This window comes from Triturus cristatus, chromosome 6, assembly GCF_964204655.1.
Source record: "Triturus cristatus chromosome 6, aTriCri1.1, whole genome shotgun sequence".
Taxonomy (NCBI): Eukaryota; Metazoa; Chordata; class Amphibia; order Caudata; family Salamandridae; genus Triturus; species Triturus cristatus.
In genome coordinates, this window is record NC_140589.1 from 1,182,558,185 (window position 1) to 1,182,846,542 (window position 288,358).

The window sequence follows — 288,358 nt, forward strand, 5'->3', positions numbered from 1 at the left end:
GTGAGCTATTAACTTTCATCCTAGAACTGCATGCACACTGCAAAGTATACATTATTAGAACATTGATTAATGTTGCAAAAAGGGTTAATTTGGCTAGAAATCGATTCTTATTATTAAAGAAAACTCCCAACTATGCGGTTTCTTTTTCGACTCTGAGTTTGTGCTTCACACCACACCAAGCACTCTTAAAATATACTGCCTACCAGTATGGATGACATGTGACTCCTACACTTTTAGTCCTTTGGCTTATGTAACATTTCCTATACACTGATTTACACACGTATGATTGATTGTCTCTGTGTAATGTGTGTGATGCAAAGTGCTCGAACAATCTACACTGGTATGAGTGGCGCTATAACTAATTCAATGCATCTGAGAGAGTGTGGTTATGGAGACTTGGTCATTGTTAAAGGGTGCTAGTGAGAGAATCTGTGGTGGATGTGGTCATTGGGAGGCACCAACAAACTTTGTCGCACAGGGCGCCACCAGCGCAAAAGCCGGCCCTTACTCTATGGGAACAGCATCCAGGATCCATCCCATTTGCGCTTCAGCAGCAACTCCTGCAGCAAACTGGACACATCTCCGCCACCAATTACATAATGCCACAGATGAACAACAGTGAAAGAGCAGCACTCATTGACCATTACCTGTGATTTGCCTTCAACACTGTCTTGCACTGCACACTATGCACAAGCATACATGACAACGAGATCCGAGACAAGGCTCGTGACTGGACAAACTCCTTCCTCTACGGCAAAACCCAGTCCGCCCTCCTCCACCCTTTCTGCTCAGAGTCCACAGTAATCTTCTGCGGATTACCCCAGGGCTCATCCCTCACACAACATTGTTCTACATGTACATGTCACCACTCGCACACGTTACCCAACTGCACAACCTCAACATCATCTCCTAGGAGAACGACAGCCAGCTGATCTTCTCCCTCACCATGGCCACCCTCACTTACACAACCATACACCATGTAGGATTGTAAGATGTTGCTGAGTGGACGAAGAACTGCCAACATGAGATGAACATCAGACAAGACAGAAATGCTCATCCTCGAATCCACCCCCTACGCATGAGACACCTCCTGGTGTGCGGCTGCCCTGGGAACAGATCCAGCACCAACCAACCACGCATGCAACATGGGGTTCAACATCAACATCACATGTACATTGATTAAATTAGCCTTGCTGGACCTTCTTGTGAATTCACAGCCCCTTACTTATTGCCCAAGTTAAATACTTGATTGTTCATGGAAACACGCACCTGTGTGATTTAAGTGAATTTATTTACAAAAAACAGGTTGTGCATTGACCAGAACTGGACCATAGGACATGGGATTGGCAGGATGCCTGTTGGAGTAGCAGTCCATTGTGAGCGACAGAGCCAGGGGAGGAGGCGGATTTAGCAGTGCCATTGTCAAAAAACAAGAGGAGATTTGCTGTGGGTCAATGTGTGGGTCCACGCTGGGTGTTGATGGACATCGGCAGACAGTGGGAGAGGAAGGGCAGTGAAATGATGTTATGTACAAACCGACAGTCCTTTGTACATCACTGCTAGCTGAACTTGCGCATCACCATGGTGGCAGTTTCATCCTCAGGTTCGTTCGATGATGTGTCGTGTGTCTCACATGTGGGTGGTGGTATGGTGGGAGCAGCACTGTGAGGCACAGACACATCAGGGTGCAGAGCTGAGGATGTGGATGCACAAGCGGCAGATGTCGCAAGACCGTGGGGAGGTAAAGATGTCATGTGGAGAAGCATGGCCTGCCATGTCTGTTCCAGATTACACTGGTGTTGAGCCGTGGCAGCCAGCTGTTGGAGCTCCCTCCACTCCCTGGACTCCATTACCCCTGCCAGTCGGGACAATGCAGCAAAGACACTGCTGGAGCTATACTGCCGGGACAGTGTGTCCGTTCTCCGGATCAGGACCCCAGCAATGTCATCCAGGGAGTGTTGGATGTTATTGAGAGATGTGTGGATGTCTGTCATCCTCGCTATGTTGTTATCGAGGCAATTCAGATGCCCACTGAGCTCCTCAAACTTGGCTGCCAGGCTCTCCAAGCCCACCCGCACAAAGCCCCGTGTCTCCCGTTGGACCTCCAGCACCATGGTGTGAAAGGCCGCATATGTGTTGGCTGGGTCCTGGGAGGCAGCTGTGGTGGGAGGTGCTTGCTGCTGGGTGGTTTGTGCAGGGGGTGGGCTGGGTACAATGCTGGTGGGTAGCCCTGCTACTGGAGTTGGTTTGTTGAAGGAATCGAGAAGACACTGAAACTCGTCCACATTGATGGTTGGTGTTTGGGACGAGTCATCGTGGTGGAGTGGGTCGTCCAGCTGTCCAGGAGGTGTTGTCGCTCCCTCTGAAATGTTCATGGGAGATACAGTTTAACAGTGGTATCCATGTATGGGCATGCATTATTTGACTTAACAATCAGACTGAGGGAGACTGTACATTATAGATATTTTGTACAATATGCATGCTAGTTTCTGGATGGTGATTATTTCAGACATCACGGATGTGTGGGTGTACTTGCACGTTGTAATATCACAAGTTGCCAAGTTGCCTAGGTGAGAAATGTGTCTTGACAGTGTCTACACACAAATGCTACCTGTTGTGTCCTGGTTTGTGTTATGTGACTGATGCAGTCCGCAACACCTATTAGGCAATGTTCATGTACTCCGATTAGAATGTGTGTGCACTGCATTGTGTGATGGCAGCACCTGCTGCCTTTTTTTTAGATGCCCCTTGTCCCTTTCATGAAATGGGCCTTTGACTTCTGTGTATGGACAATGCAGACATGTGGAAATCTGTGTGGATTGTGTATCCTTGTCAGAGTTGTGACACTTGTGCATAGTAGATCATCAAGTGTCTTGTTCACATCAGGGGTTGTGTGTACATAAGTTTGTGCCAGTGTGTGACATGCTCCCTTGAGGATGAGTTCCACACTCCGCAACATCAGTGAGGTGTCCTGCACCATGTGAATCTCTTTGTGCTGCAGGCATGCTATCCATCATGCCCTATCACATGCATTATCAGTGTGGCTCAAGCAGTTGCAGCTTTGCAGGGGCTTGCACATGTGCATGTGTTTAGTGTGCTATTAGTGATGTGTGATGAGTGCCCACTTTTGGCACATTGGCAATGGGAGCCTACTTGGGGGCATGTTATAATGGACGTCCATGGTGTTATCGGCGCTTTAGCAGCAGGAGACTTCCGCTACAAGCGGCAAAGATGTTCTTGGAAATATGCCACCTAGAATTCCAGGAGAAGCACATGTTCTGGCGTGAACATGAGCTTTTATTTGAATTCTCTGCTGCATGTTATCAGGCACATTATCACCACTTTGGTGGCAGTTTCATGCCGCTGAAGTGGCGATAATTTTAAGAACGTCCTTGATTATATACGCCGTTTTTTTTCTACAAAGCTGCACTGTGTAGGACACATGTGCCTCTAAGTCGCTTTGGCTCCTTGCGATTTGTGTTGTGTGCATTGCGTCTGTCATGTTTAATCTTGCTTCCTGCACTTCTTTTGGATTACCCTTTCAGAGTATGGTGCAGCATGTATGGCAAATGTTGTTGCTGTCTGAGCAGACAGTGTCCACACCCATTACCCACAGATTTGGTCCCACATGTGTAGTGTGTGTGGCAGTGGTGGGACGTTTTGTGTATCATACCAAGCGCTAACCTTCTAGACTCTGCATGAGCGGTTGGATTTTAGAAGGGGGGACAACATACTCCATGCAGCGATCACAGTGGATATTCGTGCGCATTGTAAAGGGGACCAAGCAGGACCTGAGCTTTCTTTAGGGTGCCAATACATATTGACAGCAGCTGTAAAGTTTAAGGAAGTCACATACCTGTACATGCGCATGGGTCTCATGGAGCTGCTCCCTTTGGACATACTTAATTGAAATGGGAGGTAGATGTAGGGAGAGAGATACCGGAAAGGGCTTGTGCTGAGATTGTAGAGTAAGCATGGAGGTGCCGCAGGCACACCCACTTCCAAAGGCTTATTTTTAATGTTTTACATCACCTTACCTCACACCGGCAAAAAGTCAATGCATGTTTCTACACTGACTCATAGGCATGCACAAGGGTTCAGGGAGAGGGGGCAAACTTCCCTCACATGATTTGGGGGAGACCACTTTAGGCTACTTATTGGACCGCAGTGATAACACTATTGAAGGTGTTGACAGACAGGGAGGTAGATCTGTCATAGGGGGCTTGTATCCTACATTGCTTCCCACACACGGCTCAAAGTGGGCTTGCCGCAAGTTTATGGATAGGGGATTATTAGTGGCCATGAGGGGATATTACGATGCACTGGAAGGCAAGTGGCGACACGAGTTTAGATCAATGGGAGTGCGAGTTCACCAAATGGGCAGAGTGTGATGGGATAGTTAGGCTACTACTGGTCAAGGGTACAGTGAGCAAGGGATCACTTGAGGCGGCTAGGGCATAGGACCATTTCTTTGGACCATTGGTGGACGAAGACAGCGAGAGTGATGTCAACACTGAGCCAGGTGAGCTGGTACCAGTTTGGGCCTTTATAGCCCGTAGATGTAACCATTCGACAGCATTGTAGACATGCATGATGGGTGAATCTAAAGCGGCAGTCTGTATATTGTGTTTTTAGTGTTTACCTTCTGGATACCACAAATTACTCACTGCTAAGGCTATCAAGGAGTACAGAGCAACATGGGTAGTAACATGCCTTGAGGGATTGTGAAATAGACTTTCGCATGGATTTGTGCTGGTGATGTTTGTTTATATGGCCTGTGTTGTAAATTGGTTGTTAAACCCCTTTTTACATGGTTCTTAATATTAAAGGTAGTAGAGGAGACATGTCATAGTAACAAGCCAAGGATACTATGCTCAGAAAATTGAACTCCATAGTGAGGGGAGAGGGACTAGGGGCCATATTATCAGGGTCTGCGTTAAAATGATCGCAGCTTTAGCGTCAGGAAACTGCCACTAAAGCATCGGTGTTGGGCTTGATGATATGCCCTTGTGAATTCCCATAGAAGTCCATGTTCTGGTGTGAACATGGGCTTCTATGGGAATTCACAGGGGCATATTATCAAACCCATTGCCGCCACTTTAGTGGCAGTTTCCTGCCGCTAAGGCAGCGATAATTTCAACACTGATCTTGGTAATAAGTCCCTAGGTTTGCGCAATTGTTAGATTTGAAGATCTAGCTTTCGCAGACATGAAGAGTTTTTAAGTTTGCAAGTGAAAATAGTACATGCCATGCGTTGACGTGGGGCGGGAGAGGGTGGTGGGTATTATGGACAGGGATATGTGTGAATGCAGGTAAGTTGCCTTAGGATGACTGAATGGATTTCATGGTGCGCCCTGCATCGCATTTTGCAATGGAGGGCACACGACTAAGTGGCAAATTATCAGGGATGGCATTACAAATTTTGGGCACTTGAGCGGCATAGAACTGCCGCTTAAGTGGCGATAATGGGCTTGATAATATGCCCTGGGGATTTCCAATAGAAGTCCATGTTCTGGTGTGACCATGGACTTCTATTGAATTCTCCAGGGCATATTTTCAGGGCCATTATAGCCGCTTTAGTGGCAGTTTTCTGCCGCTCAAGCAGCTATTATTTTAACGCCGTCCTTGGTAATATGCCCCATAATCCGTATTTATGGTGTGACATTGCATGTGTTGTCGGTATGCAGAGTCACTCATTACTTTCTCATCATGCTGTACACAGTGCTGCATAACATGTACAGGCAAGGGGGCATTTTTGTAGTACAGGCATGAGGTTGTCACAATGTCCCCCTTGCCTCATCACCACACTTATCCAAATCTTCTTCAGAAGTCCGCAACTCCCATGTGCCAAAATAAGTATGCAGTGTGAATGTGACTGGTCACGTGCACGAGTAAGCATGCCAGCGACAGGCTCAGCACACCTGCAAAATTGCACATGTGTCTGACTTGTGTGCAAGGTTGTGTGTGCCCTCCAAGTCACACTTGTTGGCCACGTACATCCTTGCACACAAGTCAGCCACATGTGCTATGTTGCAGGTGTGCTGGTCTTGCTGTTGGCATGCTTACACGTGAACGTGATCAGTCACATTCACACTGCATACTCATTTTGGCACATGTGAGTTGCGCCCTTGTGGAGATGATTTGGATATGGGTTGTAATGGTGCAAGTGGTGCATTTTGGCAGCATGCTGCTTCTCTATGTGATGTGGCATTTTGGTATGTGATGTGGCACTTATTTTGTGGTCTGATGATGTAGCTAGACTGTGTTTTTCTGACGTTTCAGTGCACATTTCAATGTCAGTGTGTCCGTCAAAGTGTGCCTAGCAATGTTTATGTTGGATCAGTTGATGTGTGTCCATGCCACCATGCACAGGGCTATCGGGGACCTGAACCACAGTAATTGTGGGTATGCAATGCTATTTATTGTACATGTGTGCCATTGTGGCCATCCACCCCCGTCCACCCACGCCATAGTTTGTACTCACCCTGTGGTTGTGTCTGTTCACCTGCAGCGGTGTCCCGACCCGGCACTCCAACCACGGTCTCCTCAGTGATGACTTGCAACACCATTTCCTCCTTCTCATCCAGCTCCAGCTGCGGCACAGGGCTACCACCTCCAGTGGCCATGGCTGCCCTCCGGTTGGCGGCCATCTTCTCCTTGGTGTTCTTCTTGCTGTCGTTCCAGCGCTTGTTTACCTCCTCCACGGTCCTCCTCTTCCTCTCTCCCACAGCATTGACCTTAGCTGTGATCTCCTCCCAGATGTGTTTCTTTCGGGACAATGGCACTGTCCTCCGTATAAACAGCTCCTGCTGGTGTTCAGCCACCAGGCTATACAGGACCTGATTCTCTTGGTGGTTGAACCTGGGGTTCCTCCTCCTCTTTTCCTTCCCCTGGCTCTCTGCCTGCTCCTCCTGGCTGACTGTGGGGTTCGCTGTGGTCTCCATGCTTGGCCCTGCTTCCTCCATGTCTCTGGTCTGGTCTCTGGTCTGGTCTCTGGAATCCATTATTTTTTTTTTTTGCCTGCTTGGGGGCCTTTTATAGTGCATTTTCCCGCTTGCTGCTTGCAAAATGCAGGCTTGTTGTCAATTGTTAGGCTGATTTTGGAGATAATTTGCTTAGCTCTACTTTTTGCTGTTCAGCGTGCATTTTTTTATCGCCGGCGCTAAGATTTTATTGCCATCCATTGGCGCCGGAACTGATTGTTATCGCTGGCTAGCGGCGCCTTGTTAATACGTCGCTACTGCGGCGACAAAAAAAGGACTTCGCCGGCGATAACATTTTTAGCACTAACAGCGCTTAGCGATAATTATAGATATTTGTTGTTGTTGATATGCCCCATAGGGCCATATGTATCAAACTCTGATTTTGCGATTCTCAAATTGAGATATTTTGCGAATCGCTATTTGAGAATCTCAAAACGCTATGTATGTAGGATTTGCAAATCATTTTGCGAATCCTACAGATTCCTTAATTGCAAATTGCAAATTGTGATTCGCAATTAAGGAATACCTCACCATTCATTCCTATGGACCTAGAGGCCCATAGGAATGAATGGGAAGTCATTTTCAATTTGCGATTCTCAATTAGAGAATCGCAAATTGAGAATGCAATTTCAAGGGTGCCAGGGTGTCAAAAGGACACCCTGTTGCACCCCTGAAATGTGCATGTGTGCACATGTGGCACACATACATACCCTAAGGGCATGTATGTGCGCCACATGGCACTTTGAAAAATGCCAAAAAGTGTATTTTTCAGAGATCGCAAATTACCACCAACTTGAAGTTGGTGGTAATTTGCGATTCCTTACGGCCAAATTGCACTTTTTCTGTGCTTCTTACATTGTATTTAAGGAATAGCAATTTGTGATTCCTTAAATGCAATTGCAAAATAGGGAATCACAAATTTTGAGATTCCTTATTTTACGAGGCAGTTTTTCTTTCATACATACCACTGAGCCGAATTGCGATCACAAACGCCGAAATTCTGTGAATTTCAGCATTTACAATCGCAATTGGGAATGATACATATGGCCCATAGTTTGTGAATCGCAATGCTCCTCCTACTCTTTTGCGGGAGGAAGTTTGCATTAGCAGGCCCCTCATCAAACTCCTCCTTACCCTGCCCTACACCTCTCCTTATCCCACACTTTACCCTTCCCATGTAGTAGTCTCCGTTTTCCCACCACTCTCCTAATCCCTCTCATTTTTACTACAGAGTAATGAACTTACATGTGCTGAAATCTCCCCACAGAAAAGAAAGAAGCGGCGGTAGGGATTTCCACCCATAGGTTTGTGAATGGCATTTTGTAGTAAGTAAGTAGTACTAATGTACATAGTACAAATGCAGTTTGTGAATCGGACCCACAGTTTCTTTAAAAGAAAAAGACGTAGCATGCCTCTTTTGTACTTTTATTTATTCCCTTCACTTTTTGCCTGTTTTCTGTTCAGACGCTTTTTTACTTATGGTGGTAAATCTGAGAACCAAGCAATGACAACGAGAGCCAGAGGATCACATCTGTGATAATTAAGCTCTGATCTCAAAGTATGACGTAAACTTCCACAGGTCCACGCCATTAAGGCTGATTGTAATGTAAATGTAATTTATAAAGCGCGACTTATGCCCAGAGGCGTCTTGGGCGCTGTGGTATTCTGATCAAAGGACAGCGGAGCTGAAACATTATGGTAGATGGGAACGAGAAAACATTAACTGTCTTGTGTAAAAAGCCACGTTTTTAGCGACTTCCTGAATCCGAAGAGGGAAGTAGTTGTTTTTTTGAGAAAGTGGCAAATCATTTCAAAGCATTACTGTTGTCCTATAAATACTTTTCCACCCCCATGTGCTCTTTTTAAATAGGGGGACCACCATGTTCCTGGCTGAGCATGGAAGCAGTGTTCTAGCCGGAGTATACCATTTAAATCTTTTCATAAGCTGGTCTGGCCCTAGTCCGTGTAAAGACTTAAAAGCCAAACAGAGGGCTTCAAACGTACACCGTTGTCTGACTGGAAACCAGTGTAGTCTTCTGATGGCTTTCTTTGCTGATTCATATTTAGGTATTTTAAAAATGAAGCGAGCTACTGCATTCTGCAGAATCTAGAGTCTGTTCAGAAGGCCTGATGTCAAAGTGAGGTAGAAACTATTACAACAGTCTATCTGTGTAAGGAACAACGCCATGGTCAATGTTTTTAAAAGATCAGGGGGTAGACACTTTTTGATTTTTTTAACATCCTAATGTAACAGAAAGAAACAGATCTTATTTTGTTAACTTGCTCTTTAAATTTTAACTCGCTGTCCAGCACAACTCCATGGTACATTACCTTGGTGGAGGGTATGGGCAGTGTGTCTAGCTCGAGCGGCCACCAATCTGGTGTCCAGAGAGAGGGTTTGTTGCTGGAGATTATCACCTCGGTTTTTGAGTCATTCAGCTTCAGGCAATTATAATCCATCCAATTGCTCACCTTCTTCATGCATGAGCTGAAATATAGAACATTGCATCAAATGTCATCCCAACATGTATTTCCCCAACTTCATGTTGGGATGACATTCGATGCAATGTAATATATATCATCATGGACTTAGACCATTACATATGCCAAGGTATAGTCATGTCGAAATTGTATCAACAGAGGGCCACAACCACCCGCATGCAGGCAAATGTTCACAAAACTCTGGACCATTTGTGGGTTTAGCTGGTAGAGAAAGACTATGTACACCATTATATTTATAGAATGGAGATAGGCAGGACTATACTCACTAGACCATTCCACATGTCAAATTGTATTAATTGAAGGTCACAGCCACCCGCATACAGGCATGTGCGTATATACATCTGGACCATTTGTGATTATATTTGTTGGTGGCAGACTATTTACATCATTGTATTTACAGAATGTGAATAGGCAGGAGTATCATGAACTCGACACTCTATCTGAACGTGTCCGTTCCATTCCAAAATTATCTTTCATTACCACTGGGTTATTAACACACTTATTTTTAAAGCCATGATGTTCCTCTTATCTTTACTGCATGAATAATAAAATTGGCTTGGACGGACTAGAGCAGCTATTCCGCTATGCAGATGCCACGGAAATTGATAATATTCAAAAGGATCAGACACCACAGATTTAATCTGTATACCAAGATAATTACTATCCAATCCTCTGTCCCTCTGTTAGCGAAGGGATCCTTCTCCTTACCATGCCCTTTTTAACATGTACTCCTGAGAGATTTTAATCAGTTCTTTGAAGTAGTCCTTCCACTACACAACTGCCGCGATGACTTGTCAAAACTTGACAGCATTGAGTGGCTGCGTTGACGCGATGAGCGTGTGCACGGTATAACGAGCCCTCTTTAAAAACTTCAGGCTGGTAAGTGCTCCGTTTCCTTCAGCAGAGACGGACGCACTTCGGAGGCGATAAGGTCATTTTCTGTGGAGACTTTCTCCCGGTCGGTTTTCCAGACTTTTACATGTACATGTAATGAATCTTTTCCCATACCAGTCACGTTTCTTGATCATGCTAGCCTTAGTTAAAAGCAATTACTTTTTCACCTTTTAAGGTCTCGCCTTGGCAGCACATGCGCTGTCTCAGCGAGATTTAAAGTAATCTCTATATGTTGGCAAGCGGACGGTAGTTTCTCCTGCCGCTTGCCATTTGCTGAATATTTGTATTAGCTTTTGTTAGCTTGGTTTTGACTGGCTGTTGATGGCAAACTGACTTCCGTGTAGTCCGGAAGCAGCTGCCACCAACTACAGTTTTCGTCCGCACTGTTCTCACTTTTTTTGTGTGTCGTGCATCTCTGTCTGATGTAAACATGGCAGCGGTGCATGCGCGTTCTACACCATATTAAGTGCTGTACTAAGCGGCCCTGCGACGATGTATGTTTTAACCTGGGCCCAGCTGGTGTCTGTCACGGAGGCTGCTTTGCCTGCACCTAATTGACCCTACGGATCACCTATACGGCTCGGTGCGTTTGTCGGCGCACAGCTGTTGTCTGCCGATCACCGCTCTGGCCTGCGTTCCAGGAGGAGGACCGTGTCACTGAAGAAGCAGCGCCGTTGCTGGGTAACCAAGGACGACTCAGCGAGGAAGCGCCATCAGCTTTGCACCCCACCCAGCAGGACGTCAACAACCGGAAGAGGAGCTGCGCTCAAAGTTGGGAAGGCTGCCCGACCCCTCCGTGAGGCATCTTCGAGGGGGGAGAAGTCCCGTCTGCCCATCGCCCCGGCAGGGGCCGCAGTACCAGAATAGCTCCCCAGGTAAAAATCTTCTACCCGCATTGCTGCTTCATATTTCCATAGCGGGTTGGAAGTTAACGGGTCTGCTGAGGGTGGCTTATTGTGGATATTTTTTTTTTTTGCTCATGTTACTGGCCTAATACGTCTGGAACAGTGTTTCATTGTGCGTGGATGCTGGTTTGGAAGTGGTACAGATGTGCTTAAGTGTCAGAGTGAACGTGTTGCGGTACGCATGTGTACGTCTGTTAATACGTGTGAGCGTGTCTGTGTCCGTATACAGATGTGTTTGTGTGCGTGTGTCTGTTTACTGATGTGTTTGCGTGAGCCTGTCTGTGTCCGTGTCCAGAAGTGTTTGTGTGCATGTTTCAGTATGTAGATGTGTTTGTTAGTGTGCGTGTGTCTGTATACAGATGTTTGTGGAGAACAAGTGATCCATACACTCCAATGCGCTTTCCTCGTTGCGCCGGATCCCCAGTAGCTGCAATGTAGAGTGTAGGCAGCAGTCATAGTCCGTGTTGATGCTACAGCCGCACCGTGAGCCATTTCACGCCCCGGAGTGTATTTTCTGTGCTTAACGTGTTCTACAGTATGCTGAATTACTCTTACACACAAAGATGGCCAGGCCTGGCAGTGTCATAGTGATCATACAAGGCAACTCGCACCTCTCTGAGATTTGGGGTCAGCAGTTGCGGGGAGCCCCTGCAGCACTGGCCAGGGTAGCGCCACAACTGCTGGTGCCCCACTGTCCCTGCCAGCACAGGACACAGGCCCGACATCACTCAGGCCAGCGCTGTTCCGCCCTTAGAGAGGGCCCAGACTGCACCCATAGGTGTCCTTTCTCTGGGGCCTCGCGGCATTCCTTTTCGCAGCTCTGCCACTCTCGAGGCCCCCGACATCTTTAAGGGGCCATCAATGCCAGTCCCTCTATCATCGTCCAGTGAGGTGGCAGGATGGGCATGGATAGAGGAAGATTACTCCATCGTCTTTCATACGTGTGGCAAGGACCCACCTTTTTCCTGCACTGCACATTTAGTGACCACAGAAATAACATTGCTATCCTAATTGCCAAATGGCTGTTTTGTTTACAGAGAAGATCCGTCGGCAGTGTGGTCCTCTAATTCAAGAGAGCCCAGGCAGGGGCCACACTTCATTTGGACCCCTCCTTTATGAGCTCACCGGGCCCACCTCCCACCCTTCACCCATACATAAGTGTCTCGGTTTTTAGGCCTTCTAGGTGACAGGTCCCCCGATCAGCGGTGCTACTTAAAGCTCGTGACAGCAGAGTTAGCCCTCATGTTATCCAGATCTTAGAGCTCCCAGTAAGGTCACCTCAGCATCTAGTTCTTGCTAGATAACATAAGTCATTGTAACAAGTTATGAACGTCTCTATGCAATAGGTCAGTGACCTTGCATTGCAGCACATCAAGGGACAAGGAGATGGCCACCAGGCAATAGGTCTCGCATTTGCGCAAGTTTGAGCTATTGGCATTGTAAATGACACTGACTTTTAGTTATGTTTTGGTTTTTAATACATAAATAAAAGAAATTGTCATTTACAATACCAATAGCTTAAACCCACGTAAATACGAGACCTATTGCATTGCAAATGCTTATTTAGATTACAAGCACCCGTGGGGCTTTACAAAGGTCGTGACTTGGGTCCTCCTCTCAAGGTAAATACAGCAAATTTTGGGACAATACAGCACATTAAAGTCAGCTTTAAGAGCGAGTGGTGTTTTGACCTTTGGTCTCCTTTTTCTCATTTCTTCGATTGATTTAGAGTAATTTTGGAACCTAGGAATTTGTCTGGGCCCAAGCTAATTAGGTATCTAACTTCCTGATTTAAGAGGTGACATCTAGAAAGAAAGAACCCGCATCAATTCATTTAAAGTAAGTGAGATGGACTGCGTTTTCAACACAGCTTTGTCAATATTTGTCTACTGTTTTTGATATTTTTCTGATAGCGGATACCCTGTCTTCCAGGTGCCATCGACCCGTTCTCTGTGTTTGGAGCCTAGGGGCCCACATACTACATTTCCACCATCCAGCTCAGGGTGGTTTTTGGTAATTTAGTTATTTTTTTCCTTTTACTCAATCAATTTCTTCATATAAAGTATACTAGACACTAAGAATTTCCTTTGTTAAATTCTTAGGTGCCTTACACTCAGTCCTGAGGATGACCCTGTGGTCGAAGTGGGCAGGATCGGCAGGGCACGGCGTGCCCCTACTTCTTTAATTCTAAAGATTCCGTTCCCCTACTTTTTTTATTTTGAAAATGCGTCCCAGGATGCAAGAAATTTGTATCGCCTATAGATAAAGCTCGGCGTTCCTGGCGTTCGTGACGGGCAGGGCGGCAGATATGTAACAGGACTCTGTCTTTTCCTTCTTGCCCAGAGAAGACAAGGACAGTGTCCACTTCTTCTCTGCTGCTTCAGCTGCCTCCCACTTTTTCCTTCTCTTACTGAAAAGCGTCACTTCAAGACGGGGTTCTCACTCTCTTTCCTCTCCTTTCTTTTATTTGCTCCCCTGTGAAATGGATCCCAAAAACACTTTTGCTGGAAATGTCGTATTTTTCTGACATTTTAATTCCAAAGTGCAGCATTGGGAATAAAAGGTTAAAAATATGAAAAATAAATAAATAACTAAATAAAGTAAGAAAGAGTGGTAGCAAACTGTCCAGATTGATTTTATTCACACCCAAACACATTAGCGCCACTTTTACAGAGTTTGCCAGTGAAGTTCTATTTTTGTTTTCCTGTCTTTGTTTTCCCTGGAACTGGAACTAGTGCATCAATCCTGGAGGTACTGCAATGTGTGGATTGGAAAACAAAATGTGTACTGCGGCTCTGCGTCCAGGGATGTGGTATTTTACCATACTACTTACGTTTTGTAAGGATATAGGCAATGGACATTAAAATGGGTCCATTCAGGGCCCTGTAGTCATGTCCTTAACTTTTCAGGCAAAAGCACTCACTGATTTCTGAATAGTGAGTGTAAAAGCGTTAAAGTAACCATGTTGTTCCTGCTTACATTTCACATGGTTTGCTAAATTTTGCATTCCCTATGAGTGTTTGCTTTTTCCAGGATTTTGTTACTTTTTTTTGTAGGCCGCATATTGCTCTTGTCTAGTGCGCGGTCCGGCAATAATTGGGTTGTAGTTGAAGGCAGTGTGAGTTTTTCTCAGTGGGGCAGTATGGTGTTCAGTGGGGGAGATGATGTGGCACTATGGTCAGAGCTGTTAAATTTGGAACTGGGTATCCAGGCTCAGCTTTAATAACCAGTCCACCAGACCACTCTCCTGAGAGAGCACAATCCCATGCTAGACCCTAAAAGGCTTCGCAAGACCTTAGAAGCCCTGGTGTCGCAGCACCAGCGGGTGGACCCTAGCATGACAAGTGTAGGTTAACCTTCAAGGCTTGTCCACCACTATCCATACAGATTTCACCTCCAGTCTTGCGGGCATGCCTATGAAACAGCACACCCTAGAACAACAGTGACCCTGTCACTGAGGTCACAGGACCCTTGAGAAGGGCCAGCTCTTGGGTGGTGCAACCGGTGTGACCGCACCGGGTGCCGACTTTAGGTGGAGGCATCATGTTTGCAAGTATATTATGGTTTTGAAAGTGCTTGCTGCCTTCTTCCTGGCCTACAGCAATTTTCAGCAACAATAAAAATGTCATGATGACTCTGGTGATTAATGTTCTTCCTAGAGGGAGTTCGGACTTTTGTCTAGTGGAAGTTTTGACTCATGGAAAGGAAGCTCAGAGGGTTAATGTACCTGCTGCAAAGAACATTTACCATGCAGATCACAAAGTGCACATAAAGTAAATAGGTCAGTGGGCTACTGCTTTTGTCAGAGAGATCCTTTTGTTACTTGCAGTTTATAAGTTAAAATCCTAACAAAGAACAGTGAGCTATTAGCTGTCATCTAAGAGCTGCATACAAACTGCAAGGTATAAATTAGAGCGTTTTTTTTCCCCCAGTCTTTGATAATCCTAATGTTGCAAAAAGTGTTCTTTTGAACAGAAATCAATTCTGATTATTAAAGAGAACCCCCAACCATGGTATTACATTTTAAAATCTGAGTTTGTGTTTCTCCACACCAATCACTATTAAACTATACGGCAACTAGTATGGTTGTCATGTGACTCCTACACCTTGATGTCCTTAGTCATATGTTACATTTTCTATACAGTGATTTACACACATATTGATTGACTATGTAGAATGTGTGTGATGTAAAGTGCTCTGACACCCTACAATGGTATGAGGGAAGCTATAAATCAAATTAAATGCATCTGAGAAAGAGTGTGGTTATGGAGACTTGAGGGGCCCTGTTAAAGGGTGGTAGTGAGGGAATCCGTGGCAGAGGTGGTCATTGGGGGGTACCAAAAAAGATGAATGCACAGGGCACCTCCAGTGCTAAGCCCGTCCCCACCCTTGATACCAGCCTGCCTCACTTATAGGTACCTCTATTGGCCTTGTTTCGGCAGTAGTAGCAGCAACTCACCAGGGATTGGCAATGCAGGATTTGCACGCACACCAAACTAAGTTCGCAAACTTCACAGTCTGCTTCATTCACAAGCACTTTTAACATGTGTTTTTTGCTGTGGGGCCACTGGAATTAATTATGCGGCAAAGGAGGATAAAATTATGCTGCAGTGTTGACTAAATTATGCATTAAAAAAAAGGCTGCAGCGTAATGCAGTATATTTTCTGATATTTTATTATTTTAATATGTGTACACTCTAACCGTCTCTGGAAAGATATTGCCTTATAAGTACTAGTGTAATATACAAATGCAGCAGTGAGAAAGGTGATCAGTCAACCTTTGCAATAGGCCATCCACTCTGCAGCAACACAAGTCACATTTTGTATTAACTTTTGATGCATTTGAGCTACAAACTATTTACTGGTTTAAATGGTCAGATCATGCAGCAGATCTTGCATTATGAGGCAAATATGGCAGAGCCATAATTATATACAAAACATTTGCAAACCAGGATATTTTGCCATTCATGTTTGAACTGCTGTTGTGGAAAAAGGAAGAAGTGCTGATGACAGAAGCTCCATGGCTTGGAGACAAATGGCTCGTGCTTCCACATTTTATCGTATTTGGGACATTCTGTGATTAGAAGCATATCCCACTTTGTGAGTATATTTTAATGTCAATAACTCATTATAACCTTTAATAATCATGTGTATCCATTGGTTGATTAAACTGGGCAGTGAAATGTCAAACAAATAAAAATTGGGATGTTTGCGCATTCTGGCCACACTTCTGGCTCTGCCCACTGATCCAATCCTTGGGTTATTCCCACCCTCTGATTCTCCGCCCACAGTTCCCCTACTTTTTTCCCCCCACTTCGGCCACTGGGAAGACCCCGTTGTAAGGACTTAAGCAGCCTACTTTTGTTTTGGGGTCGAAACGTCGACTTTGTCATCGTTTTGTGCCAGTTTTGCCAACAGTGATTTTTCATTGTGACAGTGTGTTAAAAACAATGGCTATGTATTTTGTTAATATTTAATTGCAAGGCTGAGTAAAGCTGGTTCTTTATTGTAAATAATAATGTGATGAATATATTGTCACTACCTTTCCTTTCACTTACTCAACTTTCACTAAGTGCACTCAACCTTCTCCCCTTCTCCCCCTCTAAGTAGGGCACTTTTGTAGTACTTGTTTCCAGATTCATTGCTGGGTTGTAACATCTCATGATGTTCGATAAAATTAAATAATATTGAACAAAGATTTACTGAGTATAAGTGTATCAATGCCAGACAGCATTTAACTTTGTATGTTCTTTAAAATTATTCTACTGGGACCGACCTCTTTGCTGTACTGTTCTTCACCCAGGTCCCAGAGGCCTTTCTTGTGTTTACCCTTGTTTATAACTGCTTTTGTTACTGGGGGCTGATAATGCAGAATCACTGCAAAACCGGCCCCCCTGTAACAAAACTGGCCCCCACCCTTCCAGCCTCCTGAGCAAACACTTGATGCCCGGTACGGCCAGTTCGGCCCTGGGCATGGCTTCATAGTCAATTGTTTATGGCTGTGGAGAGGTGCCATTCTTTGAGTGTAATATTGGAATGCTTGTTAGTTTCTGATGTACCCTTGAAGGTAATTTGGCTGAATTATTGGCTACACACATGAAGGTCTCAAACAGACCTTTTGTTGATGCAGTATCTGTTTGTATCACTAACATTAACATTTCAGGAAATTGAGTTAATCAGAGAAACATTTTAGAAAAATTGTTTTGTGATTTGTAATAGAATTTTATCTACGGTACCACTCATTCAATGTTTTTTTTTTGTGGTTTTTTTTTAGTCCTCATACGCCATTATATGTGTTCAGAATCAGCTTTTCTTCTTTCTGCGGCCTCCCTTTCGTTATATTAGCACCAGCAGTTTACAAATACTGATCTGGTCTGAATGGAAGCACTTTGCACAGGGCCTCTCCTGATTAGTCAGTTTTTCTAGCTGGATGACCCTTAAAACTGATCCGAGAGGGTGATGCATCTGTGCAAAGGCAAAATCATTGGACAAATGGATCTCTATAATCACAGCTTATCAAGCCAGCCCATACATGGCAACCAGAAATCTTTCTTCCTTTTCCAGATGGCTCTATCTAGTTTTATTGTACATTTGATTGCATTTACCCAATCTAAAAAGGTCGGGGAAATATTCTTGAGCCAGCATTTGCAGATTTCTCTGCGAGCCAGCAGAACCAGATAAATAGACAATTTGCTTACATCCCAAGGTAGCGACTCATAATTCGAAAAGATACCAAAAAATACCAAAGTTATGCTCACCTGGATGTCACAACTGAACATAGCTTTCATACCTTCCATGACCGCTCCCCAGAATTTATGTAGCATTGGGCACCTCAAGAACATATGGATATCGTCTGCTTTTTCCTGCTGAAACTTCGGGCAGCAGGGAATGGGTCCCCTTGAAAATTTAGACAACCTAAGAGGGGACCAATAAACTCTGTGAAGAGAAAAAAGATGGTTCCTCTTTAAATTGGCAGCTAACACAGTAGAGTGTAGTAAATCATAGGATACTTGCCAAATATCTTGTGGGCTGTGGTCCGACAAGTAGTCTCCCCAGAGCTGGAATGGTAAGGTGAAATCTCTATCCGCCATATCGATCAATAACCAGTAAAGATGTGCTATTTCTTTATTGTTCCGAGTTTTCATGAGTAGTGCTTTCTCCAAATCGTTAGAGATGCCTGCCGTTGTGCCGATTGCCTGGCTCCAACTCCTTATTTGTAAGTACTTACATTTTGATACTTCGCAGTCCGACATATTGTTCAGCTCATCCCAAGATATTACGGAACCCTCTGGCATTAGTTTCGCCCATCGATCCAGCCCTGCCTCTTTCAAAGGAGTTGCCAATGCGTCTTTAGTCCACTCCAGTGATCCTGGAGATTCCCATATAGGGGCCAAGGCACTGTAGTAGCTGATTTTCGAAATCTTTCTGACCTTGTACCAAATAGTCGTCATATCTCTTAGAGTCTTTAGGCGGACCTTCTTGAAGAAGCATGGGTCTCCAAACTTATACAGGAAAGCTTGGTCAGCTCCTTTAATCTCCCATAGCATTACTTTAAACATTTTGCCTACGTCTGAATCATCTGGCTGGCTCAAGAGCATTTTCCCTGCCCTTGTTAAGAAAACCCATGCATAAAGAATTAAGTCTGGTGCACATAATCCTTCTTTATTTTTCTTCCTTCGTAGTTTTTTCCACTAAATTCTTTTACCCTTACAGGCCCAAATAAAAGAATTCATTTTGGCTTGTGTTTTCCTTAAAGCCTCCTCCTTAAATGCTAATGGGATATTCTGGAATAAGAATGTGAGTTTAGGTAACCGCATCATTTTCACTAGGTTGACTCTGCCTATTAATGTCAAAGGGAGAAACGCCCAGTTTTTTAAAGAGTCTGCAATTTCTTTATCTACTCTACGTAGATTTGTTTCAGGGATATAGTCGATGTTTTGCGTGATTCTGATGCCCAGATACCTTATCTCATTTTTCGAAATAGGGAGATGAACATTCATGTTCCATACCATGCACTCCGTCTTTGACTGGTTAATCTCATATCCTGAAATATGTCCAAAATGTGAGGCTATATTGAATATTATAGGGATAGCTGCTGTGGCATCTCACGTGTATATCATCATATCGTCAGCATAGAGGGATACTTTCTTTTCCCAATTTCTAAACTTGAAAGGAATTATACTGGTTTGCTTTCTAATCCTTTTAGCTAATGGCTCTATGTAAAGATTAAAAAGCAGCGTTGACAAAGGACACCCCTGCCTTGTCCCTCTTTTGATAGTTACAGCCGCCGACAAATTACCATTTACCAGAATTCCGGCTATGGGCTTTCGGTAAATTGACAAGATTGTTGTACAAATTTTTTACCCAGATTGCATCTATCTAAGACCAGGGCTAAGTACAACCAATTCACATGATCAAATGCCTTTGTGGCATCTAGAGTGACAATAGCCAGAGGCAATTTATGCAGTGTCGCTATATATTTGACCCCCACCAGATTGTAAATCAAGTCCTGAATACTCCTGCCTTTATCAAAACCTTTTTGGTCACTATGTAGTACATCTCCTATGACCCCATTTAATCTATCTGCTAAAATCTTGGCAAAAATCTTATAGTCAAGATTAAGCAGAGAGATAGGCCTATATGAGTCGCATTGATTTGATGGCTTAGATGGTTTTAAAATCAGGACCACCGTTGCTTCATTCCATGACGGGGGCACCTTTCCTCCATTCTCAGAAATGTAAAGACATAATCTATGCATCACAGGGACAAGGGCTCCCGCTAGAGCTCTATACAGCTCAGCTGGCAGCCCGTCTGGTCCTGGTGCCTTCGCCTTTTTTCCTGACTCAATTGCTTTGATTATCGCGGTGGAACTGATCGTTTTATTGAGATTGGTGGACTTGCCCGTTTCAATTTTATTTAAAGGCCAATGTTCAAGCCAAGAGTAAATCAAGTTCTCTTGTGGAATTAGATCTTCCCTGTAGACCTGTTCAAAATGCTTTAAAAAGGCTACTTCGATGTCATTGGGATTATCCAATAACTTGCCGGAAGACTCGCATAATACTTCCTTTATACTGTTTTTACTCAGGTCCTGTTTAGTTTTCCAGGCCAGGAGCTTACCGCTGGATTCCCCATATTCAAAGTGGGCCATTTTACTGGCCTCCCACCTTTTCCTCAACCTGGAGTCTAACAACCCTGTCAACTCTAGTTTACATGCTGCTAGAGTCCCAGCAATATCCCCTTGGACTGAATCCCTCTGGGCAGTGAGAACTTGCTCTATATTACGGATTTCTGCCTCTATTTCTTCTATCTCAGCCTTGTATTTCCTTTGCCTGGCAATTTGTATAGATCTGATCTGACCTATCCGAAAGGCTTTATACGCATCCCACACTATTTCTATTGAAGCGGTCTCTAAGTTAATCAAAAAGAAGTTCTCTGTTTCAGCTACCAATTTTTGCACCACTTCTTCCTCTAATAGGATAGTTCTGCCCAGGGTCCATCTTTTAGTGGCCTGCTTTATAGAGAGTTTCAAAGCTAGCGATACTGCCGAATGGTCAGATAGATGACTTCCTATGTGTCTTGAATCTATCCTCCAGCTTTGCAACTCCGCACTTATCAAGAAAAAATCTAATCTGGACTTATGCCCATATTTTTTATTATGGAAGGTGTATCCCCTTTTACTCCCCATTCTACTCCTCCATCTGTCTATCCATCCCATTTGCATCATTGCACTTATCAAGGAAGATCTCATTTTACAGTTTTGTACTGATCTACTCTTATAAGTTCTATCCATCAAGGGGTCTAACACCAAGTTAAAATCCCCGGCCAGAATTAATGGATCCTTAAAAATTAGTAACTCAGCCAACAGCTCCCTCAGCGGAGCTGGGTCATCCAAATTGGGTCCATAGTAGCCCGCCACTGTAAATTTGTACGTATGAAACTGTATCTTGGCTATGGCCCATCTGCCCATCTTATCAACTTTAGACCCTTCCACCGCTAAGGCTGAATTGTTTTTAATGAGAATGGCCACTCCCTTCGCAGTCAATTGTTGTGTAGTACAAATTACTTCCTGGATCCATTTTTTTGGTCTTACATAAATCCCTCATCTCCTTTTCTATAAGGTGTGTTTCCTGTAGGATGAGAATTTGTTTGGATGCATCTTTCAAATACTGTAAAATTCTCTCCATTCTATAATTTACCCTTAATCCGTTAAGGTTCCAAGACAACACCTTTAGGTGTAAGACCTGATCAGTCATATCTTGTGCCATTTCTCAAGGTATGAGTAGAATGTTGTTTGAGTGACATATATTGGTGCTTTGGACTTATATTTTTGTTTTTTTTCCCTATGCTCCCCACCCCGTGACCGCCCACCTCCCCTCCACTTTCCCACCCAAGTGCTCCCCTGGAGAACCCCCAATCTTCCTCTTGAGGCCCTACTCTGGCCTTGAGGCATCCCTCCCAGGTTCATGGGACGGTAGTTAGATTTGTAACTGTTGTTTTAGCTAATAAAAGTGAAAAAAGAAAAGGTTTAAGACTCATAATATGAGAAGAAAGAAGAAAAGAAAAATGAAGAAGATATTCAGGGGGGCCTACAATGCTACCGGACAGCTGGTTCGCCATCCGCCTCTGATAATGATTTTAAAAAGGACTCACCTCAGGCAGACTATGCCATAGCTACAGCCCTCAATATAGTGAAATACTGTTATGTAGATCACAGATATTAGAAGATGGACCAGTTACCCATATTTTTGTGATGGCGAGGGAGTCAGGATTACTGTTACAATTACTTACCAGTAATTTCATTACTCTGAGTCTTTCTTCCTCACTCCAGTCATTCTTCAATGAGGAGAGCCCAACTCCTTAAACAGACAAAATTCTGTCCCATTTCCACTTCTTATTTTCCTAAAAATAAAAACATACCTTGTATAAAGGACACCTCTCCATTCCAGAAATCCTGCTGTATCAAAGCTGAAGATTGCTACCTGAAATGCTTCATCCAGGGAGGGGTGTGGTTCTTAATGACTGGAGCAAGTAAGAGGATTCAGAGTAATGAAATTACCGGTCAGTAATCGTAACATTACCTCCTCGTCCACTTTCTCACTTCAGACATTACTTTATGAGATATAACAAAACTTCGTCCATTTCGGATGTGCTACTTAGTCAACCACAAATTGCAACAGTTAAGCCTTCACTGCTGCTGAGAATGGTTTTGTTCCAAATTCTCGGGAAATATTGTTTTCACTGTGGATTCTATAACACTGGACAAAAGTGAAAAATTCAAGAGTGATGGATGGACTACTCAAATCAATCTCAACCACTTGCAACCGCTTAGGGATGCATCCCAGTCCAAAGTGAAAAGGCGTCTCCTAACTAGCTGCCCTACAAATCACAAGATTGAGACTCCTTAAACTTCTTCCCAAGAGGTCAACACATTTCTCAATGAACGCCCTTGAACTTCTCACCGGACAATCCAAAACCTCCCCAGTCTAAGCACATCCAATTAGTGACTATCACATCTATTCAAGGAAGAGAAAGGCAGATTCGTCCTTTCCTAGTGAAACCAAAACTAGCCATCAAACAGCCACTGTCTTAATAAAAGACATTTCTTCTAAAAAATAAAACTCAGAACAACTTGCAGCCATCGCAAGTGTGACTTCTCTCTTAGAAGTAGAATTTGTCAAACATTCTGGAAAAATTACTAACAATTAGGGTAAGTTCACTATTCTCCAATCCTAAATCCTAAACCTACAACCCATGCTCAGGACCTTTAGACGGACCTTTTTAAAAAAATTGGGATGCCCATATTACCCCACTACAGCCAGCTGGCCCCACTTTGGTAATCATCTGTGACTTCTTTGTGCTTACAAGACTCATTGTCTATACAACTCATGGAAGCCGCAATTGAGAAATGGGGCCAACTAACGGATGAGCAGAACAAAATCGCCTGGGACTCTTTATCAAAGGAAACCAACAATCAACTGTCCAGATTTAAATACCTGCAATTAATAAATTGGGCTAAACGCCAAGTACATGTAGGAGCCTCGAACAAGAAAAAAGAGACTGCTAAATGGTAATGGATGTTGGTCCAGGAGGAAGATTTTCATAACACTCCACTGGAGGAAAAGTGGAAAGATGTCTTACATGACACCGACCTAACAACTCTTTGGCAAGTATCTATGAATGCATTCTGTTCATTTGTCAAATATGCTAAATTAAGGAAGAATCATTTATTCACTTTACATAGGGTATATTGGTCTCCCAAGAAACTATCCAGAATAGGAGGAGAAATCAGGTGCAGCCCGAAATGTGGGTTGGCAAAAGCAGATGATGTACACATGTTCTGGCAATGCTCTGGAGTACATGTTTATAGGCTAGATGTGGGTAAGGTATTAACGGCCATCCTGAAAAGGAAAATAGAGGTAAGCTTATCTCTGATTATTTTTAGGGATTTTTTTTATTTCATTTATTAGAACAGGAAAATAAACAAGCGAGAGCAAACAGACAAACTGTAGGATTATTTTTAGGGATCTTGGATAATGTTGGTTTCATTGGGAAGAACAGGAAATCATTAGAGCATCTGTTGTTAATTTTGTTTATCATTGCTCATAGGGAAATATACATCAATTAGACTACTAGCAGTTCGCCCTCTTGCGTAGCTTGGTTAAAGGCGGCTAGGCGATTTGGTAAGTTAGACTGCATAAATGGTTCGGAGAAGAGAATTAGTACCTGGGAACCCCTTGTACTTCACAACTCAAACCCAACTAGGTAACAGACGATGGTGGCCCAAGGATTAAGACACTCTAATTCAAGGGGAGGTAAGTGGCGGCAACCTCACTGCCTCGAAATAAAGGTTGAGCATAGGTGTAGCAGGTGCAGGAAGCATCCAGCAGGATGTGGGCGCATGCTTCATTTCCAGATCCTAAACACACCATAACAAACACCTTTTCATTGGATTGTCGCATATGAGGTGCTTTAAAATAGAAAAAAAAAATTACTACCAATTGCCAAAAGAACTGTCTTGATTCTAGGAACAGAAAATGTTCCTAGGAGAAGGATAAAGCTCCACTAGCTCAAATGGAAGTTTCTTTAACATTTCAAAACTCCTAAGAGATTCCAGTAAGGAACTACGGGGAAATTTGCTAAGATTTTGCTCTGTGTTTGCGTCACAAAAGTGAAACAAAGTGGCGCAAAATCTTTTTTTCCCAATTTACTTACCAGCGATAAATGTGTTTAGCGCTGGAAATAAAGGAAAAGTAATGCGAAACACTACATAACGCTGCTTTGCATTACTTTGCGCAATGGAGGCATTTCAAGGGTGGTGCATGGGCATTTCCATGCAACTACCCAAAGTTTCTCACGCTAAACCCGATTTACTAAATAAAGTAGATTGGGTTTAGCGTGAGAAAATTGCTTTAATTTCTCCTTCCTTTTCTGACTTTGCATGTGTACTACACTTTACAGCACAAATACAAAGTAGGAAAATTGTTAAAGTGAGTCTGTGCATAGTATTTTGTAATGGAAGGGTTTATTCCAGTACAAAACCTATGCTAGAGTCACAGAGACACCCTTGCACCATGGTGCAAAGGTGTCTCTGTGGCGCTCGGCAGCTGATTTCCGTGCCAGTGCTAGTGAGAGGGGAGGAGAGTGCTTATTTTAGTAGATAGGGTGCTCTCCTCCTCTCTCCTTTTCCCGTAGCGCAGTGCAGCATTTGCATCTGCTGCAGTGAGCTACGTGAAAAAATAGCAAATCTGCAGCTACATTCTTCAGCATTGATATAGCGACTAAGAACCATCTCAGCATTCAGAAAAATAGGTTTCCAAACAATCTAAACTATTCTAGGGTCACAATCATTTCTGCAAACCAAAGGTGACCAACGATGGGCATGAGGTTTGAGAGTTGATAGACTTTTAGATGCTCAGACCGCCACTGCTTAAACCTTTACTCTTAAGACCTAACCTCTCATTTTCCATGTCATGATTCGAATATGAGATAGAATTTTCTGGCCCATAAGTGGGGACAGAAAAGAAGCACCCATCTCATCTGATGTATAACAGGAAACCAAGATGGGCGAAGCCAGAAAAATCATCAAAGTTGCCTTCTACTTCATTATCCACATGAGACCTTTTAGAAATAGGAGAAAACAAGAAGCAACACGTTTTCTGGAACACTCACATGTCAAGAGACCTATTGCCATGCATTTTGAAATTAAAACTGAAACATAGCGTTTTCTAATCTGTGGCTGACAAATTCAATCTTCAAACCTATTTTCAGGCAAGATGTCATGAAACTAGTGGACTCAAAAATGTCTTGAGATGATGGAAAAAACGGTTAAAACTGTTTGTCAACACATTGTCTATTCACCCGTATTGCTTTTCTGACAAGCAATATGGTTCTTGTTCTGTTGAATGGAATATCATCACTGATGTGCTGCCAGGGAATGAGACCAGAACTCCCTTTCTGTAAAAGTAGCATTGGGTTGTCAGATTGTCCATTCTTACTACAACTGATGACCTTTGGATTTTCAAAGAGATGAGTAGTTGAGAATCTTTCTGCTTTCAGCTACTTCATGCTTTATGGAAGGAACTTGCTGTAGTTAGAGAACTGCAACCCAACCAAGCATGACAGAATCTGATTAGAATAGTCCCGCTGCAGACTGAAGAAGGGCTATTCTTGCCCCAGAAGGCCCTGATATAGCCACCATCTTAACTTCATCTTGTCCCTTGGCTTGAGCAAAAAGATGTTAGTTACCATCACCTCAAAGAAGGTTCACTCGAATTCCCAGGTGTGACTTCGCTGAAGAACAAATCATATCTGCTGCTGTCCTACTCACTTTGATTGTAGCCAGACTTACAGCCTTGGAGTACTTGCAACATTCTGATTGAATGATTTATTGCATTTGTACTAAGCGCAAACAGAAAAGGCTTCTTAAGAAACAAAGTGTCCTGTTGATAGTTGGAAAACAAAAGAGCAGACAGACAGGCCAGAAATGGGATCACACAAGGGCTGTCAAATCCTGTTTCTGGTAAACTTATTAATATTATACTATTGTCTGCCTGGACCATTGCTCTAATAATTGGGAGATTTTGAACAGGAGAAGAAAGGGCTTTCCCCAACATATCAGAACACTATTTTTAGAAATAAAGTTATCCCCTGAACCAGAACAGGAGGATCTTTAGATGAGAATCAAAAGTGAATTACCAGGAATAGACCAGGCATGTAAAAAAAGGAAATAATTTTGTAGTAAGAAAGCATGGACAGTGGGCTCACCTGCATGACCACCCTCGGAGCGGATTACTCTGAAACGAAATGACACTGAACTAGAAAGTTAATTTCACACCCCAATCTAGGCCACTTATGGGGAACTATACAGCTTGTAACATGCACGTAAGCATTTTAAAAAAAGTTTTATATAGCCCAAACTTGACCCAAAATCAGGTGTCAGAGCGCTTTACATGAGAACACATTCATTTTTGTTAGGTACGGGGAGATTAAGTGATTTGCCCAGAATCACAGGATGTTGAGTGTGGTTGCTGAAACTCGAGCCCGGTTCCCCAGATCTGAATATAACTGCCCTAACCATTAGGATACATCCTCTCCCCCATTCCTGGTGATGCTTCATGGAATTGTGAGTCATCCTTGTATGGGAGGCATGATACTCTTCTACCCAGAGGCCCAGCGAACCGCAAATGTCTCTGGTTAACAAAGAGAATATTTCTGGCGGACCAGTCACTAAATATATCAGTGACTTTTTCTTTTTAGGTATTGAACTGAACGATATGCATCTGAGACCATTTCAATTCCTTTCTCCTAAGGACTTGATGATACTAGTTCTTTCCGCAGTAATTTTGTTATGCCCTGCTGCGGAGCTTTGGGTTTCCACTGTTCTTTGGTAATGGAGAAGAGGAGCACTCTGGATTTGGAGATTTGGATGCAAACTTGCCAAACAATGTCCAACAGATGGGAGACATCTTTCACCTGGATTTTAGTCAAGTTTATGATATGTCCCCTTAGATGGTCTTCCACTTAATTTTCAGTCAAATAGTCAGAATCAGGAATACATTTGACCTATTGACTGCTGGATTGAAGACGATTTATTGGAAGAACAGCAAGGCCAATAGAGTTTTCACCTCTTTGACTATTACAGGTATCCTGTGGAGAAAAAAGAATATACCCCTCTCTTGAAATTATTTTGTTTTACTGTCTAATCGAATTGGTCTCCCAACATCTTTGTTTCCGCAACTAATACTCTTAAACTATTGAATGTATATTGGAAAACTGTCTTGTTTGCAGCAGATTAACATTTTGACTAATGGTGGGTCCATGTCAGTCAATATATATATCAATCAATCAATTGATCAATCAGGGGTTTGTAAAGCGCTATTTACTCACCTGGTACTGAGGGAGGGGGTAGGGAGTCTGCAGATCCTGGAGGTTCACTGAGTTCCATCAAAGAGCCAGGTCTTGTGGTCCTTTAGGAACTTGGAGAGCAAAGCCGTTTGTCAGAGTTGAATAGGGAGGGAGTTCCAAGCCTTGTCTGCGAGGAGGGAGAAGGAGCGCCCTCCTGTTTTGCTGTTCTTGATCCAAGGTACTGCTGCGAGAGAGAGATGAGCCGAGCGGAGAGAGCGCTGGGGAGCGTGTAACACGGGGCGGTGGTTCAGGTTAGCAGGTCCGGTATTGTGGGGGGCCTTGTGTGTGTGGGTTGAGAAGCATGAAGGTGATTCTCTTTTAACAGGAAGCCAGTGTAGGGTCCGTAGATGCTGGCTGTTGTGGCAGTGGCGTGGTAGGCTAAGGACTAGTCTGATGGCGGTGTTCTGGAGTTTGCAGGTGAGGTTCTTGCTGATCCCGGTGTAGTGTGCATTGCCGTATTCAAGTCTGCTACTGTTGAGGGCGTGTGTGACAGTTTTCCTGTATTCTGGGGATCCACTTGAAGGTCTTGCCGAGGAGGCGTAGGGTGCGGTAGCAGGGGGAGGTGATGGGGTTGACCTGATGGTCTATTTTGAGTTCGGAGTCCAGAATGATTCTGAGGTTGTGTGCATGGTCCTGGGGGGGTGGGGGGCCACCAGGTGTAATTCCAGGCATCGGAGTGAGAGCCCATGATGAGTATCTCAGTTTTGTCCATGTTGAGTTGGAGGCAGCTGCTGTTGGCGCAGTCGGTGATCCAGTTGTGTAGAGTGTGGGCGACGGTAGTGGGGTCATCATTTGTGGTGGTGGGGGCGGATCTGCAGAGGGTGGCGGTGAGCTGGTCGTAAGAGATTTTGTACCAATTTCTGTGTTGGAGCTGATGTGGGAACCTGCGGGGGATGTTGGATTTGAAGGTGAAGTGGACACAGCGGTGGTCCATCCATGGGAGGTCCGAGGTGTGGCCGTAGGTTATAGAGTTTTCTGCTGTGAAAACAGGATCGAGGATGTGCCTGGCTGAATGCGTAGGTTTGGGTACAATCTGCTTGAGTGCAATGGTGCAGAGGTTGTCCAGGAGGGAGGCGGAGTTGTGGTCCCGGTGGTTGTCGAGGAGGATATTGAGGTCTCCTAGCAGTGTGAAGTCTGTGGAGGTAATGGCATGTGACGTGATGATGTTGGTGATAGAATCGTTGAAGGGATCGCGGGGTCGGGGGTTCTGTAGATGAGGGTGCCTCAGATGGGTGGGGGATGGGTTGCTCTGGATCTTGAAATGGAGGTGTTCCATCAGGTCTGTGGGTCTGTTGGAGTAGTCGCTCAGCCGGAGATTGGTCTTGTGGGCGATGGCGATGGATATTCCGGGGCGGTTGGGGCAATCTTTCTGGGTGAATATGTATCCTTCTGGGATGGCGGTTGCAATGTCTGGGCTGGAGACAGCATTCATCGAGGTTTCGGTGAGGAAAGCGATGTCCGGGGAGGTGCTGTCAAGGGGTTCCCAAACGTCCATGGCATGTCTGTGGAGGGAGCAGACGTTGAGGAGGATGCATCTCTGGGTTTGGGGTGCAATGGAGTTATTGCTCGAGTGCAGAGAAGGGTCCTGTGTCTCGGCGATGGTGGAGTGGTGGCAGTGACAGCAGGTGAAGGGCCCGTGGGTGTCGAGAGGTGAGGAGAGCTTTTAGTTGAGCTCCTTGCCAGCATTGAGCTTGTGGAGAGCAGAGGAGCCATATCGCAGGTGGGCCGGAGGACCAGGGGTCCTGGCGCTGGATGCGGTCGGGTCACGGACAGGCACTGACAGGCTTGACTTTGGTGCACCACTGGTGCACCAGGGGAATGCGCGCTGCACGCAGCCACACAGCCACACAGCAACCGCCATTAAATAGGGGAGGAGGGAGGGAGTTGCAGCTGGGAGGCAGATGCGGGGACTGGCAGGGGGAGGGGCTGCACAGGCAGCAGCAGCAGGGAAACGAGTGGGAAAAAGAGATGGGCAGGAAGGCAAGGAGGCAATTACAATACAGATGAATACAAATGGATTACACGATACAAATGAATACCAAGAAAAACTAGAGGCAAAGAGGGAAACAAAAAAGAGATGAATGCCAAGAAAAACTGAATACCAGTGGAATACCAGGAGGAAAGCAGAAGCAGGCGGGTGCTGGCCTCTAACTGGGGTCGGCGCGAAACGGGGAACAGAGGCGCTCATGTGGAGCTGCACGCCTGGGAGAGCAGTATTCTGGATGAGGTCAGGGGAATTGCTCCTCAATTGATAGAATACAATTATTACTATATTACCTACTGGCGGTCGCCAGTAGGTAGTTATAGTTAGGACCCCTTTTCCATAGGAAAACCTCAACATTCTATTTTGAATAACTTTGGCGCCGGTCGACGAATCCTCGCGAATTTCTCAAAATAGGTGGGGCGCTACGCTCCGCTCCTACCCTGAAAGTCTCGGGGGGATTTGTCAAGCGGGGGCTGAGATAAAGGGGGGGTCCCAAAACGCGTTTTTCCCATGCATTTTTCCATAGGACCTTTAGAACGAGCTACAGCCCGAACGGCTGAACAGAATTACTAGAAATTTGGCAGAGAGGTAGTCCCTAGGTCAAGGAAGTGCCTTTTGTAGGTTTGGTGTAAATCTGTTCAGTAGATTCTGAGAAAATAGCCTTTAAATCAATATATATATCTGAGCCCGCTTACGGTACGCTTACCGTACGCTTACCGTACGCTTACCGTAAGCGTACGGTGGCGTGCGTGAGCGCGATTCTGATTGGCTCTTAGATCTTAGTAAACATTCGAATCGGCCCAAACCAGGAAGCGGCGTCCGCCATTTTGTCTCTCGCACTGAGTGTTGTTTATCAAACATGATGGCCAAAAACATGTTACGGGGCTGTCTTGACAACTCCCTCCCACATAGTCATGTTGAGGGAGTCCCCAAACATCCCCCAAGAGCAAAAACGGTTTTATTTTTTTTTCGGCAATTTCGCGGGGTACGCTTACCGTACGCTTACCGTACGCTTACCGTACGCTTACCGTACGCTTACCGTACGCTTACGGTAAAAAAATAAAAATAAAAAAAACACTATCCACACTTACCCCACCCCCTGTGCTTTTGGTGGCCGCAGGCCACCAAATGTGCAGGGCTTATTAATAGAGAAAAAAAACGTAATTTTGGCAACATGAAATTATAAAATCGAAATAAAAAAAACACTATCCACATTGACCTCACCCCCTGTGCTTTTGATGGCCGAAGGCCACCAAATGTACAGGGCTTATTAAAGTTGATAAAAACCGTGCACGGAACGAACTGCGTTAAGTGGGCGCGCACGCCACAAATGGCGTAAAGTAACTTAGCATTTAAAAAACCGTACAAATTCACTGAAAAAACCATAGGTTTCACACACGTTATAGTTAGGAAATAGCATTTAAAAAACCTTGCTAATTCACTGAAAAAACCATAGGTTTCACACATGTTATAGTTAGCTGGACATTTTACTGATAAAAAACCAATGAAATTCCCCCGTTATAGTTACTGTAGGCAACTATAACTCACGCGACCGTAATCCTCTGCTGATGACATATGTGTCTTTATGAAAAAAAAATATTTGTAATATATGTATAGCTAAAATTTAATGGAAGAAGATATGGGCAAATAAGTGTCTAAATACAGTATTAGCATCAGCAGAGGATTGCGGTCGCGTGAGTTATAGTTGCCTACAGTAACTATAACGGGGGAATTTCATTGGTTTTTTATCAGTAAAATGTCCAGCTAACTATAACATGTGTGAAACCTATGGTTTTTTCAGTGAATTAGCAAGGTTTTTTAAATGCTATTTCCTAACTATAACGTGTGTGAAACCTATGGTTTTTTCAGTGAATATGTATATATATAACTATATATATTGCACACAAGGATGCTCCTGCTAGGATCCGTGCCCCGAGGCAAGTGGCTCGGGATGGCGGGAGAGCAAGCCGTCAGTCAATCGCACATACAGGAAAGAATTTCTGCACTCTCAGGTTGTGCCGCAGTGGGGTTTAATTACATATGGGAATGCGTTTTGACAGCCGAAGCTGTCTTGATCACACAGTTTGCGTACAGGGAATGCATCATTAGATAGACTGTAGTTTGTTATGAAAATGGAAAAAGGACCATACAAAGCAGTTTGTTGCACGTAAACTAATACATAGTGAAAATGCGGCGGCCATCTTATAATATGGAAAAACTAATGTTGGCAATTATACAGTAAGTACTAAATAGATTGAAACAAGAGTAAACCCACAAGGTTACCATTCAATTCTTGGTAAGCCGGTTGCTAAACATACATACACCGATTGATGAAAGTTAAGCATTAAATATAAAAAACATTATAATTCTAGTTACATCATCGATGTGTGGAGATCTATATCTTACTCTTGCCTCGCCAAGAAATGAGAGACAGCTGAGCAGCAATATGAATAAGAGACTATGTACGGTCCATTATCTTTTAACACACAAAATAAGGCGAGTATGTACATGAGGGAAGTAGTAATAGAAAAGAGGATGTGTCCCTAATTACTATAGCCATGATGGACATGATTGACCAAACTGAAAGGCATAATTCCAGAATAGAGGCTAGTGTTATGTAAGATAGATAGATGAGCTAAAAGGCATAGGGTCTGGGGACTGTGTACATGACATTGTCAATGTTGATCTACATGTGGGAAGACAAATTGTGGAGTATACCTATCACAAGCCAAAGTGGCCAATAGTGTACAGGAGATAGTAGGTGTTTGCCATGGTGGCTGGGACAGGTTACTGAGCAATGTCATGAAATATATTAAGCTGACTGTACCCTATTGAAACACAATGTCCTGAACAAAATTTATGACAAGTACATATGGCTGATTACCATGGTACAGAAACACATTCTAATCATATGTAATACCAGCAAGCCTTAAGAACATCAAATTAAGACACAATCCTGTACAGCAAAGGAGAAGCAAGAGAAAAAAAGAGAACCAATGAACAGAAGTGAGAAAAATTGTGAATAAAAGAAATCTTATCTGGATACTTGATGCCCCTAATGGGAAAGAAAAGGGTAGGGAAACCATGTATGTAAGTGTCCGTCACATGGCGGTGGGTCCCTTCCTTTCCTCCTGTGAAAATATAAAAACAGAAGTGCAGAATTAAAATATTTAAAAAATGTAGCTAGTACTCTACACATTATATACATTATAATACATGTATGCTCAAAATTGACATTATAGGGAAAAATTCTAATACATTATGATCAGCGCTGAGAGAACTGAAGAGACTACAGACAAGCAGTTCAGTCTACATGTAAATGTATACTAAATTCCTCATCTAAATTGTGGCCCCCTGGCTGTTTGGTCTCGAGTTCCAGGATCCATTTGTACTCCTGTTTGCGTCACAGATGCACTCTATTGCCCCCTCGGGTGCCTGTGTGTACCTGTTCATTTATGAAATAACTCAATAGAGCACTGTTGGACAGATGTTGTGTTTGAAAATGGCGTGCAACCTGGTAGTGTGAATCTCTGTTATTTATGGCATGCAAATGTTCCAGGACTCTTTTTTTGCCCATAAGAGTGGTGCTACCGATGGAACGGAGTCCACAAGAGCAATCCAATGCATACACAACAAATGTAGTGCTACAGGTTAGGAACTGGATGATCTGTTTTTTGTTGGCTCTCCCTGGTATATTATATTCTTTAACCAAGTGGCTGTTCCGGCAGGCCTTACAGTGACTGCAAGGGAAGAAACCTTACAGGTTATAGTCTCTTTGTTGTTTTTTTTGTGTAATGTTGTTGCGGACTAAGATGTCCCTGAGGCTGCGACCTTTCCTATAGGGGATTCTAGGATGTGTGTGAATGAATTTGCCAATAACCGAGTCACCTGTAAGTATGGGACAATGTTTGGCAAAAATCTTGTAGGCCTGCTGGGAATTACGACTATGTGTGGCAATTAATCTGGTCTCTAGTGATTCTACCTGGCTTTCCCTGTCAGTTTTGTGCTCACTCAGGGTATCAGCTCTACTGATTTTGTTGACTTTTTCTATGGCACGGTTGAGTACCCATGTCGGGTACCCTCTGTTAGAGAATCTAACAATCATGTTGTCCTTCTCGATGTTAAATGTTTCTTCAGTACTGCAGTTTCTCCTCGCCCTCAGTAGTTCTCCAAAGGGGATACTCCATTTAAGAGTTTCAGGATGGCTACTAAGGGCATGTAGAATGGTGTTACCTGCAGTTGTTTTCCTGAACAGACTGGTCTTCAAAGTGTTATGTTTAACCAAAACTAATACGTCCAAAAACTCCATCTGTTGTTGGTTTATATTGGATGAGAGTTTGATGTTATATCTATTGGAGTTCAGCTTGTCGATAAACTTGGTGACCTCGTCATATGTGCCTTGCCAGATAAGGAAAAGGTCGTCGATGTATCACAACCATAAACATACTTTGGAGAATTCAAATACGAGGGTAGCTACTTTTCTGATTTCCTCTTCCCAGAGCCCTAGGAACAGGTTGGCAAAGCTAGGGGCATAACATGTGCCCATAGCAGTGCCAAGGATCTGTTTTTACACCACCCCGTCAAACATGAAGATGTTGTTTTTTAAACATTGGTTCATCATTTCGATTAACATGTTAGTATGGTCCAAAAATCCAATGGGTCTGTTCCTGAGATAATGGTAGCATGCCTTTACACCCTGGGTATGCCCTATTATAGTGTAAAGTGAATTTACATCTAGTGCTACTATCGGGAAATCCTCTTCCCAGTTGATACCTTCTATTTTGGTCAAGAAATCTTTGGTATCTCGCACATGTGAGGGCAAAGCTATTACATAATCACTTAAAAAGTGATCCACATATATGGACACATTTTCTAATGCCCTGCCAATAGATGAGACTATAGGTCTCCCTGGCAGTCTAGTAGGATCCTTGTGTACTTTTGGTAACAGGTACAAAAGCGGGAGTTTAGGGAAGTCCCTTTTTAAGAAGCAGTATTCATCCCAAGTGATGATACCACTGTGTTGCCATTCCTTAAATTTATTCCAGATTTCCAATATATTGTCATTGTAAACAGCACTGTTGATTTTCAAATAGAGTCTGAAATCTTCTAGTTGTCGTTGGGCCTCACTGATGTACATGTCGTGGCTTAAAAAGACAATGTTGCCCCCTTTGTCCGCAGGGCGAATCACAATACTGGTGTCCTCTGCTAGGGATTTGATAATAGCCTTTTCTTTGGAGGTCAGGTTATTGTTGGAGGATACCTTTCTCCGACTTTGGTGTTTAAGTCTGAGTAAATCTTGGACAATCATATCGATAAATGTATTGATGTTATCATGGGGTAACAGCGGGTAAAAGATGGAACGGGGTTTATATTTGGACAAGGCAACTAGGTCAGCATATATATATAAATATATATATATATATATATATATATATATATATATATTCACTGAAAAAAACATAGGTTTCAGGGGTGTTATAGTTAGCTGGACATTTCCCTCGTACAAAACCCTAGAAATTCCCCCGTTATAGTTAGTTCAGCTAACTATAACTCACGCCCCCGCAATGCACTGCTGATGACGTCACATATTACATCACTCATGACATGGTCAGTGACATCACTGATGACATCACTGATGACATCTCAAATGACATCACTGATGACGTCATCCAGTGAGTCTGTGTTTCTGTTAAGTTTTAATATGTTTAATATATATAGGGAAAGGCCTGTTGAAGAATGAGTGGGTGTACAAGTGTGTGAATGGATAATTTTCTAGGTGCGTAACTGACTCTATAAGTGAGTCATTAAATGTATCTTATTGCAGACTAGTGACTAAACTGTGTGAATGTCTGTATGTGTCTGTGTGTTGGTGTATAAGTGGCTGCATGGTTTTGTGAATAGCTATATGAGTGTCTATATGGGTTATTGATTGGTTGTCTGAGTATCTGTATGGGTGCCTGAGTGTTTGTGTGGGTAGGGTGTGTGTGACTCTGTGCATAGATGTGTGAGTGGGTGTTTCCATGGGCGCATGGTTTTAAGAGTGCAACTGTGTTGGACTGTATGGTTGGGTGAGTGTATGTATGGGTGTGTAAGTGATTGAATGTATATCTCAGTTGTACATGTGTCAGTAACTACATATGTGAAACACAGTGTATATGTGTGTAAGAGTATATAACTATCTATATGTGAGAGTGTGTGATTGCGGGAGTGGCTGTATGGATGAGTGTGTGCTTGTATCAGTAATTGTATAAGAGAATCAGAATTTGTTAGTATTTTTATGAGTAAGTGAACTTGAGTGTGTTTAACTGTATAGGTGAGTAAATTGGACTGTGATTAATTATTTGCAAGAGTGACTAGGTGTGTCAGTACCTCAATGGATGATTGGCGGTGTGTGAGTGTCTATATAGGTGTATAAATGCATATGATAGTCCTGTACGGAGTGACTGTATGTATAAGTGACTGTACAGGTGAGTGAGTGGAGATGTATGTAGACCTAAGAGTCAATGAGTGGGTATGTAGTTATTGGTATTGGAGTATCTATGGTTTTCAAAATGGCCGTCTGAAATTTTGAGTCGGTGTATCAAAGGTTATATTAGGGTGTGAGAAGATGCAGTAATTTATCACATGGATGACGTCATCAGTGATGTCATCAGTGATGTCATTTGAGATGTCATCAGTGATGTCATCAGTGATGTCACTGACCATGTCATGAGTGATGTAATATGTGACGTCATCAGCAGTGCATTGCGGGGGCGCGAGTTATAGTTAGCTGAACTAACTATAACGGGGGAATTTCTAGGGTTTTGTACGAGGGAAATGTCCAGCTAACTATAACACCCCTGAAACCTATGGTTTTTTCAGTGAATTTCTAAGGTTTTTTTAAATGGCAATTCCTAACTATAACGCCCCTGAAACCTTTGGTTTTTTCAGTGAATTTCAAAGGTTTTTTAAATGCCAATTCCTAACTATAACGTGCATGAAACCTATGGTTTTTTCAGGGAATTTCAAAGGTTTTTTAAATGCTAATTCCTATCTATAACTTATCTCTGAAGATATCATGTTTAATGATTTTGATTAGATTTGTATATTTTTCAAATTCAGTGTGTCAATTTTATTAATTACATTTTTTTTTAAATACTTTTTTATCACCATTTTTTGAACTTATTTTTTCAATTAATTCTTTTAAAAATTAAAAAATATTTTTTTAACTTAATGGGTTTTTCAAACATATTTTTTTATATTTTTCAAAATATTTTTTTAACTATATGTGCAAAACTTTATTTTATATATTTTTTTCAATGTTTTTGGATCCGCGCACCCTAAGCGCACCGTTCCCGATCCCCACGCGATAGAATCCGCGCATGGGATGCGTCGGGTACGTGTTTAGTGCGCGATCGCAATGCGACCGGTGCGCGACTCCCAGCCTATACGCGACACGTTCGATGTACGTAACGCAACGTTTACGTGCTTCCGCGATGCGTCATCTGCGTCTATGACACGGTAGGTGCGCGGATACCGCAAAGTATTTAACATTTAAAAAAACATATGTATGTATTTCATGTGACTATTAATTGAAGACAAACTCTAAACTAGTCTTAAAACTAATATATTTATACATCTAATCATATAATTTTTTTTTATTCAATTTCGCGGATGCGCGCTTGGTGCGTGCTGCGTAAGCGCAGGGTGCGCGGATACCATGTGACCTGAAAAAAAAGAGATTTGATTGGTTCATTACACTTCCTCTTCTAACTATTGAAAGACCCCACCCATTTCAATCATTCTTCTTTGACCTTCTTTAGAGCACCATCTCTTTGGAGAGAAGAAGATTTTTTAGACTAAGTTTACACTTAGCTCTAACTTTTTTCAACCAAAAATGGCTTCAGGGCAGCAGGCATCACCTGCATCACCTCATACTTCTGAGGATGAATTTTTGGCGGAGGCACCATCCAAAAAACGTTTTTCTTCCGTGGTGTGGAAATTTTTTACTTTTCCCGAGTGGCAGAATAAGACCAATGCCACCTTGGTCACGTGCAAGATTTGCAAAAGAGTCCTGTCGTGAGGGGATCCTAACAAGAAATACTCTTGCGGCACGGCAAGTATGATGAAGCACATGAGGACCCTTCATCCAAACAATCTTGCACGAGAAGAGTGCCAACGGATGAGAAACACTCCTGCTCCTGCGCCATCCACCTCATCGCAGCCGAGCACATCAAGAGTGCACCCATCAGCCCAAACCTTGGACATCCGTCCTCAATTTCAATTTTTAAAAGTGCTCTGCACTAAGTGCAATGCGACTTTGTTCTATGGTGAGCAGCGATCGATCTGATCTGCCGCTGCCAAGAAAGTCACATTTGCTATTTTTTTTATTGTTCCCTTTAGTTCATTGTTTGGTTTCTCCTGTTTTTTTTATTTTATTTTTTTTGCAGAAAAACCAAAAAAATGTAAAAGCTGTTCAGAAAACCCCCCAAAAATTATAAAAGATAAAAGAAGAAAAAAAAAAGTTCTTATAAGAACTAACTTTCCTGGTTTAAAAAAAGAGCTCCATTTCTGTGTTAGTGTTAGTTTAGATGAATGTATGTGCAGTACGTAATTGACTGAATGAATGCATTAGTAGCGTATGGTGAATGTTTAAGTGCAGAAGTATGAGGAAGTACTGCAGCATCACACAGTAACCTCTTTAACTGCAGTGTGCTGTAGTACTTCCGAAGCACAGGGATGCAACATATGTACATAAATATGTTGCAAATCTATGCTTCTGTCTGCACGGCTGCTTAAACTGCAGCCATGTGGTGACACAGGCACCCTTACACCATAGTGCAAGGATATCTGTGTCATGTGCTGTTTGTTTTTCTGCAGGAAGACACACCTTCCTGCTCAAAACAATGAGAAAATGCATTTTTCTCCTTCAATGTATGCTGAACATTTCAGCATGCATTGAAGATATAAAAATGTGGAGAAATTAAAACAATTATCCTTGTTGTGCTTCCCTACACCAATTTTAGAATGGTGCACCATTCACACACATATCGAGATTTATGATTTCTGATAAATCTAGACATGTGTCTTGTTCTATGAATATTCAGTGCAATCATGCACAACAACACTTATAGAACACCCTTTCAACGCAAAGTGTTGTGCATAATGAAGTTGTATTTACATGGAGTATAAAAAATGCACAGAGTGCCTTTTCCTCTCTTTGTAAATATGAAAGAGTGTCTTACAAAATAACTATGTTACAAAAAGTGACATATTTCCGTTTTTAAAATTCCTTGCGAATGATAAAAGGTAAGCACAGAGTTTTGTCTGCAAAGATGTTCAAAGAAGAATGATTGAAATAATTGCGGTCCTTCAATAGCTAAAATAGGAAATATTATGAACCCCTCAAATCTCTTTTTTTTGCAGGTCACATGATATCTGATTATGGTCAGATTTCAAAACTACACAGGTATAAACAGAGTGTTTTTAGAAACATGTTTCCACTTTGTAGCTTCTTGCAGACCTCCTCATTCTGCATATTGAGACTTAGTTAAACTTACCTTCACAGTAATAGGAATAAAAAATGGTACACATTTTTTTCACATTTTCATTCCAATCTAAGCTCTTAAAAATTGCTTATTTTAAAATTTGGATCTGTGAAAGAAAAGGAAAAACAAATTATAACATGTAATAATAAATTTTTTACAAAACAGCATAATTTCCACAAAGTAATTTTTTTGCCTTTTTTGCTGTTCTCAGAACATAATATATTTCACTAAAAATAGTGTTTTCAATCGTACTCATCACTTAACCTCTTCGATGCCGATGACGGAACGGTTCCGTCATGCACGCCGGTTGGGCTGTGCTTATGACGGAACCGTTCCGTCATGGCCCCGCCCGCGCTCAAATCTTTCAGCACTGCGCGGGAATCCGCGCAGCGCTGAAGAGGTTAACAGCGGGCAAAAAAAAACAATCACAAAGATTGTTAGAAAAAAAAACAACATGCTATTCTCAACAAAATACCACAAGATACAAGTCACAGATATATAAAATGCTTACAGCTAACAAAATTGTATAAGTTTAACTTACAAAAACTGTAAATGTTGTCGCTTTAAAATATTCACTGAATCTAAGGATTAATTTTTGGAGGACGCACCACGCCCACAACATTTTCCTTCAGTGATGTGGAAATTTTCTACTTTTCTCGGCAAACAAAGACCCATGCCACCTTTGTCACGCGCAAGATTTTCAAAAGAGTTATGTTACGAGGGGATCCTAACAAAAAAGACTCGAGCGGCACAGCAAGTATGATGAAACACCGAAGGACCCTTCATCCAAACAATCTTGCACGAAAAGAGTGCAAACAGATGAGCAACACTCCTGTTCTGTACCTGTAAAAAAGAATCACAAATAAATGTATATTAATAACTTTCAAATTTATACTATTCCATTACTGTACAAACACATTTTATATAAATACTGACTAAGAAACTATAGCCCTGAACCACAAGTGTGACGATGGTTAAAACACTACATGCATAGTGCATACTACTTTGAAGCAGTTCATGCCCTAAAGCCTGCCTCACTAAAAGACTACATGCTAACTGACTAAATGATTACAGTACAGTAAGGAGACACACTGGGTGAGTGACAGGGTGTTTGCTAGAAGTGAATGAATACTAACTAGGGAATTGAAGGTGTGAAACACAACAGTGTAGGTGATTAGATGCCTGCATGCATAGTAAATAGGCATTTAAAGCAGTCCATGTGGTAAGGCCTGGCTCACTGCATGACTACTTGGGTACTGACTGAATGATTAGAGTACAGCAAGGAGAGTGCCTAGGTGAATTTATAAGTGGTAGGCTTTTCGCACAGGGAACGGATTAGTACTTGGTACTGAATGGGTCACTAGAGGAGTGCAAAGGGAGTTACAGGGTGTTTCCTGGAAGTGTATGGATACTGACTAGCGAATTGAAAATGTGAAAGACAGGTGTATAGTATGTTAGAAGACTGCATGCATACTGCATAGACATTTGAAACAATCTATGTGATAATGTATGGTTCACAACATGAGGACTTGGAAACTGACTAAATCATCAGACTACTACTAGATTAGTGCCTGGGTAAAACTTTTAAATCTTCAGTTCTGGCACAGTGAATAGAATAGTATATGGTACTGCACTTTAGTGTCAAACCCTGACTCATTTTATCAATGCAAAAGCAAAGAATAGCTTCTAAAGCTACTAAAACTTGACAACATGACCGATTTAAAAACAGTTATCTGTCATCAAATACACTATGTTACCAAATGCTTCTCTCACAATCCTTACCCAAATGTACACAGACTCACAGTCCCTAGGAGTTTACCAAAACTCATTCACTACAGTGCAAGTGGTAAGGGAACTGCACACAATCTACATATTTCAGGACTGCACTTTTCTGTCAAAGCCTGACTCATTTAATCAAAGCATAAGCCATAACTGTCTTCTAATGCTACTAAAACTTAACAACATGACAGGTTAAAACAGTTATCTGTCAGCAAATACACGATGTTACCAAATGCTTCTCTCACAGTGGTTCCCAAATGCACACAGACTCACGGTGGGATTCTAGACAACAACCACTATCCCTAGGAGTTTACCATAACTCATTCACTACAGTGCAAGTGGTAAGGGAACTGCACACAATCTACATATTTCAGTACTGCACTTTAGTGTCAAAGCAAGAATCATTTTATCAATGCATAACCAAAGATTGGCTTCTAATGCTACTCAAACTTGACAACATGACAGGTTTTAAAAGAGTTATCTGCTAAAAAATACACAATCTTACCAAATGCTTCTCTCACAGTGGTTCCCAAATGCACACAGACTCATAGTGTGATTCTAGACAACAACCACTATACCTAGGACTTTACCAAAAATCATTCACTACTGTGGAACTGATAAGGGAACTGCACACAATCTACATATTTTAGGACTGCACTTTTCTGTCAAAGCCTGACTCATTTAATAAAAGCATAAGCAAAAACTGGCTTCTAATTCTACTAAAACTTGACAACATGATAGGTTTTAAAACCGTTATCTGTCAGCAAATACATGATGTTACCAAATGCTTCTCTCACAGTGATCCCAAATACACACTAACTCACAGTGTGATTTTAGACAAGCACTACTATCCCTAGCAGTTTACCAAAACTCATTCACTACAGTGCAAGTGGTAAGGGAACTGCACACAATCTACATATTTCAGGACTGCACTTTTCTGTCAAAGCCTGACTCATTTAATCAAAGCATAAGCCATAACTATCTTCTAATGCTACTAAAACTTCACAACATGACAGGTTAAAACAGTTATCTGTCAGCAAATACATAATGTTACCAAATGCTTCTCTCACAGTGGTTCCCAAATGCACACAGACTCACGGTGTGATTCTAGACAACAACCACTATCCCTAGGAGTTTACTAAAACGTATTCACTACTATGGAAGTGGTAAGGGAACTGCACACAATCTACATATTTCAGGACTGCACTTTTCTGTCAAAGCCTGACTCATTTAATCAAAGCATAAGCCATAACTGTCTTCTAATGCTACTAAAACTTCACAACATGACAGGTTAAAACAGTTATCTGTCAGCAAATACACAATGTTACCAAATGCTTCTCTCACAGTGGTTCCCAAATACACACAGACTCACAGTGTGATTCTAGACATGCACCACTATCCCTAGGAGTTTACCTAAACTCATTCACTACAGTGCAAGTGGTAAGGGAACTGCACACAATCTACATATTTCAGTACTGCACTTTAGTGTCAAAGTAAGAATCATTTTATCAATGCATAACCAAAGATTGGCTTCTAATGCTACTAAAACTTGACAACATGACAGGTTTTAAAAAAGTTATCTGCTAAAAAATACACAATATTACCAAATGCTTCTCTCACAGTGGTTCCCAAATGCACACAGACTCACAGTGTGATTCTAGACAACAAACACTATACCTAGAACTTTACCAAAAATCATTCACTACTGTGGAACTGATAAGGGAACTGCACACAATCTACACATTTCAGGACTGCACTTTTCTGTCAAAGCCTGACTCATTTAATAAAAGCATAAGCAAAAACTGGCTTCTAATTCTACTAAAACTTGACAACATGACAGGTTTTTAAAAAGTTATCTGTCAGAAAATACACGATGTTACCAAATGCTTCTCTCACAGTGATCCCAAATACACACTAACTCACAGTGTGATTCTAGACAAGCACCACTATCCTTAGGAGTTTACCAAAACTCATTCACTACAGTGCAAGTGGTAAGGGAACTGCACACAATCTACATATTTCAGGACTGCACTTTTGTGTCAAAGCCTGACTCATTTAATCAAAGCATAAGCAAAAACTGCCTTCTAATGCTACTAAAACTTGACAACAAGACAGATTTTAAAACATTTATCTGTAAGCAAATACAAAATGTTACCAAATGCTTCTCTCACAGTGGTTCCCAAATGCACACATACTCACTGTGTGATTCTAGACAAACAACACTATCCCTTGCACTATACCAAAACACATTTCTTCATCTAGAAGAAGTACTACATTTTAGAATAGAAACATAACATAACTCATTTCACAAATTCAGAAACAATGACTGGTTTCTAATTCTACCAAAATATAAAAACTGCACAGTTATCTGTCTGCAAACACATGAAAAACACAAATGCTTATCACAGAATGGTTTCTACATGCACACACACTGTCAATAAGATTGTAGAGAAAAAAAAGTACTCCCTACACTTTAGCAAGAGAAAAACATTAGTCTGGTTAAAATCAAAATAGTCTACATACATCCCCTCACAATTAAATAACTCATCTTTCAAGTTGTTTTGTAGATTAAGAAGTATATCAGTCACTCACCATATTTTCTTTTACAGAATCTCTGCACTGTGCACCTCTCAGCAAAAACAAAGAATGGAAAAGTTTCCCTTTCATTTTCCACATATATACATGTAAACATCAAATCACAATCCTTCACACATAAACTCAAAAGCAAACACACATTTCTATTGGTTAAACATTTCAACCCTTTCCAACTGAAATACATTTCAACCCTTTCCCCAATCTGCCTTCTGCCTGTTACCATAGAAACAGGTCATGGAACACTGCACTGAGCACACAGGTCAGAAGTTCAGCACACAATGTTGCTAAACAAGAGAGGACGTGTGCTTCACTTTTCAACATATCAGCTTATCATAGATAATGTTCCTTACATTATATATGTCATACAACCAATGATTTCTTGTCTTTTTTAAAAAAAAAATTCTGTGGATCCGCGCACCCAGCGCGGTAGGATGCGTGCACCGTGCGCGTATTTTGCCGTTTTTTTTTATTTTTTAAAAGGGGGCCCCAGGGGGTCCTTCTGGGACCCCCTAAGCACCTCTAGAGGGTCAGAGTATTTCTACTCTGCCCCCTTTATATGTTTTACACACTTTTTCCCCTTGCTTCTTCAGCCTCGCTTCTACCGAGGCAGAAAATGGCTGCCAACAGTTCCTGGTTTTGAATGTAGACAGACACTCGACAGCCAATTAGCATTCAGCGTGCGATCGGGAGGGTGCGCGCTCGGTTCGGGGAGGGTGCGCTTACGGTGCAGGTAGGGTTCGCGGATCCTCCCTGGCCATAGATATTTATGTACTTTTAACTCTAATTTTCTCAGGAACTACTGAACGGGTTCACACCATTTATGCAAACGGCACGAGTCTGAACTGAGGACTACCTCTTTGCCAAATTTGGTGTCATTCCGTTCAGCGGTTCGGGCTGTAGCTGCGACAACAGATCCTATGGGAAATTGCATGGGGAAAATGTGTTTTGGGACCCTCCTTTTTTCTCGGCCCCCGCTTGATGAATCACCACAAAACTTTCAGGGTAGGAGCGGAGCAGAGCTGGCCAAACGTTTGGAAAATTTCGCGAGGATTCGTCAACCGGCACCAGACTTATTGGGAATAGAATGTTGCGGATTTCCTATGGATAATAGGTCCTAACTATAACTATCTACTGGCGGCCGCTGCACCTGGGTCATGTAGTCCACCGCATTACTCTTTACCCTCCAGTGGGTTAGGACTTTGACACATGTTTAAAGACCAATTAGCCCTCCATTGGGCTCCCGGATGGGGCTCTGTACGCTTGAATTAATTTACCTGTTGCGCCTATTTACAAGTGATAATTCACTGTTACGGACCCTTGGCTGGTGTGTGAGCGGTGCGTCGCCTGGAGCCGCCGCGATTGTATTCCTACTAACTTTTCCCAGAGATGAAGCCGCACTCCACATCAGGTAAGTGACACACTTATTTATTGAAAGCATACAGCTTCTCATCCCGTTTTCCGTCTCTGGCCCTACGCGTTTCAATGCCTCTTCGCGTCTTCATCAGGGGCCGTGTCAAAAGTCCATTTTCATTGCCGCTGCATCTTCCCACATGTGCCTTTCAAAATGCGATGGACTACATGTCCCAATGTGCAGTGGTACATGGAGACTTTCTCAATGTGGCGCACCGGAAGCCATAGATTTTGAAAGTCACATGTGGGAAGATGCAACAGCAATGAAAATGGACTTTTGACACGGCCCCTGATGAAGATGCGAAGAGGCATTAAAATGGGATGAGAAGCTGTATGCTTTCCATAAATAAGTGTGTCACTTACCTGATGTGGAGTGCGGCTTCATCTCTGGGCAAAAATGGTAGGAATACAATCGCGGCGGCTCCAGGCTGCGGAAGCGACGCACCGCCCACACACCAGCCAAGGGTCCGTAAGAGTGAATTATCACTTGCATATAGGCGAGACAGGTAAATTAATTCAAGCGTACAGAGCCCCATCCGGGAGCCCAATGGAGGGCTAATTGGTCTTTAAACATGTGTCAAAGTCCTAACCCACTGGAGGGTAAAGAGTAATGCGATGGACTACATGTCCCAATGTGCAGTGGTAAATTGAGACTTTCTCAATGTGGCGCACCGGAAGCCATAGATTTTGAAAGGCACATGTGGGATGATGCAGCGGCAATGAAAATGGACTTTTGACACAGCCCCTGATGAAGATGCGAAGAGGCATTGAAACGCATAGGGCCAGAGACGGAAAACGGGATGAGAAGCTGTATGCTTTCAATAAATAAGTGTGTCACTTACCTGATGCGGAGTGTGGCTTCATCTCTGGGCAAAGTTGGTAGGAATACAATCGCGGTGGTGCCAGGCCGCGGAAGCGACGCACCGCCCACACACCAGCCAAGGGTTCGTAAGAGTGAATTATCACTTGTATATAGGCGCAACAGGTAAATTAATTCAAGAGCACAGAGCCCCATCCGGGAGCCCAATGGAGGGCTAATTGGTCTTTAAACATGTGTCAGAGTCCTAACCTACTGGAGGGTAAAGAGTAATGCGATGGACTACATGTCCCAATGTGCAGTGGTAAATGGAGACTTTCTCAATGTGGCGCACCGGAAGCCATAGATTTTGAAAGGCACATGTGGGAAGATGCAGCTGCAATGAAAATGGACTTTTGACATGGCCCCTGATGAAGATGCGAAGAGGCATTGAAATGCGTAGGGCCAGAGACGGAAAACGGGATGAGAAGCTGTATGCTTTCAATAAATAAGTGTGTCACTTACCTGATGCGGAGTGCGGCTTCATCTCTGGGCAAAGTTGGTAGGAATATATATATATTCGGAGTCGCGCACTCAAAGCGTACACATCACGGTGGGTGCGCGGATTCTAGCTGCCATTTTAGAAAAGTCATGAAGGATCCGCGTGCGGTGTGCGACGGCTGAGTGTTTTTCAGTTACATCATAAACATTTAATATTACATGATGTGCGTGATTGATATGCGACCAGTCCATGACTCCTGCTCCCGCGCATTCGCGACACATGCGAATTACGGTACGAGATGCTTGCCCGGTGACAGGTCCCGTGTGATGTCATATACGTGATGGGGCGAGCTGGGTGCGCGACTCCTGCAAAAAAAATGTATGTTAAAAAATGATATGTTTGCATCTTTAATATACCAATTAGGGCAAGAGATTATCGAAGATATTCATAAAAATAATATATTTGTACTTATAATAAACTTATATTATTTTTAAATATATTTTCGCGAAGTCGGGTGCATGCATCGTGAGTGCAGACAACCAGGTCAGCAGAGCTGCTGTAGAGCCAGAGAAACCAGGTCAGCAGAGCCGTTGTAGAGCCAGAGAACCAGGTCAGCAGAGCTGCTCTAGAGCCTAAGAAGCAGGTCAGCAGAGCTGCTCTAGAACCAGAGACCCAGATCAGCAGAGCTGCTCTACAGGCCAAGAACCAGGTCAGCTGACCTGCTCTACTGGCCGAGAAACAGGTCAGCAGAGCTGCTGTAGAGCCAGAGAACCCAGGTCAGCAGAGCTGCTTTAGAGGGAGAGAACCAGGTCAGCAGAACTGCTTTAGAGCCAGAGAACCAGGTCAGCAGCGCTGCTCTAGAGCCAGAGAACCAGGTCAGCAGAGCTGCTTTAGAGCCATAGAACCAGGTCAGTAGAGCTGCTCTAGAGGCAGAGAACCAGGTCAGCATAACTGCTTTAGAGCCAGAGAACCAGGTCAGCAGAGCTCTTTAGAGGGAGATAACCAGGACAGCAGAGCTGCTTTAGAGCCAGAGAACCAGGTCAGCAGAGCTGCTCTAGAGCCAGAGAACCAGGTCATCAGAGCTGCTTTAGAGACATAGAACCAGGTCAGCAGAGCTGCTTTGGAGCCAGAGAACCAGGTCAGCAAAGCTGCTCTAGAGGCAGAGAACCAAGTCAGCAGAGCTGTGTTAGAGCCATAGAACCAGGTCAGCAGAGCTGCTTTAGACCCAGAGAACCAGGTCAGCAGAGCTGCTCTAGAGCCTAAGAACTAGGTCAGCAGAGCTGCTCTAGAGCCAGAAAACCAGGTCAGCAGAGCTGCTGTAGAGCCAGAGAAACCAGGTCAGCAGAGCTGATTTCGAGGGAGAGAACCCGGTCAGCAGCGCTGCTTTAGAGCCAGAGAACCAGGTCAGAAGAGCTGCTCTAGAGCTAGAGAACCAGGTTAGCAGAGCTGCTTTAGAGCCATAGAACTAGGTCAGCAGAGCTGCTGTAGAGCCAGAGAAACCAGGTCAATAGAGCTGCTTTAGAGCGAGAGAACCAGGTCAGCAGAGCTGCTTTAGAGGGAGAGAACCAGGTCAGCAAAGCTGCTTTAGAGCCAAGGGACCAGGTCAGCAGAGCTGCTCTAGAGCCAGAGAACCAGGTCAGCAGAGCTGCTTTAGAGCCAGAGAACCAGGTCAGCAGAGCTGTTGTAGAGCCAGAGAAACCAGGTCAATAGAGCTGCTTTAGAGCGAGAGAACCAGGTCAGCAGAGCTGCTTTAGAGGAAGAGAACCAGGTCAGCAAAGCTGCTTTAGAGCCAAGGGACCAGGTCAGCAGAGTTGCTCTAGAGCCAGAGAACCAGGTCAGCAGAGCTGCTTTAGAGCCAGAGAACCAGGTCAACCGAGCTGCTCTACGGCCTAAGAACTCTATCAGCAGAGCTTCTCTAGATCCACAGAACGAGGGCAGCAGAGCTGCTGTAGAGCTAGAGAAACAAGGTCAGCAGAGCTGCTTTAGAGGGAGAGAACCAGGTCAGCAGAGCTCCTTAGAGCCATAGAACCAGGCCAGCAAAGCTGCTTTAGAGCCCGAGAACCAGGTCAGCAGAGCTGCTCTAGAGCCAGAGAACGAAGTCAGCAGAGTTGATTTAGAGCCATAGAACCAGGTCAGCAGAGCTGCTTTAGAGCCAGTGAACCAGGTCAGCAGAGCTGCTCTAGAGCCTAAGAACCAGGTCAGCAGAGCTGCTCTAGAGCCAGAGAACCAGGTCAGTAGAGCTGCTGTAGAGCCAGAGAAACCAGGTCAGTAGAGCTGCTTTAGAGGGAGAGAACCAGGTCAGCAGAGCTGCTCTAGAGGGAGAGAACGAAGGTCAGCAGAGCTGCTCTAGAGCCAGAGAACCATGTCAGCAGAACTGCTTTAGAACCATAGAACCGGGTCAGCAGAGCTGCTTTAGAGCCAGAGAACCAGGTCAGCAGAGCTGTTGTAGAGACAGAGAACCAGATCAGCAGAGCTGCTCTGTAGCCTAAGAACTAGGTCAGCAGAGCTGCTCTAGAGCCAGAAAACCAGGTCAACAGACCTGCTGTACAACCAGAGAAATCAGGTCAGCAAAGCTGTTTTAGAGGGAGAGATCCAGGTCAGCAGAGCTGCTTTAGAGTCAAGTCAGAGAACCAGGTCAGCAGAGCTGCTGTAGCTGACACTGACTGACTGACACTGACTGACTGACACTGACTGATTGACACAGACTGACACTGATTGACTGACACTGACTGACACTGACTGACACTGATTGACACTGATTGACTGACACTGACTGACAATGACTGACACTGATTGACTGACACTGACTGACTGATACTGACTGAAACTAATTGACTGACACTGACTGACACTGATTGACTGACACTGACTGACTGACACTGACACTGACTGACTGACACTGACTGATTGACACTGACTGACACTGACTGACTAATCTCTACTACTCTACTCCTCACTCTCTACTACTCTCTACTACTCACTGTCTACTACTCACTGTCTACTACTCACTCTCTACTACTCTCTACTACTCACTCTCTACTTCTCTACTACTCTCTACTACTCACTCTCTACTACTCACTCTCTTCTACTCTCTACTACTCACTCTCTACTACTCACTCTCTACTACTATCTACTAAAAATTCTCTACTACTCACTCTCTACTACTCTCTACTACTTTCTCTCTACTACTCACTCTCTACTACTCACTCTCTACTACTCTATACTACTCACTCTGCTACTCTCTACTACTCTCTACCACTCACTATCTACTACTCTCTCTACCACTCACTCTCTACTACTCACTCTACTACTCTCTACTACTCACTCTCTAGTACGCTCTCTCTACTACTCTCTACTACTCACTCTACCACTCACTCTCTACTACTCCCTCTACTACTACACTCTCTACTACTCACTCTCTACTACTCTTTACTACTCACTCTACTACTCTCTACTACTCTCTACCAATCACTCTCTACTACTCACTCTCTACTACTCTCTACTACTCACTCTCTACTACTGTCTACTACTCACTCTCTACTTCTCTACTACTCTCTACTACTCACTCTCAACTACTCACTCTCTATTACTCTCTACTACTCGTTCTCTACTACTATCTACAACTAACTCTCTACTACTCACTCGCTACTACTCTCTACTACTTGCTCTCTAGTACGCTCTCTCTGCTACTCTACTACTCTCTACTACTCTCTCTACCACTCACTCTCTACTACTCCCGCTCTACTACTCATTCTCTACTACTCTCTACTACTCACTCTACTACTCTCTGCTACTCTCTACCACTCACTCTCTACTACTCACTCTGTACTACACTCTCTCTCTACTACTCACTCTCTACTACTCTCTACTACTCACTCTACTACTCTCTACTACTCACTCTCTACTGCTCACACTCTACTACTCACTCGCTACTACTCTCTACTACTCACTCTCTACTTCTCACTCTCTACTACTCTCTACTCTCTACTTCTCTCTACTGCTACTCTCTACTACTCACTCTCTACTACTCACTCTACTACTCTCTACTACTCACTCTCTAGTACGCTCTCTCTACTACTCTACTACTCTCTACTACTCTCTCTACCACTCACTCTCTACTACTCCCTCTCAACTACTCACTTTCTACTACTCTACTACACTCTACTACTCTCTCTACTACTCACTCTCTACTACTCTCTACTACTCACTATACTACTCTCTACTACTCTCTACCACTCACTCTCTACTATTCACTCTCTACTAGTCTCTCTCTACTACTCACTCTCTACTACTCTCTAATACTCACTCTCTACTACTCTCTACTTCTCACTCTCTACTGCTCACTCTCTACTACTCACTATCTACTACTCGCTCTCTACTACTTTCTACTGCTGACACTCCACTACTTACTCATTCTACTACTCACTCTACTTCTCACTCTCTACTACTCTCTACTACTCTCTCTACTTCCCACTCTCTACTACTCTCTCTACTACTCACTCTCTACTACTCTCTACTAATCACTCTCTAGTTCACACTCTCTACTACATGCTCTCTACTACTCGCTCTCTATTACTCTCTACTACTCACTCTACTACTCACTCTCTACTACTCACTCTACTACTCACGCTCTACTACTCTCTACTACTCTCTAATACTCACTCTCTACTACTCTCTACTTCTCACTCTCTACTGCTCACTCTCTACTACTCACTCTCTACTACTCGCTCTCTACTACTTTCTACTGCTGACACTCCACTACTTACTCTCTACTACTTGCTTCCTACTACTCTCTACTATTCACTCTACTACTCACTCTACCTCTCACTCTCTACTACTCTCTACTACGCTCTCTACTTCTCACTCTCTACTAATCTCTCTACTACTCACTCTGTACTACTCTCTACTATTCACTCTCTAGTTCACACTCTCTACTACTTGCTCTCTACTACTGGCTCTCTATTACTCTCTACTACTTACTCTGCTACTCACTCTCTACTACTTTCTCTTCTACTCACGCTCTACTACTCTCTACTACTCACTACTACTCACTCTACTACTCACTCTCTACTACTCTATTACTCTCTCTCTACTATTCACTCTCTACTACTCTCTACTACTCACTCTCTACTACTCACTCTCTGTTACGCTCTCTCTATTACTCTCTACTACTGAAACTGATTGATTGACACTGACGGACACTGATTGACTGACTCTGACTGACTGACTGACACTGACTGACTGACACTGACACTGACTGACTGACACTGACTGACAGACACTGACTGACACTGACTGACTACTCTCTACTACTCTACTCCTCACTCTCTACTACTCTATACTACTCACTGTCTACTACCCACTGTCTACTACTCACTCTCTACTACTCTCTACTTCTCACTCTCTACTTCTCTACTACTCTCTACTACTCACTCTCTACTAATCACTCTGTACTACTCTCTACTACTCACTCTCTACTACTCTACTACTAACTCTACTACTCACTCTCTACTACTCTCTACTACTATCTACTACTAACTCTCTACTACTCACTCGCTACTACTCTCTACTACTCACTCTCTACTTCTCACTCTCTACTACTTTTTACTTCTCTCTACTGCTACTCTCTTCTACTCACTCTCTACTACTCATGCTCTACTACTCTCTACTACTCACTCTCTAGTACGCTCTCTGTACTACTCTACTACTCTCTACTACTCTCTCTACCACTCACTCTCTACTACTCCCTCTCTACTACTCACTCTCTACTACTCACTCTCTACTACTCTACAACTCTCTACTACTCTACAACTCTCTACTACTCTCTCTACTACTCACTCTCTACTACTCTCTACTACTCACTGTACTACTCTCTACTACTCTCTACCACTCACTCTCTACTACTCACTCTCTACTACTCTCTCTCTACTACTCAATCTCTACTACTCTCTACTACTCACTCTCCACTACTCTCTCTCTACTACTCACTCTACTACTCTCCACTACTCACTCTCTAGTACGCTCTCTGTACTACTCTACTACTCTCTACTACTCTCTCTACCACTCACGCTCTACTACTCCCTCTCTACTACTCACTCTCTACTACTCACTCTCTACTACTCTCTACTACTCTCTCTACTACTCACTCTCTACTACTCTCTACTACTCACTCTACTACTCTCTACCACTCACTCTCTACTACTCACTCTCTACTACTCTCTCTCTACCACTCAATCTCTACTACTCTCTACTACTCACTCTCTACTATTCTCTACTACTCACTCTCTACTGCTCACTCTCTAGTACTCACTCGCTACTACTCTCTACTACTCACTCTCTACTTCTCACTCTCTACTACTCTCTACTTCTCTCTACTGCTACTCTCTACTACTCACTCTCTACTACTCACGCTCTACTACTCTCTACTACTCTCTACTACTACCCTCTACTGCTCACTCTCTACTACTCTCTACCACACACTATCTACTACTCTCTCTCTACTACTCACTCTCTACTACTCACTCTACTACTCTCTACTACTCACTCTCTAGTACGCTCTCTCTACTACTCTACTACTCTCTAGTATTCTTTCTACCACTCACTCTCTACTACTCCCTCTCTACTACTCACTCTCTACTGCTCTACTACTCTCTACTACTCTCTACTACTCACTCTCTACTACTCACTCTCTACTACTCTCTCTCTACTACTCACTCTCTGCTACTCTCTACTACTTAGTCTCTACTGCTCACTCTCTACTACTCACTCTCTACTACTCACGCTCTACTAATTTCTACTGCTCACGCTCCACTACTTGCTCTCTACTACTTGCTCTCTACTACTCTCTACTACTCACTCTACTACTCACTCTACTTCTAACTCTCTACTACCCTTTACTACTTTCTCTACTTCTCACTCCCTACTACTCTCTCTACTACTCACTCTCTACTACTCTCTACTATTCACTCTCTAGTACACACTCTCTACTACTTGCTCTCTACTACTCGCTCTCTATTACTCTCTACTACTCACTCTACTACTCACTCTACTACTCACTCTCTACTACTCTCAACTACTCACAACTACTCACTCTCTACTACTCTATTACTCTCTCTCTACTACTCACTGTCTACTACTCACTCTCTACTACTCTCTCTTCTACTTACTCTCTACTACTCACTCTCTACTACTCTCTCTCTATTACTCTCTACTACTCACTCTCTACTACTCACTCTACTACTCACTCTACTACTCACTCTCTACTACTCACTCTCTACTACTCACTCTTTACTACTCTCTACTACTCACTCTACTTCTCACTCTCAACTACTCTCTACTACTCTCTACTACTCACTCTCCACTACTCTCTACTACTCACTCTCTACTACTCTCTACTTCTCACTCTCTACTGCTCACTCTCTACTACTCACTTTCTACTACTCACTCTCTACTACTCTCTACTACTCACTCTCTACTTCTCTACTACTCTCTACTACTCAGTCTCTACTACTCACTCTCTACTACTCTCTACTACTCGCTCTCTACTACTCACTCTCTACTACTATCTACTACTAACTCTCTACTACTCACTCGCTACTACTCTCTACTACTCACTCTCTACTTCTCACTCTCTACTACTCTCTACTTCTCTCTACTGCTACTCTCTACTACTCATGCTCTACTGCTCTCTACTATTCTCTACTACTACCCACTACTACTCACTCTCTACTACTCTCTACCACTCACTATCTACTACTCTCTCTCTACTACTCACTCTCTACTACTCACTCTACTACTCTTTACTACTTACTCTCTAGTACGCTCTCTCTACTACTCTACTACTCTCTACTACTCTCTCTACCACTCACTCTCTACTACTCACTCTCTACTACTCTACTACTCTCTACTACTCTCTCTACTACTCACTCTCTAATACTCTCTACTACTCACTCTACTACTCTCTACTACTCTCTACCACTCACTCTCTACTACTCACTCTCTACATCTCTCTCTACTACTCACTCTCTACTACTCTCTACTGCTCACTCTCTACTACTCTCTACTACTCACTCTCTACTGCTCACTCTACTACTCACTCTCTACTACTCGCTCTCTACTACTCTCCACTACTCACTCTACTACTCACTCTACTTCTCACTCTCTACTACTCTCTCTACTTATCACTCTCTACTACTCTCTCTACTACTCACTCTCTACTACTCTCTACTATTCACTATATAGTTCACACTCTCTACTACTTGCTCTCTACTACTCGCTCTCTATTACTCTCTACTACTCACTCTACTACTCACTCTCTACTACTCACTCACTACTACTCTCTACTACTCACTACTACTCACTCTACTACTCACTCTCTACTACTCTATTACTCTCTCTCTACTACTCACTCTCTAATACTCACTCTCTTCTACTCTCTACTACTCACTCTCTACTATTCTCTCTACTACTCACTCTCTACTACTCACTCTCTACTACTCTCTACTACTCACTCCCTATTACTATCTACTACTGAAACTGATTGACTGACACTGACTCACACTGATTGACTGACACTGACTGATTGACTGACTGACACTGACTGACTGACACTGACACTGACACTGACTGACTGACTGACACTGACTGACTGACACTGACTGACACTGACTGACTACTCTCTACTACTCTACTCCTCACTCTCTACTACTCTCTACTACTCACTCTCTACTACTCACTCTCTACTTCTCTACTACTCTCTACTACTCACTCTCCACTACTCTCTCTCTACTACTCACTCGCTACTACTCTCTACTGCTCACTCTCTACTACTCACACTCTACTACTCTCTACTTCTCTCTACTTCTACTCTCTACTGCTCACTCTCTACTACTCTCTACTACTACCCTCTACTACTCACTCTCTACTACTCTATACTACTCACTCTACTACCCACTCTGCTACTCTCTACTACTCTCTACCACTCACTATCTACTACTCCCTTTACTACTCACTCTCTACTACTCACTCTACTACTCTCTACTACTCACTCTCTAGTACGCTCTCTCAACTACCCAACTACTCTCTACTACTCTCTCTACCACTCACTCTCTACTACTCCCTCCACTACTACACTCTCTACTGCTCCCTATCTACTACTCTCTACTACTCACTCTACTACTCTCTACTACTCTCTACCAATCACTCTCTACTACTCACTCTCTACTACTCTCCACTACTCACTCTCTTCTGCTCACTCTCTACTACTCCTCACTCTCTACTACTCTCTACTACTCACTCTTTACTGCTCTACTACTCTCTACTACTCATTCTCTACTACTCACTCTCTACTACTCTCTACTACTCGCTCTCTACTACTCACTCTCTACTACTCTCTACTACTCGCTCTCTACTACTCATTCTCTACTACTCACTCGCTACTACTCTCTACTACTCACTCTCTTCTTCTCACTCTCTACTACTCTCTACTACTCTCTACTTCTCTCTACTGCTACTCTCTACTACTCACTCTCTACTACTCACGCTCTGCTACTCTCTACTACTCTCTACTACTACTCTCTATTACTCACTCACTACTACACTCTACCACTCACTATCTACTACTCTCTCTCTACGACTCACTCTCTACTACTCACTCTACTACTCTCTACTACTCACTCTCTAGTACGCTCTCTCTACTACTCTACTACTCTCTACTACTCTCTCTACCACTCACTCTCTAATACTCCCTCTCTACTACTCACTCTCTACTACTCTAATACTCTCTACTACTCTCTCTACTACTCACTCTCTACTTCTCATTACTACTCACTCTACTACTCTCTACTACTCTCTACCACTCACTCTCTACTACTCACTCTCTACTACTCTCTCTCTACTACTCACTCTCTACTACTCTCTACTACTCACTCTCTACTACTCTCTACTACTCACTCTCTACTGCTCACTCTCTACTACTCACTTTCTACTACTCGCTCTCTACTACTCTCTACTACTCACTCTACTACTCACTCTACTTCTCACTCTCTACTACTCTCTACTACTCTCTCTACTTCTCACTCTCTACTACTCTCTCTACTACTCATTCTCTACTACTCTCTACTATTCACTCTCTAGTTTACACTCTCTACTACTTTCTCTCTACTATTCGCTCTCTATTACCCCCTACTACTCACTCTACTACTCACTCTCTACTACTCACTCTACTACTCACTCTCTTCTACTCTCTACTACTCACTACTACTCACTCTACTACTCACTGTCTACTACTTTATTACTCTCTCTCTACTACTCACTCTCTACTACTCTCTCTACTACTCACTCTCTACTCTCTATTACTCACTCTCTACTCTCTACCTCTCTACCGCCCTCTACCTCTCTCTCTACTACTCTCTACCTCTCTACACCTCTACCTCTACACCTCTACCTATATACCTCTCTCTACCTCTCTCTACACGCACACATATGCACATATATATGCATATATATGCATATGCATTTATGTATATATGTATGTGTATATATATATGTATATATTTCCTACTGGCAGTCGCCAGTAGGTAGTTATAGTTAGGACCTATTTTCCATAGGAAATCCACAACATTCTATTTGAAATAACGTTGGCGTCGATTGATGAATCTTCGCGAAATTTTCCAAACTTTTGGCCAGCTCCGGTCCGCTCCTATCCTGAAAATTTCACGGTGATTCGTTATGCGGGGGCCGAGAAAAAAGGGGGTCCCAAAACACATTTTCCCCATGCATTTTCCCTTAGGACCTGTTTACGCAGCTACAGCCCGAAGTGCTGAACGGAATTACACCAAATTTGGCAAAGAGGTACTCCTCAGTTCAGACTCGTGCCTTTTGCTTAAATGGTGTAAATCCGTTCAGTAGTTCCTGAGAAAGTCAAAAGTAAAATCTCATATATATCTGGGCGGAGCTTAACCACACATCTCATCGTGAGATCTGATTGGCTGTCAGCACTTCATCCAAGAAGTGTTGGCAGCCATCTTGGGACCAATATACATGATAACACCTCATTAAAAAGCATTGCAGTTAATAGAAGGTTTTAAGACTTTAGTTACATTATAAATTATTTGTTGATGGTACCACACTCATTTTAGGAATTGTGGTGTGTTCTAAGGTGATTTTACTATGTGAAAAAGCCTTCTGCTGTGATATCATGAATCATGTTTGAGAGAAAACTATTTTCTCATGCTTTTCCCACAGAGGTTTGGAAGGTGATCTATAAGCTAAACTGAGAGCATATTTTCTGTAAATTCACATTATCTTTCTCAGTCATGTGAGAATGAAGTCTGACATTCTCAGTAAAACATGTACATCCAACAAGGGCAGAGACTGTCAGTTGATTCCTTTGTGTTCTACTGCAGCTTCCCAGAGTGTTCTAAAGAACAACTAGAGCGCTAACAGTCCTACTTATGACAAACGTATGGCACACCTGAAGCCATCTTGGTTGGAATAAAGTGGTAACTCTTAAAACATTTAATTTAAAAAGGAATAAAATGAGGGGGTTAATTTTGCCATAGAAAGTATGATTAGTGCTGCAGAAACAAAAATTAGGGCACATTTTGAGTGATTCTCAAATCCTCTTCTATTTCATAAAATAATTCTGACATGCAGACTGAAACATGCACTTTCAATAACAGCAGCAGACTTCCCTGGTGAGCAGTAGCTTTAGTACAGTGATCTAATAAGCAACTAGAGTGCTAACATTCTGAATTAATGGCAAATGTGTGACACATCTAAATGCCTTCTTGATGGAATCAAAGTAAAAAACTGAAAGTATTTCCTACTGAGGAGACTGTAGTAAATGAGGAAATTAGGAAACATCATACCAAATAAGCCTCCCAAAATGGCCACCAGAGACAAAAGAGCCCAAATGTAGCCCAAATATCACCCAGATGTAGCCCAAGTATAGCCCAATGACAGAATGTCCCAGAGTGTTCTTAAGAACAACTAGAGCGCTTACTGTCTTACTTATGACAAAAGTATGGCACACTTGAAGCCTTCTTGATTGGAATAAAGTGGTAACACTTAAAACATTTAATTTACAAAGGAACAAAATGAGGAGGTTTATTTTGCCATAGAAATTATGATTAGTGCTGCAGAAACAAAAACTAGGGCACATTTTGACTTCTCAAATCCTCTTCTATTTCATAAAAAGCTTCTGACATGCAGACTGAAACATGCACTTTGAATACCAGCCGCAGACTTCCCAGGTGAGCAGTAGCTTTACTACAGTGATCTAATGAGCAACTAGAGTGCTAACATTCAGAATTTATGGCAAATGTGTGACACATCTGAATGCCTTCTTGATGGAACCAAAGTAAAAAACTGAAAGTATTCCCACTGAGGAGACTGCAGTAAATGAGGAAATTAGGACACTTCTTAACAAATAAATCTCCCAAGATGGCCACCAGAGACAAAAGAGCCCAAATGTAGCCCAAATATCACCTAGATGTAGCTCAAGTATAGCCCAATGACAGAATGTCCCAGAGTGTTCTTAAGAACAACTAGAGCGCTTACTGTCTTACTTATGACAAAAGTATGGCACACTTGAAGCCATCTTGATTGGAATAAACTGGTAACACTTAAAACATTTAATTTAAAAAGGAACACAATGAGGGGGTTCATTTAGCCATAGAAATTATGATTAGTGCTTAAGAAAGAAAAATTAGGGCACCTTTTGAGTGACTTTTCAAATCCTCTTCTATTTCATTAAAAAATTCTGATATGCAGACTGAAACATGCACTTTTAATACCAGCAGCAGACTTCCGTGGTGAGCAGTAGCTTTACTACAGTGATCTAATGAGCAACTAGATTGCTAACATTCAGAATTAATGGCAAATGTGTGACACATCTAAATGCCTTCTTGATGGAATCAAAGTAAAAAACTGAAAGTATTTCCTACTGAGGAGACTGTAGTAAATGAGGAAATTAGGAAACATCATACCAAATAAGCCTCCCAAAATGGCCACCAGAGACAAAAGAGCCCAAATGTAGCCCAAATATCACCCAGATGTAGCCCAAGTATAGCCCAATGACAGAATGTCCCAGAGTGTTCTTAAGAACAACTAGAGCGCTTACTGTCTTACTTATGACAAAAGTATGGCACACTTGAAGCCTTCTTGATTGGAATAAAGTGGTAACACTTAAAACATTTAATTTACAAAGGAACAAAATGAGGAGGTTTATTTTGCCATAGAAATTATGATTAGTGCTGCAGAAACAAAAACTAGGGCACATTTTGACTTCTCAAATCCTCTTCTATTTCATAAAAAGCTTCTGACATGCAGACTGAAACATGCACTTTGAATACCAGCCGCAGACTTCCCAGGTGAGCAGTAGCTTTATTACAGTGATCTAATGAGCAACTAGAGTGCTAACATTCAGAATTTATGGCAAATGTGTGACACATCCGAATGCCTTCTTGATGGAACCAAAGTAAAAAACTGAAAGTATTCCCACTGAGGAGACTGCAGTAAATGAGGAAATTAGGACACTTCTTAACAAATAAATCTCCCAAGATGGCCACCAGAGACAAAAGAGCCCAAATGTAGCCCAAATATCACCTAGATGTAGCTCAAGTATAGCCCAATGACAGAATGTCCCAGAGTGTTCTTAAGAACAACTAGAGCGCTTACTGTCTTACTTATGACAAAAGTATGGCACACTTGAAGCCATCTTGATTGGAATAAACTGGTAACACTTAAAACATTTAATTTAAAAAGGAACACAATGAGGGGGTTCATTTAGCCATAGAAATTATGATTAGTGCTTAAGAAAGAAAAATTAGGGCACCTTTTGAGTGACTTTTCAAATCCTCTTCTATTTCATTAAAAAATTCTGATATGCAGACTGAAACATGCACTTTTAATACCAGCAGCAGACTTCCGTGGTGAGCAGTAGCTTTACTACAGTGATCTAATGAGCAACTAGAGTGCTAACATTCAGAATTTATGGCAAATGTGTGACACATCTGAATACCTTCTTGATGGAATCAAAGTAAAAACTGAAAGCATTTCCTACTTAGGAGACTGCAGTAAATGAGGAAATTAGGAAACTTCATAACAAATAAGTCTCCCAAGATGGCCACAAGAGACAAAAGAGCCCAAATGTAGCACAAATATCACCCAGCTGTAGTCCAAGTATAGCCCAATGGCAGAATGTCCTAGAGTGTTGTAAAGAACAACTAGAGCGCTAACAGTCTTACTTATGACAAAAGTATGACACACCCGAAGCCATCTTGATTGGAATAAAGTGGTAACACTTAAAACATTTAATTTGCAAAGGAACAAAATGAGAGGGTTCATTTTGCCATAAAAATTATGATTAGTGCCGCAGAAAGAAAAAATAGGGTACATTTTGACTTTTCAAATCCTCTTCTATTTCATTAAAAGATTCTGACATGCAGACTGAAACATGCACTTTGAATACCAGCAGCAGACTTCCCTGGTGAGCAGTAATTTTACTACAGTGATCTAATGAGCAACTAGAGTGCTACCATTCAGAATTTATGGCAAATGTGTGACACATCTGAATGCCTTCTTGATGGAACCAAAGTAAACAAAGTAAAGCTATTCTGTTTGTTATTAGGTGGCTTTTTAGCTTTGCTTGTATTAGTGTTTTTTAAACTTTCATGTACATAACATGCATATGTATCCATATGCATATATGTATATGTATGCATGCATTTATATTTGTATTTCTATAAATATGCAGATTATATATATGTTTATATATGTGTGTGTATATATATACATATACATATATACACATACATATATATAAATGCATATGCATATATATGCATATATATATGTGCATATGTGTGCATGTAGCGAGAGGTAGAGAGAGGTGTGGAGGTAGGGGTGTAGAGGTAGAGGTGTAGAGAGGTAGAGAGTAGTAGAGAGAGAGGTAGAGAGGTAGAGGGTAGAGAATGAGTAATAGAGAGTAGAGAGTGAGTAGTAGAGAGTAATAGAGAGAGTAGCAGAGAGTGAGTAGTAGAGAGTAGTAGAGTGAGTAGTAGAGAGTGAGAAGTAGAGAGCAGTAGAGAGTGAGTAGTAGAGAGTGAGTAGTAGAGACTAGTAGAGTGCAGTTGAGAGTGAGTAGTAGAGTGAGTAGTAGAGTGAGTAGTAGAGAGTAGTAGAGTGAGTAGTAGAGAGTGAGTAGTAGAGTAGTAGAGAGTAGTAGAGAGTGAGTAGTAGTAGAGAATAGTAGAGTGAGTAGCAGAGAGTGAGTAGTAGAGAGAGAGTAGTAGAGAGTGAGTAGTAGAATATTAGAGAGTGAGTGGTAGAGAGTAGTAGAGATTAGTAGAGTGAGTAGTAGAGAGTAGTAGAGAGTGAGTAGTAGTAGAGAGTAGTAGAGTATTAGATCGTGAGTAGTAGAGAGTGAGTAGTAGAGTAGTAGAGAGAGAGTAGTAGACAGTAAGTGGTAGAGAGTAGTAGAGAGCTAGTAATAGAGAGTGAGTAGTGGAGAGTGAGTAGTAGAGAGCAGTAGATAGCGAGTAGTAGAGTGCGAGTAGTAGAGAGTGAGTAGTAGGGAGTGAATAGTAGAGAGTGAACAGTGGAGAGTGAGAAGTAGAGAGAGAGTAGTACAGAGTGAGTAGTAGAGATTAGTAGAGTGAGTAGTAGAGAGGGAGTAGCAGAGAGAGAGTAGTAAAGAGTGGTAGAGAGTGAGTAGTAGAGTAGTAGAGAGTGAGTGGTAGAGAGTAGTAGAGTGAGTAGTAGGGAGTAGTAGAGAGGGAGTAGTAGAGCGTGAGTAGTAAAGTAGTAGTAGAGAGTAGTAGAGAGTGAGTAGTAGTGAGTGAGTAGTAGAGAGTAGTGGAATAGTAGAGTGAGCAGTAGAGAGTAGTAGAGAGTGGGTAGTAGAGAGAGAGTAGTAGCGAGTGACTAGTAGAGACTAGTAGAGTGAGTATTAGAGAGTAGTAGAGAGTGAGTAGTAGTAGAAAGTAGTAGAGATTGAGAAGTAGAGAGTTTATAGTAGAGAGAGTAGTAGAGTAGTAGAGAGTGAGTAGTAGAGAGTGAGTAGTAGAGATTAGTAGTGAGCGAGTAGTAGACAGTGAGTAGTAGAGAGTGAATAGTGGAGAGTGAATAGTAGAGAGTTAGTAGTGGAGAGTGAGTAGTAGAGAGAGAGTAGTGGAGAGTGAGTAGTAGAGAGTAGTAGAGTAAGTAGTAGAGAGGGAGTAGTAGAGAGAGAGAGTAGTAGAGAGTGAGTAGTAGAGTAGTAGAGAGTGAGTGGTAGAGAGTAGTAGAGAGTAGTAGAGTAGTAGCGAGTGAGTAGTAGAGAGTGAGTAGCTTAAATTAAAAGGAACACAATGAGGGGGTTTATTTTGTCATAGATTGTTATGGTTATTGCTGAAAAAAGAAAAATTAGGGCACATTTTGAGTGACTTCTCAAATCCTCTTCTATTTCAATAAAACATTCTGACATGCAGACTGAAACATGCACTTTCAATACCAGCAGCAGACTTCCCTGGTGAGCAGTAGCTTTACTACAGTGATCTAATAAGCAACTAGAGTGCTAACATTCCGAATTTATGGCAGATGTGTGACACATCTGAATGCCTTCTTGACGGAATCAAAGTAAAAAAAGAAAGTGTTTCCTACTGAGGAGACTGTAGTAAATGAGGAAATTAGGAAACTTCATAACAAATAAGTCTCCCAAGATGGCCACCAGAGACAAAAGAGCCCAAATGTAGCACAAATATCACTCAGCTGTAGTCCAAGTATAGCCCAACGACAGAATGTCCCAGAGTGTTCTAAAGAACAACTAGAGCGCTAACAGTCTTACTTTTGACAAAAGTATGACACACCTGAAGCCATCTTGATTGGAATAAAGTGGTAACACTTAAAACATTTAATTTGCAAAGGAACAAAATGAGGGGGTTCATTTTGCCATAGAAATTATGATTAGTGCCGCAGAAAGAAAAATTAGGGCACATTTTGACTTCTCAAATCCTCTTCTATTTCATTAAAAAATTCTGACATGCAGACTGAAACATGCACTTTGAATACAAGCAGCAGACTTCCCTGGTGAGCAGTAGCTTTACTACAGTGATCTAATGAGCAACTAGAGTGCTACCATTCAGAATTTATGGCAAATGTATGACACATCTGAATGCCTTCTTGATGGAACCAAAGTAAACAAGCATTGAAAATGCAATAGGTCTCACCCTCGCTTAAGTTAAACCAATTGTGTTTGTTATTAGGTGGCTGTTTAGCTCTGATTGTATTAGTGTTTTTTAAACTTTCATGTACATATCATGCATATGTATCCATATGCATATATGTATATGTATGCATGTATTTGTATTTGTATTTCTATAGATATGCAGATTATATATATGTTTATATATGTGTGTACATATTATCTACTGGCGGTCGCCAGTAGATAATTATAGTTAGAACCGAGTTTCCATAGGAAATCTGAAAATTCTATTTTGAATAACCTTGGCGCCGGTTGACGAATCCTCGCGAAATTTTCAAAACTAATGGGGCGCTCCGCTCAGCTCCTACACTGAAAGTCTCGGGGTGATTCGTCAAGCGGGGGCTGAGAAAAAAGGGGGGTCCCAAAACACATTTTCCCCATAGGACATTTAGTCGAAGGTACAGCCCGAACGGCTGAACAGAATTACTTGAAATTTGGCAAAGAGGTAGTCCTCAGGTCAGGGATGTGCCTTTTCCATATATGGAGTCAATCTGTTCAGTAGTTTCTGAGAAAATTGCAGTTAAAAGTACATAAATATCTATAGGCACGCACCGTGCGCGCACCGTGCGCGCACCTTAATGTGCGCGAGCGTAATTCTGATTGGTGGTTACATGTCAGTCAACGTTCGAATCGGTCGAAATCAGGAAGTGTCGGTCTCCATTTTGTGTGTGACAGTGAAAAAGGAAGGTGGAGAACGTGAAAAGGTGGCAGGGTAGAGAGTTCCTGACCCCCTAGTCTTTGTCAGGGGGTCCCAGAAGGACCCCGAAGGATGAAAAAAACAATTTTTTTTTTTTTTTTAAATCGCTGGGTGCGCGCATGGTGCACGCACGGTGCGCGCACGGTGAAAAACCTTAAAAAAACCCAAAATATATAAAAAATATAATAAAACATACATAACTTAGCATTTAAAAAACCTTACAAATTCACTTAAAAAACCATAGGTTTCACACACGTTATAGTTAGGAATTAGCATTTAAAAAACCTTGCAAATTCACTTAAAAAACCATAGGTTTCACACGTGTTATAGTTAGCTGGACATTTCACTCGTAAAAAACCATTGAAATTCCCCCGTTATAGTTAGTTCAGATAACTATAACTCGCGCGCCCGCCACTCTATCACAAGGATGATGTCATCAGTGATGTCATAAGTGATGCCACTGACCATGTCATGAGTGATGTAATATGTGACGTCATGAGCAGTGGATTGCGGGCGCGCGAGTTATAGTTATCTGCCGTTCGTGCTTCTGGCACTCTGTCAGTCAACTCTGTGTTTGCCCTGGGTGTGAGGGACTGCGAGGCTCTGCAGCGGTGAAACCAGCTACAGCTGCGGCCTCTTCCCGGACACTCCCCTTTGCCTGCCTTCAAAAGACGACTCACGGCCCCCGCTTCGCGGGAGCCGTCGTGCTTCTGGAACTCTGTCAGTCAACTCTGTGTTTGCCCTGGGTGTGAGGGACTGCGAGGCTCTGCAGCGGTGAAACCAGCTACAGCTGCGGCCTCTTCCCGGACACTCCCCTTTGCCTGCCTTCAAAAGACGACTCATGGCCCCCGCTTCGCGGGAGCCGTTCGTGCTTCTGGAACTCTGTCAGTCAACTCTGTGTTTGCCCTGGGTGTGAGGGACTGTGAGGCTCTGCAGCGGTGAAACCAGCTACAGCTGCGGCCTCTTCCCGGACACTCCCCTTTTTGTTTCTTGCTACCTATAAACACTGAGTCCAGTGACGCGGCGCGGGACGCACGTGGGTCGCGCGCCGGGCGAAGCCCGGGCCAAGGGCGGGCCCGTTCTAGCCCGTTACAGACCGAGCAAGACCGGACCGGGCCCCCCCTCTAACGTCCTCTATTGTTAGGTGGTGCATACTATACGTTGCCGCTGTCTAGTACTATTTGGTTGTTTAATTATTTGTTATTAACAATGGCGACTACACGAGGGAGTAGGAGCAAGGCGACCATGGATGCTACCAGTATTACTGGCCCACTAGATAATTTCATTGTAAGAGCCAATTCAGTTATTGATCAAGGGATTGCTCTCATGGAACGAAGAGTGTCACAAGACTTATTATTAGCAAAGCGTTCCTCTATGGGCCATTTTGCAACAGCTAAAACTCCTGACCAACAAAGCAATAAAGTAGTCCCGATTTTAGCACATGCGGACTTACATAGTATCCCAAATGTAGTAGACTTGTCACTGTCAATGACGGAATGCATATCCTTCTCGCAATTAGAGAGGTCCCCGGTTCTTGTTTCAGAACCTTTGGTTCCAGAACCATTGCCACAAGACCCAATTAATAGTCAGATGAGGGGAGTGAATGAGGGTGCCATTCCAAAAACATCTAAAAACCCTAAGAAAAATAAAAACTAAAATAAAGTAAAAAAGACTAGGAACTTACAAAAAATTACTGCACCTGTGGATAAAGGGCTAGGTGAACTTCCTCTTAGGATTGTAGAGCGAACTGAACGGCAGTCAAAGGATGGTATTATCCATAATTGCCCAAGTGTGAATAGTGTGATATTGGATTTGCCTAGTGTTGTGGTCTCTCCTGCTACTTCCATAACTCCCAAGACTTTTGAGTCTGATTACAAGCTTTTTGAGCACATAAGGGAGCTTTTTAAAACATATCTCTCCCCCTTAGAAATTAGATTGAAGAAGATTGAGCCGCAGCTAACAGACTTGGCTGCTTTCTCTAAGACCTCGATTAACACCGAGGCATCAAAGGCTGTGATTGGGATGCCAAAATGTACAAAAAATGCAATAGTGGGTTCTTCGATAGCTAAATCGCCAGCCCCTGTTATAAAGGTAAATAGATATCCGCCAGGACAGAGAAACATCCATTAGAAAAAATTAATAATCCATCCGTTAATAGTGTACAGGAGCCAAATACACTCAAAGATCGTAACTGGGGACCTAAACCGGGGATTTCAGCTATTAGTTTGCCTCCGGAAGTATCTCCTTTCTTGGTGATTTTGACGGGGGTCCCCAAATTGAAGGAGGATAAAGAAGAACCTATTAGATCATTAAAAAATAAGGTCCAACACTGGCTTAATATAAATCGACCACTCCCTCCTAATAGGATGAGTAAGATTCTAATGGTCCGTAGGGTTTCCTGGGTGGGGCCAGAAAGAAAATCAATACCAGGTGATTGCGTTTTGGTCAATTTTGAGGACCCGGTTATGGTCGATTATATTTGTTCCTGGGAGACGCAATGTAATAATGAGAGTATTGAAACCAAACGACTATCCTTCTTCTACCCTCACAGATCTTACTCTTATCCACTTTATGATTGTAACTGGGTTACTCTGGGCACTCAAGATAGAAGAGCGGTTACAAGGGAATGGGGAAGGCAACCCACCAGGGATCTAACATACAGGGACACCTGGAGAGGAATACCAACTTCCAACCGATATAGCAGCCTGGAGATGGTGGATTGACTCCATTGGACCGGTCAAGGTTCACTTGATCATTGCTCTAGCCTTAATAAACTGCATAAAAGTTCTAAATACCTGGTAAATGGCCCCCTAACGGACGTCGATGAGGGTAGGGTCAAAAAGTCATTAGCTACCCCAATAGTTTCCCAATTATTTTTTGAGGAACCAGTTAAACATGAGTATGAAATGTCTATACATTCTGTTCTTGATTCAAAACGTGCTTTAGCCTCAAAAGAACTCCAATCTATCGCGGAGTTAGATATTGAAAGTAACTCTCCTCTGATAGAAACAAATCTTTGTGCTGATTGTTCCTCTGTCTTGGAGCGTCACGGAGATGTTGTAAGAGGGGAGTTGGCTCTTCTATCCTGGAATATAGCAGACTTATCAAATAAGGTAAATGATCCCATCTTCTGCGATTTAATCGAGAAAAATGATGTTATTTGCCTGCAGGAGTGCTGGGAACAGGTCGAGATCCATCTTGCAGGGTACCGTACATACTTCTCCCCTGCAATCCAGTTAAGGAGATGCAGTAGCTCTGGTGGGCTTTGTACTTATATCTTTAATATGGTCAATTTGGCTATAAAGCAGCAGACTATAGGGGGGCATAATTGTTACCAGGTCTTTTGTCTAACTGCAGGAGGAAACCGACTCATTATTCTAGTTAATTTATATAATAACATCCCGAAGGAAGATCAGAACAAAGTTTTCGAAGATTTAAATAACTCACTATGTTGTGCTATTGGCTCGACACAAAATGATATTTGTATAATTTTGACGGGTGATTTTAATTGCCATTTGTGCCCTCATAGTAACTCGGGTATATGCGGAATGGTTAACCTAATTGGTGACCCATGCACACACTTCGAGCATACCTCGCTGGGAAACTTGTTTAATAGTTTAATTTTTGACTGGAATCTGGGTTTTGTAAATGAACTATGTACCCCCCAGGTTCAATTCCAATCCACTTTTAATGGGCGTGGTCTACAGTCTGTTATAGACTACACTCTGATTACTACTACTCACCATCGTAATGTCCTGTTGTTTAAAACATTGGACATTGTGATGAGTGACCACTTCCCGATTACCTCAACTTTTGATATCGAGACGCGTTCTTGACCTGCCCCTAATATAGATGAAAATTTATATGGCCATGCTATTTCATTGGCAAGACAAAATGGATATGCCATAAAATGGAATAAGGTTGACCCTACAAACTTTCTCCAGAATCTAATAGTGGATCAATACAATAATTTCAAGATTTTCCTAGAGCACTATCCTGATCCTGGTGTGATTACTTGTGCCTTTGATCAGATTACATTATATATTGGTAAAAAGCTAACAGGAACATCACGAGAGGGGGCGAGACAAAAAACAGAGGGATGGTTCAACTTGGATTGCACTAAAGCACATTCCAATTTAAAGCAGATCCTAAAGAAAACACCTAAAGATATGCTAGAAGTTAGAGCCGCTAGGGCAGCTTACAAAACTTCGTTAAATAAACGGAAAATGGAGCTCAAGGAGAATGCGTGGAATTCATTAGTAAAGGCTAGCTCCCTGAGAGATAACACTGCCTTCTGGAGAGCAGTTAATGCTCCCTTCTTCGTAGAAAGGAAATCTGACAAGATAGATCTCGCCATTGAAGAATCAGCCTGGGTGGATCATTTCACCGAGCTTTATAAAAAAGATGTTTTGTTTAGTATAAACTCTAATCTTCAAAATCAGCAGGCTGTTACCGAGCCTATTCCTTCTGTTCTATTTCCTCTGAGGATTTTATTCTCTGCCTCCGAAGTGGAACTAGCTTTACTTGAAAGTGCAAGAAATAAAGCCCCCGGGCCCGATGGGGTCCCTATAGACATGTATAAAGATACTATTTCGTTATGGACTCCATTGTTGACCAATGTGTTAAATAGTTTTAACATTAGGGGATTTCCGCCGACTTGGCAGGAAGCCATAGTGGTGCCTATTTTTAAAAAGGGAGATCGAAATGATCCCAAATGTTATAGGCCTATCTCGCTACTTGATTCTCTGATGAAAGTGGCAGGTAGAATTATTTTAAATAGATTGCACACGTGGGCTGAGGAAAATGATGTTCTCTCTAAGTTTCAGTATGGCTTTAAGGCAGGTTTAGGTACCATTGAACAAGGACTCAACTTAGCCTTAATAACTGGCAAATACATGGTGGCAAAAAAAGGCAACCTTTTTATGATCTTTGTTGACCTTAGTTCAGCTTTTGATTGTTTGAACCATGAGGTCTTATGGGATACTCTAATAGGGTTGGGTATAGATTTAAATATTCTTAATTTCATCAAAGAATTATATAGAGGGGCAGGGGAAAAGGTACGTTTTGGTAAAAAAGGAGAGTGTACCAACAAGTTCCCAATAATGAAAGGCGTTCGACAGGGCTGTATTCTGGCACCTTTCCTTTTTAATTTGTATATAAACGAAGTGGCAGAATTTTTAATTAAACAAGAACTAGACTATCCTCAAATTGATGGCACGGCGGTTCCTATTTTACTATATGCGGATGACGCGGTCATCATGGCTAGAACCCAAATGGGCCTCCAAAAGGCATTAACTAGTTTCTCTTTTTTTATGAGTTCTAGGGGCCTAAAAATAAACATAGGGAAAACTTTCTCCATGTGCTGCTCATCAAAGAAAAAACTTTCTTGTAATATTTTTATTGAAAAGTCTAAGATAGGACTTACAAGTACCTTCTCATACTTGGGGATTGTTTTTAACCAAAAATGCACTTGGAAAGCAGCGATTAGGGATAGGAATCTTGCATTTGCCCGTGCCCTAGGTGCAGTAAAACAGTTTGCTAATAAACTGGGGGGCAGGCCCGTCCGTATTTTAATGGATATCTATAAGTCCAAATGTGGGTCAACTGCTTTATACGGATCTGGTATATGGGGTATCGCTGATTGTCAGGAAATGCAAGTAAAAGAAAATCTTTTCCTGCGCTATCTGTTAGCGGTTCCCAAATCGACCTCCACATATATTTGCCATAAGGAATTGGATTTGGTTTATATTTCTGATCTTATTAAAATCAACCCATTACTGCTATGGCATAAGATATGGACCTCAGAGGCAACTGCTTTTAATAGAATTATCTTGATTGATTGCCTTAAATTAGAGAGATGGAAAGACATCCAGTGGATCTCTTATGTAAAGGAGTTTATGACCAATATGGGGTATTCAACCTTCTTTGATAATCCCTGCTCGCTATCCGCGATCTCCAGAAAGGCTTTTAAAAAAAGTTGCCTTGCCTTCCTGGAGAGCAAACGATGGCTTGAGGAGAGAAGTAAGATATCTGTAATTCAACACAACTTACTTGTGCAGGGCCCTGGTTTGCAGCCTTATCTGTCTCCTGATCATCCTAGTTATGACAGAATGTTGCTAGCCCGATTGAGAACTGGCACCTATTATAGGCTGATAACATTCCCAGATAGTAATGATTGGTTCTCAAATTTAATCAAATGTCATTGTGATGATCTTGCAATGCAATCGTCAATACATTGTGTTCTATTTTGTAAATTTTACATTTGGGGAAGAAAGAAATATTTGATTCCCCTCCTTAAGACCTGGGGCTTAAGGCAGTGTAGACCTGCGTATTGAAAGTTGCTTCTACTAGAAGATGAAATAACTATTAACGCCGTATCTAAGTTTTTAAAATTTGTAATTCGGTGTAGATCTTCTATGGACTAATTTTTAGAGACTGTTTTTATGCTGGACACCCCGATTATGATGTACTTAAGTTGTATGTACTTCGATTTCTACTTTTGTATTTTAAATTGTATCTGTTTTTATTGTGCTTTTATGATTTTAACTTTGAAATCGAATAAAGCTATCTTTGACACTCTTTGATATATATACATATACATATATACACATACATATATATAAATGCATATGCATATATATGCATATATATATGTGCATATGGGTGCATGTAGCGAGAGGTAGAGGGAGGTGTAGAGGGAGGGGTGTAGAGGTAGAGGCGCAGAGAGGTAGAGAGTAGTAGAGAGAGAGGTAGAGAGAGGTAGAGAGGTAGAGAGTAGAGAGTGTGTAATAGAGAGTAGAGAGTGAGTAGTAGAGAGTAATAGAGAGAGTAGCAGAGAGTGAGTAGTAGAGTGAGTAGTAGAGAGTAGTAGAGAGTGAGTAGTAGAGTGTGAGTAGTAGAGAGTGAGTAGTAGAGACTAGTAGAGAGTAGTTGAGAGTGAGTAGTAGAGTGAGTAGTAGACTGAGTAGTAGAGAGTAGTAGAGAGTGAGTAGTAGAGAGTGAGTAGTAGAGTAGTAGAGAGTGAGTGGTAGAGAGCAGTAGAGAGAAGTAGAGTGAGTAGTAGAGAGTAGTAGAGAGTGAGTAGTAGAGAGTGAGTAGTAGAGAGAGAGTAGTAGAGAGTGAGTAGTAGAATAGGAGAGAGTGAGTGGTAGAGAGTAGTAGAGAGTAGTAGAGTGAGTAGTAGAGAGTAGTAGAGAGTGAGTAGTAGTAGAGAGTAGTAGAGTATTAGATAGTGAGTAATAGAGAGTGAGTAGTAGAGTAGTAGAGTTGTAGAGAGTGAGTAGTAGAGAGTGAGTAGTCGAGAGTAGTAGAGAGCTAGTAATAGACAGTGAGCAGTAGAGAGTGAGTAGTAGAGAGAGAGTAGTACAGAGTGAGTAGTAGAATGTAGTAGAGTGAGTAGTAGAGAGGGAGTAGCAGAGAAAGAGTAGTAGAGAGTAGTAGAGAGTGAGTAGTAGAGTAGTAGAGAGTGAGTGTTAGAGAGTGGTAGAGTGAGTAGTAGAGAGTAGTAGTAGAGAGTAGTGGAGAGTGAGTAGTAGAGAGTGAGTAGTAGAGAGTAGTGGAATAGTAGAGAGTGAGTAGTAGAGAGTAGTAGAGAGTGAGTAGTAGGGAGTAGTAGAGAGGGAGTGGTAGAGTGAGTAGCAGAGAGTAGTAGAGAGCGAGTAGTAGATAGCAAGTAGTAGATAGTGTGTAGGAGAGAGTGAGGAGTAGAGAGTAGTAGAGAGTGAGTAGTAGAGAGAGAAGTAGAGAGTAGTAGAGTAGTAGAGAGTGAGTAGTAGAGAGTAGTAGAAAGCAAGTAGTAGAGAGTGAGTAGTAGAGTGAGTAGTAGAGAGTGAGTAGTAGAGTGAGTAGTAGAGAGTGAGTAGTAGAGTAGTAGAGAGTGCGTGGTAAAGAGTAGTAGAGAGTAGTAGAGTGCGCAGTAGAGAGTAGTAGAGAGTGAGTAGTAGCAGAGAGTACTTGAGTGAGTAGTAGAGAGTGAGTAGTAGAGAGAGAGAGTAGTAGAGAATAGTAGAGAGTGAGTAGTAGAATAGTAGAGAGTGAGTGGTAGAGAGTAGTAGAGAGTTAGTAGTAGAGAGCAGTAGAGAGCGAGTAATAGAGAGTGCGTAGTGGAGAGTGAGTAGTAGAGAGTGGTAGAGAGCGAGTAGTAGAGAGCGAGTAGTAGAGAGTGAATAGTGGAGAGTGAATAGTAGAGAGTGAGTAGTGGAGAGTGAGTAGTAGAGAGAGAGTACTAGAGAGTAGTGGAATAGTAGAGAGTGAGTAGTAGAGAGTAGTAGAGAGTGAGTAGTAGGGAGTAGTAGAGAGGGAGTAGTAGAGTGAGTAGCAGAGAGTAGTAGAGAGCGAGTAGTAGATAGCAAGTAGTAGAGAGTGTGTAGTAGAGAGTGAGGAGTAGAGAGTAGTAGAGAGTGAGTAGTAGAGTGAGTAGTAGAGAGTAGTAGAGAGCAAGTAGTAGTAAGTGAGTAGTGGAGAGTGAGTAGTAGAGAGTAGTAGAGAGTGAGTAGTAGAGAGAGAGTAATAGAGTAGTAGAGAGTGAGTAGTAGAGTGAGTAGTAGTGAGTAGTAGAGAGTAGTAGAGAGTGAGTAGTAGAGAGTAGTAGAGTGAGTAGTAGAGAGTGAATAGTAGAGTAGTAGAGAGTGAGTGCTAGAGAGTAGTAGAAAGTAGTAGAGTGAGCAGTAGAGAGTAGTAGAGAGTGAGTAGTAGTAGAGAGTAGTACAGTTAGTAGTAGAGAGTGAGTAGTAGAGAGAGAGTAGTAGAGAGTGAGTAGTAGAATAGTAGAGAGTGAGTGGTAGAGAGTAGTAGAGAGTAGTAGAGTGAGTAGTAGAGAATTTTAGAGAGTAAGTAGTAGTAGAGAGTAGTAGAGTAGTAGAGAGTGAGTAGTAGAGAGTGAGTAGCAGAGAGAGTAGTAGAGAGTTAGTAGTAGAGAGTGAGTAGAAGAGAGTAGTAGAGAGCGAGTAATAGAGAGTGCGTAGTGGAGAGTGAGTAGTAGAGAGCGAGTAGTAGAGAGCGAGTAGTAGAGAGTGAATAGTAGAGAGTGAGTAGTGGAGAGTGAGTAGTAGACAGAGAGTAGTAGGGAGTGAGTAGTAGAGAGTAGTAGAGAGGGAGTAGCAGAGAAAGAGTAGTAGAGAGTAGTAGAGAGTGAGTAGTAGAGTAGTAGAGAGTGAGTGTTAGAGAGTGGTAGAGTGAGTAGTAGAGAGTATTAGTAGAGAGTAGTAGAGAGTGAGTAGTAGCAGAGAGTAGTTGAGTGAGTAGTAGAGAGTGAGTAGTAGAGATAGAGTAGTAGAGAATAGTAGAGAGTGAGTAGTAGAATGGTAGAGAGTGAGTGGTAGAGACTAGTAGAGAGTAGTAGAGTGAGTAGTAGAGAATAGTAGAGAGTAAGTAGTAGTAGAGAGTGAGTAGCAGAGAGAGTAGTAGAGAGTTAGTAGTAGAGAGCAGTAGAGAGCGAGTAATAGAGAGTGCGTAGTGGAGAGTGAGTAGTAGAGAGTGGTAGAGAGCGAGTAGTAGAGAGCGAGTAGTAGAGAGTGAATAGTAGAGAGTGAATAGTAGAGAGTGAGTAGTGGAGAGTGAGTAGTAGAGAGAGAGTACTAGAGAGTAGTGGAATAGAGTGAGTAGTAGGGAGTAGTAGAGAGGGAGTAGTAGAGTGAGTAGCAGAGAGTAGTAGAGAGCGAGAAGTAGATAGCAAGTAGTAGAGAGTGTGTAGTAGAGAGTGAGGAGTAGAGAGTAGTAGAGAGTGAGTAGTAATCAATTCAATTCAATTCAAATAGACTTTATTCGGATTTCAAAAACCATCCATAAAAGCACAAAGTAAATTTTAAAAATACACATATAATACTGCAATTTTGGGCCACAACTTATCATTTACAAATATAATTTATAAAAACAGCAATGAAAACTCAAATGGCCCTTATACTGTACAATGCATAAAACCACCTTAGATACAATATATAGCAGTGTATAGCAAAGGATAAACATAGGTATTATGAAAACAAGACAAATGCGTTATAACACATTAGGTTAGTGCAGATCATGTTTTAAAGTGCAAAGTGCATATCTTGGTATAAAATTAATCAATTCTCAAGGACCTGCGTGAGCATACAATAGCATTAAGAAAATTGCTAACTCTAAAAATTAATTCATCAGATCCCAACATTAAAAAATGTCTATAAGCATGATTGAGGTCGGTCAAATCATGTTTTCTACAATAGGGGATTAAATAGTGCCTTGTAAACTTCATATAAAAACCACAGCCAAAGATAAAGTGTAACATACTCTGGGTTCCACCATGGTCACATGGGCAATTTAATTTTTCCAGATTTTTAATTTAACCCAATGGAAAACAGATAAGATTAATAATACTCCGGTCCCTGAATCGGAAGAGTAAAGTCCTCTTCCATCTGCCCAATTTTTTACGTAAATAGGGCTGAGGTAACTTCGAGAATTCAAGAGATGATTCCTGGATTTGTAAATAATTGATAGTAGATGGTTTCACAAAATCTACTCTTTCCCTCTCTTTGTGGTAATGCTGATAGAGTGCCCTTCTCACTAAATTTTTGTGGGAGCCATCAATCTGGTCGGGGTATGTAAAAAGATGACCATAATTAACACTCATGAGGCTCTTTTCTACCGCATTAATCCAGGGAATTAAGTCGACATTCTCGCAATTCAGACAGTCCAAAATAATCTCGCGGGACAGGGAAGCTGCCGGGTTTTTCCAGACCCTTAACCAGAACAGTACGGGTCTTGCTCTTATAAAATCCTCAACATAATGTAGTTTTAATTCATTATGGCATACAGTAGTTGGTGCACTAATGACTCCCCCCAAGATTTTCCGGCAAAATCTGTTCTCTTCTCTCTGTAGTTCGGAACAGTTCGAAAACCCCCAAACTTCAGCCCCGTATGTGCCAGTTGGGAGACATTGGCTCCGATAAATTTGTAATAAGCTGGAAACCACGTCCGCCTGGCGCGGTTGACGGAGAGAGATAACAGAGTTAATCGATTTTGAGAGTTTATTTCTCCCCATTGCAACGTGGGGTTGCCACGAACCGCTATTAGAAAATAGCAGGCCCAAATATGGGAAAGTGCAAGTGCTTTTTAGGGAGTTTTGGCCTATCACAATCTTTGGGATTTTATAGTTTTTAGGACCACAGGTCATTATAAAAGATTTACTGTAATTAGTGCACAAACCTAAGTCAGACATGTAGTCAACGAATCCCGAAATTAAAATACGTAGGGCGTTCGGGGTGCGGCCTATAAGTACCGCATCATCCGCGTAAAGTAACGCCGGGATTGGTTTCTTGTTAATCATAGGGACGTCTTTTGTCAGGTTACATAAAGAGTGGGTTAATTCATTGATGTATAATATAAAAAGCAAGGGGGCCAGAACGCAGCCCTGTCTGACCCCCTTGCCTATTAAAATTTCATTTGAGACCTCGCCTTCATTATTTATTCGGACGCGGGCCTTCAGGTTGCAATGGAGGTTGGCCAAAAAGTGGACTAATGGTTCATCTAAGCCGTAATTTAAAAGAATGGACCATAAGCGGGAACGATTTACAAAATCAAATGCCGAGCTTAGGTCCATGAACCCAAAATACAGAGGGGATTGTTTAGCTCTTGTGTATTTAGCCATTATAAGGTTGAGGTTCAGACATTGTTCCACCGTGCCAAGTTTGCTCCTAAAGCCTAACTGGCAGCGGTGGATGATAGAGTTGTCATCTGCCCATGTGCTAATTCTATCAAATAAGACCCTGCCAAGGACCTTCAGGGTATTATCGATCAATGATATTGGTCGATAACACCCCGGGTCCAACCTATTTCCCTTTTTGAAAATAGGTACAATAGTACTACTGGACCAAGTCGAGGGGATAGATTTCTTACTCAAGTTGTTAAAAAGATTACAGAGTAAGGGGGCCCAGAAGCTTATGTTGGATTTAATCTGGTCGATAGACAGGCCATCCGGGCCTGGTGCCTTGTTACCGGCACTATTTCCAATAGCTTCCTCTACCTCCTCTAGTGTTATAACTATGGTGCTATCTGGGAAACTATCCTCGGTATGGTCTCCAACTTCCGCATATAATTTCGAAAAGTGGGTGACCCATGAGTCTCCTGTGATATTGCAGTTAATCGGGGTGATGTTACTTCCCAGGGCTCTCAAGTTCTTTACGTTTCTCCAAAACCCAGTTGAATCTTTTAGGGCAGCAGATTTAGTTAGATTATCCCAGTGGCTTATTAAAAGCTCCTCAGTTCTAACTTTTAGTGCGTGTTTATATTTAAAGCGTAGTGAACTGACAAGGGACACATCTCGAGGTTTGACTGCCAAGGCCTTTCTGAGTTCTCTATTGGCCCTCGAGCAATTAGTATCAAACCATCTTTGATCGGTTACATTGTGTTCTTTTGACGGTCTGGATATTGCCCTTTTTATAACTGTGCATAAATCACAAAAAGACTTAATTATGTCGGGGCCACCGAATGCTAAACATTTGGAGATCAACAGAGGATTATTCCTGATCACAGTAGATAGGATCTCTTGGTTGTCGATCCCTCTCCAGACAATCCTGAGCCCATCTGTGGAAACAGTAATATTTTGGGCTCCTGTCTCATAGGGGCCTATAGGTTTATTAATAGATTTAAGTTGGATTACTATGGGCAGATGATCGCTATATGGGCTACTAACAACCTCAGAACTAAATAACACTTCACTAAGGAGGGAAGAGGTAAACATATAGTCAATCGTAGTTGAACTACCACGGCCAATGTAAGTAGGGGCCGGCTCAATTCCCTCAGGGGATCCACATAGGCTCATTACATCATCTAGATCCCTACTATGTAATAAATCCAATAATTCAACACCTCGTCTACAGGGCGGGGATGTATGGTGGATGTGGGCATTAAAATCTCCACCAACACAAATGCCATCAAATTGGCCAAACTTTTCCCCATTTGCAACTTCATCAATAAAATTAAACAATTCCAAAAAAGTAGGATTTGGATGGTTAATAAAATCATTATTATAAAAGTTTATAAGACAAATTCTTAACCTTGCAACATATTTCATAGCTATCAGATGTTTACTGACCACATGTAAAGGTTCAATTTTCACGTTTTTAGAAACTTTTGCCCAGATGGATAAACCACCACTTGGTCGCCCCGAAACGGAGGGCAAAGCAGTAAGATTATGGGCAAAAAAACCCTCCAGTAATTGAGGGCATGTGCACCATGTTTCCTGCAGCATTACCACATCAAAGTGACTTATCCATGTAACCCACTCTTTAATTTTCATCTTGCTTGAGAGCCCAGCAATGTTCCAACTAATGATACTAAGAGTGTCAATTGGTGGAATAGTGGTGCGAGAAGAGTGGGCAATGGGAAGGTCGGGGCATACTACAAGGGGTGAAATTAATCCATCTGGACAGGGCTCAGGAGTGTTTATAAATGTTGCCCTTTCCAAAGGCATTGTACTAGTAACCTTATCCGGTGTAGTAGAGGAAGTTAATAGTGGTCAATCTAGGCTACCTAATTCAGATAGAGCGGAGAATCTGTTGAATAAAGGAATTGTGTTAGGGGCCGTTTGAAATATTCTGTGTGGGGGCCTATAAAAATGGCCCAGTGGGTGAAGAGTTATGACAGTCGATGTACTGGCATAGATATTGTGTGTGTCTAAAAAGAATCTTACTGAGCTCGGGTGTCGGAAGTTAATCACTATGCAGTCCCCACTGATATTTTTGTGTTGTGGGCCCACCCAGCTTACCCGACGGGTTGATATAATCTCATTAGATATGTTCCATCTTGCCCCTTTATGTTTAGTCAGCCAATCAATGCATTTATTGTGCAATTGTTGCCATGACTCGCTTTGGTTTTCATTAAGGGCTGGTACACCAGCTAGCACAAGAACATATGGGCAGGCTTCTGGGGGTAAGTGAAGTGATGGTCCTAGATTGTTAGTGGTGCTATTTCTTACTGTCGCACCTCTGCTTACGCTTACACTCTCCGGTTTATTGCCTGTCCTATCTTTTCGGGTTACTGATGGAGTAATAGTAGGATTAGCGTCCGAGCTCACAATATTAGTAGTAGCTCTTCCTGCTGCTCCAAAAGAATCATGATTTGGGCCCTTAGTCAGTGCGGGTTGGATATTGGTTAAGGTACTGCTAGATGGGACGGCTTTAACCGCTGTTAAGCTTTTAGTGTTACTGTGGCCGGAGTCATCAGTAGTGGCCAAACCTCCCTCCCTCAGATCATTGCATAATGATTCTAATTTGTTCATAATTTTTTCACCCCGGGCGACATCCACACTCATAGTGCCTTTCCTTTTAATTTCCTCTTTTTTTACAAGGGTTTCGATTTTGTCCAATCTTTTAAAAACAAGATTAAATTGCTTAGCTATTTGAATTTCGACTTGCTTAAAAATGGTATCAACGATAGTTTCAATCAGATTGCCATTGACTTTGGGTTGGTTATTGCGGTCAGTATGCTCGGTCTGGGTACTGACCGAATTGTCAAAAATCTCATCGCATAGTCTAGGGGCCTCACATATACCCTTATCCCGGGCAGGAGACTCTGGTCTACAAACAGAGACGGTGGGTCTTCCCGCTCCTTCATCCGATGGTGACAGTTGCGATCATAAGTCCACAATGGAGCCTGATAACACTATTTCACAGTCATCTCCTTTATTTTTGTTCCATAAACTTTGTGGGGTTGGTTGGTTTCTACAGTGATTTGGTTGTTTCCTTTTGTTTAAGGAACATTTCACTGGGCCTCTCTTACGTTTCTCCCTTGTTGTTGTGATGGGACGTGTTGTTTTGTCTGGTGCGGATTCCGCTAATTGGACAGTTACAGGTACAGTCACCAAGCTGGTTGTATCAGTAATAGAAGTTACAATGTCAGATTGGGCTGATGGTTTAATAACTGTTACTGTAGGGGAGAGGGGGAGACCCAAAGTAGGAGATTCATTAAGGGACTGGGAGCATGACAAGGTAGTAGTAGGAAGTCCAAAGGACATCCTGCGTTCGGTGTCCGCAATCTCGTTGGTAACCATGGTAAGGGCATTAGCCAGTAATACATCAATCGATGATGGCAGCTCGATAGGGGTAGCAGTATTAGCAGGTATAGGCTTCATCGTGCGTTTCCCCATAGTTTATGTAAATACCTGTACGGCTTGGCGATGCAAAGGGGGGGGCCCAGCCCAGCCTCGTCCTGCCCCGGACGGCCACAGACGGCCCGCCCTCTGCCCAGGCTCAGCCCGGCGGCGCCCGCGCGCGTCCCGCGACGCGGGGGGAACCTCTACTGAAGTAGCGCCTCCGGCGCGCTTTCCGGCGGATGTGGGCGGGTACTAGAGGGCTGCTGGGGACTGTAGTCCTCCTCCACTGCGGCCTCGATGTGGTGGGAGGCGGCGAGGGAGACTACTGGCGACTCTCTGTCCCCCAGCCCTGGAGCCCTGGAGCCAAGAAAGAGATTTGGCGTGGCGCGATGTTTGCTCCGCAAGGTATGATCCCCCCGCTCCACCGGGGGAACCTCTACTGAAGTAGCGCCTCCGGCGCGCTTTCCGGCGGATGTGGGCGGGTACTGGAGGGCTGCTGGGGACTGTAGTCCTCCTCCACTGCGGCCTCGATGTGGTGGGAGGCGGCGAGGGAGACTACTGGTGACTCTCTGTCCCCCAGCCCTGGAGCCCTGGAGCCAAGAAAGAGATTTGGCGTGGCGCGATGTTTGCTCCGCAAGGTATGATCCCCCCGCTCCACCGGGGGAACCTCTACTGAAGTAGCGCCTCCGGCGCGCTTTCCGGCGGATGTGGGCGGGTACTGGAGGGCTGCTGGGGACTGTAGTCCTCCTCCACTGCGGCCTCGATGTGGTGGGAGGCGGCGAGGGAGACTACTGGCGACTCTCTGTCCCCCAGCCCTGGAGCCCTGGAGCCAAGAAAGAGATTTGGCGTGGCGCGATGTTTGCTCCGCAAGGTATGATCCCCCCGCTCCACCGGGGGAACCTCTACTGAAGTAGCGCCTCCGGCGCGCTTTCCGGCGGATGTGGGCGGGTACTGGAGGGCTGCTGGGGACTGTAGTCCTCCTCCACTGCGGCCTCGATGTGGTGGGAGGCGGCGAGGGAGACTACTGGCGACTCTCTGTCCCCCAGCCCTGGAGCCCTGGAGCCAAGAAAGAGATTTGGCGTGGCGCGATGTTTGCTCCGCAAGGTATGATCCCCCCGCTCCACCGGGGGAACCTCTACTGAAGTAGCGCCTCCGGCGCGCTTTCCGGCGGATGTGGGCGGGTACTAGAGGGCTGCTGGGGACTGTAGTCCTCCTCCACTGCGGCCTCGATGTGGTGGGAGGCGGCGAGGGAGACTACTGGCGACTCTCTGTCCCCCAGCCCTGGAGCCCTGGAGCCAAGAAAGAGATTTGGCGTGGCGCGATGTTTGCTCCGCAAGGTATGATCCCCCCGCTCCACCGGGGGAACCTCTACTGAAGTAGCGCCTCCGGCGCGCTTTCCGGCGGATGTGGGCGGGTACTGGAGGGCTGCTGGGGACTGTAGTCCTCCTCCACTGCGGCCTCGATGTGGTGGGAGGCGGCGAGGGAGACTACTGGCGACTCTCTGTCCCCCAGCCCTGGAGCCCTGGAGCCAAGAAAGAGATTTGGCGTGGCGCGATGTTTGCTCCGCAAGGTATGATCCCCCCGCTCCACCGGGGGAACCTCTACTGAAGTAGCGCCTCCGGCGCGCTTTCCGGCGGATGTGGGCGGGTACTGGAGGGCTGCTGGGGACTGTAGTCCTCCTCCACTGCGGCCTCGATGTGGTGGGAGGCGGCGAGGGAGACTACTGGCGACTCTCTGTCCCCCAGCCCTGGAGCCCTGGAGCCAAGAAAGAGATTTGGCGTGGCGCGATGTTTGCTCCGCAAGGTATGATCCCCCCGCTCCACCGGGGGAACCTCTACTGAAGTAGCGCCTCCGGCGCGCTTTCCGGCGGATGTGGGCGGGTACTGGAGGGCTGCTGGGGACTGTAGTCCTCCTCCACTGCGGCCTCGATGTGGTGGGAGGCGGCGAGGGAGACTACTGGCGACTCTCTGTCCCCCAGCCCTGGAGCCCTGGAGCCAAGAAAGAGATTTGGCGTGGCGCGATGTTTGCTCCGCAAGGTAGTAGAGAGAGAAGTAGAGAGTAGTAGAGTAGTAGAGAGTGAGTAGTAGAGTGAGTAGTAGAGAGTAGTAGAGAGCAAGTAGTAGTAAGTGAGTAGTGGAGAGTGAGTAGTAGAGAGTAGTAGAGAGTGAGTAGTAGAGAGAGAGTAATAGAGTAGTAGAGAGTGAGTAGTAGAGTGAGTAGTAGTGAGTAGTAGAGAGTAGTAGAGAGTGAGTAGTAGAGAGTAGTAGAGTGAGTAGTAGAGAGTGAATAGTAGAGTGGTAGAGAGTGAGTGCTAGAGAGTAGTAGAGAGTAGTAGAGTGAGCAGTAGAGAGTAGTAGAGAGTGAGTAGTAGTAGAGAGTAGTACAGTTAGTAGTAGAGAGTGAGTAGTAGAGAGAGAGTAGTAGAGAGTGAGTAGTAGAATAGTAGAGAGTGAGTGGTAGAGAGTAGTAGAGAATTTTAGAGAGTAAGTAGTAGTAGAGAGTAGTAGAGTAGTAGAGAGTGAGTAGTAGAGAGTGAGTAGCAGAGAGAGTAGTAGAGAGTTAGTAGTAGAGAGTGAGTAGAAGACAATAGTAGAGAGCGAGTAATAGAGAGTGCGTAGTGGAGAGTGAGTAGTAGAGAGTAGTAGAGAGCGAGTAGTAGAGAGTAAATAGTAGAGAGTGAATAGTAGAGAGTGAGTAGTGGAGAGTGAGTAGTAGACAGAGAGTAGTAGGGAGTGAGTAGTAGAGAGTAGTAGAGTGAGTACTAGAGAGGGAGTAGTAGAGAGAGAGTAGTAGAGAGTAGTAGAGAGTGAGTAGGAGAGAGTGAGTGGTAGATTCATTAGTAGAGAGTAGTAGAGAGGGAGTAGTAGAGAGTGAGTAGTAGATAGTAGTAGTAGAGAGTAGTAAAGAGTGAGTAGTAGAGGTTAGTAGTGAGAGAGAAGTAGAGAGTGAGTAGTTTAAATTAAAAAGGAACACAATGAGGGGGTTTATTTTGCCATAGAAATTATGATTAGTGTGAAAAAAGAAATATTAGGGCATATTTTGAGTGACTTCTCAACTCCTCTTCTATTTCATTAAAAAATTCTGACATGCAGACTGAAACATGCACTTTCAATACCAGCAGCAGACTTCCCTGGTGAGCAGTAGCTTTACTACAGTGATCTAATAAGCAACTAGAGTTGATGGCAAATGTGTGATACATCTGAATGCCTTTTTGATGGAATCAAAGTAAAAACTGAAAGTATTTCCTACTGAGGAGACTGTAGTAAATGAGGAAATTAGAAAACTTCATAACAAATAAGTCTCCCAAGATGGCCACCAGAGACAAAAGAGCCCAAATGTAGCACAAATATCACCCAGATGTAGCCCAAGTATAGCCCAATTACAGAATGTCATAGAGTGTTCTAAAGAACATCTAGAGCGCTAACAGTCTTACTTATGACAAAAGTATGGCACACCTGAAGCCATCTTGATTGGAATAAACTGGTAACTCTTAAAACATTTATTTTAAAAAGGAACAACATGAGGGGGTTCATTTTGCCATAGAAATTATGATTAGTGCTGCAGAAAGAAAAATTAGGGCACATTTTGACTTCTCAAATCCTCTTCTATTTCATTAAAAGATTCTGACATGCAGACTGAAAGATGCACTTTGAATACTAGCAGCAGACTTCCCTGGTGAGCAGTAGCTTTACTACAGTGAACTAATGAGCAACTAGAGTGCTACCATTCAGAATGTATGGAAATGTGTGACACATCTGAATGCCTTCTTGATGGAACCAAAGTAAATAAGCATTGAAAATGCAATAGGTCTCGCCCTTGTTTAAGTTAAAGAAATTCTGTTTGTAAATAGGTGGCTTTTTAGCTTTGCTTTTATTAGTGTTTTTCAAACTTTCATGTACATAACATGCATATGAATGCATATATGCATATGGATATGTATGCATGCATTTATATTTGTATTAATATAGATATGCAGATTATATATATGTTTACATATGTATGTATATATATATATATATTCACTGAAAAAAGCATCGGTTTCAGGGGTGTTATAGTTAGCTGGACATTTCCCTCGTACAAAACCCTAGAAATTCCCCTGTTATAGTTAGTTCAGCTAACTATAACTCGCACCCCACAATGCACTGCTGATGACGTCACATATTACATCACTCATGACATGGTCAGTGACATCACTCATGACATCACTGATGACATCTCAAATGACTAACTATAACACCCATGAAACCTATGGTTTTCTAAGGTTTTTTAAATGCCAATTCCTAACTATAACGCCCCTGAAACCTTTGGTTTTTTCAGTGATTTTCAAAGGTTTTTTAAATGCCAATTTCTAACTATAACGTGCATGAAACCTATCGTTTTTTCAGTGAATTTCAAAGGTTTTTTAAATGCTAATTCCTATCTATAACTTATCTCTGAAGATATCATGTTTAATGATTTTCATTGGATTTGTATATTTTTCAAATTCAGTGTGTCAATTTCATTAATTACGTTTTTTTTTAAATACTTTTTTATCACCATTTTTTAAACTTATTTTTTCAATCAATTCTTTTAAAAATTAAAAAATATTATCTGAACTTAATGCGTTTTTCAAACATATTTTTTTAACTGTATGTTCAAAACTTTATTTTATATATATTTTTTCAATGTTTTTGGATCCGCGCACCATTCTCGATCCCTACGCGATAGCATCCACGCATGGTAAGCGTTGGGTACGTGTTTAGTGCGCGATTGCAATGCGACCAGTACGCGACTCCCAGCCTATACGCGACACGTTCGATGTACGTAACGCGACGTTTACGCACTTCCGCGATGCATCATCTGCGTCTATGACGCGGTAGGTGCGCGGATCCCGCGAAATATTTAACATTAAAAAAACATATATATATGTATTTCATGTGAATATTAATTGAAGACAAACTCTAAACTAGTCTTAAAACTAATATATTTTCACATCTAATCCTATAATTTTTTAAAATTCAATTTCGCAGATGCGCGCTGGGTGCGTGCTGTGTAAGCAAAGGGTGCGCAGAGCCCATGTGACTGCAAAAAAAGAGATTTGATTGGTTCATTACACTTCCTCTTCTAACTATTAAAAGACCCCACCCATTTCAATCATTCTTCATTGACCTTCTTTAGAGCACCATCTCTTTGGAGAGAAGAAGATTTTTTAGACTAAGTTTACACTTAGCTCTAACTTTTTTTAACTAAAAATGGCTTCAGGGCAGCAGGCATCACCTGCATCACCTTATACTTTTGGCGGAGGCACCACCTAAAGAACGTTTTTCTTCTGTGGTGTGGAAATTTTTTACTTTTCCCGAGGGGCAGTATAAGACCAATGCCACCTTGGTCACGTGCAAGATTTGCAAAAGAGTCCTGTCGCGAGGGGATCCTAACAAGAAATACTCGTGCGGCACGGCAAGTATGATGAAGCACATGAGGACCCTTTATCCAAACAATCTTGCACGAGAAGAGTGCCGACGGATGAGAAACACTCCTACTCCTGCGCCATCCACCTCATCGCAGCCGAGCACCTCAAGAGTGCATCCATCAGCCCAAACCTTGGACATCCGTCCTCAATTTAAATTTTTAAAAGTGCTCTGCACTAAGTGCAATGCGACTTTGTGCTATGGTGAGCAGTCGATCGATCTGATTGCTAGTTTTTTTTTTGTTTTTTTTTTATTGTTCCCTGAAGTTCATTGTTTGGTTTCTCCTGTTTTGTTTTTTGGGTTTTTTTTGCAGAAAAATGAACAAAAAAGTAATAATGGTTCAGAAAACTCAAAAAAAATGATAAAAGAAGAAAGAAGAAAAAAAAAGTTCTTGTAAGAACTAACTTTCCTGGTTTAAAAAAAGAGCTAAATTTCTTTGTTAGTGTTAGTTTAGATGAATGTATGTGTGGTACGTAATTGACTGAATGAATGCATTAGTAGCGTATGGTGAATGTATAAGTGCAGAACTATGAGGAGGTGCTGCAGCATCACACAGTAACCTCTTTAACTGCAGTGTGCTGTAGTACTTCCGAAGTACAGGGATGCAACATATGTACATATGTATGTTGCAAATCTATGCTTCTGTCTGCACGGCTACTTAAACTGCAGCCATGTGGTGACAAAGGCACCCTTGCACCATAGTGCAAGGATATCTGTGTCATGTGCTGTTTGTTTTTCTACAGGAAGACACACCTTCCTGCACAAAAACAATGAGAAAATGCATTTTTCTCCTTCAATGTATGCTGAACATTTCAGCATGCATTGAAGATATAAAAATGTGGAAAAATTAAATCATTTCTCCTTGTTGTGCTTTCCTACACCAATTTTAGAATGGTGCACCATTCACACACATATCGAGATTTATGATTTAGGATAAATCTAGACATGTGTCTTGTTCTATGAGTATTAAGTGCAATCATGCACAACAACACTTATAGAACACCCTTTCAACACAAAGTGGTCTGCATGATGAGGTTGTATTTACATGGAGTATAAAAAGTGCACAGAGTGCCTTTTCCTCTCTTTGTAAATATGAAAGAGTATCTTACACAATAACTATGTTACAAAAAGTGACATATTTCCAGTTTTAAAATTCCTTGCGAATGATAAAAGGTAAGCACAGAGTTTTGGCTGCAAAGATGTTCAAAGAAGAATGATTGAAATAATTGCGGTCCTTCAATAGCTAAAATAGGAAATTTTATGAACCCCTCAAATCTCTTTTTTAGCAGGTCACATGACATCTGATTATGGTCAGATTTCAAAACTACAAAGGTATAAACAGAGTGTTTTTAGAAACATGTTTCAACTTTGTAGCTTCTTGCAGACCTCCTCATTCTGCATATTGAGACTTAGTTAAACTTACCTTCACAGTAATAGGAATAAAAAATGGTACACATTTTTTTCACATTTTCATTCCAATCTAAATTCATAAAAATTGCTTATTTTAAAATTTGGATCTGTGAAAGAAAAGGAAAAAAATATATAACATGTAATAATACATTTTTTACAACACAGCATAATTTCCACAAAGTAATTTTTTTGCCTTTTTGGCTGTTTTCAGAATATATTAAATTTCAATAAAAATAGTGATTTCAATCGTACTCATCACTTAACAGCGGGCAAAAAAAAACAATCTCAAAGATTGTTAAAAAAAACCCAACATGCTATTCTCCCAAAAAAAAAACAAGATACAAATCACAGATATATAAAATGCATAGAGCTAACAAAATTTTATACGTTTTGACTTACAAAAACTGTAAATGTTGTCACTTTAAAATATTCACCGAATCTAAGGATGAATTTTTGGAGGATGCACCACGCCCACAAAGTTTTCCTTCTGTGGTGTGGAAATTTTCTACTTTTCTCGAGGGGCAAACAAAGACCAATGCCACCTTCGTCATGTGCAAGATTTTCAAAAGAGTTCTGTTACGAGGGGATCCTAACAAAAAATACTCGTGCGGCACAGCAAGTATGATGAAACACCTAAGGACCCTTCATCCAAACAATCTTGCACGAGAAGAGTGCAAACAGATGAGAAACACTCCTGTTCTGTATCACAAATCACAAGAAAAAAAAAGAATCACAAATAAATGTATATTAATAACTTTCAAATGTATACTATTCCATTACTGTACAAACACATTTTATATAAAAACTGACTAAGAAACTATAGCCCTGAACCACAAGTGTGACGATGGTTAAAACACTACATGCATAGTGCATACTACTTTGAATCAGTTCATGCCCTAAAGCCTACCTCACTAAAAGACTACATGCTAACTGACTAAATGATTACAGTACTATAAGGAGACACACCTGGTGAGTGACAGGGTGTTTGCTAGAAGTGTATGAATACTAACTAGGGAATTGAAGGTGTGAAAGACAACTGTGTAGGTGATTAGAGGACTGCATCCATACTGCATAGGCATTTAAAGCAGTCCATGTGCTAAGGCCTGGCTCACTGCATGACTACTTGGGTACTGACTGAGTGATTAGAGTACAGCAAGGAGAATGCCTAGGTGAATTTATAAGTGGTAGGCTTTTCGCACAGTGAATGGATTAGTACTTGGTACTGAACGGGTCACTAGAGGAGTGCAAAGGGAGTGACAGGATGTTTGCTGGACTGTATGGATACTGCCTAGGGAATTGAAAGTGTGAAAGACAAGTGTCTAGGTGGTTAGAAGACTGCATATATAGTGAATAGGGGTTTGAAGCAGTCCATGTGCTAAGGCCTGGCTCAGTGCATGAATACTTAGGCACTGACTGAATGATTAGAGTACTCCAAAGATAGTATCTTGGTGAATTTATAAGTGTTTGGGTTTTGGCACAGTGAAAGGATTAGTACATGATGCTGAATGGGTCACTAGAGGACTGCAAAGGGAGTTACAGGGTGTTTCCTGGAAGTGTATGGATACTGACTAGCGAATTGAAAATGTGAAAGACAAGTGTATAGTATGTTAGAAGACTGCATGCATACTACATAGACATTTCAAACAATCTATGTGGTAATGTATGGTTCACAACATGAGTACTTGGAAACTGACTAAATCATCAGACTACTGCTAGCTTAGTCCCTGGGTAAAACTTTTAAATTTTCAGCTCTGGCACAGTGAAGAGAATAGTACATGATACTGCACTTTAGTGTCAAACCCTGACTCATTGTATCAATGCATCAGCAAAGAATAGCTTCTAAACCTACTAAAACTTGACAACATGACCGATTTTAAAACAGTTATCTGTCATCAAATACACTATGTTTCCAAATGCTTCTCTCACAATCCTTACCCAAATGTACACAGACTCACAATGTGATTTTAGACAAGCAACACTATCCCTAGCAGTTTACCAAAACTCATTCACTAGTCTAGAAGAGGTAATGCTACTGGACACAATCTACATATTTAAGTACAGTAGATTAGTGTCAAAGCATGACTCTTTAATCAACGCATAAGCAAAGACTGGCTTCTAATGCTACCAAAACTTGACAACATGACAGGTTTTAAAAGAGTTATCTGGTAAAAAATACACGATGTTACCAAATGCTTCTCTCACAGTGGTTCCCAAATGCACACAGACTCACAGTGTGATTCTAGACAAGCAACACTATCCCTAGGAGTTTACCAAAACTCATTCACTACTGTGGAAGTGGTGAGGGAACTGCACACAATCTACATATTTCTGGACTGCACTTTTGTGTCAAAGCCTAACTCATTTAATCAAAGCATAAGCAATGACTGGCTTCTAATGCTACTAAAACTTGACAACATGACAGGTTTTAAAACAGTTATCTGTCAGCAAATACACGATGTTACCAAATGCTTCTCTCACAGTGGTTCCCGAACACACACATACTCACTGTGTCATTCTAGACAAACAACACTATCCCTTGCACTATACCAAAACACATTTCTTCATCTCTGTGACTATATGTGTGAGTGGGTGATTCAGTGGGTGCATGTTTTTAAGAGTGCATCTGTGATGGACTGTATGGTTGGGTGAGTGTATGTATGGGTGTGTTAGTGATTGAATGTATATCTCAGTTGTACATGTGTCAGTAAGTACATATGTGAAACGCAGTGTATATGTGTGAATTGAAAGATATTTTGTTACGTGTTAGCAACACTTTAACTGATTGTTAGTTAGAAAATTGATTATGTTATACCCACTAGGGTTTAAATGACACATACGTTTGATTCAATAAGGAGAGTGCGTGTGATTTCAGTGGTTATATAAAGTTTTATTGAAATCAGAAAAAATGAATTGCAAGAGCTGTCCTTGCGGCTTGTTCAATACTTTAGCTTATATCTGTTTCTGTATGAACATCTACCTATTGCAATGTATTAATGTATACAATTTTTTTTATGAAACGATCGGAGGAGTTTAGATAAGTTCGATGTTAAAGAACTATTAGTCTTTCGTTCAATACACTGAAATTGTAGTTGTATCACGTGACAAGGTATTCATGCACTGCGGTTATAATGGCCGATTTCTAAATGGTTAAACTATTGGTGAACAATCCTGCTGGGCAGGCGAAACGTGTCCTTCCAAGCTGTCCCAATAAAATATTTGTCCAGAACAGAGCGTCGTCAATCTTTGTCGTGGGGCGAAAGAAAGAGAAAATATTACGGACCTTTCCTGGGTGGTCCTTTGCGACGATGCACCCGTTGGTTTGGTGAGCGGCGGCTGTACAGAGGAAAAGAGAAACGTATGTGTGTAAGAGTATATAACTATCTATATGTGAGAGTGTGTGATTTTGGGAGTGGCTGTATGCGCCATAGTGCAAGGATATCTGTGTCATGTGCAGTTTGTTTTTCTGCAGGAAGACATAGAATTTGTTAGTATTTTTATGAGTAAGTGAACTTGAGTGTTTTTAACTGTATAGGTGACTAAATTTTACTGTGATTAATTATTTGCATGACTGACTAGATGTGTCAGTACCTCAATGGATGATTGGCGGTGTGTGAGTGTCTATATGGGTGTATAAATGCACAGAGTGACTGTAAGTATGAGTGACTGTACAGGTGAGTGAGTGGAGATGTATGTAGACTTAAAAGTCAATGAGTGGGTGAGTAGTTATTGGTATTGGAGTATCTATGGTTGTCAAAATGGCCGTCTGAAATTTTGAGTCGGTGTATCAAAGGTTATATTAGGATGTGAGAAGATGCACTAATTTTTCACATGGATGACGTCATCAGTGATGTCATCAGTGATGTCATTTGAGATGTCATCAGTGATGTCACTGACCATGTCATGAGTGATGTAATATGTGACATCATCAGCAGTGCATTGCGGGGGCGCGAGTTATAGTTAGCTGAACTAACTATAACAGGGGAATTTCTAGGGTTTTGTACGAGGGAAATGTCCAGCTAACTATAACACCCCTGAAACCAATCGTTTTTTCAGTGAATTTCTAAGGTTTTTTAAATGCCAATTCCTAACTATAACGCCCCTGAAACCTTTGGTTTTTTCAGTGAATTTCAAAGGTTTTTTAAATGCCAATTCCTAACTATAACGTGCATGAAACCTATGGTTTTTTCAGTGAATTTCAAAGGTTTTTTAAATGCTAATTCCTATCTATAACTTATCTCTGAAGATATCATGAAAAGCATTCTTTTTCAAAAGTAGGGTGCACATTAGTTTTGTGGAAAAGCATCTTTGTGATTGGTTAAGAAAAAGCAGTTTCAACGTGGAGTACATATCATAGGATAACATTTGATCAGCTCAACCACACCTGCTACTTGCATTTGGAAGGCACTGTTCAAACTTAAAACAATTTTCAACTTTTAACCTGCATGTGTCGTTAAATGTTCAAGAAAATGTTACAAAAAAATATCGTAAAGTTTTACAAAATTGATGAACTTTTAACCTGCACGTATTGTAGAATGTTCTAGAAAGTGTGTTGATAGAATACGTTGCACTTCTGACTTCTATGTGTTGTTGAATATTTTAAAAAACGGTTCATATGGAAAATTAAAAAGAAACCAATAGGGAAGTTTTGAAACCTAAAAGAATCAAGGAACTATTCTAATTTATTCTTTACATGTATTTATGTGTGCAGCAACAAAGTTATAGACACAACAGCTCTAGGAAGAGGAAGAAGCAGGGAGTGGGAGGAGGGGGGGAGATGGGCAGAATGGCACACATGCACAAGTAAGTACAACACACATATAGACTAACAATGGCCAAAATGAAACACACCAACAAGGAGCACAAGTCACACAACCTGCCAACATCACACCACTGAACGAGCATAGAAGTGAAAACCACGCTGCATTCCTACAGGATGTTTACAAAGGCCAGTCGTTGGTGTTGTGGGATGTCTGCGACCGTGGTCATCATGGATGAGATGCCCAGCATGTGGCACATGGTCGAGTTCACTGTGTGTTATGTTGCCAAAAGGCTGCTCCTCCCTCCCACGAGCCCCCACACTTTTGTACGGTGAGCTGTTGTATCTCGTGCACTCGTACGGCACGCCATTGTAATGCCTATTTGTGCATGTCCTGCTACAATCCAACATCACAGTGCCGTTTGGAGGTGGTGCATGCCACTTTACAACATCGACTGCTGCAGCTCTTGTAACAGGCCACACCAGAACACAGAGACACACTTACCGCACTTCCTGTACACGGACATGTCCGAGACACCCCATTCCCCTTGCCGGATAGGCACACCCCTGCACTGACCTGTGAACAACAGACCAGCACACGCCAGTTGTGCATGCAGGAGGATGCGTACGTAGCTACACATCCAGGCTCACTGCCAACGCTGAGGTGACAGCACACTGTGATGTTGCAGGGCTCGTGCCTATAATGCTAAGACAATGACCACAGGGACACACTTACTAAGATGTGGGTTTGGGGGGCATTGGCGGTCGTGGAGTTGTTGAGATGAGTCTTCTGGCCCTCATGGGTATCCCTGTATCATGCTAATTGACTCTATGGCACCTGTGGGTGTTCTGGTGTGGCTCTTGGCTGTGCTCCCTTTCATGGTGCAGGTAGTTGTCCTGCTTAACACCAGCAGAAAGCAGGTGTAAAATCCCTGGTGCTAACGTGTCTTATCGCCGGAATTTCTTTCGCATTGCAATTCGTGTGAAAGTTGTGATGTGATTTTTTTCGTGTGCACAACAATATACAAACTGAGCAGTGTATCTCGTCAAGATCCAGCACCTGACGCACTATTCCCAATCAATATAAATACAATGAGATTTCTCAATAGATTTTGTGTGTACACTGTAAGTGCAACCAATACCTCAGTGCAATACAATACAGGATTTTAGTATTTAGAATAAATCGCAAAGGTGCACCTCATGTCTTTTTGCACGGGAACGGCTACTCTCCATTTCATTATCAGCACTTTAACGGAAGTAAAGTTGAGATAAATCTAACACACTATTCAGAAGTTGGTGTAAACTGCAGATATCACTAGTATTCCAGCGATAAGTGCCCCAAAATGTAACACCATGGTGGACTCCATCAAATAACAGTAATAAGAACAAGAAAGAGTCACACAGCAGTTAAGAGAACAACCAAAAACATTATTAATTTTTTTTTCAAACTTTATTTTTTATAATATTTTTATAATAATAAATATATAAACGATAAACTATTTTCAAACTTTATTTTTGTATTAACATAAATATAAACAATAAACTAATAAACAAAATGTAACAACAATAATACAAAACAACAAGGCGGAACACTCCTGTGGGAACCACGGATGTCGACGACAGACCTGGAAAATCAAAAAGATTTGTTAAAAAAAAACCAACATGGTATTCTCAACAAAATACCACAAGAAACAAATCACAGATATATAAAATGTATACAGCTAACAAAATTTAATAAGTTTAACTTACAAAAACTGTAAATGTTGCCGCTTTAAAATATTTACCTAATCTGAGGAATTTTTTTTGCAGAAGGCACCACGCCCACAACGTTTTTCTTAAGTGGTGAAGAAATTTTTAACTTTTTCCAAGGGGCAAACAAAGACCAATGCCACCTTCTTCATTCGCAAGATTTGCCAAAGAGTTCTGTTACGAGGGGATCCTAACAAAAAATACTTGTGCGGCACAGCAAGTATGATGAAACACCTAAGGACCCTTCATCCAAACAATCTTGCACGAGAAGAGTGCAAACAGATGAGAAACACTCCTGTTCTGTAGCTGTAAAAAAGCAACACAAATAAATGTATATTAATAACTTTCAAATTTCTACTATTCCATTACTGTACAAACACATTTTATATAAAAACTGACTAAGAAACTATAGCCCTGAACCACAAGTGTGACGATCGTTAAAACACTACATGCATAGTGCATACTACTTTGAAGCAGTTCATGCCCTAAAGCCTACCTCACTAAAAGACTACATGCTAACTGACTAAATGATTACAGTACTATAAGGAGACACGCTGGGTGAGTGACAGGGTGTTTGCTAGAAGAGTATGAATACTAACTAGGGAATTGAAGGTGTGAAACACAACTGTGTAGGTGATTAGAGGACTGCATCCATACTGCATAGGCATTTAAAGCAGTCCATGTGCTAAGGCCTGGCTCACTGCATAACTACTTGGGTACTGGCTGAATGATTAGAGTACAGCAAGGAGAGTGCCTAGGTGAATTTATAAGTGGTAGGCTTTTCGCACAGGGAATGGATTAGTACTTGGTACTGAATGGGTCACTAGAGGAGTGCAAAGGCAGTCACAAGTGCTGGACTGTATGGATACTGACTAGGAAATTGAAAGTGTGAAATACAAGTGTCTAGATGGTTAGAAGACTGCATGCATAGTGCATAGGGGTTTGAAGCAGTCCATGTGCTAAGGCCTGGCTCAGTGTATGAATACTTAGGCACTGACTGAACGATTAGAGTACTGCAGAGATAGTATCTTGGTGAATTTATAAGTGTTTGGGTTTTAGCACAGTGAATGGATTAGTACATGGTGCTGAATGGGTCACTAGAGGACTGCAAAGGGAGTGACAGGGTATTTCCTGGAAGTGTATGGATACTGACTAGGGAATTGAAGGTAAGAAAGACAATTGTGTAGGTGGTTAGAGGACTGCATGCATAGTGGATAAGGGTTTGAAGCAGTCCATATACTAAGGCCTGGGTCACTGGATGAGTACTTGGGTACTGACTGAATGATTAGAGTACTGCAAGGAGAGTGCCTGGGTGAATTTATTAGGGTTTGGCGCAGTTAATGGATTAGTATATGATGCTGAATGGGTCACTAGAGGAGTGCAAATGGAGTGACAGGGTGTTTGTTGGAAGTGAACGGATACTGACTGGGGAATTGAAGGTGTGAAAGACAAGTGTGTAGGTGCTTAGAGGACTGCATGCATAGTGCATCGGGGTTTGAAGAAGTCCATATGCTAAGACCTGGCTCTGTGCATGAATACTTAGGCAGTGACTGAATCAATAGAGTACTGGAAAGAGAGTGTCTTGGTGAATTTATAAGTGTTTGTGTTTTGGCGCAGTGAATGGATTAGTACATGCTGTTGAATGGGTCTCTAGAGGACTGCAAAGGAAGTGTCAGGATATTTCCTGGAAGTGTATGAATACTGACTAGGGAATTGAAGGTGTAAAAGACAAGTGTATAGTATGTTCGAACACTACATGCATACTGCATAGACATTTGAAGCAGTCTATTTGGTACTTAGAAACTGACTAAATAATCAGACTACTTCTAGGACAGTGCTTAGGTAAAACTTTTACATTTTCAGTTTTGCCACAGTGAACAGAATAGTACATGGTACTGCACCTTAGTGTCAAACCCTGACTCATTTTATCAATGCATAAGCAAAGACTAGCTTCTAATGCTACTAAAACTTGACAACATGAGAGGTTTTAAATTAGTTATCTGTCAGCAAATACACGATGTTACCAAATGCTTCTCTCACAGTGGTTCTCAAATGCACACAGACTCACACTGTGATTCTAGACAACAACCACTATGCCTAGGAGTTTACCAAAAATCATTCACTACTGTGGAAGTGGTAAGCGAACTGCACACAATCTTCATATTTCAGGACTGCACTTTTATGTCAAAGCCTGACTCATATAATCAAAGCATAGGCAAAGACTGGCTTCTAATGCTACTAAAACTTCACAACATGACCGGTTTTAAAACAGGTATATGTCAGCAAATACACGATGTTACCAAATGCTTCTCTCACAATCCTTACCCAAATGCACACAGACTCAGAGTGTGATTTTAGACAAGCAACACTATCCTAGGAGTTTACCAAAACTCATTCACTACTCTGGAAGAGTTAATGGTACTTCACACAATCTACATATTTAAGTACACCACATCAGTGTCAAAGCATGACTCATTTAATCAACGCAGAAGCAAAGACTGGATTCTAATCCTACTAAAACTTCACAACATGACAGGTTTTAAAACAGTTATCTGTCAGCAAATAAATGATGTTACCAAATGCTTCTCTTACAGTGATCCCAAATACACACTAACTCACAGTGTGATTCTAGACAAGCACCACTATCCCTATGAGTTTACCAAAACTCATTCTCTACAGTGCAAGTGGTAAGGGAACTGCACACAATCTACATATTTCACAACTGAAATTTACTGTCAATGCCTGACTCATATAATGAAAGCATAAGCCATAACTGTCTTCTAATGCTACTAAAACTTGACAACATGACATGTTTTAAGACACTTATCTGTCTGCAAATACACGATGTTACCAAACACTTCTCTCACAATCCTTACCCAAATGCACACAGACTCACAGTGTGATTTTAGACAATCAACACTATCCTAGGACTTTACCAAAACTCATTCACTACTGTGGAAGGGGTAAGGGGACTGCACACAATCTACATATATAAGTACAGCACATCAGTGTCAAGGCATGACTCATTTATTCAACATATAAGCAAAGACTGGATTCTAATGCTACTAAAACTTCACAACATGACAGATTTTAAAACAGTTATCTGTCAGCAAATACATGATGTTACCAAATGATTCTCTCACACTGATCCCAAATACACACTAACTCACAGTGTGATTCTAGACAAGCACCACTATCCCTTTGAGTTTACCAAAACTCATTCACTACAGTGCAAGTGGTAAGGGAACTGCACACAATCTACATATTTCAGAACTGCACTTTTGTGTCAAAGCCTGACTCATTTAATCAAAGCATAAACAAAGACTGGCTTCTAATGCTACTAAAACTTGACAACATGACCGGTTTTAAAACAGTTATCTGTCAGCAAATACACAATATTACCAAATGCTTCTCTCACAATCCTTACCCAAATGCACACAGACTCACAGTGTGATTTTAGACAATCGACACTATTCTTGGAGTTTACCAAAACTCATTCACTAGTCTAGAAGAGTTAATGGTACTGAACACAATCTACATATTTAAGTATAGCACATCAGTGTCAAAGCATGACTCATTTAATCAACGCATAACCAAAGACTGGATTCTAATGCTACTAAAACTTCACAACATGACAGGTTTTAACAAAGTTATCTGTAAGCAAATACATGATATCACCAAATGCTTCTCTCACACTGATCCCAAATACACACTAACTCACACTGTGATTCTAGACATGCACCACTATCCCTAGGAGTTTACCAAAACTCATTCACTACAGTGCAACTGGGAAGGGAACTGCACAAAATCTACATATTTCAGGACTGCACTTTTCTGTCAAAGCCTGACTCATTTAATCAAATCATAAGCCATAACTGTCTTCTAATGCTACTAAAACTTCACAATATGACAAGTTAAAACAGTTATCTGTCAGCAAATACACAATTTTACCAAATGCTTCTCTCACAGTGTTTCCCAAATGCACACAGACTCACTGTGTGATTCTAGACAAACAACACTATCCCTTGCACTATACCAAAACACATTTCTTCATCTAGAAGTAGTACTACATTTTAGTATAGAAACATAACATAACTCATTTCACAAATTCATAAACAATGACTGGTTTCTAATTCTACCAAAATATAAAACCTGCACAGTTATCTGTTTACAAACACATGAAAAATACAAATGCTTATCACAGAATGGTTTCTACATGCACACACATTGTAGAGAAAAAAAGTACTCCCTACACTTTAGCAGGAAAAATACATTAGTCTGATTAAAATCAAAATAGTCTACATACATCCCCTCACAATTAAATAACTCATCTTTCAAGTTCTTTTGTAGATTAAGAAGTATATCAATCACTCACCATATTTTCTTTTACAGAATCTCTACACTGTGCACCTCTCAGCAAAAGCAAAGAATGAAAAAGTTTCCCTTTCATTTTCCACACTTATACATGTAAACATCAAATCACAATCCTTCGCACATAAACTCAAAAGCAAACACACATTTCTATTGGTTAAACATTTCAACCCTTTCCAACTGAAATACATTTCAACCCTTCCCCCAATCTGCCTTCTGCCTGTTACCATAGAAACAGGTCATGGAACACTGCACTGAGCTCACAGGTCACAAGTTCAGCACACAATGTTCCTACACAAGACAGGAAGTGTGCTTGACTTTTCAACATATCAGCTTATCATATATAATGTTCCTTACAATCTGTTTTTGTTAACCAATAACAATCATACCTTTAAAAAACAGAAATATACACCCTACCTTTCAGTGTAAAAAAAAGTTGTCATGCAACCAATGATTTCTTGTCGTTTTTCAAAAAACGTTGCCGTGGATCCGCGCACCCACCGCAAGAGAATCCGTGCATCCAACGCGATAAGATGCGCGCACCGTGCGCGCATTGCCCCGTGTTTTTTTTTTTTTTATAAAAGGGGGCCCCTTGCATCTTCAGCCTCGCTTCTACCGAGGCAGAAAATGGCCGCCAACAATTCCTGGTTTCGGATGTAGAGAGACACTCGACAGCCAATTAGCATTCAGCGCGCGATCGGGAATGTGCGCGCTCGATTCGGGGAGGGTGCGCGCTCGGTTCAGGGAGGGTGCGCTTACGGTGCGGGTACGGTCCGCAGATCCTCCGCGGCCATAGATATCACTAACTTTTTTACCCTAATTTTCTCAGGAACTACTGAACAGATTCACACCATATATGCAAAAGGCCCGAGTCCGAACTGAGGACTACCTCTTTGCCAAATTTGGTGTCATTCCGTTCAGCGGTTCGGGCTGTAGCTGCGACAACAGATCCTAAGGGAAATTGCATGGGGAAAACGCATTTTGGGACCCCCTTTTTTCTCTGCCCCCGCTTGACGGATCACCGCAAAACTTTCAGGGTAGGAGCAGAGCGGAGCTTGCCAAAAGTTTGGAAAATTTTGCGAGGATTCGTCAACCGGCGCTAACGTTATTCCAACTAGAATTTTGCGGATTTCCTATGGAAAATAGGTCCTAACTATAACTATCTACTGGCGACCGCCAGTAGATAATGTATGTATATATATATATATATATATATATATATATATATATATATATATACACATACATATATATAAATGCATATGCATATATATGCATATATATATGTGCATAAGTGTGCGTGTAGAGAGAGATAGAGTGAGGTAGAGAGGTAGAGGTGTAGAGGTAGAGGTAGAGAGGTAGAGAGGTAGAGGTCGAGATGTAGAGGTAGAGAGGTAGATAGGTAGAGAGGTAGAGAGTAGTAGAGAGAGAGGTAGAGAGAGGTAGAGAGGTAGAGAGTAGAGAGTGAGTAATAGAGAGTAGAGAGTGAGTAGTAGAGAGTAGTACATAGTGAGTAGTAGAGAGAGTAGTGGAGAGTGTGTAGTAGAGAGAGTAGAGAGTAGTATAGTAGTAGAGACTGAGTAGTGGAGAGTGAGTAGTAGAGAATGAGTAGTAGAGAGTGAGTAGTAGAGAGTAGTAGAGAGTGAGTAGTAGAGAGAGAGTTGTAGAGAGTGAGTAGTAGAGAGTAGTAGAGTGAGTAGTAGAGAGAGAGTAGTAGAGTGTAGTAGAGAGTGAGTAGTAGAGTAGTAGAGAGTGAGTGGTAGAGAGTAGTAGAGAGTAGTAGAGTGAGTAGCAGAGTAGTAGAGAGTGAGTAGTAGAGAGAGTAGTAGAGAGTAGTAGAGTAGTAGAGAGTGAGTAGTAGAGTGAGTAGTAGAGAGTGAGTAGTAGAGAGTAGTAGAGAGTAGTAAAGTAGTAGAGAGTGAGTAGTAGAGAGTGAGTAGTAGAGAGCGAGTAGTAGAGAGTGAGTAGTGGAGAGTGAGTAGTGGCGAGTAAGTAGTAGAGAGTTAGTAGTAGAGAGTCAATAGTAGAGAGTGAGTAGTAGAGAGAGTAGTAGAGAGTGAGTAGTCGAGAGCAGTAGAGAGGGAGTAGTACAGAGTGAGTAGTAGAGAGAGAGTAGTAGAGAGTAGTAGAAAGTGAGTAGTAGAGTAGTAGAGAGTGAGTGGTAGAGAGTAGTAGTGAGTAGTAGAGTGAGTAGTAGAGTATTAGAGAGTGAGTAGTAGAGAGAGTAGTAGAGAGTAGTAGAGAGTGAGTAGTAGAGTGAGTAGTTGAGAGTGAGTAGTAGAGAGTAGTAGAGAGTAGTAAAGTAGTAGAGAGTGAGTAGTAGAGAGTAGTAGAGAGTGAGTAGTAGAGAGTGAGTAGTGGAGAGTGAGTAGTAGAGTAGTAGAGAGTGAGTGGTAGAGAGTAGTAGAGAGGAGTAGAGTGAGTAGTAGACAGTAGTAGAGAGTTGCAGCGAGTGAGTAGTAGAGAGTGAGTAGTTTAATTTAATAGCAACACAGTGAGGGGGTTCATTTTGCCATAGAAATTATGATTAATGCAGCAGAAAGAAAAATTAGGGCACATTTTGACTTCTCAAATCCTCTTCTATTTCATTAAAGAATTCTGACATGCAGACTGAAACATGCACTTTGAATACCAGCAGCAGACTTCCCTGGTGAGCAGTAGCTTTACTACAGTGATCTAATGAGCAACTAGAGTGCTACCATTCAGAATTTATGGCAAATGTGTGATACGTCTGAATGCCTTCTTGATGGAACCAAGTAAACAAGAATTGAAAATACAATAGGCCTCGCCCTCGTTTAAGTTAAAGCAATTCTGTTTGTAATTAGGTGGCTTCTTAGCTTTGCTTGTATTAGTGTTTTTCAAACTTTCATGTACATAACATGCATATGTATGCATATATGCATATGTATGCATGCATTTATATTTGTATTTATATAGATATGCAGATTATATATATGTTTTTATATGTATGTATATATATATATATATACACATACATATATATTAATGCATATGCATATATATGCATATATATATGTGCATAAGTGTGCATGTAGAGAGAGGTAGAGGTAGAAAGGTAGAGAGGTAGAGGTTGAGATGTAGATGTAGAGGTAGAGAGGTAGAGAGTAGTAGAGAGAGTAATAGAGAGTAGAGAGTGAGTAGTAGAGAGTAGTAGAGTGTAGTAGAGAGAGTAGCAGAGAGTGAGTAGTAAAGAGTAGTAGAGTGAGTAGTAGAGAGTGAGCAGTAGAGAGTGAGTAGTAGAGAGTAGTAGAGAGTGAGTATTAGAGAGTGAGTAGTAGAGAGTGAGTAGAAGAGAGTAGTAGAGAGTAGTAGAGAGTGAGTAGTAGAATGAGTAGCAGAGAGTAGCAGAAAGTTGTAGAGAGTGAGTAGTAGAGAGTAGCAGAGAGTAGTAGAGTGAGTAGTAGAGAGTAGTAGACAGTGAGTAGTAGAGAGTGAATAGTAGAGAGTAGTAGAGAGTAGTAGATAGTGAGTAGTAGAGAGTAGTAGCGAGTGAGTAGTAGAGAGTGAGTAGTTTAATTTAAAAGCAACACAATGAGGGGGTTCATTTTGCCATAGAAATTATGATTAAGGCAGCAGAAAGAAAAATTAGGTCACATTTTGACTTCTCAAATCCTCTTCTATTTCATAAAAAACTTCTGACATGCAGACTGAAACATGCACTCTGAATACCAGCAGCAGACTTCCCTGGTGAGCAGTAGCTTTACTACAGTGAACTAATGAGCAACTAGAGTGCTACCTTTCAGAATATATGGCAAATGTGTGATACGTCTGAATACCTTCTTGATGGAACCAATGTAAAAAAGCTTTGAAAATGCAATAGGTCTCGCCCTCGTTAACGTTAAAACAATTCTGTTTGTAATTAGGTGGCTTTTTAGCTTTGCTTTTATTAGTGTTTTTCAAACTTTCATGTACATAACATGCATATGTATGCATATATGTATATGGATATGTACGCATGCATTTATATTTGTATTTATATAGATATGCAGATTATATATATGTTTAAATATGTATGTATAAATATATACACATACATATATATAAATGCATATGTATATATATGCATATATATATATGTGCATATGTGTGCGTGTAGAGAGAGGTAGAGGTGTAGAGGTAGAGAGGTAGAGGTTTAGAGGTGGAGAATAGTAGAGAGAGAGGTAGAGAGAGGTAGAGAGTAGAAAATGAGTAATAGAGACCAGAGAGTAGAGAGTGAATAGTAGAGAGTAGTAGAGAGCAGTAGAGAGAGTAGCAGAGAGTGAGTAGTAGAGCGTAGTAGAGTGCGTAGTAGAGAGTGAGTAGTAGAGAGTAGTAGAGTGAGTAGTGGAGAGTAGTAGAGAGTGAGTAGTAGAGAGTGAGTAGTAGAGAGGAGTAGAGAGTAGTAGAGATTGAGTAGTAGAGTGAGTAGTAGAGAGTAGTAGAGAGTTAGTAATAGAGAGTAGTAGAGAGTGAGTAGCAGAGAGTGAGTAGCAGAGAGAGAGTAGTAGAGAGTGAGTAGTAGAGTGAGTAGCAGAGAGTGAGTAGTAGAGAGTAGTAGAGTGTAGTAGAGAAAGAGTAGTAGTGTGTGAGTAGTAGAGAGATAGTAGGAGAGACAATGTAGTAGGTAGTAGTAGAGGTAGTAGAGAGTAGAAGAGAGTAGTAGGGAGTGAGTAGTAGAGAGAGAGTAGTAGAGAGTGAGTAGTAGAGAGTGAGTAGGAGAGACAGAGTAGTAGGTAGTATTGGAGAGTGAGTAGTAGAGAGTGAGTAGTAGAGGGTAGTGGAGTAGTGGAGAGTGAGTAGTAGAGAGTAGTAGAGAGTGAGTAGTAGAGTGAGTAGTAGGGAGTAGTAGAGAGTAAGCAGTAGAGAGAGAGTAATAGAGAGTGAGGAGTAGAGAGAGAGTAGTAGGGAGTGAGTAGTAGAGGGAAGTGGAGTAGTGGAGACTGAGTACTAGAGAGTAGTAGAGAGAGAGTAGTAGAGTGAGTAGTAGAGAGTAGTAGAGAGCGAGTAGTAGAAACCAAGTAGTAGAGAGTGAGTAGAAGTAGGGAGTAGTAGAGTAGTAGAGAGTGAGTAGTAGAGACTGAGTAGTAGAGGGTAGTGGAATAGTGGAGACTGAGTAATAGAGAGTATTAGAGTGAGTAGTAGAGAGTAGTACATAGTGAGTAGTAGAGAGAGTAGTAGAGACTGAGTAGTAGAGAGAGTAGAGAGTAGTAGAGTAGTAGAGACTGAGTAGTGGAGAGTGACTATTAGAGAGCGAGTAGTAGAGAGTGAGTAGTAGAGAGTAGTAGAGAGTGAGTAGTAGAGAGAAAGTAGTAGAGCGTGATTAGTAGAGAGTAGTAGAGTGAGTAGTAGAGAGAGAGTAGTAGAGTGTAGTAGAGAGTGAGTAGTAGAGTAGTAGAGAGTGAGTGGTAGAGAGTAGTAGAGAGTAGTAGAGCAGGAGAGAGTGAGTAGTAGAGAGAGTAGTAGAGAGTAGTAGAGTAGTAGAGAGTGAGTAGTAGCGTGAGTGGTAGAGAGTGAGTAGTAGAGAGTAGTGAGAGTAGTAAAGTAGTAGAGAGTGAGTAGTAGAGAGTGAGTAGTAGAGAGCGAGTAGTAGAGAGTGAGTAGTGGAGAGTGAGTTGTAGATAGTAAGTAGTAGAGAGTTAGTAGTAAAGATTCAATAGTAGAGAGTGAGTAGTAGAAAGAGTAGTAGAGAGTGAGTAGTCGAGAGCAGTAGAGAGGGAGTAGTAGAGAGTGAGTAGTAGAGAGAGAGTAGTAAAGAGTAATAGACAGTGAGTAGTAGAGTAGTAGAGAGTGAGTGGTAGAGAGTAGTAGAGAGTAGTAGAGTGAGTAGTAGAGTATTAGAGATTGAGTAGTAGAGAGAGTAGTAGAGAGTAGTAGAGTAGTAGAGAGTGAGTAGTAGAGTGAGTAGTAGAGAGTGAGTAGTAGAGAGCAGTAAAGTAATAGAGAGTGAGTCATAGAGAGTGAGTAGTAGAGAGTAGTAGAGAGCGAGTAGTAGAGAGTGAGTAGTGGAGAGTGAGTAGTAGAGTAGTAGAGAGTGAGTGGTAGAGAGTAGTAGAGAGTAGTAGAGTGAGTAGTAGACAGTAGTAGAGAGTGAGTAGTAGCACGCACCATGCGCGCACCGTGCGCGAGCGTAATTATGTGCTTTTAACTGCAATTTTCTCAGGAACTACTGAACAGATTGACACCATATATGCAAAAGGCACATGCCTGACCTGAGGACTACCTCTTTGCTAAATTTCAAGTAATTCTCTTCAGCCGATCGGGCTGTACCTTCCACTAAAGGTCCTATGGGAAAATGCATGGTGAAAATGCGTTTAGGGACCCCCTTTTTTCTCGGCCCCCGCTTGACGAATCACCCCGAGACTTTCAGGGTAGGTGCTGAGCGGAGCGCCCCATTAGTTTTAAAAATTTTGCGAGGATTCGTCAACCGGCGTCAAAGTTATTCAAAATAGAATTTTCAGATTTCCTATGGAAACTCAGTCCTAACTATAACTATATCTACTGGCGACCGCAAGTAGATAATATATATATGCACATACATATATATAAATGCATATATATGCATATATATATGTGCATAAGTGTGTGTGTAGAGAGAGGTAGAGAGAGGTAGAGAGGTAGAGGTAGAGAGGTAGAGAGGTAGAGAGGTAGAGGTCGAGATGTAGAGGTAGAGAGGTAGATAGGTAGAGAGGTAGAGAGTAGTAGAGAGAGAGGTAGAGAGAGGTAGAGAGGTAGAGAGTAAAGAGTAAGTAATAGAGAGTAGAGAGTGAGTAGTAGAGAGTAGTAGAGTGTAGTAGAGAGAGAAGCAGAGAGTGAGTAGTAGAGAGTAGTAGAGTGAGTAGTAGAGAGTGAGCAGTAGAGAGTGAGTAGTAGAGAGTAGTGGAGAGTGAGTATTAGAGAGTGAGTAGTAGAGAGTGAGTAGAAGAGAGTAGTAGAGAGTAGTACAGAGTGAGTATTAGAATGAGTAGCAGAGAGTAGCAGAAAGTTGTAGAGAGTGAGTAGTAGGGAGTAGTAGAGAGTAGTAGAGTGAGTAGTAGAGAGTGAGTAGTAGAGAGTGAATAGAAGAGAGTAGTAGAGAGTAGTAGATAGTGAGTAGTAGAAAGTAGTAGCAAGTGAGTAGTAGAGAGTGAGTAGTTTAATTTAAAAGCAACACAATGAGGGGGTTCATTTTGCCATAGAAATTATGATTAATGAAGCAGAAAGAAAAATTAGGGCACATTTTGACTTCTCAAATCCTCTTCTATTTCTTAAAAGAATTCTGACATGCAGACTGAAACATGCACTTTGAATACCAGCAGCAGACTTCCCTGGTGAGCAGTAGCTTTACTAAAGTGATCTAATGAGCAACTAGAGTGCTACCATTCAGAATTTATGGCAAATGTGTGATACGTCTGAATGCCTTCTTGATGGAACCAAGTAAACAAGCATTGAAAATGCAATAGGTCTCGCCCTCGTTTAAGTTAAAGCAATTCTGTTTGTAATTAGGTGGCTTTTTAGCTTTACTTGTATTAGTGTTTTTCAAACTTTCATGTACATAACATGCATATGTATGCATATATGCATATGTATGCATGCATTTATATTTGTATTTATATAGATATGCAGATTATATATATGTTTATATATGTATGTATATATATACACACATACGTATATATAAATGCATATGCATATACATGCATATATATATGTGCATATGTGTGCATGTAGAGAGAGGTAGAGAGAGGTAGAGAGGTAGAGGTGTAGAGGTAGAGGTGTAGATGTAGAGAGGTAGAGGTAGAGGTAGAGAGGTAGAGAGTAGTAGAGAGAGAGGTAGAGTGAGGTAGAGAGTGGAGAGTGAGCAATAGAGAGTAGAGAGTGAGTAGTAGAGAGAGTAGAAGAGAGAGTAGCAGAGACTGAGTAGTAGAGGGTAGTAGAGTAGTAGAGAGTGAGAAGTAGAGAGTGAGTAGTAGAGAATAGTAGAGAGTGAGTAGTAGAGTTAGTAGTAGAGGGAAGAACAGATTGAGTAGTAGAGAGTAGTAGAGAGTGAGTAGTAGAGAGTGAGTAGCAGAGAGAGAGTAGTAGAGAGTAGTAGAGAGTGAGTAGTAGAGTGAGTAGTATTGAGTAGTAGAGAGAGAGTAGTAGAGAGTGAGTATTCGAGAGTAGTAGAGAGGGAGTAGGAGATAGTGAGTAGTAGAGTGAGTAGAGAATAGTAGTAGAGAGAGTAGTAGAGAGTGAGTAGTAGAGATAAGTAGAGAGTTAGTAGAGAGAGTAGTAGAGAATGAGTAGTAGAGAGTGAGTATTAGAGAGAGAGTAACAGAGAGTAGTAGAGTAGTAGAGAGTGAGTAGTAGAGAGTGAGTAGTAGAGAGTAGTGGAGTAGTAGAGAGTGAGTAGTAGAGAGTAGTAGAGAGTGAGTAGTAGAGTGTGTATTAGAGAGTTGTAGAGTGAGTATTAGAGAGTAGTAGAGAGCGAGAAGTAGAGAGCAAGTAGTAGAGAGTGTGTAGCAGATAGTGAGTAGTAGAGAGTAGTAGAGAGAGTAGTAGAGAGTGAGAAGTAGAGAGAGTAGTAGAGAGTAGTAGAGTAGTAGAGAGTGAGTAATAGAGTGAGTAGTAGAGAGTAGTTGAGAGCGAGTATTAGAGAGTGAGTAGTGGAGAGAAGTAGAGAGCGAGTAGTAGAGAGCGAGTAGTAGAGAGTGAGTAGCAGAGAGTGAGTAGTAGAGAGTAGGAGAGAGAGAGTAGTAGAAAGTGAGTAGTAGAGTGAGTAGTAGAGGGTGAGTAGTAGAGAGAGAGTAGTAGAGAGAGAGTAGTAGAGTAGTAGAGAGTGAGTGGTAAAGAGTAACAGAGAGTAGTAGAGTGAGTAGTAGAGAGTAGTAAAGAATTAGTAGAGAGAGTAGTGGAGAGTGAGTAGTAGAGAGTGAGTAGTAGAGAGTAGTAGAGAGCGAGTAGTAGAAAGCGAGTAGTAAAGAGTGAGTAGTAGTAGAGTGAGTAGTAGAGAGTGAGTAGTAGAGAGTATTAGAGAGTGAGTAGTAGAGAGTGAGTAGTAGAGAGTGAATAGTAGATAGTGAGCAGTAGAGAGTAGTAGAGTGAGTAGTAGAAAGTGAGTAGTAGAGAGAGAGTAGTAGAGAGTATTAGATAGTGAGTAGTAGAGTAGTAGAGAGTGAGTGGTACAGAGTAGAAGAGAGTAGTAGAGTGTAGTATAGAGTATTCAAGAATGAGTAGTAGAGAGTAATAGTAGTGAGTAGTAGTGAGTAGTAGAGAGTAGTAGAGAGTGAGTAGTAGAGAGTAGTAGTGAGTGAGTAGTAGAGAGAGAGCAGAGAGTGAGTAGTAGAGAGTAGACGAGAGTGAGTAGTAGAGAGTAGTAGAGCGAGTATTAAAGAGTAGTAGAGAGTGAGTAGTAGAGTGAGTAATAGAGAGAGAGGAGTAGTAGAGTAGTAGAGAGTGAGTGGTATAGAGTAATAGTGAGTAGTAGAGTGAGTAGTAGAGAGAAGTAGAGAGTGAGTAGTAGAGAGAGTAGTAGAGAGTAGTAAAGTAATAGAGAGTGAGTCGTAGAGAGTGAGTAGTAGAGAGAGAGGAGTAGTAGAGTAGTAGAGAGTGAGTGGTATAGAGTAATAGTGAGTAGTAGATTGAGTAGTAGAGAGAAGTAGAGAGTGAGTAGTAGAGAGAGTAGTAGAGAGTAGTAGAGAGTGAGTAGTAGAGAGTGAGTAGTAGAGAGTAGTAGAGAGCGAGTAGTAGAGTGTGAGTAGTAAAGAGTGAGTAGTAGAGAGTGAGTAGTAGAGAGTATTAGAGAGTGAGTAGTAGAGAGTGAGTAGTAGGGAGTGAATAGTAGATAGTGAGCAGTAGAGAGTAGTAGAGTGAGTAGTAGAAAGTGAGTAGTAGAGAGAGAGTAGTAGGGAGTATTAGATAGTGAGTAGTAGAGTAGTAGAGAGTGAGTGGTAGAGAGTAGAAGAGAGTAGTAGAGTGTAGTAGAGAGTATTAGAGAGTGAGTAGTAGAGAGTAGTAGTAGTGAGTAGTAGAGAGTAGTTGAGAGTGAGTAGTAGAGAGTAGTAAAGTAATAGAGAGTGAGTCATAGAGAGTAAGTAGTAGAGAGAGAGTAGTAGAGAGAGAGTAGTAGAGTAGTAGAGAGTGAGTGGTAAAGAGTAATAGAGAGTAGTAGAGTGAGTAGTAGAGAGTAGTAGAGAGTGTAGTAGAGAGTAGTAGAGAGTGAGTAGTAGAGAGTGAGTAGTAGAGAGTAGTAGAGAGCGAGTAGTAGAGAGCGAGTAGTAAAGAGTGAGTAGTAGTAGAGTGAGTAGTAGAGAGTGAGTCGTAGAGAGTGAATAGTAGATAGTGAGCAGTAGAGAGTGAGTAGTAGAAAGTAGAAAGTAGAAAGCAGCTCTACGTACCTGGTTTCTCTGGCTCTACAGCAGCTCTGCTGACCTGGTTCTCTGGCTCTAGAGCGGCTCTGCTGACCTGGTTTCTCTGGCTCTACAGCAGCTCTGCTGACCTGGTTCTCTGCCTCTAGAGCAGCTCTGCTGACCTGGTTCTCTCCCTCTAAATCTGCTCTGCTGACCTGGTTCTCTGGCTCTAGAGCAGCTCTGCTGACCTGGTTCTCAGCCTCTAGAGCAGCTCTGCTGACCTGGTTTCTCTGGCTCTACAGCAGCTCTGCTGACCTGGTTCTCGGCCTCTAGAGCAGCTCTGCTGACCTGGGTCTCCGGCTCTAAAGCAGCTCTGCTGACCTGGTTCCCTGGCTCTAGAGCAGCTCTGCTGACCTGGTTCTCTGGCTCTAAAGCAGCTCTACTGACCTTGTTCTCTCCCTCTAAAGAGCTCTGATGACCTGGTTCTCTGGCTCTAAAGCAGTTCTGCTGACCTAGTTCTCTGCCTCTAGAGCGGTTCTGCTGACCTGGTTCTATGGCTCTAAAGCAGCTCTGCTGACCTGGTTCTCTGGCTCTAGAACAGCTCTGCTGACCTGGGTCTCCGGCTCTAAAGCAGCTCTGCTGACCTGGTTCCCTGGCTCTAGAGCAGCTCTGCTGACCTGGTTCTCTGGCTCTAAAGCAGCTCTACTGACCTTGTTCTCTCCCTCTAAAGAGCTCTGATGACCTGGTTCTCTGACTCTAAAGCAGTTCTGCTGACCTGGTTCTCTTCCTCTAAAGCAGCTCTGCTGACCTGTTTTCTCTGGCTCTACAGCAGCTCTGCTGACCTGGTTCTCGCCTATAGAGCAGCTCTGCTGACCTGGGTCTCTGGCTCTAGAGTAGCTTTGCTGACCTGGGTCTCTGGTTCTAGAGCAGCTCTGCTGACCTGCTTCTTAGGCTCTAGAGCAGCTCTGCTGACCTGGTTCTCTGGCTCTACAACGGCTCTGCTGACCTGGTTTCTCTGGCTCTACAGCAGCTCGACCCGCCACCGCGCAAGCATCTCATACTGTAATGTGCATGTGTTGCGAATGCGCAGGAGCAGGAGTCAAGGACTGGTCGCATACCAATCGCGCACATCATGTAATATTAAATGTATATGATGTAACTGAAAAATACACAGCCGCCGCACACCGTACGTGGATCCTTCACGACTTTTCTAAAATAGCGGCTAGAATCCGCGCACCCACCGTGTACGCTTTGAGTGCGCGACTCCGAAATTTTTGGGAATATTTTTTTTTTTAAGAAAATAATATAAATATATTAAAATAAAAAATGAAAACAAAAAAATTAATCAATATTTCAGTTTGAATTTTTTTTAATGTTTTTTTTGCAATTTTCAGAAAAATATATAATGTTATTTAATGAACAAAATATTTATAAATGAACAGTTAAAAAACTGTAGAAAATCAGTATAAAAAATAGGTATAACTGCTATCACACTTAAAAATTAGCATTTAAAAAACCTTTGAAATTCACTGAAAAAAAAACCATAGGTTTCAGAGACGTTATAGATAGAAATTAGCATTTAAAAAAGCTTTGAAATTCACTGAAAAAACCATAGGTTTCAGAGACGTTATAGTTAGAAATTAGAATTTACAAAACCTTGGATATTCACAGAAAAAACCATAGGTTTCAGGGGTGCTATAGTTAGCTGGCCATTTCCCTCGTATAAAACCATAGAAATTCCTCCGTTATAGTTAGTTCGGCTAACTATAACTCGCGCGCCCGCAATGCACTGCTGATGATGTCACATATTGCATCATTCATGACATGGTCAGTGACATCACTGATGACATCACTGATGACATCTCAAATGACATCACTGATGACATCACTGATGACATCATCCACGTGACAATCTGATACACCTCATCATGCACTAGTATAACCTTTCATCACTCACTGTAAAATACAGAGTACCATATTTGAAACCAATGACGCACCAATACCAGTTACTACATACCCACTGTTGGAGGGAGGACCATCGGGGAGTCGGGGGGACTACTCCGGGGCACCTTCCTACCGCAAGGTTATAGCCGAGCGCCGCTGAGAAGCCCCCTAGGGGAAGTCCTTTTCCTATGATCGTACTCAGGCCCCGTAACACCACCACACAGGACTCCGTATCAGTTGCTTATCTTGGTTCTTTATCAATAGTAGCACATTCAATATTTACAGTGGAATCGAGTGATCCCGTAAGAGTCTCAATGTCCTTTGAGGGATAGGGTAGCGGGACAGTCTTAGTACCAGCCAGGTACGGGGAGGCTCTGCGCCAGACCTTGAGTGCTGGTCTCAGAGCGGCTCGGACGTGGAGAGCCGCGACTGCGTCAGCAGGGCTCGGGTGGTGGTTCCGCTTGGGTCGAGCCGTGACACGGTCAGCAGGGCTCCGGTGGTAGGTCCGCTTCGGTCGAGCCGCGACGAGGTCAGCTGGGCTCTGATGGTACGTTTCAACAAGGTCGGGCCGCGACAGCGTCAGCAGGGCCCCAAAGGTTCGTGAAGGTCTTTAAGCACGGTGGAGCCGCGACGCCGTCAGCAGGGCTCAGAGTGGAGTTTCAGGAAGAGTCTTTCTCCATAGGGTCAGCCGCGATCCGATCAGCAGGGCTCTTGACTCCGGGATACAACTGTTGTCTTGTTGCCGGGTCGCCCCAGATATAGGTCTGGAGCCCTTTGATGTCCGGACCCTAGCGCCCAGGAGGGCGGAGAGGCCGGGTAGGGCGCGGCCAGATGCCCAGCAGGAGAGGCGCCAGGCCCCAGAGAGCTGTGGGGCGATCGCACCTGGGTGTGGAAGGACGGTTGGGGGTCCCATCGATACTGCCCTCTGCCGGGAGTGGGAAGGGCTCACGTGGTATCCCCCGGGCCAGGGGTTGGCGCCTCGATGTCGGGCCTCGCTGGGACCGAGGCCGGGTGGAGCGGGGTCACGTAGGTGGTTACGTAGTCACATACAATGCAAAATGGAGAAGCCCCGAGGTGCATGGGACCTCGTGCGGCTTAGCGAGGGAGAACAGGACCACGCCACGAGGCCGGCTCCAACACGCGTCCGCCCCAGCTGAAGGCAGGGAGAGTCACCCATCTCCTTGGGGGTTCTCCTCGCCGAGGCGGAAGAATCTGGACAGGCCGTCGGCATTGGCGTGGTCGTTGCCGGGCCGGTGCTCTACGGTGAAGTCCATCCCTTGCAGCGAGATGGACCATCGCAACAACTTGGGGTTCTCGCCCCGCATTTGCATGAGCCACCGCAAGGGCCGGTGGTCGGTCTGGACCCTGAAGTGGGTGCCGAAAAGGTAGGGCCGGAGCTTCTTGAGAGCCCATACCACAGCGAAGGCCTCCCGCTCGATGGTGCTCCACCTCTGTTCTCGTGGCAGTAGTCGGCGGCTGATAAAGGCCACAGGTAGGTCGAGGCCTTCGGCGTCCATCTGGGAAAGGACCGCCCCGACCCCGTACTCCGAGGCATCGGTCTGAACCACAAATTCCTTGCTGTAGTCAGGGGCCTGTAGCACAGGGGCAGCACACATGACCGCCTTGAGGGCTTCAAAAACGGTCTGACAGCGGGGCGTCCAGTGCACCGCCTTGGGCTGTTTCTTGGAAGTGAGCCCCCGTAAGGGGGCCCACAATGCTGCCATAATCCTTAATAAATCACCGGTAGTAGCCTGTGAGGCCTAAGAAGGCCCGGACAGCGGTCTGGGTTGCGGGGGGCTCCCACGCCTGGATGGCATCGACCTTTAACTGGAGGGGCGCCACCTGGCCGCTCCCCACCTGGTGGCCCAGATAGGTCACAGATCCTTGACCGATCTGGCACTTGCTGGCCTTAATTGTGAGCCCGGCCCTTTTAGAGCGGCCAGGACTTCTCCGAGGTGTCCTAGGTGCGCGGCCCAATGGTCGCTGAAGACTGCAATGTCGTCGAGGTAGGCTGCGCTGAAGGCTTCTAGCCCGGCCAGGACCTTGTTCACCAGCCTCTGAAAGGTCGCTGGGGCGTTCTTCATACCGAAGGGCATCACCCGAAAGTGGTAGTGCCCATCGGGGGTGAAAAAGGCGGATCGTTCCTAGGCGCCGGGAGTGAGCTTGATCTGCCAGTACCCAGCGGTGAGATCAAAGGTGCTTAGGTAGCGGGCGGCCCCTAAGCGATCGATCAGCTCGTCTGCCCGTGGCAGGGGGTGGGCATCGGTCTTGGTGACTGCGTTCAGGCCCCGGTAGTCTACACAAAATCTGAGTTCCGGGGAAGTGCCGGGGGCGGCGGCCTTCGGCATCAAGACCACCGGGCTGGCCCACGGGCTGTCTGAGGGCTCGATGACTCCGAGGGCGAGCATCTTGGCGACCTCGGTCTGTATGCAGGCTCGGACTCGGTCAGGTACTCTGTAGGCGCGGTGTCGCACAGGGGGGCTGTCCCCGGTATCCACGTCGTGGACGCACCAGGGGGTCACCCCAGGCGTGAGAGAGAAGAGGGCAGCGAAGGGTTGCAGCAGCTTCCGGCAGTCATGGCGCTGTTCTGGGGTCAGGGTGGCGGAGAGGTGGACGCCCTCCAAGGAGCCGTCTTGGCCCGAGGACCCCAGGAGGTCTGGTAGGGGCTCGGAGTCGCTTTCGCCCCCATCGTCAGTAGCCAGCAGCAGGCTTAGTTCAGTTGAGCCGGTTGGCGTGTAGGTCCCGGAGGGGGTTCCTCGGGGACTCCATGTCGACCAGGTAGGTGACGGGGCGCTTCCTCTCAACCACCTTGAATGGCCCGGTCCACTTGTCCTGCAGGGCGCAGGGGTCCATGGTTGACATGACCCAGACTTGCTGGCCCGGCTCGAACTCGATGGTCGAGGCATTCTCGTCATACCAGCGCTTCATGTCTTCTTGGCTGGCTTCGAGGTTGGCTTCTGCCAGGGCCCGGAACTTCCGAGTCTGGTTCCGCAGGGTCAGGAGGTACCGGTAGACGTCGGGGGGGGGCATCTTGGACGTTCGCCTCCCAGCCCTCCTTGACCAGGCTGAGGGGTCCTCGGACGGGGTGCCCATACAATAGTTCGAAGGGGCTGAAGCCCAGGGATTTCTGTGGTACCTCTCGATAGGCAAACAGGAGGCAGGGCAGCAGGACATCCCACCTCCTCCTCAGGGGCTCCTCCAGGCCCTTGATCATCCCCTTCAGGGTTCTGTTGAACGGCTCGACCAGTCCGTTCCCCTGGGGGTGGTAAGGGGTGGTGAATTTGTAGGTGACCCCACATTGTTGCCAGAGGGATCTCATGTATTTTGAAATAAAGTTCATACCCCTGTCGCTCACTACTTCTCGGGGGAACCCCACCCTGGAGAAGATGCCCATCAGGGCCCGGCCCACCACTGGAGCTGTCACAGTGCGGAGTGGGATGGCCTCGGGGTACCGGGTGGCGTGGTCGACCAGTACCAGGATGAAGCGGTGTCCCAGGGCGGTTCGGGGTCGAGGGGCCCCACGATGTCGATCCCCACTCGTTCGAACGGGGTGTGGACGGCTGGAAACGGTTGGAGGGGGGCTTTAACTTGACCCCCAGTCTTTCCGCTAGCCTACCAGGTCGGGCAGGACCGGCAGTGATGGTCCACGTCTCTCCGCATTTGGGGCCAATAGAAATGGGTCACTAGGCGGCTGTAAGTTTTGTCCCGCCCGAGGTGTCCGGCGAGGGGCACGTCATGCGCCAGGTTCAGGAGGAACTCTCGGAATCGGAGGGGAACCACCAACACCCGGCCGGCTCCCAGTTCGGCGACTTTCTGCTCGCTATACAATAAGTCATTGTCCCAATAGACCCAGTGGGTTCCCGTGGGGTCCCCCGAGGCCTGGGCGGCCGCTTGCTGTCGGGCCCCCTCGAGGGACGGGCAGGCCTTCTGCTCTTGCTGGAATTGTTCGCGGGTGGGGCTCCCGTCGTGGCGCCACTGGGCCAGCTCGGGGATCTCGCTGAGGGAGGCGGCCTCGTCGGGAGAAAGTTCGGATGGCCCGGCCTCATCGTCAGGTTCCTCCGTGCCGGAGGAGGGTGGTAGTTCTGGGCCCGTAGGCTGGTCGGGGGCCACGGCAGCGGCTGGTTGGGCGGTCATGGACCGGGTGGTGGCGCAGGCCCACTCGGGCAGCCCTAGCATCCCCAGATGCTCTCGGCGCTCCACCTGGGCCCAGGGGGAGCTCTCTAGGTCATTCCCCAGGAGGCAGTCCACTGGGGCGTCGTCGCGGACAGTCACTTTTAGGGTGCCGGACACTCCTCCCCACTCGAAGGGGATCCTGGCCATCCGGCACATGCTTTCGGTGTTGTCCGCGGTCCGGACAGGGCATAGGACATGTGGCAGGATTTGTTCGGGGGTCACTAGGTGGCAGCGGACAGCGGTCACACTGGCCCCAGTGTCCCGGAGGGCTTCGGCCCGTCTTCCATTGATGGTGACCCACTGCTGGTACTTCTGGGTGTTGCTTGGGATGGCAGCTCGGGGCACCATTTCTCGGGAGCCCAGGCATACGAGCGACATGGCAGCTGGTTCCCACTCGGGGGACCCGTTGTCGCGGTTTTCCTCCTCGTCCTCTCCTTCCCCCAGGGCTGCGGCGGCTATTTGTCGGGGAGGGGGCCCAGCGGTCCCGTTCCGTCGGTTCACGGGGCAGGCCGGGTCGCTCGCATAGTGGCCGGTCTGCTGGCAGCCGAAGCAGGTCACTGTTGGTCGGGGTCCAGGCCGGGCGATGGGGGTCCCCCTTCGGCCCAGGGTCGGGGACGTGTGGTTGGCGGCTTGGCCTCGTGGCAGGCTTCTGGGCGGCCCGGCTGGGTATTCTCGACTGCGGTGGGACCCCCCTCCTCCGCCCCGCTGGCGAGGAGGTCCCGTGGTACTCCGTTGGTAGTCCCCCACGGGGTTCCGGGGGACCCGGGTGTTGACCCATCGGTCGGCTTCGGCGGCGAGCTTCCGGGGCTCGGTCAGCTTACTGTCCAGGAGGTGTTGCCTTAGTTCAACAAAGCAGTTGTTGGCGAGGTGCTCCCAGACAATGAGGTCGAACAGTTCATTGTACGAGGTGACCTTGCTCCCTTTTATCCACCCTTCAAAGGCCCGGCTGAAGAAGTCCACGTATTCGACCCATGTGGTACCGGGGAGCTTCTTGCAGTCCCGGAAGCGCTGCCGGTACATCTCGGCAGATAGTCCGTAGCGGGTGAGTAGGGCTTCTTTCATGTGGTCGTATGAGGTCATCACCGTGTCGGGGAGTTGCAGCAGGGTATCACGGCCCTCGCTGAGGAACCTCCCCCATAGGCCGGCACCCCAATCCTTCCGGGGTACCCGATGGGAGGTCATGGCTACCTCGTAGGCTCGGAACCACTGCTGGATGTCGTCGTTTTTGTAGTATTCCTTGACGACATCCTTGGGGATATGAACCTTTGGCTCGGTCAGTGGCAGCACGTCCCGGGCCCTGGGGGTGCTGGTCTACCCCGTTTTGGATTTCAGTTCGAGTTCCTTGAGGCTCCTCTCGTGCTCGAGGGTTAGCCGTCTCTCTTCTAGTTCCCGATGCCGTTTCTTTTCTTCGATTTCCTCTTGCAGCCGTAGTTGCTCCAAGGCTATTTTCTTCTCCGCCAGTAGGAGCTCACCGTCCAGCCGGAGTCGTGCGAGGTCCATTTCGTGTGTCCGGACCCTCTCTCGTTCTCGCATTTCTTCGTGGGACAGGCTGGCTTCCGGGATGCTTCGCCCCCCATCTGTCGGGGTTATGGTCGGTGGCAGGTTTCCGTCCCGGGCCGAGGTCCCTTCGGTTCAGGGTGGAGTGGCCTCGGCTTCTGCCCAGGCTTTCAGGGCCTTCTGCATTTCTTCCTTGGTGCCCAATCCTGTGGTTGGGATCCCTTTGTCCTTGCAGAATTGTTTTAGTTCTTTGTGGGTGTATTCTTCCAGCTTTTCCAGCTGGAAGGTTGCGGCCACGGTTGCTTCTTGGCTGTCCATGGTTCCCTTTTTCTTTTTCCGTCTGGTTAGGTAGTGGGTGCGTTACTTGCCTGTACGATTGCGTCTGGCTCGGATCCCGTCGCTGGCCACCAAATGTTGGAGGGAGGACCATCGGGGAGTCGGGGGGACTACTCCGGGGCACCTTCCTACCGCAAGGTTATAGCCGAGCGCCGCTGAGAAGGCCCCTAGGGGAAGTCCTTCTCCTATGATGGTACTCAGGCCCCGTAACACCACCACACAGGACTCCGTATCAGTTGCTTATCTTGGTTCTTTATCAATAGTAGCACATTCAATATTTACAGTGGGATCGAGTGATCCCGTAAGAGTCTCAATGTCCTTTGAGGGATAGGGTAGCGGGACAGTCTTAGTACCAGCCAGGTACGGGGAGGCTCTGCGCCAGACCTTGAGTGCTGGTCTCAGAGCGGCTCGGACGTGGAGAGCCGCGACGGCGTCAGCAGGGCTCGGGTGGTGGTTCCGCTTGGGTCGAGCCGCGACACGGTCAGCAGGGCTCCGGTGGTAGGTCCGCTTCGGTCGAGCCGCGACGAGGTCAGCTGGGCTCTGATGGTACGTTTCAACAAGGTCGGGCCGCGACAGCGTCAGCAGGGCCCCAAAGGTTCGTGAAGGTCTTTAAGCACGGTGGAGCCGCGACGTCGTCAGCAGGGCTCAGAGTGGAGTTTCAGGAAGAGTCTTTCTCCGTAGGGTCAGCCGCGATCCGATCAGCAGGGCTCTTGACTCCGGGATACAACTGTCGTCTTGTTGCCGGGTCGCCCCAGATATAGGTCTGGAGCCCTTTGATGTCCGGACCCTTGCGCCCAGGAGGGCGGAGAGGCCGGGTAGGGCGCGGCCAGACGCCCAGCAGGAGAGGCGCCAGGCCCCAGAGAGCTGTGGGGCGATCGCACCTGGGTGTGGAAGGACGGTTGGGGGTCCCATCGATACTGCCCTCCGCCGGGAGTGGGAAGGGCTCACGTGGTATCCCCCGGGCCAGGGGTTGGTGCCTCGATGTCGGGCCTCACTGGGACCGAGGCCGGGTGGAGCGGGGTCATGTAGGTGGTTACGTAGAGTCACGTACAATCCAAAATGGAGGAGCCCCGAGGTGCATGGGACCTCGTGCGGCTTAGCGAGGGGGAACAGGACCACGCCACGAGGCCGGCTCCAACACCCACTCATTGATTCCTAAGTCTACACACACAACTACCCATTCAACAACAGAATCATTTATACATGCAGTTACTAATTAATAGAACACTATCAAATGCACTTATACACATATATAGACATTGACACATCAGCAGTCATCTTAGTCGGTTATGCAGTCATCCTACTCACTCATTAAAAAAATGAATCACACTTACATTTACTCACTTACACAATTATCCAACAACACCTCATTCATTCAAACACATAGTGACTCATAGTTAATATGTTAAAAAATCACTATTACAATTATACACTCATTCATATAGTTACTCTCACAACCACTGAATCTAACACATACTTATTGATATACACCAACTCTCACATACAATGCCTTTTATTGTTTTACTTTGTTGAAGATGTACAACTAAAACATATATTGCTCACCAACACACAAATAAATATACTCAGTCACCCATACAACTGTTTCCACATGCACTCTTAAATCTATACACCTAGTCAATCAACCATTCACACATCTATGCATAGAGTTAAACACACCCCATCCAACCACACACAAACTCAGTGTCCCATACAAATACTCACCCAACTAATCAATATCTAATATACACACTCATGTAGTTAGTGACCAACTGATGCAGCATGTTATACAACAACAGAGACAGTGATGCACACATTCACATAGTTTAGTTACTAATCCATGTATTAAGTGAGACACTTTTAATTACTCACTTGAACAGTCAGATAGCTTCTAAATCCTTCATCCAGACAGTTATATATCCACTCAATCTTCAATACAGATCGGTATATATTTATATATAATACTGTTGGACCCGGCCTCGTGGCATGGTCCTTACCCCCGTGGATTGTGCCCGTTCCCCGCCCCGGCCTTCACGGGCCACCATTCTGAACTGCACCGAGGCCCTTCATCCTGGGCTGCACGAGGTCGCATACCCCTCGTGGCTCCGCCATCTTGTTGGCACCCACGTGACTCTGTGCACCAGCCATCGCGACCCCACTCAACCCGGCCTCGACCCCAGCGAAGCCCCGACATCGAGGCACCACAAACTGGCCAGGGGGTGCCGCAGGAACCATTCATCGCCCCCGGCGGAGGACAGTATCGATGAGACCCCCAACTGTCCTCCCCTCTCGAGGTGTGATCGCCCTGCAACTCCCTTGGGCCTGGCGCCTCTCCTGCTGGGCGTCTGGCCACCTCCACCCGGCCTCTCCGTCCCCACCGGGCGCCTGGGTCCGGACATCAAAGGGCTCCAGACCTATATCTGGGGCGACCCCGCCACAGATCGGCAGTTGTATCCCGGAGTCGAGAGCCCTGCTGATTGAATCGCGGCTGACCCTACGGAGAAGAACTCTTGTCGGAACCATCACGAGCCCTGCTGACTGCGTCGCGGCTCCTTCTTGTGAACCCTTTGAAGCCACCTGGAACATCGGAGCCCTGCTGACGCTGTCGCGGCCCAACCTCGCTGAAACCTCCCTCGGAGCCCTGCTGACGACGTCGCGGCTCGAGCTGAGCAGAAACCATCTTGAGAGCCCTGCTGATTGGATCGCGGCTCTCCACGAACTGTACGCCAGAGCCCTGCTGACGCCGTCGCGGCTCGACCCCTCCGAGATCCGGAGGTCCTCTAGCTTGAGGATAAGAACTGGGCCCCAGGTACCCTCGTACCGCACCCCTGCCGGAGACTGTCCCGCTACCCCTACGCTTCCAAAGAGACACTGAGACTTCTGGTGGATCCCTCGATCCCTTCGTGTAAATATTGACCTCGTAACCTTTTTATTGCTGATAAAGAATTGCTTGTCTTGAGACAACCTCCTTGAGTCCTGTGTGGTGGTGTTACTGTGCTAGTACGTGATAGGGGAAGGATCTCTCAGGAGACTTCTCGGCAGCGCTCGGCTACTTCGTACAGTGGGAGGGCCCCCCCTTGGTGGTCTCGCCGACTCCTCGGGGTCCGCCTTCCAACATTTGGTGGCCAGCGACGGGATCCGAGCCGAACGCAGTACGTACCAGCCAGTACCCACTAGCTTCCCATCCAAACGTACAGTAATCATGAGCAGCCAGGAAAACAACGCGACAATGGAGTTCCAGCCCGAACGGCTGGAAGAATATACGCACAAAGAGTTAAAACAGTTCTGCAAAGACAAAGGCATTGCAACCACCGGCCTAGGTACCAAAGAGGACATGCAGAAAGCTCTGAGGACATGGCTGGAGGCCGGGGCAGGCCCCTCCCAGGAAGAAGGTCCCTTGCCCCTGACTGAGACCCCATCAACCGCACTGACTCCGGCAACCAGAGGAAGAAAGAGCCTAGAAACCGGCCTCTCCGAAGAAGAAATACGAGAGCGGGAGAAGGTCCGGAACCACGAGCTAGAGCTCGCACGACTGCGGCTGGACGGCGAACTCCAGCTGGCGGAAAAGAAACTGGCCCTAGAGCAGCTACGGCTTCAAGAGGAGATAGAGGAGAAGAGGCGACACCGGGAGTTGGAGGAAAAGAAACTGACCCTTGAGCACGAGCGCAGTCTCAAGGAGCTCGAAATCAAGGCCAAGAACGGAGGGACCAACGCCCCCAGTACTAGAGACACTCTACCGCCTGCCGAGACCAAGGTACATATCCCGAAAGAGGTCGTCAAGGAGTACTACAAGAATGATGACATCCAACAATGGTTCAAGGCCTACGAGGTGGCCATGACCTCTCATCGGGTGCCCCGAAAAGACTGGGGCGCGGGCCTGTGGGGGCGGTTCCTGAGTGAGGGTCGAGACACACTGCTCCAGCTGCCGGAGGAGGTGATGACCTCCTACGATCACATGAAGGAGGCTCTGCTCACCCGCTACGGGCTAACAGCAGAAATGTACCGCCAGCGGTTCAGAGACTGCAAGAAAATCCCGGGCACCACCTGGGTGGAATATGTGGACTTTTTCAGTCGGGCCCTAGAAGGGTGGATCAGAGGTAGCAAAGTAACCACCTACGGGCAGCTGGTCGACCTCATCGTGTGGGAACATCTCTCCAACAATTGCTTCGTGGAACTGAGACAGCACCTCCTCGACAGCAAAATGACCGACCCGCGAAAACTCGCCGTCGAGGCCGATCGATGGGTCAACTCCCGGGTCCCCCGGAACTCAATGGGGGAGTACCAGAGGAACCCCACCGGACCCCCCCGCCAACGCAGTGGAGGGGGAGGGCCGAACAGGAACCGAGACCCTCCTGCCGGGGCCCCCAGGAGCCCCCCTCGAGGGCCACCGCAGCAACAACTCTCCCCGAGCCTAGCCCGAAGGGGGGCGCCCCCGGCCAGGCCCGGACCACGACCACCAGTAACGTGCTACGGCTGCCAACAAACCGGACACTATGCCAGCGATCCGGTCTGCCCCCTGAACCGAAGAAACGGGGCCGGCGGGCCCCCGCCCCGACAGCTGGCGGCCGCCGCCCTGGGAGAAGGAGAAGAGGAAGAGGAGACCCTCGACCGAGGGACCACTGAATGGGAGCCGGCAGCCATGTCCCTGGTCTGCCTGGGTAGCCGAGAAATGGTACCCTGCACCCCCATCCCAAGCAACACCCAGAAATACCGGCAGCAGGTCACGGTCAATGGACAACGGGCCGAAGCCCTTCGTGACACCGGCGCCAGTGTCACCGCTGTCCGCTGCCACCTGGTGACCCCCGAACAGATCCTACCGAATGTGCTGTGTCCCGTCCGGACGGCCGACAACAGCGAAAGCCTGTGCCAGATGGCCCTGGTCCCCTTCGAGTGGGGAGGGGTGACGGGCCTGCTGAAGGTGACGGTATGCGACGACGCACCCGTCGACTGCCTCCTGGGGAACGACTTTGAGAGTTCCCCCTGGGCTCAAGTAGAGCGACGAGAGCACCTCCAAATGCTGGGACTATCTGACTGGGCCTGTGCCATCACCCGGTCCATGACCGCCCGGGCCCCCCGCTCATCCTCGGCCTCCGGGGCCGCCCAGCCCGAGGGGCTCGCACCACCCCCTGCCAGCAGCGAGGGGGAGGCGGACGCCGACCCTGGACCTAGTGAATCCTCCCCCGAAGAGATGGCTTCCCCGTGCGCCCTACCAGAGCTGACACAATGGCGACACGAAGGGGGCCCCACCCGGGAGCAGTTCCAACAAGAGCAGCAGTCCTGCCCCACTCTCGAAGGGGTCCGCCAACAAGCGTCCGCCCAAACCAACGGGGACCAGACCGGCACCCACTGGGTCTACTGGGCCGAGGGCCTGCTATACAGTGAGCAGAAAGTGGCAGAACTCGGGGCCAGCCGAGTGTTGGTGGTCCCCCTCCGCTTCCGGGAGTTCCTGCTCAACCTGGCACATGATGTGCCCCTCGCCGGACACTTGGGGCAAGACAAAACGTACAGCCGTCTGGTGACCCACTTCTACTGGCCCCGGATGCGGAGAGACGTGGACAACCACTGCCGGTCCTGCCAGACCTGCCAAGCCAGCGGGAAGACGGGGGGTCGGGTCAAGGCCCCCCTCCAACCCTTTCCAGCCGTCAGCACCCCGTTCGAACGGGTCGGAATCGATATCGTGGGGCCCCTGGACCCCCAGACCGCCCTGGGCCACCGCTTCATCCTGGTCCTCGTGGACCACGCCACCAGGTACCCGGAGGCGGTCCCGCTAAGAACTATAACGGCCCCCGTGGTAGGCCGGGCCTTAATGGGGATCTTCTCCTGAGTGGGATTTCCCCGCGAAGTGGTGAGCGACAGAGGCACGAACTTTATTTCCAGATACATGCGGTCCCTGTGGCAGCAGTGCGGGGTCACATACAAGTTCACGACCCCCTATCACCCTCAGGGGAACGGACTGGTTGAGCGGTTCAACAGAACATTAAAGGGAATGATCCAGGGCCTAGAAGAGCCCCTCAGGCGGAGATGGGATGTCCTGCTGCCGTGCCTCCTGTTTGCCTATCGGGAGGTCCCGCAGAAGTCCCTGGGGTTCAGCCCGTTTGAACTATTGTACGGACACCCGGTCCGCGGACCGCTCAGCCTGGTCAAAGAGAGCTGGGAGACGAAGCCCCAAGGCGCCCCTCCTGACGTCTACCGATACCTCCTGACCCTCCGAAACCAGACCCGCAAGTTCCGAGCCATGGCCGAAGCCAACCTCGAGGCCAGCCAGGAGGACATGAAGCGGTGGTACGATCGGAACTCCTCCACCATAGAATTCGAGCCAGGTCAGAAGGTATGGGTCATGGCCCTGGTTGAACCCGGCGCCCTCCAGGACAAATGGACCGGGCCCTTCAAGGTAGTGGAGAAGAAAAGTCCCGTCACCTACCTGGTCGACCTGGAGTCCCCCCGGAACCCCCTCCGGATCCTACATGCTAACAGACTAAAACCCCACTTTGCCCGGACCGAACTGAGCCTGCTACTGGCGACCGATGAGGGGGGCGAGGACGACTCCGAGCCCCTGCCCGACCTCTTGCAGTCCAACGTCCATGATGGAACAATCGAGGATGTCCAACTCGCCTCTTCCCTGACTCCGGAACAGCGCAACGACTGCCAGCAACTGCTGCAGGACTACGCAGCCCTCTTCTCCCTCACCGCGGGGGTGACCCACTGGTGCGTCCACGACGTCGACACCGGGGAGAGCCCCCCGTGCGACACAGAGCCTACCAGGTACCTGACCGAGTGCGGGCATGCATCCAGGCCGAAGTAACGAAGATGCTGGCCCTGGGGGTCATCGAACCCTCCGACAGCCCGTGGGCCAGCCCTGTCGTCCTGGTGCCCAAGGCCGCAGCTCCCGGCCGCCCCCCGGAGTTGCGATTCTGCGTGGACTACCGAGCCCTGAATGCAGTGACCAAGACGGACGCCCACCCTATACCCAGGGCCGACAAACTCATCGACCGCTTAGGGGCCGCTCGCTACTTGAGCACGCTGGACCTCACCGCCGGGTACTGGCAGATCCAGCTCACCCCCGGCGCCCAAGAAAGATCCGCCTTTTCAACCCCGGATGGGCACTACCACTTTCGGGTGATGCCCTTCGGAATGAAGAACGCCCCGGCCACTTTTCAAAGACTGGTGAACAAGGTTTTGGCCGGGCTTGAGGCCTTCAGCGCGGCCTACCGATGACATTGCCGTGTACAGCAACCACTGGGCAGAGCACCTCCTTCACATTAAAGCCGTCCTGGCCGCCCTCCAGCGGGCTGGGCTCACAATCAAGGCCAGCAAATGCCAGATCGGCCACGGATCCGTGACCTACCTGGGCCATCAAGTGGGGAGCGGGCAGGTGGCCCCTCTCCAACCGAAAATAGATGCCATCCAGGCCTGGGAACCCCCACTACCCAGACCGCTGTCCGGGCCTTCCTGGGTCTCACCGGATACTACCGGCGGTTTATCCGGGACTATGGGAGCATTGTTGGCCCCCTCACAGAGCTAACGTCCAAAAAGCAGCCCAAAAAGGTGCACTGGACACCCCGCTGCCAAGCAGCCTTCGACACCCTAAAGACCGCAATGTGTACTGCCTCGGTGCTACAGGCCCCTGACTACAATAAGGAGTTCGTGGTGCAGACGGACGCCTCCGAGTATGGGATCGGGGCCGTCCTGTCCCAGGCCGATGAAAAGGGGCTCGACCGACCAGTGGCCTTCATCAGCCGACGGCTACTGCCCCGGGAGCAACGATGGAGCACCATCGAGCGTGAGGCCTTTGCTGTGGTGTGGGCCCTCAAGAAACTCCGGCCCTACCTCTTCGGTACCCACTTCCGGGTCCAGACCGACCACCGGCCCCTGCGGTGGTTAATGCAAATGCGGGGCGAGAACCCCAAGCTGCTGCGGTGGTCCATCTCGCTACAAGGGATGGACTTTGACGTTGAACACCGGCCCGGCAATGACCATACCAACGCCGACGGCCTGTCCCACTTCTCCTGCCTTGACGAGGAGAATCCCCAAGGAAATGGGTGACTCTCCATGCCTTCGGCTGGGGGGGACGCCTGTTGGACCCGGCCTCGTGGCATGGTCCTTACCCCCGTGGATTGTGCCCGTTCCCCGCCCCGGCCTTCATGGGCCACCATTCTGAACTGCACCGAGGCCCTTCATCCTGGGCTGCACGAGGTCGCATACCCCTCGTGGCTCCGCCATCTTGTTGGCACCCACGTGACTCTGTGCACCAGCCATCGCGACCCCACTCAACCCGGCCTCGACCCCAGCGAAGCCCCAACATCGAGGCACCACAAACTGGCCAGGGGGTGCCGCAGGAACCATTCATCGCCCCCGGCGGAGGACAGTATCGATGGGACCCCCAACTGTCCTCCCCTCTCGAGGTGTGATCGCCCTGCAACTCCCTTGGGCCTGGCGCCTCTCCTGCTGGGCGTCTGGCCACCTCCACCCGGCCTCTCCGCCCCCACCGGGCGCCTGGGTCCGGACATCAAAGGGCTCCAGACCTATATCTGGGGCGACCCCGCCACAGATCGGCAGTTGTATCCCGGAGTCGAGAGCCCTGCTGATTGAATCGCGGCTGACCCTACGGAGAAGAACTCTTGTCGGAACCATCACGAGCCCTGCTGACTGCGTCGCGGCTCCTTCTTGTGAACCCTTTGAAGCCACCTGGAACATCGGAGCCCTGCTGACGCTGTCGCGGCCCAACCTCGCTGAAACCTCCCTCGGAGCCCTGCTGACGACGTCGCGGCTCGAGCTGAGCAGAAACCATCTTGAGAGCCCTGCTGATTGGATCGCGGCTCTCCACGAACTGTACGCCAGAGCCCTGCTGACGCCGTCGCGGCTCGACCCCTCCGAGATCCGGAGGTCCACTAGCTTGAGGATAAGAACTGGGCCCCAGGTACCCTCGTACCGCACCCCTGCCGGAGACTGTCCCGCTACCCCTACGCTTCCAAAGAGACACTGAGACTTCTGGTGGATCCCTCGATCCCTTCGTGTAAATATTGACCTCGTAACCTTTTTATTGCTGATAAAGAATTGCTTGTCTTGAGACAACCTCCTTGAGTCCTGTGTGGTGGTGTTGCTGTGCTAGTACGTGATAGGAGAAGGATCTCTCAGGAGACTTCTCGGCAGCGCTCGGCTACTTCGTACAGTGGGAGGGCCCCCCTTGGTGGTCTCGCCGACTCCTCGGGGTCCGCCTTCCAACAAATACATATTTAAATTTCAAACTAAACTACATTTGAATATGCCCTCAGGTGTCACTGTAATAAATTTTACTTTGGAAGTACAATACATAAAGCTAAAAAGCGTATTTTGGAGCACCTAAGGGTAATTACACACAACGACAAACAGTAACCAATATCTAGGCATTTCTTTTCCCATCACAACCAAAATACCAAACTTTTATCCTTCATTGTACTAAACAGCATTCCTAGAAGAGAAAGAGTAGGCGGCAGAGTTAAAGAACTGTGGCGCCTCGAATCTAGGATAATTATTAAATATCACACGATGCAACCTGTGGACCATAACAGCGATGAGGCCCTATCTGTACATCTTGGTTGATGATTTTACTGTATTACAAGAGCAGAAGTTACTGAAGACGAAGTGCATAAAATGCGCTGTCTAGCTGGCGAGATTAATGATTTTGGATATTTTCTGTAAAAGGCATTAAGCCCCGCCCCTCTTTTACATTGGCTGGCGTCACCGTTTATGCTAAACTGTGGCCAGCCATTGGAAAAGAGCTGTTTGTGATGATTTTGTTTGGTTTTTTGAGCCGTCCAATTTGGACGGGCTAGTATGCCTTCTTTGCATTGTGAAAGCTTTCTTATCTTTATGGGGCCATGTGTTTCAAACACATGGCCCCATAAAGACAAGCTCCTGCATGATCCTCTTTCGTTTTCGGGACCGCGCTTGTATTTACTCGCAACCGGCACTTAATTTTTTTTTGGCAACCTCAGATGAAATGAGACAGATTTGTGAAACTGCGTATTAATCAATCCCAAATAAAGCACCCGCGATCCTTTTTCGTTTTTGGGACCGCGCTTGTATTTACTCGCAACCGGCACGTAATTCTCGTTTGGCAACCCCAGCTGAAATAAGACAGATTTGTGAAACTGCGTATTAATCAATCCCAAATAAAGCACCTGGCAATTTAATGATATCGGACTGAGGCATCTACATGGGTAATAATGTGCTTGTTTATTTTATATTGTCGTTTTTTTGTATTTATGCGGCGTGCACTTTGCGGCTGTCCACATCATTCTGGTGCTCGGTGCTGAGGGTCGTCGCCTGGGTGTTTAACCCTTCACCCCGCCATGCCCACCTGCAAGACGGACTGCTTGGAGTGGCCCCTCTTCCCGGCCTTCGGCCACCTGGGCGCACTGATCGCCAGGCATCCCTGGTGGTTCCTGCTGGTGCCCGTGGTGCTGGCTGCAGGGCTGGGAGTCGGGATCGACTTATTACCACAGAGACTATCCAATGACATCGAGGAGCAGTTCACTACCGTCGGGGGTCCAGCCAAAAGCGAGAGGGCTGTTATAATAGACCACTTCCCTACCAACGACTCCGGGCTTGTAAAGTCATGAGTGTTTGGGGCCCACACTGCAAATCACTACGCAGCACACAGGTGTAACATTTGTGGGTAGCTAGGAACTAACACCCGCCCAGAGCCCTGGGCTTTTTATTCAGTTGCTCAGATGGTCTGAACCTCTGTCGAGCCCACTTCCATAACCATTATTCTGGGGGTGTTCGCTGACCGACCTTCCCCGTGGCGAGAGGCGTGGGCTGCCCCATCGTCTCTCGCGATACTACATTCCTCCCCCACCAGGAAATAACAAAGAAATAACCATGAAACACCATAAACATTCACTTCCAGTCCTGACCGTTGACTATCGGTCGAGTTACAATAAACTGAAACAGTCTTACTTGGGAGTTGGCAAACACAGCTCATCCTGGCTGCGATCCGATATCTGATCGCCGACTAGCCACTAGTCATATAGTCCTTGTACTTCTGGGAGAGCTTGGAGCAGGGTCGGAGGTGATACCGGCCTTGACTGCTCAGTGGCTGCGAGTCTGGAGGCTGGTCAGCTGAACTGTGGACGGACCCTCCACCCTGCTCTCTTTCCGAGTCCTGGATTGATGGCGATGAAGACTGCCGGTAGGGTGAGTAATCGGTGGGGCTTGATTGTCCCTGTTCAGCCCTTCTGCTCCGTGGGCTTGCAGGTCTCCTTTGGGGCACCTCGCCTTGATCAGGGGTGTTTGCTGGGGCACACTCTTCGGATGGAGGGACCTTTTTAAAAAATGACACATTTCGGGTAACAGTCTCGGAACCCCTCTGAGCGGTCAACATAGTACCCTTGATTGCAATGACAGTCCATGGATTCTGTTCGAACGGAGTCCGGAACTTTCCTCCGGGGTGTCGATCCTGCACAAGTACCTGGTCGCCTGTGGCGATGGGGCTCTCTATGGTGCATCTCCTCTGAGATGCCGCTTTGTTGGTCTTTACTCGCCTGAGGTCTGATAGGTTCGGAGGGTTCCCTGTTCGTTCCCATGTAGAGTGGTGGGGAATGGTGTCGGTGAATGTTCGGCCAAAGCATAGGCGGCTCGGAGAGATACCTATAGTGCAGTGAGGGGTGAGCCGGTATTCACGAAGAAACTGATACACAGCCCGCTCTAGGTTGAGTCCCTCTGACAACGCGATTTGTACAGTTTTATTCAAAGTTCGCATCAGGCGTTCTACTTCGCCGTTGGCCTGGGGCCACCGAGGCGTGATTTTGCGGTGCTTTATCCGATGGGAGGCCAGGTACTCAGCGACTTCCATGCTGGTGAACAGTGGTCCGTTGTCCGTCCGTAGTTCTCCAAACAGCCCGTGAGCGGCTATCACATTTTCGAGTTTAGGGATGACTTCCGCTGCGGACGTGGAGGAAACGAACTCTACCTCCGGGTACCTAGAGAAATCATCAACAACTACCAGCATGTGTCGTCCGCCTGGAAGGCTGCCGAAGTCTGCGCTGACTCTCTCCCATGGGCTGCTGGGGCCTGCTTCGGTGACCACCGGAGCTGGTCTGCTTGGGAGACTCGTGGCGAGGCATGCAGGACAGTGCTGTACGAGTGACTCAATTTGGTGGTCTAGGCCTGGAAACCACACTTTGCTCCGAAGTCGGTTCTTGGACTTGACAATCCCTTGATGCGTGCCATGGGCCAGGAGTGCCGCTTGTTTGGTGAGGCTCGCCGGTAGGACTAGCTGCGGGCCACGCAGGAGACATCCTTCCGCTGACACCGACAGCTCGTGACGGACCTGGTGTAACAACTTTAGCGTGGCTTGAGCCGCTGATGTGCGCATGGGCGACGGGTTTTGGAGCAGCTGCCAGTCTCCGGAGCCGTCTGCTTGTATCGCCATTTGGAGGCAGTCGTCATCCTGGGTGGCTGCTATGACTTCTTGCAGTGACATCGGGAGAGGTCGGGACCGCTCGACTACCATCTGTACATAGTCTTCTGTGGCCGGCACTTCCTCGGCTTCCGGGGGGGTGACTGGCCGGGCATGCCGTGACAGGAAGTCGGCAGGGTTCCGCGGGACGGGACGGTACTCCACCTTCAGCTGGAACTCTTGTAGCTGCAATATCCACTTCTCGATTCGTGGAGGGGGTCGGGATGATGATCCTAGAAAAAGCGGAACCAGTGGCTTGTGGTCCGTTATGACCGTGAATGGGTGGCCGTATAGATAGATGTGGAAATGGCAGCACCCCCACAGAATAGCTATGGCCTCTCTTTCAATTTGTGAGTAGCGCTGTTCAGTAGGCGTTAGAGTTCTACTTGCTTAGGCCACTGGCGCCCAGTCCCCGCAGCTCTGGCGTTGCGCTAACATGGCTCCTAGACCAGTGGGACTAGCGTCTACGACCAGTTGGGAGTCATGGCGCGGATCAAAGTACACGAGGGTTGTGTCGGCCGACAGCGCAGCTTTGGTCTGCTGGAACGCTTGCTCCTGTGTTGGGCCCCAGGTCCAGTGGGCCGTGGTCTTGGTGAGCTCTCTCAGTAGGCCCGTCAGATCGGACAGGTTCTTGATGAACCGGCGACAATACGTGACCATTCCCAGAAAGCTGCGGACTCCGGTCATGGATGTGGGGGCTGGCGCTTCCTGGATGACCTTGACTTTGGCGGGATCCGGCCCGATCCCTCTGTCTGAAAATCGGTAACCAAAGAAACGTATGTCTCTGCGCAGGAATTCGCATTTCTCCCTGTGGAGTGTTAGGCCGCGGTCTCTCAGACATGTGAATACTGCATTGAGGCGGACAATGTGTTCTTCTAGGGAGGGGGCGTGAACTAGGATGTCATCGCTCACATTGAGCACCCCTTTTAGCCCTTGCAGGACAGTTTTGATTATATTTTGGAACACTTCGGCTGCGCTAGAGATCCCGAAGTTAAGGCGTTTGTAACGCCACAGGCCGGCGTGGGTGGAGAAAGTCGTGATTGGACGCGAGTCTGGGTGGAGCGGGACTTGATGATACCCCGACTGGAGGTCCATCTTCGAGAACCACTTTGACCATGCAAGCTCGCTTATGATGTCATCCACCGTGGTTGGCGTTCCCGTTTGATGGCGAGGTTTGGGATTCGCATGTCAATGCATATGCGGACAGCGTCCGGCTGCTTCGGTTTCTTCGCGACCACGATGGGGGACACTCATGGGGTGGGGCCAGTCACCCGCTCAATGATTCCTGCCGCTTCCAGCATGCGGAGCTCTGATTCTTCTTTCGGCCGGAGGTAGAAGGCAATCCTCCTGTATCTGAGAGCCACTGGGGCTACTGTCTTGTCAATATGTAGACGAATTGCTGGGCCTTTGAGGCACCCGATCCCGTCAAAGAGGGGTGCAAACTCAGATACCAACTTGTCCAGATCATGCGCTTGCACCTCAAAAGCGAACTGGATGAGGCGCAGTTCTAGAGCGGTGCGACAGCCGAGGAGTAATCCTGACCCTTCTCTGGACACATAGACTTTGGCTGACTGACAGAAGTCGTTGTGCGAAATCTCCGCTTGGAACACTCCGCACATTCGGAGTGGGGTGTGGGTTCCAAAAGAATACACCTGGACATTGGTGCTGCGGAGAGCCGGCGGGTTGGGTAGCAGCCTGTAGGCACCGATGGACATGAGGTTGATTGTGGCGCCGGTGTCGATGAGCGTCGTTACTGGATGTCCTTGCACGTTCACAGTGCACATGGGTGCGGCTCGCGGAGACGCAGAGAGGGCATGTAGCATGTGCACCACGTGCACCGTGGCGGCCTCATCATCGTCCATGTCTCCGCTCGATGAATCACCAGGTGCAGGCTCCAGCGCGCGTACTGGTCGAGTCGGGCCTTGCGACCGCCGTGAGGGTCTCGAGCATCAGACTTTGGAAAAATGGTTGACTTTTCCACAAGCACTGCATGTTTTTCCTTGAGCTGGGCATGCGCCGTAATGTGGGAGCGGGCCTCCGCACCACCCACAGAGACGGAGCTTAGGATTCAGTCCGGGTCCTTGAGCTGATGGTTTTCTGGGTCTCTGCCGTGGGCCTCGCGGATTGGGTTGAATCGCGCAGACTGGTTCCTCTTTGATAGCTGCCGGAGCCTTCAGTTCCATATGGGCTGCCCTGGCCTTGGACAATTCTTTGAGCGTCCTAGGGTCAGTATGTCCTTCATTGGCATGTTGTGCTCTTTGAGGACACGTTCACGCAGTTTTGAGGAAGCACACCCTTGGATGAATTGTGCTTGCACCTCATCGTCTACATCGGGCAGGGTGCATGTGCTTGCTAACTCCTTGAGCCGAGCGTAGAATACGTCGACCGATTCTTCTGGGAGCTGTTTCACTTGGCGGAGTAGGAATCATTCGTAATCTGGGTTGGCATACGGCTCGAAGTGTGCCGCGATGGCATCCCTCAGCGTGGCGTAGGTCCTCGGGGGTCCGGCCTCCTGGACGGTCTTCGCAATTTTATGGATGTCTGCGCCACCCAGGTGGAGGAGCATGGACCGCTGTCGTCGCTCTTTGATTTCTGCAGCTTCAAAGAATGTCTCCAGCCGTTCTACCCATTCCTTCCACCACGCAGCTTGGGAAGGCGGCGGACATGTGACGGCGAAAGGCTCCAGGGGTGGGACGGTGGTCATGGTGGCACCGCTGTGAGAGACTCCTAGGGCGCCGAGAGACTAAGCTGTATCGTCTGTGTGGCACCAGAGCGTCTTTGGCAGGAGAAAAGCGGTACGAACGCCAGGCGGCGGTACCAACACCGGTGGCTGAGTGGCAGGCGGTGGCGGCTGGGGCCACGATGGGGCATGCACCCCACAGGCGGCTGGGTCCGTCCTGCAGCCGGGGCACGCAGGCGTGGGGCGTGCAGCAGTCCCTGCGCCAGTGAGGGGAGGGGACTCCGAGGTGAGGCTGCGTGGCACCGTGCGGCACTGTTGGGCGGGAGTACTGCGTGTGGTTGGGCTCCCTAGATGAGCTTGGCAGCACCTCTCTTGTATTTGATGGTGGAGGTTGGTGGCTGGATATGCAGGGAGTGAGACACTGTACTCGCGCTTGTAGCACACAGCACAGCTCACAGGCAGGGTCACCTACAGGTGAGATCGGGCCGAATTTCAATTGCGGTTGCGGTGACGACTAGCGGCCAGAGGGGGCAGCAGAGAGCACGCGAGCACTCACCGCGTCCAAAAGCGCTTCACGGGGCACCGGTATGTGCGCTTCAGCTGTCTTGTCTGCCCGTCGTAGCAGGCGACCTCCGGTGGTGCAGCGGAGCCGCTGCAAGGCTCTAGCAGCAAGGCACAGGTCGCGCGGAGCGCGGTACTCCAGCGGGAGGGGCTGCACGATCACCGGTGTAGGCAGCGGTAGCGCACAGGCTGCACGGCAGGTTGGAGGTACACCACCTCGTCGCCAGTGTAAAGTCGTGAGTGTTTGGGGCCCACACTGTAAATCACTACGCAGCACACAGGTGTAACATTTGTGGGTAGCTAGGAACTAACTCCTGCCCAGAGCCCTGGGCTTTTTAATCAGTTGCTCACGTGGTCTCAACCTCCGGCGAGCCCACTTCCATAACCATTATTCTGGGGGTGTTCGCTGACCGACCTTCCCCCTATCCTGGCGAGAGGCGTGGGCTGCCCCATCGTCTCTCGCGATACTACAGGGCTCTTCTCGGCACAGAGGCTCTACACCGAGGGCACTTACGCCTCCCTCATTGCGGTGACCAGAGACAATAAAAATATCTTGACCACTGCCGCTTTCAAGGAGTTGCTGAGGCTGGACCAGATGGTGAGAGCTCTGCGTTCGACCAGCATGAACCTGACCTTCGAGCAACTCTGCGCACCCAGCGGGAGCTCCTGCGTGCCCCCAACTCGCTGCTGCGCGAGGTGCAGGGCAACCCTGCTGACATCGGGAGCCTCAACATCACCTTCCCCATGTTCCAAGGTGGGAGGCAGTTCCTGGGTGCGGCGCTAGGCGGCGTAGAGCTGAAGCCCCTGTCTAACCTGGTGGAGCGGGCCAAGGCCGTCCGGCTGGTGTACACCCTGCGAGAGGACGCGCCCGGGGACCGTGAGCAGAGCCGCGAGTGGCTGCAGAGCTTTCTCCGTACCGTCCCGGACGAGCTGAAGGCCTTCGAGTTCAAACACATCAAGATGAGGAGCGTACCTTTAGTCCTGTATTCCAGACGCGCCCTTGTGCTTGTTATCAATACAGTGTAAAATAATGATACTTTTTTGCCGCCACTTTTCTGATTTTACGAGTATTTCTGTCGTTCTCTGATTCATAATGTTTGCAAGTCATTCATGAGTTGTAGGTCTGTCCCAAAGTCTATAAAGTAAAATAACAAACTGGTTGAAATGCATACACGATTTAAAAGACTGCGTCACGTTGGGTAGTTTTCAAATCTCCTGTCCGCTCACTCGAGTAAGGAAGGGAGGAGATATCTGTAGTTAAGCGGCGACAGTCTAGTAAGAGCGCTCACTTTACAGTACACATCGCTGCATATAACAAACACCAGTACTCCTTTTCGGCTAACGAATTTTACAACAGAGTGTGTCACAGCACAAGCACACGCAAGTACGATATTTTCATATATTCGTACTGTTACAGTACAGATATTAAATCAGATTTCTTAAATCCTGGCAGAGTTGGTAAGGAGACGTTTGTTCACATCACTGTCGCTCAGAACGACACTGAGAAAGGCTATTTTCATGCAGCGCTACAAACCACACATCTGCAGTTTCAAGGCGTTGTAATTCACAAGCGACATCATTAACTAATCTAACTGTACTGCGCCCAAATGGTAGATTCGTCTTGATTTCTTTGAAGAAAGCATCGCATTTCTGAACGCGACTGAAAACGATGATCTTCATATCGGTCACTATACATTTACTATTATAAAAGCTTTGATTCTCTCGAGTGCCATAGTTTCCTTTTCATAGAGCTTAAAACCGCAGATTATCTTTTCTGGGTGCTGCAAATAATAAAAGAGTCACTGTTACCCAAATGATTTGGAACGCGCTGCAGTTCAACTAAGAAAGATGAGGTGCTGAATGGTCCTGTCGGAAATCAGCCTTGTAACTTACAGGTCGTACGTCTTGGCGCAAATTGGCGTTCTAAATGTTCCATGTTTTGAAGCCGCACCCGCCACCTGGCATTATTACATCTTCTTTTGCAGACAGAGATGAATGCGCCTTTTTTGCTCAAATAGATCAAACCACACGTTAAGAACACCGATCCACAAATCATTGTGGCGTGGTGATGTGTTCTGTTGGATAATGTATAGCGCTTCTTTGCTAAACTCGCGCTATGTAAACACCGATATACACAAAAAAATGTTTTCGGGCAGTTTTATATAGAGCAAACTCTACCTGAAGGTATTGGAGCGCTTTACATGAGCACCAGTTATTTTACACAAGACACATTGATTTTTCGGTAGGCACAGGGAGGCCAGAATCACAGGATGTTGAGCCTTAAGCTGAGACTCAAACATGGTTCCCCAGCTCCAAAGTCGGCAGCTCTGGCCGTTAGGCTGACGAATACAGGCCCCAGCTAGGCCCGCAGGACACAAGGGTTCGCTTTCCTGTAATGGAATCTATAAGGAAGTTGGCACGGAAACTGCAAAGTACAAAGACAGCATTTATTAACCCTTAAGGGTGGTCCTACAATCCACACAACACTCTTCAGTATTGCATAGAGTAGCACAAAGAACTTACGTACATGGTCCCCTTTTATACACAATAGAGGGGCTCATAAGTGGGTGGATACAACATGAGGCCGAAGAACATTACCATTTATGGTCATTTTCGATACTGAATCAATATGTGGGCGGAGCTAACACACTCCTTGAGCCCGCGAAAACATGGTCAAGCAAGGCTAACTGATAACAGATGTGGTCAAGTCTGGGCATGTGCCAGATGGACAAAGGAGCTATTTATAGACTGTTACTAGGCAGATTACAAGAGCAACTAACACAGAGGTTGGACTCTTCTCGTGGGGAACACGTGGAAGCATGACAATACAAAATGGAGTCCGAACTTCGGTCAACATAACGGAGAAAACATGCTCTATAAAAGGGGAATTAATGTCTTTAGTAAATGCTTAATCACATCGTCGTTTCAATTTACAACAGACGACCCTTTCAGCATTTACTGAAGACATCCGGTTTGTTAGGATAATCATCATGTATGTCAATTGTCATCATTTCTTCAACTTCTTTAGCTAAACGTTTGTAGTGGGCAACATCGGCAATAGCCTTCTTATCAGGGATACAGAATGATACACATAATGAGCAGAGCAAGGGACCACATTGAACGCAGATACAGCACGAAAACAGAACCGCTACAATAATGCAGAGACCAGTTAGAACCTTCCATCCCCAGGCAGTAATTAACGCCCAAAACCATCCAGAAAAGGACCAAGTGCCATTTTCTGTATGGATCTCAGCTGCAATTTTATGCAGTTTATTGATGGCATTATAAACTGATGGCGTATGATCAGGGATAAACACACAACAGCTACTTCCAATAATTTTACATGCTCCTCCTCTGTCAGCTAGCATAACGTCTAATACCATACGATTCTGCAATGCAACAATTCTAGTAATTTGCAATTCCTCCGTAAGATTCCCAAGAGCAGCAGCAGTCTGATTTGTCACAGCTTCTACCACTCTTGTTAATCTTCGGATCTTCCTACTATTCAGGGCAGCTCCAACAAAGAAAAACAGTCCTAAGTTAAAATCAATATACTGTTGTAGACTGGTATCAGTCTGATCTACATCGTCAATTGATAGAGTACGTTTATACCTATTTACAGTCACGTTATTCAATAATTTCAGATCCTTATGATAAGATGCGGGAGCTAGGAATACAGGAGGTAATAGAAATGATACATAGCATACCCCAGACCACCCAGCCGGCAGACGGTAATAACCTTTATTTCCACACACAAAGTACGTATTATGGGAGGCTAAGAAGGTACTATTGTTCAACCCATCAATATTCAGAACAGTAATGCAATCACTAACACCAACAGGGATAAAACCCACACTCTGGACACACAGGTCCGCTTGAGCTTGTGCTACTTGAATTACAAATTTGTCCTTTCCCACAGTGTCTCTTGTGTTCGTGAAGATGTAGGGAATGGATTCATTGTCTGGTCGGTACTCTTCCCACTCCCAAATTGTCCCATTCGCTTGTGGATACCCATTTTTGTCTTGATGGCATTCTTTATTGAGTCTGAAGAGCAATCGTTCCACTGTCGGTTTCCGAGTAGCAAAAAGCAAAGTATACCATGCTCTACAAGAGCCATTATGAGAGAAAGGAAGTGGTATAAATGGCGTTCCTCCTTTCTTCTGATGAGCTGGCATCATCCCACATATCCAACAGTTCGTAGCATTCGTAGCAACGTGGGTATGATGCAGCATCTGGATGAAAGTGTTATTCAAGTAAGACTGTCGATGCTTCAACTCTTGATACGGTAATGTATAAAAGTAGTGCTCCTCAGGCACCGGAGTTGTCAACACAAGAATCTTCCGAGCGGGAGTTACATCCTCCACGAACCATGTGGTTATCCCAACAATGGCTACTGTCAGCATGAACCCTAATGCACAAAGGATTTTCTTTTTCTCCATGTCAAAGTAAAAAAAAGAATAAAACCAATACCTTCCTGAAACTAAAAAGTCTGTCAGAACTCTTCCCCTTGGGCAGCGGTTGATTTCTTCACCAGCGGGCCAAGACGGGTGTCGCTACACTAATGCAGGGCTGATCCCCCCCCCTTGCCTCATCGGCTCTCCGTTTCACTAACCCAAGGGCCGTTCTGACAGTATGTCCCGGTACTGGAAAACTCATTTCCTTGGTCGAAGATGATATCGCCTTCCTCCAGGAGTCGCGTGGTCCGGAAAGAGCTCCTCAGTGGCGTTTGGCTCCGCAGCACGGCCTGTCTCTGCAGCCAAGATTTCTCGTTGATCGGTCAACACAGCAGGTTCCACCAATCCGGGCGGCACCTTCCTACAGTGCAGGGAGTGGATCCAATTCTTTCTGTTGGAGACTCGCACAGCCGTCCTCGTTGCGAGGAGGACCTGCTCAGGGCCCACCCATCTCGGTTCCAAGCTATTCGTCCTGTCGAAAACTTTCACCATCACGTGGTCCCCAGGCCGGAGACCATGTCCTTCACCGGTAGACCGATCAGGGAGCGCCTCTCGGACCTGTTGATGGATAGAAACCAAGTTATCCGTTAACTGTGCCAGATAATCGCTCATCATTACACAAGGTACATCATACACAGCCTTAGGTCTTGGTGGACCCCAAATATTCATTGGGCGTCCGAAAACAATTTCATACGGTGTGAGGCCAGTTCGAGAGTGTGGTACCGATCTAATTGACAATAACGCCAGTGGCAGAGCGTCTGGCCAAGTCAAACATCCGCTACAAAGTGAGGGCCGTTATCACTCCACAGAAGTCTACAAACGCCATATCGGGGGAAAAACTCCTTCAGCAGCAGCTTCGCAGTAGTCATTGCAGTATTGTCTTTCGTAGGGTACGCTTCAACCCATTTGCTGAAGGCGCAAACCACTACTAGAACATACTTCAGATTATTACAGCGCTCCAGCTGGATGTAATCCATCTGCAGAACCTCAAAGGGTGCAGTGGGTGTCACAAACCCTCCTGCTGGAGTTCGAGTACCCTTTCCTGGGTTATACCTCAGGCAGATCATACAAGTCTGCACCACCCTCTTCGCTGTGCTAGCAATCTCTGGATGCTCCCAGACTTGGGTAAGCAATTTCACAATTGCGGAAGCTCCAACATGTGCTAGCCCATGTGCCATCTGAACCATAGGTTGTACAAAAGCCGTGGGTAATTTCCATCTATCCATCTGCTTATTTCTCCAGCAACCCTCATCATCCAATTCTCCCTCACTAGCCCATTGTTCCCGCTCTTTGTCAGAAGCGGTCCTTTGCATTTCTCGCACTTCCTCCTTCGCATCATGCCATCTTTCCACCTGTGACTTTACCACATACATGGCAGTAGTACCGGGCTGCATCGCAGTCTCCCGTGCTACTCGATCTGCTAACGCATTCCCTTCTCCAACTTTATCAACTACTTTCCTATGGGCGCTACACTTAACGATGGCAATTTTCTTTGGGTATGTCAGTGCAGTTAAAAGATTATGAACTAACTCTCCATGCATTATCTGTACTCCATGTGACGTTAAAAACCCTCTCTCCTTCCAGAGTAGGCCGAAGTCATGCGCTACTCCGAAGGCATAGCGGCTATCTGTATAAACATTCACACATAATCCTGTACTGAGCTCACATGCTCGTGTTAGTGCTATCAGTTCCGCTGCTTGGGCTGATTTCTGTGGTATGCGTGCTGTCTCCACTATCGTTTGTAATGTGGTAATTGCATACGCTGCTGAAGTCGTACCATCTGGTAGCTTCAGGCATGATCCGTCCACCCACAGTTCTCCATCTACATCTGGAAAGGGCGTATCCTGGAGATCAATACGACCCTTTGTTTGTTCCTCAGTCACGAGAATACAATCATGCGCTTTCCGCGCCTCAGGCTGGGTTTCGGGGTATGGCAACAATGTTGCCGGGTTTAACGTTACGCACCTTTTCAACGTAATATGAGGAGCCAAAAGCGTCAACTCATATCCCGTTAAACGGGCGCTGGTCAAATGCTGCGTCTTCGTTTGATTGAGCAGGGCATCGACAGCATGGGGGACTAATACCAACAGCTTATGAGATAACACAATTCCCTCGCTTTGGCGTATTAACACAGCTGTCGCCGCAACCGAGCGAAAACACCCTGGTAATGCTCGTGCGACAGGATCAAGTACAGCCGAAAAATATGCACAAGGGCGCTGCTTATCGCCGTGCATCTGCACTAAAACTGACAATGCACATCCATCTTTCTCATGCACATACAACGAAAAGGGTTTTGCATAATCAGGGGTCCCTAACACTGGTGCTGAACAAAGGGCCTGTCGTAGTTGCTGGAAAGCAGTATCACACTCATCTGACCAAGGGATTGGGATAGGCGTGTCCTTTGTCAAGAGGGCTAACAATGGCTTAGCTATGTGCGAAAACCCCAATATCCACTGTCTACAAAAAGAAACGAGGCCCAAAAATGCACGCACATCCTTCTGTGTGGACGGTGTCGGTGTATCCAAAATTACTTGGATACGATCCGGTGTGAGTGCGCGCCCCTCCTTAGACAAAAGGTGACCCAAATAAGTCACCTTTGGTCTACAGAATTGCAATTTCTTCCTAGATACTTTATGATTGTGGGACGCTAAAAAGGAAAGTAAGGATAACGTACTTTTTTCACACAACTCCAGGGTGTCAGCCGCCAGCAAGATGTCATCAACATATTGAATGATGGCGACCCCCTCGAGCAGAGCAAAAGAATCCAATTGTCTTTTCAAAGCCTGACTGTAAATGCTAGGGCTTTCTGTGTAGCCCTGGGGAATCCTACAAAAACGATAAGATCTATTATTTAATGTAAACCCAAAAAGATATCGGCTATCAGGGTGAATGGGAATGGAAAAGAAGGCATTCTTCAAATCAATCACAGAGAACATAGTCGCCGTAGGTGGTACCAAAGTGAGCAACGTTGTGATATCGGAAACCACTGGGTACTGAGGTATCACGATCTTGTTCACTTCTCTCAAATCAATTATAAACCGATAAACTCTGGCATCCGTATCCTTTTTCAGTATGGGAAGGATCGGACTGTTACAAATGTTGTAGGGGACTTCCTCCACTACCCCTACCGCCATCAAATCCTGCACTATCTGTATGAGAGCCTCCTCCCCCTCCTGGGAAATACGGTACTGTGGGAGGCGTGGCAACACCGCCCCCTCCTGGACGCTAATGTGGACCGGTGGAACCACCATTTGTCCCACATCAGTATCCGAAGTTGCCCACAAAGCACGAGGGAGGGTAGCTAACAGCGCATCCTCTGACATCGCACACATCCGTTCTGATCGGGGGTAATTGTCATTCAATATTACCCGTACACCAGCAGGGGAGCAGCGGATCGTAGCTCTAAAATGCTTTAACATATCAAGACCCATAATGTTGTCCGGTGTGTACGGGGCAAGCAGAAACGGACAGGGTGCAGAAAAAGAATCAACCTTAAACATGAGGGGCTGTGAAAGAGGGCTTCGGGAGAGTGTACCGTCAAACCCTACCGATGTGACCATTAAGCCGGATGGGGGAGCCCCCGGAACCAATTGCTTAGATAGCGCACTACGTGTCGCTCCTGTATCCACTAGGAACTGATCAGTAGAGCCCAAAACCTCAGCCGATACATAAGGGCCCTTCTGATCGACCGGCACCTCAACTGATTCTAACCCCCATCCAACGCATTCCTATGCATGCTGAGAGTCATGGTACCCCGACCGGTCAATCCCCGACGCTTGGTACTGATGCTGGCGATCAAAAACGTTTGATCTATCGCGGTGCTGCCCAGCAGAGTCAAAACGAGCCTGTTCGTTAGAATTCCCTCGAAAGTTCGAGAAACCCCCTCTACCTCGCGGGCCACCGTGGGTATGCCCCTGACGCGATGCATGCAACACCGGGCAGTCCCTAGCCCAATGACCCGATTGCTTACAATACGCACATTGGTTCCTATTCAAATCAGATCGGCCCGAGGGAGGACCATAAGATCCTCCCCTACCTCTATTACTACCCCGTCGGGGCGGGCCATAGACTTGTGCCAACATCACCTTTGTTTTCAAATCTTTCGATTTCTTTTCTTCCTGGCCCTTTGCTTCTTGCTCCTGACGCTCATAATACTGGGCGATAGTCAGGAGGGCCGTCGGTGTAGCGGAAGACCAAGAACTTTCACTCACTTTTAGACGGGCCGCAACTGCCGGCTGCAGATTAGCCACATATTTATCCGCAAAAAGATGGCGGCCCGTATCGTCAGTAAGCGACTGGCCACTAAAATCATGAAACGTCTCCTCAAAGCGCGTAAAGAAGTCCGCGACTGACTCGTCAACTTTCTGTTTACATGCAGCTAACATATTCCAGTCAATCTTTTTAGGGGGAATAATTGTCTTCAACTTAGCCACGATAGCAGCAGGGAGATCTAAAATATTCTGCGGCGGTTTCTGCGCGGGCTTCCGCTCCCTATCCTCATCCTCCAGTTCAGACCATCGAGCCTTAAAAGTGGCAACATCATCTACCTTACGCACAGATCGCCACATATCTGGTGGTAGAATAAGCCCAAAGAACAAATCGATATCTGCTAAAGTCATAACGCAAGAATTCAAGGCCCCCTCGACTTCTTCGTAGAAGGCCGCTGGATTCTTGCGGGGGTCAGGCAGCGCATTCTTTAATGCCATCACATCGGCTCTATGCCACGGAGTATAAACCCAATTATACACAAAATATCCCTTAGCATCGGCGGAGGTAATGTCCGAGCTAGTCCCCGCTCCTTTAGGAGGAACATACAAAGGCGCCGCCTCGCGCATTGGCTTAGCATGCACTAGATCGCTCTTATCTGATTGAGAGGTGGATGAGTGGCCTTCTGCGGTACACGAATCCGACTGCGTCTCCTCCCCTGCTCGTGGGCGCGCTTTTCCTTTATGGGCCAGCACCGCGTCCCGCAAGGCGAATAGCCGCCGAGCAGTGTCAGGAGCCTTAGAGGGAGAAAAAACACCATCATGCAATGCTTTAGCATCCGATGTCACTTCTTCAGGCTCAAAGACACTAGAATATTTCCGAAAAGCAGCAATCACTTCCTCAGCGAAATGACTCAAAAAATACAATCTCTCTCTATCCTGCCACGACCCCCAAGTATGGAACAATTCATCCACGGACACCTTACCCTTAAGCGCACGGAAGGAAATTTGCCGAAGCTCAGCCATATGCTCGGCCGATAATATGGACCGCGTATCTACCTTACCCAAACCCGGGACAGAATCTTGCAGCCTCGGAGCAGATGCGCCGACATAAGGGGGCGGAGAGCGATCTAGTAAATAAAAATCATCATCAAGATTATTAAGGACAGGATAAAGTGGCTGCCGAACAGCATATTGACCCGAAACTTGCAGCCTACGCTCTTTCTCTTGTCTCTCTGTCTGTTCTCTGTCTTCCCGACGCTTCGCTTCCTGGGCTCGCACATGATCATTCTTCCGTTGTTCCTTATCAAACAGCGCTTTCTCGCGCTTCTCTCGCTCACGCACCTCCTTCACCCACAACCGTACACACTCAAACATATCCTGACGAGCACGCCGCTTACACATACACTGTTCCACATACTCAATCTTACGTATATCAAACGATCCATACAAAGGCCATCGTAACTCAGGATCTTTCTTAGTATATTTCCTCCATACTGTGCTGTACATTATGGAAGAAAGACCATGCTTCACATACATATCCCTATTAGGAGTCCCCTCTGGGGGAGCTGGAGCAGATTCCTCGAGGTTCAACCGGTTTCCGAAACAGCAACACCACTTACGGAGTGCGCTGAAAGCAGGCATGCTCAGAAATAATGCAAAATATGCAATATTATAGAAAAATGGCACTTAATCGTTGCGCCGTTCAAAGTTACACAGCTCCGGAGAAATCTCTCCACATTACCTGCCTATATGTGTTGCAACGCATATATATTCACAAAGACAAATACAAAATATGACTAGTCATCACAAATCAAACTCAAATAGCCAGATCAGGCTTCAAAAACTCGGAGCAAGTACCGTACACCGGTTCTTACCATTCAAGAGTCCAGATTCCAACTGCCAAGCTCCACAATCGCCCAAACGGCTTTCACGGCAAGACCGACAGAAGAGGTCTCAGTCGAGGACCGGCGCCACCCAGACGGTCAGCTCGGAAGGGAAGGAAGAAAAACCTCGGGATGCCAGGGCTAAGACGCCGCTGGCAGTGATCACGTCCCCGGCCAAATTCCTCACCTTCGTCGCGACCAGTCCTTCGAGCATCCGAGTCGCCGATGAGCCCCACGTGACGGGCGCCAATTGACGAATACAGGCCCCAGCTAGGCCCGCAGGACACAAGGGTTCGCTCTCCTGTAATGGAATCTATAAGGAAGTTGGCACGGAAACTGCAAAGTACAAAGACAGCATTTATTAACCCTTAAGGGTGGTCCTACAATCCACAAAACACTCTTCAGTATTGCATAGAGTAGCACAAAGAACTTACGTACATGGTCCCCTTTTATACACAATAGAGGGGCTCATAAGTGGGTGGATACAACATGAGGCCGAAGAACATTACCATTTATGGTCATTTTCGATACTGAATCAATATGTGGGCGGAGCTAACACACTCCTTGAGCCCGCGAAAACATGGTCAAGCAAGGCTAACTGATAACAGATGTGGTCAAGTCTGGGCATGTGCCAGATGGACAAAGGAGCTATTTATAGACTGTTACTAGGCAGATTACAAGAGCAACTAACACAGAGGTTGGACTCTTCTCGTGGGGAACACGTGGAAGCATGACAATACAAAATGGAGTCCGAACTTCGGTCAACATAACGGAGAAAACATGCTCTATAAAAGGGGAATTAATGTCTTTAGTAAATGCTTAATCACATCGTCGTTTCAATTTACAACAAGGCCACATCCTCTCAGCAATCCTATTAACATTTGCACTTCTTTAATAGATTTGCATCTTGAGCATAGAGACCATTGTACAAAAGATCCTGCAAATAGGTCATTTGTTTATGTTAGAAATTGAACTGCAAAATAGGGGCTCTGCAGACTACACATTTTGGAAGAATCCATCATGCGGTAAATTATTCCAAGACATGCACTTGTTATAACCTACTCACCAAGGTCATTTGAAATCTCATTGAATAAATAGCACCATAACTTGGAAAATGCCTTGCACTATATGCTTGTTTTATCTGTCTATTTTCAAGGAACAAAGGGCCTGATATGTCAACGGGGTTCATCCGTTTTGTATCTATGGGAAGTGTAGATACAGAAAAGCCAAAATATTTGGCATGGATTTAGATTTTTTTTAAAGTCTCCGCGCATGAGTCAAATGTTGCAGATTGAAAGACGCATGCGTACCAATAGGTGTGTCCCAGCTGAAGGCTCCACCTTATTTCACGTCACGTTGCAGTATCGCCGAGAAGGCCTCATCTGGACCACCAGTAATCCTATTGTGAATAAACAGCCAGCAGGGGCGCATATCATTTTGCACCTTGTTAACCACTCCCTGCTAACATCTGTCATGAGGCTCGGATTAAATGTATGAATCCTGACACGGCAATCTGAACATTTAGACCTCGAAGGTTTGTAAATTGAGTAATATTAAATGAGGCAAAAGTAACATTTGTTATGAATAGTGCATAGACATTGTAAAAAAAGCTGCTAATAAGTGTAATATTAAAATAAACAATGATGATGAATATATTGATATATCATGCGGATAATGCTAGGTGTACACCGGCATTTTGTTAGCATGTCAAACAAGCATTGGCATAGCCAATAGGTCTCGCCTTTGGGACCTTATAAGTGTTTAGCCATGCAACAGTTGTTGTTGCACCAAGGATATTGTGCTGCATAACTAAACACTTATAAGATCCCAAAGGCGAGGCCTATTGGCTATGCCAATGCTTGTTAACATATGTTTTAATGTTTACATATGTCTTTATCCCGTCTTGATTTTTTAAGAATTATTGAAGTGACTGTAAAATTTTGAATCAATGTTATCTATTTTGTGTTAATTTTGTATTATAAATATTTTTTTTTACAGATTTTGGACATGCCTTAGCAAGTGGAAAGCAAATGTGAGCACAATATCTGCCTTTTTACCGACCGAGATTATGGTGTTTCGTTTTTCTTTTCTCTTTTCCATTTTAGGTTCAAAGACCGAGTATTCTTGGTGCCTAAAATTAATGTTAGAGGCTCTGTGTTTATATTAATTTATAATAGAGACATAAAATTTGCCCTGATGGTAAAATATACGAACTGGACCCCCAATCAGGCGCGCAACACCCATTGGACTCAAAGAGCTTCAGCGCCCCCTCCTCTCCCCCCCCCGTCGTGTTGGCAGCCCGGGATGAGACAGCTTCCCGAGACGCACCCGAGCACTTCACAGCTCTTTAAAAGACTATTTGCATGTTAATGAGGCCTAGCTGTTGTTTCACCCCTTCTAAGAGCCCCTGCAGCTCCACTCTGCCTATTGCTTAAAGATTCAGCCCCCCCCCCGAAATCAGCTCCACTCTGCCTATTGCTTAAATATTCAGCCCCGCCCCCCCCAAATGTTTTCTTAGCCCCCCCCCCCGAAATGGGGCTCTAGTTGCGCCTCTGCCCCCAATTGCAATTTGTTATTTAATATGGAGCTGGTCCCGTGTCGATCATAGTGTGTTACGAGTATTAACTAATCCGAATGATTTGAACTGGAATTTAACGTTCTAATCCTTGTTTAATTTTAGTCTTTGCCCACAAGGGCTTGTTGCTCTTTCGACCCTTTTATTTTGAACCAACTCGAACCAATACACCTGCAACTGTTGCATTGCTGACAGCGGCGAGCTGTTACCCACCGGGGTTTAATAGTACGAAGGGTCCTCTTTCAGCTATATAACTTTGGTAGTTGAATACTGCTATTCGCACAAGATAGCGATATAGACAGACCCACAGGGGTAGGACATAAAATATGATGTCTAATGGCTACATTAAGGACACGATAATGCGTTGTCATGCCAGGTCTCAATAAAGTTTCGTTAAACATACTCGGCACCCTGTTCCCAACGACTGATGGGACATGTAGTCTTCACGCTAACTGGAACGCTGGTAGGAGGCAGTTCTTTCCATCATTTAATTTTATATACTCACCAGGATGTCGATTAACACTTGTTAAAAAACAATTATAAATATACGCAAGCCCAACATGAATTTAATTATAAATTGTAATGTAAATACCATCATTAGTTACCGTGTTTGGCATTATATACAAGCTCATTATCATCCTCATCATCATCAGTCTTTATTCGATTTAAGAGAAAAATCATAAAAGACAAACATAAATACAGACATTACATGTGAAATACATTAAAATATTTTGAATAAATAGTTTACAAATTCTTTTTTAAAAAGACATTAAACTAGTCAGAATGACAACAAGTATGACAATACATAGTTAAAAAAAACCCCTTCAACTATAATAATTTGAAGGAACAATTAATTAAGGTTTACACTAGGTAACAGCAAGTTGGGTTGTGTGGTGGGGAATTTTCAGGGGTTTGGCACAAGCTTTCGCCCTTAGGGACCATGTCCAACCCAAGAATTTAGCTATCGGTATAGAAATAGTTGGGGAAGTGTTGGTGCATAAGATTCTTAAAGCAACAACACTACTCCTAGTGCCCAGATTTCTACACAGTGGTGACAACCACACTCGTCTAGGGGGAGCTAGCACAGGGCAAACAAACAAGAAATGGGCAATAGATTCTGCCTGTAACCCGCAGGCAGGGCAAGTTACCTCTCGGGGGCTAGACCACCTGCCTGTAAGGGACTTAAGCGGTAGAGAACCTGCTCTAAGCTGGAAGTAGAGTTTCCTGTCTCTGGGATGCGTGATCAAGTCCCAATATTGTTCAAGAACAGGCGTGGTCTTGACCTCTAGATAACCGCCAGCCATCCCATTGGGGTTGGCTCGACTCCACACCTGACGGTCGACACATTCCCAATAAATAACTTTTATGGTTTTCTTTGTGGGAAACTGAGCAGTTGCTGGGTCGCTCCATAATCCCACCATGCCCATAAGTGTCAGAGTCTGGCGGAGCTGCCTCAGCCAATCGATCTTGTGAAAAACATCTGACACAACGACATCCATGAGCCCTTGGGCATACAGGGAGAGCTCAGGAGTAGTCCAGAGCCTTTGCCAGTATAAAACCGGGCGAAGTCTAGCAATATCCACGATAGCCCTCTAACCCAACTCATACCTTACAGGAACCATAGGGGAGCTCTGGGGGAGGTTTTTTATGCAGCGGAGGAATGAGTTTTCGGCTAAGGCTAAAGGGACCAGCCGATTGAACCCCCATAGTTCTACCCCATACAAAGCTGAACCCAAGCCCTTCGCCTCATAAACTTGAAGCACAGGTTTTACGGGCTTAGTGAAAGATTTTTTATGTTCTCTAATTAAGGTTCCCGAGATTTGCCTGAGTTTCAGGGCAGCTACCTCAATATGCTTATCCCATTTGTTACTACTGGTTATATGTATGCCCAAATAAACAAAATTGGGGACCATTTCTATTGGTTGCCCGTCCAAAAAGAACTTTCTCCCTCTAAAACTTGGATGCGGATTGAAGGCCATGAGTTTCGTCTTGGCCACGTTTACCTCCAATCCGTGGCCAAGGCAGAAATCCTCAAAGACTAGTAAAGCTCTCTGTAAGCCACTTGGGGTTTTTGATAGGATGAGCGTATCATCCGCAAACATTAATATCGGGGTAGTAACTCCGGCAAGCTTTGGAGCATCAGTAATGGCGCTGAGCATAGATTGAGCTATCCCATTAATATACAGGGAGAAGAGGGTAGGGGCCATAGTGCACCTCGTTCAACCGGGAATTCTGGGGTGACTTTGCCCGCTCCTCCCCACTGGATTTTAGCAAAGTTCGATTCATGGAGTCTCTTAATCAGGGTCAAAATTTCCACTGGGAGCCCTAGTTTTTCAAGTACCACCCACAACCGATGGCGAGGGACAAGGTCAAAGGCAGCTCTTAGGTCCACAAAGGCTACATAGAGACTGCCTTTCCCCAGGGTAACTACTTTCCAGTGGAGTTGTACAAATCGAAAGACCTGATCCAGTGTACTGATAGACTTGCGGAAACCAGCTTGAAAGGGAGAGAGAATCTGATTATCATCAACCCATGTTAACAACTGGTTCAGTATCATTCTCCCAATGACCTTCTGCATAGTATCGATTAGGCTAATTGGTCGGTAATTCCCAGGGAGGGTTCTATCACCATTCTTGAACACGGGAATTATAACAGCCCCCCCCCAGGATTTTGGAACAGGGGCGCCTACAGCAATAGCATTTGCCAGTAAGGTGATGTATTCGCTCCAGGTCTTTTTGTTGTAGAGGAAAAGATCAGATGGGATCCCATCCGGTCCTGGAGCTCGCCCAGCTGATATAGATCGCAGAGCCAATAGGGTATCTTTGGTGCTGAAAGGACCACTAGCGAAAAAAACAAGGGGTATCTCCCCTGCAAGATTTATATGGGACTCGCATGCATATTGGGGTCTGAAGTAATTTACCCAGTCTTCTTGTGAAACATGGTTTGGGAGTCGGTCAGGTAACCCTCCCTGCCCCACTTAATAATGTTCCAGAATAGCCGTGAGTCCCTCGCATCGCTAGCATCCTTTAAATCAGACCAATAAAGCTCGTCCCAGTTCTTTTTAGCCTGAGCTATACATTTTTTGTACGATTGGCGGGCTTCCCTCACGCAATCAATACCACAGCTTGAAAGGGCTGTGGTAAGATTAATTCTGGCACTCTTGCAATCCTTGTCATACCACCGTAGGCGCTTTGGGGGGAGTCGATTACTTTTCCTAGCAGGTTTAAGAAAAAACTGTCGTAGTTCCTCAAAAAATGCTTCATGGAGACCGGTGATTAGTGAGATACCTGAATCGATAAATCTGCAGCTTTCAAACTCCACTACTGCTTTGGACAGCAAGTTGTCAATTATATCAACAACTTTTTCGTTAGTCTTTACCATATTCCACTTAAGCCTACGCATATCATTGGAGGGAAATATTTCAGGTGGCTAAAGTATCATCTCCTCTACTTCAGCATTACCATTTTTCCACCAGCAATGCGTTACGCATAGGGGGTTATGATCACTTTCAGGTCTAGGTTCAACTACCATGTCTTTTACATGCTGCCATAACCTCATGCTACAGAGGACGTAATCAATTCTGCTCCTGTGACGGCCATTGTCAAAAGTATTGGCCCCTTCCTTGTCCCCTGGAGTTCTTCCATTCAAAGCCCTCAAGCCTATTTCATAACAGAGAGCGTTGACCTGCACTGCAATCTCAGACCAGCGTTTTATTGGGTCCATGTCGAGGCCCGGGATACCCCATAGCTGATCTTCCTCGGGGTCAAGTCCCCAACAAGAGTCTGAATTTAGAAGCGGTTCAAAGGTTACATTCAGATCCCCCACAACAAGCACTCCCCTCTCACAAGAGTGCTGGGCGATAAGGGAGTCCAATGCAACCAAAGTCCTGGACTTTGTCCCGTTGGTCCCTCTCAGGTACAAATTATAAATATCCACGTCACCCACTAGGCCCAAGGATAATCTGACCAATTGAATGTCAGGAGACCTTGTGTGGATTTCATTGGCCGCCAAGAATAATTCTTGGCGTGCCCATGTTGTTAAGCCGCCCATAGGGCGCCCTTTGGGTCCCTTGGATGCGGGAACGTGGAAATTCAGAAAACCCGGGAGAAACTGGGGCTCGCAGGACCAGGTCTCCTGAAGGAGACAGACATCAAAGTTACCGATAAATTGAACCCACTCTGGTGAATCCATCTTTGACTTCAGCCCAGCAATATTCCACGAAAGCATTGTGCCCACCCCTGTACCTGGCAGATTGACCTGACAGATAATGTTAGTCCTATCGGTATAATGATTTGACTGTTCTAAACACGTTTGCAAAGGGGAGTGCCTGACTATGTTTGGTGTCCCGGTTAGGGGGAACTCGACTTCAGCCCTTTTATCCATAGGAACAACTTCTTCTGTCGTAACTTCCCTTGGGAACTGGAATTCCGGTCAGTCAAAATGGCCTAGGTTGTAATTGGGATTGTGATAACCAAAATGAGGAATAGTGGACTCAGAGAGCAGCCTCGGCACACCCCGATGATAGAGGGGTCTTTCGGCATAATTAATGCCTGAATTATAAAAATAGTCCAGATCGCGCACCCCTATCCCCGTGTGGCCCCCAGAGAGTGGATCATCACAGATGAGACGCACTATGCGTCTGTCCCGAAAATTTACAAGAATACAATCACCCTCAACGTCTTTTGGTCTTGTTCCGACCCAACAGACCCTTCTGGCAAATAAGATCTTCCCATCCAGACCAGCATGGATCGGTCTGTTTTTGTTTAGCCAGAAGGTCACTTTATTTTTGAGTTCAGGGTAAGATTCAGACTTGCCATCTTTTAATTCCGGGACGCCAGTTAATACTGCTGTGTAAGGAAGAGAAGCTGGGGGAAGATGGATGTGAACATTTGGAGGTTTCGCTGGATCAATGTAAGGTGAACTACTAGATCCTGCCTCCACACCCCTGCTTGCCCTGGTAGGGTTCTCCGCAGTGTCATTATCCCCTTGTTTGCTTCTAGAAGAACTTGTCCGAGGCTTGGGGTGGCAAGTGTTAACCGGGGCGATAGGTGGGTCAGTCCCTAACCTATCACTAGTGGCTACAACAGGGTCAGCAGCAGGGATAGTTATGGTATTTGTAATGGGTGCTGCCATAGCTGCTTGGTTATGGTTAGGATTATCTCTCTCTCGCGTAGCAAGTTTGATGACATTTTTTAAAGAGCAGAAATTGTCAAGCATCGTCTGCTCGAGGCGTTCAACTTTTGTATTAATCAATTTGACCCTCTCGACCAAAGGGAGTAATAATGAATGAACCATCTGCTCAATGTGGGTGATCGACTCATCAGGATTCAGGTGGATAGGGGAGTTCTTATTACCCACAACATTAGTTTCACAATCCCTCGTAGATAAAATGCTGGAAACATTATTTAGATTGGCACTCTTTTTAGGGAGTTTTGACTGCCTCCCACCTTGGATATCCTCAGCTCTTTTCCTTTTGGGATTAGTGGTACTTTTAGATTTAGGTTTCTTGCTAGCTCGTGTCTGGGGGTATATTTCATTGAGTCTAATAGAGATTTCATCTACAGAAGCGGCCTCACCAGAGACCTCAGAAATCCTTATACTATTCTGAATCACAATGGAACTTGCCTCAAGATTCTTGAGCTGAGAGGGATTATCCACCATAAGCACGTCTGATCTAGTAGGGGATTTAGCTAATGCTAAAGGCCCAATAGATGAGCGTCTTGTCAGCGCTGGTTCAGTAGAGAGTTGCCGCTCAGTTATGGCGATTTCATGCTCTAAGACTGAAGCAGCTCGCGTTATGAACTGGTCTAGGGTGCCGATAACTGTTCCACCCCCCCGTGCGTTTACCCTTTCCTGCCATTAGCCCGTTTGCAGTTAAAATAGGAATCGAAGTACTACACTAAAATATCAGACTATGATGAAAAATAACATAAGTTAAAATAACCAAACAATACAAGACATTGACATAGCTATATTAATAGGATAATGGATACACCTGTATGCACTATTGCAAAACCCAAAGAGATCGCAAAATGTACTTTACAGTAGCGAATTAACAGGTGAAACAGGCATACAGCCTCTGCAAGTTTAGTACACCAATAGGACACAATCCCAGAGTCCCAGAGTCCCAGCAAATGGGAATAACACACCCCGTGTTGGTCACAGTACCTTTAACGATGTAAATCAGGACTTAGAGGGGGGGCCCAGCCCTGCCTCTTCCTGGCGATGGCGGGCGCGAGACGGGCCCGCCCTTGGCCTGGGCTTCGCCCGGGCAAGCCCGCGCGCGTCCCGCGCTGCGGGAGTCGCCTCTCGCTTATGAGGGCTTCCTGCCCTCTGATGTCAGCAGGCGCGACGATACCGTGAAGACCTCTGGGAGTTGTAGGCAATGTCGAACCTTCCACCTCACGACTTGGCAATAGATCGAAGTACTCCTGGGAAAGGAGAGGTCTGTGCAAGGGCAAGGATTCTGCCGTTTCCTGAAGTTAAAAAAAAACAGAGAAGTGCGTCCCGCGCTGCGGGAGTCGCCTCTCGCTTATGAGGGCTTCCTGCCCTCTGATGTCAGCAGGCGCGACGATACCGTGAAGACCTCTGGGAGTTGTAGGCAATGTCGAACCTTCCACCTCACTACTTGGCAATAGATCGAAGTACTCCTGGGAAAGGAGAGGTCTGTGCAAGGGCAAGGATTCTGCCGTATCCTGAAGTTCAAAATAAACAGAGAAGTGCGTCCCGCGCTGCGGGAGTCGCCTCTCGCTTATGAGGGCTTCCTGCCCTCTGATGTCAGCAGGCGCGACGATACCGTGAAGACCTCTGGGAGTTGTAGGCAATGTCGAACCTTCCACCTCACGACTTGGCAATAGATCGAAGTACTCCTGGGAAAGGAGAGGTCTGTGCAAGGGCAAGGATTCTGCCGTTTCCTGAAGTTCAAAATAAACAGAGAAGTGCGTCCCGCGCTGCGGGAGTCTCCTCTCACTTATGAGGGCTTCCTGCCCTCTGATGTCAGCAGGCGCGACGATACCGTGAAGACCTCTGGGAGTTGTAGGCAATGTCGAATCTTCCACCTCACGACTTGGCAATAGATCGAAGTACTCCTGGGAAAGGAGAGGTCTGTGCAAGGGCAAGGATTCTGCCGTTTCCTGAAGTTCAAAATAAACAGAGAAGTGCTCATTATTTCCACTATGTAAGTTTCAAGGGCACGATTAAGTCTGTTTTCACTCTTTATGACCAAAATGTCACATGATTTAATTTAAAAATATATGATTTGCAATGCACAACACTCTTGAGGATGGAGTGGATGCTCCGAAACGCGTTGAGTGACTTTTGAGTTTGTACGGATAACACTTGGATTGGATTATGATAGTTTGCGACCCTACCACGGCCCGCCGTTGTGAGTGGCTCGGGTGCTGCGCTAAATAAACTGTTGGATATATATATATATATATATATATCAGGAACAACAAATGCTTCTGGGTCACCAGAAGATAGCTTCCTGCCGCTCGGCCCTGGAATGAAGGAGGGGTCCGTGAAACACCGAAGAAGCAAGTCGGAGAAATTGATGCAAAAGACTCGGTCTGTGACTCCCAAATTAATCCTGGAAAGAAGAACATGGACCTAAGAGTTTAGTGCAGGGTTCTTTATTTTATCCAAACACCACGCACCACCGCCATGACACGTTTCAGCCGTCGGGAGGCCTTGATCACATGATGTTGTGACAGGAAACCACAAGTTTAAAGTGACAGTGCAATGCCACATGCAAAATAGGCAGATAGACATAGAGAAAATATTTTTATTTTCTTGTATCCATAAAGTACCAAATGCTGAAATGTCTTATGACCAATGTGCAAAATAGACAAGTAAACAAAGCATACAATGTGCAAATACGCAAATAGCATAAAACCTGGTAAAAACATATCTTTGGAGATAAAATCTCATGTGTTGCCACAAATATGTAAAACAATATGTAAAACAATATGCAATTTCACCACAATGATATATTGTGCAAATAGGTTAATCAAAGCTGCATTCGGATGTGCAAATATGCCAAATATTTAACGAATCAAAGAATATTTTTACATAAGAGGCAAAATACCACTATGTTTTGTAGCCCATGTCAATATTTCTGCCTTGCCTAGCTAATGTGCTTATTCTAACACAAATAACACCCTGATGGGTCCATATGCAAGCTGTTGAAAATACGGCAGAATTCATTTGACAAACATCATACTGTGTTGCACCTTAGCCTTCGCATCGTGTATTGCGTTCATGAATTTAATGCCCCTAATACCACCCTAGTGGGTCCGAATTGCTCATATTACCATCAAATATGGATGTACTCTCTAAAGAATGGTACTGTAATAAAAAATCATATGTATATACAAAAGAAGGGGGGGGAAAAGGAGAAAGAAAGAACAGTGATGGCCTTTACTAATACCGTTCAAATATTAATGTATAAGCAATTTCCCAAAATTAAATTTATACCACATAATGGAGTAGCGCCAACAATGACGCTACTGATACCTCCGACCTATGTGAAAATTCAATTTGAAAGTTCAATTTCACTATAAGCTAGGTTGCCACCTACACATTTACATAACTCTACAAACTGAATTCTATATTTATTAATTCATAAATATCTAAAAACAAAATTAATTATTGATATTGTCCTATAAGTCTTAAAAACAATTTAATAAATAGGAACCTAAAATCCTAATAAATATTTATTACACCATAGATATTTAAAATCAGATTCAATTCATATTTAGTTAGGTAATTATGTGGATCACTCACTGCCTTTTGTCGTACTGTGTGAAGCACCATATACATGCCAAATGGGCTTTCTGTCTACTCTGCCTAAAAAAGTGCTCGTGCCCAAATAAAAAGTGCGTAAAAATGCATTATAAAAATGCCTCTGGTTGCATCGAGGAGGTCAGGCATACACATTGATGTAAAGTTGGCAAAACTATTACAAGGCTGATTTACAGGCAGGTGAAAAAGTCTTCGCTCGAGTTCAGCCCATTGGGCGTCTTAGTGTCCAAATCGAGGATGTACCTTGTTTCTAATTTCCTCGACAAGGCTTCTCGGTCACCACCACGTCTAAGTGGCGGAACCATATCCACCACAAAATAACTGAGGTACTCCAGGCAACTGCCATGGACCTCTTTAAAGTACCTGGCTACTGGATACGATGCGTCTTGGTTGCTGATTGCCCTCATGTGCTGGAGTATACGTTTGTGGACCTGCAACTTGGTGCTACCAACATATCGCAGGCCACACGCACACTCCAGCACATAGACGGCAAAATCAGCTATGCAAGTCAGCTTTTTGGATATGATTAAAGGTGCATCTTGAAAGGGAGTTCTGTATGATGTTTTGCTCCTTCCTAGTTTACAAGCCTCGCACACTGCGCATTTGATAAATCCTTTAGTTGTCTGTAACCAAGTGTTCTTAGTCACAACCTCTGGGCTGCTTTTTACAAGCATATCACTCATAGAGCGCGCTTTGCGGAAGGTTACTTTGGGAGCCTCTGTCAATTTTTCACCAATCACAGGGTCATTGCAGATTACTGCCCAATTCTTGTTAAAGATTTTACGCAGAGCGCGATGTTGGTGATTATATGTAATTATCAGTCTTGGAGGGTCAACAGAGGCTGTGGGTACAGCGACCACTTCATCTGTTCTGGCACTGGGACATAAAGCTGTAGATCTGGCAATAGACCTAGTTTTCATAATCGCCTTATCTATCATTTCTACAGAATACCCCCTAGCCAGAAACCTTTTCTTGCTGTCACTCTGGGCTAGAAAATAGTCCTCATCCACACTACAAATACGTCTGATGCGCAGCATCGCACCATAGGGGATGCTGCGTATCAGATGGTCAGGATGATAACTGGTGGCGTGGAACACCGTGTTGTCCGCGGTTGCTTTGCGATGCAATCTAGTCTCCAGCATACAATTCTGGACACACACTTCCACATTCAGAACGTTTACTGATTTCTGGCTAACCTGTGCTTTGAACCGCAAATTGAGGTTGTTGACATTGATTTCTTGAATAAACACAGACACTGCCATCTCAGACCCCTTCCAAATGAGAAACAAGTCGTCAATGTAAGGATACCTAACTATTTTGTTATGAGTGAGAACTTTCTCGTACCTTGTACTGAGGACTTGCTCCTCCCACATCCCCATATGCAAACAAGCATAGCTGGGGGAGAAGCAAGCCCCCATCGCCACACCTCTCATTTGTTGAAATACTTGGCTCTGAAACAAAAAGTAATTATTGGTTAGACAAATTGAAATCATTTCTAAAATTATTTTGCTGTGGTTCATCATACACAGGGGTTCGGTCCTTAAAAAATGCTCAACTGCCTTTGATGCCATCCAAGTGGTGTATGCTTGGGTATAAAGCAATGACATCAAGGGTAATCAACAAGTAATCATCCTGCCATATTATGTTATCAATTTTCCCCAAAAAGTCTCCCGTGTCCTGCAGGTAAGATGGCAGACGCTTGACGTGCTCCTGCAAGAAGTAGGCGATATATTGCGAGGTATTCTCCATAATACTGTTCCTTGCTGATATTATCGGCCTACCGGGAGGCTTAGTCGGACCTTTATGTGTCTTGGGATTAGATAAATAACTGGGATTACTGGATTTTCACTTTGAGGAAGTTAAATTAATCGATGCTCAGTAATCCAGCACTTTTCCATGATAACAATTTTGTATGAAAATCGCTCCATGCTACTTTGACAGTTTTCCAGTCACTGCGACTTTTTGAGGAAAATTGATAACATAACATGGCATGATGATTACTTGTTGATAACCCTTGATGTCACTGCTTTATACACAAGCATACACCACTTGGATGGCATCAAGGCAGTTGAGCATTTTTTAAGGATCTGGTGATGGCGGTGGATCCGCAAACCCTCCAGTGCACGAGCTTTATTCTAATTGGCTGCCAACACTCCAAATCAGAAAGTGTTAGCAGCCATCTTGTGACTCGGTTGAACCGAGTCACAAGACAAAAGTCAAAAAGGAAGATAAAGGGCACGGTAGAAACACCCTGAACCCCTAGGTCTGCTCAGAAGGTCCCACATGGACCCCCAGGGTAACAAATAGCATTGTTTCTTTAATTACGGCGTAGGGTGCGCTAATCCGGCAGAATTATTATAAAAAAAAAAAAATCGCCGTCTCCCATGCTTTGTTTGTTTTATGCCCCCGGGTGGGCCAGGTCCCAGGGGCAATCCAGTATTATGTAGTGGGGGCCAGCTGGGGCCCCCAAAGCCCCGGGGACTGAAACCTCCACAGAACTTAGTGAAAAAACGTGCATGGGGCACCTTCCCCCACGCTGCCCTGGGGACTGCCACCTCCCCAGGGCTGGAATATATTATGGGCAGCTTGCAATGACAGGGCGGGAGCACTGCTCCTGCCCTGTCATTGCAAACTCCTGCTTTGCTTCTTGGAAGTGAGAGAAGGAAAACGACTCTCACTTTCATGAAGCGAAGCAAATTGCTTTTGGACAAGGGGAACTGCATGTTAGCAGCTCCCCTTGTCCAAAAGCAATGCTGGCTCCCGCAGGAGGCGGTGAGCCGGCATTGGGTCTCCCCACGCAGTCCTGAAGGCTTGCCCCAGGGGATGGGGTCCCCGGGGCGTACACCGAGTAATGAAAGCAGGGCGTTTTTTTTATTTCTCTCAAATTTGGAGTCGCGACCCCATCACGGCTCTCAGCGCAGCCCCCCCCCGTGTAACTTTGAGGTGGATTTGAGGATTCACCATAAATAAATAATTTATTAGTATTTAATTTAGAAGGTACTGTTGCATTTGTGAACTTTTTTTATAAAGTTAGTGAGATTGAATTTCATAATCACGTTAAATTTCATTGAGTTAGTAGTAATATATATATATATATTTTTAAAGCTAAAGTTAAAAAGTCTATTGTGTTGTAGTACATTGAATTCATGCTTTTGCTTTGCGGATTTGCGACAAGTTCGCAAATCCACATTTTTAAAAAAAAGTATGTATGTTTTAAAAAAAAATAAGATTTACTATTGGGTTATAGGGTGGCTCTAAAAAGTGCCTTTCTTTTCATTCTGACTTTGTTGAAGCTACATGTAAGTATGGATGCACAGCTTAAGATTGTTAAGAAACACTGTGTTTCCTTCATCTGTGAAGTGAACTCCATCACTTCTGTAGATGTCATCCATATCAAAACGTAAATTGTTGTTATAGATGGAGCCCATCCTATGGTCTCTGAGGTAAGCAGAAACAGCTTTATTAACATTCTTCCTAGCTTTCTCAAACTATCGACAGAATTGATTTGACCACTTCCATTTCTGTCTTTGGCATATGTTAGAGTATACTAAGACAGTTTGAGGCAAAAGCAACATCAATTGTGCAAAGGTAACCTTCATGAGCATTTCCAGTCCTACTCCAGTGAATGCACCTAGTTCATTACCACCACAGTGCACAATCATGAGGTCAGGGGGTTGGAGATGCAAAACAGTTTTAACCAAAGGCATCAATTGGTGCCACTTTAATCCTCTCTTTGCAATCCATTTAATATCTTCATTTTGCAAACCTAGGTCTTTATCAATACTTCTGTGTTCAGCATACCCTTTGCACCAGAAAACATAGCTGTGCCCTGCAATCCATACTGTACACATCTTGAAGGGATGTCTGGAAGGAATGAACAGATGTCTGTAGCTTAGGTAGTCAGTTGGTAGAATGAGAGGTTTCTAAAATGGTAGAGAAGATGCTAGTTTTGAGAAAGCTGATAATTGATTGGCTGTTCAATAACATTCTACACTCAAAAATATGGTGCATGTTACTTGCCTAAAGAAGCATTTTTCCTATTGGCTATTAAAATATGTTTGAAAGGTACTGGAGATAGGATAAGGTAATATTTTGTAAAGGTCAACCACAGCTGCTATTTGCATTTGTAAGCTGCTGTTCTGAAGTTTAAAATATGGTGAACTTTTGACCTGCCAGTGCAGTTGAATGTTGCCAAAAGGGTTGCTATGGAAACTGGGATTAAGGTGAATGGGTAAGGGTTGAAAGTTAAGTGTGGATTTAAAATGTGGAAGGGTAGCCCATATATAAGTTATGTTTCTAAATTAAGTTTTCCTAAGTCAGAAGTATGTGTAGAAGTAGTGTCTTAAAAAAAGTACTAGTATTATTAGAAATAGGTTTTTGAACTCCTGTGAGGGCTCACGGCTCCATCACGACCCTACACTGAGGCAAACTAGCGACTCCAGTAAATTACAGAACCAGTATGGTCACTTTTAGAAGACAGTTCGAAAGGGTATATGTCTAACCAATAGAAATGTGTTTGGCAATTAGAAATAATGTAGGAAGCAATTTGATTTGTTACTTACATTTATCTGTGTGCAGAAAGAGAGGGCAAGTTTGCTATTGCTGGTTTTACCTTGTTGAGAGGGGAGCATTACTTTTATTGTGTGCAAAAGAAAAATCTTTTATGAGTTTCCGATATTTCATATTCTGCAATTCTATTTCAAAGGTGAGTTACACATTTTTAGGTGTATTATGTATTATGTAGTAGTGCTTTACTCTTTGTAGTGATATTTCTATGTTTAAAAAGATTTATTCTCAAACTTTTGAAATTATTCAAGAAATGTGATGTTTCAAATAAGCTATGAAATGTAGAGATGTGTATTGCAGTTTATTTTATTTTACTAAAATGATGATTGAAATAGATTGTGCATAGTAATAGGTGACATTGGTAGATGGATTAGTGAATATGGCAGTTTGTATTGGTGTGCGCAAAGGTACAATTGAAGTACACTGCATCATTGTAGGTATCGCTCTCCAATTGGAAGTGCAGTCTCTCACATTTTAAGGTGTGCAGTGACTTGTGACTGAGGTATGTCTCTACTTACAAATGTATTCTAATATCCATCTGAAGATGCTAGACATGTAAAACCCAGGTATACAACTATTTGTATGTTTCTTTTATATGTGGTGTCAGTAGAAAAAGGTACAGAGACATGCATGTATGCGTTCAGGAATATGGTGAGACTTACATCAGAGACATGTGAAGAGTTGCTGCTTTGTATTTGGCTAGTCCCAACACCCTGTGTATAACTAAAATGGTGAAGCAGCTGCACAAAAGTGAAGTTTAAGATATGTTGGTATAGGAATTACCGATTAGGCTTCTTTGTATGAGTCTGTGGAAAGGTACACCTCAAATATACCGCAAAATTTTCAGAGTCTGCTTGAAATGGGAAGTGCAGTCTTTCATAATATAAGGCCTGCATTGTTTTGTGGCCGAGGTATGTCTCTACATACACATGTATTCTAATACGTGTTATCCATCTGAAGATGCTAGACAAGTAAAACACAGGTATACAACTATTTGTATGCTTCTTTTATATATGGTATCAGTAGCAAAAGGTACAGAGACATACGTTCATACTTTCAGGAATATGGTGAGACTTACATCAGAGACATGTGAAAGGTTGCTGCTTTGTTTTTGACTAGGACCAACACCCCGAGTATTACTAGAATGGTGAAACAGCAGCAGAAAAGTGAGGTTTAAGATATGTTGGTAGAGAAATTACTGATTAGGCTACTTTGTATGAGTCTGAGGAAAGGTATACTTCAAATATACTGCATAATTTTCAGTATCCGCTTGAAAGGGGAAGTGTAGTCTCTCAAGTTTTAAGGCCCGCATTGTCTTGTGTCAGAGGTATGTTTCTACTTAGACATGTATTCTAACATGTGTTATCCATCTGAAGAGGCTAGACATGTAAAACGCAGGTATACAACTATTTGTATGTTTCTTTTATATGTGGTGTCAGTAGAAAAAGGTACAGAGACATGCATGTATGAGTTCAGGAATATGGTGAGACTTACATCAGAGACATGTGATGGGTTGCTGCTTTGTATTTGTCTAGTCCCAACACCCTGTGTATAACTAAAATGGTGAAGCAGCTGCACAAAAGTGAAGTTTAAGATATGTTGCTATAGGAATTACCGATTAGGCTACTTTGTATGAGTCTGATGAAAGGTATACTTCAAATATACTGCATAATTTTCAGTGTCCGCTTGAAAGGGGAAGTGCAGTCTCTCAAGTTTTAAGGCCCGCATTGTCTTGTGTCAGAGGTATGTTTCTACTTAGACATGTATTCTAATATGTGTTATCCATCTGAAGATGCTAGACATGTAAAACGCAGGCATACAACTATTTGTATGTTTCTTTTATATATGTTATCAGTAGCAAAAGGTACAGACACATGCATGAATCCTTTCAGGAATATGGGCAGACTCGCATCAGAGACATGTGAAGGGTTTCTGCTTTGTATTTGGCTAGGCCCAGCATCCTGAGTATTACTAGAATGGTGAAGCAGCAGCAGAAAAGTGAGGTTTAAGATATGTTGGTAGAGGAATTACTGATTAGGCTACCTTGTATGAGACTAAGGAAAGGTACACTTCAAATATACTGGGTAATTTTCTGCGAGCAAGGATGACAGCGTCTGGTCAGTGCGTCAGGCCAGGATATGGTCTCTTCCGAACTTGCCGCGGCAAACCATGCAGTCAAGTCGTGCTGAGTCGTGCCATGGTTTGCCATGGTAAGGGAAGGTATATTTATACCTGGAAGGTGCTTAGGAATGCTAGCATTGACGTAAAGTCAGGCAGAGGAAGACGTCATTGATGAACCCCTAAGGAATAGTAGTTCATGCATAATGGATGAGTTCTTGGAGAAATCAATAATCCTAGCTAGGGAAAGTCCCGTTCGGCTTAAGGGTTTGGTTTCTAAGAAATTGTTGTGACGTGGGATGGACGGATGTAGGTGACCATGCCTGTATTTGGATAGCATGGCTAATGCCTAAATAAGGACTGGGATTCTATGCCTTAATTAGGGCAATGCGAATTGTGCCTATATAAGGACATGATTCAGGGAAACCTATATATGGGTATCTAAATCGAAACACAACACCCACTCCATTGACGAATTATTGATATTACTAAATGCTAAACATGCTAAACACATACAATTGAGTATCACATGTTCACTAAAAACATTTGTAAAAGCATACTAAAAGAAGTCTTTGTTAAAAAGTTTGCTACACATGAAATGTAAAGTGCTGTACATATTAAAGCAATGTTTCATTCTAAGCATATATGTACAGTGAATGCTAAGAGAATGAACAGAAATATATATACAAATGTAATTAAATGGACCGGTTTTACAGAAAGGAAAAACATTCCAGAGCCATTTCACAACTTGATTACATAAATGTGGAAAAAGGTGACAATGTGTCCCTGGAAGTGTTTCAAAGAAGTCTGCTCTCTATGAATAGTTCTACTGTATGCAGAGCTTTTAGCCATAAAAGAAAAAGTCAATATTCAAAAAGGTGCGATCTTAGGAAAGTTCAAAATTTAGTCTTTTTGTTTTGAAAAAATGAATGCCAAATTCATAGATTATATGGTACACTGTGAGCCAAATCAAAAGTTATTTGAAGATGCTGGGGAAAACAGGAAATCCTCTAATCCTGTAGGCAAAAAGTCGTCTATTGTTGTCGGTGATAGGTCGATTACCTCGTTTAGAAGACTAACTACACATAGATGTGATGCATCGTCAGTAGCAGTGTTCGTTGATACCTGTGTGCCTGTTGATCCATCTCGTACCTCAGCAGTAATATGATGCATCTGTGAGATCTCAATGAATGCCGTCATCAGGATTGGTAGCCTCTGGGGACAACACACAGCATGGGCCGTTATCGGGTCCAGCAGAGTATTGATATCCATTGGCATGGCTGATGGGAGTGTTAGACAGATGTCTAGCACGCATTCTTCACCGCAAAGCAGGCAGCGTTGAACAGGTAAGATGCAATCTTGCCAGAATGGTCTGAACAACAGAAACCATGTGGTATTTAGTTCTCGTAGACGAGGTAAACCCAATAGTTGCACTATGGTCTCACGACACTTCCTTTCCAGGAAAGCATTCTCCACGGTACTGGGAGTGACGCTGGTGGATTGGCTTGCCATAGCCTAGCAGAAGGAATAAAAACAGGATTCCTGCAACGAGTGCTAGAATTAGCTGCAGACCACCAAACACCGAGTGCATGAAGTTTGGAATGATTCCGAGGACTGCTAGAAAAGGTGTTAACAGTCCTGAACACACGGTCCTAAATACATGTACAATACCGCTCGTATCAGACATGTTTAAGATATGTCCCAACATTTCTGTGAAATGTGTAGGGCAGTTTCTCCTTAACAGAGCCTGTAACTCAGCCGAAGTCCTTGCGACTTTTGATCTTAGGATCTTAGGTTTCTTTGGCCGAGGTCAAAGACACGGTTTGTTGTAAAAGAATGGCTTTTATTCTGCTTATAGTATCAATTTGTATAGAAGAGATGTTCAGTGAAGGCCATAAAGGCGACTCCCTGACTGTGTCTATTTGGGGGAACAAGACTTGCATACAGCAAGTGACCCTGGAACTAACCGTTACTAGATATGAGATTTCTGGCAACATACCACAACAGCTCTGATCATTCAACATGAGGTAACTCCCATTTGAAAGTTGTCCAAATGTTGGATTAACCATAGCGGCAGGTGAATCTTGCAGGTAGCAGGATAAATTTGCAGTGGAATCGCTACAGGCCCATGTAAACTAATATCCCGACATATGAGTGAACCGCTCAGTGCATTTTCACAGTGTGTACCACTAAGAAACACTTCACGCCCCCCACTCCAACATCTGTGTGTGTAAGGTAAATCCCAGGATGTCTTGATGTATTCTTTACCCAACCTTTCATATTTGCCTACTGGCATGTGTTTAAGGCAATACTGAAAATGGAAAGTTTTAACAGGCAGAGTTATTTTGCCATGTACGATCCATTCTGTAGCTGGTGAATCTGCTACCGTAAATGGCAATTTTTCCAGTTTTTCAATGCTCAGCACTGTATACTTCGCTCCCCTTTGTGCCAGTTCGATCTATTTTTCAGTGAGATCGTAATCAGAAAACAGAGAAGACGTGTTGATGAAACGCCAAGGCATATAGCCTGCACGCACGTTTTGTAGCATCCAGCCTAATGACAGAATAGAACGTAATTGAGACTGGCCTTGACACAGCAGGACCAAATCTTGTTCCACAATGTCTATAGCAGAGGATACAATGTTGCCCAATGAATATATCCTGGATGACAGAGCCGTTAACCCATTGTCGACCACAGCAAGAGATTTCTCGAAATGAATACGATCAATTTCTCGTATTCTTTCTGCAGAGTCTGCTTGGGTAACCTTCCATATTTCATTACAAGCAACATAGATGCTAGCATATATGAAAAGGTTTTGACGCGGTTTTCTTGGACCTAGCAAGAATTCCCTAAGGTCTGCGTCTTCTTTAAGTAAAGATAAGTGTTGTTTCACATCTTCTAGTGTAGATATCTGTAGCCAATCAAGGCATAATTCTCCTACACTGTATGTTGTTACTACCCCTGGATGCTGTCTTTAAACATAGTGTGGATCTGGCCTATTGATTATTAAACCTTGTGGTTTGTTCAGGAATCTTTCTTGACAGATGTTTGTGTCTGTGGACCAGAGCAACCATTTATTCCATTCGGAATCTGATCTGTTTTTTTGTAAGATAGTATGTACGTCGACCACCCCCTGTGTAGTGTTACTTGCAGGTGTAGGTATGCACGGTTTGTTCATGTCTTTGATCTTGGCTAACCCAAGGTAAGACGTTTGTTGAACAGTGTCATTCAAAAACATTATCTGCTGTGGGATAATGCAGGCTCTAAACAAAGCTTCTATCCCCTGCACTTGCCAATCTTTTGTAACCCAGACTGATTGTGTGTCAATTGTCTTTTTCCAAAAGTCAAAACCCTGTCTAGACAGTTGGGCAATAAAGGCTGCAGAATAAATCTGTTTCGTATTGTTTAACATATTTTTTGTTCCTGTTTTGTTCACATCTTTAAAGGAAAACATTTCTGGATTGGATGTATTGTACCCTGAAAAATATGAAAACTTCATTTCAAACATTTTTGAGCTACCCCTTGGTGGTGTAGGACAATGTTCCCATTGGTTATACATGAATACATTTCTAGGTGTTGCAGATTTATGTAATAAATGATGACCATAGTGGTTATAACAAAAAAGCTGTTCGTAGTCTGTTGAACCCTCTAAGTATTCATAGTTAGAGAATGCAGCAGATCTTTCTAGATCAGACATCATGTTTAATGTTTAAGTCCCAATCCTCAGAATAGGTACTGGAGGTAATAAAGTCACTTAATGATATCTTAAATAAGTGTGGAATCTTCAAAAGTTCTGACAGACCGAATATATCATAATCCGTTTTGTCCCAAACTATACCATCTTGTATAGGAACTGCTGTGATGTTCACTGCTGACAAGTCTCTTGCTTCACAATGGGATGATTTGTGTGGTTTCAAAAGTAAGTTCAGATTTTTACTTCTTGTGTCCAAATGAATATATCTTCCATCTATCAACATGCTCAGATTTATTACTAAAGCTAGCCAAAGTAGAAAGAAAAATATTCCAGGAATTATCCATAGTTCAATCCATGGTGAAACCAGATAAGTCTTTTTCATGTGTTGAAAAAGTCTTGTGCTTGTTCTTTGAGAGTTGTTTTTGCTGGCATCATTTCAGGCTTGCTGGGATCCTCAGAAAACGTGTCAAAGTTAATGCAGTAGCCAGAAGCAGTTCTGTCAATGGTTGGTATTGCATCAGGATTCATTGAAATCGCTGAAACCAGTCGATCACTTACTACGTTGGTGTAGACCGGGTATCACAACAAACTGTTATTTGGGTTTCAAGAGGAATGAGTTCCATAGCATTGTTGCTTAGTCCTTCATTTCTTACTGTTGGATCTTCAATGGTGATGAGTCTTTCAGTTTGAACCTCTTGGATAGTAGCTAGAGTAGTGCGTCTGCTACTTGGTCGAAGTCCACATGGCCTACTGCTTAGTATCGGCCGCATAGTGTGGTTTGATGAGGACGATGGACCCGAATCTTTTCTCCTTTTTACCAGCAAGGGGCGGCAGAAGTACTGTTCTTGATCCGTGGATTGCTAGGACAGGTACTGGTTGTCTGTAAGGAGGCCCAAATTCCTTCTTGTCCGCGTTCTTCTCTCTGACTAGATACCTGTGCTTTGGGATCCAGACAGGCCTTGCTGGGACGGCTGGATTATCCCCAATGGTGGTTGGCTTCAGGAACACGTTGCTTTGTTTCGAGCTTAGTTCATTTAATTCCTGTAAAACAGCCAAACGATCTTTGATATCAAATGGTTTACTTTCCACCACTGTGCCTTTACATTCGCGATCAGGAACCCACAGCCTTGTCCCAAATAGGACCTAATGTGGAGTGACCCCCCCCCCCCAGAGAACTTCTTGGCAAATTGTTTAGTGAGCGTTGGACCCCATAAGGATGTTTGACCTACCCATCACCCGAACCTAATACCCTAGCTGTATAGACCGCTTTATATCCCGGTTTTTCCCTTCCACAACCGAATTTTCCTCAGGATGGAATGGAGAGGAGTACGGCAATGCAACGCCCAAACTGGCCATGGCTTCTTTGTAAGCCCGAGAGCTAAACGCAGGGCCCTGGTCAGAGTGTAGTGTGCCTATTGCATAAGTGCCAATAAAGACTTGCAAATCTTTTATAACAGTTCCAGCGTCAGACGAGCGCTGAGGCCACATCCATAGGAACCGTGAGCACGAATCCACTGCAACCATGATATATTTATAGTTACCATCCCTTTGCAAGGGACCACAGTGATCCAGGTAAACACAAGCTAATGGTTTGTCTGAAATTAACAGGGGTGTCTGCGCAGGACGTTTCACTGTAGCGACTTTCATCTTTTGGCATATTTCACATTCCAAAACATAGTTTTTGGTCTGTTTCCTAATGCCGGGCCACCAATATCTCTGTTTTAAGAACGATACTGTGGCGGAAACACCTGCATGGGCAGAGGCTATCCCTACATGTGCTGCTAGGATTAGTCCCAATCTACGTTCCATCTTTGGAATTACCCTATCCCCCACTCCAGGGATTCGAGCAAACGGAACTTTGTTCGCATCAATTATATATTTGTATTTGAGTGGAAATTTTTTAGGTAACGCTGCACCACTGCCTTTGCTTGAAGCATTGACAGCCAACAATATCTCACTGTCTATTTTTGTTTTTGAACGAGTGATCGCAGCTACGGAAGCCGTTTGCACAGCCCCCTTTGTGGCTTCGTCAGCCAATGAATTCCCTGCAACGTGAACGCCATCATGTTGATGACTCAGCGTGTGTATCACGTGAGTGTATTGTAGTCCATTTCACAACTGAACTACTAGTTCCCAAAGCGTTTTATGCTTGATTGTGCCACCTTTTGCATCTTTAAAAACCATTCTTAAGCCAATTCTGTAAATATTCATTGTATGATTGTACACAGTAAAAAGAATTACACAGTATAAGTGTGGGGAATTCGCGATCCGTATTTTCAAGTGCCAATTTGAATGCTTGTAGTTCAGCTCGCTGAGCTGTACAATCTCCTAGAGATTGTGTTTTACTGACCATCAGTCGGAATTTACCATTGCGCATACGACCGTTGACGATCGTGCAGGCTGCATTGTAAGCTTGCTTACTTTCCGTAGCGGGTTGTGCTGATCCGTCAGTATAAATTATGAATTCATACTGATCAAGAGGGAGAATCTCAATAGCCAGAGGACATTCATGTTCGTATTGCAGGAATGCTTGTGTTTTTAAATAAGGATCAAAAACATATTCAACATCTGTTGCAGCAAGAGAATTAACCCATTGTATCCATCTTGGATGTAAAGCTTTTGCATTCGGCTGGTACCGGAGTCACAACAATAATGTGTTTCCCCTGAGCTAGAGCTCTTTCTTTTGCTACAGCGGTTTGAACTGCTGTCAGGTTTTTTTCTGTTGAAGTGAAGCGCATTTCCGCTTGTGTATATAAATGTGATTTGTATGCAATGGGTACTTTTTCACCTTCATTAAAAGTTAAGCAGGTGAATCCGCATTGACCCGAAATTATTTGGATCACTAAATTGCGTGTATTTACGTGTTTTTGTAAGTGATTTGTTGCTAACAAGTCAGCTTGAAGTGAACGCAAGATGTCTGTGTGTTCCTGTGTCCAATCTTTGTTTTTGAAATCAGGTTTGATTAGTTCGTAGAGAGGTTTAACCCTTTCTGCGTAATTTAGAATGTAAGTTCTTCCAAAATTTAGTAAACCTAGAATTGACTAAGTTTTTCAGCGTTTTTGGAGGTTGGAGCTGCGCTCACCTTTCTAAAAAGTTAGCTGCCAGGCTTTTTCCTTCACTTGAAAGCTCATATCCTAGGAAAAGGACATTGAGATGGGCAATTCTTGATTTTGTAAAGTTGAATTTATAGCTCTCAGAGGCGAAGCCCAGTATAATGGTATTCACCCTGTTCAAGTGCCTATCCAGGTCATCGTCTCTCAGATAGATATCATCGACATATTACAATGCCTCGTCATCATAAAATTGTAGTAACTCTATTACTCTTGCTGAGAATAACCCCGGGCTGTTCTTGAACCCTTGTGGGAGTCGACAGAAGTGACGCTGTGTCACCATTATTGAGAAAGCTGTCAAGTACCTACTTTCAGGTGCTATGTTTTAACAAAATAAACCATTTGAAATATCCAATGTGGTTTTATATTTTTTAAGCACAATGTTATTCATTAATGCTGTACTGTGTGCATTTTGCACGGCAAATGTTTTAGAACAAGTGTTCAGGTTTCTGTAATCCAAAACTAGACAATATGTGTTATCTGGTTTGGAAACAGGAAATAAAGGATTGTTACTTGATGAGGTGCATGTTTCAATCACCCCTTGGTATTCAAGTTGATCTAAGATCTCCCATACCATTTTTTAGCTTCTGGCTTAATTGGGTACTGCCTTTGTGCAGTAGGTTGACATTTTAATTGGATTGTATGGTGAGGTGAGTCCTCATACCATCCTACATGATTTTTGTATAATGCTGGGGTCTGGGCTACTGCCCATTTCCTGGCATAAGTATATTTTTAATGTATAGGAACATGGTTGGAGAAGGCTGGCATAATGATGTCTTTACCATGTGGGCACTCCTTTACAAATTCTGGTGGCTAGTCTTTTTCTGCTAGAAGTATGTCATAACCCCTTGAAAGTTTTTCCCAAAAAAGTGCTTTCACTTTTCTTGGCATGTCTCCCTCCATCCAGAGTGTTATTTCATATAACCTTTGTGGAGAACTAATCCTGGTGTCTACAGTTTCAACTGTGATGTATTCATTCAAATCCACTGTCTCCAGAAGTTCCTTAAGGTTCTGGCGAGCTATTGTTACTTCTGCTGCACTGTCCAGCATTGCCTGAGCCCATTCTCCGTTCTTCAGTTGTGTCCTCAGGATTTTCAGCATGTCTGATCTTCAGACCTGCTACCTTTTTCTTGGTGAATTGAGGTTTTGTTTTGTTTTTCTGAACGTGTTGTTCGTCCCTGGACTTCACACGTTCTTCTTTGTGATCTGACCGTCCTCTTCTTTCGGATGTCTGTGAAGATGTTTGAAAGGTACGAGAGGAACTTGTATCAGTATCTTGACACCTGTCAGGTTTCTTCAAATTATCCCTATTCCTGAGGTTATACCTCCTGTCAGTGTGCTCCTTTGGAGGAGACCTACCTCAGGATTGAGAACGTTTCTCTTTTGAATGTTGTTTTTTGTTTTCCCACTTCTTTTTAGAAGATGTAGGATTGTGTTTAATTGAGTCCTATTCAGGACCTTCAGACAGTTGTGGTTTAACTGTGTAATTCTATTAATTATTGTATTTGATTAAGTAATTCCTTATCTGACATTGCCTCAATGTCAGGATGTGGTATGTAGCCGGCTAAAATCGGCCATGTTGTTCCTGGTCTACCTAGTGGACCGAGCCTGGTAATGTGATTGTAATGTTTTAGGGCACCTTTAAACCAAAGCTGATGCTCCTGGTATGTGAGTGGAATTTCAACATCCTCGAAGGGAATGTATTCCTCAGGTGGTTTATCTTCTTTTAAGAAGTGAAACATTTTTGTTACTGGATTTGATTCTGGGAATGTAATCCACAAATAGAATACCTCTGTCCGAAAAGATTCATGTGCCTCTATCACAAAAACTGCTCTACCACCTCTTGGGTGTTAGGCCATGTTTTATAAGTTTTAGAGTGATGGCTCTCCTTAAATTTGGATGGATGTTTATAACACCCTCGTCGGTTTCATTTAAACCTCTATTATTAAGACTTGTTGCGACCTGGTCAGACGCAGTCTCTGTATCAGACATTTTGTTTAATGAAAAATGTAGAACACGTTTCAAGGGAACAAAGATAAGGTGCACAATATTTTGAAACACTGTATCCTTCAACGTTGAACAAACCAAACAGCTAATACATAGGATTTTCGTCCTACTCAGCTATGGCGGATATTATCCCTACCCACTCCAGACTAGGGGTGGGCGGAATTTGCGTAATCGCGTTACGCAAATCTCCGCGAAACGGTAAAAAATCTCCGCGAACACGCAGAAATTCCGCGAACACGCGGAATTGCTTGTTCGCGATACTTTTTTCCTGTTCGCGATCGCTGTTTGCGTGCTCGGGGTGAAATATCTCGCGAACACGCATATTGAGAACGCGAACAAGCAAAAAATTTCGCGAAGTCGCGGAACGCAGATTTTTGGGCAATTTCGCGTTCTCCGCGGAACGCGAAATTACCCAAATTCCGCAAATTCAGCGAACGGAACGGAATTTACCGCCCAGGCCTACTCCAGACGTCTTATGGAGTATTATGAGTAGGGGTCTCTGACAAAAGCACAACTGAGTTACTTTAGTATCTAGCGTTAAATTAGTGCCTTTTTACCAAATGTTGTGCGCCATGTCGTGTAGTTCCTATTTCCCTTATAGGCTCTGTGCATTGGAATAATATTCACTATAGTTTTTGCATAGGACTAAGGTCAGTATGACCCTTTTGAGTACATTAAACTTAATTACTTGTGTGTGCCAGCTAACTCAGAGGTCACTAGAAACTTCTCGAATGAGCAAGAAGAGATTAGTTTCTGACAATCGCATAAACATGACAACTTTTGTTTCCCTTAGAATCGGAACGCGTCTTAGAATCGTGGAAACAATAGATAACAGTTTCACTCAGTCAATCGTGCATGCTTAGTTTCTTCAGAGTTACACAGAAATTGTGTTTTAGGATTTAGGGAAGTGTTTAGGTGTTTGTATAGTGCAGGGTAGTGTTTTAGGGTTTAGGTCAGTGTTGGGGTGTCGTGCAGGGTAGTGTTGTAGTGTAGGAAGCAGACTGGGGAAGGGTGAGGGTCGTCTAGGGGATAGTGTTTTAGGGTTAAGGGTAGTGGTGTGGTGTTTGTGTAGTGTAGGGTAGTGTTTTACGGTTTAAGGTAGTGTCGGGGGGGTCGTGAAGTATAGTGTAAGAGTGTGGGGTCCAGGCAGGTGGAAGGGGTAAGGTCATGTAGGGGGTAGTGTATTAGGGTTTCTGGTAGTGTAGTGGTGTTTAAGTAGTGTAAGGTAGTGTAAGGTAGTGTAGTGTAAGCATGATTTGAGTTTAAGTAGTGTAAGGTAGTGTAGTGTAAGCCTGATTTTAGTGCGATATTTTTAATTAGCATAAACCATAGTACATTTATAACCATTTGCATTATAAATGCATGTGCTGTTAAAACTTGCGAAGTAATGGTTTTTGCTAAGTAAAAAAATTGCACTAAAATCATGCGAAGTAATGGAATGCGAAGTATCGACATATATCCAATTTTTGATAATATGAAAAGTATAAGTTTATAAATATTTATGTGTAGTGGAGACATTTGCAATGCAATTAAAAGTATTTGTTTATTTATAGATGAGAATATTTATAGATAATTATTTTAATAATATAAAATCGTTTTTAGAAACTATTTAAACTTTTAATTTTTTTCAGATAATCACAATTATTAGTAAGAAAGATTAAGGATTGCAAGAAAAGAGCAAAAGAAAAAACAAGAATAAACAGTACTATTTAAAGGAAAGATAAAATGAGAAAATAGATGGAGTTCAAAATGTTATATTGAAGAAAAAGAATTCTGAAAGAGTTTGTTAAAAGACTTTTAAAGAATGTAAAGAATTTTAAAAATGTGAATAGAAAAAGGAAAATTGTACAACCAATCAGAAGGAAATGAAAAAAGGACATATTAATTGAAAATCATGTTATGGGAAATGAATCCATGTTGAAAGAAGGGTGAAAGTATACAAATACATAAGGAAGAGAATGTTTAGAAGTAGAGTACTACAACATTAATTGAAAGATTGTAAAAAATATAAAAAAAGATCATCAGCTTATCAGAAAAATCAACAGATTGAAAGTGTAGTAGAAAAAGCTTTTAACTTGAAACAAAAATTATTTATATTGGTATTGAAGATAATGAAAACATTGAATAAAACCATGCTCTTTATGAAGGAGAAAAGCAAAAGAATAAGGCTAGTTAATAGAAGTAACTTGTGCAAAGCTATTTCTGGTGAATGGAAGCACACTTCTAGTACTGAGCCTTTCTTTAATGTAGAAAGCTATTTTCCACAAAATACATTAGTTTATGCAGTTGATACCAGTGGTCGATGTAATGAGATGAAAGATGGTTGTCCAATTGAAAAAGAAAAGATGGTTCCTAGGAAAGTGGAAGTAGTAATAGCTGAAGAAGTTCAAGAGAGACGTACATAAGCTCCAGTTTATAGGTCTGATTGTAGTAGTATTTGTAGTATTCAACAGGAATCTATTGATATATTACGAGTTTTCTTACGAGAATTTGCCAAAAGGTGTTAAACAGAAGATTAAGATGTTGCAAGGACTAGGTCCTTGTAAAGTAAGAAAATATACTAAGTTGCAGGGTCATCCTCTGGTTTGTCTTTCTAGAAAAGTGTGTAAAAGTACATTTTATCATTTAAGAATGTCAGCAGTACAGCATACAGAAATGCGGAAGTTAGTCAGGAGATTGTAATAAGTAAAAAGTCCTGCATTATCTTTAAGTGTAATGAACACAGCTCTTTTGCATGGTTCAGTATCGGATGTCAAAAAAGTTTGTGATGATATAGAGTTTTGTTTCTTTGGTTCAAAGGAGGAGTGTAGAGAAAGTGACAGGTTGATAACTGTAGGTGTTGAAGAACAGGTGGAAGATATTAGTACTGAAAAGTTTGCAGACGAAATGACAAAGTTTAAGATAGTTTTATCTGAAAAACCAAACTATATTTGTGTTCGTTGTTGACTTACTCACTATAGAACTCAAACTAGGAATGTTGATGTTTATTTAAAAAGTGAAAAGGAAAACAATGATAAGTGGGTCAATTTGGTGCTTATTTGTTGGTGGAAGTTCGTTTTGAGTTGGGTACTGATCAACGTATTTGTAAATAATGTTACAACACATTAATAGAGAACAAAATGCCAGCTAGAGCTGTACATAAAAACTTAGAGTTGGTAGCTATATCTCCGAAACTGGCTGATTTAAATGCATGTGAGTCCTTTCTTATTCAATCTGTGCACCCATTTCAGGCCATAGTTAGTATGGAGCCTAAAACAGGTAAGCTGCCTCCAATAGATATACAGAGAGGTGTGAAAGGAAGAGTTGTGTACTTACCTTTAGATTTTAAGAAAAATATTGAAACTGTTGGTATAGAGAGAGAGGAAAGTGAGTCTGTAGTTAGTCTAGTTAATAGTATACCAACAAAGAGTCAAAAAATATGGCAAGAGTTAGTAGATGTTACCAAACTTCAAAAGGCTACATTATATCTTGTTCAGAACACTATTTATTAAAACACTGTAAATGTGGAATAACAGGGAATATGTTTAGAAGATGAAACAGAACTTCAAAGTGGACTAATAGAAAAAGTGGACAAGTCCAGGAGTGAAGAGATTTATGAACATTACAGTATATATCCTCTACAGTCCAAAGAATTGATAGGAAACAGTATTGAATTATTTCAAATGAAGAAAGCAAAGGGAACTCCCATGAGTGTTTGGGAAAAAAGTTTAGAAGCTCGTTGTTTTCCACAGCTGTTCCCCACTGCAGGTGGACAATATGATGAACGAGCAGAATAGATTTCAGCTTCAGAATACTGCTCGACAAGATTGTATATTTCATCTTCTGTTTGAAAGTGACTTGTCTGCACTTTCATATGCAGTGAACGACATATTCAAAACAGGAGTTCATCTTACACATGTTTCTGCAAAGGAATTCATGGACAAAGTTCAACAAAGAGATGATTATTTAGAAACTCGGTTAAGTAATTTGATGCTGTGTCAACGTGGTACCAACGAGTATTGGTATCATCATCATGGAGAAATGAAATGTATGCTAAGAAACTTAGGTACCCCTATGTGGTTTGTAACACTTAGCTGTGCTGAATGTGCATGGGACCATCAACTTGGATTTCTACGAGAAGTAAATTCAAACGTAAAAAATATTGAATTGAAAACAGCTGGAGAACTCTGTTCCTTGGATCCTGTAAATGTGTGCAGATATTTTAATCATAGGTTTCAAGCTATGATGTATTTTATCTGCAATCAAAATAGTCCACCTCTTGGAGAAGTTACTGATTTCTTTTGGAGAAAGGAGTACCAAGCCAGAGGTGTTCCTCATATACACATGCTATTATGGATCAAGGATGCACCAAAATTTGGAACTGAGACTGATGAAAGTGTTTTTGTCTTTCATCGAAGATTATGTTACCTGTGTCATTCCAAAAGAAGGAGCAGAAAACAGCTTGAGACAACAAGTTTACGGTTTCAAAGTCATCAGTGTGGAAAGTACTGTCAACAAAAATTCAAGTCAAAGGGAAACTTTTATACAAAATGTCGTTTTGGATTCCATTGTCCAATAATTTCTAAAGGAAGAGTAGATAGTTTTATGACGTCAGCAATAAGGCATACAATAACTCGGAAATCTCCGAAGAATACATACAACTTAAAAAGAACCGAAGATTCAAAGTATATTAATGACTACAATCCAGTGATTTTGACAATGTGGAATGTAAACATGGATATTCAGTATGTTGGAGATAATTCAATTGCTGTTGTGCACTATGTTACGTCATATATAACCAAATCTGAAAAGACACAGATGAAAGAAATGTGGGAAGAAATTTCACAGGAAAAGAGTCTTAGCAAGAAATTGTACAGCTTTAGCTTGAAAATGCCTTCCCTCTGAGAGATTGGATACTGTGAATTTCTGGATCGGTTGAGCTCTGCCAGTTTATATTCAAAGTCAAGAGGAATCATTTGGGTAAGTCTAGGTCTTGCCGTGACTCGAAATAGAGTATTGAAATCTCTACAAGAAATCGAATACTTAGCATTCAATGAAACAGAAGGTACAGATATTTTTAAAACTAATATATTGGATACGTACTATCCCAAAAGGAGTCGACATCTGGAAAACCTATGTCCCTATGAAATACTTCAAAATTACAGCTTTAAAATAAATGTTACAGAAAATATAAATGAAGAAAAATATGCAGTAATTGGATGTGATGGTGTTTGCTAAAACATTCCAAAGGAAATGTTCTTAACCACAGAAAACTCAATTGCAAAAGTCCAGATAAGAGGGAATTTTTCTATTTAGCACTTCTGCAACTCTTCAAGCCTTGGCATAGTGAAACGGAATAACTTGGAGATTTTGACTGCTATGAATATTCTTTCAATGCCTGTAAAGATAGCATTCAATGCACAATTTTCCCAACTTATCTACAAATGTTAAATGATGAGATTGAACAAGAAACTACTATTGCAGGTGAAATAGCCAGAGACAGTTCTCAAGATAGTCAAAGTTCAGCTACAATAAGCCAAGGTCCACTAGGACAACCAATTATTGAAAATGAAGCATCAATTGCAATGATTGAAGTAGAAACTGCAATGCAACAAGCACAACACAATATAATCCAGTTAGAAATTTTGGAAGAACAACTAAACATCGAACAAAAACAAATGTATCAACAAGTGACACAACACATACAACATGGTTTGCTGCACGAAAAAAAAGATTGACAATGTTTATCATTTAAAGCTATTTTAATGTACATCAGTGGCCAATCTGGAACAGGGAAAAGTTTCTTAAATAAAGTTTTGACCAGTTATCTCCACAAAAATACAGAATCACATTTATATTGTGTTGTAACAGCTCCAACTGGTTTAGCAGCACACAACATTAAAGGGATTACTTTACATCAATTACTTATACTACCAGTTGAGTATGATAACAAATTGGAATATCACATACTATCTGGAGAAGCTTCTTTTGAAGTTTCAAGAGTACTGAAGAAAATGAAACTTCTAATCATCGATGAGGTGAGAATGGTCACAAACTTATTGCTTGCCTTTCTACACTTGAGGATGCAACAGATTTTTAAAAACAGATTACGATGTTCTGTTTGGAGCTAAACATGTAATTTTATTCAGAGATCTATTACAACTTACTCCTGTAAAAAGGATAACCTGTTTTAAAACACTTGTACATGACGACACTAGAAAATCATTGGGAAATATTGGAAATGGGAAAATTTGGTCAAATTTTGAATATAAAGAACTTATTAGAAATATGCAACAAGCAAATGATGAACATTATGGAAATATTCTTCAAAATATAAAAATTGGTGTCTTGACGAAACATGGTAAAGAAGCTTTGGAAAGTTGGCTACTAAGAAACTTGTTTGCAACTGGAAACACAGAGCCTGAAATAATGTACAATATGCTTGAAGAAAAGAAGTCTATAGTTTGCCTAATGCCTACATTTAATCAAGAACTTTAAAAACTTTAAAAACAGGTAATATTTGAAATGAAATCTATTGATAAATTTGAACACCAGGGAGTGACTATTCTTCTCACAGACAAACTGCAGTCTAAATTGCATTCTTTGGAGAAGTTTGTATCTAAAACAGCAGGCTTCGAAAACACTTTACATGTATGTATAAACTGTCTGGACTTTTTACAGCGTCATTTTGAATGTAGCACAAGGTTTAGTAAATGGAGCAACGGGAAAAGTTGTTGAGTTTGTAAAATTTCAGAACAGAGATGGAATAGAATTTTTGAAGATAACATTTGATCAGATTAAAGAGGTAGCACAGATTGGATGTTGTGTTGTGTGTTTTTGGCTTGTAAAAGATTTGTACGTTTGCAGAAAACAGTTTCCTCCGTGTTTAGCATATGCAGTTACTATTCATAAATCTCAAGGTTTAAGTATACACAGTGCTTTAGTAAATATTGGAAGTACAGTGTTCAAAGAGGGAATGGCATATGTTGCATTATCTTCGGTAAGAACATTGTCTGGTTTGTATTTGATAGATTTTGATGCCAAAAAGGTTAGTGCTGAAGCAACAAATTGTGTAAGAGAGTATAATCATTTAAGAAGAATTCCTAATTTAGGTGAATATGCCATATATGATAAATGTCCAAAACCGAAATATGTCAAAGATGGAATTGAGGTTCAAAAAAAGAGAAGAAATGAACAGAAACTTGAAGGTGTAAAGAAAAAGAAAATGGAAAGTGTTGATGATATTGTAGGATATCATTTGGAAAATAGTTCAGGTATCAACTGCTAGGCTAATGTGTTTCTGAATGTTGTGTGTTATCTAAAAGAGCTTCATTGTGAAATCATGGGAAATCATGAAAAAATATTTTGTTCTCTATTACATCATGTATTTCAACAGTTAGTAACTAACAGAATTAAAATCCATACTGCTTCTGGAGTTTGTCATCTTTTGGATATATGTAGTGGTTCACTGACATTTACTCTTAATGTACAACAAGATACACAAGAAATGTTAATGGTTATGCTTGGAGTGTTAGAACATGAAGGAATTCTGATTGAAAACGTGTTTGGACTAAGTTACAGATGGGATCATAAATGTGAAGAGTGTTCTTTTACTACCATCACTGAAATACAAACGGAACGATTCATATACTTGACAATACCAGACTGTTAATCAGTACCTTTTAACAAATTGATTAAAACTGCCAATCAGTACATTAAATATTCACATTGTAGATCAGAGATGTTGTCTAAATTACATATAGAAAGATGTAGAAAATATCTCATTTTAATGCTACAACGTTGTAGAGCAAATGGAAGAAAATAGGAAACAAAAATTTTAATTTTTGTTGCAAGTCAAATATCTATTTCAGGAAGGATTGGGGCGCTAGGTGGCGCTAAACCAAGATGGCCGCACTGTAGTGAGGCTCCTGCCCGACCGGGCATTATCACCATCCTTAATGCTATCCTGACCCGACGATTCCATTTATAACCCTCACCGCTGTACGTGTGAGAGCCTGCTGAGTCCACCGGGATCAAAAACGGAGCGCTCGCACCCTGGCGAGCCGAGATAGCCGAGGGTGTACCAGAGAGCGGTGAGGAGCCCTAACGAGTGGCCGGACCTGATCGCTGGGAAATCCCGGGGATCGAGGGCCTGCTGCAAGCTGCGGAGGCAGAGATCCGCTGGGGGCGCTGAGACACTGAAGAGGAGGAACTGGCCTGCCTGCGGCGCTGCCGCCCGACTGCTGCCTGTGCGAGGGGAGCTGAGGAGCGGAGGGCACTGTTGATCCATGCCGACTGCAAGCTGCCGCATCGGACCGCTGGTGGAGGTCCCCCCTCCCTGGATGCACTTTCTCGGGACACGAGATATCACGGACCGCTGCTCTGACCACACTCACGCCGAGTGGGCTCCCCTGCTTTCGGTCACCCTGCGGTCCGGTGGAGGGAGCCCTGGGCCGTTTCCTACCCGCCACTGGCTGGTTGGAGCGGCGCTGCCGCTGGACTCCGCAGCTGAAAGACGCGCTGGACCCGAGTGCTGCGGCCACGCTCTCTCCGCCATTTTAAATATAGAACTGCTCCGTCGCGGCGCCCGGCCGCCCCCTGACAATGCCCTCCAGACTGGCTGGAGCTTCGCTGCCCACACCTCAATCCACACCTTGCAGCCTCCGACGCTCCCGTGGCCTGAGCCGGCCCCCTCCCCCCCAGGGCGTGGGGGGTGCTCCCACCTTCGCTACCGTCTAGCAGAGCGTAGCCCTTGCCTGGGCGGGGGCCCCTGCGGGGCGACCACATCGCGGGGACTGCTGTGGAGTCCGGTCACCTGGGGCTGATGCATGGGAACCCTTCTGGGCTCAGACCCCCCCGCCCGCTGAGCCCTTGGCCTGCATTGCTGACGATTGTGCCCCCCCTGACTGGAGTGCGGCAGGAGTGAAGAGAATACGCCTGCCTGCCCCAGGGCCATTTGAACTCTCCGCCTGGTTGGTGCCCTAACTGTGCTACGGACTCCTGGCTGGACCCGCGACGACACATGTAGTCCTATCCCGCCGCCCTCACCCACGCGGCTGCTATAGACCCTACCGGGAACCTGCCTGATCCTGGGTGGAATTGGGCCCCTGTCGCCTGCCAGCTGTTTTGGGGCTGGCCTTGATCGCCGGCTGGACTGCCGTGGACGGCGGTCTTCCCCCGCTTCAGGCTCCGGTCCACCCTCCCCCCCTGGTGGAATAACGAACTAGCGGAGGGGTCGGATCATCGCCGCGCCATGGGCCGCAATGAGACGCGCCAGTCCAAGCTGCCCTATGAGGCCAAGAGAAACCCACCTCCGTCGGATGGAGCGGAGAAGGGGCCTCCGCTCACCGAGACCCCGGACGAGGACTGGAAGTCCCTCTTGCTAGGCATGAGACAAAGCCTATCCTCCATCGACTCCAAAATCAACACCATACATGCCCGACTGGATGGTGTCATGGCTAAACTGGATCAACATGATGCCCGCATCCAGGAGACTGAGGAACGCATTTCTTCCCTTGAGGACGGTGCTGCTTCCTCGGGCAAACAGCTGACACAAATGGACAGGCTCCTCAAAGTCATCGCGGACAAGAATGAGGACCTGGAGGCCCGTTCCCGATGCAACAACGTTCGCATTTTGGGCCTTGCGGAGTCCACCAATACTGGGAAGGTTGAAACCTTCGTTGAAAACCTGGTGATCGAACTCTTTGGTAGGGACTCCTTTTCCCCGCACCTTATCGTGGAGAGGGCACACAGGTCCCTGGCCGCCCGCCCCCCACCTGGATCCCTTCCGAGGCCCATCATCGCTCGATTCCTGAACTACAGGGACAGAGATGCCGTGCTGCGCCGGGCGCGAGAAATGGGCGCCGTGCGCTACGGCAATGAAACATTATCCTTCTTCCCTGATTTTACCGCCACTGTCCAGGAGTCGCGACGCAAATTTGCTGCAGTCAAGAAGAAACTGCAAGCACAGGAGATACCTTACGCCATGCTATATCCGGCGAAATTGAAAATAACACATAATGGCAAACAACTCTTCTTTCAGCAACCTCAGCAGGTGGAAGACTTTCTTAAGCGCCACAAGAGGGACAATGCTCGGCACAGAGATGGCCAGCATCGCGATAGATCACCCTCTCCGATGGCACAGCAGGATTGACTCCTCTTGCTGTAGTGACGCTGACACTCTTATGTGCCACTGCTGCCTATATCTGCTCGAGATGCTGCATACACCGGTGAGGTAACCCTCTACTGTTATCACTGTTCGATCTGGTCACTGCTGATGTCTTTGCCCGGTTCCCCGTCTCCGTCCCACATTGAGAGACTGGACTAGCTGTCTGGTTCTCGTGGGTGTAAATAGGGAGATGGGAGGCTGGTTGGGCGCCCCCTGGACATCATCCCCCCGATGGGCGAACCCCACTGCACCCCCCCCTCATGCGGGGTGGGTGTTGCAGCTCTACAGTTTTTTCTAGTTTTTCTAGATACACACGTTAGGTATCTCTCATGTCATTCTGGGGGGAGACTTCAACACCGCACTCAGACCCGCAATGGACAGGTCGCACCCGCAGCCGTCACACTACTCGCGCACCCAGCGCAATTTGGTACACTTAACGGATGAGCACCAGCTGGTTGATGCTTGGCGACACCTGCATCCGACACTTCGACAAGGCACACATCATTCTGCTGTACACTCGACATGGGCTCGTCTCGACTATATTTTTCTCTCAGCAGGCGTTGCCCCGTGGTTACTCGGGACGCGTCACCTGGCCCGGACTTTCTCTGATCACTCCCCTGTCTTACTGTCGCTCCGCATTCCCCTGGATACCTCCCCATACCTGAACTGGCGTCTCAACCCCGCGCACCTCACGGACTCTGCCTTTATGGCGGAACTGGAGGACGACATAACAGACTTCTTTGACCGCAATGCCGCCTCAGTCTCCCAATTCACTACGGTGTGGGAGGCTTTCAAGGTTACCATGCGGGGATGGTGTCTGGCGAGGGGCGGGGGGGTTCTTAAGGTTCTTCGCGGAGATGTGCGCAAACGTGAGTCTGAACTGCTCCTCTTGGAACAGGAGATGGCACGAGCCCCACACGATCGTACAGTCGCGGCGCGTCTCAGGGACAAAGTGACTGAATACACTGACGCTGCAGCCAAAGAATGTAGGTTTCTAGGGAAACCTTACGTTGCGCGGCTACATGGGGAGGGAGACAGACCCGGCAGAGCTTTGGCCGTCGCGGTACGTCCCCCTAGGTACCGAAATTACGTATCCACCCTTCTGGATGACCAGGGCGTCCCACGGAGAGACCTTTCGGCCCAGCTGCAAGTCCTTACAGACCATTATGTTGGTTTATACACCTCTCGCAGGACTACTCCTATAGTCCTGCAGGAATACCTTGAGGACACCGCAATAGCGTGGCTAGGCCCATCCCAGCAGAAATTCCTGCACCACGAACTAGAACTCGATGAGATAAAGGAGGCGATAATGTCTATGAAGTCTGGCAAGGCACCCGGATCGGATGGCTTGCCGATAGACTTTTATAAGGCTTTCCTCCACGTTCTTGCCCCTATACTGAAGAGGGTGTATTACTCCGCCCTTGAGGAGGGCATCCTGCCGGGAACGATGCGCGAAGCCCTCATAACATCCCTGCTGAAACCGGGCAAACCCCCGGAGCATTGCGACTCGTATCGACCCCTCTCCCTACTGAACACCGACAGCAAGATCCTAGCGAAGGTGCTCGCTACGCGCCTAAATCTTCTTATGGAACGCCTGGTCCTCCCCGACCAGGCTGGGTTCGTCCCCAACCGGGCGACATCCCACAATCTGCGCACCCCGCAAGCGGTGATGCAGGATATTGATCCCGGGTGTGAAGCCAAGGCGGTTTTCCTAGACGCCGCCAAGGCGTTCGACACCCTGGAGTGGGATTATCTTCTGGCCTTGTTGGAGCGGATGGGAGTGCCCTTCAATTTCCTAGACTGGATCCGGTTGTTATACCGACATCCTCAGGCCACTGTTCTGCTGAATGGGTCCCGCTCTGCTCCCTTCACTATTCATAGAGGCACCCGGCAGGGATGCCCCCTCTCCCCCGTCTTATTTGCCATTGCTATAGAGCCGCTGGCGGCCAAACTACGACAACACCACAAACACCGCTCTCTGATTTACCCGGAGCGCCAACTCCTTATCGCGTTATATGCGGACGACATGACCCTGTTCGTCCACAAGCCGCGAGAAAATCTTAACCCATTATTGCGTGAGGTAACTAAGTTCGGAGCCATAGCGGGCATACAAATTAATTGGGCGAAGTCTGCTTTGTTCCCCCTGACAGACAATACTACGCGGTTCCCGTTGGATTATCCCTTGGTGTGGGAAGCGGACGAGCTAACGTATCTGGGAGTGCGGGTGACCAGGAACAAGGAAGCCATGATCAGAGCTAACTATGGGACTGTCCTGGACAAACTCACTGACCAAATCACACAATGGATCCACCTCCCTTTGTCCATGGCGGGACGCATCTCCCTGATCAAGATGATGGTGCTTCCCAAATTGTTATACCTCTTTACTAACATCCCCTATAGCCCGGGGGCATTCTTTTTCAAGACCCTGAACTCCCAGATCTCTCGGCTAATCTGGGGTGGGAAACAGGCCCGGATCGGACTACGGACACTTATGTTGCCCTATCATCAGGGAGGGCTCGATGTCCCGAACTTCCAGAAATATTATGACTGCGCCCAAGGTCACTTCGCGGTCTACTGGCTCCATCCCCCCCCCCCTTTATGGCCCACCTTGCAGTTGAGGATGGGTTCATGAGGCCTGCGCAGCCATCGGGGTACCTGTACACAGAGGCTCAGCCTGGGGCTCGCGACCCCACTACGGTCGATTGCACAATGCAGGCCTGGAGGCGTTTGGCGGACTACATGGACGTCAAATTTCTATACTCTCCGCGCATGGTCCTGGCGCATGATCCCAGACTGAGTGTCACTTGCGAAGAACTTGGACGCCGGATGCTTACGCGGCTAGCGATACATACGTGGGGAGATCTATACCATCAGGGGAGCTTTCGAGCGGCGACACACTTTTTTGGGGACGCTACCCCATCTGCAATGGATACATTTCTCTACGTTCGCCTTCGGCAAAATATCAGGGCTGTTACGCCACACTTCCCGGATGAGCCGGAGACTGTGGCACCGTTGCACGCTCTGCTCCAGACGCCCACCCCGGCGCACGTGGTCTCGCTGTTATATACACATGTGCGGGAAGCTCCCACCCCCCCTCGCTCAGGGCACGGAGGGAATGGGACAACGACCTAGGGCATCCCATGTCGGATGACCAATGGGAGGAAAGCTGCTCCCACCTTACTGCAGTGACTTGTAATGCACGCCTCCGCTTGGTGCATTATAAATTTTTGCATCGCCTTTAGTTCACCCCAGCCAAATTGTACCGCTTTGGCCTCCAGGATGGTGATCGCTGTCAGCGGTGCCGGGAGCCGGGTGCAGATTTCATGCACCTGGCGTGGTCCTGCCGTGCAGTGGCTATGTATTGGACTGAGGTGTTCGCTGCCCTCTCCGTTATGGTTGGGATGGATATAGCGCCCTGCCCTACTATTGCCCTCCTGGGTCGCTCCTGCCCCGCGCTAAAGACACATCGTAGGTTCCTCGCGCTGGGGCTTTTGCTGGCTAAGCGCCATGTGGCGTGCAGATGGGGGCGAGGGCGAGCGCCCAAATTCAAGTCTTGGCTGGCGACGATGACGACCTGGCAGGAACAACTTCACAATTACGCAGACCTGTTGCCTCACAAGTCCCGTCCCAAAGACATATGGGGGCCCCTCAGGGCCTATCTCCTATGCTCTCAGGACGCGACTGGGGCGGGAGGGAACCCGCGCGGAACTTAGGGGGGGGATTACCCGCCCGCTGCGAGCTGACCTGCGCCTGGCCCCAGATAACGCCCCCCGCTGCTGCATCTCCTCACCCTGCTTGCCCCCACCCTCCTGGTACACAACTCACGCGGCGCTTCTTGACGCACTCGGATCGGCTACAGGCTCTCCAGGGTACTCACATATTACATGCCGGGGCCCGGGGGGGATGGGAGGGGGCTCTGCGGATCCCCTGGCTCCGAGGTCCTGGGACCCTGGTTCCCTACTGAGGTGGATGGCACAGCATCCTAGATGGTAACACCACTTTCTTAGTTTCCTGATTGGTTTATACCGACCCCCCTCCCAGAGCAGCGGCTTTGCGAGCCGGGGCTGTGCTGCGCCACGTCATGCTCCTACTTTCCTCTGTGGTGCACTGCTCGGTGCCGCAGCCCCGCGCTGTAGGATACAGTACTCCACATACTGTGTATGGTGGACACACCCTGGGAGGATGCTAATGTTGTGTTTTTTTTTTTTTTTTTTTTTTTTTGAGTTTGTTAATATAGATAAACGAAACCTCGACTACATCCTGTTTGACCTCTTATGGCGTCACGACTATGCAGTCGCTTTTCACATAAGTAGCCTGTTGCACCTATTCTGCTGCCGGCCCTTAAGGGTTGTAGGCGTATAAGCTGTGTTAACTGGTCGGTACTTACTCTGTAATGCTTATCATTCTCGATACCGAGTTGTCGCTACCGGCCTGCATTAATGCAGGATGTAGGTAACAAGCTGTGTAAAATTTGACTTTGACAATAAAGGTTTTCCCAAAAAAAAAAAAAAAAAAAAAAAATATCTATTTCAGGAAGAACTTTTATAGCAGTGGCTATTATTTTCCATGCTAGACCTACTACCACATCTGGACATTCTACTGTGTATTTAAAGTGTAATAAAGGATGGACACATTGCAATGATGCCCACTTGGAATTCGGACCTAGATTGCCTTATAAATTACTAAATTCATATTTAATATTTTTGAAGCCAAAGTTTTGAATACATTATTCAGCCTATTGGGAAAATGAAACAGAAGGTACAGATATTTTTAAAACTAATATATTGGATGCGTACTATCCCAAAAGGAGTCGACATCTGGAAAACCTATGTCCCTATGAAATACTTCAAAATTACAGCTTTAAAATAAATGTTACAGAAAATATAAATGAAGAAAAATATGCAGTAATTGGATGTGATGGTGTTTGCTAAAACATTCCAAAGGAAATGTTCTTAACCACAGAAAACTCAATTGCAAAAGTCCAGATAAGAGGGAATTTTTCTATTTAGCACTTCTGCAACTCTTCAAGCCTTGGCATAGTGAAACGGAATAACTTGGAGATTTTGACTGCTATGAAGATTCTTTCAATGCCTGTAAAGATAGCATTCAATGCACAATTTTCCCAACTTATCTACAAATGTTAAATGATGAGATTGAACAAGAAACTACTATTGCAGGTGAAATAGCCAGAGACAGTTCTCAAGATAATCAAAGTTCAGCTACAATAAGCCAAGGTCCACTAGGACAACCAATTATTGAAAATGAAGCATCAATTGTAATGATTGAAGTAGAAACTGCAATGCAACAAGCACAACACAATATAATCCAGTTAGAAATTTTGGAAGAACAACTAAACATCGAACAAAAACAAATGTATCAACAAGTGACACAACAAATACAACATGGTTTGCTGCACGAAAAAAAAGATTGACAATGTTTATCATTTAAAGCTATTTTAATGTACATCAGTGGCCAATCTGGAACAGGGAAAAGTTTCTTAAATAAAGTTTTGACCAGTTATCTCCACAAAAATACAGAATCACATTTATATTGTGTTGTAACAGCTCCAACTGGTTTAGCAGCACACAACATTAAAGGGATTACTTTACATCAATTACTTATACTACCAGTTGAGTATGATAACACATTGGAATATCACATACTATCTGGAGAAGCTTCTTATGAAGTTTCAAGAGTACTGAAGAAAATGAAACTTCTAATCATCGATGAGGTGAGAATGGTCTCAAACTTATTGCTTGCCTTTCTACACTTGAGGATGCAACAGATTTTTAAAAACAGATTACGATGTTCTGTTTGGAGCTAAACATGTAATTTTATTCGGAGATCTCATTTTAATGCTACAAGGTTGTAGAGCAAATGGAAGAAAATAGGAAACAAAAATTTTAATTTTTGTTGCAAGTCAAATATCTATTTCAGGAAGAACTTTTATAGCAGTGGCTATTATTTTCCATGCTGGACCTACTACCACATCTGGACATTCTACTGTGTATTTAAAGTGTAATAAAGGATGGACACATTGCAACGATGCCCACTTGGAATTCAGACCTAGATTGCCTTATACATTACTAAATTCATATTTAATATTTTTGAAGCCAAAGTTTTGAATACATTATTCAGCCTATTGGGAAAAAGTGAACACAAAATAACTAATTTATATTGGATATTTTTGAAGCGAAAGCTTTGAATATATTATTCGGCCTATTTGGAAGATGTGAACAGAAAATGGACAACATTGAAAGAATTACTATTTATAATTAGACTTTGGATAATTATTTGTGCTAATTGATTTTGCCTAATTGTGTTTAAAAGTAAATAGTGTATATATATATTGTCTATATTGTACAACATATAAATGAGGGTGTACATTTCAGCAAATGTACTTGAGACAAATAATAGAGTTAATGAAGAAGAAGGACATAATTAAGAAACTATAGATAGATAAACAAATAGGCACATATATTGACAATTGTCTGCACCGATTTTCTTTTGTTTTTACTATCTCATTGATTGTTTTTCCACCAGCTGTTTATTGATGATACCACGTTGAAATCACTGAGTATGGGAATATTCAGTAGAACCTGAGAACAGCAAAAAAGGGAAACTGAAAATATTATGTAATTCTAAAATGTTATTGCGTTCTTAAAAATCTAATATTACATTTTGTATAATACATTACATTACATAACAGTTTTATTCTTCTTGTTTACAGTAGGTAATGGTGAAGCTTGAAAAGAGTTTTAATGCTGTTCATCACAATACTACTCTAAAATAGTTCCATAGAGTTACGTATCTAAATTACTAAAAAAGGTAAGAACATATAACATAATATGCATGATAATGTGAAACAATGTTTAAAGTTCATTTTAATGTTATTAATTTCTAATGAAAATTATGTTGATCCTATACACTATATGAACAATTTCAGAAAACATGAGCCACATAGTCAAAATCCATGCACTCATACAATAACCCAAACACTGTCCCTGCAGTCAACCATTCACCAAAGGCCTACCCATGTAGTCATGCAATCCCCCAGGCAGTACTGATACACGCATCCATTCACTCAGACACTACCCATGCACTCCTTCAATCACCCAGGTCATACCCCTACAGTCAAACAATCTGCCAAGCACTACCCATGCACTCATACAATCACTCACACACTACTGTTGCACTCATTCATTCTCTTAAACAGTACCTATGCACTCATTTGTGCATTCTCATAGTACCCATGCTCTCCGCCAATCACCCAGGCAGTAGCCCTGCACTTATACAATCACATAGGTACTACCCAGGCACTCCTCTAATCACTCAGGCACTATGGTTGCACTCATCCATTCCTTTAAACACTACCTATGCACTCATCCATGTACTCAGGCACTACCCATGCACTCATCCATTTCCTCAAACAGTACCCATGGACTCATCCATGCACTCTGGTACTGTTTATGCACTTCTCCAATCACCCAGACAGTACCCCTGGAGAAATGCAATCAGCCAGGTAATTCCCATGCACTCATCCATTTACTCAGGCATTATACTTGCATCTGTCTCTTCACACAGGCACTACCCTTACACTCCTCCAATCACCCACATAGTACTCCTGCACTCATGCAATCACCCAAGCACTACCCATGCACTCATGCATGCACTCTTGTACTACCCATGCACTCCTCCAAAAACCCAGGCAGTACCATTGCACTCATGCAATCAGCCAGGCACTACCCATGTACTCATGCAATCAGTCAGGCACTACTCTTGCACTCAATCATTTATTCAGGCACTACCCATGCACTCCTCCATTCACTCAGGCACTACCCATGCACTCCTCTAATCACCCAGGCAGTACCCCTGCACTCGTGCAATCACACAGGCACTACTCATGCACCTATGTAATCACTCAGGCACTACTGTTGCACTCATCCATTCCCTCCAACACTACCTATGCACTCATTCATGCACTCAGGCACTACCCATGCACTCATCCATTCCCTCAAACAGTACCCATTCACTCATCCATGCACGTTGGCACTACTTATGCACTCCTCCAATCACCCAGGCACTACCCCTGCACTCATGCAATCAGCCAGGCACTTCCCATGCACTCATGCATTTACTCAGGCATTATCCTTGTGTCCGTCCATTCACTCAGTCACTACCCTTGCATTCCTCCAATCACCCAAGTAGTACCCCTGCACTCATGCAATCACCCAAGCATTAACCATACATTCATGCATGCACTCTTGTACTACCCATGCCCTCCCCCAATCACCCAGGCAGTACCCATGCATTCATGCAATCAGCTAGGCACTACCCATGTACTCATGCAATCAGTCAGGCACTACTCTTGCACTCAAGCATTTACTCAGGCACTACCCATGCACTCATCCATTCACTCAGACACTACCCATGCACTCCTCTAATCACCCAGGCACTACTCATGCACTCATGTAATCACTCAGGCTCTACTGTTGCACTCATCCATTCCCTCCAACACCACCCATGCACTCATTCATGCACTCAGGTACTACCCATGCACTCCTCCAATTATCCAAGCATTGCCCCTACACTCATTCAATCATCTTGGCACTACTCACGCACTGATGCAATCACTCAAGCACTACTGTTACTCTCATCCATTTCCTCAAACTCTACCCATGCACTCTTTGAACTTTAAAATCTTATTTCAATCACTTTTTAGTGGTCATACAAGCACAAATTCATTGCAAACACATTTTATACAGACTAGAATCAAATAGTATGCATCAAATAAAACTTCCAGATCTTGAAAGGCTTTAGTAGTTATAATACCCGGTGCCTCATTATTTCCAAAATTACAAAAGTACAATAATTTAGTTACTACCAGAGGCTTCCCTGGGACTTTCTCTTTCTCAAGCATGCCCATAAAAAAGTGGCTACAGAAAAACAGACAAATGGATCTGGGAAGGATTTTACAAAGTACTGTGCCACCCTACATTGACTAAAATTATTACGCCCTAAAATTGGAAGGATAAATACTTCTTTTTCTGTCTGATAAAATTTGTAGAACAATAAGAGGTGAAGATCTGACTGGGACGAGTGATTATTGCATGGACATGGAATCAAATCTACTTGTTTTAATTGCTTCTCCGGGAACCCTATCATCAAGGGAAAGAGGTTCATGCAGAAGCGAAGGAGAATGAATCTGTGTTGGCTAGACGCAATACTAGATAAATATGAGAAACAGCCCTTTTCACTTTGTGGGGTGAGGTCATATACAAATAATCCATTTTGATGGTGATTCTTTTCTCTTGCCCTCTGCATAAATGCCTCTATGATTTTCTATTTAGACACCATTTTGCAGGATGTAGGTCCCCCTGAATAATTCGCCTAGCTGAGCCAGACGATCTTGTTATGGTGCTCCAGTTTCAGGCAATCATCAATTATGTGCTGCGTTAAACTAACAGTAGTTCTACGCCAGATTGAGACCCTAAGCAACATTGGGGCCAATCTAATTAAATCTGTCATATAAGACAACCCAAGTTCGCCTTATAAGATGAAATTAGAGAAGGATTAGGGAGCGACACCCTGTTTTTAAAGAAGCTATCTTCTAATATTTGTAATTTCTCAATCTTGGCCATCCCCCAGACTCCCACCCCATATGTCACTGCTGTTTTTGTTTTTGCAGCGTAAGTCTTTTTAATGGGGTCTAGAGGACTTGTACCCAGCTTTTTAGCAAAGCCTTTAATAGCTTGGAGACTTCTTTCCATACCTAGGGCTCTGGCGGTAACCAGGTTTCCCAAGAATTATTTTTATTGAATATTACACCCAGGTATGGAAAGGATTCAACTACCTCGATTTTCTTTGGTCTCAGGTGAAAACAAGGGGGTTTCGAAGCTCCGGTTGCTCCCACTATAATGATAAACGATTTTGACTCATTCACCCTTAGGTTTAGTGAGGCCATGAATGAGGCATACGTAGTTATAAGGCCTTACAGGGTTACCCCAGTCCTGGCAATTAGCACAGCATTGTCAACATATGCCAATACTGGAAGGGGGATGCTGTTGAAAATGGGCACTTCCTGAGGGGAGTCAGTCAGGGCAGCCCCAACCCCATTTGTATAGATGGAAAAAAGAAAAGGGGTGAGCACGCAGCCCTGTCTGACTCCTCTCTTGATCTTAAATGGGCGTGTGCTTTCCCCGTCTATGCCATATCTAACATAAGCGGTGGCATTGGCATATAGCTGATGGATGAAAAGTAGTATTGGTGGATCAAGCCCCATATCTTCCATCATGATCCACAGACTATGATGGGATAAACAATCAAAGGCCGCTGTCAGGTCCGTAAAGGGCATATAGACCTTCACGCCTTTACCTTTGGTGTATTTATCGATACACAGTGAGAGATTGAGGCATTGATTAACAGTCCCCTTCCCCCTCTGGAAAAAATATTGGGCCTGCATCAAGATGTTATGTTCCTGGGCCCAGTCCTCCAGTCTAGCTAGTAAGATCCAGCCCATGAGTTTGGCCGTGGTATCCAGTAGGGAGATGGGTCTGTAGTTCTTTGGGCTACTTCTGTCCCCTTTCTTATGGATCAGAACTATTATGATGTGCTTCCAGGATGGTAGGGGTCCCTCAATCATTAAGATATTGAAATCTTTGGTTAGTACGGGGGCCCACAGCTCATAATTATCTTGAAAGAGGTCGATCGGCACCCCATTTGGCCCCATTGCCTTCCCTGGTATGCAAGCCTCTAGCCCTTTTATGACTTCATCCAGTGAAAAGTTGAAGGTACCTTGCTGATGGTGGATAGTAACAGAAGGCAGGGAGGCTATGGGGGTGTCACGGCCAATTGTACCTTTAAAATATCCCATCCAGTCGTCCTCACTTAGGTGAACATCCAGGGATGGGTCTTTAGGGACTTTAAAATAGGGTGCATTAATTACTTTCCAGAAGTCGCTGCTGCTACCCGAATTTGGAGTTTGCTGGAGATCGTCCCAGGCTTTTTCCCTAGTTTCCTTCTCTCTTTCCCTTCTGGTGAACTTGTAGACTCTACGTAACCTACTTATCTGGGGATGGTACCTTGCCTGGGATTTTAGGACATTAGCAAGTGCTCTTCTTGCTTTAGACCAAGGTGAGTTGAACCAGCCTCTGGGGGATGTACCCTTGGCACGCTTGGGTTGTGTGAGTTCGTCTTTTAGTTTCCCCAGCAAGTCCTTAAACTGTGATACCAGTACAGCCAGAGCAGACTCCGCCGATAGACATAGTAAGATATTATCCCTTATTTGTGCAATAAGTGCTTGTGCCAGATTCTGTTGAACTACCTGTAACCACTTAATTTGGTATCCCCTGTTCCATGTTAGGGCGATGTTTCCAACTATCTGCTGCTGTTTATTTTGATTGCAGGGGATGTTTATATAACTGAATAAAATTGCATGATCACTGTAACAAGTGAAGGTGGTCTGAATGTGGGCAACTTTCCCACTAATTGTCGAGGAAACTAAAATGAAGTCAATGATAGACTCATAGCTAGCCCTCCTTAATGTTTTCTTCATGGTTCCCCCTTCTATATTGTTTGATATTCCCAGATCTCTTATATATAGGAGTTTGTTAAGGCTATCACCATAGTCATTATGCATGAAGTGGCGAAGGGGATTGCCCTGTTGGTCTGTGAGCCCACACACCCTAACCCCTTTGTACTTACAAAGGTGGACATTAAAATCCCCCACCAGAAATATATTAAGAGGACCCTTTTTTATGGAAGAATTTTCTTTATCCACTTCTCCATTTAGTTCCTCCACTACTAACTTCCTACGGCTCCCTGTTTCGTTGGTATAGAAGTTAATTAAAAGCAAGGGACTGTCATCTACGACTTCAAATAAAACCAAATTAAAGTCTTTATTCTGGGATCTTACCATCCTTACTTGCAGGGGGAAAGTATTGCTTTGCTCTGCCCACATAAAGTCAACTGCGGTTGTATAAAATGATCGGTAATTCGAAACAAAAACGGGCTCCACGGTCCAGGTTTCTTGAAAGCAGATGATTTCAATGGGATGCCAAAGTTTATGCCACTGATTATTTCCTAGATTTTGAGTGATTCCAGCTACATTCCAAGAAGCTAATCTAGTCTTACTAATACTTGCTGGGGTCAGGGTCTGAAGTCTCAGCGGACTCCCCTTACTTGTGGGGGCTAAGGCGTTGGTAGTCTCAGAGAGGGGGCGAGTGACTGAGGTTAGTCAATCATAGGTCTTCAGATCTGCGAGGACTGCAATGTGTTGTGGAGCCCACCCCCATGGTGCCACTGTGATTTCTCGTAACTTAAATGGTGACCTTTTCTCTGCCTTTGCTCCCTTCCCTGTGTTGATCCCTGCATATAAAAGTATTTGAGGGGTAAGGGTAAAATCTGGGTGGAACTGGGTGGTATTCTCTGACAATTACTCAAAAGAGCGCTGCCTACATATGCGTTGTTAAAATTCACCACCACAGTCCCCATCTATAGATTTAGTGGATCTGCCAACTCAACCCACTCTCTGGGCCATGATAATCTCACAATGTAACAGATAGTTTCTCATTCCTGTGTCCATTAAATGCTGAGAAAGCCAATGCAAGCATTTGTCCATTAGCTGTGGGTGGATTCCATCTGATTGTCCCGTAATGGTGATACGTTTGCCAACACCAAGACTAATGAAGAAGCTGCAGGAGGGAGATGTAGAACTTGATGCATTTGGAGGGATTTATTATTGGCGCGCACCCTTGAGTTACCATATAGCTTATTTACTTGTGGGACACCAGCACCCCCACAGGGCTTTGTAGCCTGTTGTAACATGCCTGTTGGCACTTGCGATGTTGTCAATTGGAGCTCCTTGACTGCAAGCTGGCACAAAGCCACTGTTTGAAGTAGCCCATTAGACAGTGTGGGTGGAATTTGTGGAGAACGAGATAAGGTTGACCTTTGCAACTCCGGGTTACTGCTGGCCTGGTATAAAGACTTATCTGTGGTAGCGCTGGCAGGAACCCTCTCTTCAAGTGTACGCTCTGGGGGATGTGGGAGCGGGGTATTTACAGTCTCACGAGCGGTTAGGCGCTCTCTAATAACTGTGCGCTTAGTTAGAATTGGTTCCAGCAAGGAAGTCATCAATTTCCTAACTCCTGTTCAAAACGCATTGTCCACAGTATCAAGTGGGAGTACCATATTTACTCAGGATGGAGATGCAGGAGTCTCAGTGGAATGCATGGCATTTCCACGCTTAGGTTTCTGGGATCACTTTTAGGTGGATGGCTTTGCCTTGGGTTTTGTTATAACACCACTCCTACGTCGCTTAGCTGGTAGGTTGTTTAAGGGGTCAGTGAGTATAGAGAACTCAGGCTCCCTGCTAAATACATCACGAGTGGCTGGTAAGAATGACAGTGTTTCTACCCCAGTGTAAGGTAAACTAGGGGATATAATTGTTTGAGGTGACTGGCTTTGGTGGGATTTCTCTGTTGGACATCCTGTGAAAGAGTTGTGCGGAAGCAGGAGGGACTCTAAAAATAATCGCCTCTGTGTGGGTTTGATTTCATGCGAATGTACACTCGCGGCTCTGGATAAAAATGCATCCTCTTTACCATGTTCTCAGGAAGGAGTAAGATCACTGTACCTTGTGTAAGGGCCAGGACGTTAGAGGGCAGGCCCAGCCCAGCCTCCTCCAGGCTCCAACGGGCCCGCCCTTGGCCAAGTCCCATACCGCAAGTCAGCGCTCTCCTTTTCTAGTGCGACCGCACGCTAAGCCCGCTGGCAATTGTGGTCCTTGGTGTGTGTCCCCAAACAGCCCAGCAGGAATTATGTACCCCTGCAGTCATACAATCAGCCAAGCACTACCCATACACTCAAGCATGCACTCATGTACTACCCATGTTCTCCTCCAAGCACCTAGGCACTAGTCATGCACTCATGTAATTACTCAGGCACTACTGTTGCACTCATCCATTCTCTCCAACACTACCCATGCACTCATCAATACCCTCAGGCACTACCAATGCACTCCTCTTATCCCCAAGGCAGTACCCCTGCACTCATTCAATTAGCTAGGCATTACTAATGCCCTGATGCAATCACTAAGGCAGTACTGTTGCTCTCATCCATTCCCTCAAACACTACCCATGCATTTACTAAGGCACTACTGTTGCAATGATCTATTCCCTCAAACATTACCCATGCACTCACCCATTTACTCAGGCACTATCCATGCACTCATACAATCGCCCAGGCAGTACCCCTGCAGTCATACAATCAGCCAAGCACTACCCATGTACTTATACAATCACTCACACACTACAGTTGCACTTTTGATTCCCTCAAACAGTACCTATGCACTAATTTATGCTTTCTCATAGTACTCATGCACTCCTCCAATCACCCAGACAGTAGCTCTGCACTCATACAATCACCCAGGTACTAACAATGAACTCCTCTAATCGCCTAGGCACTAATGTTGTACTCACCCATTCCCTCAAACACTACCTATGCACTCATCCATGCACTCAAACACTACCCATACACTCTTCCAATCACCCAGGCACAACCTCTGCGCTCATGCAATAATTCAGGCACTACTGTTGGTCTCATTCATTCCCTCCAACACTACCCATGCCCTCATCCATGCACTCAGGCACTACCCATGCATGCCTCTGATCAGCCAGGCAGTACCACTGTACTCATGCAATTATTCAGGCACCACTGTTACACTCATCCATTTCCTAAAAACACTACCCATGCACTCAGGCACTACCCATGGACTCATCCATTCCCTCAAACAGTACCCATGCACTCATCCATGCACTCTGGTACTACTTATGCACTCCTCCAATCACCCAGGCAGTAGCACTGCACTCATGCAATCACCCAGATACTACCCATCCACTCATACAATCAGCCAGCACCACTCTTGCACTCAATCATTCACTCAGTCACTTCCCATGCACTCATCCATTATCTCGGACACTACCCATGCACACATACAAGCACACAGGCACTACCCATGCACACATCCAATCATCCAGGTACTACCTTTGCACTCACCCATTCATTCAGGCATTACCTATGCACTCATAAATGCTCTCAGGCACTGTCCATGCAATCACTCAGGCACTACTCTTGCACTCAAATATTCACTCAGGCACAACCCATGCTCTCATCCATTCACTCAGGTACTAAAGTTGCACTCAACCGTTCACTCAAACTTTACTCATTTACTCTTCCAATCACTCAGACACTACATATGCACTAATGCAATCACACACACTATCCATTGACTCATGTATTCATACAACATACGGCTTTTCTTTTTTAAAATAGAACAGGTGGTTCTGTAAGAAACATTTTTCTCTTATTAAAAACGATTTTATATTTATTTTGTAACAATTTTGTGTTTTTTTGGTGTTTTTGAGTTTAAAAAAAATGGGAACAAAAAAACAAGCACATAACAAAGTGCAGAAATGTTATTTAAAGAATGAACACTTATGATTATTAATTGTATCCAACATCGTTTGGACAACCTGTTCACCAATGCTTAATGCGGTGATATACACTTTGGGCAACAAAGTCCTGCCTTAGAGAAGTCTGGAAGAGTTGGTGGAATAGACTGCAACCTATCGCCAACAGATGAAGCAGAAGGCTGTGCATCACCAGATTCTTCATTTTGTCTTGCAAGTTCAGCTCTTGCAAGCCTTTTTTGTTCATAGTTCATAGAGATGTTTGTACATCGAGGATGTACCACATGAATATTTTTTGTCTGAACCACGAGACAGAACTTTTTGAGAATGTTGCAAGTTACCTTGTGTGCATTTACTTTTTTTTTACTTCTGGTATGGAAAAAAAGTCCCATACGACACTCTCCTTCTTTCTGCACCTTGGCTCCTCTCCTTCTTCCACCAAAGTCTCCTCCTCCGGCTCCTGCTGATCCTATGCACTTGCCATTTTAAAATTATGTTGAGAAATCCTTAAAACACCAAAAATCACTCAAAAATGTAGTTGCTCCTGGAAAAAGAATGGCTGTTGCCAACCACATTCAAAACTAGAAGAAAGAGAGTGGGTATTAGCAAACCTAAAGATGACAGGATCTTTAACTAATGAAATGTCTTTTTTGTGTCACATGGGGTGCGCGTCCCGTGCGTGGAACCACCGCGCACCAGAAGCGATTCCGCAATGTGTTTCAATTTTACATTACAACAATATTTACTACTATTTGATAGTATTTTAAAAACACATAACTGTGTTTCTTTATTTCAAATAAATTAAATAAAGCTATATTAACACATCATAATGTTTAAAAAAACGTTAGATTCACTTCCCTTGCGCGAATTCGGAAGTAACAATGTACGAGCACGTTACTCAACTCCTAAAATTACTATTAAAAAAACAATTTAATAAGTTTCATTTATTAATATACAAGTTTAGTAACTATCTTAACAAACCTCTTACCTTGAACTTAACATTATTATTGTGTACATATATGTAAATTATATATATGAAAAATCACGCTGGAACCACATTTCATACGCGAATCCAGAACTAATGCTTGGCAATGTACAGGGATTTGCGTCCGGTATGCGATTCCATGTTTTTATTTTAAAAAAATATACATAATAATACACATATTTTTTACATATGTGTTTATATAATTTTTTTAATAAAATATGAATTTTACAATTTTTAAAAAATGTAATTGAAAAAATCCCACATTTTCTTTACACTGGAACCGCGTTTCGTACGTGAATCCAGAACTAACGCTTGGCAATGTACAGGGATCTGCATCTGGTACGCGATTCTATGTTTTCATTTTTTGTTAAATATATATAAATACACATATTATATAAATATGTGTATATGTATATTTATTTTTAAAAAGTTATATATCTTTACAATTTTAAAAAACATAATTACAAAAAAAACATTTAAAAAAAAATCTTACATATGTATATGCATATTTTGACTATGTATGTGTGCGTGTATATATATATATATATATATATATATATATATATATATATATATATATATATATTACCCACTGGCGGTCGCCAGTAGGTAGTTATAGTTAGGACCTATTTTCCATAGGAAATCCGCGCAACATTCTATTCCCAATAAATCTGACGCCGGTTGACGAACCTTCGCGAAATTTTCCAAACTTTTGGCCAGCTCCGGTCCGCTCCTATCCTAAAAGTTTTGTGGTGATTCGTCAAGCGGGGGCCGTAAAAAAAGGGGGGTCCCAAAACGCGTTTTCCCCATGCAATTTCCCATAGGACCTGTTGATGCAGCTACAGCCCGAACTGCTGAACGGAATTACACCAACTTTGGCAAAGAGGTAGTCCTCAGTTCAGACTCGTGCCTTTTGCATAAATGATGTAAATCCGTTCAGTAGTTCCTGAGAAAATTAGAGTTAAAACGATAGATATATCTACGGCCTCGGAGGATCCGCGCACCCTATGCGCACCCTGAGCGCACCCTCTGCGAACCGAGCGTGCACCGTCCTGATCACGCACTGAATGCTAATTGGCTGTCAAGTGTATGTCTACATTCGAAACCAGGAACTTGTGGTAAATAATTTTCCTTTACCGGGACTGAATTTGATGCAGAAACATTATAAAATAGCTCAGTAAAATGAGAGGCAGAATCCGTGATTTTAGAGTTTCGGAATGGGCTTTATTCCAGTGATCGATTATAATCGGTTGCTCCAAGTTCCATCACCACGGGGGTTCAGGAAGTGAAGTACATACTTTATTGACAAGAAATGACTTTTATAGTACATACATGACAATGAAGCGAATGCAGTAGGCGTAACAATTGATAAGGAAAATGACGATTTGTTCTGCGTAACCAGAAATGGGTGTAATAAAGAGTAAAAAGGAACATAATTGGTTATGATGTCATATATAGGTGGATCTATAAGATAATACTTGGCCTAGATGCGCGCGCAGCAGTATGACGTGTAATTGACGTGTAACTAGGGGGTGAAGGGGACTTGACATTTAGCTCTACATGTGGAGACAAAAAGTCTGGGGGGTCAAGTCAACCTAATCCCAAATCATATCTAACATCCTATGTGTTGGAAACAGCCCACTCCCACTCCGCAGGGTGGTGGTGGACTCCCCGAACACACTGTGGTAGCTTGGCTCGAGTGGTCAGGAAACAGGCGCAGTGCTAAGCATACAATATACCCATACAATAACCATGCGTGCATCCGTTCCAAAAACGACTCTACACCGTAAAAATTATGAAAATATTCTTTCTTTATCTTTTTCTCTTAGTTGCTGATTGGAAAAATAAATAGGTCAATCACAATATACAAGTTTCAATTAGTGCAGGTCAAATAAATATTGGCTGTTTGATGAAATAAATAGGGGTGATCATAAATAACAGGGCATAAATACAAGTGCAATATATACAGACAATTAAATACTTTGAGGCAATACATACTGTACCAATAAATATTGTACACCAACAAGTCCTGTGGACCTATAAATATAGTGCAGCAATAAATAGATAAAAATTCAATAAATACAGTATCCCCAATAAATAATTACAAGTATACAGCACCCCTCATATAATCAGATGACACTTCACTTCTTAAGGGCTGATTTGGCCCAGGCACAGCTTGTAGGGTTGTGGAAGGCTTGAGGGGGGCTACTCCCTGGCTGGGACAAGGCTGAGGCCTAAACTGAGGTAGATCAAAGGGGGGAATACCAGTGCCCTGGCTTTCTCTCTCCACACAACCTCTCTAGGTTAGTCCCAGTTCACCCCAGGCACAGTCAGGTTGGTGTCAGCACCTCCCTAGCCCCTTAGAGCAGTCTCTCAGGTCTCCACAGGGCCTTAGGCGCCCTCTACTCCACTTACTGCCCTTTTTCTGATGTTCCGACGCCGCTGGAGTCGTGTCGACGCCGGCAGGCGGTTCCGGTCCGATGTCGGTGGCCTCGGTTCGATCTCGACCTCCGATTCGACGGCGTCGGGCAGTCTCTTCACGATGTCGACTTCGGGCGGCTCCGGTCCGATGGCGCTCTCGGCTCCGATGACGTCGGCCGGCCTGGCCTCGATGTCGACTTCCGGCGACTCCGGGGTGCGATCCTCACCCCCGACCTCCGGTGCTCCTCCTCACAGGCTCCGGGCGACTCCGGAGTGCGATCCTCACTCCCGACCTCCGGTGCTCCTCTACCTCGGTCTCCGACGACTCCGGAGGGCGGACTTCACTCCTCCGATGACGCCGCTCGCTCGACCTCGGTTCACTTCCTCCCCGACCTCTGGTATTCCTCACGACCTCCGTCGGCGCCCTCTCACGACCTCAGGCGGCTCCGGGTACGACGTCTGCTACTTCAGTCAGCGCCGCTTCTCCACCTCGGGCTCCAGGTCTTCAGGCTACTCGACGCCCGATTCCAGGGAAACCAGTTCTCAGGTCAGGATCTTGCTGTTTTCTTGGTTCTAAGGCCTGTTCCTGCTGTCCAGGTCCTTAGGATAAGTTTCTTCTGTCTTCTTCCCACACAGGGCTATAGGCTGGGATCCATCAGTAGGGACAAGTATCAAGGGTGGGTTTATGGACCCCACTCCAGGCACAAGTTTCCACCCCTGCTGCTTCACTACTTCCTCCTTCACTGTTGTGCTCCTCTCTCTTCACCAGTCAGGTGCCAACTGCCAGCTCCAACTGCCAACTGCCTCCCTTATCCTCCCAACATTCTAAACGGTCTCCAACTGTCACAGAGTTCTGGAATCTCCTGGAATGTTCTGGAAGGTGCTGGTAGGTTCCAGTGGATGCTGGTGATGTCACAGGTGGCCACCATTTTGTGCTCCAGGCCCTCAGACAGAAGTTTCAGGGGTAGCTAAAATGGCTCCCTGAATCTGCATCAACATGAATAATGAAAACAACTGAGGGAAAAAGGGCCAAGTCCTACACAACCCCCTTCCAGCCAAAAGCCAGGGTAGACCGATCAATGCCTTGATGGTCTTCCCTGCTTGGGGCGAGAAAAGGTGGACGCAGGCCCGCAACGGCGGGAGCACCCGCAAGTTCTCCTCCGCTCTGGAACCCAATGGTTCCCTAACAAACCGCCCTGGACCAACAAAACCACCCCACGGGGGCTCCCTAGCTAGTTGTGGCCAGGACCGGCCCCTGGGCCATCCAGATGTCTCTGGCCCGGGTGATCTCGCGGAGTGGGGGGCAGTAGCCCCAGGCCTGTAGTGCCCGTTGACCACTCCGGTCCTCCTCCTTGCAGTCCTAAACTGCCTCTGGTCCTTCCTCCTGGGGTTCACACCCTTAGGCTGACCAGCCTTCAGGGGCGAGGCTCTCCTCCCCCTAACTCTCCTTCTGGGGTTCCTCACCCTACCCTGCAAGGCACCCTCAGACCAACACTTCCTCCTCAGTCTAGGGCCTTGACCCCTCAACTGATCCTTCAACCTAGGGTCTAAACCCTTAGGCTGAGTCGGTGCCCGAGGCGAGACCTTCCTCCCTCTGCACCCCCTTCCAGATTTCCGCACCCTCCTACCGGGAAAAGTACCCCTGGAAGTCAATTTCGGGGGGACCCGGTTAACCGAGGCCCCACCCGCCAGGTCAGGCAACCCCTGAGCCTGGCATCCCAGCCCAGGACCTAAACCCTGAAACTGGGCCAACCCCAGAACCTCAGGCGCGCTGGTTACAGTCGCCCTGGGTCCTCCTGACACTAGGGGCTCCCCTGCACTGGATGACACTTCGGGACAGCCTAGGCTCCCAACCTGGGGCTCCCTTGAGGAACTCTCCAGGCCCTGAGACTTCGGTTGGGGCACCTCGGGACACCTCCCCGTCTCACGCCTTCCTACAGATAGGTCGTGAGGCCCTACAACCCTCTCTCCCTGGGACCTAGCTGGGCTATCTGCCACTTCTCTCACCTCGCTGGGTGGGAAGATCCCTGCACTACCCCCTTCAGGTTCACACCCCAATGCCTCCTCAGACACCCTGGTGATGTCTTCCTGGGGTAAATATACTTCTAGCTCCTGTGAAGCTTCTGGTATGCTGCCACCAGTGTCCTCGCTGGACACACTCATCTGGAGGGCACGCAGCTTCATCTCCTTCATCCAAAGCTCGTGCGCCATCCTTTTCTCCTCCATCTCTTTCTCCAGCCTTGCTAAGTCCCATGTGAGCTGTCTTTCCTCCCTCCGGTCTGTTAACTTCCTGACTTGGGCCACAGTGTACGTTTTTTGATTTTCTAGTACAAACTCCATCTTGCCCACTCAGGTTAGAGGACAGGTTTTGTGCAGTAACAATGTAGGGTGGTACCTTTAGTAATACCTCCTCCCACCACCAGAGTAAATTTGGAAAAAGCAAAAACCCACAATTAGGAAGGCCGCTTTGAGAAAACTCCCGGTGTAGGCCTATGGACTACCCACAGTTATTGTTGAGTATATGTAGGCACAGCTCTATCCCACCACTGAACACCAATTTATGTTGGAAACAGCCCACTCCCACTCCGCAGGGTGGTGGTGGACTCCCCGAACACACTGTGGTAGCTTGGCTCGAGTGGTCAGGAAACAGGCGCAGTGCTAAGCATACAATATACCCATACAATAACCATGCGTGCATCCGTTCCAAAAACGACTCTACACCGTAAAAATTATGAAAATATGCTTTCTTTATCTTTTTCTCTTAGTTGCTGATTGGAAAAATAAATAGGTCAATCACAATATACAAGTTTCAATTAGTGCAGGTCAAATAAATATTGGCTGTTTGATGAAATAAATAGGGGTGATCATAAATAACAGGGCATAAATACAAGTGCAATATATACAGACAATTAAATACTTTGAGGCAATAAATACTGTACCAATAAATATTGTACACCAACAAGTCCTGTGGACCTATAAATATAGTGCAGCAATAAATAGATAAAAATTCAATAAATACAGTATCCCCAATAAATAATTACAAGTATACAGCACCCCTCATATAATCAGATGACACTTCACTTCTTAAGGGCTGATTTGGCCCAGGCACAGCTTGTAGGGTTGTGGAAGGCTTGAGGGGGGCTACTCCCTGGCTGGGACAAGGCTGAGGCCTAAACTGAGGTAGATCAAAGGGGGGAATACCAGTGCCCTGGCTTTCTCTCTCCACACAACCTCTCTAGGTTAGTCCCAGTTCACCCCAGGCACAGTCAGGTTGGTTTCAGCACCTCCCTAGCCCCTTAGAGCAGTCTCTCAGGTCTCCACAGGGCCTTAGGCGCCCTCTACTCCACTTACTGCCCTTTTTCTGATGTTCCGACGCCGCTGGAGTCGTGTCGACGCCGGCAGGCGGTTCCGGTCCGATGTCGGTGGCCTCGGTTCGATCTCGACCTCCGATTCGACGGCGTCGGGCAGTCTCTTCACGATGTCGACTTCGGGCGGCTCCGGTCCGATGGCGCTCTCGGCTCCGATGACGTCGGCCGGCCTGGCCTCGATGTCGACTTCCGGCGACTCCGGGGTGCGATCCTCACCCCCGACCTCCGGTGCTCCTCCTCACAGGCTCCGGGCGACTCCGGAGTGCGATCCTCACTCCCGACCTCCGGTGCTCCTCTACCTCGGTCTCCGACGACTCCGGAGGGCGGACTTCACTCCTCCGATGACGCCGCTCGCTCGACCTCGGTTCACTTCCTCCTCGACCTCTGGTATTCCTCACGACCTCCGTCGGCGCCCTCTCACGACCTCAGGCGGCTCCGGGTACGACGTCTGCTACTTCAGTCAGCGCCGCTTCTCCACCTCGGGCTCCAGGTCTTCAGGCTACTCGACGCCCGATTCCAGGGAAACCAGTTCTCAGGTCAGGATCTTGCTGTTTTCTTGGTTCTAAGGCCTGTTCCTGCTGTCCAGGTCCTTAGGATAAGTTTCTTCTGTCTTCTTCCCACACAGGGCTATAGGCTGGGATCCATCAGTAGGGACAAGTATCAAGGGTGGGTTTATGGACCCCACTCCAGGCACAAGTTTCCACCCCTGCTGCTTCACTCCTTCCTCCTTCACTGTTGTGCTCCTCTCTCTTCACCAGTCAGGTGCCAACTGCCAGCTCCAACTGCCAACTGCCTCCCTTATCCTCCCAACATTCTAAACGGTCTCCAACTGTCACAGAGTTCTGGAATCTCCTGGAATGTTCTGGAAGGTGCTGGTAGGTTCCAGTGGATGCTGGTGATGTCACAGGTGGCCACCATTTTGTGCTCCAGGCCCTCAGACAGAAGTTTCAGGGGTAGCTAAAATGGCTCCCTGAATCTGCATCAACATGAATAATGAAAACAACTGAGGGAAAAAGGGCCAAGTCCTACACTATGTTTAAAGAACTATGTTATCCAAGAAAGAAGGACTCTCGGACAGAATCTATTCTATACTGACTGTGCGTGCGTGTACAAGCGTCTAAGTGTCTACACTGAATGCGAGGGGGTAGGAATATTCCATGGTGACAGGGCTATGAATTACTTGCATAAGGGCAGAGAAGCCGGGCCTTTTGCTCGGTAACTGGAAGAATGTTTACTTAAGCTACTAGGCAGGAATGCATCGGCTGAGGGGGAAGCAGATAATTCGAAGGTGAAATACAGTACTTGGCAGAGAATAGGCTGATGTCAGGCTTCGTGAGCCGCGCAGAGAATGAGACAAAGTTCATGGTCACAGATGCAGGCTCAGACTGGAGCTTTCAGAGGCAGAAAGCAAGAAGAGTTTTGATGACAGAATCAGGGCCTACTTGCCTGGACTGTAAAATGACATAAGTGAACCATATAAAGCCGGTGGCCTTTCATATTTAGGAATGGAATATCCGGCCTATTCATGGCGGATCTGACAGAGGACATGTTGACGTTGGACGCACATGTATTTGCGTCTTCATAACTGGAACTGGAGGGAACATACATGTACTTATGATATGCACATAGAACTGTTGGGGTCCAAGATAGGGGACATAACTGACCAGAAAAATCCATATTTCCACATTCCCTCCTTGTCCCCTACTTGCCCTTCAAGAGATATCAATCTTCATTAATCCATTGATCTGTTCATATAGCATCATTTGTTCTTCTTTCTTCTTCCGTGACGAATGAAATCTTGGTGGTGGAATACACGATGTGGCACACAGACCACAGATCGCTGGTCCACATTGTAGACATAGACAGCAACTGAATAGTATGAGAAGGCCAATACCTAGGAAGGATAAAACTCTCCATCCCCAGGCTGATATCACATTCCAAAACCAACTGGACCAAGTCCAAGTGCCTGGGTTCTGGTGTATCTGGCTTACAATCTTATGAAGGCGAGTGATGGCTTTATATACAGATGGCGAATTTTCTGGTATGAATACGCAGCAGCTTGATCCGATGACCCTACAAGCTCCGCCCCTATCAGCCAGGATGACGTCAAGGACAAGACGATTTTGAAGCACAACAATCCGCATAGCAGACTGCTCTTCTGTTAAATTGCCTAAGGCGGAAATAGTCTCATTCACTACTGCTTCAAGGGTTCTAGTTAATCTACGTATCAGCTTACTATTAGTAACGGTACCTATGTAGGGAAAGATGCCTTTATTAAAATCTACATACTTGTCCCATGCCGTCTCAGTGTAATCGACAATGGGGAGATCTCTCCGCTCCCTGTTGTGTACTAAATGAATATTTCTGTAATAATCAGGAGGAGCTAGGAAAACAGGTGGCAAAAGGAATGCAATGTAGCAGGTACCATCCCAATCTAGAGGTAAACGCATATATGCAGTCTGACCACATACAAAGTAGGAATGGCGAGAAGCTCTAAATAAAGATTTGCCTTGATCACTGAATTCTACTGTAGTGGTGCATTTACTATGGCCCATATGTATGGAACCAACTTTTCTTACACATAATTCACCCTTCGCTGGGAATACTGACATGGTGGGCAAGACTAGTTCAATTTCGGATACGACATTTAGAATCATGAGATTAGGTGTAAAATTACCTAATCCATATACTTCATTTTCTAGATCAGTTCCTGTTCTTTTGGGGCGACCCTCCTTGTCGCGGTAACAGACCTTGAGTAAAACTAGGTTCAGGTTTCCCCATACCCAATGATCTTGGTAAACTGCTGTGTCTGAGTCTATGGAATTGATTAAACTAAACCATGCTCCACAGGAGCCATTGTGTGTAAATGGGTGTGGAAAGAATGGCAGGACTCCTTCATAATTCTGATAGGGAGGGAGCCGACCACACACCCAACAATTAGTAGCATTACTAGTCTGATGGGAATGATGTAACATACTAATGAAAGTGTTATTGCGCAGCGCAAGTCTATAAGACAATTCATGTGGAGGTAAGTCACTAAAAGAATGTTCAGCAGCAATATTATAAACATGTCTAGAAATAGGGTAATATATGTGCAACAACATACTTGTAACAATTATTAAAAGACTTAATAAAAACAGAATTAATAATGTCACTATGCAGTGGCTACGCAGTGATTTACAATACGCCTGTCGTTTCAACATTTTCCGGGTATTTTCTCTACTCAGGTCCAAGGGATACATGTCAGAGACAATTCAACCGCTTCACCTTGGAGAGGACTTAAACAATCAAATTGCTCGACTTGTTGGGCCTAAGCTTTAGTTTGTAAAGTTCGGTTTCAGTCTTTTCAACCAAAGGAAGTTTTGAATCAGTCTGTGAGGGAGTGCAGGGCATAATGTCTATTTTCGAGGATAGTCCATGAAATTTCTTGATATGACTTGAATGAATCCAGCCCTTGCGGCCCTCGATCTTCACGGCTGTCCTTGTGGTCAGCAGGACCAACTTGGGTGCTTTCCACCTGGGCTCCAGCTGAGTCTTTCGGTCGAAATTCCTCACAAAGACCAGGTCCCCCTGAACCACGTCATGGGGTTTCACCTCGGTGTTGTCGGGAAAGGCTGCAGCTACCTGTGAACGACAAGATTGTAGTGCAGACATCAAGGAAGCCAAGTAATCTGTCAGCATATTGCAGTCAATATCAGTTATTTTGCGTGGCACGGGCGTCCCCCACATATTTGGTGGTCTACCGAAGATCACCTCATACGGGGATAGCCCTGTTCGTGAGTGTGCTACCATTCTCATGTAAAAGAGTGCAACGGGTAACGCTACTACCCAGTCGACACCTTTTTCTCTGCATATTTTGGACATTCTGATTTTCAGTATCTGGTTATGTCTTTCTACGAGACCTGCTGCTTCGGGGTGTCGGACACAGTGGAATTTCCACTGATATCCTAACAGAAGTGAAACGTGTTTCATTAATTCGGATGAGAACGGCTGGCCGTTATCTGAGTGAACAACACGTGGTAAACCGTATCGTGGGAAGAATTCTCGAACCAACTGTTTGGCAGTAGTCGGGGCAGTGTAATCTGAAACCGGGTACGCCTCTGTCCAACGGGACAGAGCGCAGACAGCTACGAGAACATATTTGAATCCTCGACATCGTTCCATCTGGATATAGTCCATCTGGAGTACTTCAAAAGGATTATTAGGAGGATGAAATCCACCCTGTTCTACGGGAACGCTTTTTCCTGGGTTAAACTGGCAACAGATCATACAGGTACGGACCTTTTGTTTGGCTGCTGCTCGTAAATGTTTATTGAACCAAATGTGTTGAATGCTGTCTAGCATAGCTTTTTCTCCTAGATGTGCTGGACTATGTATAGTGTTAATTATAACTTGGACCATTGAATCAGGAAGGAACCATACAGACTTTTCCTTCATCATCCATCCTTGGTCCGTTTGAATCCCTCCTAATTCAGTCCATTTCTTTATTTCGTCTGGTGTAGCATGTGTCTGTATGTCAATCACGTCAAGGGTAGGATCTTTAACTGTCATACAATGTGTCGGTATCGGGACTATTGTCTTTGTCATGTCGGGGGTTTGAGTTTGAGCAGTCTGTTTAGCTGTTCTGTCGGCTAGATCATTGCCTTGGGAAATGATATCAGTAATCTTTGTATGAGCTTTACATTTCATAATAGATATTGCAGTGGGTAGATGTATCGCATCTAATAAGGCATGAATGAGGGGTCCGTGCTGAATGTGGGCACCGTGGGAAGTTAAATAACCTCTCTCTCGCCACAGCACGCCGAAGTCATGTACAACTCCGAATGCATAACGTGAATCAGTGTATATGTTGACTTTTTTATTCGTGGCTTGAATACAGGCTTGTGTCAGAGCGATGAGCTCTGCGGCTTGAGCTGACAAAGTATTTATACGATTAGTTTCAATGACTTCAGTATCTGTGGTGACTGCGTAAGCAGCCACTAATTCTCCTGCACTTGTTCTCATACATGAACCATCTACATACAACGTCAGGTCTGGATCGGACAATGGAACATCTGTCAGGTCTTGTCTGGGTTTTGTCGTTATAGTAATAACTTCAATACAGTCATGAGCTAGTGGGTCTGTTCCGGTTACTGGCAAAAGTGTGGCAGGATTCAATGTGTTACAGCGTCTGATTTCTATATGTGGCTGAAACAGTGTAAGTTCGTACCCTGTAAGTCGCGCTATAGTCAAGTGTTGTGTTTGTGTTCTATTTACAAGAACCTCTACTGCGTGTGGTACTTGAACTGTCAATGGATGTCCTAACACTATAGCATCGCTTTGTCTGATTGCTAAAGCTGTCGCTGCTACTGATTTCAGGCATGCAGGCAAAGCCTGAGCTACGGGATCTAATGTACTAGAAAAATAAGCACATGGTTTGTGTGCTCCTGCTTGATCCTGTGTGAGTACTGACAAGGCAGTACCTTCGCGTTCTGTAACAAAGAGTGTAAACTGTTTTCTGTAACATGGTGTTGCTAAAACAGGTGCTTGACATAAAGCTTTCTTTAGGCTTTCAAAAGCTTGTGTATGTTCTTGAGTCCAAGGGAGAACAGTCGATGTGGCTGCCTCCTGTGTGGTTAACTGAATGAGTGGTTTTGCTAGAAATGCATACTGAGGGATCCACTGCCTACAATATGAAGTGAGGCCTATGAAAGCTCGTACCTCCTTTTGTGTCTTGGGTATTGGCATGTTAGCTATTAACTGAATGCGGTCGGGTGTAAGCTGCCTTCCCTCCTTGGACAGCGAGTGTCCAAGATAAACAACTCGCTGGACACAGAATTGCAGCTTAGAAGGGGACACCTTGTGCCCCTTTTCGGCTAGAAATTGTAAAACTGTCAGTGATGCTTTCTCACATTCAGGTTCGCTTCTCGCGGTGATCAGCAGATCATCGACATATTGAAGCAGTGCAGTGTTAACTGGCATGTGTATACTGTCAAGTTCTCGTTTCAGTGCTTGGCTATAGATGCTGGGGCTTTCTGTAAATCCTTGAGGTGCGCGTGAGAATTTAAAGCTACGTCCATTTAAACTAAATCCGAACAAATATTGGCTTTCCGGATCTATTGGGACGCTGAAAAAGGCATTCTTGAGATCAATTACAGTAAAGAATGTTGCTTCGGAATCAATGGCTGTCAGTAATGACGAGATATCTGGGACCACAGGAAATTGTGGCACAATGCACTTGTTTAATTCGCGCAGATCAATAACCAATCGATATACTGGCGGGGCCTTTGGATCTGTTCGTTTAAGAATCGGAATTATCGGTGAATTACATACATTGGAGTCTGTTTCCACAACTACTCCTTGGGCAATGAGCTCGTCAATGATTTGTAGTAAAGCCACTACAGCATCTGGTGGTAACTTGTATTGTCGCATTCGTGGTAGCACCACTCCTGCCTTTAATGTGACTCTATATGGTGTAATATTCATGCATCCAACATCAGTAGGGCCTTGTGCCCATAGACGTGTAGGTAAAGTCTGCAGTCGGGGATCCATGTCTCTAGACACATAGTGACCTTTAAAATCACGTAAAAACAACCTTACACCTTCCGGAGAACAACATATTATGGCTCCTAGAGCTTTCAGGGTTTTAATTCCTAACAGATTTTCTGGACATGATTTAGTAAGCAATAAATCTGTAGTTCGGGTCAGAGGTCCTATCGTAAGTGGCAGTGGTTGTGACACTTCATTAACAATAGGTTTTCCTGAAAAACCAAGGGAAATATTCTGAGAGCCTGAGAGGGGTGCCCCTGGAACTTCACTACGTTTTATAGTTGTTCGACTTGCCCCTGTATCGAGTAAAAACTTTCTATCTTGACCTAATAATTCACTATGTACATAAGGTCCTTCTTGATCTACAGGAATCTCGATAAGGGGTAAGTCAACTTCCCTCTCTAGGCTAGTTCATGCGTAACGCTGATACTCAGGATATTCATACTGTGCGGTCTGATACATTTGTCGTGTTGTTGTCTGTGTGGCAGCAGCAGGCAACGGTGGTGCAGCTGGCACAAACTGTATTGGCTGTTGTGCGGCTGGCATGGCCTGGGCATGCTGCATAGCTCCTTGTTCATTCTGATCTTGTCTGAGTGGCCGTGATCTTTCTTGTGTTTTACCTATGGCGATATTATGTTTTAAAACTGGACAATCGTGTACGTAATGACCTGGCTTTTTACAATAATTGCATGTCCCTTTTACAGGTCCTGCTGGATCGGAATGTGTCATACCCTTTTTATGTCCTTCAGCTGGAACAGTCTGGGAAACTAGCATTTTCATTTTCGTGTCTTTCATGCGTCTGTGTTCATGTTCTTGTTCTTCTCTGATTCTATTGTGATGGTACTGTAACATTTGTAACATTTGTGATGGAGTGTTACCTTGCCAGGTACTCTCGAATTTTAATACTCTATTCTTTACTGGGGGCAGGGCATTTTCCACTAACTTTGTTACAAACAGATGTGGGTATGATTCGCTACTTGCTTTTATGCCACTATTTATACCAAAACATTTTTCAAATCGGGCATAGTAATCACTAGTGTCTTCATCTTGCTTCTGCTTACAGGCTGAAATCGTTCCCCAATCTTCCTTTTTCGTAGTTAATAGACGTGGCAGTACCTGTACTAATAAACCTGGTAATGCTTTAGTTTTATCCCCAAGTCCTGCTCCTGCAGTTCGGGCCTTTTCTTCCGCTTCTAACACTGACCACTCTATCTTTTGGTCTCCTACCTCCCACTCTTTTTCCTTGAGTTTTTCATAAATGCCAGCAGGCATCAACACCTTTAATATTGTCATAATGTCGGGATAGGTATACTCTCCCATGAGTAACATGTCTTTAATTTCTCGGTGAAAACCCGCTGGATCTTTGTCATGACTGGGTACCACTTTCTTCATTTGTAACAATTCTATTTTTGATATGGGCGTATATACAAATACGCGCCTAAACTCGTTGTCCTCGCCTCTTATTGGGTGCACTTCTCGTAAGGGATTCTGTCTATCCATGTGATACGTGGTTCTTTCCTTGACGGGCAATGAAACATGCTCTGAGCATACAAAAACAATATACTGCTTTCTTGATTCTAGAATTTCTTTAATTAATTTAGTACCTGGACCTCTCCATTTATTCATAAGCAATTCAGTCAATATGTCAGGTAAGGGACCAGGGTCCGAATGCTGACTCCGATATAGTATAATGAGTTGTTGAATCATATAAATCCCAGCTAACCTCTGTTCATCTGGGGTGAGATTCAAAAATGTGCGTACTACTGTATCATCACTATATTTTCCGGGACTGTCCACCCAATGGACAGCTGCCCTGGCTAAATCTTGTTCATCCATGGAGTCGAGAAAATGATAACCCCTTCGTTCTCGTAGTAGTTTGTCGGCGGTTTGGAACGAACGCTCGTTAGACTTTATATTAATTATAGGTATTTGAAAATTCCTGTTATTATCTGGACATATCGGATGTATTGAGTCAGTATGACATCTAGTCTGATTCCTATTACAAGATCTTCCTCTACCTACATAGGCTATGGTGTCCGACTGTCCTGCGGGCAGTCCTGACCCTTCTTCCTCTCTTTGTTCGAACTCGTCTGCCTCTAATCTCTCTTTGTGTAGGCGTTCTATTTCTTTACGGATCTTTCGGCACATGGCTATTATACAATTTTGCTTATCGTGTCTCCCTTCTGATATATTCTGACTCCATCTGGTAAGATTTTGCATTGCTTCCGGGTCCACCCCCGGTCGGTCTACATTTCTGATCACACAGTTTATGAGGAAACGTAACAGTTCCCCCTGTATCTCTACTTTCTGGTACTCCATAGCTCTGTTAATACATTCTGGATCTCGTCCTGTTTGGACAAAATGATATATTTCGTCTAGATGCGCAGTCATTCCTGGTAACTTCGCTAAATACACTGCGGCTCGTCTGATACGCAATGAGGCCAGGGTCATTTCGTCCTCTATACCGGGCACCGGGTCATATCTACAATCTACGAGAAGTTCTTTAAGTGCACGAGCACTTACGAATTTGGGTGTACGTGAATGCGCTGACTCTTGAAAAGTAAGTTTATTTATTCTAGGTGGCGTAGAAAAAATATTGGTAGCACCTCCCGTGGCCCCATCTGGGGCGTCGGGTGTGAAAGGATTCGTCGAACGTGACACAGCAACTATAGGTGTGGACACAGCTATAGAAGTACCTGTAGGAACAGATGCGGAAACAGATGTGCTTGCCGGAACTTGTGACTCGATTTGTTGCTGTAGGGATACGGGTGCTGGATCTTGGCGTGAGACCTCCCTGGTATGCGGCCTATGTGGGGCAGAATTAGCATACTCGGGAGCTGCGTCATCTAAATATGAGGAAAGAAAAACATCTTCTGCGGTTCTAGGATGCCCCTTAGGATGTACCTTGATTGGGAATAATGGGGGTGGCAAGTCTTTCGGTATCTCTGGAGTAGCCTTAGGTAATCCTTCGGCCAGAAGGGGATACATACCATTCATAAGGGCATTTCTCTGTCTGTCTACTTGTTCTGATTTCACTCTGATACCTTCCTCAATTAATAGATTTTCTCGAACTTTGTTTGAACTCTCTTTACTCTTCTCTTCTTGTCTACGTGCTTTTTCTGTGCGTCTATGAGATTCTTTACGCCATAACTCAACGGCGTCTTTTTGTGACTGTCTGACTTTCCTTTTCCATAACTCTTCCTCGACTTTCATGATGCACTCTGCATCCCAGGTCCCCGCTGCGGGCCACCTCTGACTTTCTGGTAATCCCTTGGTATAGTCTACCCATAAATCAAGAAATAATATAGCGTCTAAGCCATGTTTGTGATACATGAAGTGCCCTGGAGTGTCCCTAGGAGGAATAGGGACGGCTTCTTCGAGAACCCCTTTTCTAGTCGTGATCTGTCTTAATTTCGAAAAGAGCGGCATATTGACAACTGATCCGATACTTAATCTTGAACACACTTAATACAAAAGCACAATAATGAACAATCATTCATACCACAATATGCAGGACGTTTAACACATTAAACATTAAACATTAAACATTTTTTACCTTTAAAATAAACAACAATGATGATCGTCTGCATAACTAATCACCAAGCATAACTCTTGACACTAACTAGATACTTCGGAATACTTGATATACTGCTAAACAGTACAGATACACTGCTAAAACAGTGCAGACCGGATTTGTGTACCCAAACCCGTCTTGACCGGCACAACCTATGTGCACGTCAGAAATGCCTCCCCAGTAATGGTACTCACCGGGTAGCTTCGGAAACGGAAGGCCTCGGTAACTTGAACTTGAACCGGACTGGACTTGACTTGACTCGTCGGACACTGGGCTTGACTTCGAACTGGTGGGTCTCTGTATACCTCGGATCTTGCTCTCTCAGCTAGGCTCTGGTCGGGATACTTCGCACTTCTCACCGCCTCGTCTGGGTGTTGATCGCAGTCTCAGTCGCCCCCGCTTGACCGGAGGGAGATACAGGAAATCCTGCTGGTACGCGTTATTGTCCATCCAGCTGTGGCAGGAGACCGGGCCTGCAACTCACCGCCGGCGCGTGAGATGAGAAAGTGTCCCTGTTCGGGCGCCATCATGTGGTAAATAATTTTCCTTTACCGGGACTGAATTTGATGCAGAAACATTATAAAATAGCTCAGTAAAATGAGAGGCAGAATCCGTGATTTTAGAGTTTCGGAATGGGCTTTATTCCAGTGATCGATTATAATCGGTTGCTCCAAGTTCCATCACCACGGGGGTTCAGGAAGTGAAGTACATACTTTATTGACAAGAAATGACTTTTATAGTACATACATGACAATGAAGCGAATGCAGTAGGCGTAACAATTGATAAGGAAAATGACGATTTGTTCTGCGTAACCAGAAATGGGTGTAATAAAGAGTAAAAAGGAACATAATTGGTTATGATGTCATATATAGGTGGATCTATAAGATAATACTTGGCCTAGATGCGCGCGCAGCAGTATGACGTGTAATTGACGTGTAACTAGGGGGTGAAGGGGACTTGACATTTAGCTCTACATGTGGAGACAAAAAGTCTGGGGGGTCAAGTCAACCTAATCCCAAATCATATCTAACATCCTATGTTTAAAGAACTATGTTATCCAAGAAAGAAGGTCTCTCGGACAGAATCTATTCTATACTGACTGTGCGTGCGTGTACAAGCGTCTAAGTGTCTACACTGAATGCGAGGGGGTAGGAATATTCCATGGTGACAGGGCTATGAATTACTTGCATAAGGGCAGAGAAGCCGGGCCTTTTGCTCGGTAACTGGAAGAATGTTTACTTAAGCTACTAGGCAGGAATGCATCGGCTGAGGGGGAAGCAGATAATTCGAAGGTGAAATACAGTACTTGGCAGAGAATAGGCTGATGTCAGGCTTCGTGAGCCGCGCAGAGAATGAGACAAAGTTCATGGTCACAGATGCAGGCTCAGACTGGAGCTTTCAGAGGCAGAAAGCAAGAAGAGTTTTGATGACAGAATCAGGGCCTACTTGCCTGGACTGTAAAATGACATAAGTGAACCATATAAAGCCGGTGGCCTTTCATATTTAGGAATGGAATATCCGGCCTATTCATGGCGGATCTGACAGAGGACATGTTGACGTTGGACGCACATGTATTTGCGTCTTCATAACTGGAACTGGAGGGAACATACATGTACTTATGATATGCACATAGAACTGTTGGGGTCCAAGATAGGGGACATAACTGACCAGAAAAATCCATATTTCCACAAACTGTTGGCAGCCATTTTGTGCCTCGGTAGAAGTGAGGCTGATTAAGTAAGGGAAATAAGTGTGTGAAAGATGTAAATGGGGCAGGGTAGAAATACTCTGACCCTCTAGTGTTGCTTAGGGGGTCACAGAAGGACCCCCCGGCACCCCCTTTTCTTTAAAAAAACAAAAAACGGCAAAATGCACGCAGGGTGCGCGGATCCGGCCGGAAAAAAAAAACCCGAAGCGCGGGCTTCCGCGCTTCCTTAATAATTAGCCCCAGGGGGGCCAAATCCCAGGGGCAAAATCTGTATAAATTAATGGGGGTCCCAGGGGGGCCCCCAGCCCTGGGCACCGCTACGCCCCCAGGGCTAGAAAATAGACAGGGTGGGGGTCTGAATGGCCCCCCCAAGCCCCAGGGACCACCACCACCCGGGCCTTTATTGTTTGAGGGAGGGGGGCTGCATGACCCCCCTCCTGGAGCCCTTGACGGCCCTGGGGACCGCCACCCCCTAGGGCCGGCTCCTACAGTGTCCTGGGGTCCCCACCCCAGGACACTGTTGTATGCTATGAGAGGGCGGGAGTCTCCCGCCCTCCCATAGCAAACTTCGTTTGGATTTTGAAAGAGAGAGCAGGGATACCTGCTCTCTCTTTCAAAATACAAACAATATTGCTTTCCCACATGGAGAGCTGCATGTTAGCAGCTCCCCATGTGGAAAAGCAATGCCGGCTCCCGAAGGTTGCGGGGAGCCGGCTGGGACCATGGGGGCGTTGGGGCACCCCCCACGGTCCCCAACGTTTTTTAATAAACCCCGGGGGATGGGGTCACCGGGGATAATAAAAATTAGTGATAGGGGCTATTTTTTTTTTAACGGTAAAATTAGGACTCGCGCATCCTAACACGTTGGGTGCACGATTTCTCTTGCGTAGGGTGCGCGGTTCCTAACGCATTGGGTGCGCGGATCCAAGGAAAAAAATCAAATTTTTGGGAGATAAACATCAAGATTAAGTGTTTCATTCTTGAGTGGCTCTAAAAAGAGCTGTTGTGTTCATTGAGAGTTTTTGGTACTTATAAATAAGTACCTATACAGAGTCTAAAGTTGTTGAGGAAGACTCTGTTTCCTTCATCAGTAAAGTGTACTCCATCTCTCCTATACATCTCTTGCATATGAAAGCGCAGATTGTTATTGTAAATGGACCCCATTCTATAGTCTCGGAGAAAAGCAGAAACAGATTTATTCACATGTTTCCTAGCTTTCTCAATCTGTGGACAAAAATGATTGGACCCGTTCCATTTCTGCCTTTGGCATATGTTAGAATACACAAAGGCAGTTTTGGGAAAAAGTGAAATCAATTCTGCAAAGGTGTCCTTCATAAGCATTTCCAGACATACCCCAGTCAAAGTGCCTAGGTTATTGCCACCACAGTGCACTATTATGAGGTCAGGGTGTTGGAGATGGATAAAGGATTTTACCAATGGCATCAATTGGTGCCACTTTAATCCTCCTTGTCCAATCCATTTAATGTCTACATTTGGCAAACCTAGGTCTTTGTGAATGCCTTTGTTTTCTGCATACCTTTGGCTCCAGAAAATATAGCTGTGTCTCACAATCCACACTCTAAGCATCTTGAAGGGAGATCTGGATACACTCAGATGGTCTCTGTAAATGAAATGGCAGTTTGAAAAGTAAGATTTTTCTAAAATGGTGGCTAAGATGCAGTTTTGAAAAAAGACAAGAAATCATTGGTTGTTTGACAACCTTCTACACTGAAAAGTAGGGTGCATGTTTCTGTTTTTTAAACGCATGATTTTTATTGGTTAACAAAAACTGATTGAAAGGAACATTATATATGATAAGCTGATATGTTAAAAAGTCAGGCAGACTTGCTGTTTTGATTAGCATTATTGTGTGCTGAACTTGTGACCTGTGTGCTCAGTTCAGTGTTCCATGACATGTTTCTATGGTAACAGGCAGAGGGCAGATTGGGGGTAGGGTTCAAATTTATGTAATTTGGAAAAGGTTGAAATGTTTAACCAATAGAAATGTGTGTTAGCTTTTGAATTAATGTGGGAAGGAATGTGATTTGAAGTTTACATGTATATGTGTGGAAAATGAGAGGGAAACTTTGCCATTCTTTGGTTTTGCTGACAGGTGCACAGTGCAGAGATTCTGTATAAAAAAATCTGGTGTGTGACTGATATACTTCTTAATCTACAAAACAACTTGAAAGGTGAGTTATTTAATTGTGAGGGGATGTATGTGGTCTATTTTGATTTTAATCAAACTAATGTATTTCTCCTGCTAAAGTGCAGGGAGTACTTTTTTTTGTCTACAATCTTATTGACAGTGTGTGTGCATGTAGAAACAATTCTGTGATGAGTATTTGTGTTTTTCATGTGTTTGCAGACAGATAACTGTGCTGTTTTTATATTTTGGTACAATTAGAAACCAGTCATTGTTTATGAATTTGCAAAATGAGTCATGTTTCTACACTAAAATATAGTACTCGTAGATTAAGAAATGTGTTTTGGTATAGTGCAAGGGATAGTGTTGTTTGTCTAGAATTACACAGTGAATCTGTGTGCATTTAGGAATCATTTTGAGAGAAACTTTCTGGTACTAATGTGTAGTAGAACATTTTCTGTAATGTGTGGAGTCACCTTAGATCTTGTTGACTTGTAAATGTATTTTGTACAAGGGATAGTTGGCTGTCTACAATCACACTGTGAGTCTGTGTGTGTTTGGGTAAGCATTGTGAGAGAAGCATTTGGTAACACCGATGGGGTCCCAGTCGACTTTTTAAAATTTACTATGGACTTATGGCTTCCAATTTTAACGAGGGTTCTCCAAGCCTCCTGTGCATTGGGCCCCATTGATTCTTGGACTAAATCAATTCTTGTCCCTATTTTTAAAAAAGGGGACCGCCACCTGCCATCCTGTTATTGTCCTATCTCTTTGCTAGATTCACTTGGGAAGGTGGCTGGTCGAGTTATTTTAGAGTGTTTGCAGCAATGGGCACTGGATAACAAAGCTCTTTCTGATCTACAGTATGGGTTCCGCGAGGGTTTGGGAACAACAGAGCAAGCCCTTAACCTTTCCCTGTTGATAGACAAATATGTTAGTGCTAAAGGAGGGGCCCTCTATCTGGCATATGTCGACCTTTCCGCAGCATTTGACTGTGTCAATCATACTAAGCTGTGGAACATCCTAGAGAACATGGGAATAGAGGAGCCCCTAATACTTTTCTTGCGCGGACTCTACTCAGATGCTACAGCCTGCGTGAGATATGGTTTGCGGGGCGAAGTGACAAAATCGTTTAGAGTGGAGCGCGTTGTTAGACAGGGATGTGTCCTGGCCCCATTTCTATTTAATTTATAAACAAATGGTTTGGAGAAAGCCATGTTACTTGGGGCTAAGGACCTCCCCACTATAGATCATCATCCTATACCGGCTCTACTCTATGCGGATGACGCAGTAATTCTAGCGCGAACCCCGCTTGAACTGCAGCGCTCCTTAGCAAAATATCACTCATTTATGGAGAACTTGGACCTGAGGATTAATATTAAAAAAACATTTGTAATGTCTCTTGGGTCATTGTAAAGGAATAAAATGACCTTTTTTGTAGATCACCAAAAACTAGAGAGCACTAACACGTATCCATATCTGGGTATTGTTTTCAACCAAAAACGCTCCTGGAAAAGTGCCATTGAGTCTAGAACACTCACTTTCGCTAGAACAACATCTGCGTTGGTTAGTTTCGCTAGCAAACTAGGTAGACGACCTACTGTCGAACTCCTGGACATTTACAGGGCAAAATGTATCGGCAGTGTAATCTATGGGGCTGGTGTTTGGGGCTATGCGAATATGGAAGAGGTCCAAAAGGTAGAAAACAGGTTTCTACGTTTTCTTTTGGCAGTCCCGCGGACCACTTCGACCTATGTATGCCACTTAGAAGCAGGGCTGCCATTTGTATCAGATCTGATAAAGATTCAACCCCTGCTACTATGGCACCGCATCTGGACTTCCAAAGTTACTACCTTTACTCAAGGATTTATTAAAGATTGTATTGCCCTAGATAGAGCACATAAGGTTATATGGATCTCTTATGTAAAGAGTTTCTTAGGCGATTTGGGTATGACACACTACTACCTTTCCCCGCTGAAAATTGATGAAATTCCTAGAAAGCAATTTAAAAAGCTGTGCCTTACTCAGCTAGAATCTCTGAGGTTAGTCAACGAAGCCCATAAACCTACAGTACAATACTCTTTATTGACCCAAACAACTCTCACAATTCAGCCTTATTTGACATTTAATTTTACGGACTATGAGAGATTTCTTCTAACAAGGCTGTTGGTTACTTTCCCTACATCTAAAACTTGGGAAAAACATCTCCAGCCATGTCCTTGTGATATGACCTCCTCTCAATCCACACTGCATACAGTATTGCTTTGTAAATTTCACCAGGAATTGAGAAAGCAGTGGTTAATCCCGATTTTGAAAATCTGGGGTTTACGTAGATGTCGCCCTGCTTTCCTTGTTATTCAACTATTGGACACAGAACTGTTTGCCAAACAGATTGTCATTTTCTTAAAATTGATAGTGAGGCACAGGCAGAATTTGTGACATGTTATTTTATTCTTCAGTCTTTACAAACTACATGCTAATACTCCTATATTATTCCAGACTATTCCACTGGCAATGCACCTTTTATACATATGCTTGTATTAGTATTTCTGCTTCTTCTACACCGTAAACTTTGAAGATGTCATTGCTAAATGTGTTTTTATGTGCTTTTATGGTTGCCTCTCAGGCGTCCGAATAAAGATTGATTTGATTTGATTTGAACATCATGTATTTGCTTGCAGATAACTATTTTAAAACCTGTCATGTTGTCAAGTTTTAGTAGCATTAGAAGACAGTCTTTGCTTATGCATTGATAAAATGAGTCAGGCATTGACAGTAAAGTATAGTACTGAAATATGTAGATTGTGTACAGTCCCCTTACCCCTTCCAGAGTAGTGAATGAGTTTTGGTAAAACTCCAAGGGATAGTGTTGCTTGTCTAAAATCACACTGTGAGTCTGTGTGCATTTGGCCAACCATTGTGAGAGAAGCATTTGGTTACATTGTGTATTTGCTGACAGATAACTGTTTTCAAACCTGTCATATTATTAGGTTTTAGTAGCATTTGAAGCCAGTCTTTGCTTATGCATTCATAAAATGAGTCAGGCTTTGACACTAAAGTGCAGTACTGAAATATGTAGATTGTGTGCAAACCCCTTACTCCTTCCAGAGTAGTGAATGAGTTTTGCTAAAGTACAAGGGATAGTGTTGCTTGTCTAGAATCACACTGTGAGTCTGTGTGAATTTGGGTAACCATTGTGAGACAAGCATTTGGTAACATTGTGTATTTGCTGACAGATAACTGTTTTAAAACCTGTCATGTTGTCAAGTTTTAGTAGCATTAGAAGCCAGTCATTGCTTATGCATTCATAAAATTAGTTAGGCTTTGACACTAAAGTGCAGTACTGAAATATGTAGATTGTGTGCAGTCCCCTTACCCCTTTCAGAGCAGTGAATGAGTTTTGGTAAACTTTTGGCGATAGTGTTGCTTGTCTAGAATCACACTGTGAGTCTGTGTGCATTTGGGAACCACTGTGAGAGAAGCATTTGGGTACTTCATTTCTTTGCATACACATAACTGCTTAAAAACCTTTCCTGTTCTCAGGTTGTGGTAGAATTAGAAGGCAGTCATTGCTTATGTATTCACCCAGGAACTGTCCTTGCAATACTGTAAACATTCAGTTAATATCCAAGTGGTAACGGAGTGAGGCAGGCCTTAGCACATGCATTGATTCAAACGCCTATCCACTATGCATGCAGTCCTCTAACCATCTACACAGTTCTCTTTCACACCTTCAATTCCCCAGTCAGTATGCATACACTTCCAGCAAACACCCTGTCACTCCCCTTGCACTCCTCTAGTGACCCATTCAGCACCATGTACTAATTCATTAACTGCGCCAAAACCCAACCACTTATAAATTCACCCTGGCACTCCCCTTGCAGTACTCTAATCATTTAGTCAGTACCCAAGTGCTCATGCAGTGAGCCAGGCCTTAGCACATGGACTGCTTTAAACCCCTATCCACTATGCATGCAGTCCTACTTGTCTTTCACACCTTAACTTCCCCAGTCAGTATCCATACACTTCCAGCAAACACCCTGTCACTCACTTTGCACTCCTCTAGAGACCCATTTAGCACCATGTACTAATTTATTCACTGCGCCAAAACCCAACGACTTATGTTCAATAACTTTATTCGGGTAATTTAATACCCATAAAAGCACAACATATTAATAAAAGACAAAGATGAGAAATTGACAATACACAATAAACGAGCATTTGTGATAATATCTCTATGACAATTGATACATTTCATAACATATTAAAATATTAAAATATTAAAAGGAACTTCATTGGTAAAATAAATTACTATTAATAATAAAACGATATGCCAACTAACAACTGTACAAAGATAGTAATTCAGGTGAGGGCTCAAGGGTCGGGCATAGTATTACGTACTCTAATGGCAATTCTTAGAAAAGTGCTTATGCGGAGGATCAACTCCCCATCGGCCATGGAAACTATACATGTATAAGCGTTATCCAGGCTGATTGGCCTTCTCTTTTAAAAAAATGGGTTTAATAACAACTTTATATATTTAATATAATACTTACAGAAAAATAAAAAATGTAAAATTGATTGGCCACTCACCCCATCACAAGGGCATGGTACATGGTCAAGATTATGATGATAACCAAGGGGGAAGCATAATGCAAATCTAATAGTTCCTGCTCTAAGGTGAAATAATAAGCTCCTTTCCCAATGGCTCATGTGTAGGGTGAGGTATATGGGTAGGGAATGATAATCCTGTGCAATAGACATATTTCTGAGAACAGAGGATTTCTTAGATTCTAGGCTTCGTTATATAAAAAATACAACGCATCTCTCAGCTCCTTTTTTGGCACAGTGTCAGCTGTAATTGGTTTTAGGAAAACATTTCCTTTGTTGACACTGCACAGGCTTTGGTATACTCCACTTAACCAGGGGATTTCCATCCTGAGGTTCCGGACTTTTAAGAGTCCAGAGGTGTCAGGGGAACAACATCCAAAGACCCCTGAGTTCCTTCCTGTCTTGATGCACAAATAAACAGAGACGCGGGCTTCTCGATGGTGGCGTCAAAGACCAAGATTTATTTACTGCAGGGACACAGAAGTCATAGGAACCACACAAAGGCAGAATCTACGAGACTGTTCAAATTGCAAGAAGTGGGTTGCTCCTTAAATACACGAAATATGTCTTTAGGCAACATTACACGAATATTTTTCATGCCCAATCCGATATCCCAAACAGACAATAAACAGACATCAAACAATAATTAGTTGTAGGTTTTCGGTATTCGATCACGTCTCCTTGTCAGTTTTCCATTCTTTGACCGATCCTCCCCATCATAAAAATCGTATCCTCCTCATTGTAAAAGCCCAGAAGGAGAGGAGCAGAGCCAGGTGTAAGGGATAGAAAAGCAGGATAAGAGATGTTTATGGATCGTAAACGGGCATGGCTACCATATTCGGCCTCTCAATCAGGACAATGGACACGAGAACTAGTATAGCAGGATTGGCCTCAGGCAGGGGAGGCAGCTTGATTCTGCCTAGTCACGCAGCGTCAGCTTCCTCGGGCTTGAGCTTACGTGTCCTTAACAAGGTGATTCTGCCGGGGTCATTGCTCGTCCATTGACTATGTGAGGGCAAGAAACAAAATGGGTGCCGTATCTAAAATGGATGCCATGATTTTACAACAGAATGCCCTGTTTCTCAGTGAATTCATGCTCGTAGCGCAGCGAAAACACTGTCATGCATATAATGGATCATTTACGGTTCATTGGTACCAAAATCGTGTCAGTACTACCATACCGAATACACGGGCTCGGATCGCTACAGAACCTCAGACCGTCCTTTTGCCCTTACATAGGCAATAACTTACTCTATATCAGAGTCCATCTCTATGTTCATCAGGTCACTGATATGTTGCTGGAGCATTATTCTATCTAGTGGCGTATCTCCAAAAACAGGTGGTCTTCTTAAGCATGTTGAAACACAAAGGCCACATAAGGCAGGACCACACTGAACAATGAGACAGCATGAGAATAAAAATACCAACGCAACACCAGTGACTATCAGAACCTTCCATCCCCATGCAGATAACAGACTCCATAACCATCCCATTAGTGACCAGTTACCTTCCTCTACATGAATAGAGTCAGAGATTTTGTGTAACTTAGAAATGGCCTTATATACCGTTGGCGCATTATCTGGGATAAAAACACAGCAACTCGATTGGATCATCTTACATACCCCACCTCGATCTGCAAGTAATACATCAAGGACCATACGATTCTGTAACGTCATGAGGCGATCCGCTTGAAGCTCAGCTGTCAGGTTACTAAGGGCACCCGCAGTTTCGGTAATAGTGGATTCAACTACCCGTGTTAGTTGACGTAAGTTTCTACTGTTGGCCATAGGCCCCCAGAATGGAAGGAAACCCTTGAAGAAGTCTCCTGCTTCTTGGCCAGCAGTGTCTTCCTTATTGAGAACACCTCTCACAACTCTAGTTTTGTGATAATCCGGTGCAGCAGTGTATGTCGGAGGCAATAGTTGAGCGATATAACATGAGCCTGAGAAGTCAGCAGGTAGCCATGTATATGCTCTGTCTTTGCAAACAAAATAGGTGCCCTTAGCAGCTAAGAATGCAGGGGAAGACTGTGACGGGAAATCGTATGTTTCGGTACAGTCGCTCTTCCCTAGTCGAGCTTTCGGATTCCTCCCATTTCCTTGCAAACAGACCTGACCTTGGTGGGGTACGACCCAGATCGGAGTCGAGCTGTTACGTTTGTTTTCACCCAAAGTAATGCCATATTCCGTAACATTCCAACCCATGTAAACTCGCAATTCATCCTTGGGAATAAACGGAGTGTTATTGACGTCTCTAACCATGTCAGTAATTCCTTTTACCAAGGCTCTATTAGCGGAGTTATACCTAGTGGAACGCGGAGGTCGTGGGGGATAGGTCTCTAGAGCATAGGCGAACATGGTCTGAAATGCCCAGAATGATCCATTATAACTAAAGGGCAGAACTAGATACGGGATACCCTTGTCCATGGTATGTGATATCAAGCCACACACCCAGCAGTTCGTTGTGTTTACCACTAGTTGATGTTGGTGCAAGAGCTGAATGAAAGTGTTATTTATAAACTCAGAGCGTCGAGCTTGCTCATGTGCAGGAAAAGGATGGAAAGAATGAAAAGAAACAACAGTCGGAGAAACAGAAACATGGGGAGATACTGTAGATGTAACAGGTGCAAAGATCAGTTGAATACCAAAAATAATTCCGCCTACCAGAGTTATTAAAACAATCAGAAATGTCAGAGCACATTGCATTAGGAAACATTTGCTATGCAATATTTCATACAGTCTCATCTTGCGAGCATTTATGACGTTAGCCCGTCGCAGTTCAGGAAGCTCCATCTTCTACAACCGTTCGCAACGGATGGTTTGTACCTGTTAAAAAATGCCTCTGTCTACCCTGGGAGTTCCCAAAATAAACAGAAGAAACCGACCTTGTGTCTGGTTCCCTGCAAGTTAAAACAAGGCACACGTTACGACCCTACGGTAACCCAGATGGCAAGGTGAGAGAACAACAAAAACAAAAAAAGGATAAAAATTATAGAGCGAACTTCCTGACTGAATGGAATGTGATAAGATCAAAACAGTTTTCAAATAGAAGGGTAATTATGCAATGTTATTGGTTCATAGAGTGAGAACGTAGGTTATATCTGTACTTTACGGGTCTTGTTTGATCTTGAAACAATTGTTCTACAGGTACAGTAATGTTCGAGTCCACAGGTAACAAATGTTCGCCTTGTATAACACTCTGTTCAGGGTTCGAAGGCACAGTTCCTGGTGGGGTATCAGAGTTCTGCGTTTCAGTTCGTTTGTCCGTTACATACTCTGCATCACTGAAGGGGATGAGCCTAGGAACAGGTTCTGTCTCGGATACACCAAATCCCTGTCTAACCCAGTTGTCGTAGGGGAGTGGGAGAGGGACACGCTTTGTATGGCTAGCATGCACCCAATTCTTTCTTCCAGCTAGGCGTACAGCAGTTCTTGTGGCCAGGAGCACTTGAAACGGGCCCACGAATCTTGGCTGGAGGTTCCGGGTTCGTTCAAAATTCCGCACCACAACTTGATCACCGGGTTTCAATGTGTGGCCTGGACTCTCTGGCAGTTTAGGCAAGGATTCGAATACCTGTTGATGAATAAGGCTCAATTTAGCAGTCAGGTCAAAAAGGTAATCAATCAACATTGGATATTCGATCTGTTTGAATTCCTTTGGCCTGGGGACTCCCCAAACATTAGCAGGATGACCAAACACAATCTCATATGGGCTAAGCCCTACTCGAGAGTGTACAGTCGCTCTGGTGGACAGTAAAGCTAAAGGGAGTGCGTCTGGCCAAGATAGACCAGTGGAAGCTTGAATTTTAGCAAGTTTTAGCTTCAAGGTACCATTGAACCCTTCAACCAAACCTGCTGACTGTGGGTGATTCGCACTGTGGAATTTCTGGGTAATTCCCAGACCCGCACACACACTCTTCATAACTTTCCCTACAAACTCACTTCCATTGTCCGACCAAACAATCCGTGGCATACCATATCTGGGGAAGTACTCTTTGAGGAGGATTTTGGCAGTAGACATAGCAGTGTTATCCTTTAACGGATATGCCTCAATCCATCTTGAAAAAGCACAGACTACCACTAGGACATATTTGAGATTATTACACCTGTCCATGTGGATGAAATCCAACTGAATCACTTCAAAGGGACAAGAAGGGGGAGCAAAATGACCAGTTGGGGTTGGGGTTCCCTTGCCAGGATCATGCATCAGGCATATCATACAATTTTTCACCACTCTTTCCGCACACTTAGTAATTCCATCGTTCTTCCATACTGGAGCTAACATTTTACAGATCCCTTTCGAACTAATGTGCGCCGCTCCATGCGCCATCGTGACTACCGCGAGTACATACGCATCAGGTAACATCCAACGCTGCTGTTCAGACAAATCAACCCAACATCCACTTGAATCCATTTTACCCGTTTTCTCCTTCCATTCATTCTTCTCATTTTTAGTTGCTTCATTCTGGATTGCTTTCACACTTTCAATCGTATTCTCACACATTCCTGATTCAGCAATCCATCTTGCAGACGTTGCAACGTACATTCGACTCATCATGTTCTTGGCCGTTTCTTTGGCGACCTCATCAGCAAACGCATTTCCACGGCCAACATCATCCGTAATCTTTCGATGTGCACTGCATTTCACAATCGCAACTTCATTCGGTAGGGTCAGAGATTCCAACAGGTCGTTGACTAACTGTCCATGTTGGATCTTAGTCCCATGGGACGTGAGAAAACCTCTTTCTTTCCACAGACGTCCAAAACTATGTGCTACGCCGAAGGCGTATTGGCTATCAGTAAACACATTCACTCTCTTTCCCTCAGCTAAAACACACGCTCTTGTTAATGCAATTAATTCTGCAGCTTGGGCAGAATTCTGGCTTACTCTTGCAGTCTCAACAATCGTACTCAAGGTCGTAACTGCATATGCGGCCGTCACATCACCATTCTGTAGTTTAAAACATGACCCATCGACGTACAAGGTGCCATCTGGATTAAGTAACGGAGTATCTTTTAAATCAATCCTACCTTTTGTCTCTACTTCAGTTCTAAAACAACAATCATGGGGCTCTGAATCACTCGACTCTTGAGTAGTCGGCAACAGCGTTGCTGGATTCAATATGTTGCATCGCTTGATCTGAATGTGACTTGCCAAAAGTGTCAGCTCATAGCCTGATAGTCTAGCATTGGTGAGATGCTGAGTTTTCGTTCGATTCATGAGTGTATCCACAGCATGTGGAACCATGACTACTAACATGTGGTTCATGACTAGTCCAGCAGACTGTCGAATAGACACTGCAGCTGCTGCTGTAGCTCTCAAACAACTTGGCAATGCTCTGGCTACCGGATCTAATGTGGATGAGAAATATGCACAAGGCCGTTGTTTGCCGCCAAATTGTTGCGTTAAAACACTTAACGCACAACCTTCTCTTTCATGGACATATAAAGTAAACGGCTTACTGTAGTCAGGAGTACCCAACACAGGAGCTGAACACAGCGCATCACGTAAGTCGAAGAAGCTCTGTTGACATCCATCAGACCATGGCAAGGGGCTCGGAACACCTTTTCCAGTCAGGGCTACCAATGGTTTTGCCATGAGAGAAAAATTTGGGATCCATTGTCTGCAGTATGACGTAATACCCAAAAACGCACGCACTTCTCTCTGTGTGCTTGGTACAGTCATCTGCGAAATTGCTTTGATTCTCTCTGGGGTCAACCTTCTTCCCTCCTTTTACAAAAGATGACCTAAGTAGGTCACTTCTTGGCAACAATATTGCAGTTTAGAAGGTGAAACCTTGTGATGTAAGTCTGATAAATGATGTAATAAAGAAATTGTAGCTGTTTTGCAAGTTTCCTTGTCATCAGCAGCCAGTAAAAGATCATCTACGTATTGGATCAGAACAACACCAGGAGGAAGTACAAGGGCATCCAAATGACCTTTTAATGCTTGGCTGTAAATTGAAGGGCTCTCACAATAACCTTGTGGAGCGCGCTTGAACCTGAAACTGCGACCACCTAAAGAGAAACCAAAAATGTCTCTACTTTCCTCGGCTATCGGAATGCTGAAAAAGGCATTCTTCAAGTCGATCACTGTAAACCATGAGGCTGAGGCAGGAATCAACGTCAATAATGCAGTGATATCCGGAACCACAGGAAACTGCGGAATCACTATTTTGTTAACCTCTCTGAGGTCAATCACAAATCTGTAGATTGGAGGTTTGGAAGGGTCCGTGCGTTTCAAAATCGGCAGAACAGGACTATTGCAAACATTTCCTCTAGTTTCCTCTATCACATCTTTCTGTATTAAGTCTTTTACGATCAGTAAAAGTGCACGTTCACCTTCATTCGAAATCCGATACTGTGGGATTCGTGGGAATCTAACATTCGCTTTCAGACTTACCACAGAAGGGGGAATTTCCAAAAGACCTACATCATTAGGACCAGTCGCCCAAAGAGTATCAGGGAGAGAACGCAGCTCCGGTGGGAGCTTATCCATTGACATGTACATTGGAGAAATAACTCTCTTACCCAATGTGAGCTGTACTCCCGAAGGAGAACAGTACAGTGTCGCATGCAGGCGTTTCAACAGATCTAAACCAAGCAGATTTTCATTACAACCGGTTGTTAGAATAAGGGGTGCTTCTAGTTCGCATGGCCCAACAGAAATTGACAAAGGACTAGAAACAGGATTGTGAACAGGGGCGCCTGAGAAACCTACTGAAGTGTTCGTTAAGCCAGACAAAGGTGCGCCAGGGAGTTTCGCATGCATAATTGAACTTTTTGCCGCACCAGTATCCAACAGAAACGGTTCGACCACGCCTGATGTAACTACTGCGACATAAGGTCCACTCTGATCAACTGGAACTGATACTACTCCCTCTCTTTGCCTGTGGCTGTCCTAGTACTCGCTTTTATGAATCTCTTCATTATTTTCATAGTAATCCTCAACATGATACTGTGAAGATCTACCGAGTTGCGTAGATTGTACATTTCGCTGATCGAAATAATTTGATGGGCGATCAGCCTGTGGAGTCATTGTACCACGTCCTCTACCTCTAGGAGCTTGCATAAACCCACCACTACTTCTCTGAGCTGGGACACCACTGGTCTGTGCGAGCAGTACTGGACACTCATTCTTATAATGGCCCTCCTTTTTACAATAGGCACACTGATTCCATGCTAACTGTTGTCGGGGAAAACCATAATTAAATCTTTGAGACGTCCCTTGCTGGAATTGTGGTTGTTGCTGAAACTGGGGTCGCTGCTGTGAATCTGATTGATTCGAGCGAGGCGGATACGCCTGTTGCAAAAGAACTTTAGTTTTTAAATCTTTTGTCTTCTTTTCGGACTTTTCCTTCTCTTCTTTCTCTCTATTCTCGTAATACTGAGCTGTTGCAAGTATCTGTGCTGTCGTCGACACTGCCCATGCACACTCAGAATCCTTTAACTTGTTACTAAGTTCAGGCAGTAAATTAAACACAAACTTGTCGACAAACAACCTCTGACCTCCCTCAGTACTCATATCTTGCCCGCTGTGGTCTACGAAGGTCTCTTCAAATCTAGTGAAGAAGTCAGAGACGCTTTCGTCCTTCTTTTGCTTGCATGCTGATAGTTTATCCCAATTGACCCGTAACGCTGGCATCAGCGTTTTCATCAAATTAATTATTCTGCCAGGTAAAGCAGCAATCAGAGGCTCAGGTTTAGCACCACCAACTTGTTGCGCGGCTGCCGCTATAATAGCTGGCCAATCACCTCCTAAGGCGACTGGATGGTTCTCTTGCCGGATCTTGGCCCATATGGGTTGTGACACTACATTACCAAATAGCATTTCGATGTCTGCTAAATTCATGACACATGCTTGAACTGTCTGCGTTAACTCTTTATAATAACCAACAGGATTTTTACGCGGGTCCGGCAACGCCTGTTTTACTGCTAATACTTCGGCCCGCTTCCAAGGGATGTGTATCCACACTCTATGGAAATGTGCCGGAGCAGCTGCAATACCATTAGCCGCATCAGCTTGGACTGCATCGCGCCATATGGGTGGAACTTCCCTCATCGGATATTGACCTCGTCTTTTCCTAGTAATCGGTGAACCATCAGAGTCTCTTGGTGCTCGAAGAGGAGAATCATCCCTATAAGCTAAAATCAGTTCTATCGCTTCCCTTACTTCTGAACCTATCACCATTCCTGCGGCGAACTTTTGCTGAACATTTATCAAATCAGAGGGGAAGGAATCTAAGTCATCATCGTCCCATTCCTCACGCACAAGAGAACACATCACGTCAAAGACATAACGTTGAGTTGGTTCATTCCATTGCATAAATGTATCTGACACTCTTCGTGCATCATACTTCGCAGCTTTCGACATCCACCTAAGAGCAGTCGAATCTAATAATTCTCGTTCCTGGGGACCAGGAAACTGGCTACGTCTCTGTGTAGAGTCAGAAATGGGGGTCCCAATTAAAGACCTGTAGAGAGGAGTTAAGATGTTAGTTACAGAGTCGGTTATTTTCCAACGAACGGAAAGCGGAGTCAGAATGTTTACAGAGTTCGGGAACAGGGAAGCTGGAGCAGATGAAATGGTGAGGGTGGGAGTGGCAGGTAAAACAGTTTGTGAAACGGCAGGCAAAGGCGGAATAGGCGACCCAGGAAGAGGGGGTGCCGAGGGAACATTAACCACAGGAAGGACAGGAGCTTGAATCAAAGGAAGTGGAGCACCTATTCCAGGCTGACCAGCAGCTGGCTGCACAACAGGTAGTAACTGTGGTGCTGTAATACCCTGTGCATACGGTGGGGGTGATCTCAACAGATAAGACAACAGAGGATCCTTTTCAGGGTCCTCTATCGGCTTAGCAGGACAAGATGGCAAGACAGGGTAGCATTTATCAATCGCCAAATTATGTTTTCTATTCGCCATCTCTATTGTTTTCTCAGTCTCGTTGACATGCAACTGTCTAGCAGACTCCATTAATGTCAACCCTTTCTCTTTCTGTTCCTTCTTCGTCTTCCTAATTTCTCTCTGTTTGGCTTCTTTACGCCACACACGAAAAGAATCAAACATTGCCGGCCGGGCTTTCTTTTTAAACAACTTCATTTCTAGATTGTCTAGAATTTCAATTTCAAAGCTACCATGCGGTGGCCAACTACGGACACCATCTTTTCTGGTATAACGGACCCATACTTAATTATAAGCGATAGGACCTACACCGTGTTTACAATAAAGCTCATATGTAGGAGTTCCAATCGGAGGAACCGAACACGGATCCTCCAACCGGGAATCCCCGTTGCAACTTAACCAGGACAGAAAACAATTACTACTGTTAGTCATTATAAACTAAGACCAGATTCTAACCAAAATGCGCAAAGAACTTTAGGCCTACCAAATGAACCAATACCAAAACAAAGATTATCTTAACAAGAGCAACCAATGATAATCTACGAATTCAAAAACAAACGTATCCAGAGAGCAAAACAAGAGCAACAAAGCACAACCAGACTTGAGCGCAACCCACTTAATACTTAACTGAAATATGGAAGACGTCACCAAGGAGAACCCGTCTACGTCTCGCCGTACTAAGGTCTGCACCTCGGGTCCAAGACAGGGCGACAGTCAGGGCAGCGGTCCTCGGTAGCCGTCTAGAAACGGGAACCCTCGTGGAAGAGATCGTCGGGCCACTTTTACGACATACAGGGATCGATGAAGCGGGGTACCTCCCTCCGGAATCTTCACACGAAGCTCCTCGAAATCTTCAGGCTTTGGACCGGTACCGGATGACGTCGCCCTACGTTGGGCGCCAATTTGAGGTTCCGGACTTTTAAGAGTCCAGAGGTGTCAGGGGAACAACATCCAAAGACCCCTGAGTTCCTTCCTGTCTTGATGCACAAATAAACAGAGACGCGGGCTTCTCGATGGTGGCGTCAAAGACCAAGATTTATTTACTGCAGTGACACAGAAGTCATAGGAACCACACAAAGGCAGAATCTACGAGACTGTTCAAATTGCAAGAAGTGGGTTGCTCCTTAAATACACGAAATATGTCTTTAGGCAACATTACACGAATATTTTTCATGCCCAATCCGATATCCCAAACAGACAATAAACAGACATCAAACAATAATTAGTTGTAGGTTTTCGGTATTCGATCACGTCTCCTTGTCAGTTTTCCATTCTTTGACCGATCCTCCCCATCATAAAAATCGTATCCTCCTCATTGTAAAAGCCCAGAAGGAGAGGAGCAGAGCCAGGTGTAAGGGATAGAATAGCAGGATAATAGATGTTTATGGATCGTAAACGGGCATGGCTACCATATTCGGCCTCTCAATCAGGACAATGGACACGAGAACTAGTATAGCAGGATTGGCCTCAGGCAGGGGAGGCAGCTTGATTCTGCCTAGTCACGCAGCGTCAGCTTCCTCGGGCTTGAGCTTACGTGTCCTTAACAAGGTGATTCTGCCGGGGTCATTGCTCGTCCATTGACTATGTGAGGGCAAGAAACAAAATGGGTGCCGTATCTAAAATGGATGCCATGATTTTACAACAGAATGCCCTGTTTCTCAGTGAATTCATGCTCGTAGCGCAGCGAAAACACTGTCATGCATATAATGGATCATTTACGGTTCATTGGTACCAAAATCGTGTCAGTACTACGATACCGAATACACGGTCTCGGATCGCTACAGAACCTCAATCCCTTTATCACGCAAGAGACAATCATTAATGATCTCTCTCGTGAGGGAGGCAGCCTGATTCTTCCATATCGATAGCCAAAAGAAGGCAGGACGGGCACGAACGAAATCCGATATAAAATTAAGATTAAGTTCTCTATGACAGATGTATTGTGGGGTGGAGATTGGGGTACCCAGCAATTTCCTGCAAAACCTATTTTCTTCCTTCTGAATTCCGGGACAGTTTGTAGTACCCCAAATCTCAGCCCCATAAGTCGCAACAGGAACACACTGTAGTTTAAAAAAAATTTAAATGGCTGATATAGCGCTAGTGGTCTTTGGGCGGGGAAGGCTGAGAATTGAATTGGAGGCCTTTGAGAACTTGCTCCTGGAGTGAGCAAGATGCTCAGTCCAGGAGCCGTTCGCAGCAAAGACCAAACCAAGATATTGGGAATGTGCAAGTACTTGTCAATTTCTGATTACCCACTGCAATAGAGCTTAATTGTCGCTTCCCAGGGCCACAGGACATTAAGAATGATTTGTTAAAATTAACACGTAGGTCCAGACTATCCATATGCTCGACGAAAGTCCGTACTAGTCTGCGCAGAGAATTTGGAGTGCGGGCTATGAGAACCGCATCATCTGCGTATAATAGTACAGGGAGGCTTTTACCATTGATCATGGGGACGTCATGGGTCGAGGTTTTGAGCGAGTTGTTCAGCCCATTAATATAAATGATGAAAAGTAGGGGGGCCAAGACACAGCCCTGCCTGACCCCCCTTCCTACCTTGATCAACCCCGAGACCTCGCCACTCATGCCAATCCGCACCTGCACCTGGAGATCTTTATGGAGATGAGCTAAGAAATTTACCAGGGGTTCATCGAAGCCATGAGCCAAAAGAATTGCCCGCCCAGAGTTTAGACCTATTAACAAGGTCGAACGCTGAGGACAAGTCCATAAAAGCCATATAGACCGGAGTTTTCCGTGCTATGGTGTATTTCCCGATAACCAAGTTGAGGTTGAGACATTGCTCATTGGTGCCCACCTTGCTACGGAAACCTAGCTGACAGTGCTCTAAAATATTATTTTCCTCTGCCCATGTTGAGATTTTATTGTACAGTACTCTTCCTAGTATTTTTAAAGTATTGTCAATTAATGAGATCGGCCTATAATTACTAGGCTGTGACCGATCTCCTTTTTTAAAAATTGGGACTATAATACTCTTAGCCCATGTATCCGGTAAAGTGGCATGTGTTATACTATTAAAAACATTTAAGAGTAATGGGGCCCAAAAGTCTGGTTGCCATTTTATTAGATCAATTGGTAGCCCATCAGGGCCAGGGGCTTTATTCCCAATGCTCTGTTGAATGGCCTCTTCTATGTCCGAGATGGTCAACACAATGGTAGTGAAGGGGCCATAGGCATATTGGTCAGGCTCTGATTGTGGGGCAGCATAGATTTTTGAAAAATGATTTTCCCAGCTCTCGCTTGATATGTTACAACTGATGGGAGTTAGTAGCTGACCCATCGATCGAAGCTCCTTGACTGCAGACCAAAAAATGTTGCCCTTTTTTGAGCTTGCAGCCTGGGATAGCGTTTCCCAGTGTTCGTTTAGGAGGGTTCCCTTTCTTTTCCGGGTTATAATGTTATATTCCCTCCTGGCCGATTGTACGTCTGCAGCACACCTTGGGTTAAATGACAGTGCCCTACGAAGGTGTCTATTGGCCCGTGCGCACTCATGGTCGAACCATTTGGGGTTGTTTGCTGCCAGTATGGCAGGTTTTGACAGAAGTGTTTTGATAGCTAGGCACAGTTTTGAGAAGTCTTGAGCTACCTCAAAGTGCTCAGTATGTGGTAATAAGCAGGAATTAATGAGGTGCATATTACCTCTAACTAACATTTTAAAAAGTTCCCCACTGTCAACGCCCTTCCAAACTAATCTCAAATTGTCAGTCGAGGGTGCGAGATTTTTTGCTCCACATTCAAAGGAAAACACAGGCCGGGGTGCAAAGCTCAACATTATTCTAATGGGGTTGTGATCCCCATAATCCGTTTCAATTACTTCAGCGGCCATTAGTTGATTTTCAAGGCAGGGAGAGATACAGATAAAATCAATAGTTGACGAGCAGCCCCTTCTCCTAAATGTTGGTAGTCTTTTATTAGTGGTACTCGGGCAGCTCACCAAATCCATTACGTTAGTCAAATTATTTGATTTTAGAAACAAGTTCAACTCTACTCCCCTACGAAACAAAGGCCCATAACTACTTGTGCCCTTGGCATGCGTTATGCCATTGATTGTGGCATTGAAATCTCCTCCCAGGAGGATCCCAGTGGGTCCCCCCATGTTTTGTTGGCTATCTTGGTTAGAAATAAAATCAAAAAGCCCAATGAAGTTCCTATTAGGGACCGAATAAAAATCATTATTATAAAAATTTACCAAATATATACAGATCTTCCTTTTAAAAAGGATGACTTGATAGTTTCTGCTATTGGTCCGAAAAAACCTTGAAATTACCACCAGCGGCCACATTGATCCCAATAAATAGTCCCCCAGATGGTCTTCCCAGTTTAGGGATGGGGGCTACTACACTGAAACAGTGAAACCCTTCAATGTGAATATCTTCGGTGGCCCAAGTCTCCTGGAACATAACTACATCTTGTACCTTTACTAGACGCAACCAGTCTTGTTCTCCGAGCCTGGATTGAAGCCCCACCACGTTCCAACTTAGAATGCTTAAGTTAGCTCCCATATTTGCCATAGTTGGTACCAATTTATCATTAAAGGGTGGGGGTACAGTGTCTAAATGATCCCCCTCGTGGGCCAGCAGATTGGTCGACAACAATTGTTGTCAATCCTGAGCATCCAAGTTGGAAAGTGCATGGAACCTATTTGCTGCCTGGGGAATTGCATGGGCGTCCCTTAGTAGGAAAACTGGTGGTTTGTAAAAATAACCTAAGGGGAGTGCACAAATATCAGTATGTTGTGAAAAGGATTGCTCTTGAGTTCTAATTATATGACGGACCGTATGTGGTCTGCGAAAATTAAGGACAATGCAAACACCACTGATATTCTTATCCGAGGGGCCAACCCATCCTACTCTCCTTGCCATAATGATTTCGTCCATTGAGGAGGGGTGGAAACTTTTGTGTTTGTGTAGCCAATCTACAGATTTATTACGGAGGTCTGACCAACATTCCCTCTGTCCCTTGGCGAGGTTGGGAACACCAGCCAATACTAACACATAAGGACTAGAGGCTGGTGGCAGGCTCAGTACATCTGTATTGGGGCTTAGGTGTAAGTCTCTGAGATGGTCTATGGCCACGTTATTTGGATCGGCATCAGCAATTCCCTGCTGATGCAAATTACAGTTCACCCTACCTAATGTTGCATTAACATCATTGGTATTATGCATATGGGATGTGCCCAAGCTTCCCCTCTGTGTAATGATTGAATTTAACACAGGTAAATTGCTTTGGTTAAAACGGGAGACACTAGAATTGGTGGCGAAGGATGTAACTGGGGGAGCAAGAGCGACATCTGTCAATTGTATGGCAGGCCCGTGTTTATTGGCCGCTGATGATATATTGTTCCTTCGTCCTGCTTCGTCATAAGCTTTATTCAGCCTCCCACCTCTTAAGTTATCCACGGTACAGTCCAGCTGATTAAATTTCCCCCACAACAGTTCGAAATTTTTATCAATCGCATCCTTGAGGGAGACCAACGTAGATTCTAGGGCTTCCATGGCAAACCCTGTTTGTGTGGCTCCCCCCGCAGCGCCTGTGTTGGCCTTATTACACATAGGTTCAAAAATGCTGTCTGTCTGGGTTGCTACTGAGTTCATAATGGTGATCACCGCAATATTCTGGTTCCCAGTTGATTGGCAGCCTGTGACATTTTTAGACTTAGACTTGGCAGAGGCAGCGTGCTTTTTCTTGGTGGGTTGACCGTTTAATTTGGTGATCCTTGGTGCCTTGGCGGCATTACCCCTGGTGTTAATGCAGGGCACATCTAGGACGGGCGTATTGGGGGAGTCTTCAGAAGGTAAGGATGTGTTGGAGGACACAAGGGCGGGTCTTGCTGTAGATTTGTTTGGTGATGTATTTGGTGTTTTTGAACAGGTTGTATTAACATTAGCAAGATTACCCAGCGAGAGAGGAGATTGTAGCGTGGCAGGGTCTAAAGACAGCCTTCTTTCAGTCAGATGGATTTCATGAGATAGAAGTGACTCATCCCTTACAATAAATGCATTCAAGGTCCCAGCTACACCTTTCAATTTACTCATTATGCAACGCAGGATGTAATTTGCTCAACTACACAGTTATGAGGTCACCAATCGACAGCAAAAGCAATAAACAGTAAGCAGCTTCACGGTACCTTAACACCAGACGTCCGTAAGTGGAAGGGCAGGGCAACAATAGCAGCCTCTGCTGGGGTCAAATAACGGGGCCCAGCCCGGCCTCCTTCGGCCGCAGACGGGCGCGGACAGGCCCACCCTTGGCCCGGGCTTCACCCGCGCGCGGCCCGCGCCGCGGAGCTCTTGTGCGCGTTATGAGCGCGAGGGTGTCTGTGGCTCCTCCCTCCAGGGAGTGTTGGTCTCTGGGACTTGATGTCCCCCGTGAAGGCACTGGCAGGCAGAAAGACAGGGCAGACAAGGCGCGTCCCACGCTACGGAGCTCTTGTGCGCGTTATGAGCGCAAGGGTGTCTGTGGCTCCTTCCTCCAGGGAATGTTGGTCTCTGGGACTTGATGTCCCCCGTGATGGCACTGGTAGGCAGAAAGACAGGGCAGACAAGGCGCGTCCCCAACCACTTATAAATTCACCCAGGCACTCTCCTTGCAGTACTCTAATCATTCAGTCAGTACCCAAGTATTCATGCAGTGAGCCAGGCCTTAGCACATGGACTGCTTCAAACCCCTATCCACTATGCACGTAGTCCTCTAACCATTTACACACTTGTCTTTCATACCTGCGATTCCACAGTCATTATCCGTACACTTCCAGCAAACATCCTGTCACTCCCCTTCTAATCCTCTAGTGACTCATTCAGCACCATGTACTAATCCATTGACTGCACCAAAATCCAACCATTTATAAATTCACCGAAGCACTCTCCTTGTAGTACTCTAATGATTCAGTTAGTACCCAGGTACTTATGTAGTGAACCTGGACTTAGCACATGGACTACTTCAAACGTCTATCCACTATGCATGCTTGCCTCAAATCATCTATACAATTGTCTTTCACACCTTCAATTGCCCAGTCAGTATCTATATACTCTAATAAACATCTTGTCACTCCCCTTGCACACCTCCAGTGATTCATCCAGCACCATATACTAATCTATTCACTGCGCCAAAACCCAAAAACTTAAAAGATTCATGCAGGCACTCTCCTTGCAGTACTCTAATGATTCAGTCAGTACTCAGGTACTCATGCAGTGACCCAGGCCTTAGATAATGGACTGCTTCAAATGTCTGTCTAGTATGCATGCAGGCCTCTAACCACCTACACACTTGTCTTTCACACCTTCAATATCCCAGTCAGTATTTATACAGTTTCCACAAACACCCTGTCACTCCCCTTACACTTCTCCATTGACCCATTCAGCACCATGTACTAATCCATTTACTGCGCCAAAAGCCAAACACTTATAAATTCACCGAGGCACTCTCCTTGTACTTCTCTAATGATTCAGTCAGTACCCAGGTACTTATGTAGTGAACCAGGTTTTAGCACATGGACTACTTCAAATGACTATCCACTATGCATGTAGGCCTCTAACCACCTACACAATTGTCTTTCACACCTTCATTTGCCCAGTCAGTATTTATATACTCCAATAAACACCCTGTCACTACCCTTGCACACCTCCAGTGACTCATTCAGCAGCATGTACTAATCTATTCACTGTGCCAAAACCCAAAAACTTAAAAGATTTATCCAGACACTCTCCTTGCAGTACTCTAATGATTCAGTCAGTACCCAGGTACTCATGCAGTAACCCACGCCTTAGCCCATGGAGTGCTTCAAACATCTGTCCAGTATGCATGCAGGCCTCTAGTCACCTACACACTTGTCTTTCACTTTTTTAATTAACTAGTCAGTATCTATAAACTCCAGTAAACACTATTTCAGTCCACTTCCACACCTCTACTGACTCATCTGGCACTATGTAGTAATCTATTCACTGCACCAAAACACAAAATTAAAAAGATTAACCCAGGCACTCTCCTTGCAGTAGTGTAATGATTCAGTCAGTACCCAGGTAATCATTCAGTGTCTGAGGTCTTAGCTCATGGACTGTTTAAACGTCTATCCACTTTGCATGCAGGCCTCTAGTCACCTACACTCTTGTCTTTGACTTCTTTAATTAACTAGTCAGTATCTATATACTTCAATAAACACCCTGTCACTCATCTTGCACTCCTGCAGTGACTTATCCAGTACCATGTACTAATCTATTCACTGCGCCAAAACCGAAAAACTTAAAAGTTTCATCCTGGCAGTCTCCTAGCAGTAGTTTAATGATTCAGTCAGTATGCAGGTACTCATGTAGTGAACCATACAGTACCACATGGACTGCTTCAAATGTCTATGCAGTATGCATGCAGTCTTCTAACATACTATACACTTGTCTTTAACAGCTTGAATTCCCCAGTCAGTATCCATGTACTTCCAGCAAACACCCTGTCACTCCCCTTGCACTCTTCCAGTGACTTATTCAGCACCATGTAGTAATGCATTCACTGCACCAACACTGAAACACTTATAAATTCACCCAGGCACGCTTCTTGCAATAGTCAAATCATTCAGTCAGTACCTAAGTACTAATGGAGTGAGGCAAGCCTTAGCACATGGATTGATTCAAAAGTGTTTCTACTATGCATGGAGCTCTCTAAGTACCAACACAATTGTCTTTCAGACCTTCAATTTCCCAGTCAGTCAATAAACACTCTGTCACTTCAATTGCACACCTCCATTGACTCATTTGGCACTAATTACTAATCTATTCACTGCACCAAAACCCAAAAACTTAAAAAGATTCACCCAGTCACTCTGTTTGTAGTACTCTAATAATTCAGTAAGTACTCAGGTAGTTTTGCAGTGATCCAAGTGTTACTCTATGGACTGTTTCAAACGTCTATCCACTATGCATGTAGGTCTGTAGCCACCTACACAATTGTCTTTCACACCTTCAATATCCCAGACAGTATTCATACAGTTCCCGCAAACACCCTGTCACTCCCCTTATACTTCTCCAGTGACTTATTCAGCACCATGTACTAATGTATTTACTGCACCACAATACAAATACTTATAAATTCATCCTGGCACTCTCCTTGCAATACTCAAAACATTCAGTCAGTATCCAAGTACTATTGGACTGAGACAGGCCTTAACATATGGATGGATTCAAACACGTATCCACTATGCATGTAGGTCTCTAATCACCTACACACTTGTCTTTCACACCATCAATATCCCAGTCAGTATCCATACACTTCTAGCAAACACCCTGTCACTCACCCAGTGTCTCTCCTTATAGTACTGTAATCATTCAGTCAGTTAGCATGTAGTCTTTTAGTGAGGCAGGCTTTAGGGCATGAACTGCTTCAAAGTAGTATGCACTATGCATGTAGTGTTTTAACCATCGTCACACTTGTGCTTCAGGGATATAGTTTCTTAGTCAGTATTTATATAAAATGTGTTTGTACAGAAATAGAATAGTATAATTTTTAAAGTTATTAATATACATTTATTTGTGATTATTTTTTACAGATACTGTTTTTCACCGTTAAAATAGAGAAATCATTGCAGAAAAAGAAAAGAACAGAGACAGGAGAATTACTTGAAGAAACATCAACCACAAGTATTGAATGAACAATATAATGTGGCTAAAAAGAAAAAATCTTCTGGTAAAATCACAAAGCAATTTATTTAAAATGTTTGTAGGACCAAACAGAATGTACAGAATGCTGAAACCTCTGAGAATGCTTCAACTAGAAAATGTTTTCAAAATAATAGAAAAAGCAAAAAGGCAAATGGACAAAGGAGACAAAGTATGGTAAAAGAAGGCAAAATCAGTATAAGGAAATACGCAAAAAAATATTTTACAAGAGAGTAGTACCTATTTTGCTGAAAGATGTGAAGAAATATAAAAAGAGAGCTCTATTTTATAAAAAGAAGAAGCATATTGAAACCGTTGTTGAAAAGGCTTTTGAAGTAAAAAGGAAACTATTTATTTTAGTATTAAACAGAATTCGATCACTAGATAAACCAATCCATTTAATGAAGGCCAAAAGTAGGAGGAAAAGAGTAATTAATAGAAAAAGAATTTGTGAATTTTTTTGGGAGAATGGAAACACAGTTCCAGTTCAGAGCCTTTCTTTAATGAAGAGAGTTATTTACAGAGCAATAAATTATTGTATGCAGTTGACACCAGTGGTCGAGGTTATGAGGTTAGAGATGGTTGTCCAATTGACAAAGAGAAAATAGTTGAAAGAAATGCAGAAGAAATGATAGCTGATGAAGTTCTAGGGAGACCTCCTAAACACCCTGTGTACACTTGGGATTGCAGTAGTATTTGTAGTGTATGACAAGAATCTATTGATACATTATGTAGTTTTTTACAAGCATATAATAAAAAAAGTGTTAAACAAAAGATTAAGGTGTTGCAAGGACTAGACCCTTGCAGAGTGAGAAAAATACTGGTTTCCAAGGTCATTCTCTGGCTTGTCTCTCTAGGAAAGTTTGTCAAAGTGTTTTTCACCATTTCAGGATGTTGGCAGTACATCATACTCAAATGCGGAAGTTAGTGAGAAGATTGTATTATGTAAAAAGTCCAGCACTAAAGTTAAATGAGTTGAACGGTGCTCTTTTGCGTGGGTCAGTATCAGATGTGAAGATGGTTTGGGATGATATTGAGTTTTGCTACTTTGGTCCTCAGCAAGAGAGTGCAGAAACTGACACATTAGTAGAACAAAATGTTGAAGACAATGTAGAACCCGTGATTACAAAACATTTTGAGGATGAAATCACAAAGTTTAAGGTAATTTCAGGTGAAAGACCAAATGTTTCTTGTATTTGTTGTCAGCGAAGTCACTATAAAAATCAGACTAGGGGTGTCAATCTGTATTTAAAAAGTGAAATAGAAGATAATGATAAGTGGAAGGAATTTGCAACTTATTTGTTGGTAGAGGATTGTTTTGATTTGGGATCTGAGCAGCGTATTTGCAAATATTGTTAAAACAAATTAGATGAGAATAAAATGCCTGCTAGAGCTGTTCATAATAATCTAGAGTTGGTTGCTATTCCTCTAGAGCTGATAGATTTAAATACGTATGAGTCTATTCTCATTCAATGAGTGCACCCGTTTCAGGCTATTGTTCGTGTGGAGCCTAAAACAGGTAAACTACCTCCAACAGAGTTACAAAGAGGATTGAAAGGAAGAGTTGTGTATTTACCGTTTGATTTAAATAAAAATATTGAAACTATTGGTGTAGACCATACAGAAAATGAACCACTAGTCATTCTAGTTAATGGTGTTCCTATTAAGAATAAGAAAATCTGGCAAGAGTTAGTGGATGTTAGAAAAGTGTAAAAGGCATCATTGTATCTGATAAAAAATAATGAGTACTATAGAAATGTGTTTGTAGGAGAAAAAGAAATAGATTTAGCAGAAGATACTGAAACATTAACCCGTTCTGTGCCCATGACGAGCTGGACTCGTCATTGAGCACAGTCGCGATGTGCCCATGACGAGTCCAGCTCGTCATGACACCCACCCACGGGGGAAGCGCTGGCGCTCCCCCCGTGAGTGGTCGATCCTTTTTTATTTACTGGGAAGGCAGGGGAAGACCTTCCCCTGCCTCCCCCCGCCCCCCGCGTCATCAATGACATCAGCGCGCGAGCCACGCTGACGTCATTGGAGGATACCCCTTTGTCCTCCATCGCGCAGGAAGCCATTTGCTTCCCACGCGTCGGAGAGGAAAGGTGAGTTTTGGGGCTGGGGAGGGGGGATTTTTGGCGATCAGTGTTGTAGTTAGGGTGGGGGTACTATTTTGGGGACAAAAGCGTTAAGTTGAGGCTCGGCTTGCTTTAGAGGAAGTTCGGGGACAGACAGAAAGGGAATAGGACTCGGGCAATGTCCTCTTCTTTTTTTGTGCTGGCAGCTTTCCCCACCTCTCTTCCTATTATTCCCTCTCTTTCTGTCTTGCCATCACTTACTGAAAACCGTGACTTGAAGAAATTCACGGGTCACAGCCACTTTCCTTCTTTCATTTAGTTGCTTCCCTGAGAAATGGATCCAAAAAAGAAAAACACTCTTCCGAGAAATGCCCTTTTTCTGACATTTTTCTATTCCAAAGGGCAGCACGATGGAGAGAAATAGAAGGTTTTAAATATGAAAAATAAATACATAACTAAATAAAGCAAGACAGAGGGGTTGCAAAGTGGCCAGATTGGTTTTATTTACATCCAAATACATCAGCATCACTTTACAGAGTTTGCCAGTGAAGCGCTACTTTCGTTTTCTCGTCTTTCTTTGAACAGCATTGTTGTTCCCAGGTTGTTGTTCCCAGGTGGGAAAGTGTACCATTCCTGGAGGTACTGCAATACCTGGTTGATGGGTGGATTGGAAAACACAATGTGTACCATGGCTCTGTGTTTATGGATGTGGTCTTTTTATACCATACTGCTTACGTTTTGTAAGGATATAAGCAATGGACATTGAAAGGGTTCCTTTCAGGGCCCTCTAGTCATGTCCATAACTTTTCAGGTAAAACCACTCGCTGATTTCTGAATAGTGAGCGAGAGATCGTTAAGGTAACCATGTTGTTTCTGCTTACATTACACATGCTTTACTTAATCGTGCATTCCCTGTGAGTGTTTGCTTTTACTTTTTTTTTTAGGCAGCATCTTATCAAGTGCATAATTTGTATTGAGCCACATCCAAGTGTTTATAGCGGGCACAATTAGGTAATTGCTGAAGGCAGTGCAAGTTTCTCTCAGTGGGGAAGTATGATGTTCTGTGGGGGAGAGGATGTGGCACTATGGCCAGAGCTGTCGAATTTGGAACTGGGGAACTGGGTTCAGCCTTCATGACCAGTCCACCAGACCACTCTACTGAGGGAGCACATTCCCATGCTAGACCGTAGAAGGCCCCACTAGACCTTAGAAGGCTTGATGTCTTGGCACAAGCAGGTGTACCCTAGTTGTATCAATTGTGGGTTAACCTTGAAGGCCTGTCCACCACAATCCATACTGAAGTTCATCTCCAGTCTTGCGGGCAGGCCTACGAAGCAGCACCCCCTAGAGCAACAGGTTAGGGCGATGCGAACGGTGTGACCTCATGGGTTACCTGTTTCGGGTGGGTGCGTAGTGTTTGCTAGTATATTATGGTTTGAAAAAAACTTGCTGCCTCCTTCCTGGCCTCCAGCAATTTTCAGAAACAATAAAAATGTCATGATAACTTTGGTGATTAATGTTCTTCCTAGAGAGAGATGGAGTTTTGTCTAGTGGAAGGGTTGACTCCTGGAAAGGTAGCACAGAGGGTTAATGTGCCTGCTGCAAAGAACATGACGCTTCCGCAGATCACAAAGTGCACTGCTTTAATGGGGGGGCCATGATGAATGGTCATTTAATGTCAGCTGTAGATGATGGATCCCTGAACAGTGTCATGTATGTGCATGTTTGCATTGTGCGGAGGGGATTACCAGGTAATTATTCACACAGCTCTCTGATGGATGTCACATGCGGTTTTTCTGAGTCCCCAGATACGATCATGCAGTCTGTGTGTTCTCTTTCGTACTGCCAGTCACCGGTGTATTCAACTGTGTAGCCTTGGACCGTGTCATGTATGTGCATGTAACTTGCATGATCGAGGTAACTATTAGCGGCGATACTACGTGTCTCTCGGACCTCTTTCAAGTGGTCGCCGTCCTTTTTCCCCAGCAACGCCCCCTCCCCAGGGGGGCAATCTGAGAGATAGCCCCGGGCGCCACAAGCTCTAGCTACGACTCTGCCCCCGATGTCTCTTTTATGCATTCCTGCTGTGCGATCGTGCAGCAGGAATGGCCACTAGCGCCAGGGTTTTTTTTCTTTTTTTAGGTTTGGTGTTGTTTTTGGGAGCGGCCCCTTAGGCAAGGGTCACTTCCCTTATGGCCACATTTAAAAAAAAAATCTTTTAAAGTGCAAACAAAATCAAAGAGGTAGCAGACGATACGTTACAAGAGGAAAAAGTGATGTGTGCATGTTACAAAAGAGTACAAAATACAAGTAGAGGTAAAATACTGCAATAAATGGCAGACACTCAGAAAACAAGAGCAAACGTTACATTACATGAGACAATGGTGGTAATTGTGCATGTATCAAAAGCAAACAAAATACAAGAGGTAGCAAACAATACGTTACAAGAGGAAAAGTGACATGTGTGCAAGTTACAAAAGAGTACAAAGTAACAAGTAGAGGTATAAAAGTGCAATAAATGGCAGACACTCAAAACACAGGAACACACTGGGAAGGCACTTCTATAGGCATGGAGAACAGAATTTCCTATAATGTAAAGACTTCCTTCAGACAATAGAGAGGGCGTGAATTTAGTTTGGAAGTGTCTTTGCAGGAGGAGAACTTTGAGGTCAGTTTTGAAGGACTGGTAAGAGGGGGTGGTCCGGAGCTGAGGCTGAGTTCCAGATTCTCGCCGCATTGCCTGTAAAGGATTGGGCCATGGATCTTTCCTTCTTGAAAGTGCGAGGTTCAAGCAATACATTTTGCGCAGTACGTAATGGTCTAGAGCATGGGTACTCACAAACTTTCTCTCGGGGGCCAAATTTACAGTGTGGATTGTGGCCGAGGGCCACACCGGTGGGGGCGTGGTCAGAGGGGGAGGGGCGGGGCTAAAGCAAAAAACAAATTGTGACCATGAGGTTGAAAACAGGTCCCTGCAGCAGACACCTTCGTCCACTGAGCCACCAGACACGGCATACACAGATCTCTCTCTCTCTCCTCCTCACCCTCTCTCCCTCTCCCCCTCCTTCCCTCCCCCTCTCCCTCTCCCTCCCTCTCCCTCCCTCCCTCGTCTGTCTCCCCCTGTCTCTCTCCCCCTATCTCTCTCCCCCTGTCTCTCTCCCCCTGTCTCTCTCCCCTGTCGCCCTCCCTCGGTCGCCCTCCCTCCATCGCCCTCCCTCCGTCTCCCCCTCTGTCTCCCCCTCTGTCGCCCTCCCTCTGTCGCCCTCCCTCTGTCTCCCTCCCTCTGTCTCCCTCCCTCTGCTCCCTCCCTCTCCCTCCCTCCCTCTGTCTCCCTCCCTCTCCCTCCCTCCCTCTGTCTCCCTCCCTCTCCCTCCCTCCCTCCATGTCTCCCTCCGTCTCCCTCCCTCCCTGTCTCCCTCCGTCTCCCTCCCTCCATGTCTCCCTCCCTGTCTCCCTCCATCTCCCTCCTCCATGCCTCCCTCCATGTCTCCCTGTCTCCCTCCGTCTCCCTCCCACCCCCCCTACCTCTGTCTCCCTCCCTCCCTCCCTCCATCTCTCTCCCTCCATCTCCCTCTGTCCGTCTCCCTCCCTCTGACTCCCTCCCTCTGTATCCCTCTCCCTCCATCTCCCTCCCTCCCTCCCTCTGTCTCCCTCCCTCTCCCTCCCTCCCTACCTCTGTCTCCCTCCGTCTCCCTCCATCCCTGTCTCCCTCTGTCTCCCTCCCTCCCTCCATGTCTCCCTCCTTCCCTGTCTCCCACCATCTCCCTCCCTCCATGTTTCCCTCCTCCATGTCTCCCTCCCTCCCTCTCCCTCCCTCCCTCTGTCTCCCTTCATCTCTCTCCCTCTATCTCCCTCCCTCTGTCTCCCTCCCTCCGTCTCCCTCCCGTCTCCCTCCCTGTCTCTCTCCCTCTCCCTCTGTCTCTCTCCCTCCCTCTCCCTCCATCTCCCTCCCTCTGTCTCCCTCCCTCCATCTCCCTCCCTGTCTCCATCTCCCTCCCTGTCTCCCTCCCTCCCCTCCCTCATTTTCCCTCCCTCCGTCTCCCTCTCCCTCTGTCTCCCTCCGTCTCCCTCCCTCCGTCTCCCTCCCTCTGTCTCCCTCCATCTCCCTCCCTCTGTCTCCCTCCCTCCGTCTCCCTCCGTCTCCCTCCCTCCGTCTCCCTCCCCCTGTCTCTCTCCCTCCCCTTTCTCTCTCCCTCTCCCTCCGTCTCCCTCCCTCTCCCTCCATCTCTCTCCCTCCCTCTGTCTCCCTCCCTCTCCCTCTGTCTCCCTCCCTCTCCCTCTCCCTCTGTCTCTCTCCCTCCCTCTGTCTCCCTCCCTCTGTCTCCCTCCCCCTGTCTCTCTCCCTCCCCTGTCTCTCTCCCTCTCCCTCCGTCTCCCTCCTTCCCCCTCCATCTCTCTCCCTCCCTCTGTCTCCCTCCCTCTCCATCTGTCTCCCTCCCTCTCCCTCTGTCTCTCTCCCTCCCTCTGTCTCCCTCCCTCTCCTTCCCTCTGTCTCCCTCCATCTCCCTCCCTCCCTCTTTCTCCCTCCATCTCCCTCCGTCTCCCTCACTCCCTCCATCTCCCTCTCTCCCTCTGTCTCTCTCCCTACCTCTGTCTCCCTCCATCTCTCTCCCTCCCTGTCTCCCTCTGTCTCCCTCCCTCCCTGTCTCATTCTGTCTTCCCCCTCTCTCTGTCTTCCTCCCTCCCTCCGTCTCCCTCCCTCCCTCTGTCTCCCTCCATCTCCCTCCCTCCATCTCCCTCCCTCCGTCTCCCTCCTTCCGTCTCCCTCCCTCCGTCTCCCTCAGTCTCTCTCTCTGTCTCCCTCCCTCTATCTCTCCCTGTCTCTCTCCCTCCCTCTGTCTCCCTCCCTCACCCTCTGTCTCCCCCTACCTCCCTCTGTCTCCCTCCCTCCCTCTGTCACCCTCCGTCTCCCTCCCTCTCCCTTTGTCTCTCTCCCTCCCTCTCCCTCCCTCTCCCTCTGTCTCTCTCCGTCTCTCTCCGTATCTCTCCATATCTCTCTGTCTCCCTCCGTCCCCCTCCCTTCCTCTCCTTCCCTCTACCTCCCTCCGTCTCCCTCCATCTCCCTCCCTCCATCTCCCTCCCTCTGTCTCTCTCTGTCTCCCTCCCTCTATCTCTCCCTGTCTCTCTCCCTCCCTCTGTCTCCCTTTGTCTCCCTCCCTCCGTCTCCCTCCCTCTGTCTCCCTCTCTGCCTCCCTCTCTGTCTCTCTCTGTCTCCCTTCCTCTCCCTCCCTCTGCCTCCCTCCCTCTCCCTCTGTCTCCTCCCTCTGTCTCCCCCAGACTGCGCCTCTGACTCCCTCTCTCTGTCACCCTCTGTCAACCTCTGTCTCCCTCCCTCTCCCTCCCTCTCCCTCTGTCTTCCTCTCTCTCCCTCTGTCACCCTCTGTCATCTCACCCCGTGTGTGTGTCAGCCCTCAGCCCCGGCTGAGACAGCTTCCCAGCGCACACACACACACAGCCGCACTGAGACAGCTTCCCAGTGCTCAGACCCAGCCGCACCGTAGTACTTCACAGGTCTTTAAAAGACCATTTACATGTTAATAAAGCTTTGTTGTATTTCATCTCTTAGGCCCCTGCATCTCCACTTAGAACAATCACTGGAATCCCCCGCCCCCCCAGAGCAGAGTCTCAATGTCCGGGCTGCTGCAGCCGGCAGTGTTTGCTAACACTATTAAATATTTTTTTTTAAAGCACAGGTAGGATGTCTGCAAGGTCCGTGGGCCGCCAAGGAAGGCTTGCCGGGCCGATGGCGGCCCGCGGGCCGTACTATGAGTAACCGTGGTCTAGAGCATTATATGCATATGTGACATTAATGTTTTTTTCTCCTTTTTATTCTAGTCTAAAGCTTTTGATTCCTGTTTCCGGTTTCGACAGTGGTTGTTCTGTAGTTTTGTGTAGTTGCATTTTTTTGGTAAGAATTTTTTTTTGTTGTATTTACTCCAAATGAGTAATATTGTAATGTTTGAATGAAATTTTTGTAAGTGATGTCATAATGGCAGCATATTTAGTTAGTGGTTTGAGCATGAAATTCTTTGCGATGTGTTTTGCATAGTCTTATGTGTAATTTCTTTTCTCTTTCTTTTTTAGTGGGATATTGTTGATCCATACTGTGTCTGTGCAGAGTAGGTGGTGGTGAGTAGTTTAGTTGCCTCTGGCAAGTGAGTGGTATTGTTTTGGAGTATATATGTGTTTTTGATAAAGGTGCTTTTTGTTTATTACTTATTTTACAAAGTGTTTGTTGTTGTTGACTTGTTTGACAAGTTACCTATATTAATAAGCATTATGGCTAGCCGTAGAATGACTGCTCAACAGGTGGTTGGTATACTTCTTGAATCTTCCTCTGAGCATGATTATGAGACTGACAGTGCGTCTGAGGGAGAGGAGGGAGGGGAAGATTCTGGCAGTGAGTTTTCTCTCCACATGGAATCATCGGATGATGAAGGTACTCTCAGTGCAGATGAAGGTACTCTTGGTGTGGATGAAGCAACTCTCAGTGTGGATGAAGTGCCTGTCTTAGAGGAGGAAACTGCTGTGCCGATGGTGCAAGAGGCATCTGGATTGCAGTCTGAGGCTGCTAGGCTTCCTACTGGAAGTGCTGGACTTTGGGTTGATCCAAACATGGTGCAGCCGGTGTTGCCTGCCTTTAGCGGTGATGCAGGGTGTAGAGTGGATTGTGAACACTTTTTGCCTATACAGTTTTTTTAGTTGTTTCTGGATGATGTATTTTTGGGTGAGATTGTTGAGCAGACAAATTTGTATGCTGAACAGTTTTTGAGGGACAACAGTGACAAACTTAGGCCCCAGTCTAGAGCTACCCGGTGGACTCCCGCATATCTGGAAGAGATTAAGAAGTTTTTGGGTTTGACTTTATTGATAGGTGTGGTAAGGAAGCCAACCTTGGCTTCATATTGGTCTACTAGCCCCTTGTTAGCAACTGCCATATTTCCTGCAGTTATGACTCGTAATCGGTATTTACTTTTGCTACGTATGCTGCATTTTGTTGATAATTCTATGGCGTTGCCACGAGATCACCCTGACTGTGACCGTCTTTTTAAGATTCGGCCCGTTCTGGATCACTTTGTAGATCGATTTTCTGAGATCTATACTCCAGGGAAAGAATTATCTATTGATGAGTCTTTGGTCTTATTCAAGGGCCGTTTGGTTTTTAGGCAGTACATCCCTAGCAAGAGAGCACACTATGGAATTAAGCTGTATATGTTGTCTGAGAGTAGGACAGGATATGTTTTTAATTTTTGTGTGTACACTGGTAGAGATTCTACTATTGACCCCCCAGGTTGTCCGTCCACTTTTGGAGTTTCAGAGAAAATTGTGCGGGATCTTGCTAGAAGACTGTTTGACAGAGGCCACCATTTGTATCTTGATAACTTCTATACTGCTGTCCAATTATTTAAGGAATTGTATAAAGTGGACACTTTTGCATGTGGCACAATCCGCTCTAACCGTAAAGGTTATCCAAAAGAGCTTGTTTGCAAAAAACTTCAGACGGGGCAGTGCAGTTCCTTGTGTAGTGATGAACTACTTGCTGTAAAATTTGTGGACAGGAGGGATGTGTACATGCTGACTACCATCCATGATGAGAGTACTTCACCTGTGGCTGTTTGGGGTCAGGTTGCTGAAGTGCGCAAACCTGTGTGCATTCTAGACTACAATAAGCACATGGGTGGTGTTGACAGAGTAGATCAGAGGTTGTAACCTTACATTGCTATTCGGAAGGCTTATGTTTGGTATAAGAAGTTGGCCATCCATTTCTTCGAATTAGCAAGTTTCAATGCTTTTATTGTGTTCAAGAAGTGTTCTCCTGCATCAAAGTTAACATTTCTTCAGTTTCAGCACTCTGTGATAGCTAGCCTTGTTGTTGTGGAACAGGCAAGTGTTCCTAGATTTGGAGTGGTGGAGGATCTGGCTCGATTGAAAGATCGCCACTTTCCTGATTACATCCCTCTCACACCTTCAAAAGATTTTCCCACTAGGAGATGTAGAGTCTGTTGGCGAAGAGATACGCGGAAGGAGTCTCGTTATTTCTGTCCCAGGTGTCCTTCTAACCCTGGGCTGTGTATGCCTGCTTGTTTTAGAGTGTACCACACGCAAAATAAATATTGGGAGCTTCCATGAGTGGTAAAGTGACCTGCCTGGTCTGTATTGTTTAAAAAATTATTCTGTTTGAAGGTTGGCATTAGTGCAATGTATTTAGTTTCAGATTTTGTGTTAGAAGATTTGTATCTATTTGCAATTTATTTGTGTTTTTTTGTAAATAAAATCCTAAATGTGATGGTGGTGTGTGTAGGTTGGTGTTTGGCTGGAGGTGTGCGTGGACTGGCGCTTGGCTGGCGGTGTGTGTGTTCTGGCGCTTGGCTGGCGGTGTGCGTGGACTGGCGCTTGGCTGGTGGTGTGCGTGGAGTGGTGCTTGGCTGGCGGTGTGCGTGGAGTGGCGCTTGGCTGGAGGTATGCGTGGACTGGTGCTTGGCTGGAGGTGTACGTGGACTGTGCTTGGCTGGCGGTGTGCGTGGACTGGCGCTCGGCTGGCGGTGTGTGAGTAGTGACTTGCTGCTGAGCGCCACTCCACGCAATCCATCAGTTTGTGTAGTTGCTGTGTCAGGAATGTGGGCGTGTGGAAGTGATGGGCCCTTGAATGGTGCTGTCTGCTGGTGTGAGTGTTGTAATGTGATGGGCCCGCGGCTGGCGGCGTGAATGTTTTGTATGTGTCACACGTATGAAAGGTGTATGAATGGCCTGTAAAGAGGTTGGTGCCTTGTCGTGGCTTTACAGCTCACAAGCTGTGAGTCAATGGTTCAGTTTCTCATCCTTTCAATTATTAATAGTGCATTTCATTTTTGTGAAATCACTTGCTAATACAATTGTATATATTGAACCATTACTCACCCTCGTGCCAAATCCAACCAGTATGTGTGTGTGTGTGCTTTAGGATTAGATGGCTGTGCAGTAATATTTGTCTTTTTTGTCTTCCTGAAGCAGGGTGTACCTTGTCCCTTTTTGTGAATGTTGTGATGTGTTGGTTTTGTGCCTGTTGGTGTGAATGGTCTTGTGTGTATCACGTATGAAAGGTGTGTGAATGGCCTATAAAGTGGTTGGTGCCTTGCCGTGGCTTTACAGCTCACGAGCTGCGAGTCATTGGTTCAGTTTTTCGTCCATTTAATTATTGACAGTGCATTTAATTTTTGTGAAATCTCTTGCTAATAAAATTTAATATACTGAACCATCACTCGCCCTCATGCCAAATCCAACCAGTATGTGTGTGTGTTTGAAGAAAGATGGCTGTGCAGGAATCTTTGTCTTTTTAGTTTCTCTGCCAAGGTGTATGTTCCATGTAAGAATAACCCACCAACTGTAGATATTGTCGTAAACCCATGGGAGTTCATGGTGATGTCTCTCTTGTGAATTCCAAAAAGTTATTTTATCCACAATGTCCTGTAAACCTCAAAATGTCTGTCACATTTTCCTTGCAATATTGTGCCGAAATTCTCACGCTGTAGAAACAAACAACTAATTATGTCAAAACGATCTGGTTTTGCAAGGGGGTCAACTGTCTTATTGGCCCGTGCTTGGCAGCCATCTAGGGAAACCTACCAAACCCACGCATATCTAAAAACTGGACACCCGGGGGCTTCCAGGGAGGTAAGGTTTGCATGGACCCCCCAACGTTTCTGTACCCAGAATCCCCTGCCAACCTCAATTTTAGCAGAAAAAAATCACTTTTTTCACACATTTTTGTGTAGGAAAGTTGTGGCATCACCGGGCTCACTCAAATTTCCCACCACCCAGCGTTCTCCCGGGTCTCCCGGTAAAAATTGTACCTCACTTCTGTGGGAGGCCCAAGTACCCGCGACAGGCAAGGGCCCAAAACGTAGTGAGGCGACATCAAAATTGCCTATCTCAAAACCACCTGGTTTTGCAAGGGGGGTCACTTGGGTTTTTGGCCTGGTGCTCGGCGGCCATCTAGGGAAACCTACCAAACCCATACATTTCTGAAAACTAGACAACCGGGGGCTTCCAGGGAGGTATTGCTTGTGTGGATCCCCCAATGTTTCCTTACCCAGAATCCCCTGCAAACCTCAATTTTAGCTGAAATAAATCACATTTTTCACACATTTTTGTGTGGGAAAGTTGTGGCATCACTGGGCTCACTCAAATTTCCCACCACCCAGCGTTCCCCCGGGTCTCCCGGTAAAAATGGTGCCTCACTTGTGTGGGAGGCCCAAGTACCCACGTCAGGCAAGGACCCAAAACGTAGTGATGCGACATCAATGTTGCCTATCAAAAAAATGTTTTGGGCCCTTGCCTGTCACGGGTAATTGGGCCTCCCACACAAGTGAGGCACCATTTTTATCGGGAGACTTAGGGTAATTCATATGTGTAAAGGAACTGTTATTACCTATTGACTTTCGATGCATTTCTGCCTTCCAAATGAAAGACATTGTGTAAAAAAGAAGTCATTCTAAAATATGACTGATAATTCTCATGCTAGTATGAGTATTCCCAATTTTGGAAATGTGCAAATATGTACTGTTTCTAAACTCTATATTTTGTTCCCATTTCAGAAATACATAGGTGTCTTTCATACCGATTTTTCCATGTACACATTTTCACTGAATAATTACTATATACCCGGTCCATAATAAAAAACCATTGCAAGTTGCTGCTCAGTTTTTGGCTCTGGGTTCCTCGGGTTCTTGGTGAACCTACAAGTCCTATATATCTCCACAACCAGTAATGTCCAGCGGATGTAACGGTATATTGCTTCCAAAGAGCTGTCATAATTAGAAGAAGTTACAGGTGAAAACGTTGACACAAAAGGCTGTGTTTTTCAACTAATTTTCAATTTATCCTATATTTAACTGTTAGTTTCTATAAAGAAACCTTGATGGATCTACACAAATGACCCCTTGCTGAATTAAGAATTTTGTCTACTTCTCTAAAATGTATAGCTTCCAGGATCCATTATTGCTTTTGTACCCATTTCTACCATTAACTGGAAGGAGGTCGAATGCACAAAAAATAGCAAAAATAGGCTATGTCTCAGAAAAATGCCAAAACTGTGTAAAACATGTTGGGTTTCTGACAAAAGTCTGATATCCCCTAAAAGCTGGGAATATGGTGATTTCAACCCCACAAACCCTTTTTTGATAACATTTGCGGGGAAAAACCCAGATGCTTTCATTTGCAGCCCGTTTTTCCCATTTTTCAGAAAAAAACAAAATGTAGCTGTATTTTGGCTCATTTCTGTGACCCCTCCAGGGGAATCCACAAACCCTGAGTACCTTTAGAATCCCCATGATGTTGGAAGAAAAGGACGCAAATTTGGGGTGGATACCTTATGTGCTCAAAAAGTTACAGGGGCCTCATCGCGCACTACCCCAAATAGCCAAAAAAAGGCTTGGCACAGGAGGGGAAAAAGGCCTGGCAGCGAAGGGGTTAAGTGGACAAATTGAAAAAGTGGACCTGTCCAGATGTGAAGAAATCTATTAACATTACAGTGTACATCCACTTCATTCCAAAGAGGTGATGGGGAATACGATTGAGTTGTTCCAAAAGAAAAAAGCAAGAGGAAGTCCCATGAGTGTATGGGAAGAGAGCTTGGAAGCTCGTTTCCCGCAATTGTTTCCAACAGGAAAAGGTGGATGATATGATGAACGTCCTGTGCAGATTCCTGCATCTGAATATCGGACAGCAAGATTATATGCAGAAGATCCAAGATTTCGACAATGTATCCCTTATGTGTTTCATCTTCTGTTTGAAAGTGACTTGTCTGGACTTTCATATGCAGTAAATCACATTTTAAAAACTGGAATGCATCTGCAAAATGTAACTGCAAAGGATTTTATGGATAAAGTGCATCAGAGAGATGATCATTTAGAATCTCAGTTGATTAATCTGATGGCATGTCAGCGTGGGACTAATGAAAATTGGTACCGTCGTCATGGAGAACTGAAATGTATGCTACGGAACTCCTACATGGTTTGTTACACTACGCTGTGCTGAGTATGCTTGGGATGATTTACTTGAATTTCTCCGAGATGCAAATTCCAATATAAAAAATATTGAATACAAGACACCTGGAGAATTGTGCTCTTTGGATCCTGTCAATGTATGCAGATGTCTTTCATCTGCAATAAAAAGAATCCTCCTCTTGGAGAAGTTGTGAATTTCTTTTGGAGAAAGGAGTATCAAGCAAGAGGTGCTCCTCATATACATATGTTGTTATGGATCAAGGACGCCCCCAAATTTGGAACAAATTCAGATGAAACTGTTTTGTCTTTCATTGAAGATTATGCCACATGTGCCGTACCCAATAGCAGAGAAGATAAAAACTTAAAACAACAAGTCTTACGATTCCAAAGCCATAGGTGTGGAAAATACTGTCGACGAAAGTACAAGTAAAATAATAAGTTCTATACCAAATGTCGTTTTGGATTTCCACGTCCTGTATTATCCAAAGGAAGAGTGAACAGTTTTATGTCAGCTATGCGACATACCATCACAAGAAAGTCTCCAAAAAATACCTACAACTTAAGAAGAAGCGAAGAATCAAAATACATAAATTACTACAATCCAGTTATTTTATCCATGTGGAACGCTAACATGGATATTCAGTATGTTACGGACAATTCCATTGCTGTTACTCGATATGTAACGTCCTACATTACTAAGTCAGAAAAGACGGAATTGAAAGAAATGTGGGAATAGATTTCTCACGAGAAGACTCTAAGTAAGAAATTATACAGTTTCAGTTTGAAGATGTTATCGCATCGTGAAATTGGAGCATATGAATGCTCAGATCAGTTATCATCTGCAAGTCTATATTCCAAAAGTAGAAGAATCATTTGGGTGAGTCTAGGTCTTGCAGCAATGCAAAATCGGGTACTGAAATCTGTTCAAGAAATTGAATATTTAGCAGAAAAAGAACCAGAAAGTACAGATATTTTGAAAACAAAAATGTTGGACACATATTACCCAAACAGAAGTCATCATCTTGAGAACATGTGTCTCTATGAAGTGCTACAAAACTACACTTTTAAACGGAATACTACAGAGAACATCAATGATGGAAAATATGCAGTGATTGGTTCCAAAGGATGTCTGGTGAAACAAAGGAAAGGAAATTTAATTAATCATAGGAGACTGAGTTGCGACACTGCTGACAAAAGGGAATTTTACTATTTAGCCCTTTTGCAAATGTTCAAACCGTGGCGTTCAGACCTGGAATTTCTTGGAGATTTTCAGAGCTATGAAGATTCATTTCATGCTTGTAAAGATAGCATACAATGCAGTGCTTTTGCAAATTATGTGAAAATGTTGAATGATGAAATTGATCAAGAAGCTAAAATTGCTGCTGAGATTGCTAGAGACAGTTCTCAAGACAGTCAAAGTTCTGCTGCACTGAGTCAAGATCCACTAGGACAACCAATTGTTGAAAATGAAGCAGCAATTGCCATGAATGAGGTGGAAACAGCAATGTATCAAGCTCAAGAAGACGTAATACAGTTAGGAAACTTGGAAGAACAACTAAATGTTGAACAGAAACAAATATATCAACAAGTGAAAGAGCAGATTGACCATGGATTACTTCATGAAAAGAAAGGGTGCTCATGTACATCATTTCAACCTATCCGAATGTATGTGAGTGGTTAAGCTGGAACAGGAAAAAGTTTCTTAATTAAAGTAATTACAAGTTATCTGCAGACAACAACTGAGTCGCATTTGTCTTGTGTTGTCACTGCTCCAACTGGGTTGGCAGCACATAACATTAAAGGAATTACTTTACATCGTTTACTAATGCTACCAGTAGAGCATGAGAACAAATTGGAATACCACAAGCTATCTGGAGAAGTTTCAAGAGTCCTGAAGAAAATGAAACTTCTGATTATTGATGAGGTAAACATGGTCTCAAACTTGATGCTTGCCTTTGTGCATTTAAGAATGCAGCAAATTCTTAAAACAGAGTATGACGTGTTATTTGTAGGAAAACACGTCATAGTTTTTGGAGATCTGCTGCAACTGACTCCGGTAAAAGGACAACCGGTATTTAAAACACTTACACATGAAGATACCAGAAAGTCTCTTGGTAGTGTTGGTAACGTGAACATTTGAACTTATTTTGAATACAAAGAACTGACAACAAATATGCGACAGGCAAATGATGCTGAATATGGAAGTATTCTTCAAAATATAAGAATTGGAATTCTGACAAAACATGGCAAACAAGCTTTGGAGAGTCGATTACTTTGCAATTTGTTTCCAAATGAAAATTTAGTTCCTGAGAAAGTGTACATGAAAATTGCAGAAAATAAATCAGTGATCTGCTTTATGCCAACACTGCGCGAGTGTTCTATATTCAACGAAAAACTATTGAAACTGGAAAATGAAGAAATTATAAAAATGGAAGCCATCGATAAAATAGAGCATGAAGGAATCACTATTATTTTGACAGGAAAGTTGAAAACAAAACTGGATTCTTTAGAAAAAAATGTCTAAAACAGCTGGTTTAGAAAAGACACTATATGCATGTGTAAACTATCAGGTATATTTAAGGCATAATTTGGATGTAGAAAAAGGTTTAGTTAATGGAGCAATGGGTAAAGTGGTGGATTTTGTTAATTATCAGAAAAAAGAAGGAATTAAATTTTTAAAAACTAAATTTGATCAGATTGAAGAAGTTATAGAAATTGGTCATTGTTCAGTTCGTTTTTTGCTTGGTAAAGATGTATATGTCCGTAGGAAACAATTTCCATTTTCTCTGGCATATGCAGTGACTATTCATAAATATCAAGGATTAAGTGTATTCAGTGCATTGGTGAACATTGGATCCACCTTATTTAAAGAGGGTATGGCATATGTTGCTTTGTCGCGAGTCAGAACATTATCTGGTTTGTTTTTGATTGATTTTGATGAGACAAAGGTTACTGCAGATGCAAACTAAGTAAAAGAGTATAATAGGTTAAGAAGCGCGTAGGCTCCCAATTTAGGTCAATATCCTGTATTTGAAAAGCATGTGGTTGGTCGAAAAAGGTTTGAGAATTTCTGTACTGAAGGTGTAGAGAAGGGAAAAGAACAAGATAATGTTGTGATTGCAAGTAAAAAGAAAAAGGACACTATTGAAGAGATTGTTGGTTATCAGTTTGAAAATAGTTCAAATGTCAACTGCTATGCTAATATAGTGGTCAATGTTGTTTTTTATCTTGAAGGTTTGCAAGAACAAATTATGCTGAATCCGCAAAAAAGATTTTGTTCTCTGTTGCATTCTGTTTATGAAAAATTGACAACAGATACAAGTGAAATACAATCTGTTTCAGATGTTCGTAATCTTTTGGATGTGTGTTCTGGTTCTACACAATTTACACAAAATATTCAACAAGATGCCCAATAATTTTTAATGTATATGCTTACCATTTTTGAAAATGAAGGTGTAGAAATAGAAAATATTTTTGGCCTTTCTTACAAATGGGAAAATAATTGTGAAAATTGCATGTATACATGTAGAACTAATCTAGACACTGAAAGATTTCTGTATTTAACATTACCAGACTGTAAATCAGTGTCTTTCAATAAATTAGTTAAAGGTGCAAATCAAAACATGGAGTGTAGCCAATGTAAATAAGAAATGTTAAACGCATTATTTTTAACAAAATATGGACAATACATAATTTTAATGATGCAACGTTGTACAGCTGATGGAAGAAAATTGGATACTTTAATAAAGCAATTTGTAGCAACATAACTATCAATATCAGGAAGGACTTTTTAGCAATTGCAATAATTTTCCATGATTGTCCTTCCACAACATCTGGACATTACACTGCCTATCTAAAATGTGACAAAGGCTGGACACTTTGTAATGATTCCCAGTTGATTTTCAAACGTTTGCTAGGGAATTACGAAATTCCTACCTAATATTTTTAAAGCCAAAGTTTTACGAAGATAATTCACTCTCTGAGGAATTTAATATTAAAATTTAATAGGATTACCATTGGACAATTTACATAATAAGGAGTGCAAAAATACCATTTGGCCTCAAGGAAAGGTATATGTTTGAATTATGGACTTTTTTGTGCTCATTGACTCGGTGAATATTTTAAAGCGACAACATTTACAGTTTTTATAAGTTAAAGTTATAAAATTTTGTTAGCCATAAGCATTTCATATATGTGTGATTTGTATTTTCTTGTATTTTACTGAGAATAGCATGTTGTTTTTTTTAAACAATCTTTTTGATTGGTTTTTTTTTGCCTGCTGTTATGTGATGAGTACGATTGAAATCACTATTTCTAGTGAAATTCAATATATTCTGAGAACAGCAAAAAAGGCAAACAAATTACTTTGATTAAAGTATGCTGTGTTGTAAAAAATTTATTATTACATGTTATAACTATTTTTTTCTTTTCTTTCACAGATCCTATTTCTAAAATAAGCAATTTACCCCAATTTACATTACAAAAAAAATCTAAAAAAAATGTGTACCATGTTTTATTTCTATTACTGTGAAGGTAAGTTTAACTAAGTATTAACATGCAGAATGGGCAGATCTGCAAGAAGCTGCAAAGTTTGAGCACGTTTTTAAAAACAAGCTGTTTATACATATGTAGTTTTGAAATCTCTCTGTCATCGGATATCATGTGACCTCCCAAAACAAAGATTTGAGTGGTTCATAATATTTCCCCTTTTACCTATTGAAGGACCGCAATCATTTCAATCATTCTTCCTTGAGCATCTTTGCAGACAAAACTCTGTGCTTACCTTCTATCATTCGCAAGCAATTTTCCAAACAGAAATATGTCACTTTTTGTGACATAGTTATTGCGCAAGGCACTCTTTCATATTTACAAAGAGAGGAAAAGGCACTCTGTGTACTTATGCTACTCCATGTAAATACAACCTCATCATACACACCACTTTGCGTTGAAAGGGTGTTCTATAAGTGTTGTTGTGCGTGATTGCACTGAATACTCATAGAAGAAGACACATCTCCAGATTTATCAGAAATCATGAATCACGATATGTGTGTGAATGCTGCACCATTCTCCAATTGGTGTAGGAAAGTACACCAAGGAGAATTGTTTACATTTCTCCTCATTTTTTAATCTTCAATGCATGCTAAAATGTTCAGCATACATTGAAGGAGAAAAATGCGTTTTCTGATTTTTTGTGTGCAGGAAGGTGTGTCTTCCTGCACAAAAACAAACACCACATGACACAGATATCCTTGCACCATGGTGCAAGGGTGCCTGTGTCACTACATGGCTGCAGTTTAAGCAGCCATGCAGAGAGAAGCATAGATTTGCAACATATTTATGTACATATGTTGCATCCCTGTGCTTCGGAAGTACTACAGCACACTGCAGTTAAAGAGGTTACTGTGTGATGCTGCAGCACTTCCTCATAGTTCTGCACTTATACATTCATCATACGCTACTAATGCATTTGTTCAGTCAATAACGCACTATACATACATTCATCTAAACTTTCACACACTAACATACAAATATAGCTCTTTTTTAAACAGAGAAGTTAGTTCTGACAAGAACTTTTTTTTCTTTTTTCTTTTATATTTTTCTGTGCTTTTTTCAACGACTTTGTGATTTTTTTTTTTTAAACAAAAAAGGGAACATGATCAACAAAATAGTGAACTTTAGGAAAAAAATGAACACTGATGGTTTCTCTGCGCCCTGCAGATAAGCTCAATGGACTGCTCACCTTAACACAGCAGTTTGTTGCATTTAATGCAACTAATTTTAAGTTGTCCAAATTCGGGATGTATGTCCGTGTGAACAACAGATGGCGGTGCTGTAGATGTACTTGCCACTGCTGGCGGAGGGTTGCGACGCATTCTTCTACATTCTTCCCTTGCCAGGTTGACGAGGTGGAGAGTCCTGAGGAGCTTCATCATACTTGCGGTCCCACAAGAGTATTTTTTAGTTGGATCTCCTCTTGATAGGACTCTCTGGCAAATTTTGCACGTCACCTTAATTGCATTTGTTTTTGTTTGTCCATCAGGAAAGGTAAAAAATTTCCATACCACTGAAGTATATCGCTCAGGGCGTGGATGTTCTGGAAGAAACCCATCATCTGAAGAATGTTCTGAATCAGATGATGCTTGCTGTCCAGAAGCCGCTTGTTGTGCAGAAGCCATTTTCTTTAGAATTAAACGAATGGCAGCTGTGGAAATCTTCCCAAAATAGTTTTTCTCTGCAGAGAGATGCTCCTCCAAAGAAGGTCAAAGAAGAATGATTGAAATGGGTGGGGTCTTTCAATAGTTAGAATAGGCAGTGTAATGAACCAATCAAATCTCTTTTTTTCAGGTCACATGGGATCCGCGCACTGTGCGCATAAGCAGCACGCACCGAGCGCGAATCCGTGAAATTGAATTTAAAAGAATTATAGAATGTAAAAATATGTTACTTTTATGAGTAGTTTAGAGTTTGCCTTCAATTAATATTCACATGAAATACATATATATGTTTTTTAAAATTTAAAATATTTTGCGAAATTCGTACACTCACCGGGTCATACACGCACATGACGTATCGTGGAAGCGCGCAAGCGTCGCGTAACGTGCATCGTACCTGTCACGTATAGGCTTGGAGTCGTGTACCGGTCGCATTGCAATCGCGCACCAAAATACGTACCCAATGCATACCGTACGCGGATGCTTACGCACAGGGATCGAGAAAGGTGCGCATAGGATGCGCGAATCCCAAAAAAATTAGGAAAAAAAATAATAATAAAGTATTGAAAATACAGTTAAAAAATTATTTTACAAAATATTATTTTAAAATTTACATTTTTTTTAAAAAAAACATTACAAATAAATAACCTTTTTTAATTTTTAAAAGAATTAATTGAAAAAATAAGTTTAAAAAATGGTGAAAAAAAGTATTTAAAAAAACATAATTAAAGGAATTAACACACTGAAATGGAAAAATTTAGAAATCCAATGAAAATCATTAAACATCATAGCTTTAGAGATACGTTATAGATAGGAATTAGCATTTAAAAATCCTTTGAAATTCACTGAAAAAACCATAGGTTTCATGCACGTTATAGTTAGGAATTGGCATTCAAAAAACCTTAGAAATTCACTGAAAAAACCATAGGTTTCAGGGGTGTTATAGTTAGCTGGACATTTCCCTCGTGCAAAACCCTAGAAATTCCCCCGTTATAGTTAGTTCAGCTAACTATAATACGTGCCCCCGCAATGCACTGCTGATGACATCACATATTACATCACTCATGACATGGTCAGTGACATCACTGATGACATCACTGATGACATCTCAAATTACATTACTGATGATATATATACACTGAAAAAAACACAGGTTTCAGGGACATTATAGTTAGAAATTAGCATTTAAAAATCCTTAGAAATTCACTGAAAAAAACACAGGTTTTGGGTACGTTAGAGTTAGTTGGATATTTCACACGTACAAAACCAGAGAAATTCGGCCGTTATAGTTAGTTGAGGTAACTAGAACTCGTGCCCCCGCAATGCACTGCTGATGAAATCACATAATACATCACTCATGACATGGTCAGTGACATCACTGATGACATCACTGATGACATCTCAAATGATATCACAGATTACATCACTGATGACATCATCCAGTGACTGTGTGTTTCTGTAAAGTTTCAATATGTTTAATATATACATATATAGGCGAAGGTGTATTGAAGAATGAATGGGTGTATGACTGTCTGAATGGATGATTTAGTAGGTGCGTGACTGACTGTATAAGTGAGTGAATAAACGTGTCTTATTGAATGCATGGGTAAGTGACAAACTGGGTGAATATCTGTATCAGTCTGTCTGTTGGTGTGTAAGTGGCTGCATGGGTTGGTGAGTAGCTACATGAGTGTCTATATGGGTTAGTGATTGGTTGTCTGAGTATCTGTATGGGTGCCTGAGTGTCTGTGTGGGGGGTGACTTTGTGCATATAGATGTGTGAGTGTAGATGTGTGAGTGGGTGATTCACTAGGTGTATTATTTCAAGAGTGTATATATGAAGGGCTGTATGGCTGAGTGAGTATGTGTATGCGTGTGTTCGTGAGTGTTTAGATGCCTCAGTGGTACATGTGTGAGTAACTACATATGTGAATGGCAGTTTATGTGATTTTTGGAGTATATAAATGACTGTATGTGAGAGTAAGTGATTGTGAGAGTGCCTGTATGGATGAGTGGGTGCTTGTGTCAGTGATTGTATAAGAGAGTGAGTATGTGTTAGGTGAGGTTACGTGAGGTGGTGTGTGTATAATTGTGTAGGTGAGTAAATGGGAGTGTGATTGATTCTTTGCATGACTGACTACGTGTGTGAGTAACTCTGGGTGAGTGGCGGTGTGTAAGTGACTGTATAGGTGTATGAGTGTATATGATAGTGCTGTATTGATGAGTGACTGCATGTATGAGTGACTTTATGGGTGAATGAGTAGATGTATGTGTAGACTTAGGAATTAGTAAGTGGGTATGTAGTAACTGGTAATGGTGTGTCTTTTGTGTAGAAAATGGTAGTCTGTATTTTAGAGTGGGTGCATTAATGGTCATATTAGGGTGTGAGGAGGTGCATCAAATTATCACATGGAGGATGTCATCAGTGATGTCATCAGTGATATCATTTGAGATGTCATCAGTGATGTCACTGACCATGTCATGAGTGATGTAATATATGACATCATCAGCAGTGCATTGCGGGGGCACGAGTTATAGTTACCACAACTAACTATAATTTCTCTGTTTTTGTATGAGCGAAATGTCCAACTAACTATAACGTACCAAAACCTGTGTCTTTTTAATTAATTTCTAAGATTTTTTTAAATGCTAATTTCTAACTATACCAACAGAGGTAGGACATGTGCAGTAAGAGGAAGAAAGGCACAAAAAGAAGCAAGAGAAATTCATAAAGTGGCAACAGAAGTCCAGAAAGACAAAGAAAGGTGCAGAAAGAAGCAATAGATATGCAGAAATAACCAACAGAGGTGCAGACAGAGACCTTGTTGCAAAGTCATCCTGAGCCCCAACTGGTACTGGTGGTAACTGACTCTGACTAACCAGGCCCGGAGCCAGCGCTATGCTGAAAGACACTTAGAATACAGTGAAAACACCTACATATACTAGTGTACACTATGGGTTGGGGTACCCCTGTGGTAGGCATGACCTCCACTGTATGGCCCTATTACATAATAGGGCAGGGGATTAAACTACCTATAAGTTAGAGGTGCAGAAAGAAGCAAGAACAGGCAAGAAGAACTAACACAGGTGCAGAAAGAAACAATTGGGGTACACCAAGAGGTAAGAAAAGTACAGAAAAAAGCAAAAGATGTGCAGAAAGAGGCAAGAACACTGCAAACAACGCCAAGAAAGGTGCTGAAAGAGGCAGGAGAGGTGTATACAGAGGGAAAAGGGTACAGAAAGAGGCAAGAGGGGTACAGAAAGAAGCAAGAAAAGTTCAGAAAAAAGCAACAGAGGGGCTTAAAAATGGCAAGAGGGGTTGCAGAAAGAGGGAAGATAAGTGCTGAAAGAAGCAACAGAGGTACCAAAAGAGGCAAGAAAGGTATAGAAAGAGGGAAAAGGGGTGCAGAAAGAGGTAAGAGGGATACAGAAATTTGCAAGAGAGCTATAGAAAAAGAGTAAGAGGCAACAGAAGTGCAGAGAGATGCAAGAGAATTGCAGAAACAAGCAAGAGAAGTACAGAAAGAGACAAGAGAATTGCTGAAAGAAGCAAGAGCAGAGCAGAAAGAACAAACAGAGGTGCTAAAAAGCAAAAGGGGTGCAGAAAGAGGTAGGAGAGGTGCAGAAAAATGCAAGAAAAGTACAAAAAGAGGCAGGAGGGGTACAGAAAGAAGGAAGAGGAGTGCAGAAAGAGGCAAGAGAATTGCTGAAAAAAGCAACAGAGGTATAGGAAGAAGAAAAAGAAGTGCAGAAAGGCAACTGAGGTACAGAATGAGGCAACAGATGTGCAAAAAATGGCAAGAGAACAGCAGAAAGAGGCAAGAGAAATACAGAAATAAGAAAGAATGGTGCAGAAAGTGGGACAACAAGTACAGACATAGATAACAGGGGTGCAGAAAGAGACAACAGGGGTGCGGAAAGAAGCAAGAGAGGTCCAGAAAGAAGCAATGGAAGTGTAGAGGCAAGTGATGTTCAGAAAGAGGCAAGAGAACTGCAGAAAGAGTCAAGAGTGTTGCAGAAACAGGCATAAGGGGTGCGGAAAGAGGGAACATGTGTGCAGACAGAGGCAAGAGAGGTGCAGAAAGAGGGAAGAGGCATATAGAAAGAGGCTAGAGGGATGCAGAAATTTGCAGAAGAGGTGCAGAAAGAAGCAAGAAAAGTGCAGAAAGAGCCAACAGAGGTGCAGAAAGAAGCAAGAGGGGTACAGAAAGAGGTAAGAAAAGTGAAGAAAGAAGCAAAAGAGGTGTAGAAAGAGGCAAGAGAACTGCAGAAAATGGCAAGAGAGGGGCATAAAGAGGCAAAAGAGGTACAGATAGAGGCAAGAGGGGTGCACAAAGAAGCAACAGAGGTGCAGAAACAGGTAAGAAAGGTACAGAAAGAGGGAAAAGGGGTGCAGAAAGAGGCAAGAGGGATATAGAAATGTGCAAGAAAGGTGCAGAAAAAAGCAAGAGCAGTGCAGAAAGAAGCAAGAGAAGTGCAGAAAGAAGCAAGAGAGGCAGATAAATAGGGAAGGGGTGCAGAAAGAGGCAGATGAGGTGCAGAAAGAAGCAACTGAGGTGCAAAAAAGATGCAACGAATTGTAGAAACAAGGAAGAGAAGTGCAGAAAAAGGCAAGAGAATTGCTGAAAGAAGCAATAGAGGTGTAGAAAAAAGCAAGAGAAGTGCAGAAAGAGGCAAGTGAGGTGCAGAAAGAAGCAAGACCAGTGCAGAAAGAACCAACAGAGGTACAAAAAGAGGCAAGAGGGGTGCAGAAAGAGGTAGGAGAGGTGCACAAAGAGGCAAAAAAGGTACAGAAAGAGGCAGGAGCGGTACAGGAAGAAGGGAGAGAATTAAACAAAGAGGCAAGAGAATTGCTGAAAGAAGCAACAGAGGTATAGATAGAAGGAAGAGAAGTGCAGAAAGAGGCAAGTAAGGTGTAGAAATAAGCAAGAGCAGTGCAGAGAGAACCAACAGAGGTATAAAAAGAGGTAAGTGGGGTGCAGAAAGAGGTAAGAGATAAGCACAAAGTTGCAAGACAAGTACAGAAAGAGGCAGGAGGGGTGCAGAAAAAAGGAGGAGAAGTGCAGAATGAAGCAAGAGAGGTAATAAAAGAGGTGCGAAGGGTCCAGAAAGAGCAAGAGAAGTGCAGAGGATGTAGACTTACGGCTAGAGCGGTCGACCTCGAAGCTGGGGAACCGGGTTCGAGTCTCAGCAACGACGCTCAACATCCTGTGATTCTGGGCAAATCACTTAATCTCACTGTGCCTAACAAAAATGAGTGTGTCCTCATGTAACGAAACTGGTGTTCATGTAAAGCGCACTGATACCTGATCTCTCGGGTCTAGTTTGCGCTATATAAAAAAGAAAAAAAGCAACAGAGGTACAGAAAGAGGCAAGAGAGGTGCAGACAAAGGCAGGAAAGGTGCAGAAAGAGGGAACAGTGGTGCAGAAAGATGCAAGAGAAGTGTATAAAGAGAAAATAGGGATGCAAAAAGAGGCAAGTGAGGTGCAGAAAGAGGCAACAGAGGTGCAGAATGATGCAAGAGAAGTACAGAAACAAGCAAGAGAAGTGCAGAAAGAGGCAAGAGAATTGCTGAAAGAAGCAACAGCGGTGTGGAAAGAAGCAAAAGAAGTGCAGAAAGATGCAAGTGAGGTGCAGAAAGAGGCAAGAAAGGTGCCAAAAATGGCAAGGGAACAGCAGAAAGAGGCAGGAGAATTGTTGAAAGGGGCAAAAGAGGTGTAGAAAGAAGCAAGAGATGTGCAGAAAGAGGCAAGTGAGTTTGAGAAGTTGGACTGGTATATGCTGTCCACTAGTTATAGTGGGCACCCTGTACCAGTCCACACACATCCTTATTGGTTATAGGTTAAAGACAACCTTTATTGAAAGCTATCCTAGTGGTAGCTATGGAGAGCAGCCTTCAGGCTAAGTCTTGAAGTAATGTAAAGCAGCTTGTTTTACTAGTCTATAATCTCTTGAGTGCCTTAATGAAAGATAACCACACCAGGTATATATATAAAATATATGTATTTATTTCTAAACACACCCTCCTAGACTCTTTATGAGACTAGAGGTCAAAACACATAAGTTACACTTCAAATATCACAGTAATAAGCACAAATACACGTCAGGCCCTAGGGGCGAGAAAAACCATATACTAAAATAGTGGTATAAGAACCATGACTTAACTAGACACAAGGCCTAGAGCCTGTAGAATAGCTGGGACCCCAAGGAACCACCCAAGGTAGTAACACAGGGGACCCACGGGGGCCGTGTGCAGTGTGCGAGCTCCCGTTATCTTCTATGGGTAAAGTCGCGGTTAGATTTTTAAAGATTAGGGACACTTAGAATTGAGTCAGGACCAAACCCTTTGGGACTTAGGAAGTTCTAGGGTCAACACCCACGGGAGCACCGGAGTACTCGTGTTACCTCACCCATGGAAGCCGGGTGCATAGATGTCTTTTGGTGTCGGGTCGCGTCATCGATTTCAATGGGACCTGGCGAAGAAGTGCTGCTGCCGGGAAGATGCGAAGTGTCCGAGGAGATCCAAGCCTGGATCGAAGATGAGAAGAACCTGAAAGCAGAGAGGACAGAGTCTGGGTCACTAGCCAGTGACCAGGATGGCGATAGGCAGATGCTCACCGATGTTGGGTGATTTCAGGTAAAGAAGGTGAAGGTTGACTCTTCAGCCACGACAAACAGGAGATCTTGAGGACAACCAGGAGCTGGATTTGAGCTGTCCCATGAAGGATGTCGAGTGCTGCAGCATCAGTGCCCGGATTGGATGCAACAAGCCTTGGCAACAGCAACCCATGTAGAAACAAGAAAGATGCTTCGGTGCAGACCAGCAAGGTCTGTGTGACTCACCACTTGGTAGGGAGTTGGAGCACGTCTGGAGCAACCAGGGAAACCCAAGGAAATTCAAAGTTATTCCCTCAGGGACCCACCAGTTGATAGACAAATGTTCGCAAAGGGACCTCAAGACAAAATACAAAATGGTGGCCCACGGGTCACTTGAGGTGACTAGGCCAACAATCTTTGGTGGATTCTGTGATCAAGGTGGGGGCTACAATTCAGAACAAGCACGACTTCAGGAGATGTTGAGAAGTCAATGCACTTGCAAAAGTGCACGGTGATCAGGAGTTCAGGTTCCACACTACTCACAAGGGCTGCGGGTCTCAGCTTTGCTGGGGACTCGGGTCAGCCTGTGAGATGTCTGGAAATCCTCTCCCTGGGCTGCAAATGCTTCAGAGTCCAGCAGGAGCTTCGGAAATGAAGACCGGCAAAATGCTTCATTGGTGCCTGCCAAGCAGGGGAGTTACTCCTTGATCCCAAGGGATATTTCTTCTGTCCTCTAGTCTTGAGTAGAGCGACAAAGTTCCAGGGTTCAGCTTCAGAGTTTCATCCAGGGAAATCTAAAGTTCTGGTTACAGTGGTTCCTTACTTATACCTAAGGAAGGGGTTGGACTAGCTCTGGGGACCCACCTATGGGAGGATTTGGAAAGAGGGGTGGCTACACCCATTTCCTTTGTCCAGTTTCACACCAGAGCAAGGGCTGGAAGCCCTTGAACCAGTTTGAGCTGGACTATGCACAGGGACACCAAATGTACCCCCAGTGGAGGACTTCAAAGCACTCAGAGAGCGCTCCCACCCAGCCCCAATACACATAAGCCTTTCTGGGCTGTGGTTACACCTGCATGTGACAGGAAACCTATTGTCCAGGCCTTCCCTGCCAGAGTTTTGGTCAGCAACAGGAGGCCAGGCCCGTGTCTGTGGCTGCAGCATCCATTTTGTGATGCCAAGGCTCTATTAAGTTTCTACAGGGTATACCAGTGGGGACATATCTCTCCCTCTAGAAGGGTGTAATTCTACCCCCACTGCCAGAACACGACATGTTTCCATGCAGCCATCCCAAAGTTAGCATTTACCGAGAGGTTATAATACACTTAAGAGTATATGGTCAGGCGGCACTACAAACAGCATCAGAGGAGGTACTCCGAATGCTGCAGAGAGGCTCTGCTCATGCATGGGCACCCTCTCACATAAAAACCAAGCACTCTGCCTTCAGGATTGTTAAGGCCTGCCATAGGAGTCACTTATAGGTTTAAGAAGCAAGAGAAGTGCAGAAAGGGGCAATGAAGGTTCAGAAAGAAGAAAGAGCAGTACAAAAAGGACCAACAGAGGTACAAAAAGAGGCAAGAAGGGTGCAGAAAAATGTAGGAGAGTTGCGCAAAGAGGCAAGACAAGTCAGAAAGAGGCATGTGGGGTGCAGTAAGAAGGAAGAGAGTGCAGAAAGAAGCAACAGAGGTGCTGAAAGAGGCACGAAGGGTGCAGAAAGAGCAAGAGAAGTGCAGAAAGAAGCAACAGAGGTACAGAAAGAGGCAAGAAAGGTGCATAAATGATTAGGAAAGGTGCAGAGAGAGGGGACAGGGGTGCAGATAGAGGGAAGACAAGAGCAGAAAGAAAAAAGAGCGTTGCAAAAAGAGGCAAGAGGGGTGAAGAAAGAAGCAAGTGAGGTGCACAAAGAGGCAAGAGAATTGCTGAAAGAATCAACAGAGGTGTGGAAAGAAGCAACCAAAGTGCAGAAAGAGGCAAGTGAGGTGCAGAAAAAGCCAAGGGAGGTGCAGAGAATGGCAAGAGAACAGCAGAAAGAGGCTAGAGGGGTGAAAAAGGAAGAAGGGTGCAGAAAGAACCAAGAGAAGTGCAGAAAGAAGCAAGAGAAGTGCAGAAAGAAGCAAGAGAGGTTCAGAAAGAGAGAAGACAAGTGCAGAAAGAGATAACAGGGGTGCAGAAACAAGCAAGAGAGGTGCAGAAATAGGCAATAGAAATGCAGAAATAGGCAAGTGAGGTGCAGAACGAGGCAAGAGAACTGCAGAAAGAGGCAAGAGAGTTGCAGAAACAGGCAAAAGTGGTGCAAAACGAGGGAATATGTGTGCAGACAGAGGCAAGGGGTGTGAGAACTTGGCCTGGTATATGCTGTCCACAAGTTATAGTGGGCACCCTGTACCAGTCCAAACACCCCCTTATTGTTTATAGGTTAAAGACAACCTTTATTGAAAGCTATCCTAGTGGTAGCTATGGGGAGCAGCCTTCAGGCTAAGTCTTGAAGGAATGTGAAGCAGCTTGTTTTACCAGTCTATAATCTCCTAAGTGGCTAAGTGAAAGACAACCACACTAGGTATATATATAAAATATATCTATTTATTTCTAAACACACTCTCCTATTCTCTTTATGAGACTAGAGGTCAAAACACATAAGTTACACTTCAAATATGACAGTAAAATAGCACAAATATACATCAGGGCCAAGGGGCGAGACAAACCATATACTAAAATAGTGGTATAAGAACCACGACTTAACTAGACACAAGGCCTAGAGCCTGTAGAATCACTGGGACCCCAAGGAACCACCCAAGGTAGTAACACAGGGGACCCACGGGGGCTGTGTGCAGTGTGTGAACACGGCCGCGAGCTCCCGTTAGCTTCTATGGGGAAAGTCGCGGTTAGATTTTAAAAGATTAGGGACACTTAGAATTGAGTCAGGACCAAACCCTTTGGGACTTAGGAAGTTCTAGGGTCAACACCCACGGGAGTACCAGAGTACTCGTGTTACCTCACCCAGGGAAACCGGGTGTATAGGTGTCTTTTGGTGACGGGTCGCGCCGTCGATTTCAATAGGAGCTGGCAAAGAAGTGCTGCGGCCGGGAAGATGCGAAGTGTCCGAGGAGATCCAAGCCTGGATCGAAGATGAGAAGAACCTGAAAGCAGAGGGGACAGAGTCTGGTTCACTAGCCAGTGACCAGGAATGCGATAAGCAGATGCCCACCGATGTCAGGTGATTTCAGGTGAAAAAGGTGAAGCTTGACTATTCAGCCACGAGGACCAGGAGGCGTCGAGGATGACCAGGAGCTGGATTCGACCTGTCCCACAAAGGATGTCGAGTGCTGCAGTGTCGGTGCCCGGATTGGACACAACAAGCCTTGGCAACAGAAACCCACGCAGAAACGAGAAAGATGCTTCATGCAGACCAGCAAGGTCTGTGGGACTCACCACTTGGTAGGGAGTTGGGGCACATCTGGAGCAACCAGAGAAGCCCAAGGAAATTCAAAGTTACCCCCTCAGTGACCCACCAGTTGACGGACCAGGGATCGCGAAGGGACCTCGAGACAAAACACAAAATGGTGGCCCATGGGTCACTTGGGGTGACTAGGCTGACAATCTTCAGTGGATTCTGTGCTCTAGGTGGTGGCTACAAGTCAGCCGAAGCCCAACTTCAGGAGACATCAGGAAGTCAATGCACTTGAAAAAGTGCGCGGTGATCAGGAGTTCCGGTTCCACACTACTCACAAGGGTTGCTGGTCTCAGCTTTGCTGGGGAGTCGGGTCGGCCTGTGAGATATATGGAAATCCTCTTCCTGGGCTGAAAATACTTCAGAGTCTGGCAGGAGCTCCGGAAATGCAGCCGGGCAAAATGCTTTGTTGGTGCCTGCCAAGCATAGGAGTCACTCCTTGACCCCAAGGGAGATTTCTTCAGTCCTCTAGTCTTGAGTAGAGTGTCGAAGTTCCAGGATTCAGCTTCAGAGTTTCATCCAGGAATATCTAAAGTTCTGGTTACAGAGGTTCCTTACTTATACCTAAGGAAGGGGTTGGACTAGCTCTGGGGACCCACCTATGGGAGGGTTTGGAAAGAGGGGTGGTTACACTAATATCCTTTGTCCAGTTTCACGCCAGAGCAGGGACTGGAAGCCCCTGAACCGGTCTGAGATGGATTATGCACAGAGACACCAAATGTGCCCCCAGTGAAGGACTTCAAAGCACTCAGAGAGTGCTCCCACCCAGCCCTAATACACATAAGCCTGTCTGGGAGGTGGTTACACCTCCCTGTGACAGGAAACATATTGTCCAGGCCTCCCCTGCTGGAGTTTCGGTCAGCAGCAGGAGGCCAGACCCGTGTCTGTGGCTGCAGCATCCATTTTGTGTTGCCAGGACTCTATTAAGTTTCTACTGGGTATACCAGTGGGGACATGTCTCTCCCTCTAGAAGGGTGGAATTCTACCCCCACTACCAGAATTGGTGGGGGGTAGGATTCCAAAGTGTTTGACACCAACCACAACATGTTTCCATGCAGTCATCCCAAAGTTAGCATTTAACTCAAGGTTATAATGCACTTAAGAGTATATGGTCAGGCGGCACTACAAACAGCATCAGAGAAGGGTCTCTGAACGCTGCAGAAGGGCTCTGCTCATGCACGGGCACCCTCTCGCACAAGAACCAAGCACTCTGCCTTCAGGATTGATAAGGCCTGCCATAGGAGTGACTGATAGGTTTATATGTGTGTATATATGTAGTGATATAGGTAACCTATATCACAGTAAGGGGTGCATGCACCACCTTACCCAGGCTGCAGTAGCAGGCCTGTGGTGTCATTTTGGGTGGCTTTCCAGGGATGGCATAATACATGCTTCAGACCCTGGTAGGCCTCTGGGGTACCTATGCCCTGTGTACATAATGTACCATATACTAGGGACTCACAAGGGTACCTCAGGATCCAATCTGTGGTGTACCTAAAGTACATGCAATCAATTTAGAGAGGAAGCAGCTAGGATGGGGCCCTAGATAGCAGACTAAAGTCGAAAAACAGTGAAACATCAGCAAAAAGTGGGGGTAAATATGTGAAGCAGATCCTACTCTCCTACGGTGAGTTGCAGAAAGAAGCAAGATGAGTGCAAAATGAACCAACCAAGGTGCAAAAAGAGGCAAGAGGGGTGCAGAAAGAGGTAGAGGAGGTGCACAAAGAGGCAAGAAAGGTACAGAAAGAGGCAGGAGTGGTACAGAAAGAAGGAAGCGATGTGCAGGAAGAGGCAAGAGAATTGCTGAAAGAAACAACTGAGGTGTAGATAGAAGCAAGAGACATGAGTAAAGAGGCAAGTAAGGTGCAGAAAGAAGCGAAAACAGTGCAGAAAGAACAAACAGAGGGACAAAAAGGCAAGAGGGGTACAGAAAGAGGTAGGGAGGTACACAAAGAAGCAAGACAAGTACAGAAAGAGGCAGTAGGGGTGCAGAAAGAAGGAAGAGAAGTGAAGAAAGAAGCAACAGAGGTGCTGAAAGAGGCACAAAGGGTGCAGAAAGAGCAAGAGAGGTGCAGAAAGAATCAACAGGGGTGCAGAAAGAGACAACAGGGGTGCAGAAAGAATCAAGAGAGGTACAGAAAGAGGCAATACAAGTGCAGAAAAGGGCAAGTGAGGTGCAGAATGAGGCAAGAGAACTGCAGAAAGAGGCAAGAAAGTACAGAAACAGGCAAAAGGGGTGCAGAAAGAGGGAACATGTGTGCCGACAGAGGCAAGATAGTTGCAGAAAGAGGGAAAGGGGACAGAAGAGGCAAGATGGGTGCAGAAAGAAGAAAGAGAAGTGCAGAAAGAAGCAACAGAGGTGCTGAAAGAGACAAGACGTGTACAGAAAGAAGCAAGAGAAGTGCAAAAACAAACAAGAGAAGTGCAGAAAGAGTCAAGAGAATTTCTAAAAGCAGCAACAGAGGTGTAGAAAGAAGCAAGAGAAATGCAAAAAGAGGCAAGTGAGGTGCATAAATAAGCAAGAGCAGTGCAGAAAGAACGAATAGAGGTGCAAAAAGGGGCAAGAAGGGTGCAGAAAGATGCAGGAGAGGTGCACATAAAGGCAACAAAGGTACAGAAAGAGGCAGGAGGGGTACAGAAAGAAGGAAGAGAAGTGCAGAAAGAGGCAAGTGAGGTGCAGAAAGAAGCAAGAGCAGTGGACAAAGAACCAACATAGGTACAAAAAGAGGCAACAGGGGTGCAGAAAAATGTAGGAGAGGTGTACCAAGAGGCAAGACAAGTACAGAAAGAGGCAGGAGGGGTGCAGAAAGAAGGAAGAGAAGTGCGGAAAGAGGCAAGAGAATTTCTTAAAGAAGCAACAGAGGTATAGAAAGAAGCAAGAGAAGTGCAGAAAGAGGCAATGAAGGTGCAGAAAGAAGAAAGAGCAGTACAAAAAGGACCAACAGAGGTACAAAAAGAGGCAAGAGGGGTGCAGAAAAATGTAGGAGAGTTGCGCAAAGAGGCAAGACAAGTCAGAAAGAGGCATGTGGGGTGCAGTAAGAAGGAAGAGAGTGCAGAAAGAAGAAACAGAGGTGCTGAAAGAAGCACGAAGGGTGCAGAAAGAGCAAGAGAAGTGCAGAAAGAAGCAACAGAGGTACAGAAAGAGGCAAGAAAGGTGCATAAATGATTAGGAAAGGTGCAGAGAGAGGGGACAGGGGTGCAGATAGAGGGAAGACAAGAGCAGAAAGAAAAAAGAGCGTTGCAAAAAGAGGCAAGAGGGGTGAAGAAAGAAGCAAGTGAGGTGCACAAAGAGGCAAGAGAATTGCTGAAAGAATCAACAGAGGTGTGGAAAGAAGCAACCGAAGTGCAGAAAGAGGCAAGTGAGGTGCAGAAAAAGCCAAGGGAGGTGCAGAGAATGGCAGGAGAACAGCAGAAAGAGGCTAGAGGGGTGAAAAAGGGAAGAAGGGTGCAGAAAGAACCAAGAGAAGTGCAGAAAGAAGCAAGAGAAGTGCAGAAAGAAGCAAGAGAGGTTCAGAAAGAGAGAAGACAAGTGCAGAAAGAGATAACAGGGGTGCAGAAACAAGCAAGAGAGGTGCAGAAATAGGCAATAGAAATGCAGAAATAGGCAAGTGAGGTGCAGAACGAGGCAAGAGAACTGCAGAAAGAGGCAAGAGAGTTGCAGAAACAGGCAAAAGTGGTGCAAAACGAGGGAATATGTGTGCAGACAGAGGCAAGGGGTGTGAGAAGTTGGCCTGGTATATGCTGTCCACAAGTTATAGTGGGCACCCTGTACCAGTCCAAACACCCCCTTATTGTTTATAGGTTAAAGACAACCTTTATTGAAAGCTATCCTAGTGGTAGCTATGGGGAGCAGCCTTCAGGCTAAGTCTTGAAGGAATGTGAAGCAGCTTGTTTTACCAGTCTATAATCTCCTAAGTGGCTAAGTGAAAGACAACCACACTAGGTATATATATAAAATATATCTATTTATTTCTAAACACACTCTCCTATTCTCTTTATGAGACTAGAGGTCAAAACACATAAGTTACACTTCAAATATGACAGTAAAATAGCACAAATATACATCAGGGCCAAGGGGCGAGACAAACCATATACTAAAATAGTGGTATAAGAACCACAACTTAACTAGACACAAGGCCTAGAGCCTGCAGAATCGCTGGGACCCCAAGGAACCACCCACGGTAGTGACACAGGGGACCCACGGGGGCTGTGTGCAACGTGAGAACACAGCCGCGAGCTCCCAGTAGCTTCTATGGTGAAAGTCGCGGTTAGATTTTAAAAGTTTAGGGACACTTAGAAATGAGTCAGGACCAAATCCTTTGGGACTTAGGAAGTTCTAGGGTCAACACACACGGGAGCACCAGAGTACTTGTGTTACCTCACCCAGGGATGCCGGGTGCATAGGTGTTAAATGGTGTCGGGTCGCGTCGTCGATTTCAATGGGAGCTGGCAAAGAAGTGCTGCTGTCGGGAAGATGCCGAAGAGATCCAAGGCTGGATCGAAGTCGAGAAGAACCTTAAAGCAGAGGGGACAGAGTCTGGGACACTTGCCATTGACCAGGAGGATGATAGGCGGATGCCCACTGATGTCGGGTGGTTTCAGGTGAAGAAGATGAAGCTTGTCTCTTCAGCCACGAGGACCAGGAGGCACCGAGGATAACCAGGAGCGGGAATCAAGTTGTGCCACAAAGGATGTCGAGTGCTGCAGCATCGGTGCCCGGATTGGACACAACAAGCCTTGGCAACAGCAACCCACACAGAAAGGAGAAAGATGCTTCGGAGCCGACCAGCAAGGTTTGAGGGACTCACAACTTGGTTGGGAGTCAGGGCATGTCTGGAGCAACCAGGGAAGCCCAAGGAAATTCAAAGTAACCCCCTCAGGGACTTACCAGTTAACAGACCAGGGATCGCAAAGGGACCTCAAGAGGAAACACAAAATGGCGGCCCACGGGTCACTCAGGTTGACGAGGCCAACAATCTTCAGAGGATTCTCTGCACGAGGTAGGGGCTACAAGTAACCCCAAGCACGACTTCAAGAGACAAAAAGAAGTCAATGCACTTGCAAAAGTGCACAGTGAACAGGAGTTCCGGTTCCACATTACTCACGAGGGCTGCGGGTCTCAGCTTTGCTGGGGACTCGGGTCGGCCTCTGAGATGTCTGGAAATCATCTTCCTGGGCTGTAAATACTTCAGAGTCCAGCGGGAGCTTCAGAAATTCAGACCAGCAAAATGCTTCATTGTTGCCTGCCAAGCAGGGGAGTCACTCCTTGACCCCTGGGGAGATTTCTTCAGTCCTCTAGTCTTTAGTAAAGCATCAAAGTTCCAGGAATCAGCTTCAGAGTTTCATCCAGGGATATCTAAAGTTCTGGTTACAGAGGTTCCTTACTTATACCTAAGGAAGGGGTTGGACTAACTCTGGGGCCCACCTATGGGAGGGTTTGGAAAGAGGGGTGGCTACACCCATTTCCTTTGTCCAGTTTCACACCAGAGCAGGGGCTGAAAGTCCCTGAACTGGTTTGAGCTGGAATATGCACAGGGACACCAAATGGGCCCCCAGTGCAGGACTTCAACGCACTCAGAGAGTGCTCCCACCCAGCCCCAATACACATCATCCTGTCTGGGAGGGGTTTACGCCTTCTTGTGACAGGAAACCTATTGTCCAGGCTTCCCCTGCCAGAGTTTCGGTCAGCAGCAGGAGGCCAGACCCGTGTCTGTGGTTGCAGCATCCATTTTGTGATGCCAGGGCTCTATCAGATTTCTACTGGGTATACCAATACTGCCACATCTCTCCCTCTAGAAGAGTGGGATCATATCCTCACATCAAGAACTGATTCCAAGGTGTTTGACACCAAACACAACATGTTTCTGTGCAGCCAGTCCAAAGTTAGCATTATCCGTTTTAGATATAATGCACTTAAGAGTATATGGTCAGGCTGCACCACTGACAACCCCGGAGAAGAGATTCCAAAGAGGGACTCAGCTCATGCCTGGGCACCCTCACACATATAACCAAGCACCCTGCCCTCAGGATTGATAAGGCCTCCCATAGGGGTGACTGATAGGCTACTATGTGCAGTGATAGGTGAGGTATATTGAACCTATATCTCAGTAAGGGGTGCATGCACCACCTTACCCAGGCTTCAGAAGCAGACATGTGGTGTCATTTTGGAGGGCTTTCCAGAGGTGGCACAATACATGCTTCAGCCCCTGGTAGGCCTCTGGGGTACCTATGCCCTGGGTACATAGTATACCATAAACTAGGGACTCACAAGGGTACCCCTAGACTCCAATCTGGAGTGTACCTAAAGTACATGCAATCAATTTAGAGAGGAAGCAGCTAGGCTGGGGCCCTGAATAGCAGGGTCCCAGCCAGACTAGAGTCGAAAAACCGTTAAACACCAGCAAAAAGTGGGGGTAAACATGTGAAGCAGATTCTACTCTTCTACAAGGGGGTGCAGAAAGAGGGGAGAGGGGCACCGAAAGAGGCAAGAGGGATGCAGAAATTTGCAGAAAGAAGCAAGAGCAGTGCAAAAAGAAGCAACAGAGTTGCAGGAAGAGGCAATAGAGGTGCATAAAGAGGCAAGAGAGATGCAGAAAGAAGCAAGTGAGGTGCAGAAAGAGGCAATAAAAGTGCAAAAAGAAGAGAGTGAGAGTCTGAAAGAGGCAAGAGAAGAGCAGAAATTGGCAAGTGAGGTGCAGAAAGAAGCAAGAGTGGTATAGAAAGAGGCAAGATTAGTGTTGAAAGAGGCAAGAGAAGTACAGAAAAAGGCACTTGAGGTTCAGAAAGAGGCAAGAGAGGTACAGAAAGAGGCTCGAGAGGTGCAGAAGAGGCAAGAGAAGTGCAGAAATAGGCAAGAGAGGTACAGAAATAGACAAGGGAAGTGCAGAAACAGGGAAGAGAGATGCACAAAGAGGCAAGAAAACTGCAGTAAGAGGCAAGTGAGGTACAGAAAGAGGCAAGAGAGGTACAGAAAGAGGCAAGACAGGTGTAGAAAGAGGTAAGAGATCTGCAGAAAAAAGTAACAAAGGTGCACAAAGAGGCAACTGAGGTGCAGAAAAGGGCAAGAGAAGTGCAGAAAGAGGCAAATGAAGATCGGAAAAAAGGAAGTGAGGTGCAGAAAGAGGAAGAAAGGTGCAGAACGATTCAAGAGAAACACAGAAAGCGGCAAGAGGGATGCAGAGGGAAGCAAGAACAGTGCAGAAAGAACCAACAGAGGTGCAGAAAGAGGCAAGAGGGGTACAGAAAGAGGTAGGAGAGGTACATGAAGAAGCAAGACAAGTACAGAAATAGGCAGGAGGGGTGCAGAAAGAAGGAAGAAAAGTGAATAAAGAAGCAACAGTGTTGCTGAAAGAGGCACGAAGGGTGCAGAAAGAGCAAGAGAAGTGCAGAAAGAAGCTACATATGTACAGAAAGAGGCAAGAGAGGTACAGAAAAATGCAGGAAAGGTACAGAAAGAGAGAACAGGGGTGCAGAAAGATGTGAAGGAAGTGCATAAAGTGAAAAGAGGGGTCAAAAAGAGGCAACAGAGGTGTAGAAAGAAACAGGTGAGGTACAGAAAGAGGCAACAGGGGTGCAGAAAGAGGCAAGAAAGATACAGAAACAAGCAAGAGAAGTGCAGAAAGAGGCAAATGAATTGCTGAAAGAAGCAATAGAGGTGTGGAAAGAAGCAAGAGAAGTGCAGAAAGAGGCAAGTGAGGTGCAGAAAAAGGCAAGAGAACAGCAGAAAGAGGCAAAAGGGATGTAAAAAAGGGAAGAAGGGTGCAGAAAGAGGGAAGAGAGGTACAGAAAGAGGCAAGAGGGATGCAGAAATTTGTAAAAGAGGTGCAGAAAGAAGCAAGAGCACTGCAGAAAAAAACAATATAGGGCAGAAAGAGGCACTAGGGTGCAGAAAGATGTAGGAGAGGGGCACAAAGAAGCAAGAGTGGTACAGAAAGAGGCAAGAGGGGTGCAGAAAGAAAGAAGAGAAGTGTAGAAAGAGGCAAGAGAATTTCTAAAAGAAGCAACAGAGGTGTAGAAAGAAGCAAGAAAAGTACAGAAAGTGGCAAGTGAGGTGCACAAAGAAGCAAGAGCAGTGCAGAAAGAATCAACAGAGGTGCAAAATGGGTCAAGAGGGGTGCAGAAAGAGAAAGGAGATGTGCACAAAGTGGCAATTAAGGTGCAGAAAGAGGCAGGAGGGGTACAGAAAGATGGAAGAGAAGTGCAGAAAGAGGCACGAAAACTGCAGAAAGAAGCAACAGAGGTATAGAAAGAAGCAAGAGAAGTGCAAAAATATTCAAGTACGGTGCAGAAAGAAGCAAGAGTAGTGGAAAAAGAACCAACAGAGGTACAAAAAGAGGCAAGAGGAGTGCAGAAAAATGTAGGGGAGGTGCACAAAGAGGCAAGACAAGTACAGAAAGAGGCAGTAGGGGTGCAGAAAGAGAGAACAGGGGTGCAGAAAGATGCGAGAGACGTGCATAAAGCGAAAAGAGGTTTGCAAAAAGAGGCAACAGAGGTCCAGAAAGAAGCAGGTGAGGTGCAGAAAGAGGCAACAGAGGTGCAGAAAGATGCAAGAGAGGTACAGAAACAAGCAAGAGAAGTGCAGAAAGAGGCAAATGAATTGCTGAAAGAAGCAATAGAGGTGTGGAAAGAAGCAAGAGAAGTGCAGAAAGAGGCAAGAGAGGTGCAGAAAATGGCAAGAGAATAGCAGAAGGAGACAAGAGGGATATAAAAAGGGAAGAAGGGTGCATAAAGAAGCAAGAGAGGTGCAGAAAGAAGCAAGAGAAGTGCAGAAAGAGGCAAGTGAGGTCTAAAAAGAGGCAAGAGAGGTGCAGAAAATGGCAAGAGAATAGCAGAAAGAGACAAGAGGGATGTAAAAAAGGGAAGAAGGATGCAGAAAGAAGCAAAAGAGGTACAGAAAGAAGCAAGAGAAGTGCAGAAACAGGGAAGAAAAGTGCAGAAGGAGACAAGAGGGGTGTAAAAAGAATCAAGAGGGGTGCAGAAAGTGGCAATAGAAGTGCAGAAAGGGGCTAGTGATGTGCAGATGGAGGCCAGAGAACTACAAAAAGAGGCAAGAGATTATGCAGCAACAGGGAAAAGGGATTCAGAAAGAGGGAACATGTGTGCAGACAGAGGTAAGAGAGGTGCAGAAAGAGGGAAGAGGGGTACAGAAAGAGGCAAGATGGATGCAGAAATTTGCAAAAGAGGTGCAGAAATAAGCAAGAGCAGTGCAGAAAAAAACCAATATAGGTGCAGAAAGAGGCAAGAGGGTGTAGAAAGAGGTAGGAGAGGGGCACAAAGAGGCTAGAGTGGTACAGAAAGAGGCAAGAGGGGTGCAGAAAGAAGGAGGAAAAGTACAGAAAGAGGCAAGAACATTTCTAAAAGAAGCAACAGAGGTGTAGAAAGAAGCAAGAAAAGTGCAGAAAGTGGCATGTGAGGTACATAAAGAAGCAAGAGCAGGGCAGAAAGAACCAATAGAGGTGCAAAATGGGTCAAGAGGGGTGCAGAAAGAGGTAGAAGAGGTGCACAAAGAGGCAAGAAAGGTACATAAAGAGGCAGGTGGGGTACAGAAAGAAGGAATAGGAGTGCAGAAAGAGGCAAGAGAATTGCTGAAAGAAGCAACACAGGTATAGAAAGAAGCAAGAGAAAAGCAGAAAGAGGTAAGTAAGGTACAGAAAGAAGCAAGAGTAGTGGACAAAGAACCAACAGAGGTACAAAAAGATGCAACAGGGGTGCAGAAAAATGTAGGAGAGGTGCACAAAGAGGCAAGGCAAGTACAGAAAGAGGTAGGAGGGGTGCAGAAAGAAGGATGAGCAGTGCAGAAAGAGGCAAGAAAATTGCTTAAAGAAGCAACAGAGGTATAGAAAGAAGCAAGAGAAGTGCAGAAAGAGGCAAGGAAGGTGCAGAAATAAGCAAGAGCACTGCAAAAAGAACCAACAGAGGTACAAAAAGAGGTAAGAGGGTGCAGAAAAAGGTAGGAGAGGTGCGTCAAGAGACAAGACAAGTACAGAAACAGGCAGGAGGGGTGCAGAAAGAAGTAATAGAATTGCAGAAAGATGCAACAAAGGTGCTGAAATAGGCATGAAGGGTGCAGTAAGAGCAAGAGAACTGCAGAAAGAAGTGTTAAAGATTTCAGGAATCTGTTAGTATGAGCTGAAAGCCATTTTGTTCCTGGCAGCCATTTTAGTTAGCCAAGTGCTTTCGCCCTCTTCCAGAGCCTTGCACGTGCTCAGAGGGACCTGTAGCTGCCAGAATGCACCTGCTCCTAGTATAGAACTGTCAGGCTGCCTTCTTTTGAGCCCCTGTGTGGGTGTATATAAGGCCCCTGTTCTCTGTACTCCTTAGAATGCCTCCTACAGTTGCCTGAGGGTACTCTGTGACTCAATCTCCCTCATCTGAAGTTAATAAATGCATTCTTTTTATATTACTGCTTCGGTGCCAATCTCTTCTTTGTTGTTTTAAAAGGACCAGGTGTATCAGTGAACCCCTTTGAGGGTTTTTATTTCTTCAAATGGCTCCCAAAACGTGGACCTCATCAGAGAAGTGGCTATCCAAGAGAGTGGTCTTGATGGGATACAGGAATCTACTGAGGAGGACTGGACAGGAATCTACTAAGGAGGTACCCTGCGCACGGATATTATCTGTCTCTGCAGCCCAGTATATTTCTGGTCTTCCTAATTTGACTCCTCCAAGTGTTTACCGCTCCTGACTGAGAACATTGTTGGTGTGAGTATTCTAAAACGACCGTTAGGTCACTCAGAACTTGGCACTGAGAGGTTGGAGATTTTGTGCTTGGTAAGGTCATTTATTGCAACGCTTTTTGGAATTATATGAAAATTGGCCAATATTTGGAATTTGGAAATATATGAATTGCAATTTGTGTAGGCAGGTAATGAGGAGACTTTTCTCTACTTTTTATAAAACTTGAACGGCACACCGTAACTTAAGTGCTACTTTGCGTATAATATTGTATATGCTACAATATTCTTGGCATGCCTGTTCTTAACACACATCGTAGAATGTGCTGCTTTCTTAGAGGTACCAATGTGAATCTAGAATGGAATCAGCCGGGGCTCCCCTAGAGGGGATACCTAAATAGGTTTAGGTATAAAAACGAATTTCTTCCCTGGTGACTAGTACCCCAAGGAACTAAATATGTACATAAAAAAGGATCCGGGTCTATGCACTTGGTAACATTCATAAGTGGTGATATGCAGAGCGCTTTTTGAGTGTTCTGCCAGCCAAAGCTAGCAAATTTAGTGTATTTTGGCTTCTTGAACATGGAACAGTCTTTTGCGCTGTTTTTTTTGTGCAGTCTTTTGAACTACTTTTGAGAGCTTTTCTTGTAAATATGACTTACAATTAATATTTACAAATGGTTTGGTTTCAGTACAATCTGTGGGCTGTCTTTTGTTTCTGTCTCAAGTGTTGATTTGTGGGTTAATTGTGTGTTTGAATGTCTATGTGGTTTGTAGGTTTGATACCGGTGGTACTTGTATGAGTGAGTAGCGATTGCACTCTTTGTGTAAGAATGGCTAGCCTTAAGCGCACTCTATTGTGTGTTCTGAGTGTATGACCCCCTTCTGAAAATGTCTGGAATGAGCTCAGTGTGTTTTTTTTGTCATCATTCTGTTATGCAAATCATCATTAGAATAAAATATATTTTAAAATAATCCAGCAATGAATTATGTAATATATGCTAAATAGCTGCATGCTATCATTAAAATTGACAGAGTAAGACACTATACATGTGTGCAAATTGCCACAATGCTAAAGATAAAATTAGAATTCACATACAATAGGAATAAAAAAGACCTCAAAAACGAAATTGTGTACTTTGTAATAATTATGACTAAAATACAAACATGTTACAGCCTTTTCCTTAGATACATTGTATTAGATATTAAAAGGCATTCACATTATCTGAGTTAGTTGGTTGATGTTAAACTAAACACACATTACAGAACGATAGATTTGTGCTGGCTTGAAAGGCATGAGAATTCGACGCCTGCTGGTCACAAGCAATGTTCCCTCTAATATTTTTCTCCTGTGCGCTGCAGCCAAGGCTATGTGCGCCAAGAACCTAGCCGCTTGTGTGGGTGCAGGGACAAATATCAGTGCAAATATCACTCAAACATTTGCTTAATAAAGTGAAAAGACAGTGTATTTCTACACATACAGCACCACATGAAGGGTCTTAAGACAGGTTTGCAATTTACAACAAACAAAAAAGGATACAGTATTCAAAAGCATATTCTCCATTAAAAGTCTTTTAATGTAACAATGTATCCCTTACTATCACTTTTGTCAAATACCCATAACGAAGCACCGTACAATCTGAGGCCAGTCCTGAAAGGGTAGGCCCGGCCTCTCTCCTGCAATAATCAGCAAAGCAACACCAATGACCCCTAACCCCATCTCAACCTGGCCCAAATCTTGCTTGGCACAGGTGAGCTGAACACTGCGGATGTGAATGTGGTTAAGATGGACTGCGAAAGAGCAGGTTGGTTCTGGTGGATATGAATGGAGTTAGTTCTAATGGCTGTGTGGTGTTTGAATGCACTGTATGGGGCAGGTTTGTTCATATTGGGAATGGGATTCTAATTTACTAGGTAGAATAAGGCTGAATTTGCTCTCAAGAAAGTGTCACTCAAAGCCGTTGAAATGTCACTCATAATTGCACTCCGGGCACGAGTCGGGGGTACACGTGGGTGGATGGTGTCCACCCACTTTTTTCGCAGGGTGAATGCCGTTCACCCTGCCAAGAATTTGGGCACAGCTGAATAATGTGCTGAACTCGTCTTAGTGTAATTTCAAACACTGGGACACTTTCAGCGTCGCCTGCACGTTGTCTGCTTTCCATCTGCAACAAGCAACAAAGTTCAGGTGGGGACAGGGCTTTCTTATTTAAGACTCCTGCTGGGCCCAAACCAAAGGGAATTTGAGGGGTCATCAGGCCTCCTTTTGTTCGAGTCTCTTGGCTAGGAGCAGCCAGAAGCCTCACACCTGATGTAAATGAAGCAGGGGGGAAATAAAGGCTCAAACCTTGTTAGCTCTTCACACTTACTTAAGAGAGGCAGCTTTTCACTCCGTTCAGTCCCTGGTTAGGAGTTATGCATGCACTGTAAGAATATCAGATGTGTTGGTCTTTCCCAGTATTTACACAAAGCAAACTGCATTTATATAGAGCTTACTTCCCCTGAAATAATTTTAGTGCCACTATTTTTTCTTATATAGCCCTACTCATTCCAATGCAGGGTGTCAAAGTGCTTTACATCAACACGTTCATATTACATCTACAATAATTTATATAAGTTTGTAAATAATGTACAGGATGTGTAATATAAAACTGGGGGATTGCGAGGTGTAGAAGTCACATATCCTCTTCGATAGCTCACCTTGCTATTATCCTCGCAATGCTCTCAAACGTACACATGATAGACCATCTAAACATATATGTGAAGGCTTTAAATCCTTGTGGGCCCTATACCGAAACGCGCGTTGGCGCTTGATTCGATACCCTTGTGGGCCCTATACCGAAACGCGCGTTGGCGCTTGACTCGATGACCTTCTCTTTTCTGAAGTACCATCTGGCTCCATTTGGATGAGATACAATCAAGTCATCCATTTGAACACCCAAGGATTACTTGTGTTCACCCACAATTTGTTTTGATGTTATGAATGTGGTTTTGATTGAATGTATGTATGATTGAGTTGAGGTTCTAAGTGGGGCACTCATTTTGCTTTTTGATTAATGTATATTTATTGATGCATTGTGATTGTTTGTATTATATTCATATATGTTTTTCTTATGATGAACCATATTTGTATAAATTGAAAAATGAATTCCTCTACAAAAAAAGTAAAATAAACATGAAAGGTTTATCTTTTTACTTATAATTCCTTATGAGTATTTTTGATCTTTTTCTTGTCTAATTCTGTTCCAGTTTTGTCTTGTTTTTCATCAAGGACCTATTCAGTAGGCCACATTACATATCTATTGAACCGGTTTTGTTCTCTTTCTGAAGTATTTTGGCTTTAAATCCGATGTCACTTCCTGTAAAGTCGTGGCTTGTGATGCCACTTTCTATGAAATTCCTGTGATGCCATATGTGATGTCGTGCGCCGTGAGGTTGTGCGCCTTGATGTCACTTGCATACTGCCTAACTAGGTTAGTCCCCCCCACTTCTTTTTATTCAGACTTGTGCCCTGATTGCACTAACATTTTGAAAATGTCACACATAGCAATCTGAAACCTTGGCAGCTATGTGTAGTCCATTTTCTGTTTGAGTGAAATGTCCCAGTTTTGGCTTTAAAATTCTGGTCGCCTTATCTATCAACAAAAGGCCCACAGCAAGCCTAACAGCACTTCACAATCCCTAATATAGATTAGGGATTGTGAAAGCACACGTTGCGCTGCGTGCCTTTTGTTAATAGAGTGCAGCAGATAGTGTGCCTTTTTGAGAATGTTCATGTTAATTTGCAGCTCCCGACTTGCTTACGCTCTCGGCTGCATTTAACATAAAAACTTTCAAAAAGTCACACAAACTGCTGCGCCCTGTGAAGAAAAGGCAGGCAGCAAGCCCAACTGCACCCACGTGTGCTTTCACAATCACTAATACATATACATATTTGTGATTCTGAAAGCACACTTGTGCTGTTAGGCTTGCTGCCTGCCTTTTGTTAATAGAGCCCGGCAAATTGCGTGCCTTTTTGAAAGTTTTCATGTTAATTGCATCTCCCGGCATGCTTACACAAGGAGCTGCATTTAACATGAAAACGTTCAAAAATGCACACAAACTGCCGCGCTCTGTTAAGAAAAGGCGGGCAGCAAGCTTAACAGCACGACGTGTCCTTTCACAATCACTAATATATGTTAAGGATTGTGAAAGTATATGTTGTGCTTTTAGGCTTGCTGCATGACATTTCATGATGGAGCGCGGAGGGGGGCAGATTGTCTGCTTTTCTTCAAGTATTCATGTTAATCGCAGCGCCCATCATGTTTCTACAGGGCACTGCGATTAACATGAATACTTGCCTCTGGTGGTGTGCACGCTTCAAAGAGGTCACTGCGCGCTCAGATTCAACAGGTACGAGGCCGCGCAGGTTAAAGGGAACAGTGGTCACAAGCAACAGCTGCGTCAATAGCACATGGCTATTTCTGGCTGCAGGCTACAGAGGGGAAAATGCTGAGTTACCTAGATTTTAAGTCAGTGTAAACCTGGTATAAAGGCCTGCATTACAGACTGCTGTTTTAAAAGTTAGAAATACAGTGTCATTATTTTGGATAACAGAGAAAAGATAAGAAAGGATATCCTTTCTTAATGCCGTTTTACATAAGCACATAAGTGGTTTTGATGTTAAATAATAACAGTCCTTTAAAAAGTGGCGCAGACTTTCATGTTTCAAGTAAGGCTTCTGTGCTTAGGGTTATAAATGAATGTGTTTAAATATGATAGGAAAGGAATGAAGCTTGCTTTTCATATGTGCAATCATCAAAAGGGTTGGAGTTATTAAAATAAAAAATAAAAAGAGGAATTTTGATTAAATAAAAAAAACATGTTATTAAAAATAAGTGCATTAAATGTGTTTTTTTATCTTTATAATGCCTTATAATTATACTGTGAACTCCTAGCATTAAAGTTGAATTTAAGCAGCGTTTTACAGCAATGGGGGAACTAAAATGGAAAATGTCACTTCACCCAGGTGTACAAAACCTATTTTTTATAAGGCTGTACCTTATACATTTCTGATTCCCCATCTCTGGGATATGTAGAGGACATTCTGGGGATGACTAATATGCCAAAAAATTGTAGGATATTCATTTTTGTAAGTGCCCCCAACACCAAAGTCGAAATTGGGCAACATTCACTATTTAAAAGCAGTTCTGTAACTCAGAGCCGCTTTCAAACTGTTTTTAGGCTTCAGTAAATGCACACATTTAAGTAAGACAAATAGCTGACCTCTATACTGCTAGAAAAGCACACAGCACACTGCTTACAAATATAAATAAATATAAAAACCCAGCAGAAGTTATTCTCTTACCTATAAATTACTGGTAAACAGGAATGGAATAGGACTGCTTTTAAGCCATCAGTCTCCAGGGTCACTTTGAATTGGGAAAGCCGCATGGAAAGCCTTGCACACAAAATAGGACAACTGCTAAAGGGTTAAAGGTAGAGTTCTACATTTAGAAGCCTAGCAGGGCTCAGAGCAAGGTTTGCTTTGACACTTCGACCTCTGAAACTTTTTGAAAGACGAGATGGCAATGCAGGGAGAGAAAGAGAAGTTTTGCTTACTTTTTTTTGGCAAAAGCAAGTTTTTGTGCACTCATATGAACAGAGGGAAATATAATGGTATATGTGAACTCTGATTAAGAGAATGGCTCTGCGATGTATATAGCACTAATGCTTTTAGGGCTGAGTTAAGGAAGCAATGGGATTTAGTTTGAATTCATGTGCCCTCATGTTACAACTAGTATACTTGCTAAAGGAATTATGGTTGGTTATTAATGTTTTCTAGCTAGCTACATGTGCTATTTACCTCCTACAAGTGTATTTATGCCCAGCTGCCACAGATAGACGTGGATAGTGTTGACAGAAGTAAAACCTGTTTCAGGTTTTCCTATTGTCGAAATGGGGGAAGGAGGCTAGCTCCTCTATAAATTAAGGGTAGGCAAATGTATGTTTTCTCTCCCTTTTTCTCTTGAGCCTGTCTAAGCTATCTGTGAAACAGCCATGAGACATTTAATTGGCTATTCGGTAATACCGTTTTACAAATTGTTAGCATTAATAAAATGAAAAAATAAATATGCTATGTTACTGCCCATCATGTCTGATGAAATTATGAAAGGATGAGTAGTCCAGGTTGCTGTTCCCTTATTTGATCTTTAAGGGGAACTAAATGTGGGTAGTTTTTGTTCTAAAATTCTCAGGTGATAACACCATTATTATTAGCTAGTCTGTGTAAATAAATTGACAGTCCTTATTAGAACTGATGTTGCATAGTTTGGGTCGTGAAAAGTAGAATGCAGGAAAGACGCCCATGTGATCCTTAGCAAACATTTTTTGAAGAAAATATTGTTTTATAGGAGTTTATTTGTCACAACATGTTCTGCTGGAGAAATTTATGTACCCACTATGTTGAAGTTTTTAGTTCTTTATGTAATAAGAATCCCTGTAAAATTAGCAGTTTTAGATTTTCCTGCTGCATCTATAACATGAGAGCATGGTCCTAAGCGTACAATGTAGGTGCTTTTATTAAGAGAAATCATGTTATAAGTGTCTGCAGTCCTGGACAAGTAATGTAAAGTCTATGAGTAAAAGTGTAGAACATTTCCTTTTTTCTTGAGGGTCTTCAGATGAATAATATAGGAATAAACAGATGTAAGGATTTAGAGTATGTCTGTATTGTTTTTCTCTTTTCCTCAGAATTTAGTAAATGAACACAGACTTCCATAGCTGCTTCAAATAGAGTAATAGGTCCAGGGTTTTTTACTCTCAGATAGATGAAATGGTTCTTGGGTGCCTTGCTAATATATGGGGCGTCCCAAGACTAGGAAGAATTTTGAGAATATCGTCTCTGTTGATAGATTATTTCTGTGCCTTGTCTAAAGACCTTTAGTTCTGTCCACCAATAGATTTTTGCTGCCTTACAACCATTGCCAGAGGGGTCCGGACATCAGATCCAGCCTGGGGAGTCAGCACCAGTCCAGCTTGAAGCCAAGGTGATGGTAACCAGCACAGGCATTGCTGGCAACTAGGACCTCAGTGAAGGTAGAATGCCGGAAGCACTGGGATGTGAAGTGTGTACCCCCTGCCACTGTCTTGGGTGAAAGACGGGGTCACAAATCAGAAAGGAGAAATCGTGGATCAAGTTTTTGATGCCCAGCTGAGAGTCACAGACTGACCAGAACGGCAAGGAGGTTTTTGCTTGAGGTGACCCCCTTTGAAATAAGGGTTGCATCAGGCACTTCAGCATCACGCCCCTGAATGCTGGCTGTAAAGTCTGCACATTTGTTTATTGATCAAGAGATACCTGGGCACACTGGATACAATCTGTGGCCCCAACGAAAGAGCAGTGTGCCAGCAGAGCAAAACAGGAGTTAGGCAAGGACTTGAGTTCAGGGTACAGGTGCTGTGCCTTTGGCGCCTGTTAGATTGAAGTGAAGAAAACTGGTGTACTGCCTGAGACACTGGACGGGATCGCTGAGGGCATTTGCCCCGGAAGGTGATTGCCCTATCCTGAAAGAAGAAACTTTTCCCTTGAAACTGGGCCGTGATTCCTGAGTTGCGAGTTGTGCAGCTCCACCGTGGGAACAACAAGAGCCTGCCTGTGAGGCTCAAACGAACACAGGGAGAAGACTCCCCTCTGGTTGGTTGTACAGTGGCTTCAATTTCCCATGGACTTCTTGTTTTTTGTTAATAATGTACCCCTTTGGTCGTCCCATTTTTGAGGAGGAGCAGCCCTTTGCAGCTCCTCGTCCTAATTCTCATGTCCCTGTGCGGTCCTCCTGGTCCCCTGGAGCCAGGATTGTTGTTGTAATAATATGTCTGACTGCTTTAATATTTGCATTAGGAATAATGTTTATTCTGCGAGAGAAAAGTCCATCTGAGCAGTTGACAAATGTTACTTTACCCTTTCCTTGACTATAATGATTGATACTCTAGCCCTCATAAAAAGAACACTGGAAAAGTCTATTGAAAATGTTTTTTACATTGAATTCGACTAGATGGTTCTAGGATTTGCTTTCTGCTTAGGGTTGAAAAATATTGGTAGTTCTGTTTGTGATAATAGTCATTACTCTCTCCTGCTATTTGTATGACCCAATGATCTGTGCCCTATGTACTCCTGCTTATACCTTTTATATGCCCGCTTAACAATATTTAGAATGAGAAATGCCCACCTAGCAATATATTAGGATATTGATGAATTTATGAAAATAAATGTGCAAAATATTTTTTATGTTCCTTCCAGATCATAGGGATGTCTTTAGCTCATGCTAAGAGGACCATCTGTTAAAGATTGCAGGAATCTGTTAGCATGAGCTGAAAGCCATTTTGTTCCTGGCAGCCATTTTAGTTATTTCTCAAAAAGTGTCGACCCGTTGTTTGCAGGTAACAAAAGGTTGCACAGCCTGATACACTAGTGTTCAATATTATACACTTAAACCAAAAGTATTCCAAAGTTCATCCTTTTTAATCTCCAGTTTTTATTCACAGTTCCTCAATCACGTCAAAGGCTCGAAATTCCAATTGCTTGTGCATTTTAGTTAGCCATGTGCTTTCTCCATCCTCCAGCGGTGGACATCCAAACACATAGTGTACCACAATACACACAATCAATACATCCAATACAAAACAATTTTTTCTATTTACACTACAACACATATATACAAACTCATGTATAAAGTAACTCAATCAAAAATCCTTTCCCCTATAAGCTTATTCCATAAAACATGTGTGCACTTAACATTGCCTAGTTTTGAGGAGTTCCATACTGATGAGTGGGACCGGATTATAAGCCACCCGGCTATGTAAATTACGAGACCAGGTTGTTTCATTAGAACCCACAGATTATATCCCCGTCCTGAGGAAGCCATAAAGAAAGTGGAGGCTGAAACACGAACGCGTCAACACTTTGATAAAGGAGGAGTCCACCGTGTTGTGGAATAAATACATGAGTTGCATTGGCATTACAAATTCAGATGAAATACTTATATCTTTGTATTGCTGATAGGACTACCCTCTGATGTAGCACTAGGCAATGTTAAGTGCACACATGTTTTATGGAATAAGCTTATAGGGGAAAGGATTTTTGATTGAGTTACTTTATACATGAGTTTGTATATATGTGTTGTAGTGTAAATAGAAAAAAATGTTTTGTATTGGATGTATTGATTGTGTGTATTGTGGTACACTATGTGTTTGGATGTTCACCGATGGATACTTGTGCCTGCATTATAATTATTTAATTTTGCCAGAAGAAATTGATTTTTTGCCAAGGTAATTAATAAACTCTTGTGCAGAAAGTAAATATGATCTATCCCTCTATATCATTTGTACATATACCTTAGATGTTCCCTTGCTCAGATATAGGAGGGTCATTTGGGCATCCCCCTAATTATTTTGACTGTTGTTCTCCCTCCTCCAGAGCCTTGCACAGGGGCCTGTA